The sequence below is a fragment of the Lathamus discolor genome, chromosome 14 (genome assembly GCF_037157495.1).
Source record: "Lathamus discolor isolate bLatDis1 chromosome 14, bLatDis1.hap1, whole genome shotgun sequence".
Lineage (NCBI taxonomy): Eukaryota > Metazoa > Chordata > Aves > Psittaciformes > Psittacidae > Lathamus > Lathamus discolor.
In genome coordinates, this window is record NC_088897.1 from 10,447,718 (window position 1) to 10,726,425 (window position 278,708).

General features: G+C 47.4%; 12 protein-coding genes, 2 long non-coding RNA genes and 2 other non-coding genes across 31 annotated transcripts in view; 12 read left to right on the plus strand and 4 right to left on the minus strand.

Moving 5' to 3' along the window:
- Positions 1–1,345: 1,345 nt before the first annotated feature.
- Positions 1,346–4,908, plus strand: TLCD2 (TLC domain containing 2). The gene is made up of 4 exons (XM_065695076.1): positions 1,346–1,548; positions 1,932–2,014; positions 2,730–2,812; positions 3,751–4,908. Exons 1-4 carry the CDS (start codon positions 1,367–1,369, stop codon positions 4,126–4,128), a joined length of 726 nt encoding a protein of 241 aa, XP_065551148.1. The 5' UTR covers positions 1,346–1,366; the 3' UTR covers positions 4,129–4,908.
- Positions 4,909–6,221: 1,313 nt separating this feature from the next.
- PRPF8 (pre-mRNA processing factor 8) lies at positions 6,222–25,837 on the plus strand. The gene is made up of 43 exons (XM_065695073.1): positions 6,222–6,314; positions 6,414–6,523; positions 6,610–6,778; positions 7,439–7,603; positions 7,702–7,920; positions 9,144–9,356; positions 9,630–9,755; positions 9,833–9,938; positions 10,423–10,613; positions 10,810–10,929; positions 11,009–11,198; positions 11,343–11,462; positions 11,759–11,893; positions 12,004–12,133; positions 12,500–12,696; positions 12,804–13,010; positions 13,099–13,262; positions 13,499–13,625; positions 13,743–13,935; positions 14,204–14,391; positions 14,579–14,817; positions 15,323–15,469; positions 15,648–15,858; positions 16,191–16,307; positions 16,393–16,640; positions 16,822–17,001; positions 17,446–17,581; positions 18,181–18,350; positions 18,657–18,786; positions 18,962–19,108; positions 19,346–19,506; positions 20,151–20,342; positions 20,935–21,172; positions 21,289–21,417; positions 21,997–22,110; positions 22,225–22,398; positions 22,597–22,790; positions 23,430–23,669; positions 23,752–23,893; positions 24,185–24,325; positions 24,477–24,616; positions 24,777–24,979; positions 25,538–25,837. Exons 2-43 carry the CDS (start codon positions 6,424–6,426, stop codon positions 25,690–25,692), a joined length of 7,008 nt encoding a protein of 2,335 aa, XP_065551145.1. The 5' UTR covers positions 6,222–6,314; positions 6,414–6,423; the 3' UTR covers positions 25,693–25,837.
- A 21-nt stretch (positions 25,838–25,858) lies between these two features.
- RILP (Rab interacting lysosomal protein) lies at positions 25,859–29,868 on the plus strand. 3 transcript variants are annotated; one of them, XR_010616016.1, is made up of 8 exons: positions 25,859–26,164; positions 26,536–26,659; positions 26,739–26,873; positions 26,994–27,185; positions 27,391–27,554; positions 27,661–27,783; positions 28,952–29,041; positions 29,137–29,227. XR_010616016.1 is itself a non-coding variant. In XM_065695074.1 (8 exons), the coding sequence occupies exons 1-8, from the start codon at positions 25,928–25,930 to the stop codon at positions 29,285–29,287; spliced, it is 1,203 nt and encodes a 400-aa protein (XP_065551146.1). In that variant the 5' UTR covers positions 25,879–25,927; the 3' UTR covers positions 29,288–29,868. The 3 variants fall into 3 exon arrangements, 1 of the variants encoding a protein (XP_065551146.1); XR_010616015.1 differs by lacking the exon at positions 29,137–29,227 and adding an exon at positions 27,886–28,166 and having other exon boundaries at positions 28,952–29,038; XM_065695074.1 differs by having other exon boundaries at positions 25,879–26,164; positions 26,739–26,860; positions 29,137–29,868.
- A 477-nt stretch (positions 29,869–30,345) lies between these two features.
- Positions 30,346–38,266, plus strand: SCARF1 (scavenger receptor class F member 1). The gene is made up of 11 exons (XM_065694682.1): positions 30,346–30,724; positions 31,403–31,464; positions 31,685–31,786; positions 31,891–32,416; positions 33,151–33,369; positions 33,451–33,579; positions 33,656–33,759; positions 33,897–34,008; positions 34,086–34,210; positions 34,293–34,430; positions 34,724–38,266. The coding sequence occupies exons 1-11, from the start codon at positions 30,630–30,632 to the stop codon at positions 35,719–35,721; spliced, it is 2,610 nt and encodes an 869-aa protein (XP_065550754.1). The 5' UTR covers positions 30,346–30,629; the 3' UTR covers positions 35,722–38,266.
- A 1,108-nt stretch (positions 38,267–39,374) lies between these two features.
- On the plus strand, positions 39,375–71,467 carry SLC43A2 (solute carrier family 43 member 2). Of its 5 annotated transcripts, none has more exons than XM_065694743.1 (14): positions 39,375–39,464; positions 41,499–41,693; positions 48,271–48,460; positions 49,657–49,712; positions 50,448–50,524; positions 56,280–56,372; positions 57,161–57,294; positions 57,730–57,932; positions 58,313–58,456; positions 61,870–62,008; positions 62,449–62,581; positions 63,504–63,577; positions 65,231–65,354; positions 66,149–71,467. In XM_065694743.1, the coding sequence occupies exons 2-14, from the start codon at positions 41,534–41,536 to the stop codon at positions 66,308–66,310; spliced, it is 1,689 nt and encodes a 562-aa protein (XP_065550815.1). In that variant the 5' UTR covers positions 39,375–39,464; positions 41,499–41,533; the 3' UTR covers positions 66,311–71,467. The 5 variants fall into 5 exon arrangements, with proteins under 5 accessions (XP_065550815.1, XP_065550813.1, XP_065550812.1 ...); XM_065694741.1 differs by having other exon boundaries at positions 39,377–39,472; XM_065694740.1 differs by lacking the exon at positions 39,375–39,464 and adding an exon at positions 39,768–39,854.
- LOC136021975 (uncharacterized) lies at positions 70,463–74,194 on the minus strand. The gene is made up of 2 exons (XR_010615952.1): positions 73,712–74,194; positions 70,463–70,672 (listed from the first exon to the last, which is right to left on the minus strand). It is a non-coding gene; the product is annotated as an uncharacterized LOC136021975 (long non-coding RNA).
- On the plus strand, positions 72,921–98,030 carry PITPNA (phosphatidylinositol transfer protein alpha). The gene is made up of 12 exons (XM_065694746.1): positions 72,921–73,088; positions 77,978–78,008; positions 83,939–84,084; positions 84,326–84,417; positions 88,004–88,011; positions 88,921–88,995; positions 89,347–89,430; positions 90,510–90,587; positions 91,499–91,609; positions 93,186–93,308; positions 94,007–94,075; positions 95,355–98,030. The coding sequence occupies exons 1-11, from the start codon at positions 73,069–73,071 to the stop codon at positions 94,052–94,054; spliced, it is 816 nt and encodes a 271-aa protein (XP_065550818.1). The 5' UTR covers positions 72,921–73,068; the 3' UTR covers positions 94,055–94,075; positions 95,355–98,030.
- Positions 98,031–98,183: 153 nt separating this feature from the next.
- On the plus strand, positions 98,184–114,018 carry INPP5K (inositol polyphosphate-5-phosphatase K). Of its 2 annotated transcripts, XM_065694752.1 has the most exons (13): positions 98,184–98,335; positions 100,877–100,984; positions 101,696–101,804; positions 104,383–104,499; positions 104,829–105,001; positions 105,865–105,976; positions 106,610–106,719; positions 107,267–107,293; positions 108,951–109,143; positions 109,381–109,518; positions 109,676–109,759; positions 110,473–110,577; positions 111,359–114,018. In XM_065694752.1, exons 1-13 carry the CDS (start codon positions 98,292–98,294, stop codon positions 111,455–111,457), a joined length of 1,419 nt encoding a protein of 472 aa, XP_065550824.1. In that variant the 5' UTR covers positions 98,184–98,291; the 3' UTR covers positions 111,458–114,018. The 2 variants fall into 2 exon arrangements, with proteins under 2 accessions (XP_065550824.1, XP_065550825.1); XM_065694753.1 differs by lacking the exon at positions 107,267–107,293.
- A 5,026-nt stretch (positions 114,019–119,044) lies between these two features.
- On the plus strand, positions 119,045–170,557 carry MYO1C (myosin IC). Of its 6 annotated transcripts, none has more exons than XM_065695102.1 (33): positions 119,075–119,170; positions 150,398–150,457; positions 151,566–151,721; positions 152,337–152,452; positions 155,174–155,372; positions 156,255–156,335; positions 156,857–157,036; positions 157,220–157,318; positions 157,543–157,656; positions 158,156–158,227; positions 158,475–158,594; positions 158,820–158,902; positions 159,403–159,508; positions 159,887–159,967; positions 160,175–160,266; positions 160,991–161,085; positions 161,298–161,344; positions 161,604–161,684; positions 161,866–161,971; positions 162,427–162,544; positions 162,677–162,790; positions 162,964–163,040; positions 163,188–163,256; positions 163,519–163,603; positions 163,807–163,966; positions 164,614–164,697; positions 165,837–165,930; positions 166,026–166,081; positions 166,818–166,953; positions 167,884–167,954; positions 168,359–168,456; positions 168,690–168,789; positions 169,325–170,557. In XM_065695102.1, the coding sequence occupies exons 3-33, from the start codon at positions 151,596–151,598 to the stop codon at positions 169,349–169,351; spliced, it is 3,087 nt and encodes a 1,028-aa protein (XP_065551174.1). In that variant the 5' UTR covers positions 119,075–119,170; positions 150,398–150,457; positions 151,566–151,595; the 3' UTR covers positions 169,352–170,557. The 6 variants fall into 6 exon arrangements, with proteins under 6 accessions (XP_065551170.1, XP_065551174.1, XP_065551173.1 ...); XM_065695096.1 differs by lacking the exon at positions 119,075–119,170 and adding an exon at positions 142,642–142,726; XM_065695098.1 differs by lacking the exon at positions 150,398–150,457 and having other exon boundaries at positions 119,045–119,170.
- A 374-nt stretch (positions 170,558–170,931) lies between these two features.
- YWHAE (tyrosine 3-monooxygenase/tryptophan 5-monooxygenase activation protein epsilon) lies at positions 170,932–191,595 on the minus strand. Its single transcript, XM_065695107.1, has 6 exons — positions 191,389–191,595; positions 182,260–182,459; positions 176,377–176,483; positions 175,653–175,859; positions 175,389–175,525; positions 170,932–171,919 (listed from the first exon to the last, which is right to left on the minus strand). Exons 1-6 carry the CDS (start codon positions 191,450–191,452, stop codon positions 171,867–171,869), a joined length of 768 nt encoding a protein of 255 aa, XP_065551179.1. The 5' UTR covers positions 191,453–191,595; the 3' UTR covers positions 170,932–171,866.
- A 2,904-nt stretch (positions 191,596–194,499) lies between these two features.
- On the minus strand, positions 194,500–210,864 carry CRK (CRK proto-oncogene, adaptor protein). 2 transcript variants are annotated; one of them, XM_065695105.1, is made up of 3 exons: positions 210,547–210,861; positions 202,860–203,395; positions 194,500–197,849 (listed from the first exon to the last, which is right to left on the minus strand). In XM_065695105.1, exons 1-3 carry the CDS (start codon positions 210,788–210,790, stop codon positions 197,712–197,714), a joined length of 918 nt encoding a protein of 305 aa, XP_065551177.1. In that variant the 5' UTR covers positions 210,791–210,861; the 3' UTR covers positions 194,500–197,711. The 2 variants fall into 2 exon arrangements, with proteins under 2 accessions (XP_065551177.1, XP_065551178.1); XM_065695106.1 differs by having other exon boundaries at positions 197,758–197,849; positions 203,030–203,395; positions 210,547–210,864.
- A 2,031-nt stretch (positions 210,865–212,895) lies between these two features.
- NCBP3 (nuclear cap binding subunit 3) lies at positions 212,896–233,926 on the plus strand. 2 transcript variants are annotated; one of them, XM_065695104.1, is made up of 19 exons: positions 212,896–213,128; positions 214,738–214,803; positions 216,414–216,519; positions 217,332–217,457; positions 219,645–219,773; positions 221,550–221,623; positions 222,498–222,606; positions 223,350–223,449; positions 223,768–223,874; positions 224,239–224,524; positions 225,324–225,481; positions 226,195–226,359; positions 226,850–230,269; positions 230,865–231,066; positions 231,422–231,504; positions 232,454–232,479; positions 232,943–233,010; positions 233,210–233,329; positions 233,769–233,926. In XM_065695104.1, exons 1-13 carry the CDS (start codon positions 212,985–212,987, stop codon positions 227,083–227,085), a joined length of 1,806 nt encoding a protein of 601 aa, XP_065551176.1. In that variant the 5' UTR covers positions 212,896–212,984; the 3' UTR covers positions 227,086–230,269; positions 230,865–231,066; positions 231,422–231,504; positions 232,454–232,479; positions 232,943–233,010; positions 233,210–233,329; positions 233,769–233,926. The 2 variants fall into 2 exon arrangements, with proteins under 2 accessions (XP_065551176.1, XP_065551175.1); XM_065695103.1 differs by having other exon boundaries at positions 226,850–231,066.
- LOC136022203 (small nucleolar RNA SNORD49) lies at positions 232,722–232,796 on the plus strand. The gene has a single exon (XR_010616064.1). It is a non-coding gene; the product is annotated as a small nucleolar RNA SNORD49 (small nucleolar RNA).
- LOC136022207 (small nucleolar RNA SNORD65) lies at positions 233,623–233,696 on the plus strand. Its single transcript, XR_010616068.1, has one exon. It is a non-coding gene; the product is annotated as a small nucleolar RNA SNORD65 (small nucleolar RNA).
- A 6,066-nt stretch (positions 233,927–239,992) lies between the features above and the next one.
- Positions 239,993–249,256, plus strand: LOC136022085 (uncharacterized). Its single transcript, XR_010616010.1, has 3 exons — positions 239,993–240,207; positions 246,144–246,340; positions 249,078–249,256. It is a non-coding gene; the product is annotated as an uncharacterized LOC136022085 (long non-coding RNA).
- A 631-nt stretch (positions 249,257–249,887) lies between these two features.
- The window catches only part of LRRC75A (leucine rich repeat containing 75A), a 76,599-nt gene continuing 47,778 nt past the window's right edge, over positions 249,888–278,708 (minus strand). For both annotated transcript variants that reach the window (XM_065694558.1, XM_065694557.1), the window contains exons 3-4: positions 271,945–272,057; positions 249,888–251,948 (exon numbers count right to left, since the gene is read on the minus strand). In XM_065694558.1, the coding sequence (XP_065550630.1) occupies positions 251,363–251,948; positions 271,945–272,057 (699 nt within the window). In that variant the 3' untranslated portion in view covers positions 249,888–251,362. The remainder of the gene's footprint in view (positions 251,949–271,944; positions 272,058–278,708) is intronic.

The window sequence follows — 278,708 nt, forward strand, 5'->3', positions numbered from 1 at the left end:
CCGCTACCGATGACTTCCCATTAGGAAATCAGCTCTCTGCAGCTTTATGCTGCACTGAATCACGAAATGACTCCTCGGGACTGTCTCCAAGGCAATGTCTCCATCTCCTCAGCGTATCTTATGCTAAACACAAATGTCTTTGCATTCGGCCTTCTCGCTAACAGCTTAGCCTGTGTGATCCTTCAAGTCCTAATACACGAGCTTACTTATAATCCCCCCCAGCAATCAGCTCTGCTGATCACTTCAGGAAGCATCTCCCGGCCACTTAACTGTGATGAAATTACTTTGGCCTGCCCATCTTTTAAGCAAATCTCTGCAGCATGAATGGTTGGGACTCTCCTCCCTCTCCTTCAGGGCTGATTTAATTGCTCTCCTCCTTAGCATCCCTTCAGCAATGGATTACTTGGTGTTTTCCTGCCCGTCACCCTGGTTAGGGCAGGGACTGGGGGCTCAGCTCCGCTCTTTCTGTTTGGGCAAAGGGAAAGGAGAAGGTTTCATCCAAGATGAATAGCTCGAAGGAGAGGCAGTTTGACACTGATCGGTGTGTACACAGTGACTCAGGCGTCTGCAGCAGAGGAGGGAGGTCGGTGCGGCAGCCACGCTGCTGGTGGAGACATCAAACAGCAACGAGGGAGCAATCAGATTCCAGGAAGCTGGAAAAGCAGCGTAGCTGTGGGATGGAACTAAAGAGATTGTGGGTAAAGCATCCTGAATTCCCCCAAACCCCACACAGCAGAGCCGGGGTATCCCAGACGTCAGGGAGCTCCTCTTGGGACTAGCCATAGGACAGGGAGTAGAGGACAGCAGTGCTGTGGACATAGCTCTCCGTCTGAGAGCGAAGTCAGGCCTTTCTGCTTGCTGATGTGCAATCAGACCCCGCAGTGTGCCCGAGGGGTGTTCTAAGTCAGGGCTCCCCAGCACAACACAGGGGTGCAAGAGCCTCGCTGGGCATCGCCTGCTGGGGATGCTTTGGGGTGAAGAACCACGGGCTGCAGCGCCTCATGGGTGAGGCGTTCACACCACGATGGAGAAGGAACCCCACGGGAACAAGCTCCAGCACAGTGATGGGTCCCCCGGCCCCCCGCTCCATGTCATGCTTGCAGCCAACTTTTGGGACATCCTATTTGCTGTGTGACACCCAGGGATGGCTGCTGTGCTCCATGGGGTCCTTTGCCTCACTTTCCAAGGGGCAGCGCTCCCCCAGCGTGTCCCCATCTCTGGCAGGAGGGATGCTGGGACCAGGGCCAGCAGCGAGGATGCTCCCGCATCCCCGATCCTTCCCGGCGGGGCGGTGCCGGTACCCGGGGCGGGCTCCGGAGCCGGGCGAGGCGGAGCCGTCGGGAGGCAGCGGGGCCGGTGGGTGCCCATGGCCGTGAGCCCGGGGCTGCTGGTGGTGGCCGGGTCCTTCGCCGCTTTCCGCCTGCTGAACCGGGGGCTGGAGCGGTTGGTGCCGCCGCCGCCGTCGGCCCGGCGCAACCGCTGGAAGTGGCGCAACATCTGGACATCGCTGGCTCACAGCGTGCTCAGCGGCGGCGGGGCGCTGGCCGGGTGAGCGGCACCGACGGCACCCGGAGGGCATCGGGGGACCGGGGTGGGCACCGGGGATGCTGGAGGGGAATGAGGGACCCCAATGGGGATCTAGAACCAGGGGTCATAGGGATGCTGGGAATAGGGGTGTCGGGGGACCCTGAGGATTACTGAGGACATGGAAAGTGGGGGGCACTGAGCGATGGAGAAGGGATCAAGGGACAAGAGCAGCAGGGGATGGGGAGACTCCCCAGGAAACAGAAGGACAGGGGTGGCCATAACGGGACAATGGGGACAGGAGGGCCCCAGGCGGTTTCAGCAGCACCAGGTGGGTACCACGGATGCTGGCAGGGAATTGGGGACTCAGAGACACTTCCCAGCACTCACAATCCTGCTCCCCACAGGTTCTGCCTCCACCCCGGGCTGCCTGAGGACATGGTGGGCACGCACCCACCCGGGGCACACAGCCTGGTCGCTGTGTCTGTAGGTGAGTGGGAAGAGGGCTGCCCCCTCTTCTTCCCCCTCTTCTGCCCCACCAAGGGGTCCCCAGGGGCTCGTTGGTGCCTGACACCGGCCCCTCAAGCCACGTCGCAGGCAGAGATGTCTCAGGCACCCCAGACAATCGCCCTATTCTTGGCAAAGGACAGTGGCTCCTTTCTGTCCCACAGCACCCCCGGCCAGGAGGTACTGGGCTCCGGGCTGCCCACCACCATCCGCATGGGGCAGGCAGGGCTTGGAGCATCCTAAAAGTGCCCATGATACGGGGTTGGTGCAGGTGATCCCCGAGCTTCAAGCTGAACGTGTCATTGTGGGAGCCAGGAGCTCTGAGCCCTCTGGCTGTGTGAATCCTTCCTCCTGTCCCCGTGTCACCTCCTTGCAGATGTGTCACCAGCCCAGTGGTCAGGGCTAATGGGCTTCCCAGCACGGCTACAGCTCAGCAGGGAGCTCTGAGTGTCTCAAGGGTTGGTCTGGTGGCAGCAAACCCTGCAGCTCGTAAGGGATCCGATCCTGGGACAGGGGAAAGGTCCATGTGCTCCCTTCGCTCTCATCCTTTCCCCAGGAACAGATCCAAGCGATCACATTGCTGTGGCCATCACCTCCCTGGAGGGGCTGCCCGAACAGCCCATTGAGGTGCAGTTTGAGGGTCCCTTAGCACAGCGCTTCCTGGCCCCTTCCCTTGCTCACGGCCTCTCTGACCCCAGGTTACTTCCTCGAGGACTTTGTGGACATGCTGTGCAATCAGAAGCTTCACCAGTCCTGGGAGCTGCTCTTCCATCACTCCGTGGTGAGTCCAGGGGCTGCTTTCCAAGGGACAGGCCCTGGCACTTGCGCCAGCAGGGTTCTATGGTTGTGGATGCTGCAAGGGGGTGGCACAGCCTGGAGACGAGCAGCAGAGATGCTGTGGGGTACAGGGGAGGCACAGGGGTCTGCAGGAACTGGGGATGAGGGATAGGGGCAGCACTGGGATGTACTGGGATGAGATGGGGAAGGCGATGGTCGGAGCTGCTGTCTCATAGAGCCCTGCAGCAATGCCGGCCACTGCCTGTGAGTCAGAAGGTCACATCCACAACAGAGCTAATTCAGGCCAAGACAGTGACTTAAGGAGCTGGGAGCAGATAATCTCATTAAAGAGCCAATACAGAGAACAGCATTAATGGTATCAACTGAAGAAAGGACTCAGTGTGCTAAAGCACGGGCTGGCAGAGCCTGTTCCCCCAGCTGGCAGGAATCTCTGAGCCCCACAGCCCCATCCTCTGCTGCAGCATCCCTAGGGTGCTTCATGCCAGGCTTGGGGTATGCCATGGGGCTCCCCGATGCACCAAAACTGAGCCAGCAGCAACCGTAGCCCTGGGCCATGCATCTCCCCTTCTCCCTGTCCCATTTAGTCATTCACTGAGCATGGAAAAACCTGCCCAGCCACAACCGGCTGCATTCCCGGGCCGCAACAGCAGGGTTCGGTCTGGCTGCTCTGTCTCCTCTTCCAGCCTGGAGTTTATGGAACTGTTTCCCTCCCTTCCCACTGGAAAAAGAACCAACCCAACGCTCCTGTTTCATTCAATGACGGGGAATGCTGGAGGCTACAACGATGCGTGGGGTGATGATGGGGTGGTTTAGCACTGGTGTGAGAACTGCTTCCACTTCTTCTCCAAGCAAGGAGGGCTCCAGCTTGCAGCAGAGAACAACCAGCCCCTGGGCTCAACCTCTCTCCTTTCCCCTTCCCAGGTCATTGTCTGCTTTGGTACGGCAGTGCTGCTCCATCAGTACATCGGGTTTGCCCTGGTGGCTTTACTGGTGGAGATTAACTCCGTCTTCCTCCACCTGCGGCAGATCCTGCTCATGGCCAACCTGGTGCACACCCCGTGCTACCGCCTCAACAGCATCCTCAACCTGGGCACCTACGTGGTGTTCCGCATCGCCACGCTGGCCTGGATGAGCCGGTGGCTCTTCCTCAATCGGGAGAGCGTGCCCCTGGCAACGTACTCGATAGGCACAGTGGGAATGGCGATCATGACACCCATGAACGCCGTCCTCTTCTACCGCCTGCTGCGCAGTGACTTCCTCAAGTCCAGCCGGGATGCGCAGTGGGAGAAGGAGCAATAGCCCCTTTCCCAGCAGGATGGAGGAGGACAGCAAAGTGCAATGGAGACTGAGCGTGGGTGTTTCGGTGCGGAGGGTCCACGCTAACAGCATCCAGGCTCTTCTTGCGGCTGCAGATCCTGGGTCATGGCCTAATGGGGTTCTGCTCCCCCAATACCTTTGGATGATGTGGTTGGATGACCTGGAGCTGCTCAGGGACGCTCAATGGCTCTCACAGCTCCCCGAGCCACCGCTGAGATGGGAAGGGAGCAGAACGGAGCTGCTGCCCCACTGCTTTTCCGGACACCCAAACACCACAGTGCGCGTCTCACCCCCTTGGTGCTGCAGTGTCCCATCAGCAAGGGGGCACCGCGCTCAGCCCCGCGTTCTCTGTGCCATTTCCCATGGGAGAGGCTCCAGGCTTCACCCTGTAAAAGCCAAACCCTGCACTCATGAGTCCTCCCCGAGGAGATTGTCCAAGGTGGGTGATGGAGGGGAGGCTGCGACCTGCCTGGATGCCCAGGTCAGGAGCAGGGACCGGCAGCGCTGTGCTTGGGGATGGGGAACCAGCTTCTCGACAACTGGAGCTTTTTCCATGTTGTTTTGTTCCCAGCTATGTTAAGTGCCCATAAATGAGCGTTATCACCGGCCGGGATGGGGCTATGTGATGGTCGCTTCCCATGGATGTGTTTTCAGGCATAGGCATCTATTAGGGATGGGAAGTTCTGCTGCTGAGCCCCGTGTAAGGCTCTTACCCGGAGCTCTTACTAACACCAGCTTCTAATAAATGGCTGCAAATGAAACAGCTTGAGGGGAAAAGGGCTCAGAGGGAAAAAGGGACCCAGTGCTCCAGGGCTGTCACTGCTTAGCACAGTGCCTCTTACCCTATGTCTCCCCATCAGAGTGAAAACACACTGTACACTGACACAGCCTATCTCTCTCTTGGGGTTTCTCCCTCTCTTTCTTTTCTGTGGAAGCTTCCCAGGACAAGGAATCAGAACTCCTTCAGTTTTTAACTCCACGTTTCCTTTCCCCACTGCTCCCCAGCAGTGCAGCACCGTGTATAGAATCAAACCCATCTCACTCAGGGTTACGCGTACCAGGGTGGAGAAACCCATTGTATTCACCGTGTGTTTCGAACAGCCTTGAACTCAAACCCTCTCATTGGGTTTGAAAAGCCAAAGAACGACTCATTGCAGGGAGCGAAGAAGGGGAGCATCGGGGAGCATCGGGGAGCAGGCGCATCCCTGCTCTGGGCAGGGAAAGACAAGCGACGTGTGCTGGTAGCAGGAGGCTGGAGGTGGCTTGTGGCCAAAGCCGCTTAGGTTTCTATTTGCGGAGAGCACGGGGGAGCTTGCGGGGGGTACCTGTTGGTGTTTGGGTTTGTTGCTCCCCAAGGTGAGGCGTGCTCCTGTCTGGAGGCAGACAGGGGCTTCTCTTTGGTTGGAGCCATTTGCACCCAGTGTTCCGGGAGCTGCTCCATCCTTAGCGCAGCGATGTCCTCCAGCCTCTGCCCACGTCTCTCAAGGCCTGGATTCTGCTGTGTGGATGTCGTGTACCCCAGGCATATAGAATCACGGAATGGTTTGGGTTGAAGGGACCTTAAAGCTCATCCAGCCCCAACCCCTGCCACAGGCAGGGACCCCTTCCACTGGAGCAGCTTGCCCCAAGCCCCTGTGTCCAACCTGGCCTTGAGCACTGCCAGGGATGGGGCAGCCACAGCTTCTCTGGGCACCCTGTGCCAGCGCCTCAGCACCCTCACAGGGAAGAGCTCCTGCCCAGCCCCGTACGGGACCCACACACCGCCCCATGGCGGACCCATGGACAGCCACATCCATCCACCCACCACTTGCAGCACAGCGCTCCCTATAGGTAGCACCGGGTAATCTGCGCCAGGAGTTGTCCAATCACGGCCGGCGCCTCGCCCTCTCGTCGCCTCTCTCCACCAATCAAAAGCAAGAAGAGGCGGGACCGGACAAAGCCGTGCATCCCACCGCAACTGCGCTCCGGAAACACCTCCCACTTCCTATACCCGCCCTTGGTCCCGCCTCCTTCCCCTGCTCCGCGTTCTGATAGGCTGCGGCTGCAATCTCCGAAAGCTGATTGGATAGCCCCTCTCCGTGCGCGGCCTGCACGCATCCGGGTCTCCGAGGCTCGGCGGCGGTGGCGGTACCCGGCCGCCATTGTGGTGCGGAGCAGCGGGGCTGACGGTGAGGGCCCCGGGGGGGCGGCGGCGGCGGCTTTGGGGGCCCGGGGCCGGGCGGGGGTGTCCGCAGCGTGCTCTGAGCCCTTCTCCCCCCGCGCTGTAGGTCCGTCGCCATGGCCGCCGTGTTCCCGTACCGCGGCGGCTGCGCTCCGGTGCCCACCCCGCTGGCGCCGCTGCCCGACTACATGTCTGAGGAGAAGCTGCAGGAGAAAGGTGGGTGTTGAGCCGGTGCCGGCGCTCCGGTGCTGCCCCGAGCGGGGCAGGGGCTGATGCCGCCGGTTCTGTGTGTGTCCCCGCAGCCCGCAAATGGCAGCAGCTGCAGGCCAAGCGCTACGCCGAGAAGAGGAAGTTCGGGTTCGTGGACGCGCAGAAGGAGGACATGCCCCCCGAGCACGTCCGCAAGATCATCCGCGACCACGGCGACATGACCAACAGGAAGTTCCGTCACGACAAGCGCGTCTACCTGGGGTAAGGCAGCCCCTGGCTGTGCGGGACACGGGGGGAGCCGATCTGAGGCCTTTGGGGCCCGGTTGGAGCTCGTTGCGAGTGTTTCCAAAGGGTTTTCCGTGCCCGCTGTGTGTGTTCGGAGCGGCTCGAGGAGGGTGGGGTAAGCACCTGTACAAGGGTAGCAGTGCAGAAGGGGGTCAGGGTAGGGAGTTGTTGCTTTGAGTTTAGGAGAAAAACATCTCTCTGGTTAACACGTTGTCTAAGAAGAAGCCTGGGGGAGAGTATGAAGTAGCCAGCATGTGTTGTTTTGCAATATTAAAAGGCATTGTGAGTGGTTGTTGTCCTGGTTGAGAGAGTTTATCTCATGCATGTTGTGTCCGTTGCGCTAATGTACCATTCGTTGCCCATAAAACTTCTAGAAGCTCACTGTTTTTTCATCTGTAACACCCTTAATGTGTACAATCTGCTGGAAGCCAAACCACTGGAACCCTTTTTGGTAGTGCAGTGCATGAAGCACAAGGATAGTGTATGCGGTACATGGATTTGTCACTGGAGGCCTTTATGAGCAGGTTAGATGAGCAGTTTCCAGCAGTGAAAGGTGTGGAGGTAATTTAGCTTGTGGCAACGGATGGTTCTTAAGAGTCCTTTCCAGTCCTCATTCTCCTTGATTCCTGATTGCAGTGCTCTGAAGTACATGCCTCATGCTGTGCTGAAGCTCTTGGAGAACATGCCCATGCCCTGGGAGCAAATCCGAGATGTTCCAGTCCTGTATCATATCACAGGAGCCATCTCTTTTGTGAATGAGATCCCCTGGGTCATAGAGCCGGTGTACATTGCTCAGTGGGGGTAAGTGCCTTCTCTCTTTGTCCTGGTGGGAACTCGGGAACAAACATTTGCACATCCGTAATGAAAGTGATATTTAATGGCCTCTGTGTTTCTACCAGGTCGATGTGGATTATGATGAGGCGAGAGAAGAGGGATAGGCGTCACTTCAAGAGGATGAGGTTCCCCCCGTTTGATGATGAAGAACCCCCTCTGGATTATGCTGATAACATCCTGGATGTGGAACCCCTGGAAGCCATTCAGCTTGAGCTGGATCCAGAGGAAGATGCCCCAGTGCTGGACTGGTTCTATGACCACCAGCCACTAAAAGACAACAGGAAGTATGTGCCTCTGGTACCACAATTCATTAAGAGGGGAAGACCAGATGCGCTATGTAAATTACCTATACATAGCTGCGCTACAGAAATTACCTATACATAGCTGCACTACATAAATTACCTATACATAGCTGCACTACATAAATTACCTATACATAGCAGTGTATAACCTTTGGTTGTGTTAGGCTGGGCTATGTGTGATGTTGGTGGGGGGAGAAAAGCCTGCCTTCAAGGATGAGAGGGGGAACCTGATGGTTGTAAAGCTATACCTCTTGTCTGCGGCTTCTGGCAATGGGAAACAAGTCTTCTCTGTCCAGGAGGGCTGCTGCCCGTTTAACTGCTAACAGTGATGTTTCTTACCATGCTGTAAAGACGACAACTTGTCTTGTCTCTACTCTGCTCTTGTGAGACCTCACCTGGAGTATTGTGTGGAGTTCTGGTGTCCTCAACATAAAAAGGACATGGAACTGCTGGAACAAGTCCAGAGGAGGCCACGAGGATGACCAGGGGACTGGAGCACCTCCCGTATGAAGACAGGCTGAGGAAGTTGGGGCTGTTCAGCCTGGAGAAGAGAAGGCTGCGTGGAGACCTCAGAGCAGCCTTCCAGTACCTGAAGGGGGCCTATAGGGATGCTGGGGAGGGACTCTTCATCAGGGACTGTAGTGACAGGACAAGGGGTAACGGGTTCAAACTTAAACAGGGGAAGTTTAGATTGGCTCTAAGAAGGAAATTCTTTCCTGTGAGGGTGCTGAGGCACTGGAATGGGTTGCCCAGGGAGGTTGTGAGTGCTCCATCCCTGGCAGTGTTCAAGGCCAGGTTGGATGAAGCCTTGGGTGGGATGGTTTAGTGTGAGGTGTCCCTGCCCATGGCAGGGGGGTTGGAACTGGATGATCTTGAGGTCCTTATCAACCCTAACTATTCTATGATTGTCTAGTTGCAGTTTGAATTTATGTTTGCTGAGAGTGCATGTGTGTTGTGTGTCAGTTTGGATATGGAGGAGGAGACAAACTGGAGCAGTCAGTATTTTCTGGGCAAATGAAGTCTGTATTGCTTTTTAGCAGTCCTGCAGCCTCTCTTTCTGTCTGGAGGGGCCCACGTGCTAGCTGTCTTTGTTGTTTTCTGCAAGTGATGGGTCATGAAAGGTGTTTGGTTATTTCTGGTCCTTTGGTAAAGGCCCAGTTGTCTTCTGGCAGTGAACTGAGTGCCTGTGCTTGGTTCTTTCACAGGTATGTGAACGGTTCAACATACCAGCGCTGGCAGTTCACTCTCCCCATGATGTCCACGCTGTACCGTTTGGCCAACCAGCTGCTCACTGACCTTGTGGATGACAACTACTTCTATTTGTTTGACCTGAAAGCTTTCTTTACCTCCAAGGCACTGAACATGGCTATTCCTGGAGGTCCCAAGTTTGAGCCTCTTGTCAGAGACATCAATCTTCAGTAAGTGTTGGGTTTAGAAGGAAAGATAAGTGGTTATCTGGGAAAGGGCTCCAGGGTTACTCTGTTGTCTGGTGTCTTTCCTTCGGTGAGCTATTTCTGGGTCTTCACTTTCTTTAGCATTAAGTCTGTAATGTGCTTGTTGCTCTGGATACTAAATGGTTGTTAGTGTGAAGAGAAGCCTAAAGGAAAAGCGTTGATATCATGTCTCCAATCAAAAATGTTTGCCTTTCTGTCCCCTGAACGCTTACATGATCATTTCTCGTCTCTTTTAAGGGATGAAGACTGGAATGAATTTAATGACATCAACAAAATTATCATCAGGCAGCCAATCAGGACAGAGTACAAAATTGCTTTCCCATACCTGTACAATAACCTGCCACACCACGTTCACCTGACCTGGTAAGTGAGGCACCCTCAAGAACAGGGAGAGGAGTGGGGAGCTGTCAGCATGCTCTAAGGCATATTTTGTGTTGCAGGTATCATACTCCAAATGTCGTTTTCATTAAAACAGAAGATCCTGATCTCCCAGCTTTCTACTTTGATCCACTGATCAACCCCATTTCGCACAGACATTCTGTCAAGGTGAGTTGCTGTTGAGGAGAGCCAGTGGTAAACCTGACTGTGTGGAAGTGATGGGGCTTGAGCATCTTGCTTGTAACCTTGCTTCTGATAGCAGCACACAGGAGTAAGCACGAGTCCTTTCACACGGTGAAAGCCCCATGGTAATTTTAGTCATTCCTACTTCTGGGGCTGCACAAAGCTGTCTCCTTTGACCTCTGTAGGTTATAAAGCCTAATGTCAAAGCACTATTTTGGAGCCTTCTGATAGGTTATGTATCTTTCTAGTTCTTCTTGGTGTATTCATGGAGCTGAACTCAAGACTTGAGTTACCTCTATAACACCTAGCTCAGGGTCTAGTAGCCAGAGTTTGCCTTGTGGAGTGCTTTTTGCTTCTCTGATACTCAGCACTGTCCCACTTCTTCCATGAGAGCAAAGAAATGTTCTTGGTTAACTTGGAAAACTGAGCTGGAAGAACCAGGAAACAGTGTGGTGCTTCTACATTTCAGAGTCAGGAACCACTGCCTGATGACGATGAAGAGTTTGAGTTGCCAGAGTTCGTGGAACCTTTCCTGAAGGATACCCCACTGTACACGGATAACACAGCCAATGGCATTGCCCTGCTGTGGGCACCACGGCCCTTCAACTTGAGGTCTGGGAGGACCCGCAGGGCTCTTGATATCCCACTGGTCAAGAACTGGTGAGTTATTTCCTAGGGGAAGGGCTGTTCTAGTGATCGTGGCGTTGTTATTTTGAGTGAAAATCGTCATCTTACAATGAAAATAAAGACTTTCTGTGGTGCTTGGTTTCTGGAGGTTTTAGGAGAGTTTCTGCAGGTAACTTGTGCTCTAAAGAATGCGGGTTACCTGAATAAATGAGGTTTGGGTTGTCCCTAGGTACCGTGAGCACTGCCCAGCAGGCCAGCCAGTGAAAGTGCGAGTCTCCTATCAGAAGCTACTGAAATACTATGTTCTGAATGCTCTCAAGCACAGACCTCCCAAGGCCCAGAAGAAGAGGTAAGTGGAGGTCTGTTCAGTGGGGAACTGCTTATCCGTGATGTGGATTTGGCTGATTTATCATCTCTGCTCTCTCCAGGTACCTGTTCCGCTCCTTCAAGGCTACAAAGTTTTTCCAGTCCACAAAGCTGGATTGGGTGGAGGTTGGCCTGCAGGTGTGTCGCCAGGGCTACAACATGCTGAACTTGCTGATCCACAGAAAGAACCTGAACTACCTTCACTTGGATTACAACTTCAACCTGAAGCCCGTGAAGACCCTCACCACTAAGGTATTGATCCATATGCTGTTGAGTAAAGCTTACCTCAGGATTAAGCAGCTGTTATGGTGAGACATCTGCATGCTGTGCAGACTGACCAAACTGAAGCTGTTTCACTCCTCTTGTTGCATCAGTGATGGGTTTTCTCTCTTCCAGGAAAGGAAAAAGTCTCGTTTCGGTAACGCTTTCCATCTGTGCAGAGAGGTTCTGCGGCTCACTAAGCTGGTGGTGGACAGCCATGTCCAGTACAGACTTGGAAATGTGGATGCATTTCAGGTAGGCTCATTTTTATATTACTTTTATTGGGTTTTTTTTAAGGTGAAGAGGGGAAATTGAGGGGAATATCTGGGCTGGCTTCTATAGGATGTCACAGTGTAAAAGAGGTGGGAACAATGAAAACATGCAGCATTGCATGACATTCTTTTACCCTGGTTTATAAGAACTGATCCTTGTATGAGTCAGTGTTAGGAGCTTTATATGGCCTAATACCCTCTGCTCCTGGCTGTAAAGTAAACCTGAGGCAATGCATACGATGTTTGTTGTTACCTCTGACTGTGCTCCCTGTGTTTCAGTTGGCAGATGGTTTGCAGTACATCTTTGCTCATGTGGGTCAGCTGACAGGAATGTACCGGTACAAGTACAAACTGATGAGACAGATTCGTATGTGCAAGGACCTGAAACATCTCATCTACTACAGGTTTAACACAGTAAGTTCCATCTTTCCGCGTGATGATGACCTCATGTAAACTGAGCAACAGGGCAGGGATTGTGGAGTGTCAGTAAGTGACCTGCTGTTCCCATCTCTCTGCTCTTCCAGGGGCCTGTGGGCAAAGGTCCTGGCTGTGGCTTCTGGGCTCCAGGCTGGAGAGTGTGGCTGTTCTTCATGAGGGGCATCACGCCACTGCTGGAACGCTGGCTGGGGAATCTGCTGGCCAGGCAGTTTGAAGGTCAGCACACTGTGTAAAGCTTGGATGTGGGAGGCGTGTGTGGGAAAAATTAATGCTGCTTGCTTCCCAGCTCCAACTCCAGTTTTCTGTTCCTAGTCGTGGTCTGTATTTATGCTTCATTTCAGTCCCTGTTTTAGGGCTCTTATGAGACTAGTGCCCCCAAAACAGGTTACAAATGGAAGTGGGGTTCCCTCCTCCACAGCACTATGGGGTCTATAGCCTCCTGATCGTCTACTCCAAATTTATCAGCGATGTAGCAGTGTAACCTCTTCAGATATCCTGCACCTCTGCACATTCCCATACTGGGAAGAAAGAGGAGCACTGCCTAGTAATGTCAGAACTGCTGAAGTACTTTGCTCTTTCCAGGCCGTCACTCCAAGGGTGTAGCAAAGACTGTCACAAAGCAGCGTGTGGAATCTCACTTTGACCTGGAGCTGAGGGCGGCTGTTATGCATGACATCCTGGACATGATGCCAGAAGGAATCAAACAGAACAAAGCCAGAACCATCCTGCAGCATCTGAGCGAGGCTTGGCGGTGCTGGAAGGCCAATATTCCCTGGAAGGTAAGTCTGTTGCTTGGCCTTTTGGTTCAATCTTATTATCTCCCAGTTGGAACCGCTCTTCCGAAGGTTCCCACTCCTGCATCCCTGAAGTTACTGTCCCTCCCCAGGTGCCAGGGCTGCCAACTCCTATCGAGAACATGATCCTGAGGTACGTGAAGGCAAAAGCTGACTGGTGGACAAACACAGCTCACTACAACAGGGAGCGGATCCGTCGGGGTGCCACTGTAGACAAAACAGTCTGTAAGAAGAATCTGGGCCGACTGACCAGACTCTACTTGAAAGCAGAGCAGGAACGGCAGCACAATTACTTGAAGGTATTTCTGTCCTGCCTGAGGTTGCTGACATTGGTGCCGTTTTCATAGGGAGGCTTTCACTGACTAATGCTGGTGGTTTGGTTTGCAGGATGGTCCTTACATCACTGCGGAAGAGGCTGTTGCTGTGTACACAACCACAGTGCACTGGCTGGAAAGCAGGAGGTTCTCACCCATTCCTTTCCCTCCGCTGTCCTACAAACATGACACCAAGTTGCTCATATTAGCCCTGGAGAGGCTGAAGGAAGCTTACAGGTAAGCAGTGGGAAATGATCACAGGGACAGATATCTGTACTGGGAAAGGCATCTGAAACTATTTTGTTATCTTTTAATCCTGGAATGGGCAACATCAAAACCGTACTTCTAAGCTTGGGGATGTGGACTGTGAAGAGTTACAAATCTTATCTTGATTTGCTTCATTGAACAGTTTAATGTGGTGACTGTTAGTTTGTTCATGTTTAGGTGCCTGACCTGTTCTTTCTCACTTCCAGTGTGAAATCTCGCCTGAACCAGTCACAAAGAGAGGAGTTGGGCTTGATTGAACAGGCTTATGATAACCCTCATGAAGCTCTGTCCAGAATCAAACGACACCTTTTAACTCAGAGAGCCTTCAAGGAGGTAAGTGTCCTGCTGAAAACCGGGCCATACTCAGTTACACTGTGTTCAGGATCTAAATGGTGCTAGGACTTTGTTTTCTGTCAACTGTAAGTCTCAGTTTTCCCTCTTCTTTTCTAGGTGGGTATTGAGTTCATGGATCTCTACAGCCACTTAGTTCCTGTTTATGATGTTGAGCCCTTGGAGAAGATCACAGATGCTTATTTGGATCAGTACTTGTGGTATGAAGCTGATAAGCGAAGACTCTTCCCTCCATGGATCAAACCTGCTGACACTGAACCTCCTCCACTGTTGGTGTACAAGTGGTGCCAAGGTTAGTGGGGTCTTGTGTTCCATCCAGAAATGAATTTTCTTATGGGAAGCTTGCTTCCCTTCATTACAATCAGACACTGTATTTTGTAGGTTTATACATTTATGTATATACTGGAGGAGGATAAGAACCTCTATAGCACGTGGATGACTTACATATTTATGGTCTGAATAGACTGGAGGGACCAGAGACTGAAAAATCAGGCATTACAGGAAGTATGTTTTGCGCTCTGATGTGTCTCATAAAATGATATGCATGTTTGTCTCCCCAGGCATTAATAATCTGCAAGATGTTTGGGAAACAAGTGAAGGTGAATGCAACGTGATGCTGGAGTCTCGATTTGAGAAGATGTATGAGAAGATTGACCTGACGTTGCTCAACAGGCTGCTGCGTCTTATCGTTGATCACAACATTGCTGACTACATGACAGCCAAGAACAACGTGGTGATCAACTACAAGGTGATGATTGCTATCAGGACTGTATAAGGGAGAGGTTTTGGACCCATGGGGGAGGAGTGGATACAAGACTTGCCAGAGAAGAGATAAAGGAATAAGAAAACCCTTCTGGGTCCTGCTAAAGAGCAGCTGCTCAGGTAAAAAGTCTCTGATGTGTCGTGACACTCACAATTCCCTTTTATTTCCTCAGGACATGAATCACACAAACTCCTATGGGATTATTCGTGGGCTGCAGTTTGCTTCCTTCATTGTCCAGTATTATGGGCTTGTGATGGACCTGCTGGTGCTGGGTCTGCACCGTGCCAGTGAAATGGCTGGGCCTCCCCAGATGCCGAATGACTTCCTCAGCTTCCAAGACATTGCCACTGAGGTGGCCCATCCCATTCGCCTCTTCTGCAGATACATTGACCGTATTCATATCTTCTTCAGGTGAGACCCTGCTTTCCTCAGGTGAACTTGTGTTGTGGCACCTTGCAGCAGACGCTGTGGAAATGGGAATTAGTGTGCTCCTACTCCAGGTTTTTGCTCAGAAAGATTAGGAATATTGGAATTTACAGACTTCCCAGAACAACTGGGTGTCCACATGCCTCCTTTTGCTTTCTCAGTTCACTGTCCTGCAGCGTCACTAGACCAGGAGAAAAACAACAATGTCATGTGTTCTGTTCTTGCAGATTTTCCACTGCTAAAATAAGCCTTTTGTGGCTTCCCAGCAAGTGGACATGGAATTTTATGTCTGTTCATGCTAAAATAACCCAAATAGTCATGGGTTGTTGTAAGCTAATGAAACTGAAGCTGCCTTCAGTGGGAGGATACAGAAAATGGATCGTTAACCTTCAGACATGCTGTGGGAAACAGCAATCCATAAGCAAGTCTTTATCTGCCTGGTGTTATGAGAAGTTGATCAGGTAACTCCAGATCTTCTGTGTGTTTCCAGGTTTACAGCAGATGAGGCGAGAGACTTGATTCAGCGCTACCTGACAGAGCATCCAGATCCCAACAATGAGAACATTGTAGGCTACAACAACAAGAAGTGCTGGCCCCGGGATGCTCGGATGCGCCTCATGAAACACGATGTGAACCTGTAAGTGCTGCACCCTGGGAAAAATTAGTTGTAATAAATAACGGTTTGAGACTGATAGGGAGAAAAGTAAGAATAGGCGAGGGGTCTGTGCTGTAGTTCTGACAGAGAGTGATAGGTGTTAGAGCTCTGGTGTTTCTCTTCACTAACAGCCTGTCACTGTGCACATCTTGTTTTCCAGAGGTCGTGCTGTATTCTGGGATATCAAGAACCGTTTGCCTCGCTCAGTCACCACAGTGCAGTGGGAGAACAGTTTTGTATCCGTTTACAGCAAGGATAACCCCAATTTGCTGTTTAACATGTGTGGGTTTGAGTGCCGCATCCTGCCTAAGTGCCGCACCAGCTATGAGGAGTTCACCCACAAGGATGGTGTCTGGAACCTGCAGAATGAGGTAGGGGGAGGGTTTGACAGGGTGGGAGAGCAATCCCTGTGTGGCCTGTACCTGGCATCAAAGCAGAGCTTGTAACTGCCTGTGGGAGGGGGATAACTGCTATTTGCCAGCTGCATAACTGGGACCACAAATGAACTCAGTATGAATATTCCTTGCTGGGAGAGGTGGGAAATCCTTGCCTGGGGATGATGGGGGCCCCAAAGGTGCAGAGGTGCTGTTTAGCCTCTTCTCCTCCCTGTGTTACATAAATGCCTGATGGCAAGAGCTTATCTTATTATCTGTATTGGAGAGAGGGCCCCCAGGGAGGAACTGATGGGGCTGTGCTCTTGCAGGTCACCAAGGAGCGCACAGCTCAGTGCTTCCTGCGTGTAGATGATGAATCTATGCAGAGGTTCCATAACAGAGTGAGGCAGATCCTCATGGCATCTGGCTCCACAACCTTCACTAAGGTAAGGTGGGAGGGAGATGGGTGTCAGAGCTTTCTGCAGATGCTTGGAGAAGAAGCTGAGAACTGATCTTTGCTTTCCTTTCTAGATTGTCAATAAATGGAATACAGCTCTCATTGGCTTGATGACTTATTTCCGAGAAGCTGTTGTAAATACCCAGGAATTGCTTGATTTGCTGGTGAAGTGTGAGAATAAAATCCAGACTCGAATCAAAATTGGTCTGAATTCCAAAATGCCCAGTCGTTTCCCACCAGTGGTGTTTTACACCCCTAAAGAGCTGGGAGGGCTTGGCATGCTCTCCATGGGCCACGTTCTCATCCCGCAGTCTGACCTGAGGTGAGTTGTGCTGCTGTAATGCCTGCATGGGATGAGGGTTCTGTTAGATGCTCTTTCCCATAAAAATACCTGATTCTGCTGAACCATGCCATGTTAAAGAGGTGTGTTGCCTCTACAGCAGGTCAGTGTGACCTGTAAAGTCCTATCACTCCTACTTCACTCTTGTACCTCTGTGCTCCAGGTGGTCCAAGCAGACTGATGTTGGCATCACTCACTTCCGCTCAGGAATGAGTCATGAGGAGGACCAGCTCATCCCAAATCTGTATCGTTACATCCAGCCATGGGAAAGTGAATTCATTGACTCTCAGAGAGTGTGGGCAGAATATGCCCTGAAGAGGCAAGAGGCTATAGCCCAGAATAGGTGGGTTTCAGTGTGCAGTCAGATCTCTGTGTGTGAGGACAGGCAGTGGTGTGAAGTCTTGCACTGTCTTGGTGTTCTGGAGACCTGTGGTCTGCCTGCAGAGCCTCCATCTTACCTCTGGAGGAGGTGTGGACTCTGCATGGAGAAAGTGCATCAATGGCACAGTTCAAGGGAAATGGTGGTGCCAGAACCTGACATGAGACCTGTTTGCAGTTATTTCTACACACTTACAAGGGCAGTCTCTTTTGGCTGTTTGCCACCAGCATGTTCACAGCAATGGCTGTGGGCACTTTGCTGAGCCTCTTCATGCTTGGCATTGTAGAACATCTCCTTCCAGAGCCCCGAGGTCTCTGCTGTTTCTGTCATCTCCTCCCCTGAAATGCTCATTAACGAATTGCTGTAACACTGAGAGGTAACAAAGAGTGGGGATTTTGTTTGTTCCAGGCGCCTGACACTGGAGGATCTGGAGGACTCATGGGACAGGGGAATTCCTCGTATCAACACCCTATTCCAGAAGGACCGGCACACCCTAGCTTATGATAAAGGATGGAGAGTCAGGACTGACTTCAAACAGTATCAGGTATGGACTGGGAATTTCTCTGGCCGAGTGTGAGGATCACATACCTATTCCAGACCATGTCCTTTCTGCTTGCATTACTGTGAGTGCACTTCCTTATCTGTCTGCTGCAGGAGGAACTTTTAGAGCCATGTGTTGGGACTGGTAGAAGCTGTTGAAAACCAGATGTTCCAAAATCTGTAGCTAGCTGCTTTTGAAGTGTTTGGATGGATTACAGTGTCTTGGGGAGTACCACTCTTTGTGCAACTGAGTGTTAGAAGAGATCAGTTCTGGAGAGGGGAAAATTGGCCCCAAAAGAAACATTCCAAAATCTGAAGTTTTAATAGCAGTGGAAAAATTCATTATTTAAAACCTGTAATGATAGCTCTGTAGAAGGTCAGTCCCTGAAAGATCATCATCATTGTTCTACCCAGTCTGAATCGCATAGCAGTGCTGACTGCACTCATGTTGTAGGTGTGCTGTGTCCTCCAGGACGGCAGGCGTGAGGCTTTTCACTTGGTCTCTGACATTATCATCATCATCATCTGGGTTCCTACAATGAGTGCAGGCCAGGTTAAATGATCTGAATACAAAGCCGCTCACTAGCCTGCTCTTATTCCCAGGTCCTGAAACAGAACCCGTTCTGGTGGACACATCAGCGCCACGATGGCAAACTCTGGAACCTGAACAACTACCGCACAGACATGATCCAGGCACTTGGTGGAGTGGAAGGGATCCTGGAGCACACTCTCTTCAAGGGCACTTACTTCCCCACATGGGAGGGTCTCTTCTGGTAAGAGAAGCCTTGATGTTGCCTTGTCTTGCAGATTTGGTGATCAGGAGGAGTCCTTGGCTCAAGATGTACTGATTCTGTTGAGCCTTTTCCCATTTTCAGTCATCACTTGAGTACCCTGTATATATAGCTCAGGAGAGTACCTGAGACTGGGTTATAGCTGAACTTCAGCATGTAAATCCATGTCTTTACATGAAACAGTCTTCCCCATTCCTTGTGTGTGTTCCCTGCTCTTATTACTTGTCCCTTATTTCTGCTAACTGCCATGTTCCACATCTTATGCAACTGATTGTCTGCCCTTTCTAGGGAGAAGGCCAGTGGCTTTGAGGAGTCTATGAAATGGAAGAAGCTGACAAATGCCCAGAGGTCGGGTTTGAACCAAATTCCTAACAGAAGATTCACCCTGTGGTGGTCTCCTACCATTAACAGAGCCAATGTAAGTACCTGGAGTTTGTCCCTGTAGGAACTGCCACTGGAATAAGAGCAGTGAATAGATCTAACTCTTCTGAACGTGTCTTACAGATGGACTAAACCTCTTTAACAGCAGTTGTTCTGTATTCTAAACTTCATCAGTGATATTGCTTGTTCTCACAGCTGCTTTTCCTTTGCAGGTGTACGTCGGGTTCCAGGTGCAGCTGGATTTGACAGGCATCTTTATGCACGGCAAGATCCCCACGCTGAAGATTTCTCTCATCCAGATTTTCCGAGCTCATTTGTGGCAAAAGATCCACGAGAGCATTGTAATGGATTTGTGTCAGGTGAGCAGTGTGTTCACTTGGTTTGTTTCTGAGCACTGCACGTATGCTCCTCATGTACCAACAACCTCTTGCTAGTAACAGATTGTTCCAGGGCTGTAGCAGGCCTAGCCCTTCTTCCCTAGTTGACAGAGAAGGGGAGGAGATGGTATTTTCCTGGGTGCCTGTTTTAGTTCTGTGGTGAGGATAGATTCTTTAGCAAGGCTGCTTGAACACAACTCATCTTTGCCTTTTCCCCAGGTGTTTGATCAAGAGCTGGATGCTCTGGAGATTGAGACCGTGCAGAAAGAGACAATCCATCCCAGGAAGTCATACAAGATGAATTCCTCATGTGCGGATATCCTTCTCTTTGCTTCCTATAAGTGGAATGTGTCACGACCATCGTTGCTTGCAGATTCCAAGTGAGTGTTCCCCTTTTCCTTCTCCTTGATCTTGCTGTGGAGTAGAGCTGTTGAGCCTGTCATCCTGAACCGAAGCTTCTTTATACCTCTTGAGCACATAGGGTTGGTTTTCACTGGGGACACATGAGGACATGCCTGGCAAAGTCCCAGGGTTGTTTGGGCAGATGCTTGCAGCACCTTCTAGCACAGTCTTCAACATGAAAACTCTTTGCTCCTGTTCTCTCTTCCAGTTGACCCTTCCTCTAAGCCAGAGCTCAGGAGCTCTGAAGTGTTCTTCAGGAAACCCCACAAAGCTGTGGTGTCCTGGGGCCAGAACTTGGAGTGAATTAGACCCAATTCTGTACCTGTGCTGTGTTCAGTTTGACTGAATCCTCAGCAGACAATCCCTAGGGGAGATGACCCTCATGACTATACAGTAGAGGAGTACCTGCTGCTTTGTCTAAACCTGCAGCTGAACCCCATTGTCTGAAGGTTTCTCTAACTGCTTCTGCATCCAGCTACTGTGTAAAGGGAGTAGTAGAGTCCCTTTTCAGGATGGTTTCAGGTAGCAGCTGGCTTCAGAAACTTACCTCTGTCAAAGACACGTAGCAACTGCAGGAGAGTTTTGTGCAAGATAAAGTTGATCTGGCTTGCTTTCCCCTTAGAGATGTGATGGACAGCACCACCACTCAGAAGTACTGGATTGATATCCAGCTGCGCTGGGGAGATTACGATTCCCATGATATCGAGCGCTACGCAAGAGCCAAGTTCTTGGATTACACTACAGACAACATGAGTATCTACCCATCCCCTACTGGTGTCCTTATTGCCATTGATCTGGCCTATAACTTGCACAGGTGAGACCTTTAAGTGCAATTGGTAGTTTGTGGCTGTGTCTTAGTGTGTTTCCAAACTGGGTTGTATCCTAGGGAGGAGAATGAGGGGAGAAAGCAGAAGCTGGAGGGGTGCAGTGAATGGGATAAGACACCTAGTCAGTCCTGTCAGGTTGACCCATGCCTGCTTCTTCCATAATAATAGCTCTCTTCTCCCAGCTCACCAATAATTTGTTTTCTTAGGAGATTAGACTGTTCTTGGAGCTGAAGGGCAGGCCTTGTATTAAGGCTCCCCGTAAGTGGGGACAGTTATTCTTCACTTCTAGGGGGAAGGTTTCAAGTCCCAGCAAGTAGGCTTCTGCTCCAGTATACTTGTTTAGAGGAGATGCGGCTTTTCTGGGGCTGCAGCATGTGTGTGCTGTGGCTTCCCACTCAGAGGAGGTGTAGGAAAGAGCAATGGGTAAGCAGCTCCCCAGGAGATAGGAAGAGAAAACATACCATAGTACTCAGCAAGCAGAAGAGTGCCTGTCTGCTGCATGGAAAGATGTGTGGCTGTTGTCTCTGCCTCTCACAGCTGATGGCAACAACTGCATCTTCTGTTTGTTCTCTTCTTCAGTGCTTATGGCAACTGGTTCCCTGGGAGCAAACCTCTCATCCAGCAGGCCATGGCCAAAATCATGAAGGCAAATCCTGCCCTCTATGTGTTGAGAGAACGAATCCGCAAGGGGCTGCAGCTATACTCATCCGAGCCCACAGAGCCATACCTCTCCTCCCAGAACTATGGAGAGCTCTTCTCCAACCAGATCATCTGGTTTGTGGATGACACCAATGTGTACAGAGTGACCATCCACAAGGTAAGGCCAGAGGAGTATCGTGGGGGGAAAAAGACAGGGACTGTCAATGTCTTGTGCTCAGGGTGGTTGTGGAGGCTTTATCGCTCTCTACTTCTGACTTTTGTGTGTTTTCTCAGACTTTTGAAGGGAATTTGACCACAAAACCCATCAATGGAGCCATTTTCATCTTCAATCCCAGAACTGGACAGCTCTTCCTGAAGATCATCCATACTTCTGTGTGGGCAGGACAGAAACGTCTAGGACAGGTAGGGCCTGGCTGCTGCTGTGCTTTGGGCTGGGAGCTGGGGGTGGGCTCTGACTGCTTGGGACATTCACTTGAGCAGAAAGCAGCATGAGAATCTTCATCTTCCTGCCTCTTAACAAGTGTGGAGCTGCAGTGTCTGATGTCTGACGTGTTCTCAGGGAAGCACTAGCATGGGATATAAAAGTAAAGGAAGGCTGGCATTGATGCTGCAAGGGTTTTGAGGCTCTGAGGTGTAAAGAGCTGACATCTGCAAGCAGGGCTTGAGAAACAGGGTTGTGCTCAGTGTTACAGCGAATCACATTGCCCTTGGCTGTACATCCAGTGCAGGGAGAGGACTCTCAGGTGGCAGAGCCAGGGAGGTGGTGTAGGCAGCTGTGTTTTCTGAGCCAGTCAGAGGTAACTGAACTCCAGGAACAGGAGCTCTGAGACTAGTAAGAAGGAAATGCTGGGCCTTGACACTGATCTGGAACAAGCCATACATTCCAGGTGTATTTATAGAATTTGGCTTGAGACTCTCTAATTCCCATGGAGACACTGCTGTTAGCAGAGAGATGTCTCTAACCCTGCTGTCTTCCTGTAGCTGGCCAAGTGGAAGACTGCTGAAGAAGTGGCTGCCTTGATCCGATCACTGCCTGTGGAGGAGCAGCCTAAGCAGATCATAGTGACACGGAAGGGCATGTTGGACCCACTTGAGGTAAGAATGCAGAAGACAGATGACAAGACAGTCCTGTGTTCCTTGCAAAGGCCTTGATCTGGACCAGTGTTCTGTGGTAGTTGTGAGCTAATTCCTCCTCTTCATAAACCCCAGGTGCACTTGCTGGATTTCCCCAACATTGTGATCAAAGGCTCGGAGTTGCAGCTGCCCTTCCAGGCCTGTCTGAAAGTGGAAAAGTTTGGGGATCTCATCCTGAAGGCTACTGAACCCCAGATGGTTCTCTTCAATCTCTATGATGACTGGCTGAAAACCATCTCTTCCTACACGGTGAGCACAGCATGCCTAGGCTGCATTTTGCTTTGCCTCTGATGCATGAGGCAGGAGCCAAGGCTTCAGAGATCCGTCACGATTTGCTGCTTGGGAGCACTTGACTCTGAGTCTGCCTGGATTTTCCTTCGGATTGATTCCATTGGCCTTGTGTATTTGTTCCCCTTGTTCTAACTGCATCTCTCGTTCTCCTCCAAGGCATTCTCTCGTCTGATTCTGATTCTCCGAGCGCTTCATGTGAATAACGATCGAGCGAAAGTCATTCTGAAACCAGACAAGACAACCATAACAGAGCCTCACCACATCTGGCCGACCCTGACAGATGAGGAGTGGATCAAGGTGGAGGTGCAGCTGAAGGATCTCATCCTTGCTGACTATGGCAAGAAGAACAAGTAAGTCAATGTCCAGCTGCTATGATCCTGTCAGCTTTTCCTTCCTGCTCTAAAGACTGTGAACACAGTACTGCTTGTGGAGCATAGAAGACTTACACAAGGGCCTTTTGCAGTGAACTGTCAGCTTTGTAGGAAAACTGGTTATCATTACAGGATCATAGAATGGTTTGGGTTGGAAAGGACCTTAAGATCATCCAGTTCCAGCGCCCTGCCATGGGCAGGGATGCCTCACACTAGACCATGTCACCAAAGGCTCTGTCCGGCCTGGCCTTGGACACTGCCAGGAATGGAGCATTTACCACTTCTTTGGGCAACCTGTGCCAGTGCCTCACCACTCGCAGTAAAGAACTTTATATCCAACCTGAACTTCCCCTATTTGAGTTAGAACCCATCGCCCCTTGTCCTGTCACTACAGTCCCTGATGAAGAGTTATTATTAATTGCTTTTTACTAAGGCAGATAAAAATGTCTGCACCAAACCTTTCTGATCCGTGCATCCTGTGATTTCCTCCCTCATGCCTAGAAAGCTGTGGTCTCGTTTTTCACAGTGCCCCAAGTGGATGTTCTGAGCTTGTGCTCGAGTGACAGGTATCCAGAATGTGCTTTGAAACGCCTGACTTGGGTATTCTTCCTCTTCCAGCGTGAACGTTGCATCCCTGACACAGTCAGAGATCCGAGACATCATCCTGGGCATGGAGATCTCTGCCCCCTCGCAGCAGAGGCAGCAGATAGCCGAAATTGAGAAGCAAACCAAGGAGCAGTCACAGCTCACAGCCACCCAGACCCGCACCGTGAACAAACACGGGGATGAAATCATCACCTCCACCACCAGCAACTACGAGACCCAGACGTTCTCCTCCAAGACCGAGTGGCGGGTCAGGTAGGCAAGCAGGCAGCGCTGTTGGGTGGTGCTCAGGAAAGGGACCTGTGCACCCTTCAATCCTCATCTCTCCTCTTCACAGAGCCATTTCTGCTGCCAACCTCCACCTGCGAACAAACCACATCTATGTTTCATCAGATGATATCAAGGAAACGGGCTACACGTACATCCTGCCCAAGAATGTGTTGAAGAAATTCATCTGCATCTCCGATCTGCGGGCCCAGGTGAGCATGCAGGGAGTCTGTTACAGTGCTGGGGCACACACCAGTCCTGAGCAGTCAGGAAGTACTGGGGAGACAGGCACTGGCAATACAGCTGAGCACACAAGTTCTAGATGGGTCTGGATGGTTCCTTGTGGCCCAGGCTTGAGGGGAAACTCAGCATGTAACCAAACTGAGATGCTCTCCTCTAGTGAGAGCCTGTGGGCAGAGAGATCAGCTCCTGAGGCGCTAAGGGCTCTCACACGGTTACACAGCATTCTCATCCAGGCTTCTAAGGCAGGTGTCTGTTCCTAGATTGCAGGTTACCTGTATGGAGTGAGCCCTCCTGATAACCCCCAGGTGAAGGAGATCCGGTGCATTGTGATGGTGCCCCAGTGGGGCACCCACCAGACCGTGCACCTCCCAGGGCAGCTGCCCCAGCATGAGTATCTCAAGGTGGGTTGAGCTGTTGGAGATGTGGGACTTGGAGAGCTTGGCCTGAGGCCAGCATGATCTGGGAGCAGGCAAAGGGGAGCCTTTGCTCCCTGTGTGCTTGTTGGGCTGGTTTTAAATGCCTTTTATTCCTCTGTCAAACTCTTTTTGTCAGGAAATGGAACCTCTGGGGTGGATTCACACCCAACCAAACGAGTCCCCTCAGCTCTCGCCGCAGGACGTCACCACCCATGCCAAAGTCATGGCTGACAACCCCTCCTGGGACGGGGAGAAGACCATCATCATCACCTGCAGGTGAGAGGCAGGAGGCTTCTTGTGCCCTCTCTGCTAAGCTGCAGTGCTTGGGACCATGCTGAGGTCTCAACATGTGGCAGAAAGGCAGTGTTGGCTCATTCCTGGTTTCCCTGTTCTGCCCTGGATCAGTCTAACTTCCCCCATCTCTTCTTCCTTCCAGTTTTACACCAGGCTCCTGCACACTGACAGCCTACAAACTGACCCCGAGTGGCTATGAGTGGGGCAGGCAGAACACGGACAAGGGGAACAACCCCAAGGGCTACCTCCCATCCCATTACGAGCGGGTGCAGATGCTGCTCTCTGATCGCTTCCTCGGCTTCTTCATGGTCCCAGCACAAGGGTCCTGGAACTACAACTTCATGGGTGAGCTGCGCTGCTGGGAGAGGGGCAGGAGGGGAGGCAGTGGGGGTAGCTTGGGGCCCCCATCACAAGAGGGACATGGAGCTGTTGGAGCGAGGCCATGGAGATGCTGCAAGGGCTGGAGCAGCTCTGCTCTGGAGCCAGGCTGAGAGCTGGGCTGGGTCAGCCTGGAGCAGAGAAGGCTCCTTAAGGGGACACCTTAGAGCAGCTCCAGTGCCTAAAGGGGTTACAAGAAGCCTGGAGAGGGGCTTTGGACAAGGGCCTGTAGGGACAGGCCAAGGGGAATGGCTTTAACCTGCCCGAGGGAAGACTGAGATGAGCTCTTAGGCAGAAGCTCTTCCCTGTGGCAAGGGGTTGGAACTGGATGAGCTTTAAGGCCCCTTCCAACCCAGACCAGTCTATGATGCTATGAGAAGGAAATAGCTCTTCAGTGATGTGTTCTTTACATGCTCTTTAACCATAATCTGCTTTAAAGACTGTCGTGTGCAGGTAAAGGGCTTCTACCCATCAGCGGTGGAGGCAGGAGCCTTTCGGGTGGGTGATGCTCTCTCTCTCTTCCAGGTGTCCGCCACGACCCCAACATGAAGTACGAGCTGCAGCTCGCCAACCCCAAGGAATTCTACCACGAGGTCCATCGTCCTTCCCACTTCCTCAACTTCGCCCTGCTGCAGGAAGGGGAGGTCTACTCCGCCGACCGGGAGGACCTCTACGCCTAGCGCTGCCCTCGCCCCGGCTCCTCGTACTGTTGATATTCAACAGCGTGTGTGTTCTGCCTCCCCGGTCCCGCACAGCCCCTGCCCTTTGCCCCCTCCTCCTCCTCCTTGTACCCCTTCAGTGTCTCAATAAATTTTGTACGAACGGGATCGTTACCGGTGAACCCCGCCTCGGCCGGGGCGGCCCCGGACGGGGCGGGACAAGGGAGGAGGAGCGAGTCCGGGCCCCAGGCCGGCGATGGCGGAGGCGCTGTGGAGGACCCCGCCGGGCCGCCTGGCCCCGCCGCACGTTTACCGCATGGCCGGGGCGCTGGGGGCCGAGCTGCGCCGCCTCTCCGCCCGCTTCGGGCCCGACGCCGTGGCCGGGCTGGTGCCGCCCGTCGTGCGGCTGCTGGAGCTGCTGGAGGCGCTGGTGGCCCCCGCGGCCGCCGAAGGGGAGGCGGCGGGGCCGGCGGGCGGGCGGCAGGAAGCGGAGGTGAGCGGGGGATAAGGGCTCGGTCCCGTTCTCCTTCGGGGGGGGGCCCCTCTGCCGTGGTGCAGGAGGCGCAGTGGGGACTTGGCTGTCCCCGTCCCTTGGTGTGGCTCTGACCCGGCTGTCCCTGTCCCCTGGGATGGCTCTGGCCTGGGTGTCCTTATCTGCTATGGGGTGGCTCTGACCTGATTGTCCCTATCCCCTATGGGATGGCTTTGACCTGGCTGTCCCTATCCCTTATGGGATGGTTCTGGCCTGTCTGTCCCTATCCCCTATGGGATAGCTCTGACCTGGCTGTCCCCATCCCCTATGGGATGGCTCTGACTTGGCTGTCCGCAATGGGATGGCTCTGACCTGGCTGTCCCCATCCCCAGGACCCGGAGCAGCGGCTGTGGGAGGCCGAGCGGCGGGAGCGTGCCCTGCGTGCGCGCCTGTCCCGCCTGGAGGAGCAGAACCGGCAGCTCCTGGGGCAGCTTGCGGAGAGCCAGTCCCAGGAAGGTGGGTGTCCGGGGCGGGGGGGGGGGAAGGCTGCGGGTACCAGGGCTGCTCAGCCCCATCCACGTGTGTCCGTGCCCAGATAACGTGGCACGGAAGGAGCGGGAGGTGATGCTGCGGCTCAAGGAGGTGGTGGACAAGCAGCGGGATGAGCTCCGTGCCCAGGCCCATGAGATCCTCTGCAAGAGCCGAGACACGGAGGCGGTGAGTGGATGGGGTGCGAAGGGCCTGGGGGGACCCCCTCTCATGTCACCTCCCCGTCGGGGCTGATGTCCCGTGCTGGGGGCTCAGAGCTGCTGCTGTCGCCTCACTGTGTGCTGCTCCCCGGGCCCTCCAGCTGCAGGAGCAACTGCACCGCTTCATGGCCATGAACGAGGAGCTGCGGCACAAGGTGGCCGTGGTGCAGGCGCAGCTCAAGAGCGCGCTGGAGAAGAAGTCGGACCTGGAGGCTGCGATGCTGCAGAGCCAGAGGGAAACGAGCAGGAGGAGCAGGAACGCCTCCGAGATCCAGCAGCCAAAGCCCAGCCTGGTGAGTGCAAGCCTGAGCTGATGGCAGGAAAAGCCAGGTGGGACCCGGAGGATGAGGAGGGTTTGCCGTGTGTGGCAATGGGCAGTGGGCTCCAGCAGCTTCATTCCCGAGACATTCCCATCTCTGCCTGCGCACAGCACCCACAGCCATAGGGGGGGCACTGTGGGGTCCTTGCCTCCTGCTGACCCGTTTTCCATGGCTCCAGGAGGAAGCTCCATCAGCCACAGAGGAGCCGCAGCAGCAGGATGCGGGCAGGAGCCCTGCTCACTGCTGCTTCTCCAAGGAGGAGCTGCAGCAGATCCTGCAGGAGCGGAACGAGCTCAAGACCAACCTGTTCTTGGTGCAAGAGGAGCTGGCTTATTACCAGCGGTGAGGCCGGTCCCCCCCCTGCCCCTGCGGCCTGTGGCCCATCAGAGCCTGCTCCCGGTGCACTCAGGGTGCCGAGCTCTCCGTTAACTTGGCTGCCTTTTTCCAGGGAGCTGCTGAACGAGGAGAGGGTTCCCAGCTTCTTCTTGGATGCGATGAAGTCAACCATCAAAAGGCAGAGGAAGAAAATCAGAGCCAAAATGCTGGGAACGACGGAGGAGGCGGAGAGCAGGTGAGTCCAGTCCGGCTCCATCCACCCTGCAAGGGAATTCCCCAGGCACGGAGCTGCCTCCTCCCTGCTTCCATCTGGAGATCAAAGGTTTAACGTCTGCAGCTGATGCCTTGCTCTGGCTTAACCCTGGGAGCGTCGCAGGGGCTGGGCTCGTTGCTGCACCTCTTTGTCACCAGTCGCACGTGGTCTGTCCAAATCCATGGATACGGCAGAAGGGAAGTGGGGTGGTGGCAATGGGACTGCTGCTCTGGGCGCTGTGGTTGGAGGCTGTTCAATGCGAGCCATTGAAGATGACAGCAGAGACGTTCCCTGGAGGCTCTGCAGGACGTTATGGGCACCACTGGCTCCACCAGCCTTGTCACGATGGGGAGGGCAGCACCTTGGTGGGTACCAGCCCCACCTCTGCCTGTGCGCTGGCCATGGGGCGGTGAAGCCTGTGCTAAAGCTGCTGTATGGCACGGGGGGGAGCTGGATCTCACTGCCTTTTGGGGGCTTTAATAAAGGTCTGGAGGGGGCTGAGCTCTTCTGTGCTGCTGAAGCCTGCTGCTTGCTTGTGTTGGGGTCTCTGCTGGCGGCAGGGGTGTTGAGTCCTGCCTGCTGAGGGTGGCTGCTGCCGTGTGGATGCTGCATCTCGTGTTCCCTGCTTCCCTGCAAGGCCGGGATGTCACCCGCCTCGGTCCCATAGTGCTGATGGTTGGGCTGTTCCCCCAGAGAAGCATTTGCCACGGGGGGTGAGATGCTCAGGGGCTTTACAGCAGGATGTGGCAACCAGGGACACATCACTGAGCAAGCACTGGGGGTCGAAGGTGGTGTCTGAAGAGCCTCGTAGGCAGGGCTGGGCTCGCCATAGAGCACCTATGTGGGCTGTGAGCATCCCCAAGCATCACCTATGTGGGCTGTGAGCATCCCCAAGCATCACCTATGTGGGATGTGAGCATCCCCAAGCATCACCTATGTGGGCTGTGAGCATCCCCGAGCATCACCTATGTGGGCTGTGAGCATCCCCGAGCATCACCTATGTGGGCTGTGAGCATCCCCGAGCATCACCTATGTGGGCTGTGAGCATCACCTGCAGCAGGTCCCAGCTCTGCTCCGTGTGTCCCTGGCTCTGCTTGGCTTGAGGGGTGGCTCCTCCCGTGCCGAGCCTGTAACTCCCTTTGTGCTGCAGCGAGGAAGATGAGGGCTCCTGGCTCCCAGCCCGCGGCACAGACTCTGTGGATGCTCATCCTCATCCTCCCGAATCCAGAATTAGGAGCTTGTAAGTTTGCTGGGAAAGCCGATGGGGAGGTTGGGATCCGATGGCATTCCCTGGGAGGACGCCTCCCCCACGGCTGTTATCTGCTCTCTCTGCAGCTTCGGGCTCTGGTATCAGGACAGCAGCAAAGATCCCCCCGCATCCAGCAGCCCCATAGCCTGGGAAGTCATCGACTCCCTGGACACGCAGCTGGAGCCGGGGAGCGATCCCGCAGCCAGCTCCACCAACGGAGCCACGCCACCCCCCTGATCCCAAGGGAACGGGCTCGCTGCAGCACTTCCTGCTGGCGCAGCAGCACTGGCTGCTTCCCCATGGCATGGGGATGGGGATGCCACGTGTGGAAAACCTACTGGGACACCCGGCTGTGGGGTTCCAGCCTGGGTCAGCGCCTCCGGGCATCTCTGCCCATCAGCCACCCTTTCACTGTGCTCATGGCTTAACCTATGGGGGTCTCCACTTCTCTGTGCCTGCGGCTCAGCACCCCCGGGGTCTGCACCCTCTTCCCATCCACTCGTGCCTCTTTCCATCGAACACCTCTCCCAGATCCTGCCTCATTTGGATGGGGTTCATCCCTGCAATGTGAAGGTGGACTTGGGGGATCCGGCATCACCACACTGCACCGGGTGTCCGGATGCTCCCAGAGCTGGGAGCAGCCGGGATCAGCAGCGTCAGTGCCACTCTGTACCATTTTGTACTGGGACCTCTTCCTGCTGTTGTTGGGAACTGGAAGACAGGAGCAATCCTCGTGTTCACAGGGAAGCATCCATCTCCTCAGGTGCTTTCACTTTAGAACTGGAGTTGGAAATAAATCGGTCCCATTTCTCCTCCGAGGTACCCGCTGCCTGGGGTGATGCTGCTGGGATTCCACCCCTGTTCTCCATCACTTCCCATGCACACGCTGACCCTTTCAGTGGGTCGGCTCCAACGGGAACATGGCTCCAATGGGAACGCGGCTCCATGGGCGCAGTGCTGGCTATGGAGGAGTTAAGTGTGAGGAGCAGCTTCCAGCCTGGGTTACCCCCCCCTGGCTGAGCTGGCCTTGGGTCGGAAAAAGGTGTTTCCTGTGCATCTGCTGACACAAAGCTCCTGGGGACAGGGAGAGGTGGGACAGGGGCCAGCACTGTTCAAAGGGAACACCGTGTCCCCATGGGGGACGTGGAGACCCCTCTTAGCTCCTTCCAGGGCTCAGCAGGGCCATAGGGCAGCTCACAGTGATGGGGGCAAGGGGATGCCGCAGAGACCTCATGTGGGTTGGGGGCCATTGGCTAAAGCAGCTTTGGGGGCGATGGAGGATGGCACAGGGGGAGCAGGACAACCCCGGGTGCGATGTTCATGGAGCACCAAGCCCCTGGGCACCCGTTGCTGCTGCCGGGGTGGCCCCAAGGGCCAGGAATAGCCCCTGCGGCGGCATTCCCTGCCTCCATCCCCTGACGTCGGGATCGCGGCGCCTCCTCCCGTTTCCTCAGGAAGAAACCCAAGGCTGAGCGGGGAGGAAGAGGCCGCAGCACGGGAGGGACGGACGGGACGGGACGGGACAGGCGGCCGCCAGCATTGGGAGCTGCAGGGATTTGGGCCCTCGCGCCCTGGTGGGATGGGGAGCGCGCGGCACCTCCTCTGCCTCCATCTGTGGCTGTGGGTGCAGAGCTCTGCGCAGGAGCTCGATCCCGACGGCAGGAATGTCTGCAGGTAGGTGCCGTGGGGGTCCCTGCTTGTGCTCCTCCATCTCATGGGGCCTCTTGACAGCTCCATGGGGTCGTCGTCCACCTTCCGTGGCCAGAGACCTGCTGCTTGGCACTGCCTGGATGCATCGGGGTGACGCTGGGGAGCGCGGCTGTGGTACCCATGGATGTTCCTTAACCTTCTCCAGGGGTTATTTCTCGCGCAGGGCACTGGGATGGGATTTGGGAGCATCGGCAAAACTTCCCATCAAGTGCCAATGGGAAACACAGGCACAGCAAATCCCAAAGAGCTTTTGGAGCTGGTTTGCCCTCCGCTCTGCTGCTGCCTCTCCCATTGGTCTCACCAGCCATGGCAGCGCCTTTCATCGCCTTCACTTTAGTGTCTTCCTTCTGTGTTGCTGGTGAAGCTTCGAGCTGCTCCCAGAGCATCAGGGACCCGATACAGTGGCAGATCCATGCTGCCTGCCCCATTGCCTGCCCCATTGCCTGCCCCACCGCCCACCCGGGCTGCAGCCTCTCGAATTTCCTTCTATTTTACTGGTTTCCTTCCGGAGCAAAGCCCCCGGGGCCGCGCTGCCTCTGCCCGCCAGACCCAGCCGGGGCGTCCGCTGTGCCTTAAGCGATGCTCTGAACCCACCCCGGTACCCTCATCCCTGCGGATGCTCCACTGCGGGTCTCTCCTCAGGCTCCCCACCGGCCCCGCGTGTTGTCCCGGCTGGAAGCAGGAAGGGCAGGAATGCACGGCCGGTGAGTGATGGAGCCCCACAGCTCTCTTTGAGTGGGGTGGGTTGTGCTGTGGGGACCCCAAATGCCCACTGACTGAGCTGCTGATGGTGTGGCTTGGACGGAGCGGGAAGCGGGATGGTGGGCTCCCCACGATGCCCCAGTGGGACGTGGTCCAGCAGTGGGGTGCGAGCACAGGGGACCCCATCCTGCCCTGATGCGATGCTTGCCCTGTCACCAACAGCACTGTGCGAGGGCGAAGACGCCTGTGGGGCGGATGAGGTGTGTGTGAGACCGGGGCTTTGCCTCTGCAAACCCGGCTTCTTCGGAGCAGACTGCAGCTCCCGTGAGTAGATCCATGGGCTCACCCATCCCCTCCGCCATCCTTGCGGGGAGCTGCCAACCTTCCCCATGGCCCCCATCATCCTCACCACCTCCTTCCCTCCGCAGCCTGCCCCGAGCAGTACTGGGGCCCCGACTGCAAGCGGAGCTGCCCGTGTCACCCCAACGGGCGCTGCGATGCGGCGAGCGGGCGCTGTACCTGCGACCCCAGCCATTGGGGTGCCCTGTGCCAGTTCTCCTGCCAATGCGCTCCCCATGGGCACTGCGACCCCGGCACCGGCGCCTGCCGCTGCGAGCCGGGCTGGTGGGCACCCACCTGCAAGAGGCAATGCCAATGCAACCCCGCCAGCTCCCAGTGCGACCCGGTGAGCGGGCACTGCCGCTGCCTGCCCGGCTGGTGGGGCAGGAGGTGCAGCTTCAAGTGCTCCTGCAACCTCTCGCCCTGCGCCCAGGAGACGGGCAAGTGCGAGTGCAAGGCTGGGTTCTGGGGGCCCTCCTGCCAGCGGCGCTGCGACTGCATCCACGGCTCCTGCAGCCCCGTCAGCGGGCACTGCAGCTGCAGCCCCGGCTACCAGGGCAGGAGCTGCAGGGAGCCGTGTCCCGCCGGGAAGTACGGGTCTCAGTGCGTGCATAGGTGAGATGGGGGCAATGGGAGGATGAGGGGGTAACCAGGGGGGTGCAATAAGACCTTGGGGGGGGGGGGGAATCATCATGGTTATGTTTGTCCCTTTGGCTGGGGACCGTCCTGGGGAGGTTTGAGCATCCCTGGTTGGATGCAGCATCCCTGCTGTCCCGAGGGAAACACAGAATCAGGGAATGGTTTGGGTTGGAAGGGACCTTAAAGCTCATCCAGTCCCAATCCCCTGCCCCGGGCAGGGACCCCTTCCACTGGAGCAGCTTGCTCCAAGCCCCTGTGTCCAACCTGGCCTTGAGCACTGCCAGGGATGGGGCAGCCACAGCTTCTCTGGGCACCCTGTGCCAGCGCCTCAGCACCCTCACAGGGAAGAGCTTCTGCCTAAGAGCTCATCTCAGTCTCCCCTCGGGCAGGTCAAAGCCATTCCCCTTGGCCTGTCCCTAAATCCATCACCCAAAGCCCCTCTCCAGGTTTCTTCCATCTTTAAGTACTGGAAGGCTGCTGATGGCAGCAGAAAGCGCGGTGTGGTCCTAAACTCTGGTTGTCCTTGCTCTCACTCCTCAAGGGGATAAAGCAGCATCTCTCCGCTTCGCTCTTGCCACCATAGAGCGTTAAGCACTACGGGCTGTTCCCCCACGGTCCCAACTGATGCTCGGTGCTGTTTCGGGGTGACACCTGCGGTTGGGAGGGTCCGTGGTGCGTGTCGGTGCCTCACAGCCCCTGTGCCCGTGCAGCTGCGGGCGCTGCGAGCTCGGCCGGCCCTGCTCCCCCGTGGACGGGCTCTGCCCCGGCTGCCAGCCCGGCTGGAACGGGACCCTCTGCCAGCACCGCTGCGCGCCCGGCTCGCACGGGGACCGCTGCCTCCTGCGCTGCCCCCGCTGCCGGCACGGGGATGCCTGCGACCCGGAGACCGGCGCCTGCCCTCGCTGCGAGCCCGGCTGGACCGGACCCAGGTACGGCCGGGACCCAGCCCCAGCCTCGGGTCCTGCGCTGCGGGATGCAGGGAGCTGATGCTTCCCTCTTCGTGTTGGCAGCTGCAACGTCTCCTGCCCCGCCGGCACCTTCGGCGATGGATGCCGGCTCCTGTGCCCCGAGTGTGTCCGGGGGAGCTGCGACACTGTGTCAGGAGCTTGTATCTGCCAGGCTGGCTACTGGGGAGCCAGGTAAGGCCGGGAGCAAGGCACGGATGGGTCCCCCGTTCTTCCCAGGGGTGTTTCCCTCCTTTCCTCTCTCTTCCAGCTGCAATGACACCTGCATGGAGGGGTATTACGGAGTGAACTGCTCCTCCTCCTGCCAGTGCTCCCGGGGGACCTGCGACCCTGTGCGGGGCGACTGTGTGCTGAGTAAGGGCAACCTCAGATTTACCCCTTGGTGCCGGGGTCCCACCTTGTGCCTCATGGCCCCACCATGAGCTGTGGGGTGGCTCTTTGGGGTTGGCAGCTTCAGGACGCGCTGGACTCAACCCATCTTCTCCACACAGGTTTAAAGGACCACGGAGCCCTCGCAGCCGCCATCCTCGTCCCCCTCCTGCTGCTGCTGCTCTGCATCGCCTGCTGCTGCTGCGGAGCCGGGCCAGCAGATGCCAGGGACAGGTATTGCTTCCTATTTGCCAACCCTCGATGGAAAACCCCATCTCCCACATCCCTTGATGCCCGCATCCCCCGTGCAGGGCAGCCGCGGCGGATGAGGATGTGGTGGCCAGGATGAAGCACCACGTGCGGGGAGTGCTGGCGAACCTCAGCGCGATGATGCCCTGCTTCAACCTGAGTGGCTCTAAACTCCCCAAAGTCACAGGTGAAAAGAAGCAGAGCTCTCCCCCCACGTCGTCACCATTCGGGGGTGTCTGAGCTCACTTTGGGTGTCTTCTCCTCCCCAGTTTCCCACCACGACACAGAGATCCCCTTCAACCCCAGCTTCATCGAGCCGCCATCGGCTGCCTGGGTTTCAGACAGCTCCTTCTCCTCCTTTGACACCGACAACGAGGGACCCGAGTACTCCGTCCCTCCCAGAGAAGGTGACCTGCTCCTCCTCTATGGGTCAATCCTGCTCCGTTGCCACCCTTGGGTGCCCAAGGGATGGGTGCTGAGCACTGGCAGTGGTTGTTTTCATGCCCTTCTTTTCCTGCCTATGAGGGTACCGCATGCTTGGCCTCATGTGGTGGGATGTGCCTGGTGTGGGTAGCCCCGATTCACAACCTCTTCCCAGGAAAACACCCCAGGGACAGCCCTGTTCCATCAGCCTCTCTCCTGCTTGTCCCAGGTGCGTCCCTGGGCTCCGTCAGCCCTAACTCATCCCATTCTCCTGCAGGCATCCCGCTGCTGGGGGGGGCTGAGCTGCAGGATGGGGTATCCCCCATCGGCGAGGTGCTCCCGGATCCATCCGCCTTTGATTCCGAGGATGTCTCGCAGCCCTTCGCCATCCCTCGCACCTCCAGCATCGCCAAGGCCAAGCGCCCCTCTGTATCCTTTGCCGAGGGGACCAAATTTGGGATGATGGAGACCCCCAGCCCTGGGAGGAAGCCCAAGGCCCCATGGGGCCCATCCAAGCTGTCCCAGCCACCGGGGGACAAGGAATCTGAGCCCTGCACTGAGCAGCCGGGCAGTGATTGCTACGAGAGCCCTGATCCCATCGGCAAGGGGGAGGAAAGCCACCGGCCGTCCCCAAGGGCCACCCCAGGGGGACGCCGGCGCCCGGTGTCCGGCACCAGGCACGTGGCACAGAGAGTGGAGGCCCTCGAAGCGGCTGCGAGAGCAGGAAGCTGGGAGGCGAAGGGGAAGGATCCCAACGTCACCACCATCTACGTGACGGTGGGAACGGGCGGGCAGGACCCCAAGGCAGAGGGAGGTGGCGAGGGACGGGTCCAGGCGGTGCTGAAGCGGTTGGGGAGCTTGCAGAGGGGTAAATGGGCTGCCAAGGAGGAGCCCAAGGTGAGGAAGAGCTTTGAGGTCGTGCAGAAACCGCCCCGCCGGGCCCTGGGGCAGCGCAGAGACTCGGTGAATAGCTGCAAGCAGAGGGAGAGCATCCCTGGGGCTGCCGCTGAGGCAAGCAGCAAGCATCAGCCTGGGAAGAGACAGTCCTTCCTTCTGGCATCTCCCTCACTGAAGAGCATCGGGGACCAGGATGGAGGCAGCGATGCTGCGGGTGCCATGGAGAGGGGTAAAAGCCCTGAGTTAGTCCTGAGCCTCGAAGCAAAGGGATTGGCTGCATCAGAGGAAGAGCCCAAGTATGAGAACGTGACGAGCAGCAGCACCGATTCACCCCCCAGCACCACCGAGGGGCCGGCGGCCACCCCTGCGGCCACCTGAGCCACCACTGCCTGCGCTGGTGGCATCTCTGATCCCAGTGTGGGAGCTGAGGGCCTCCTGCGAGCTTGAACTGGAGAAGCATTGAGCATTCCCACTGATCCCTTTCCTGTTGCTGGGGTGGACCCTTGAAGGGTGATGCGATGCGACGGCGGGTGATGTTTGGTGGGTGATGTGATGCGATGTGATGATGGGTGATGTTTGGTGGGTGATGTGATGCGATGCGACGGCGGGTGATGTTTGGTGGGTGATGTGATGCGATGATGGGTGATGTATGACGGACGATGTGATGCGATGATGGGTGATGTGATGCGGTGATGGGTGACGTTTGATGGGTGATGTGATGCGGTGATGGGTGATGTGATGCAGTGATGGGTGACGTTTGATGAGCGATGTGATGTGATGATGGGTGATGTGATGCGATGATGGGTGATGCTGAGAAGCCACAGCAATGGCAGCCCCATGGGTTGGTGCTTCAGGGCTGTTTTCTGCTCCCCCCTGTCCTGTGTGCTTCACTTTGGACTTGCCACAACACAGTGATGCTCTGGATGCAGCAGTGGCACCTTCTGGTCTCTATCAGCATTGGGTTTGGGGGCACACATCTTCCTCATGAATGACAGTGGGGCTGCTGGGGGTTGCACACAGGTAAAAACCAGTTCACCCCATTGGCTTCCACCTTTTCCTGTCCCAGCTCCATAAAGCTCCCGGAGCCTCTTGCTGTAAAGATGCTTCTCTTGCAGGGAGGGACTACGTTGTGTAGAGGGGCCGGGGGTAGGTGATGGGCTGTGACAAGCAGCTTCAGTGAGAACTCATTGTCGCTGCTTATCTCGAAGGGTATCTGGGTCTGCAGAGGTTTATGTGGGTGGCTCTGGCTGCCTTCGTTCCTGTGTACATGCATAGCCCATGACAAGGCTCGTGGCATGGCATGGAGTTTATCAGTGGCCTTTTAAACTCCATGCAATACCAGGCTCCAGTTTTGCAAGAGCAAATGTGGCAGCCGGGCCATGGCCATGGACCTGTCCTTGCACATGGCACTGATAAGGACATTACATCCATGGAAAATTACATTGCCACGGGTGCCGTCTCCTCACCGTGGGTGCGCGAGGTGGGATGAAGGGGCTGTAGCATCTCCAGCATGGCCAGAGGACCTCGGGCAGCGCAGAGAGATGGGCACAAGGGGGTCAAGATGCCAGAGAGGGTTTGCAGCATGAACTGGTTTTAGATGTATCTAAGTCTTGAAGTTTCTCGTCTATTGTTCTGTTACATGGTGTGGAAGCCTCTGGATGAAAATTAAACGTTGCCAAAGCCCCTTAGGAGTTGGGTTTCCCATCCACCCCTCAGAAATACACTCTAAAGTGTAGAAACAATCAGTAGCCTTAAGCTTTCGGTTTGTTGGGTTTAATGTCCCGTTTCTATTGAATTCTGAAGTCTCACTTAGGGAGCTGTACCCAGAGCAGTGCTGGAGACCGGAGCATCCTGAGCACCCACACCGCAGCCTGTATCTCACATCATGTGCAGAGCTCTGTGTGAACCCTGCTCTGACACTGCTGAGTTGGGGTTTGGGGTGTTTCAGCATCAGTGGGGTTTCCTTTTTCCCTATTGCTTTTCCCTATTGCTTTTCCTGGATGTATCCCCGTGCTGTCACGGGGATGAGCAGCAGGGTGCAGCACTCATTGCTGCAGTGGCATCACCCACTGCTGTCATTATAGCACCAAATATTGTGGTATAGGAATAAAACCGCTCATCCTGGACCCGAGCATCCTCCTGCCCACAGCCCCGCTCTGTTTTGACACTACGGTATGACAGAGGCGAGGACAGCCCCACATGTTATTTAGAAGCAGCCATTTTTCCTGCCCTGATCCGTTGGCTATTTCCAGCCTGGGGGCAGAGTGATGCTGTGCCAGAAGCGAACGTCACACGAGCCGGTTCACCCCGGGTACAGCATGTGCGGAGCTGACAACGGCCTTCCCTGACATGGAAACAAGCGCCCGGCCTTGAGCAAACGCTGCCGTCACGTTCAGGGGCTGAGTACCACGCAGGATGTGGCCCCTGCTTGAAGAATGGGGAGAGGTGGATTTGCCGCATGGGGCTGCCCATGCACACGCTGGCAGCGTGGCTGCGCTGGTGTCTTCTCCCTGGGGATGCTTCCTGATGTGGTTTGAATGCTGGATGAGGGAAGGCTGCGAGTGGTGGCTGAGGGAGGAGTTAACATCTTCCCGTGCCGGATCTATGGCTGAGTCCCGCTGAAGCCAGCCCCGGGGAAGCTGTTCCTGTGTGCTGCTTCTATCCATAAGCACAGAGGTGTCCGTGCTCTCTGCTGGGGCAGCTCTTGGCCTTGCAGAGGTAGGAACAGGCTCAAGCCATCCCCAATGGCCACGGGGGTCTGTCCCCATCACTGCAGCTTCATCACCTCCTTCCAAACTGCCTGAGCTCTGCCTTTGGAGAGGACCACATCGGAGCCTCCGTGGGTGGCCGGGCAGGAGCCGTCACCTCTCTTCCAGCCTAAACTCATTCCTGGCTGCTTTCTATAAACGTCTCTCTGTGTCAATGCTGTTCTTCAGCTCCACTTTGTTTTTCTTCTCTCCATGGTGTTTACTCAGGCCCCGGGTGTATTTATAGCTGGCAACAGATCACCTGATAGCTCCTTTGCTCCTTCGAGGAGAGGAAAACCAACCCCCCCCCCCCTCCATGCTCCCGCTGTACCAAAGGGTTCCCGTGTCCCCAAACAGCCCCCGCGCCCTCCTCGTGCTCCTTCCCGTCACCGTTCCTGTTTCTTGGACGCGGATCTGGGTGCTGAGGTCTCCCGGGGGCTCCGTCCCCCTCTGCTCAACCCCAATGCCCAGCTCCAGGCTCCTGGTTTTCGTTGGGCTTTGTTTTTGTTTGTTTCTTTGCTTTGGCTTCAATCCGCTTTCAGCCATCGCACGGCTTTGACCCTCATCCCACAGCCAAACCCGGGGAGTTTCCTCTTCCCACCCGCCCCTTGCCTGCCCCTTCCTCAGGGATGCAGCAGCGGGAGTGCGTCCGGTGGCCGTCTGGGAGAGGTTTACCTGCCACAAGCACCATTTCCATCTCCTTTGGCTGGGAAAGCATCCCTTCGCATGATTTCCAGGGGTATTTGTCCACCTCCCCTGGCCCGGGGCCCGGCTGATGCGTGATGGGGTTATGGCAGGACTGGAAATCCCGCAGAGGAATGCTCAGGGAAATAATTTGGTGTAAGGAGCGGGCAGGGCTCTGGGCTCGGATGCCAAGGGCTCTCGCACTGCAATGATCTGATTTATTTAATGGAACAGCTGGTGCTGGGGGCCGGGGGGGGGGGGCTCCAGGCTCGTTACCCCCAACCCTGGTCAGCCCCGGGCTGGGTGCTGGGTCCCCAAACGGGTTTTTAGCTTGGGGTCAGGGTGCCTGTAACCGCTGCGGATGAGACAGCAGCGGGTGCTGCTGCTACCGGAATAGCTCCGTGCGCTCCGTACGAGCAGGAGCCGGTCGAGACCGGCAACAACCGGTACCAAAGCCCGCAGGGACCTCCCCGCCGAGGCGGGAGGCGGAGACGAACGGGCGGTGGGGCTCCAGCCCATCCCGCTCCACCGTCACCTCCCGTTTATGCCCCGTTGCCCCCGTTTTTAAGCCAAAGGTCCGCGCTCCCCCGGGGGTGCCTGTCCCGGCCGTGCTCGGGTGTCCCCCGCTGCCCAGCCTCGGAGCTCCGCCGGCGGCTCCGGTCACGGAAACAACGGGCGCAACGTCCGGGGGTGTGCGGGTGTGCTGGGGCAGCCCGGGGGCAGCGGGGGAAGGGGGTACCGGGTGGTTATAGGGCGGTAGCGGGTGGTTATAGAGGGACATCGGGGGATACCGACGGGTACCGGGGGGGTGATGGGGAGGATATAGGGGGGCATCGGAGGGGTACATGGGGGTATGAAGGGCTATGGGGGGGCACCGGGGGGATATGGGGGGTTATAGGGAGGTACCGGGGTGCTATAGGGGGTACCGGGGGGCGCGCCACTGGCAGCGGCAGCAGCGGCGCGCTCAGCCATTGGCTGATCGCCGACCAATCAGCGGCGCCTCCTGTTTGCTCGGCAGGACGGATAAAAAGCCCGGGGTGGGACCGCGGCGGCGCGGAGCGGAGCGGGGGGCGGCCGAGGGTGAGCGGCGGCGAGCGGGGCTCCTATGGGGCTCCTATGGGGCTCCTATGGGGCTCCTATGGGGCTCCTATGGGGCTCCTATGGGGCGGTGTGTGTGGGGCTGCGTGGGGAGGGGGCTGCGGAGGTCGATGGAGGGGGGGGGAATGGGGTGTTTTGGGGTGCGGAGGGGGCGTTCGCGGCTGGAACGGCGTGAATCGGAGGAGGAGCGGGTGGATGGGAGCGGGGTGAAGGGGGGGCAGGATGCTGCAGGGCTCGTTTGGGGGAGTGGGGGGTGTATGGGGTGAGTGGGAGAGAAGGGAGGGTCTGGGTGCACGGGGGGAGGTGTGGGGCTGGGGATGGGGCTATAGGCGAAGAGGTGAGGAAGAGGAGGAAGTGAGCCGGGTGGGGGGGATGTCTCTGCACTGGCCTTTGTGGCTGGAGGGGAGCCCAGTGTCTTCCCCTACCCAAAGCAACCAGGGCTGGGCCCTCTGTGCTGTGGAAAGCCCTGAGGAGCTGCTTTAGGCTGTGTGGCACCAGTTGGATTTCCCCTTAGTGCATGGCTGGGGTGTGCTCTGGGCTGGGAAGAGGCTCAGCTTGTCTAAAATGGCCACTTGCCTCATGGCCCTGGGGCTGCTGCATCTTGAGGCTCTCCAGAGCAGCCCCTGCTCTGGTCCCAAATCATCCCTATGGGCCCTAGGAACTGGGGCTGGGAGCTGGGGACAGTTCATCCCACGGCAGCATCCATAGGGCATGTCAGTGTGCCGAGGTGGAGCAGCGTGTGCTGGCCGCGATGGGGCAAGATGTTGCAGTCTTGTCCCCCAGATGGGTGGTCTGGTAGGAAAAAAGGGCTCCTTGATGAGCCATCTGTGTGTACAGTATATGCATAATCCTATATGTAAGCTGCATTTATAGGACTGATAGTACCGGTTTAGTGGTAGACTTGGCAGTCCTGGGGTAACCATAGAGCCATGGGTTTGGGTTGAAGGGACCTTCAAGCCCCTCCAGCTCCAACCCCTGCCATGGGCAGGGACCCCTTCCACTGGAGGAGTTTGCTCCAAGCCCCTGTGTCCAACCTGGCCTTGAGCACTGCCAGGGATGGGGCAGCCACAGTAATGCTGGACTTGGTCTTAAAGGTGTTTTCCAACCTGGTTGGTTCTGATCCTATGCTCACCTTCTGACCCATGCTCACCTTCCAGAGCAGCTCTGTGCTCCTGCATGGGGCAGAGCAGACATGGTGGGTCACTGAAGTGCTGTGGGGATCCCAGCCTTTCCCTTAAGCAGACAAGAGATTGAAGCCTCCTGCTCTGGCATTTGACTCATTAATGCCTTACAATGGGCTGCTCACCCCATGCAGGCAACAAGCAGTGGGCTCCAGGCAGTTGATCCTTGCTCCGTTTCCATACCTGGTGCTCGGGAGGTGGAACTGAGTCCTTGAAGGCTCCTCTGTCACACTGTGTGCACCAGAGGGGCTGCTCCAAGGGCATCGGTGCTCCCGCATCCCTCCAGGTAACTTGGCAGGCTGGTACCTGCAAGAACAAGTTTTGACACCTGAGTGCCTTGCATTCACAGGCAGGTTTGCTTGTGTTCCACTGGGGAGATCTCTTAAACCAGGCTGGTTTGCACTCTTTGAGCAGTATATGATGGGTGTTGTTCTGGTCCCTCCAGGTTAAGACTGATCGAGGCCATCATCCCACCCAGCCATGGCACCCACACTGGCTACCGCCCACCGCCGGCGCTGGTGGATGGCATCCACAGCCATCATTGAGAACCTGCTCTTCTCTGCCGTCCTGCTGGGCTGGGGCTCCCTCCTCATCATGCTGAAAGCAGAAGGGTTTTATTCCTACCTGTGCTATGAGTCAGGTAAGGATGCTCTGGAGACTCATGTAATAAGTTGCTGGTGAGGTTTGGTGCTGTGGGATTGACTGGAGCGGGGCTGAGCTCCAGGTTTGCCCTGGGGTAGAAGGAAGGGATGTGTGCTCCTTTCTAAAGCCAATGGCGTCCTTGTGATGTGCCTGTAGTTGCTGTTGCTTTGCAGAGTGATTGGAAAAGAAGCCTTATAGATCAGGTAAAGGCTTTTCTGACAGCCTTTTCCACTTGGCCATGGAGTCTTCCTCTGCATCTGGAAGATGATGACTTGTGGGGAGGGTGTTCTGAGTTTGTAGGAGGAAACTGTAGGTGTTCTCTCCTTAGTGGCAGGAAAAGAGCATGGGTGACCATAGGACTAGGGGAGCCCAGTGCTGCTGTTTGAGGAGACGCTGCAGAAGTAAACGCTGCTGATGCTTTGTTCCTTTCCCTCTTCAAACACCCAGGATGTGCTTAAACCAGGTTGTGTCTCTGAGGGCTTGAGATCCACCTTCCGGCCCCAGCAGAGGAAGCAGTTGTCTGTGTAGCAGCCACATCCTTGCCGGGAAGGAGGCGATCCTGTGGTGTGGGAAGGATAACGCTGGGAGCACCAGCGTGTAGGTGGATGGATCTCCCAGCCGGAGCATGGAGAGGCTTGTGGGCAGGGGTGTCCCACAGCGGGGTTAAAAGCAACCTGAGGGTGAAGGTGTGGTGTGGCTTTGGAAAGCTGTTTCGGTGACAAAGGTTTGCATGTGCTCAGGGAAGGGAATAGCAGAGAGAAGGGAGGCAGGAGGTAGGTGTTTGGGCCGTGCGATGGTGGATCATGGTGAGCACGGGGATGGAGGAGGAAGCGTAAGTGGAAGAAAAGGGGTTGGAAAGAAGTGCATGGGCCCTCAGTGGGCAACGGCTGAGGATAGAGGGGGAAGTGTGAAATGCAGTGAGATGTTGGTGCACTTGGTAGACCTGGAAGTGCTCGAGTCCTCCACCAGCTTGGCTGCTTGATCTCCATCCTATGCTCTGCTCATGGTGTACGCTTGCCACTGGGGTGGTGAGGAGGAGTCCTCAACACTGGAGACTGTTTGGTAGGGCTTGTTATCTCCAAGCCACCGTGACTGTATCATGAGCCTGTGGAAGAGATCCCATTAAACCCATCAGGCGGAGGCTTTCTGCCACCGAGATAAGGCACACAAGGGTTGATAAGCAAATGCTGACCGTCTCCTAAAGCAGCCCTTTTCCTATCTGCTTCCTGAGATGAGCCCTGCTTCCCTTGGGGCCCACCTCCTACCCTTTTCTTTGATGGCTTTCAACTGGTCTGCCTTTGCCCCAAATCAAACCTCTGCTCCTCACCCCTCTTTGCCAATGGCTCTCCCCAGGGGAGTGCTACGGAACCACAGGGATAATGCAAATGTTTGGCCTGTGGTGAAATTGCAGCCCTGGGGGCAATTCCTTCCTCCCAGTGACCAAACTGTGCCCTGAGGCAAGAGAACGGAGTCCCTGTAGAGAAACTGATGTAGCCAAATGTTCTCATTGTCCTCAAATATGTGGGCATCGCTGCTGAACCCAGGGGAGGCTGGTGATGAGCATGGAGGACCAGTTACACCGGTTTCCTCCTTTATCCCTGCTTGCTCACTTCCCTTCCTCTCTTTTTGTCCTCCATGTCGTAAACTCGGTGATTTGGTCGGGAAGAGCCCTGGCTCCATGTGTGGGGAATGCAGCCGCCCTGCAGTGCTCACTGAATGACCAGCACCAAGCTGAATTCGACCTTGGCTGGGATTGAGCGGTTGCCTTTCTTAGTATAACCCATGGAATCCCGCAGCCTTGGCTTGAAGCTTGCTGCAAACACATTATACCCGGTAGCCTTTGGGCACTTGTTGTTGCCGATTCTGTTGTGCATGCAAGAACTGCAAAAACAACAACAAGAAGAAGAAGAAAAGAGACTTCTCCTGTTGAGCCAAAGGCTCTTGGCAGGGCTTGCCATTCGTCAGCAAAAGCTCTTGCACTTTGTGATGCCTTCCAGTGAAACGCAGACCTTGTCCCTTCTGCAGGCTCCTCTATGAAGGTAGCAGAAAGCGACTGCGATCCATGAAGGCCTCCTTGTCTTCCTGTTGAATCTCCCCTTTTCCCTGCCTGCCCTTGGCTCCTGTTGGGCTTCCCTCAGCCAATGTGCAAACGTGCGGGGTCTGCCGAGCTCTTAACTCTGTTGTGAGATGGGCACCTCGGGAGGAATGCACATCCAGGCATCACGTCCCCTTAAAGCAGTTGTGCTTGGGGGGGTTGTCCCTGCTCCGGTGGCAGGTTTGACCGCATCCCATCCCAAGAGGTATGCTTGAAATCTGCTGACAAAGAGGCTGTCCGTGGCACTTTGTTCCCCTTTTAACTTTACTACGCTACGGCTTGGCCTTTAACCGCCTGAAGCAGCATCTTTTCCTTGGTGGAAGTGCTGATTCCGCAGTCTTTATCGGGATTTGGGCCTTATCGGCTGTTGGGGAGCTTGATCTGGTCGTGGCTTTGTGATGTTCCTGGGATTAAGGAGCTCAAGGCTTGGCTTTGAGATCTTTAAAAGAAAAAGCAATCTTGGACCTGCTCACACAGAGCAGAGATAAGGAGCTGCCTGAACAGAGGACCTTCCTCTAAGACAGGGCTGCAGGAAACCCAAGGGATGATAAGCTAATTCACTTACAGGGTAATGTGCCTGAACATGGGCATGGGTGCTGCCTTACAGCTCTTTGCTGTTAACGTATGCGCTCTGTGGCGGAGAACTGGCGGTCTGAAGGTCCCTTCCAGGCTGTCGAGGTGCAGGGACAGGCTGTGCCTGTGGCCCTGTCAACAGGAAAAGCGTGAACGCGGTAGATGCTCCTTGCGCAGGAAACACGCCGCGTTGAGCAGCAGCTTTCAGTGCTCTTGAAGCTGCAAAATGAAACCACAGCTGGAGAGAGAATGAGAGTTTAACCGAGTTCAGCTCTGTTACAGAGGCTTTCATCTGGGTGCAAAGAGAGGGGGATTCTGGAGGTGCCGGGCAGGGAAGGACACCCCAATAGATCGCGTTTGCAGTGGTACAAAGCAAGAACATCTCCTCCCAGTTCCCAGAAGTATGACACCATCCTGAGAGGGGAAAACATGTTTCTATGTGGGCAGGCTGCTGAGCAGTTGTTTGCACACGTCTTTCACTGGGACTTCATTTCAGCCAATGCTCCCGGTCTGTTTGGCCCCCGTTTATTTCTCTGCCCTCTTTAACAGTCAAAGGGGAAGGTTGGGGCTGTGCCCCACAGAGCAATCGGGTGGCTGGGGGTGCCCTCCCTGCTTGTTTCGGGGTGATCCGTGAAGCAAGATGAAAGGAAGCCTCCTCTCTGCTGTCTGAGATGGGAGCAGTGTTGGAAAGAGCCAGGCTCATTCCTCTGGTGTGCACTTGGGATTGGAAGAGGTCGGTAAAGAGCAGTTAATGATTGACCCTCTTATGGAACCTACGGCACTTAATTTGGGAGAAACGATGCCTTTAAATGTTCCAGTAAGAGCCTGAACAAATCCCAGCGACGAGCTTGACATAAAAGATTACCAAGGCAGCCGAAGCTGTCATTCTTTAAATAGTAACTTGAACTACTAATTGGGCAGTAGAAATCCTGCTGCTTGTGGGGGGGGGAAGCAGTGTAAAACCAGCCAGGATGTTCTTGTAATTGCCGATAAAGATTTGGAGCTGCTTCCAGCTCCAGGCAGACGGCAGTGAGCACGCATGGGTGGCTCTGCTGCGGGGCAGCCCCGGCACACGTGCGCGCAGGTAGACTTGGCAAGAGGCTCTGGGGATGGCATCACTGTCAGCACAGAGACAGCCCTTCCCCAAGGCGCTGATGCGGCTGGAGCCGGGCACGTAGGAGACTTATCCCTAGGAGTGTGGAGTGCGCTGATCTGGAGCAGGATCTGAGCAGTGATTGAGGGAAGCGCTGTTTGCTGTGCCCGGGCGCATTAGGTAGGTGAGCAGTTAGGCAGGTTCTCTGCCCATTGATCTCCTCCTAGGTGCATGTCATGTGCTGCTGACCTGCTGGCACGTGAATCCGTGCTCCTCAGTGAGGTGGCTCTTGGCTGGACCTGCTGCATGCTCCCGCAGCCCCTCCGATGGGTTTCTATTTGTGGGCATGGATCAGGGGGTGTCAGGGTGCCAAGGGCTGCTTGAATCGCTTCCATGACATCCCACTGGATCTTGCCTTGTTGCTCAGGGGCTGCTTCTATTTTCACAAGCCATTTGTATTTCCACACAGCACAGTGGCCTGGCCCCTCCTCAGAGCTGGCTGTAAACAGGGTGCTTGGTACAAGCAGGGGCTGCAGTCTGGGGCCCTGTTCCCAGCTTTCCTGGCTGCAGGAAGCCTTTAGGAAGGTCTGAGTCCCCTCACTGTGTCCTCTTTGCCTCCTGGTGCTGCCGCTCATCGTGCAGGCCACGGGAGGGTCTGCAGCAGGGGGATGCTGTGCGAGTTCCCCAGGGTCATGTTGTAACTATAGACATCAATACCTGAACAGGAATTCATCTATGCGGGCTTTAAATGCTGACTGCTTCTGGTCTGAGGTCTCTATGGGGAGGGCTGACGGGCTCCTTAACACACACAGCCAGAAGCTAAAGGTCATTGCACTGTCCACATCCCTCCACCCTTCTTCCACTCTGCAGCTGAGCTGAGTGCTGACACAGGGGGAAACCACAACTCCTTTGTCACTGTTCCCCCCCCCAACTCCTTGTTTTCCCAAGTTTAACCTCTCTCCCACATCTGTTTCCTATGGATTTTATCTTTGTGGGGAGCCCAAGCAGCCTGGATGCTGTGGGTGAAGCCGTGTGCCTGTGCTTGCCTTGTGGAGGTTGGTGTTTAATCGCAAGTTGGTGTTTAAGATCCCGGGCAGCACCAAGAGGAGATTGGGAGGGAAAGATGGATGAAATGGATGGAGATGTAGCATTAAAGCTGCACAGAGCCTCCCATGTCTGTCCAGGGCTGATTGGTGAGGATGTGAGGTGGGAACCTCGGGAGTTCTGCCCTCCCTGCAGAAGGGATGCTGAGGGAACATGGGGGATATCTGTTGCTTACTCTGGACAGGGCAAGGGAAGTACGGAATGGTTTGGATTGGAAAGGACCTTAAAGCTCATCCCATTCCAACGCCCTGCACAGGCAGGGACCCCTTCCACTAGAGCAGCTTGCTCCAAGCTTCGCAGTGGACACAGAGCTGGGAGGGTTGTTTGGAGCAGCTGGGAGAGCCAAGGTGGAACCAGTGACTTGTGATGCTAAGGACGGGGTAGAAGCGAAGGAGCTGCAGATGGGGCTGTGTGATCTCGGGGGTGGGGGGAGAAGGGGGGCATGAGCAGCCAAGGGGATCTCCTCCACAGATGCACCAAGCAGTGAACATGAAGCCACTTGTACGTGGGGGATTCCTACTTAGTTAACACTAACCAGGGCTCGCTGGGATTCTCCAGTGCCGCTCCATGCGGATGTAAGCGACTTCTCTCTATTCCTCCTTTAATATTGAACTCCATCAGATCAATTATTAAATATGGAGGAGTTTTACGTTGCTGGCTTGTGGCAGCAGTAGGGAAACAAGTGCTTTGTCATAGCAGCACAGGCTCCAAAGGCAGATAAGCACTGGGAGGAGGAGAGGTGGAGTGCAATGGGGTTAATGAAAGCCTAAAGGCGCATGTGCTCGCCTGGGGTTGTAAAGCACCTTGGGACAGGCTTGTGACAGGAGCAGAGTTAACACGAGGCACTGAAACTGCTGCTGCAAAGAAAAGGGAACTTGTGCTTTCTTCCCCTGTTTTTAAACTGTCCCGTTCCTGCCTCTGTTACACAACGTGGCTCTGTTCAGCGTGGGAGCTTGCGGAGTTCCTCTTGGGAGGGCAAGAACTGAAAGCTGGAGATGGAATTGATCCGTATGGCTTAAACCCACTGGGAAAGGATGGGGAAACGGGGCGGAAGTTAAAGATGCCTCAATCGTGTGACAAACAGAAGGCAGGTGAGCTGCCAGCCCTCCTGGGAGCAGGGTGTTAAAGCCAGGAAGGATGTTTCGGAGCCAGAGCAGTCGGGAAGCGGGGTGGCTGCTGCAAAGCCATCCCCCATCCCCATGCCTGCAGTGAGGGTAGGAAGCTTTTCATTTGAGCAGGCTGTTGCTCTGTGCCAGGCCTTGTCAGCTCAGTGCCTGGCTATATATAACTGCCTTAGCTGTGGGTATTGTGCCTGGTTTAGGTAGGGGAAGGAGCTCTGAGAACATGCTGCGTGTAGAACAGGAGGTCCTTATTTCTGTATTAGTCCCTTTGGGTTCTGGGTTTAGTCCCTGTAATCACCATGTAGTTGTTCTCATAGTGAATCTCTGTCCTTAGGTTGTCACCCTGTTGTTGCTTGGGATATGTGTCCCCTGGGTGCCTGTGTGTCCTTCTCCTGCTCCCAACTGGTTTCCCCTGCCCTGCTGCTCCTTCCCTTCTCCCTTTCTCACCAGTTCTAATAAATACGGAGTGCAAAGGGAGTATTCCCAGGGTGTTGTGGCACCTGAATACGGGGCTTTTCTTCTCCTTCCTGCATCACTGCAAGCCTCATCCTAACACACTGTAATAAGGATCCTCTGTTATCCCGTGTAGCAAACACCACCAGCAGCCCTGACCAGGAGAACAGCACGGATTCAGAGCACAAATGGCCTTCCTGCAATGCCCAGGATGAGATGCTCAACTTGGCCTTCACCATTGGGTCCTTCCTGCTCAGTGCGATCACACTCCCGCTGGGAATTGTCATGGATAAGTATGGACCTCGCAAGCTCCGGCTCCTCGGCAGGTCAGTGTCCTGGGCTGCTCAGTGGGCTGAGGGGTGAATGCATGCGTTGTATGGGGCTGGTGGGTGCTGTGCCTGTTGTGGGTCCCTGCATCCCAAGGGATGCGACTGGGAGCTGCTGGCCATGCACAGAACACTGGATTTTGGCCGGAACTGTGGGTTGCTCCATAAGGGAAGGGCTCAGGACTGCGTGTCCACACTTCAGCTCTGCAGTGTTGCTCTGTGCTCCCTGGCCATATGGAGCCTGGAGGAAGAGCGGAGTCATTTGTGACTCACAGAGGGTGGCTTTTTCCTTGAGCTGGGAGCTATGTCCTGAGAGGCACCAAACCAAGATGTTACATCACTGCTTGCAAGCCGGGGAGTTAACCTGGGGATCAACATGTCCTGCCTGTCTTCTCGAGGCCTCCTCTGCCTTGTTTTCTGCCTCAAATAGCAAAGCTGTTGGCTGTTTCCGTGGTGGGGGGGGATTAGGGACTTGTTGGGCACAGTGGACCCCAGCGCTGCTGAGTATGAATGCACTGAAACCCTACCAGAAGCTGAGCTGGTCTGGAGGCAGAGGGGGAAGAACAGGGCAAGTCTCTGACTCAGACCTTAGAATCATAGAATCATGGAATGGTTTGGGTTGGAAAGGACCTTAAGATCATCCAGTTCCAACCCCCTGCCATGGGCAGGGACACCTCACACTAAACCATCCCACCCAAGGCTTTGTCCAGCCCAGCCTTGAACACTGCCAGGGATGGAGCACTCACAACCTCCCTGGGCAGCCCATTCCAGTGCCTCAGCACCCTCACAGTAAAGAACTTCCTCCTTGCATCCAATGTGTAAACTTCCCCTGTTTCAGTTTTAACCCTTACCAAAGGAGAGCTGGTGAATAGGCTCCGAGTGCTGTAACCACAGCTGGGTCTCAGGACCAAGGTCTTTGGTCACCCCTTTGTGAGGGCTGGCAAAGCTGTGTGCTGGAAAACCGGTGGGGAATTTGGGTCCAGGAAGAGCTGCCTCAATACTGGGAGGAGAGGCTGTTTCCTCAGGCCTTGTGCAAGGTTTGCCTGTGATACCTGGGTATTCCCTTGGGCTTTTCTTCCCTTTCTCTTACGGGAATTACTCTGTGCTTGCTTAAGGTGCTCAGGAGGTAGAAGCCTGTGTAATTTACTGTGTATAAGGCTGGCTGTAAGGAACTCATGGGTTTGGTTCCCTTTCAGTGCCTGCTTTGCCGTGTCCTGTGTGCTGATCGCCTATGGAGCCAGTAACCCGGACTGTAAGTAGGAATTCCCCCTCTGAGCTGGGGGGAATGTGGGGCTGTGGCTTTGGGGTTGTCTCGGTGGGGGGGGAAGCAGAGGGCACACATGGCACTGCGTGCTCTCACTGCCGCATCCCCAGTGCTGCAATGGGGTCCTGCTGAGGACACGGCAAAGCATCTGCTGCCCCGTGGGAGCCGAGTGGCTCTGGTGTTTCACAATGCTAAATAGAGAGTGTAGCAAGGGCCAAGTGTCGGAGATAGCCAGGCCTCTCAGCTCTGCGCTTGGGCAGGGCTGGGTCCTGTGAAAAGAGCAATTCCAAACGAGTTCCTGGCTTTCTCAGGGTTGGGAAATAAGTAATAGCAATGGGTAATGGTGATGTGTAATCGGCTTTCTGGCCAGGGATGGAGGGAGCCTTTGCTCCTCCGGACCAGATAGCGAGATGGCTGTTTGAATTACAGTTCTTTCAAGTGAATCTTCCTTTTAAGACCCATTAAGACAAGCTGCATCAGCAAGCGTGTTCATTAGAGAAACCAAACCCTTCCATCCTGGAGGGATGATCCCATCCTAAACTCTCTCTTGGAGGAGAGCCCTGGCCCTCCTTTGCATGCCTGGGGAGATGGTGCTGGGTCCGGAACGGTGTGGCACATCCTGAGGGTCCACTGAGGTTTTCATGTGTCAGGACCAAAGCCCTCAGGGCTCTCCTCTTCCTCTTCGCCCCAGTGAAAGCTAAAGGTGGCTTTTTATTGTTGCAGCTCTGTCTGTGCTGATATTCATTGCGCTGGCTCTGAATGGCTTTGGGGGGATGTGTATGACCTTCACATCGCTTACGGTAAGTGAAGAGCTATTACCTGACTCTATTCTCTTCCTTACTATAGCTGTGAGCTGGGCTAGCAGGAAAGAACAAAGTGGATTGCTTGCCTGTGGCTTGAATAGCATGTGTTTTTATCTGGTACAAAGGGTCAGTCCCTCCTACCTGTGAGGCCGAGTGGTTATTCTAAGGCGTCTTTTCCACCCAGTCCTTCTTTTTTACCCTGCATCTCAGGTGAAGGCATGGGGGAAGAAAAGGAAGTGGTGTTATCCATCGTCATATACCTATACGTGCAGTGCTCAGCTACCTGGCACAGCCTGGACATGTGTTTGCACTGGATTTGGCACTGGCACGCTGCAGGAAGGCTCAGCAGGGCACAACCCCTTGCAAGCACAGTCTGCATCTCAGCCCAGGGAAATGGTTGTTCTTGAGCACAAAAGCTTTTGCTCTCAAGAAGGGTGAGATCCCCTTCCAGGTTTCCTTAGAAATGCTGCCTTGTTGAACGCACCCAGCTCCACTTGGATCCGTTGAGTCCGTGGATTGTATTGCAAACATTGGTCAACCCCTGTCAGCTGGATGTCTGTTTTGGAGCTCTTTCTGCTCAGAGACAGAGGCATTATTGTCCTTCAAGCAGCTGCTTCATTTTCTACCTCATTACCCTGATCCTTGTCAGCGTGGATGAAACGGGGCTGGGTGGGAAGCCTCCCAAAGCACTGATGCTTCTTGAGCTGCGACTGAAAACGTTCAGATTTGGACTGCATTACCTTGAACTTGCTATTGAAATGAAACCTTCTGTTGAGGTTACCTTGAATTCAACAGGGCTCAGGCACTGCCTGAGCTCCTGAGACCTGAGTTTGGCAGAGGCTGGGGTTTACAGATCACTGTGTACTGAGGTTTCTGCTGCCTTCATAGACACCAAGCTTCCGAAGCTCCGTGCAGAGGTCGGGATTTGCTCTGCATGTGGTGTTCTTCACTGGAAGCCTTGGCTGTGCTCCCAAGAACTATGGGGCAAATGTCATCCTGCCACGCTTCGAATGGGAGCAAGGAGAGGAGCGCATCAGTGCTGCTGCGGAAGAGAGAGGATTCCCTACCCTGCTGCTGTTGTCTCTCTGAGTGGTTATTAAAGGGTCACGGGTTATTTTAGAGCCACTGGTGATGAGAGGAGGAAGGGCAAGGGCTGAGATGTATTGGATGTGCTGTACTGTGGCTTTTAGCACCGGGAAAAGTAAGCAAAGCCACTTACTTATTAACTCTGTCATTAGTGAGCCTGCTCCACAGCACTAAGGAAGTACAGCAGCAGGAAAAAGGTCACATCTTCCAAGAACAGATCCAAGCCTTGAGGAGGTCTGGGGCAAGCAGTGATGCTGTGGGTCCCTGCAGGGAGACCTCAGGTGGAGCCCATGCCCTCTGCTCAACAACAGTGTGTTTTGTAAAGAGCTGAGGTGGCTTCAGGCCTGGCTCCTCGCATCCAGATGTAGCTGCTTGTGCCTCCGTACAAAGGCTTTTTGGTACCTGAGGCATGTGAATGTGATTATAAATAGCTTAAAGTGGGAGGGGAGCACTTCTTCCCCCACATCATAACGGAGCTGTGGTGGTGGCTGTTAAATGCAGGTGTATTTTGCTCACTGTCAGCTTCCTGTTTTGTCCCTGTGTGGTTCTACCTGCAAGCTGGGATGCTCGTGGTGTCTGCAGTGATGTGGGGATCTCCTGTGGGTCCATTCCACACACGGACAGGGAGCACGGCAAGGCAGGAACATGGGGATGACGCTGTACCAAGGGAAGGCTGAAGCCAGCACTGAAAGAGGAGCCTCAAAGACCTTTGTAAGGACCTTTGTTCTATGGAGGCAGTGAGCACGGAGCAGCTCATGGTGCCAAGTGAGCTTGTTCTGGCTGCCACAGGCACTGGCTGCCGAGCACCCACGTGCACACAGGAGTCAAAGCAAGGTGACTTCCTTCTCCTGCCTGCCACGGGTGTCCTGATGTGCTCCAGGAAACAGGACAAACCCACTGATGAGTGAGCTGCTGCTCTGCCACCCCAGGCGGGAGTTGGGATGCTCCCTGGGATACCAGCGTGCATGGGCATGGTGCAATCTGATGGCAGGGCAGGAGATCCCCAGTGCCTATAAAAGGGATAAACGGGATCTTTAAGGAATGCTGGGACAGTATTCCACGTTGTCTTTGGGGTTCAAAGGCTTTCTCAGTAACAGGTCCCCTGGGTATCATGTAAGCACAGGCAGAGCCAAAGCAAGCTGCTGTTTTTGGGTACCTTGCGTTGTGGCTTGGGGAGGAGGGAGAGCCAGGGAGCGGCGGTGTTCCTGCTTCTGGGAACAAGGTCAGGCTGTGCCTGTTGTTCAAATGCAGAGGGGAGATTTCTGCCTCGTGACTCGGTCTGAACCAATGTGAGTGAGGATGGGAAATGGAAACAGATCCGTGTTGGTGGCTCTGACAACGCAGGAATCTGGTGCTGGTTCTGCTCTGAAGCTATTTCATGCAGAGAAACAAACATGTGTGATACATTACCACAAAGAGCCTTTGATAGATTGTTTCTGCCCTGTTTTCCTCTCAAAGAATCACAGCTGCTTTGCTCTTTACCCTTTAGTCGGAGCAGGGGAGCATCTCTGTGTAGGGAGTATTTTCTGCTTGGAGATAGTCGGAAAACTTAGGGCTTTGCGGTCTTTTTGTTGGAGAACAGGAACAGGAATTTCCATCTGCTTTGGACAACGAGGGCAGTTTGAGGCCTTCCTGGACAACATAGTTTTAGTGTCCAAATATACCCCTGATAAGGAAAACAAAGCTTAGCTTGGACAAAACCACCACTCCCTTATAGTCTAGCTCTCAATCCCATGACTCCTTCCACTGTTCTTCCAAACAGTCCTTGCAAGAGGGGGGGAACTGGGTTTGGTAATACTGCTGTGCTATCTTGTTATAGGGGTTGTCTTCAGGCAAAAGTGGATAAAATTGCTTAAAAAAAGAAGATTTAAGGTCTTAAACTTATTATAGGACAGATGAGAAAATAATCCGCAAGAAGGAAGTGTTTTATCAGTTTAGGGTTGCATACCTGTAATAAGGGCATGGCAAAATGAAGTCACTATCTTTCGGACAGGGCATGAAGTTAATAATACATCGAGTATTACTGACCTTTAAACAGGAGGAGTTTGTGTTTCTGTCATTGTGGAGTTGGGGTGGTTGTACCAGAAGGTGGTGGAAGAATCCCTTCTGGCTGTGGGATAGGATCAGAATGAGGGGCAGATCCTCTTGGAGGCAGGAAAACAAAGAGGCCCCTTGCTCTGTGGCTTGGTTTTCCCTATGATTTGTGCTATGAAGACAGCCTGAGAAAATGGCTTAGCAGATACTGTGTGCTATTTTACTAGCTGGGTTACTAGTTGTTTTTCTGCCTAGGGATGGACAACTTGTTCCTTTTGCTTCCCCTCTCCTCCTCCAGATAGGCTGAGACTTCTTTTCCTCCCAAGTGCTCAATGTTGGCAGTTTCCCCTTAGATTGGGTTGGAGAAGACCTTAAATCTCCAATGTCCTTTTTTTTGTCATCTGGCTGCTTGCTTGGTGCCAAATAGGATTTTAGAAATCTTTAGCATTTCTAGGACTTCTGTTCTAGCACATTTGGGATTTCCTGGAGATCCGTGCTTGCTTTAATACCTATGTCTGCAGTGACCCTCGGAGCAGGAGGATCCACCTGGGAGCTGTGTGTTAGGAAAAAGGCTTTTTGTGATCTCTGGGGAAAACCAGCCAGAGCCAAGAAGCAGCTGTGTTTGTGGAGCTCCTGCTCCCAGCTCCCTGCTGTTAACTGTCATTGCTGGAGATTGCTTTAGGTTGGGGTTATTTGGCGTTAAATCAGTGCCCTGCCCTGGTGACAGCCACCGGCTCTTCTGTAACCTGCAGCTCTTGTGCTCTGCAGATGCTGTTTTCTGGGGTGTGTATTTAGGCCACTGCTTCCAAGAAGAGATTTTTTGGTGCCTGGTAACAGACCTTTGGATCCTTTGCCGTTTCCTGCCTGCAGCTCCTGAAAGCAGCCTGTTGGCAGCAATCCCGCATGCAGGGATCCGGGGCTGGGTGTGGGGATGGATGCTCTCTGCAGAGCAGTGCAGTGCTTGCTGCCTCTGCTCGGGGTTCACCACCAGCATCATTGGTACTGCTCCCTGGCCGGGGTTATGTGAGGACCTGGAGACTGCACTGCATAGGAAGCTCTGCAGTGAGACAGAGGGATGATAAACAGGCAGATGGATCCTCCAGTGTTCCTGCACAGGAATACTTGCGTTGTAAACACGCCGGCCCTGCCGTGACACAAGCCAGATTTGCTTGCCTTATATGCTGCTCCTGGGAAAGATGGATTTGTTTTCCAGCAGGGGAAGGGGAATGTGATGACAGCGTTTGCTTGCTCAGGCTCCGTCTGATATTCTCTGGATGATTTTTGCTCAGCAGCATCTCTAAACAGACAAAATGCTGGTTATGCCTTTAGTCCTAGAAGGCTCCCGCAGTGTCCTGCTTTGAGGCCCTCTGAGGCTGATGTGGTAGCGATGCCCATGTGAATTTGAGGATGGAGTGACCCAAAAAAGGAGGTGGGAGGGGATTCTGCTGTCATCCTGCAGCAGAATCTCGGTGCATTGACCAGCTTCAGGAGGTAGCAGCCAAGCTCTCAGCCTACCACTTCAGAGCTTCTCCCTGTAACCTCCAGCTTGCAGGCCAGCATTAGTGATGGAAACTGGTTAAATTACGGTGGTTTGGGAAAATGGGGAGCTCCTCCTTTCCCAAGAGGGTGGGAAGGTCTTTGTGCTCTGCCTGCTGCACTCTGCTTTTGGGTCCTGAGTGGAAGCAGGAGCTGGAGAGCCAGCCTGGGAGTGCTTTTGGTGTGGAGGTGGCAGAATTGGATGCTGTGGGCTGCTTCTAGCTGTGCCTACAGAGAGCTTTGCTTTCCCAATAGATCCTTGCAGAACCAGCCTGGTCTGCTCTCAGCAATGCCATCATGCCTGGTAGGAGCCCAGGCAGTGAAGTGGGGAGGTGGCAGGAACATGAGGTGCTATTGCCTGCTGCTTGATGCAGAGTTCAGCAGCTTCAGACCTGCGCCAGGCAATAAAACCTTGGATATTCAGTGTTTGTGGTTGCCTTCCTGCACCTCCCTCCTAGATAGTATGCTTGGGCATGCAGCTGATGCAGAAATAACCAGCTTTAGCCCCTCTCGACAAGAGAGTCGGCCTTCATGGAAGGAGACAGCAACCTAGCTTGAAATGGAAACTCAAAACGGCAACACAGGTCGTGTTTGTCTCTGCTCCTTCTTGTTGCAACAGGAACTTTCCGGTCTACTGCAAAGCTCTGGGTGCTGACCCAAGGTGCATAAACAAACCTGGCAGCTCAAGGTGTTGCAGGGTGTGCACCCATCACAGTCTGTGTCTAACAGCTCTTTGGTATAAAGAGGGTGATGTGTAAAAGAACTTGGCCAGGAAAGGTGGTGGTGGCTATGGACTTAGGGTAAGGAGCTCTTAAAGAAAGCACAAGGGCAAGAGCAAACACTCCTGTGCTAAAGGTAACTGATGCCAAGTATGCTGCCAGTCTGGAAAGAAGCAGTGCCATTAAGCCCATAACTCTTGGACTGTCGATATTCCCTGCTGCTGCAGGCTTCAATGCGACCTGATGAGCTAAGTCATTCTTGAGTAAAACTGGCTGCTTCAGACTGTGGTATCCGGGAGTCTTAATCCTAAATACCAATATCTTCTCAAGAAAGCCTCCTTCCCTTCCCTGTTTCAGCCCATCTTTTCCTTCCCCAGCTGCCCAACATGTTCGGTGACCTCCGTTCCACGTTCATTGCCCTGATGATTGGCTCCTACGCTTCCTCTGCCGTGACTTTTCCAGGAATCAAGGTGAGGCTGTGGGATAATGACTCACGACCGGTGCTGTTTGCTGGCATCTTGCACCATTTAGCAATGATACAGCAAGGAAAAAGGGGCTCTTTGTTAAACCACTTGGAGATGTGCATTTGCAAGATTCAGTTCCCTTCTGTGTTAGAGACTGCCCAAGTGGTGGCCACAAGAATGCAACAACTACTGCAAAGAGAAGGGTCTTAATAATAGACACTATTACTACTATTACACTACCAATAGACAGTAGTGTTTTAAAGGTGGTAAATAACTGACAAACTAAAGATCTTTTTTTATGAAAGATTGGGGTTTTTATGCTCTGAGGAATGTATATATAGATGTATTTTTAATACCCATGTGTATTTAATCTGTGTGATTGTTAATGGTGGTTGGCTTTGAACACAGAGTGAGCAAACTGCACTGGAAGGACAGAGGAGATGGTCACTTGGGCTGCCTTGGTGGAGCAGTAGTGGCTCTGAACCAAGGCGTTTCATTGCAGAGTTAACATAAAGGGGATATAGTAAAGGTGAGCTTCAAGTGGGCAGGGAAGTTCTTGCTGGCTTTCCAAGGACAAATGCATGTTATTCCAGCTATAACTGCTGTTAAAGATGTGCATACACCTCTCTTCCTAAACCTGCATGTCACAAACCTGGCTTTTGTTACTACTTGAGTTAAAGCCATTTTAAATGTAGGATGTTCTTTCCCACTGCTTCCTCTCAGTCCTCATTCAAAGACTGTTGAAGTATCGTTCTGCTCTTACAGCCAAAACCATATTCTCTTGTGATTTCCAGGTTATATATGACTTTGGGGTCTCCTTCATCCTTATTCTGCTGGTCTGGGCAAGCTGTGCAGGATTAGTTTTCCTCAACTGCTTCTTCAACTGGCCCCTGGAGCCTTTCCCAGGACCAGAAGACATGGACTATTCGTAAGTGTCCTCTAGACTGGCCTGGAGGGCTGATCCCATTCTTAATCCTCTAGGAAGTCCTCTCACAACTCATTTGGAGTGGTGGACAGGGAACTCCCTTGCATGTTGTTTATTGCTGCCACTTCTTAGGCTGAGGATTTACGTCTGCCATTAGCGTTATGTCTTGACTGGTGGATATCTGTGGGAAGTGAAACTTTCCAAAGCATAGGAATTACAAAGGAAAAATGATCTGTCAGTAGTCACAAGTATTTCTATATTGACCTATGCCAAACTGGCCCTGGGGAAGTATCTCTGTGCTCTGGATCCAGACCATTTGTAGGCTTGTCGATGGAAACTAGCTCATTAAATCCACGCATAGCCTTTCATCCTGCAGCTTTAACTGCCTCTGACTCCTTGCCCTGGGTTGCAGCTCTCATGCTCTTTGCTACCCAACAGGGTGAAAATCAAGTTCAGCTGGCTGGGATTTGACCACAAAATCACTGGGAAACAGTTCTACAAGCAAGTGACGACCGTGGGGCGCCGGCTCAGCGTGGGGAGCTCCATGAAGGGCCCCAAGGAGCCGACAGCTTTGCAGGAGAACAACAAGCTCTGCCTGTCCACAGTGGACCTGGAAGTGAAGTGCCAGCCTGACAATGCAGGTGTGGTTCTAGGAGTGGGATGCTTGTGTTGGCCCAAGGCCTCTTGGCCTCTCTGTTGGCTCCAGACCTGTTTGTAAGAGATATACGTGACCTGTGCATTGCCAGGGCCATGTGCCAACCACCAGTATTTAAACACAAGCTCAGCTATATAGGGAATCCTGTCCTTATATACTTGCTTAAATGTACCATATGGTGTTGCCAGCGGTGGGGACAACAGTGTGGGTGATTGGTGTGGCTGCAGACGGACAGTGCATGGTCACTGCTGTCTCTTAGACTGTTGCCATCGTGACCAAGCCCTTCCTTACTCAGTGGTATGGCAAAAGTAAATGGTTTGAAGCTTCCTTTTGCCTTCTTCAGAGACTCTGTTATTCCTTCTGCAGCTTCTCCGTCCTTCATGAAGAGTGTCTTCAGTCCTATCTTGTTGCTCAGCCTTATCACCATGTGTGTCACTCAGCTGCGGCTCATCTTCTACATGGGAGCCATGAACACCATCCTTGAGTTTCTGTCTGGAGATAAAGATCAAGGTAGGGTTAACCTGAAAACATTGATCCGCTTCCTTGGAAGTGGGACCTGACCTAGACCTGGTCCTTATAGGAGGCCAGCAAGCCTGATTACTCAGCAGATACACCGTGTATAGCCATTAGTGGTGTCAGAGTGCGGCTGACAGCTGCTGGTAGGGTCTAGTGGAAGGCTGGAACTAGCCCAGGACAGCAGGGCAGGGAGGTAGACACTTGAATGTCAAGCTAATTTTAGCCCTGTGCCTGTTAAAACCCTATTCCATGTTATTTCCCCAGATGGGCTGTTGAAAGCAGCCTCTGGGGCTGCGCTGTGATAATTGTTTTCATGGGAAAGCCTATTTCATCAGGTGTTTGCCTTGGTTATCCTAAGCAAGCACAAAGGACGGCGTAGCTGACTCCAGTGACTAATGGCTGGACTGAGAGGTGTCTCAGCCCAGCAGCTGCGGGTGGGAGAAGTGAAGTCAGGGCTGTTTTGTGCAGCTTGTTGTGTGCTGGGGAGGCTCAGGGGCACTCATTGCCCTGGCCTTGTATTTATAGCTCTGATTGAGTACACGGAGCAAACGGGAAGGAATACATTAGCTTGCTGTTGTTGAAAATACGCAGGATTGCAAAACAGGACTTAGCCTTATTTTTTTTCCCCCCGCCCCTGTGTGTGTGTCCTTTGTAGTAAGATCCAGTTTGGACTTGTTAAATCTGGATTGCATGAAGCTGATAAATCAAGAGGCACGCCTCTGGAAAGAGGAGTGAGCTCTGGGGGAGGGACGGAAACTGGGAAACTCCAAGTGGCCTGGCATTGCCTGAATCGCTTTGTTTCTTGAGCCTTTGACAGCCTGCAGCATTCAGCTCTTTATCTCCTGGCTCAAGAGCTCATTTAGACATGAAACAGTAAACAGGACAAACTCCACGCCGCCTGCCTTGCCCAACACTGCTTCGGTTTCTGCTTACCTTGTAACTCTTCCACCCGGATTCTTTCCTTTTCCCCCCTTTTCCCCTGGCTTGCTTTGGTTATTTCTCTTTCATTTCCCCCCTCTCCTTCCCTCCTTGGTATTTTAGACTTATATATGTGCTGCCAATTCTCTTTAGATGAAGTTCCCTTGTTATTAAAGGGATTGTCCCTTGGGTGTCTTGCATTTTCTCTGTGCCACCTTTAAGATTTCTTCCCGTTTTCCCTCTCCTCCCCCTGCATTAGCCTGGGCTCACAGTGCAGTCCAATGTCTTAGTGTTTCCATAGCATCAGCAAAACAGTGGTATTGTCTAGTCGCAGCAGCGTCAGGCTGTGAGAGCAGTTCCAAGGCATGTGGAGCTCTCTGGACTGTCATCTGTGCAGATCAGGAGAGGGTGGGATGCTGCTCCCTTGCATTCCTTGTTCTTCTTGCAGTTGTTTACTTGAACATGGTTTTGTTTAAAGAGCTCCCTCCACCTGCAATTGCTCTTGGGAGCATTCAGCAAGGGAAGGGGAGAGTTGAGTCAATCCTGCAAGTGTGATGGTCAAAGGAAACGTGAATATTCCTGAGCAGGAGAGAAGGATGTGGGGAAAATCACTCGGGAAGTGAAGTCTTTTAAGCTGCAGTGGGGCACCGTGTCCTTGAAGCAGTTATGGTGACTTAGACCATGTTGTAAAACCTAGACATGGACAGAGCAGTCAGCATGTAAAAACCCCCAAAAGATGGGGGAGAAGCAAAGGAGTTTGGTAGTTCTGTAAATCATCCTGTAACTGTTAAAGGCAGGCAGGAGAGGGTAGACCTGATGGCTAGAAGCTGAAATCTGGCTGCATCTTTACTGAATTGTCACCTTGCCTTCAAATCTGGTAATACTTGGAGACCTTGGGTTGTATGAGGTGCTTGCTTAGGAGAACTTTGAGGGAAAGACATGTAGAACAGTGGATGTAAAGGGCTGTCCCCACGTGTGCACCCTTTGTTTGCTCTAGTCAGGCTTCTGCTTCTGTCCTATCTACTTCTGGTGGTATTTGCTAGGTATTGTTTGCTTTATTTCTCCTTAGGAAAGGATGTTTTTTAAGATGATAGACAGATTGAGGAGGCCCAGTTTTATAGGAGCTAATATCGTCTTTTTTGGCTGATACCGTAGATTCCATTCCCTGCTTCACATTGGCTTCTGACCTTGCTGTTTAGAGCCCAAGATTAAGTGTTCAGAATGGCATGAAGAGGCCAAAGCATGACAGCATGGCTTGCTTCTTACCCTCTATTAAAAAATAACCAGACAAGAGCAAACCAGCTCCAGGAGTGCTTGTAGAGGGTGATGCCACCTGCCTCTCCTGGCTACAGCAGTTGCTATAATGAGATTGGGATGTGGGGCCACTTCAGGCCTTGCCTTTGAGGAGGTAATGGGGGCATGAATGTGAGGTTGGGGTTGGAAGTGCCTCTTGGTTCCTGTGCCAGCAACTGGAGCCAGGAAAGTATCATCAGGTGCCCTGCTGGGGTGTGCTGCAGCAGCTTAAGAGAAAGGCTTGTTGGAAACTTCTCTCCATTACCGAGATAACTCTGGTACAAATCCCGGCTCCAGTTCTTTGGGTAGGTCTGGAAATGCATTGGGAGGGACAAGCTGACATTCTTAGTTGTTTTTCTCAGCGCTGTAGCTGGTGAACGCTCTGTGCTGAGGTGGGCAGTTTCAGAATCCTTCCTCCAGAGCTGTGGTACACCAGTGACTCACCACACTGCTGTGTGATGCCCAAACCCATCACGTGGGCTGCGGAGAGGAAGTGGAAACAGCGCTGCAGGATGGGGGAACTGTTCAGTAACAGGAGGGGATGGCTTCTTCTAAGTCTGCTGGCATCAGCTTGCCCTTAGCAAGCTGTGTAGATGCTTCTCCCATCTTTAACACAAGGGGAGTTATCGTCAGTTTGAGTTTTTAATGATGCTGTAGGTATTTTTGCTGCTGATCTCCCCTTCCTCTGCCTCCAGACTTGCCCATTCAGCACCAAATGGGTTAGTCCTCACCTCCCTGGCCTGGCTTGTCCTTGCTGGAGCTTCCTGGCTGGAGAAGATGTAACTGCAGCTCCCAGCGAGGCAGGAGAGGGGATGACTAATGCAGGGTTGGCTGTGCAGGATGTGTTGCTTGTAAGAACTTTCCCTTTTGGTTCGAACCAACATAAACCTCACTGGCATTAAGCAGTAGCTGCACCCCGTTTCTGGAGCCATACCTGCTGTTGGGCTGATGCAGGATCACTACAATGGTTGAAGCAAGTGTGCCTGGTATGTCCACTCTAATGTCATGCCTCTGGGAGCCTAAATGATGGAATGGGGCTTTGGTACCTCGTGTCCTTAAGCCCGGCCTGGTAGTTGGTGAGTAGAGTGGGTCTGAGCTCTTAATGAGAGGTGATCTGTAGGGAGGAGCAGTTTCTTTTCTATTGCTGCTATGGTATCACTTGGACTGACAACTCCTTAAATCTCTCTTCCCTGCAGTGGCTCTCTACACTTCCATCTTTGGGGTATTGCAACTGCTGTGCCTGCTGACAGCGCCTGTGATCGGATACATCATGGACTGGAGGCTGAAAGAGTGCGATGATGGCTCAGAAGAGACTGAGGAGAGCAACGCTGAGCAGTGCGTAGTGTGCGCCACACGGGACACGCAGCCGCGTAGCAGGCCCCCCTCTGCTCTGCATAATGTGTGTTGTGATGAAGGACTGGAAAGGATGTTGGTTCTTCAGGATAGAAAGAAAGCCTGAAGGAAGACTTGATAATTGCAGAGGAAAGGACCAGACTGCCCTCCATGTCCACTGAGATCAGTCAAGAAGAGCAGACCTAACTCATAGCAAGGGGAGGTTCAGACTTCCCTTCTAGCCAAACAGTAAGAGTAACAGCACTGACATAATTGCCTAGATGTTCCTCAGCTTCCACTGATGGAGACCCCACCACCCCCTTAGGCAGACCTGTAGCCAAACCCATTTAGATAGAGTTGATGAGATACATGGAGAATCTTGCTGTGAGTTCCAGTAGCTGCTGAGCGTGCTTTTTGTAACACGGGTTTTGCTGTCCTTCCAGAAGTGACAAGAAAAAGAAGAAGCGCGATCGTCAGATCCAGAAGATCACCAATGCCACCAATGCCTTTGCATTCACAAACGTCCTCCTGGTTGGATTTGGAATCACCTGTCTTATTCCCAACCTACCCCTGCAGGTGAATAGGCCAAACGGATGGGGGTGATGGAGGGGCTGGTGTGTGTGTGTCCTGGCACAGTGACAGGCAGGACAGTGGCAGGAGGTCCTGTGAGCCAGCAGAACCAGCTAGAGGGAGGAGGGCTGGGAGACTTCTGTACTCCTTGGGTAACCCCAGTGTTAAGAGTTGAACCAAGCAGTACCATGCAGTTTACATCCCTTGAGGGGAGCCTAAAGAAGCAGCTGTAGTTAAAATGTCAGAGTTGATGCACCATTTATTCACACTCGAGCTGTGTAACCGCAAATACTTCCCTACCAAGATCCTCCCAGCAGTGTGGGTGCATTTAACCAGGGCTCGACATAAGCTGCTCATGGTTAGAAAGCTTGCAGAAGCATGACACTGATCTGTGCAGCAGGTTCTTCCTGCATCAGATGCTGCGCTCAATGGTACCCGTGGGATTATAAACCTGTAAGAATATTTACTTTGTGGCACCATCTGGTTTTGGTGGAGGAGTTTTAGGGATTTGATGTTATCCTCCAACGTGCCTTTATGACACAGGTAAACAGCCAGTTTGCTCATGCCTACGTGTTGTCTGCAATAACTTGTGGAAAATTAACTAAACCATCCCCGAGAGCAATCGGGAAGGATTGTGACACCAGCCATGGGTTGCTGGGACATGTCCTTGCAGCAGTGACATTACAAGTGAGATGGATCTTGTGTGTGCTTAACCTCAGTGGGCACTGCATCTTGGCCTTCGCTAAGTATAGAAAAGCAGAGCTTTTAGGAATACAAACTTCTCGTGCTGATCTTTGAGGTTCTGGTTCTGGGTTCATTGAGCCCACCTTTGTACTAGAAAGGAGAAGAGCTTTTAGGAGAGTTACGTTGGGGTATGGTACAACCAGGTGGGATCTAGGATGTGACACCTTTCTGCTTCTCTTTCCAGATTCTTTCCTTCATTTTGCACACCATCGTGAGAGGATTCATCCACTCGGCTGTGGGAGGCCTCTATGCAGCTGTGTAAGTCTCTGCTTGTCTACAGTATATGGCTGGCCAGGTAAACTGGTTTGGGATGATAAGCTGCTCACGTGAGAGGGGGATCAGGATGTGAAGTCTTGTGGTCAGAGGGGAAAAATGATGCAACTTGTTTCCTCAGTCACCACTCGCTATGATAATAGTTGGGCTGAAGTCCTAGCTGATGTTTTCCTTGTTCAGAAACAGCTAATCCCTTTGGCACAGCTACTGCAATGAGACAGGAACAGCTGTAAACAGGCCTCGGGTATGACACTAGGCTATTGACACTAAGGTTATATAGTAAAAACTCCAAGGCTTTTTTTGTCTTATAATGAGTAGCTATGCGTCTGGGTAAAACATTAACATAATACATTGCTACTGGTCTGCTCTGAAATCACATGGGTAAAGCATTGCTCAAGATCCCATTAGTGATGCCCACTCCCTTTCCCAGGACATCATCCATCCTGTTTCCAATGCACCAAACTATCAATAGCTGAATCTAAATACTCTCTTCCTTATGAAGCAATGGTTTTGGTTTTGAGAATAGATCTGCCCCTCTGTCCTGAGGAACAGAAAGAAGCTGTTATCCTTCAGATATTGTTGAGATGGGAAGGGACCTCTTGAGACCACTGAGTCCAACCCTCATGTTCAAGCAGGGTCAGCTACAGCATATTGCCCAGGACTGTGTCAATTGGGTTTTGAATATCTATGGATAGAGACTCCCCAGATTCCTTCTGTCAAGGGTTTTAGTCCCAGTGTCTGGGGAATCCAGACTAGAAAACCAGCCTAAAATTCTGCTTCAAAAACACACAAGATTTTGGTTCCCTGGCAGCTAGAAGTGAAATATTTTTGTCTTGGGCAAGATAAATGCTTGTTGCTGTACATATCCTCTTGCTTCTACACTAATCCTGTTTGACTATTGCAACTCTGGAACTTCCTGCACTGAGGCTTTTTTGCTTTGAGGGTGACCTCTTTGAATATTTCAAGGTTTGGACCCACTTCTTTCTTTCCAAGCTTAGGTTAACCTGACCCTTTTTAAACACTGCTCAGTCACGGATAGAGAACGATGTTTGGCTGTCCCTGAAATCTGTTTTCCATGAGCAGTATCTGATACTCAGCACTTCCCAATCAACAGTGTTGTTTAGTTTCACTTAGGACCAGACTTGTCCTCTAAAAAGAAAAACACACACCAACCTGTTGTGCAGGTTTCACTCACTTCTACAGGGAGCAAATTGTTACGACCAGATGACAGTGATTGCTCAGCCACAAATGCAATCATCTGGATAAAGAGGCCCTGCTTTTAGCTTGTAAATGTCAACACTCTTGTCCCTTTGCAATAGCAACAGTAGTTGTATAAGCACTTCCACCTGCCTGCAGTACAGCTGGGAAACAAAACAAGTGCTAGATCTGATGTTACTTAAGTTTGAGAGCTCAGGATCAGAATAGTCTGGAGAGAAAGGCACTGTGCACACCATGGGGTATAGCTACACACTCTATACAAAGAGGTAGTTATACGCGAGTCCAGAGGAGAGAAGTTCTTCATATTACGCATGTGTGGGGTCTGTGTTGTGTTGTGGGAGTTGACTGGGAATGTAATCTGACCGGGGTGATGTGAACAGTCAAGGTGACATATAATAATGCTGCTTTCTCTGTTGACAGATACCCCTCTACCCAGTTTGGCAGCTTGACAGGGTTGCAGTCGTTGATCAGTGCCCTCTTCGCCCTTCTGCAGCAGCCTCTTTTCATGGCATTGACGGGACCTTTAGAAGGAGACCCTCTCTGGGCAAGTTCTTCTCAAACTTAATGTCAAAGCTTAGTGTTTAAGATGATTTGGGCTCATTTTGTTGGAAACAAAAGACTCCTGGGCATGGACCAAGGTTAAAACCAGCTGGAATTTTAGTCTGCTGTTACCTTGGTGCTGTCCAAGAGACTTCCCTGTGTGTGGGTAATGATTCTCTGGGAGGGAAAACCATTAACCCTTATGCTGGTGTATAGTAAGGGAGTGAGAAGGCTGCAGGCGTGCTTTACGTTAACAGTTAGTGTGGCAAGTCAAAACCTGTGAAGTAAAAGCGAGTGAATCTGTGTGGACCTTAGTGCCATAGAAATACCCTTTCCCTTGTGAGCTATTACCTCTGATTACCAGGAAATTCGGGGTTGCTGATGCTAATGTCTGAAAAGCCAAGTGACTATTGAGGGTAGAGCTAATATTCTGTCTTGATGAGAGCCAGTTTGGGCAGCTCAATAAAATCATGACATGGGGAGGGTCTTGTAGCCTAGAAAGCAGGACTCTCCCCATGTGCCCACCCCAGTAGGCTGTTGCTGCCTGTTCTGTGGAGCAAAACTATTGCAGGCATGATCCAGAGCCTCCAACTCTTGCAGCATTTAGCTCCTACACGTGGTGCTCTGGGCACAGCAGTGCAAATGTAATCCTGTGGAGGTTGTTGTCAATACACTGAGCAGGGCGGCTCCCAGTTTGCCCACAGCTGAGTGACATGGGCTGGGTTCTGACACTGTGGCACGCGTGACTGGGTTGTATTCACAGCCTGCCTGAGTGTGTTTTGTCTTCCTTCCTTGCAGGTGAATGTCGGCTTGCTTGGTGTGAGCTTCTTGGGTTTCTGCCTTCCAATCTACCTGGTGTGCTACAGGCGCAGGCTAGAGAGAGAGAAAAAGCAAAAGATGGAGGATGCCAAACTCTTCTTCAAAATCAACGGCACTCCCAATGAGGAAGCCTTTGTTTAAACTCTTGCTTCAAATACATCCTCCCCTGTACAGGTTCCTACCACATCCGTGGGTTCTACCTGTGGTGTAAGCCAGGCTATTTCTCCCCTGGCTCTGCCAGTCTTTGCCCATCACTGGAGTGAGGGCCGGACATCATGACTGAGCTTTCCTCAGACACGTGGCAGGAGGAGACTTCCCACTCCTTATTCCAGAACACGGGACTCTTTCCCTTTTTATAAAGGCCACGCAGATATTGTGTCAAAAACCATCCCCTGATCACACTCTCCAGCGGCAGAACCTCTGCATAGGAAACTTGGGAGAGAAGGAATAGAGGGATGGGGGAAGAGGGAAGAAAGACCGTAACTTGAGTTGCAAAGGTAACACACTGAAGTCTGTTTTCTCCTCCTCTTCCCCCAACCTTGGCTGTGACATTATCTCAGATGCAAGCTGCACGTTCCTTCCTCCCTCCCTGAGGCTTCATAGTGGTCTCTCTGCTTGATATGTAGTTGGACCCAGTGGTTTTATTGCCTATCCAGACGTACCCTGGACTGTTCCTGAGGCAGGGAAGGGGATTTTATTCCTGCGTGTGTGAGCACAGCTTCAGTGTATTGCTAAATGTTGGCTGCTAGCACTGACAGCTCCCAAACCTTTTATTACTGCAAATGACACAGACTTGTGAGCAATGGATCTGCCTTCCACACTGAAGAGCCTAATGTACTGCTTGGTCCTAGATCAAGCTTTCAAAGGCCTGGAACCACTCCTCTTCCTGGCCCATAAACCACCTGTACGTGTTTTAAACTGTCTGCGGTCCTGGAACCTTTGAGATAGGAATTGGATCTCATTTACCGATGAAGTGCTTTGGGACTTGTTGCCTTTTGCCTCTTCTTCCTTCCACCATGACCCTGGGAGGGGAGCAGCAGCATGTACTAAAGGTGGAAAAGCTTCTTGAAGCTGAGCTCCGGGGCTCCAAATACCTTGGTGTTCACATGTTGTGAGCTGACTTGCTGTTGAGAGGAACCAACGAGTGCAGAACACTCCTTTGTGTCTGGTAACTGGATCCTGTGGACATATGGGTGATGTGGTGAAGTAATTCTTCCTCCAGCCATAGCTTATTTACACCATTCTGATAACAGCCCCCAAGCTGCTGAACACCAGGTTACTGCGACTGACCAAAAAGCTGCCGGTTTGGCTATATTAAGAACCTTCTACAATGTTGATGCTCTGTCTGGACAGAGTACATGGTGATCGATTGTATGCTGAAGCTGACTTAGAGCAATACGTGTGGGTAAAGGTGCCCCCAGGTCTGTTCACCATGGAGGGAATATAAAGGGAATTTTTAACCTGCTTATTTTTATAGGGGTTTTCCTAAGTCTTGTCTAAATTTGATTTTTCTGCCCTTAACCTCTCTGTTGAGGTTGGTAGCTCAGCCTCTATAGCATTGTGACTGGCATTAACCACTGCACCATTTGGACCTGCTCGGAGCAGGAAGGTGCAGTGTTGAGGGTGGCTATTGCCAGTGGACATGCAGCACCAAATGCATTGGGCTGAGCTAGTGGCTGTGGGAGGGTTGGGAGCAGAAACCAAACAGTTCTGAAGATGCAGTGGTGGTGCTTTCTGAACTGCTGACCCCTGTGGTACTGCAAAGCCTGGCAGGGGGTAAGTTATTCAACCGCTTTATGTCTGGTTGGAAAAGTCCAAAAGTCAATCACTGCCCTGTTAGTGCTGGGGACTGGAAACAACAGCGTGCTCAGACCTTCCTTTGGGAAATTGCCTGGGAACTGGGTGTTAACCCCTTTACAGAAGGCTTGGAGCATGCAGATGCTCAGCCCATTCAGGTCTTCACCCTTCCTACAGAAGGCTGGTGAGCTCTTGGGCAGGACGGCTGGAAACCCTGCCAGCAGAGGAGGAGGAGGAGGCAGCTTTGTGGGGCAGCAGCGCCATCTCCAGCCAGGCTCCTGCGGGCAGTTCAGACGCTTCACCCCATGGTACCTCTTAGCCTGCAGTCACTCCTTTGGAAATAGCTCACCACTTGAGTATTTTACACGTTTGTGGGGTTTTTTTTAATGTGTTGCCTTTATTAAATGTGTTTGTTCCAAGACAGCCTTACTGCCTGCTGTCAACACTTCACTCTTGTACAACTTCTTGTCTTTTGTTGACCTCTAGCTTTGGTATGAGTTAGCCACTGTCCCAGCTTTCCTATCTTTTGTGTCAAGCAATAATGAAGGAGGCAGAGTCTTGATTCGTTTTCCTGTTCACCTGGCATCGTCTCAAGTACAAGTTTGGAGACCACCAGCTTGCCTAAATTTCCAGAGGGCTTTCTATGGATTTCAGCATTTCATATGATATATACTCCTAAATATTGTGAAGATTCCAACTTGTGCTCTGACTGTGACATGACAATAATGGGTTAAATGTAACTTATTTATTTCTTTTATCAGTGAGAGCTCAGGCAGGTGAGTGTCCTCCGACTGGCAGTGTCTTTAAAACAGAGATGGTTGATGGTGTGCTGACTCAGCATTACTTCCACCTCACATTCAAAACATCATATGTGGTAGCTTCCACTCTTTGGCCACTTGAATTCCCCATAGAAATATCTCTGCAAAATGAGGGAATAGTGGCATGTTTTCAGGAAGTCACAGGAGAGATGCTACTGCATGCGAAGTATGTGCAGCTAAATTAAACATCACTGTTTTACTTCTGCCATCTACCTCCCTACTGCAGTTCCCAGTTCCTGCCTTCTATGTGGAATAGCTTCTAAGCCAGTTTCATCTGATAAAATGGTGGATGTATATGCTTAGCATCCCTACTGATGGGCTGTGGTGTTTAGAAGCTGCTGGTCAGCTGTGAGGAATAGAACCTCACTCCTTTTTGAGTTGGAGTTTCAGGCTCTGTTTGCAGATGGCAAGTAAAGTGTGCCTTTAGCTGGCAGTCACCAGGAATAGTGGGTACACAAGAAAGTTGTGGGATGAGAAGTATTTAGATGAAATACTGGGAAAGAAGCTCTTCCCTGTGAGGGTGCTGAGGCGCTGGCACAGGGTGCCCAGAGAAGCTGTGGCTGCCCCATCCCTGGCAGTGCTCAAGGCCAGGTTGGACACGGGCTTGGGGCAAGCTGCTCCAGTGGAAGGGGTCCCTGCCCATGGCAGGGGATGGAGCTGGATGAGCTTTAAGGTCCCTTCAACCCCAAACTATTCTGTGAGTCTATTTTTCCAACATGGGGCTGGTTAAAAGTGGTCTGATGTATCTGTTAACTCAGGGAGACTTTTAGTTGCTGTATATAAGAAAGTTATGCCAAGGAAAAATTCTTTTTCTGTGTGCTCTGTCTCTTAAGAATTGGTCAAAGATGGAGAAAATAAATGCTGGGCTAGGTGAAAAACTGGTCTGATGTAGTGGGATTTCATTTACTCTGACAATTGTGAACCAAACTACTTTTAAAAAGCAGTCCCAAATTTATCTATCAAAAACCTGGATCTGTGTGCAAATACTCCACCAACTGTGGCACAACTGCTTAAATACTGTACCTCCTGCAGCGTGGGCCCATTGGAGGATAGAGTATTGTGGCTTCAGCCTCTTCTATAGGTTGTTTTACATGGTGCAGAAGTGAACGTTGTTGGGATAGTCCTGTTACATGTGGTTGTTTATGGGCAGCCTGCCTTGATCTTTGGCCATTAATGGAAATGTAATTGTGGATTACTGGAGTTTGGAGTGGAAAACAGCACTGCGGCTTTCTTAGCCAAGTGATGTGGGACCAAGATGATTCCTGATGTGCTTTTCTATGTGGCATGAGCCACCTTGTGGAAAAAAGATTAATGGGCCACCAAAGTGTGATGATGGAAAAGCCCTTGTCATCTCTGTATCGCCTGTCTCTGTAGCAGCATCCCCAGCTAGAGGTAATGAAGCAGAAATCTGGTATGTGAGTACTTGCTCACAGAAGGAGCCCTTGGAGCCAAGAGTGTTGCTGTTTAAAGGTGATTGCACCTCTGGAAACACTGCTCCTGGCCTCTACAGACTTTAAATGTGTGTAATATGTATCCGTACTTAGAGCAAATAAATGAAGAATTAAGCTGAGTGGGGAAGGGAGGGTGACAGCTTATTCCTTTCACTAATGTGTCAGTACCATTGACACAGTCTTCATAGCAGCGATGCTGTCAAGAGTAGCAGAGAAAGTCTGCGCTGTTCTGTTTAATAGGGCACTTACAGCTTTATTCAGTTCCTGACATAGAGAGTCAGGATCCTTAAGATGAAACTGGACACGGATGTCTGCAAAAACACAAAAGAGGCAAATCTTGCTGAGACTCCAACTTCACTGCAATGCTGCTACAGGCATTGAATGCTTGACTCCCACAGCAAAGCCTGGCCTCTTCATGCTCTGTCTACAAAGGAAAACTGTAGGAAAATGAGATTTTAACTTGGTCAGTAAATCACTAACATGTTTTCAAGTGGGAGATTTCCTTCTTGACAGGCTGCTAATTTGGAAAATATGCCACAACTATAAAGCGGGTACTGTAGGGTAAAATGAATGAAATATTTAAAATGACAAGTGTTGCGGTTTTTGTTTGTTGGGTTGGTTTGGTTTTCTTTGAGTCTTCTGTATCTGCAGAGCTTTTGGTATCCCCCACTTCCCAGTTTAAAAGTGCAAAGTACTCATAATAGAAATAAGTATTACAGTAGGATTCCTGATGGGAAAGGGGCTGCTTCCTTAAAATAAAAAGCCACTTCTGATTTATATGTCACCAGGTTCTCTTCTGTGGACTGGCTGGAACAATGCTGTGTTATGTAGCTGCATTCTTACCTGTTAATTATAAACCCTACAGGTCCTTGTTTTTCTGCCTGTCTCTGTGCAATCTGTTTTTATCATGTCCTGTGCTCCCTGTTGTCATCCTTCCCATTGCTGCTTGCCACTTCCTTGTGCCTGACTGTCACTTTTCATTCTTGGGACAATCCCCTTCTAAAGGAAGCCCTCTCTTTTTAACCTGCCAGCTTTAGCCTCTCCCAATGCTTCCTGCTCCCAGGATTGATGTGCTGTTTGTCAAAGTTGAACTGTAAGCTCCTCGTGGCAGGCTTGTGTCATCCTCTCTTGTGTGTAAGGTGATGTGCACTCTTGCAGTAATATCTACAAATAAAGGTGGTATTAAGTTAATCACTAGTTTTTCTGTAATAAAGGTATTGCTTGGTTCTTAATGAGGCTATGGAAGCATGAATGCTTTACATGGAGTCATTTGCCCAGTGGCATGAGACATGTCGAGTGTTGCCCTTGACTGATTCTTCTCAGGTTAGGTGTGAACAGCCAGGTATCAACTAATCTCTGTTAGTAAAGTAATCTCTTAACTATATAGTTAAGTAATGCACACAGCAAGTTGATGAAAGAGCTCAAGCTCAGTTCCACAGCGTGAATAGGTATCAAACAGTGAAAGAGGAACAGTGCTACAGCAGAGAGGCAGGAAAGCCACACACCTCAGTTACCCACACTGGATGTGTGGCATTTTGTTTCCAATTGCATAAAGAGCAGCCTTGCCCTGTGATTTCAGTAACAAAAGTAGTAAAACTAGAGCTTGTTAGTTGGTTTCTATTGAGTGCAGGCCCTGTAAAAGGGTTTTTGCAGTTGTCTAACGAGCTGGGGTTACTCTTAATGCCAAGTACAGCTGGGCTGGCTGCTGCTTGGGAGGGAGTAGTCATGAAAATGGGTGAGGCCTTGAAGCCGCTCTGACTTGTGATCCGGTGCCAAGGTGGAGCCTTGTTGCTGGAATTCTTCATGGAGCCATAGAATAGTCTGGGTTGGAAAGGACCTTATACCTCATCTAGTCCAATCCCTCCGTCTTCAACTGGACCAGGTTGCCACATCCAGCCTGGCCATGAATGGCTGCAGGGATGGTCTGGGCAACCTGTGCCAGTGTTTCACCACCCTTGTTGTAAAGAATTTTTTCCTCACATCCAGCCTGAATCTCTCCTCTTTTCGTTTAAAACCATCACCCCTTGTCAAAAAGGCCCTTCTAAAGGCTCTCACCACCTTGTAAAACCCTTTTATGTACTGAAAGGCCGCAATAAACAGGGAGTGGGGTTAGATTCCTCACTGTGAGGGTGCTGAGGCGCTGGCACAGGGTGCCCAGAGAAGCTGTGGCTGCCCCATCCCTGGCAGTGCTCAAGGCCAGGTTGGACACAGGGGCTTGGAGCAAGCTGCTCTATGGAAGGTGTCCCTGCCTGTGGAAGGGGTCCCTGCCCGTGGCAGGGGTTAGATCTGGATGAGCTTTAAGGTCCCTTCAACCCAAACCATTCCATGCCTCTGTAAGATCTCCTCAGATTGAACACCCCCAGCTCTCATCCTCACAGAGAAGCACTCCCCTTTGAAGAGATCCATGTCCTTCCTCTACTGACGACTCCAGAGCTGAACGTACACCCCTTTCACCGCAGCCCTGACTCATCCCCTACCTATGCCCGTTAATAACTAACTCATTTGCCAGCCCTTCGGCAACAAGCGCTTTACCCCGCGGCCCCCAACCACCGTGTGCTTTATGGGAGGTACCTCCGCTCCCTCATCCCTCTCCTGAGGTAAACACCCGCCGCCCTCCCGCGCACGCCGCTGACGTAAGCACGCCTTGCGTGGCGCCGTGACGCAGCCGTTGCCGCAGTAACGCCCCGCCTCTCCTCCCGCCGCCTCAGGCTCCCCCCTTCCCTCACCCCCCCCCGCCCCGTCCCGGTGCGGCGCGGTCCGGCCCGGCCCAGCCCAGCGGAGCGGCCCGCAGGCGCCTGTCACCTTCAGCGGGGCCGGCCCGTGCGGCTCCGCCATGGTGCTCATCAAGGAATAGTGAGTGTGGGGAGCTTCTGCCTTCACCCCGGTCCCCTTCACCAACCTCTGCCCTGTGCTCACCGGGCCTGCCGCGGGGACCGGCCGCGGGGGTGGCCGGCACGGCCTGGCCCTGCGCTGCGGCCGGGCTCCGGGGAGGGAGGCAGGGAAGCGGGGGGGGGGGGGAGCGCTGCGTGAGGGCCGCGGTGCCGGTGCGGGCGGGAGTGAAGGTCACGGCGGGGAAGGGGCCCAGCGGCACCTCAGCTCGGCGGGCACCGGCCTCCGCCTGCCCCCCCCCACCGCCTCTGCGGTTCGCTGCGGCGGCCGTGGTCGGGTCGTGCCCCCCGTGGCCTCCCGGCCCTTCGTCGTCCGCATTGAGGGGGGGTCTCGGTGTTCTTGGAAGGGGGGGGGGCTGATGGTGCCGAGGGCCTTGCTGGGTGGGATCGGTGCACGGTGGGTGCCGTGCGAGGCAGCAGCGTCTTGCCCCGTTCTCCTTGTCATAGGGGGAAGTGGGCAGGCGGGTTTGGACCCCCCCCCCCCCCGTTTCCTTTAGCTGTGTGATTTCTAACTGCAGCCTCCAATAAGAGTGAATGTGCCAGAAACAGGATAGCTCCAACGTGGCTTTTTTGATGTGGAAACCTCACCTTGGAGTCCTTTGCTGTCCCCGAGGCTGCTCTGCGGTTGTTGTGCCCCGCCATGGGGTGGAGAACAGGCTGGAGGATCTGTTGTGGGGGAGTGTTAACTGCTGGTCGCATTGCTCTGTGCAGTCTTTGGTTCATCCTTGTTAACGTGGTGTACTCCTTTGGACCTCTGCACTTTGGCTCTGTGTCCTCAGCTCTGCATAGTCCTGCACATATTTCTGTCCTGAATTCTTAAGGTTGACTTAAGTGCATTCTTAAGTGCATTCAGTGCTTTTTTTCTTCTTTTCTCCCTCACAGAAGATAGCTGTGATCCTGATGGTTAAATGGGTTTTCAAGTCTTCTTGGTGTTCTCTTTATAGCAATTTCTTTGCCAGAGCATGGACCATGGTGTGGGCTTAAATGTTAGAACTGCATTGAGGGTTGTCCTGAGCCCTGTAGTTGTCTTCGAACTTGATTAACTTCTTCTTTTCCCACCAGTCCTTAAACTCTTTCTATTTTTAGCCAACAGTAGGGGTGCAGACTTTTAAGAGCAGCAGCAGAGCTGGTCTTTGTAACATAGAGACACAGTTACCTTCTGCAGTGTTAAACTGGGTAGCAGACAGGCACGGGGGCTAAGTGCTTAGTTTCACTTGCATGAAAAGATAATTAACTTGCTTGTGTAACATCTGTTTTGTTGAGGTTTTCCTATGAATTTAGTTGGTTAATGTAAGTTTTCCTCTTATAACACCCCTCTGGTTTGTTTCTGTTTGCATTCATGTATCTTTTCTATGCTTCTGCTTGCAGTCTGTTGCCCTGTACTGCAGTAAAGCTCACTTGCCAGTGAGATAAGCTCCCTACAGGGCGTCTCATGAAGATAGGAGCAAACATACTTTGAATCTTGAGATTTCTGGGAGTATCAAAAGCTCATTTGGATGAGGATCACTTCCACAAGTCATTTTGATGATATTGTTTACCTTAGCAAATCAACATACCTGCCTAGCTTTCACACTGCCTGTTCCAGAACCAAAATGTGAAGTGCAAATTATGAGTTTAAAGGTTAAAAGACCAGAATTCCTTAATTTTGCTTTATTTTTACAGGCTTCTATTTCTGTTTTCAAAAGAGTCGCTAAACTTCTAAAGTCTTGTCATTAGTTATATTGTTGTGTTTGTTTTCTTCCCTTCTTTGTGTCTTTATTAAGACATATGTGACTTTAAGGACACTCAAGGTTCCTGCTGTACTTCTAAAATGAGCATTTATTTTTGACTTCTTTGGGTTCCCAACTGGTTGTAACAGTTGCACACTGAGTTATGCCACTGTATTGGCTCTGATCTAAATCTTCCTTGATGTTGTATGTGGAAGTTGCCCATTTTACATGCTATTTGTGATGGTTTTTTTACTAAATCTCGTGTTCCGGGAAGCAGTTGTTAAAAGCATATAAACCCCACTCTTTTTGGTGTGACCTGTCTAGTTGAAGGACTTGCTGCTGTTGTTGAATTAGTTCAGGTTGCCCCAACACCGCATACAGGTACCTTAGTGTAGGTGGTAAAAATATAAGTGAACTGTAGCTGCATGTCATCTGAGCAGATCATTCTTCCATCTCTGAGACCACTTGTCACATCCTCCCTATGAAATCAAATGGGTTTTATGATGTGCTCCATAGGTATTGTAGGAGATGTTACAGAAATAGAGCAATGTAACAAAGACCTGATGTCACATCTTTTATTGTCAGTCAATCTGTATCATCTTTTCTTGTACTGATGGTTATGCAGAGATAGCTTTTAACGTTTTCATCTGATGTCTTATCAGGCATCTTTCATTTCTACCTGTCCATGCTACAGATAAGCTGCATGGGTTTTGTTCATTGCTTGAGTTTAGATTTTGTTGACGTTCCAGGGTTTGTAGATGCTGCTTGTTCTCCTTATTGTGATTTCAGTTACATCAGAAGACCTTGAGGAGAATCAGTGTAAAGACTGACTTCCCTTTCCTGTGAAGTGACGATAATGACACTGACCTCCTCTGTAGCTGTACTTCCCTTTGCTGTCATTTGAGGCAGATTTTAATCTAGGAGGGATGTTAAATGTTCTTCACCAGTTTCAGGCCAACCACATCATATAATTTCTGATATGTTGATCTAGTTCTGTCCCCAAGTTAGGAGTCTTTGCTCCCATTGTGAAGCCTTTCTTCTGGATCCATCCTCTTGAGTAGTCTTCCCTCCTTTTCCTTTATCGTTTGGCTACCTGTGTTAGTCATCCACTGCACTCTTGGTTTGCTAGGCTAAATAAATTGTAAACTATTTATCTTCCCTGTGTTTCTGTTTCTCTGTTCATGAACATTGACCTCTAAGATAATATTCAGATCTACTGTCTTCCAGAAATGCAATTTTATTGCCTTACATCAATCATTTTACGCCAGTTAACTAACCTAATGTCGTGTTTGATGGCATGGTCTACCTGTAGAAATCCGTTTTCTTTTCTTTGTTCCCTATGTAAGGAATGCCATACTGAAGTGGATCAAAGGCCCTCTTCCATCTTGCCTTCTAGCAGGTATTTTTAGGAAACAATATATAAATAGAGAGTAGAAGGATTGTTAAGTATATCCTACCAGTAAGTGACATGAGGACTTCCATGAATTGGTCAAATCCCATCTTAAAATTGCTTATACTTCTTGTGTTTGGCAAGGAATCCTGCAACTTCATAATGGGAAGAAATACACATCATTGGTCTTAAATTTGTTGCCTGATGGTTTTTATTCTTTCCTTCTGCTGTAAGACAAAGTCATTCTTCCTTCTCCATTCACAGTTTTCCCACCATTCATGACTCTTTAATGCTCTACCATCTCTTAACCCTTTGGGTGTTTTTCTTCTCAGCTGACAGGCCTATCTACTTTCTTCTCGCACAGAAGCTTCTTCCTGTCTCCAGTCATATTTTTTGCCTTCCTTCATATGTTCTGTATCCTGTATCATATTCAAGGTGAAGTGACCAGAACTGTATGCAGTATTCAAGATGTTGGTGCATGAGAGATTATAGTGACATAACTGTCCTTTTTTTTAGTATGTGTATGTGGTGTTCCCATTTCTGATGTCATGTTTGCTTTTGAACTACCAGTGAACTGATGTTTCCAGATGCTCTTCCATCAGGATACCAAGATGCTTGTTGGTGACAGCTAATCTGGGGCTTATTAACCCCATGTGTTTGGGGAAAATCAGTGTCTATAATGCATGATTCTGCTTTTATAGCCACCAAACATCTGCAGTTCTCAGTGTCACAAGGAATCTTGCACAATCTGCAGATTTTGCCCCTCTTGCAGTTTGTTCTTACAGTATCTTGTTGGTAACATTCCTCTAGTGAAGGGAAAAAATACCTATTTTCACCAGTGTAGCTTTTTAAGAATCAGTTTATTAATGCAGAGGACTTTTCCCTGATCCCATTGTATCCTAATATCTCTGAGACTAATTCCCAAAGAACTTGGAATTCTTCCACCACTGGTAGCCATATCTGTGTCATATCTGTGTCACGCTTTGGTTCCTTGTTTCAACATCGTTGGTACTGAGAGCAGAGGTCAAATGCAAATCTAGTTTTGGAGATCATATACATATATATATGTATGTATATATAGTATTTTTAAAGGCCTTAACCTGCATTTTTAGTGGCTTTAAATTGAGTTTTATTCTTGCCTTTTTCCAAAAATCTCAGTGTGGCTTCAGGCAGTCTTTGCCATCTTGTCCAGTCAGTTGATTCCAAGAGGCATTTGGGAAACCACAATGTGGATTAATGTGACTCATCTATAGAGAGGCAACACCTTCCTTTGCAGTCAGCTCTGAGAAAGCCTTCCATAGGGTTCTCTATTTAGTGCTCTTTCCTACTGGATAGGACATGGAAGCAAATGGCTTGTGACTGTCACAGATCTCTGCAAAACTGCTGAAGCACATAGCAGTGCTCTACAACAGCTTGATAAGAAATAAGATGTGACTTGAAAGGATGTTGTGAGAAGGCACACAAAACTGTTTTGATGCTGTGTAGACTTCTAGGCTGCTATTACCAGCAAGGATCTGTGAACACTGCACAGGTTTAATATAGGATTGCAATTATGCTATATCATGTATTGATTCTCTTTGAGGCTATTGTATAATCTTGGGGCTGAAGAGTAAGCTCTTGGGATGCCAGCACTGGGTGGATGCTGGAATATTGCAGGAACAGAGCTGTGCAGCCTTTGCTGTGAGGAACGTGTCCTGTAAATGTTGCAGCTGCAGGGATATTTGTTAACTTGCTGTTTCTGTGTTCCCTTTTCAGCCGTGTTATCCTGCCTGTGTCTGTGGAGGAGGTAAGTCCTTTTCTTCTTCCTTCCTTCTTTTAGGACTGTAAATAAACTTGTGATCAAAGTTTTTGTATGAACAAAAACTGGAAGATGCACGAGAAGGATATGACTGTCTTCAGGACCCCTGTGTGTTGTTATTCACTCACCATCATTTTGACCAAAGAATTGGATTTCTTTAAGCCTGAGGGTACTGAGTCTCTCTCCTTTCAGATGTGTCGATTTCATATCTTGACTTCTCAGACTGTTATAAAGTGCAGTTTCCTTTTGATTAATACTATTGTTCTTCTATGTTTTTAATACGAAGAGGAAGCTTTAGTACAAATTTACATTACCCTTTAAACTGTGTTTTGCTGGAAGTCTTTTGTTGTAAACTTTTAGACAAAGACCAACAACTTCTTCTGATTTGCGAGGCTGGCTTAGCTAAAGAAAGCTTGTGTATATTTTTCCAAGGACTATTTAAGACCTTTATAGCTCTTACAGAAAGAAAACTGTCTTTTTGTCTAGGTAAAGCTGTAATTGAGACAATAAATGTAGTTTATAACGGACATGGAGAATGGTTGTGCAGTGTCTGTGGCTGATTCCCTGCTGTTCAATCTGAGAGCTGCAGCTTGCCTTTCCTTCCTTCTGCACTGAGCACCACTCTTGCAGAGAATTTGACCATATAAATGTTTTCCATTTCTGAACGTTCACACTAGCAAGGGAGATGAGAAATTGAAATGACTGAGTTGCAGAGTCCATGGCACTTCTGTAGGAGATTCCTTCTTCCAGATGTATTGTTTTTCTTCTTGTGATCCTTGGCTGTAAGCCTGAGGTCTTTGAGCTCTGATCAAGGGCTTGTTCTGACTCTCAGGGAGAGCTGTGATAACAGCACTCTTGTTCATTTTTCTTTCCCCCTGACTATAGCAGCTACTGTGGCACAGACAGTGGTGCGCTGGATTGTGGCAGCACTGTTTTAAGCATGTCCCTTTTATAACTCGCTGCTCTTTTGACAGAACACAGTGTATTTCTGCAACTCTGAGGCTGGCTAGTAACAGAAAAACTATGTTAAAGCTGAATTCCTTGTTCCTGTGGATCAGTCTGCTGTGACAGGCATCACATGCTGACAGAAAGCCTAGACCTCTCATCAGAGGATGGTTTTAGATCTGTGTTCTATGCTGGTGCAGGAATGGGGCTTTTAGTGCTACAAGTCTGTTGCTTACTCCTTACCTGCAGCTTACATGCTTTCTGCATCAATCTGTTTCAAGCGGTATTAACAGAAGGTTTGTTTGGCTCTTTAACTGTGCTTGAGTGCTGCTTGTGTGGGGAAGTCCTTGACAAAGAAAGGACTAACATGATAAGCTTTATCAAGCAAGCAAAGGATGCAGACTTGCAAGTTAGAAAAAGCTATGAGTAAATGTCAAGGTACCCCAGAGCTCAATGAACAGAAGACCTTAGCCTGAATAACAGGAGCCCTGCCTCATACTGATATGCCTCCTAGGTATCAAGCCATGTAAAGACAAAGTCATAGCATCAGTATACAGATTGTATCTTTGAGGGAGTTAGACTGGATGGAGCCCAGCACAGGGTTTTTCCAAGTTCCCTGATACTAGGATTAGCCTTCATCCAGTTAAAGTGAGTCCATTGCTATGCTCTCCCTGGCTGGCTGTTCAGTGCCAGGCACGTTTGAGCCTTGTGTGTAGGCTGCCTGTATGGAGAACTGAGGGATTGGGCGGTATGTAAATCTGTCTGTATAGCGACCTCCTTGTCTGTGGATACCCTAGGGTTGTCTCTTTCAGGAGGTGTATTCCTCTCCTCTGGATCAGAGTTGTACCATAGAGTCGAGTAACCTGAAAAGTCTGTGAAGTGATGAGCAAATAAACATCATCAGGAGAGGAGGAACAAAAATACTAAGGAGAACACTTTAATATGTGCCAACTTGATCAGGCTTTACCTCCAAACGTACATATTGTCCCTGTGTTCCCCGAGTGATGGCCCTCTCAAGGTCTGGTGATTCTCTTGTGATACGCCAGAATTCCAGGAACCAGATCCTGAAGGAAGTGGGAAGAGCTCTAAAGTTCACTTAGCTTTGCATAAGTACTTATGTGATGTGGTAGTCTTAAACGTATGTTTAAGCAGAAAAGGTTATTTCCATATTGACTCAAAGGATGACTCCTGCTTTGGGTTTGTGGATTGCTTCATCCCCCTTCCTGTGTGGAAAGATGCTGACACATCTGTGCATCACTTGGTGGCTACACTGCTGTCTTGTACTACAAAACAGCTGTTAAAGCTTCATTGCTTTCAAGGATTTCCTCTTAAATAGGGCTCTGGGGACTTCTTGTGGCTCTTGACCATGTAGCTGCTCATTAAGCATCTCTGGCTAGCAAGAAGGCTTATGATTTCCCTTTAATATGGGTAATTTTTGCTTGCAATACTGAAGAGCTCACGCCTTCTGCATGCAAATTGCTGCCAAAAGTCTGATCCCAATGTGTAACACAGGGAATGAAATTAATTATGACTTTGAGGCATTGTAATAGGGCTGATGGAGTCTGCTGTGGTGTTCTGTTGATATGCCAGGGATTGTGTGTTTAGTCCCTTCACCCCTAGCAAATGGGGCTTAATCAGTAGTAAGGAATTCAAGAGAAAACTAGTGATCAGGAAGGCTTTGAACTTAATGAAGAGATCAGTGCTGAATGGTTAGCCAAGTAAGTGCTAAGATGGGAGCAAAACAGTGGAAGAGAAGCCCTGGTGATGACTAAAACTTGAAGGCTAGGATGTAGGAGTTAGACTGTAGCAGACTGTCTTCTGCTGGGAGACTGCCAAAACATGGTCCTGTTTAAGTGCAAGCTGCAAGCTGCACTCCTCTGTTGGTTTATACATTGTCACACTGCAAGGAGAAAGAAGAAAAACACCTTGTTGTGTCTTAGGGGCTAACCTTTACTTTTGTACCCTGACCAACATCACGTTGCATGGTGCCAGCTTGGAGAGCGCGGTCTTGAGTGGCTGTGTGGGTGTCTTGCCAGCTGCCACTTGGAAATGCTGGTATGGATTAGAGCTGTGTGTACACATTCTGTGCTGCCTCTTTGTTCCTTTCACATGGGAAGGAGCTTGCCAAACACAAAGGGCTCTTATTTATTAATTGTGTTCAAAGCTGCTTTCAGGCAAATGACTGGTTTTGAAGATGGTTACATAGAGATTAGGCCTTTTGAAAGAAATTTGATGTAATGAAGATGTGCTGTCAGCTGTATAAGGTGTTATGAGACAGATCCTCTTGATCTGGATAACTTCTTGTAGAAGAGAAGAAGGTTTTTTGGAGCTCTCAGGTCTGCAAGAATAGGTCTGTGACACTTTGGGCTTCACAGAATGTGGTTTTCTGTTAACTTTTGCAGGCAGATGCTGTAGGATTTGTTCATTGGGATAGTTTTATTTGCGGCTTTTCCTCCGTTTATCAATGTGATTAAAGGATCAGAAATAACAGGGAAGATTAAATGGTGAAGATGCTAAACCGAAGGGCTTATCCTCTTAGTGGCTGAACTTTGACCCATGTATTTAAAAGGGAGCAGGAGCAAATGGCTGTTACTAAGAGAAATTACTTTGTGCCCTTGATACCTGTCCTGAGACTTCAGTCCTCCCCTTTAGTATTGTAGCTGCCAAACTCACAATGAGTTCTCTTCTCTGAGTGTCCATGTGGGTCTTACTCCACTAAATCAACTTGCTCGTAAGATTTCCCAGCTCTCATGTTTTGCTCATTTGGAGGGAGGTGAGTGTTCTGCTTCGTATGGGTCATCTACAGTGTTATGTATGAAATGTCAAAAGGCAAAGAGTTGTATTGCAGACTCCAGACTGAAACCCAATCTACTGGAGACAGTGCAGGAACCGTCTAGCCAAGTGAGGAGAGCCTGTATAACCTGGCCCTACAGAGCCAGATCCAGCAGAGCTGTTGCTCCTAGCTCAAAAGTGGCCTGGGATGCTTTTTGCCCTGCCCCTGGATGTCCTGTCCTCAAGCCTTACTACTTTGGCTTACCATCTATTACTCTTCCACTAGGAATAAATGTTTCCTTGGGTTTGGTGAGCACCAGGTGGTACAAAACCTCAGAGCTTGGGTACTGTTGTTATTTTGGGTGCTCTGTCAACAACACTTAACCACTGTAGAAATCTTCCTTCCTTGCTGCAGATGAACCAGCCAGAGATGTATTTCTGGGCTGTTAGCTCTGAGCTAACACTTCTCCAGCCTGGATTTCAGTGTATGGAGTGCTAGGTGCTATTCCTGATCCTATGCTGGGGAAAAGGAAGAAGGCCTAAGCAGTGTTCCATTGCTTTGTAGTTATGTTTCGGAGGTTTTTGGAGGGTTTGGTGGGGGTTTTATGTCATTGCACTTCTGATGCCTAACACTTTGTGCATTACCCTTCCAGACTGCCTCTCTGTACTGCCTTTGGCAACGGTTGCTGTCTTGCTCACTTTCAGTTCTGAAGGCTTAACTCTGTTAAGTTGGAACACTTCCTTTTGACTTAGTGTTTAACTTCTTCATCCTCAAACCTTGTCTGCTCATCTAACTTCACCTCAAAGACACCTGCATGAATTTTCTTCATTTGATCATGTTTCTTTTGAGCTTTGCATCCCCTTTTTCTGCTGCCGGAGGCAAGATTGTTTTAGTCTTTACATCTTCTATGGAAAAGAATATTCTCTTTTGCTTGTGTTTGTGATTTTTCCTCTTCTGTTTCCTGTGAAACATTTGGGCATGCTTCTAATGAAGGAGATGGTGTAGTATCAAGTAGTTTGAGTGAAACGTTGCTGCCCAGGGAGTGAAAAATGATCTTTCGGTAAGAATTTTATGGAATGTTGAAATTCTGTGCTCTCCCTGTCAGTGGTTTAATGCTCGTGGTTTAAGAGGAAGTCTGATACAGAAAAACCCCAACCCAACCCAAAAATAATAGGGGGAGCAGTGCCGGCATGGATCAGCTGCTCATCTGGGGCTTTTGTTGGTTATTTCATTAGAGAGAGCTTTCAGAATGGGTTTAGTTATGTGGAGTTAAAACAGCATTTAGGGATGGATAAAGGCAGTTGGGAAGGAAGAAAAGGCTTGGTTGCAGAGGACCTAACAGAACAGAGTTTGACGTAGGTGCAGAAGAGAAATGGGTGTTCACTGGGGAGAAATGACCTGATCTGATCATAGTGTCAAGTTTGGCAAGAGATGTTTAAGCATGCCGGTGTGGTAGTAGGCCTTGTAGTAAAGGCTGAGAAGGGTAATTTCAGTCTATTCAGCCTTAAAATGTAGCAGCATTTAATTGGAAAACTCCCGGCTGCAAATACCCTCCTTACTTCAAGCTTCATACTTTGTTGTTTTCAACTGCACTCATCTTTGGCTCTACTGTGCTCCTAAGCTGTGCACATCTAACAGGTATGTTTCTCAAAGCATTTAAAAGGTGGTGCAAGTACCCTTTGTGTTCTGTCTCCCTCCTGCAGTCCTGCACTTCCTTTCCCCCTACCATATTGTCAAAGGAACTTCATGTGAAGTTCTCTGGGGCTCTCCTGGGTAAAGTACTTTATGCCTTTTAACTTAGGACTGGCAGTGCGTTATTCTCCATTTGAGCTGAACAATTGATGCTCCTGTGTGCCAAAAAGAGTGGAAAACAATGGATTCTTCTACAGTATGCCTGAGGCCATCTGTGTTTAAGTGTTGTCCTGACACACCTTTAATCTGTTTTACTTTCTTCTCAAGTTGTGTTGGTTTGGAGCTTGGGATTGAAGGGTTAAAGGTAACTCTTCTATTGGCAGTGCTTTCCTCCTAACTACCGTTATATCAAAATGAAATTGAAAGAGCTGCTTATCTGGACACACAAGTGGATGTCCCTTTCTCTGCCTTCTCCCCAGATGATAAATTTATCCTTGGCTGCTTCTGGTAAAGTTATTACTTCTGCTAAATTATGGCTTTCACTATAATGTGTCTCTCACTTCTTTAGTATCAAGTGGGACAGCTGTATTCTGTGGCAGAAGCCAGCAAAAATGAAACCGGTGGAGGTGAAGGAGTGGAGGTCCTGGTGAACGAACCCTATGAGAGAGATGGAGAGCGTGGGCAGTACACACACAAGATCTACCACTTACAGAGGTATGAAAACACTTCATTCCGGGAATCAGGAAAGGCTCTTGAGGCAGGAGCCTCAAGGAAGGAAAATACAATAGGGTTGCAGTGACCGTAAAACATGGATTATGTGACAGCTAAAAGACATCGAGGTAAGACAGGAGTGTAATAGCAGCTGGCATTGGTACAGTTGGAAGTGAGCATCACTGGTGCGCCTGTTACCTGTAGTTCTTATCAGTGCCTTTCTTCCTGTTCCCAAATTCTGCAGCAAAGTGCCAACATTTGTGAGAATGCTGGCCCCTGAAGGAGCTCTGAATATACATGAAAAAGCATGGAATGCTTATCCCTACTGCAGAACCGGTGAGTGCGTGGGGAAGGACTGTGCATTGCTGGCTTGTTGGGGTTTTGGGGGTGGAGGAGAGGGTAGGAGGGGATAAGGAAGGAGACAACCAATATAGAAGCTGTTTTCAGCTCTTAAATCTTGGATTTCTGTTTTCTAAGCCCTTTCTGTGGTCAGGAGAAGCAAAATACAGTGCTGTGGACTTAAAAGAAATGTCCTTGTCTCGTGTGCTGCTGAATGACAATGGGAAAGAACATACCAAGAAACAGATGTTAGTCCTACTAAAAGGAACAGATGTATTACACTGAACCCTCACAGAAGTTACCAGCCATGATGGAGGGGGTTGGAACTAGATGATCTTCAGGTCCTTTCCACCCTAAACCTTTCTATGTTTAACCACTATTGTTTTTCTGGTCTTTGTTGCTGTAGGAACTGCAGATTTGACTTTGCCTCCAAACTCACGTAGTGTTTCTGGCTGTGCTTTATGCTGTTTGTGTATCTGAAGGATACATTTTCTGCCGTTTGGTAGTGGCACTGTTGCTATGGGAACTGTAAACTTAAAAATCCCAACTGGCCTTGAAACTCGAGAGAGAAAAAACGTATTTTTTCAACCATTTATTTGAGAGGATTTTAAATGAAGTCTTTTAAAAGAAGGAAAAAGCTTTGCGGTGGGGGAGGATAACGTTACTTCAGTGGCAGCGTAGTGGAATGGGTATTTCAAATACAAAATTCATCATCAACTGCAGAGTAAGTTTCTAATGTGCCACATAATGCAAGATGCTGAAACAGCATGAATTCATAGCATCACAGAATAGATAGGGTTGGAAAGGACCTTAAGCTTATTTAGCCCCCCTGCCATGGGCTTTCCCATTTTTATGCAGTTTCCTTGCTGCATATTGCTTAATTTAGCCAGTAGATATCTGGTTTATTCCCATGTTAAGTACAGTGAACTGCTTTAAACGCAAATAGTTCTTTCATTAATGCTTGAAGTTGTGGAAACAGATCAAACTAAGTTGATTCTAGTAGGTTTTGTTAGGTGTGATGCTTTACCTATCTCTTCCTCCTCCTCCTCTTTTTCTTCTCTGAAACAAAGGTACGGGGTTAGCTTGTGTTGTCACTCTTCTGCGTATCCCCCAGTTAGACGCTGCTAAAACTCTACTTAAAAGTGATACTAAAATCAAGTACAAGACTTTCCAACACAGTCAAAGATGTTTCAGGTTTTGGTATGCTAGAAATGCTAATAACACCCAACAAAAGAAATCCTCAACTGTAATAAACACCGCTATGAGATGAGATAAAGTGCTGGTTTGTGGGGGCTGGAGCAGAAGGCAGTTTTTCTGCGGAGGCTGACAAATCTGTTTAGAGAATCTGCCAACCTGACATGAATCAAGAAAAGCTCCAAGAAGCTGCTGCAACCTTCACTTGTTCGCACTGGGCAGGAGGGAGGAACCCGTGTGTGGTGTAGGCTGCTTGTACATTATCATTTTACTTTGGGTATTTCGGTCCTATGTGAGAAGACTTAGATGGCCTCATGTGAATCTTTGATCGTGCCGGGCTGGCTTACACCAAGTAGTGAGAGGGCTGAGAGCCATGCCAGAGTTTGAAATCTAAGAGCCAGGGACGCAGCAAGAACTAAACCTGATTTGGCTGTGTTAGGGGTTAGTGGTACTTGTGCCTGTGCCATCCTGGGCCAAGGTGAATTAGCGTGCTGCTCTCTGGAGCACATCAGCACATCAGCTACTATACGGAGCCTTTTAAACTTGAATAAAGCCATACTTCTAGTTAATTGTGCCTCATGGTATGTATTTTTTCATTAGATGAGATCATCCTTACATTTCCTTATACCTCCTCTGGAAAGCTCAATCATTACTTTAATATGCATATCATATACCATTATCAAAGAAGGATGTTGCTCCATCTCTGGCAGTGTTCAAGGCCAGGTTGGGCAGAATCTTGGGTGACATGATCTAGAGTGATCCATGGCAGGGGGGTTGGAATTGGATGATCTCAAAGTCCTTTCCAACCCAAACCATTCTATGATTCCATGATAAGTATCGCAGGTTGAGGGAATGTAAATGCCTAGCTTATACCTCTCTGCAGTTCTGCACACATGTGCAGTAGTATGGGTTTTTTCTGTGCTGTGAATGGAATCCTTGCTTAGCTCCTTTGAGAGCATGAACTGTAAATGAGACTGTTGTCATATGCATTTACAACTTCTCCAGTAGAAATGAAGTGAGGGCTGCCTAATAGTTAGAACTGTGGGCTGGTGCCAAGGAGTGTTCTTGGTTCTCTTTCTGCGGTCTGACTTAAATATTAATGTTTCTTAAATGTTGGTAGAAAAGCAATTGAAAGTGTGCTCCGCTCTGCTGAGTGTCAGCATGGCCTGTGGCCAGATGTCAGGCAATTGAGGAGTTAGAACTGCAGCTGAAAAGTGTAGGAGTTGCTGCTGCAGTGCCTCAATGCAGGCTCTGGTTTGTAAAAAGCTGAGCATCTGAGTTTTAATAGAAGGGATTTGTTTGTTTGCTTTGCAAATGAGGTGTCTTCCCCACAGAGATTAGGAAGGTGAAGGAACCTGTTTTAAGGCAGCTGCATAGTCATGGCACAGAGGCATGGGAAGGTGGGAAGACTCTGGCTTATGATTACTATTGGGTTTTGTTAGGACTAGCAGGAAAAAACCCTCTTTCTTGGAGAAATAATGAAGTGTTCTTTGAGATCAAATTCAGCCTTTTAAAGATGAGCCTCAGCTCTGCTTGTTCTCTCCCTCCACCCCAGCATGTCAGGCTAAATAATGAAGCCTTCTTCATTTAAATTGCTGTAAAAAGCACATTTCAAATTGTTAAAGGTTTAGGTCACTCCAAGGCCCAGCAGCAGGGAATTAAGGTAGCTGGATGTGCATGGTAGGTGGTGCGAGGTGGTTCTGTCTACGTGATCTTGGGTTGGAAACTCACAAGTTGTTATAGTGCCCTTAAACCAGAAGTCCTTCTTAGTAAAGCCCTTGTGAAACTTCAGAACAAAGCAGCAAAGCTTCAGACACCCTTATTCTCGAGTAGAATTGCTAACGTGCTCTGATGGCTCAGGTAGAGCAGATGCTGACTGTTACAAGATCTTAAATTGCTTTTCTGTGTTGAATAATTGAGCCTTACTATCCAGGGAGTTCGGTTACCAGGAGCAGTAGAGATGCAGAGGCTCTAGTTACTGCAGGCAGCAGTGATGAGGTCTGCACTGGCCTGAAACCCAGCATGTGCTTGCCTCAGAACCACGGAGAGGTTTCTTATCTGCAAGCTGAGAAAGGATTGGTAATATCCCATCAGCTGGACATACTTATTCCATCTTCCCATCCAGCTGGCTGGAGGCCAGGGAGCAGAAGGGGCAGTACATAATTAACTGCTGCTCCTCTGGGTTTCTCCAAGTCTGAGGAGTTCCAGAGGAGAAGGGGGTGAAGTTCTCTGGGCTTTATTGACTTGTAGAGTGGTCTCAGCAGCTCCCTGGGAAGCTGAAGTTGTCCGTGGTTTGCTGGTAGTGGGAGGAGGGCAATGGTTGCTGTACATTCTTTTTGCACTAAAGTACTGTATCTTTTTCTTTCCATGTGTTGATTTCTTGGACCAGTTATTACAGTAAGTATTGATTTTTACTGATGCTCTATGGAAGCATATGTAACGTCTGAAATGAAGTGTTCTAAGTAGGAGAAGGTCTTTATCTTGAGCTAAAGGCCCTTTAGCTTTTGTCATTGTAAGGTGATGTAGATTAAACGCCTTTACCAACTGTGGCACAGCCACAAACAGTTTGTAACTAGGGACAGAGATCTTGATTGCAGCCATGCTTAGCTTCACAAATGGGAATGTACCATTGCCTAGATAAAGGATTCAAAGAAAGTTAGCTCATACCATTACATCCCTTTTAATAACCTTCTTCTGAATTTGATATTTCCTTTTTACATGCCAAGTGTTTCGCTGGCTTGTGCTTTTGTTTCTGCTCCCTTGAGGGTGGATAGGGTTACCTTTGGAAGTCCTTTTCTACTCACAGTAATAATGATAAATGGAAAGTGGTTTTGCTTACTGTGCTTCTTGTCCCTTCCCTTTCCAGTGGCAAAAGCTCTCAACACATCAGTTTAATACTCTTCATTGGAAGAGTTATATACAAATATGTACTCGGTGTTGGATCAATAATCTCTTTGAAAAGACAATTTCTGCCTAGTTAACTTATGTTACCCCTTCTAAACTCTCAGTGAAGTGGCAGATCCTGTCCTTTACAGAGAAAGCTACTTATAAACCCCAAATGTTTTCCTACAGCAATGGAACTTCTGGTTTTTAAAGTAAATGACTTCGGGTTTGTTTGATCTTCTGTGTTTAGTGATCAGACAGTTTTGCTAAAAGCAATGATGCATTTACAGATAATTCTCAAGTTCCCTAAATCAAACCCCAGTCAAGTATAATTCTTGGAGTTGATTTTCCTACTGCCTATCTAGCTAATGGAAGATGAGTTAAATATCCAAAGAATAACAGGAAGCTTTATTTTGATGACAGAATGAGTATATGAAGGATGACTTCCTGATCAAAATCGAAACCTGGCATATATCAGATCTTGGAACACAAGAGAATGTAAGTACTTGTGTTGTGTGTTTTATTCATCTCTTTAATGTCACAGTGCTGCTCTCCGTGCTAGATTAGATAGTTGCTGTGTGGAGCTGTCTGTTTGCTGTGTTATTGTGCTACCAGGGCAGAGACTCTCTCCTGCTGGCTTCTCATATCTGCTGCACAAAACTGCCCCCCAAGCACTTGCTGTGTGTGAGCACCTCTGCTTCTCTAGAAGGTTGTGTGTTTACCACAGTGTCCTCTCTGTACGTGGACAGGGAATACTGGGTGTCTGCATCTCCATCTGGGGTTTATGATCTTAGAATGGGATTGTTCTCTGGTGAAATCATTTACATTAGTCTTGTGCTTTCACTGCAGGTTCATAAACTGGAGCCAGATGTATGGAAGAGTGTAGAAGCTATTTATATAGACATTGCTGATCGGAGTCAAGTACTTCCCAAGGTATGGTAGGTGGGTAAGAGCTCCCTAGTGTGGGCGGCCTTGTGCTAAAAGAGAGATAATGTACACACTGTGTTCTCTGGGGTGGTCACAGGTAACAGGACAAATGAGAGGATGGAAAGAGGAGGAAAAGTGTTCCTTAAATGTGTTTAAGTAAGCTAGAGGAAGAGCTATTCTGAAAGCTATGTTAATGCTCTCTGTAAAACAGTGTACGTATGGAGTTCTACAGCACTGCAGCTGATTATAATGCTTGAATAGCAAGGAATGGCACTGCCCTTTCCATACAGGGTCATTTTTAAACTGCCTCCTTTTTGAAACTGAGCCCTGGCTTCACAAGTGTGTCTTGACTTCATGTAGCTAATCCTGGTTTCTAAGAGTCACCCCATTTACTGCAAGAAACTAAGGGATGTTTCTGTACTGGTCAAGGAAAATACACCTGGAACAGAAGACTTGTGAAGAAGGTGCTACAAATTGATCACTTTTGGCACTAAACTGATGATGATTTGAGTTTGGTTTAATTTTGAGTGAATTAGGGGTATAAGTAGAGTACATACCCCAAATGCAGGAGGGGAATGCTGCGAATTATTTCCTGTGCAATAGCGGGCATAACTGATGCCTCTTTCTTTTTGGTGGTGCTATGAGCTTGTCTGTACTTGTCTCCTAGTGTGCAGTATGTGAGCATCATACTGATGTAGTGCTATGAAAAATCCAAGCTATCACAGCTCCAGAAAACATAGCTATTTTCTGCAGCAGCAGTATTTAGCTGCCAAAGAATGAGTGGTTATAGGAAGCCTATCCTGAAGGTTTACACATCTTCTGATAGATTTACCCCAAAGGAGTCCTTACAAAGGTCATATCAGTTTGTTACCACTTCTTCATATAGGTCTAGGACACAGCACAGGGGGGAGAAATATGTTTCCTTGAAGAGTGCCTGACCTAATGTTGAAGTCTGAAAACAGTAGCTCTTGAGAAGGCAGTTAGAGGTTAGTCTTTGCCCATCAGAAACATAAATCCTTTGTGGTGGTGAGCAGCTGGGTAAGAGTGGGATAATTTGTGGTTAATCTCCTGTGTCTGTCCAATAGGATTACAAGGCAGAGGAAGATCCAGCAAAATTTAAATCTGTCAAGACTGGACGTGGGCCTCTGGGTCCCAACTGGAAGGTATGTATTGGATGAGATCAGGAGCTGTATCAGTTTACATGACTGAAGTACAGATACTGGGGCTTGGAGCCAGGGATAGGTATCTAAACCACAGGATCCACTTCTGTGGAGGGAAAGGCAGGACTCAGCTGGTGATCTGTTCTGGAGTTAAAGGAAATGGAAGAGTTTGGTACAAACAGAATGAGTTCCAAGAAATCACCAGGGCTGTCTGGTGTTCAGCCCAAGGGTTCACCCAGGAGAATTCAAGGATGAAATAGCAGAGTTATGAGCAGCAGTGTTTAACCTTTCGCTGAAATCCTTGGAATCTCAGGACTCTAGAAGGGCAAATATGATGCCAGTCTTTAAAAGGGACCCTGAGTGGGATCTGGGGAACTATGAGTGTGCAAGTCTCTAGCAGGTCAACCTAGAAGCTGAGGTTGTAAAGAGGATGTGGCTCCTGTAAAAGGAAGCAGGGAAGTCCATCTTGCAAACCTTGTGGAGTTTCCTTTAAGGCTTGATAATGATGCGGATGACTTGGATGATATCATCTATTGGCAAAGGTTTTAGGGAGGGACGTTTTCAAAAGACTTCTAAGCAAACTAAGTTGCTGTGGCATTAAGAGTGAAGATATTGAAAGACATTAATTCAGTGGAAGAAAGAATAGAGGAGAGGAAGGAATAATCCATCCTCAAAATGGAGGGAAGGCCATCTGTGGAGAAACTAGGATTGATTTTCATCGTGATCTTAAATACCGTGGAAAAGGGGTGAGCAAAAAGATGTGACAAAACTTGTCAGTAAAAAACAGGTAAGGTGTAAGGATGCAAGATGAGTATGAGGAATTGTGGAAAGAATTCATGGTTATGACTGAAGGAGCTGCTTTCCTGGAGACATTTGACCTAAGTCCTGATGTGAATGTCTCTGTGTCTTTGCAGAAGGAGCTGGGCAAACAGACAGATTGTCCATACATGTGTGCTTACAAACTGGTAACAGTCAAGTTCAAGTGGTGGGGTCTGCAAAATAAAGTCGAGAACTTTATACAGAAGGTAAGTGAGCTCTTTGATGGGGAGAGATGTGGAAATGAGGCATCATCTCCCACCTGCTCTAGCACTTCAGCTTCTGCTAATAGTGTATTCTTCTTGGTGATACTAACTTGAAACCCAGTCATGTCACCACAGGCAATACAATGAAGGCCTCTGCCTGATACACTGCAAGGTGTTAAAGTTGGATTCAGTTTGGTTGTTCTGTAAATTGGCTATTGAACCATTTTCACTCTAATGTAAGGAGGTGATGAAGGTAAACTGGCTGTTTGGTGGTGGTTGATAGATCAGCCTGAGAACTGGGGTCATTTGATAGTTGATTTGTGGATGATGAGATGATGCATGTATGCTAGGGTTATTTTGGTCAGGGGCAAGACGTGGGTAGATACCTACAGCTTCAGTTATCCAGTGCTGATCAGCTGAGGATCTTTCTGGCAAGTGCTACAGCTCTAGTCATGTTTTCCTCTCCTATTCTGCTGCTTGAAAAACCTGTGTTAAAAAATAAGCAGATGGTGGGAAACTTTATTACTTAAAACCATGAGTAATTGGTGTCCTGAAAAGAGCTTTCTCTGCAGCAGAGTTCTTAACCTATGAACTGCAGCAGGATGCTGGACCTGGGAATTGGTAGGTGCAATGTTCATAAAATGCGCATGACTTCAGAGCACGGAGACTGCTCAGTGGTTAATATTGATGAAGTACAGTGCTCCTTCTGCAAAAGCAGTTCTCTGGTGATATAACCTAAAGAGAACCCTAAGGACGAATGACTGTGCTGCTGCAGGATTTCAAATGCTTGTAACAAAAGCCCTGAACAAAGCAGTGTCTTGTATCGTTTTCTCCTGAGTGTCTCTTTAGCTACACGGTTGTGTCAAAGGAGTCGAACTGCTTTTGATGAGAGCAGGTTAACAGATGTGAAACCGTAATTGGTAAAGCTGAAGTGTCCCGTCCTTAATGCGATCTCTCCAAGAGGCATTGTGTACCCCTGTCTAATGTAATGATCCTGTCTAGCTTATCTCCTATAAAATGGAAGTAAATTGCTCCTAACTTGAAGTAGTTTCTGCCCATTTTGGGTGTGGAAAACAAGTTTAGGCTTGTTTTTAGGTCACTGTAAAAGAAAAAAGCAAGATAAGTGCATACGAACCCTTTACATTTGGTAACCTTCAGTTTTCAGCAAGGATTATCGTAAGAAATACTTTTATTCTGGTCCTCCTTTTTACTGCACCTTCAGGCCAACGATTGTGCTTTAAGTAAACCTAACCTGAAGCGCTTGGTTCAGTCGGAACACTACTGTCAAATCAAAGGAAATTACTAAAGCATTCACTAATTCCTTCAATGCTCTGTCTAGGCTTGGGGGAGAAAAAAAGCATTTCTCTGTGGATTTGAGGCTGTAGATATTCTGTTAAAGGAATACAAATGAGCTAGCTCCAGTTTCCAATTGTGGCAGCGCCACAGAAAGGTGGGCGAGAGAGCCAGTGCTTCAGTGTACGCATCTCTGACAATTGTTACAATCCAGTTAGATCCATATTAATTGCCCTCTGAGTCAGCTCCTTGTATGTTTTACTCCTCCCTCCTCCTCCTTTTGCAGCAAGAAAAGCGTCTCTTCACAAACTTCCATCGGCAGCTCTTTTGCTGGCTGGATAAGTGGGTTGATCTGACTATGGAGGACATCCGTAGGATGGAAGAGGAGACCAAGAGACAGCTGGATGAGGTCAGTGGAAAAGCAGGGCAGGTGTGGGTTGGGTGAGACACTGCTGCTATCCAGTACAGTGGAGAGAGGAAAGACTGCAGCATTGTCATAGCATAGTGTGTATTGTCCTCCTGCTATTTAGGTCATGCTGCTTGTGGTTTGAGTGATTGGCTATGACTCTGTTGTGCTGGCATCTCCTTCTAATCATTATGGACTTCTCCTTCTGTTTGTTGTTGAGCCAGTAAATGTGTTGAACCACAGGTAATGAGAGTATGAGTGGCAATGATTCCTTTATTGCTTTAATATCTTCTATTAGCTTTTACCCAAAGCTGGTCATTTTTGTCCTCATTAATTTCCAAAAAAGCAGTTCAGTAAAAGGATTTTTAGCTCTTAAGTGCTATGAGCAGGTACTGGGGGTGTGTAACAGGGTTTGGTAATAAGGAGTACATTGTTCTGTGATTTGTGTCCTGCACTGCACCCTTCTCTTCCTTCATGCTTCAGGATTTTTCATTCGTGTACACTCTGCCCTTTGGATAATGGTCCCAGATCCTAGTAACAACAAATGGTCCCTGCACGTGTGTATGCCCAAACACTGATTTGGGATGCTCAGATACAGTTGGTGGCTTACATAAAGGAAGTAGCTTAACTTGTTCCGTACCAGTAAATCCTGAGATAACATCATGTGAGAATCAGCACTGGAATAATGTTTCTTCTTTCAGATGAGAGAAAAAGATCCAGTGAAAGGAATGTCGGCTGCAGATGACTAACATGACTTCTTCCTGTGCACTGTAGGTATCAAAAGAGGTTGATAAAGCTCTGTGTTGCTTTATTTAGGAGAAAAAAAATACGTATTTGGGTAAGAAATGATCCCTGGTCATAGCTTCTGACAGGCAAATCTTGGTATTAACTGTGGTCTCTTAGTGAGCCTGTTTCACTGCTGGGTTGAGGAGTGACTACTGTCTTGTTTCAGAGCTATCCTAAAGAAATGCCTGAGGGAAAAGTGTAAGAGAAATGTGTTAGAACATTTTGTAGTCTTCACCACTATTCTTATTTCTGCAATGCATGTGTTACTTCCCATGACTTGCAGGGGAACTTTTGTCAGGTCCAAAAGAGTAAGCTGGACCTGTAGATACTTAGAATATATTTGGAAACAGAAAATTCCTTTGCAGATATGCTTGGAATGTATTTCTTGCATTGTTTAACAGTAGTTAATGGACCAAGGCCCGGAGCATCATTTGCACATCACAGGAAAAGCAGCAATGACAGTTTTAAAGCTATTGCCTTGTTTTTCATCTCTTTCCCTCTGAGTATGTTAACTTGGCATGGGAGGGACTGTCACACTGGAGAGCACGTATGAATTTGCCTTTGTTGGCCAAGTCCCCAGGATGCAATCTAGGCTGTGTGCTGGAGGGTAATGTGTGAGCAGTGCTGAGATTGTTCAACCTCATTCTGTTAAATTGAGTCATCAGTTTGGGTTTGGTGACTTTTTCTTAGATACTGTACAGAAATAGCATTAGGGAATTAAGAAGGCAGGAGAAAGAAGAGATTGCGCATTTCGGTAGAGATACCCAAGTCACTAGACATAACTTTTCCAGGGCAGTAAAACACCATCCTAGCCATGGTGAGAGAGAGTGGGATCAGGCACAGCCATAGCACCATCAAGGACTCTCTGTTTACCTCTGCTTGTCCTCTTGTTATCTGCTGGTGGTTTGGTGGTGGGGAACACAAGGCGAGGGAGTGTCCAAAGGAGTGTCTTCTGATAGACACACATCATTTACGTAATGCAACTTAAAGCTTTTTAGTTCCCTCCTGATTCATGCTCACTGCTTAGAGAAATGAGTGTTTGGTTGTATCAGAGCCTCTGAACTTTCTGAGATGGTTTAAATCACAACTTCGGTTTGTCGCTTTTAGGCTGTGTTGTCACTTCTGCTCTGGATCAGTGCTGAAGTGTAGTGATGCAGTGGTGTGTTGCCATTGTCTGGTGACAGCGTGTCCCACGTTTGCTTTCTGAAGGTTCAGCTGCTCTTCCCAAGTGCTTCTAAACCGTTTTCCTCTTGTCTCTCGTAGTTTGCAAGACAGTCGTCAGGAAGGCCCAGGGAATCCACACTCTGACTGACGGACCATCTCTGGATCAAGCCTTTCTCTATCCAACCGGCAGGCGATTTTAAATCTCCCATAGCTAATTCTAGATGCCCCTTAATATTGTGAGCAAATAGACCGTCTGGTACTAAGCACTCCAACGTTAGCACGTGTACGAAGGAGGCAGCTCCTTGGAGACGTGTGACTTAGAGATCGCTGTATTTACGGCTCCTCCCTCCTTTATTTTCATTGTGTTCAGACCAATTTCCATGTGGCCCTGTTTGATTTCCAAGTGACATTTTTAGCTAAAATAGTCTTGTGATGTGGTGACTTAGATTTATTATTTTTTTTCCCTGTTTTTTATGTTTTTGGGTTGTTTTTTTTTTCCAAGTGGGATAAACTGCCACCTTTGTTCCTGCCCAGCCCTTCACCATTCTTTGCATAGTCTGTTTGGAGAGGGAAACTGTCAGTATTTTAGAGTGCAGAACTATTCCACAAAATGCTATGCTCTGACCCTTGCTCCCAGGGTAAGAAATTTAATGGCATGTAATCCAAATACATAATCAGGAGTAGCCAGATATAGTTCTTGGTCTGTGATGAATTGTGATCCGTGGCTTCTGCACGGCATTACTTTGTTCTGTCTTAGCACACATGAATTAAAGGCTCTGCAGAAGCTGCATGCAGCATCCCTGTGCTTGGGCCTTCAGCACTTAACCGTTGAGTTCCACTTTAGGGGCACATGGTCCCTTTGGCCTCTGTTGCTCTGTTGTCCTTCAGCTGCGTGTGTCACTTCTACATAATCATTATGGAAAGTTGCTTGGCACACATTGCAGTGTCTTCCTGGTTCTTTATTTACTAAAGCTTCCCATAACTTACAAAGCTAAAATGAATTTGGCTCCATAATAATAATAATGTGATTTCCTAGACAAATTGGGATGTAGCAAAAGCTGGGGTACAAGTAAAGTCTTGGTATCTGAGTCCATCCAGATGCCTGGGTTGGCGGTTCTGCTCAGCAATAATATTCTTCCCATTGTAAGACTGACTAAACTATCTCCTTTCTTACCCTAAAAAAGAGCAGCTTTTAAAGACCTGCAGTTGTTTTCTAGGGTATCTGTTGGTTATTATAAATCACAAAGGACGCTGTTAATGTAAAGAGCTCGGTTATTAATGAACTTCCAATACTTACTGTAACTATCTTTATGTTGATATCAGCTTTAGACAATCAAATAAGCAGAACAGAATCAAAGAAATGCTGCTTTATTAAATACATATGAGAAGAAAACCCAATTTCCTTGCTTATGCCTAAGGCCCAATGTTTGATTTATCCTTTATGTTTTCCTAGTAGCAATCACTTTACTTTCCACTTCTGTCTTTGGCGGCACTAACATGAAATACCCGATGCCAAGCACAGTCGTGGCTCTGTCACCACCTTTGAGGAGTCTTTGTGGCATTGACTCCTTCAGCCCTTCACATTCCTGCAAGCAGGAGATCCTGACACGATCCTGACAAGGGATCCGAAGTGTTTTCGGAGCGAGGGAAGACGAGGTGTGCTCTGGAGGGGAGAGGATGGCGCTTGGTTCCTGGGGGAGGGGGCAGTTTATCCCTTTACTTTTAGTTCGTTCTGTTTGCCTTACTCATGTCAAAGTGCAATAAGCTCTGAATTGTACCAGTAACTCTGGCAGGCTCCTCTCAGTGACCTCAGGTGGCTTTGTGGGGCAGGGGTGGGCTCTGAGGGGTTTTTAGCGCTCTCACCAGGCACAAATAAAACAGATTTCATGTAGAATACTTAAAAAGAAACTGCATTTTAATCCGTGAGGCTCTTTGGGACCAGGATGGTTTTGTGGCATCTCCTCTCGCTGTTGCAGAAGTAGGCCCCAGTTGTAGTTCTTTGAGTTGCGAGTATTTTTAACAGAGAATTCATGCACTGACTTCCGTTCCTGTTTGTCTGTTACGTCTCGAGGGATTCTTACACTTGAGGACAACCTGGGAATACAACACAACACACTTGTTCTTTCAGTTCCTGTTATCCAAGAGGCTTTTGAGCCGGTGACTCTAATCACAGTGGAAGCAGATTGTAACATTCCACCCTGCAATCCTTTTCTGATCCTCTGGTTTCAGAATGAGAGCTTTTACACAAAGCTTTCCTGATTAGTGGGGAAAAATGGGAAAAAAGCAAGACACAGGAACTCCAGCTTGGTTATTTCCACCTTTCCCTGCCCCTTTGCTTTCTGTCCTTCCAGTTTAATCCAAAGTGGAAGCATCCCTCAGCCTCGGGATAGACAAATCCTATCACGACCTTCCCACCTCGATGCGTGGTGAGTGTCTTTTGTCAGCTTCAGCAGGAACCCCTCAGCCTGCCGGCTCCATGAGGGGTTGTTGCTGGGCTGTTGGTCCATTGTAGGGTGATGGTTGGTTGGGGACCCCCTCTCTGCTCCACACTGGGGGTCCGGAGCCTGGTACCTCGCCTCGGGCTGGTTTGTCCATCCCCACTGCACCGTTCTGCTGGGTTCATCATCGTGCTCTTTCCTTTGGCAACACACACTTTGTAGGATGGGTTAGGTTATCTCGTTGTTTCTTTAAATGTGAGTTTGTGCCTTTTTTTGTCTCCTAAATCTTCCAATACAGGCATATTGGAAACGAAATCTAATAAAATACTAGACAGAGCTTTTTACGCCTCCTTCTCCTTTGTTTTGGGTGCTGATGGGGGGGGGGGTGGTACGCGAAACCCACCAGAGTCCTCCCACACGCTTGGGGGCGCCGCCGCCCTTCCTCCGTCCCGCCCTTGTCACGAGGGCCAATAGGCGCGGGGCGCTGCAGGCTGTGGGCGTGGCCTCTCTGAGGGGAGCGGGGAGGCCGCTGGCCGGGCCGGGAGAGCGGAGGCCGGGGTGCCCGGTGTCCCCTTCCCAGCGGCTCCCGGCCGGGTCCATGGGCATGGAACCCGCTCACCGCGGCGCCGTGAGGGAGCTGAGGTGAGCTGGGTCGGTGTGAGGGGAGCTTGGGTGAGTGCGGGGGGGAAAAGTCGCTAAGTCGTTACGCAATTAGGTCGGAATTAGTGAAACTTGTGTTTTTGCTCATTAAGAGGGAGTTTCGCTAATTGGCGGTGTTATATAGTCATATGGAATAAAGAAAAGCAGATCTGGGTCGAAAGCGTCGGGACTGGGAGGCTTACTGTGTATTGTTTGGGTCCTAGGGACTTGCCAGAGACCTACTTAGGTTTAATGAGGGCATTAAGGCGATTAATTTAGCTGCTGTCTCAAATGTGTCGGTTTTGTGAGGAGAAAGGGGCTCGAATAACTCTTTGGCTTCTGCTTTTACAGTGATTTTTACGTTGTGTCTTCATGTGGCACCTCCTGGGGTGATAAAGTTTCATCTGCTGAGGTGATGGGTTGTGTGGTGTCTCACACCGTGGGCTTGGTTCTGTAGAGGAACGCTGCTTAAAGGACGGTGTTTGTATTGGGAAAATAGAAGAACACCAAACAACGTTTGCTCCAAGATATTAAAACTCACCTTAATGCATTATTATTAACACTGAGACCCTAAAAGATTCTTAACTATTGAATCACGTCAGGAATCAGTGACACGAAACAGCAGATTGCTTGTATTTAGGAATGTGTTGGCAGAGAGCGTACCCGAGCCTGGGCTCTGGTGGTAGGGAAAGCTTCTGGAAGAGGTTGAGCCTTTTCCCTTTGATAAAGGCTGCTCCTGTGGCACCAGGTGAAACCTGGTATCACTCATGTTCCCTCCTTACCATGGGCAGTACTGCTGTGGCCTCATGAAGCATCAGCAGACCTTTGGGACCGCATAATGCTGTAGGTTATTTGCTTTGCTTTGCATGGATATTCATGGAATCATAGAATGGTTTGGGTTGGAAAGGACCTTAAGATCATCCAGCTGCACCCCTCTGCCATGAGCACAAACACCTCACACGAAACCATACCACCCAAGGTTCCCTCATGGTTCAGTCTTTCCTGCCGACATTATAACCTCCAGTGAAACTGAGCTCTTAGGGATGTTCTTGACATTTGTACCAGTTAAACCTTTGGTATATACTCTGGTGCTGCAGTTTTCCCCTGTTCGTACCAGCGTGGATAGTGGGCACTTTGAGGAGTATGATTTCTGTCAGTAATAAGCGATAACCTCAATATTATTTCAGTTTTGTTTAATCAGGTTATTGCCTTTACAGAATAAGTGTGGTGTTCCCAAGTGATACATCTCTGGCCGAATTAAATTTGCAGCATAAATACCTTTCCCTTCCTTTTTTTCTCCTAGAAATGTGTTTTAGAAGAGCTTTTGGCTGACTTCAGTGTAGTCTTACAAAGAGAATCTATTGGTGAGAGAAACGATGGATCGTTTTAGGCTGGTGTGCAAGGTCATTTTCCATTGTGTCACCTTGAGCAGGCTGTGGGATAAACACATGTCCCTAACAGTGGATGTATTGATGAGATTCACTATTTAACTATCATCTAATAGCTAACTATTAACTGATAATATAGGAGCCTAAGATGGATGGAAATTAACAGCTTATTATCTTTTAAGTCTGTCTGACCTGTAACAAGACTGACTGTAAAGTGAATCCCCTTTTTAGAAGCTCTGATGTTGAAATTGCCATCTTATAAAGAAACAACAAGTCAGAGAACACATGAATGCTTTTGACAGTGCTGGAGGGGAGCAGCAGCTCTGCTTGGTGTTGGTCAGAACTGTGTGTTTGCATGTTTGGGAGCTGGAGATTATATTTCTGGTAGTCTACAGCTGGAGGCACATGATTGATTCAAATCAGCAATAAATTCTTTTAAATCTTGAGCTTATAGAATTAACTACCTTAAATCTATTATGAAGAAACAATTCCCTGTGTGAGGTAGGACGTGATTGCAGCTTTTGTACCAATCCAGTGAGCGTAGTGGTAATGCTACAGGCTTTTCCAGCTTTGCTGCATCTACATTTGTCCTGTTGCTTTAAAAGCATCTCACACGAGTGCAAACTTCATCTGGAAGACGCTGGGCCATCTACTTCTTATATACTTAGGATTTTAAGGAGCTGGTCCTTCAAAGTGTAGTTACTTTTTGGAGCACATGGCATCCCACAGCAGTGAAGATACATGTCAAGATTCAGCAGCTCTGTCCCTATCCGATCTGGAGAGCCTGCACCATGCCCGCAGCCGGTCCGCCAGTTTCAGTAGCACAGGGTCCAGTGGCCGTTTGCAGCTCCGACAGCGAGTAGCTCAGCTTATGGCTTGTGTAGAGGACATCAGCTCGGATGATGAAATTAATGAAGAAGTGTCCCGCACTCTGGATGAAGCTTTTCTTATCTGGGGGAGAAAGCTGAAGGATAAATGGCAGGAATTCAGGTTTTGTTCCCTCTAGTTGGGTTTGTGGTGCTAGCTATTAAATAAATTTCTGACTGTTCAAAAGTGACAGAAAGGTGTTGTTTTCTGTAGATAGATGCTCTGTGGGGAAATCAGATGCTCTTAGGGTTCAGTTTTAGCATTGGTTTTATGTGATTTTTCTTTGTAGACTACACTTGGTTACCTGGAATGTGGGCACAGCTTCTCCACCTCCTGATGTCAGTAGTTTACTTCAGCTGGATTCACTGGGCACAACTATGGATATGTATGTAATAGGGTAAGTGTATATTTAGATTTACATATATTAAAGAACTTGCTTTGTAAGTTTATTGCAATATTGCTCAATTTCAACAGCTTTATGTGTGCTTTGGGATGACTGTGCAATGTGAATCACTGCCTAGGAGATATTTTGACATTACTGCTAACAGAAGGTGAAAAGTAGAGTTAGTGACTTAGAACAGAGATGATTTATAGCAAGGAAAGCTTTTCCTTTGTGCTGCTGTTCTGTGACAAAATATGGAATATCTTCTTTTTCAAACACAGTCTTTGACTGCTGTTTTCTTTGTTGGCATGTGAAGGCGTATTCATTTTGATATGAAAGTCATCCAAAATTCAGCATATTTAAAACATATTAGTTCAAGTTTATTAGGCACAAGTTGCCATCATGCTTTACAAACTCTCTTGAGATTTTGAGACCTGGTAGTCAGGTTATTTATGATAACATCTTTTGAGTCTAGCATTGCATTAAACTCTGTTTTCAGCTGTATATAAGCTGCTTTAACTTGGCTTTTCTCAGTGTTGGATGTGTTAGATTGTGGATAGATTAAACTGCTTGTCAGTGAGAAACTGAACAGCAAGACATTTCTGAGTTATGCTGTTATGAGAGTTATGAGAGCCCTGTTAGGATGCTGTGGTCTGTGTTCTGAAAAGGCTGTATGAATGCTGTCAAAACCAAGTGATACAGTGTGAGTAATCTTGATGTCTTCAGCTTACAGGAGGTAAACTCAAAAATCACAAATTTCCTGTCTGACTTGGCATTTGATGATCCATGGAGCATTTTCCTCATGACTGTATTGTCTCCGTTGGGATATATCAAGGTAATTGTTGCCATCTCTTAAGTGTCACAGCAGTAAAGGAAAATGTCTTCCCCAGCTCCATATAGATGTGTTTTCCTGTCAAGCTTTTCATAAAAGATAAGTTGATGGTGTTTTTTGCAGGTGTCAGTCACTTCTGTGGTGCACGTATGTTAGAAGTGATTCTTCATCACACTTGTTTTGTCTTGTTTTGTTGCTAAAGGCAATTTAACTTTTCTCTACTAATATTAGTGACCTTAATTTTAGCAGTAACAATTGGACATGGATTTTTAGTTCTCGTTTGGAATAGTTGGGCAATTTTGGTGCTTTTGCAGCTCAGCTGACAAGCAGCAGGACATTGCTCAGATACACTGGCAACAGCATGTGGAAGTACTGCAGAACCTGTGATTAATAGAAAAATACCCCTGTCATAATATAAATACATTCTCAAGGAACAGAGTAATGAAGATGATTTTAAATGAAATATTATGTAAACTTACACTCAGTAGCACTCTGGTGGTTTAAATGACAAGATTTTTTGGTAGTATCTGGGGCGTAAGATCAGCTAAAGTAGTGGCTACTTTAATAATGAGAACAATGAATGTAGGAGGATGTCCTGGATTTCTCTAATATAGAGATATTAAAACCTTTTGGATGTTATATTGGTTTTCTAAAGCTGTATTTCAGGGTGATTTTGCTGAGATGACTGTATTACTATATTATGGACTGCATGCCAATCAGACTCAATAGTTGTACCATTCTTTTAACTGTAATTAACAAAACAAAGGACCCATTGGGATTTATAAAAAGAAAGAAAAAAATCATTGTGCATTCTTGTGTAAAGCATTGCTGATAAACAGTCAAAATCTGTCCGTGGGCTGACATTCAGGCCCTGTGTACAGGCAGTTAAAGAGAATTCCTCGTGGAATGCATGGTTGATTTTGAATTCCAATTTAGAAATGTGGTCCGTTGGACACAGTGATGAAAGGATGCTGCCACCTAACGGTTTTCAGCAGGACTTGATCGTCTCTTCACAATAAGGCAACTGTCAAGGCAGGTCGGAATCAACAGAGGCAGTGAGGAGAGCTTCTGCTAGGACTTGTCTGGGAAGCTGGCAGAGGAGGAGAGGAGCAGCTACCCACTCTTTGGTAACCTGTGACAAGGTTGGGTGTAGAGGGGTAGTTGTCATCCTTGGGGCATTCTGCCCCTTCAATAACAGGGTCTGTTTTCAGAGTGCTGTGTTGGCTGGAGTCATTCAGTTCTTTCCCCATAAACAGAATCATGTCCCCTCTGTGGAAGCTCTTTGCTTAATTTGGCACCAAGTATTGGTGGGAAGAGCCCTGGTTCCAGCAGAGGAGGGATCCATTGTGTTTGGATGTTCAAGACTTACAGAGAAAAGAAGCTTCATATGAATCTTGAGAAATATGTGAGGACTGGCCCACAGCAGAATAAAATGCAGCAAATAAAGGAACTGAAAGATCTTGGTATCTCCTGAGCATGATTATAGAAAGGAGAATACTGGTTACTCCAGTGTCTGCGCAGACACAAATATTTACGCATTACCTAGTAACTGTGATCCATCATTTCAATATACTGCTTAGTATTTTGTTGGGTTCAAGGGAAACATTAACACAGATTCTGAAGTCATTTAATTGTATAGATGCGGCGGCAAAGAAAGGAGGAATTCTCTTTTAAATTGGGGCTGAGTTTCTGTACTTGCAGCATTTGCATAGACAATGTTATTCTTAATATCAGCTTTTATCCTAATGTAGTCTTTCTCTAAGTTCATCCAGCATAAAATTGAACTACAATTCATCTATTTCAATGTCTCTATTTGAAATTGAATCATTATCATTAAAACAAACACTTAAAATGAATTTTGTCTTTCATGCCAGGACCATTGTAAAGTTCATACATTTTTAATGAAGAACGTGATTGTTTAGACTATTTCCCCACGCACACTACAAAAACACCCCAAACCACAGAAAACCCAAACAGTATCTTAAAACTTAAACATCTTTGGAACTGTTTGGTAAATCAGCTTTTACAGGCATTGCAGGCAGGAGTTACCTCTATTTGTACCTTATTGCTTTTGCAAATGCCCAGAATTAAATGCTGTGCTATTTAGGCATTTTAATGGCATTTAGAATGATGAGTTTTCTGCTGAAGGATCTTTCAGTTCAAAGAAGTTGTTCCTGTTGGAGGACTTGTAGGTGTTCAGTTATTATAGATGAAAAATCAAGGATTTGGTTCTTCAAGGACAGACAGAAAGACAGAAACAGAAGATTGGTGAGGCAGAAGAAAGGTCCTTAAAGATGTTTGGGCAAATGCACGTGTTTTGAGGTCCACTTCAGATTTGTAACATAATGTTGCAACTAATTACTCTCTCAACTGATTAGTTGAGAGATTCTTCAGGACCATTTATAACCAAGTGTACCATAAGGATGTGTTCTTCACAGCACAGTGCTGAAGCCAGGCTTGGTGAGGGAATCGCATAACTTCTGCTATGGCATTCTGCACCTAAAAGCTCTTATGAACTAGATCAGATGAATTCCAAATACCTCCCTGGAAATGACCAGTCCCTCTTTTGTGTCTCTTCCAGCTCTCCTCCATTCGCATGCAAGGATTGCTACTTCTGATCTTTGTGAAGCATGTCCACCTGCCTTTCATACGGGACCTTCATACCCAGTTCACACGCACAGGCCTCTATGGATACTGGGTGAGGAAGTGTCCGAGACTTGATAACCTGGTTCATTATGGTGGTGTGTACCTCTTCATAGTTTCATGGTGGGAAGGAGAATAGATGGGTTACTTAAAAATGAATACCCTGTCCAGCAGTGAGACTCACTTGTTTGAACCTTGTGTGCAAGTGCACAGCACAGACCATAATTTTACCAATTTAAGTAAGTATTATGCAGCTTGTGTAGGAAGAGATTAAATTCATTTAAATCTGAGTAGCAAGATGTAAAGTTGTATAGGTGGTGGTAATAGCTACGTTTGCAGGTGTTGACTGTAGTTTCAGAGAACATTGTTCATCTTCCACACCAGGGCAACAAAGGAGGAGTCACCATTCGCATGTCCCTCTATGGTCACACAGTTTGTTTCATGAACTGCCACTTGCCAGCTCACATGGAGAACACAGAGCAGCGACTGGATGACTTCGAGAAAATTCTGGAAATGCAGTTTGAAGGAGAGAATATTCCAAGTGCCTTGGGACATGAGTGAGTTGTTAGACTGTCTTCTGGGTGTAGTGGTTTTATCTGTTCTGGAGTAAACTCGTGCACTGAAGAGTTTGAGGTTTGGAGTTTTCATCCATCATTTTTATTTTGAATGTCTTTTCAGCCTTGACCCTGAATCCTGTGTGGAAAAGATAACCTGAAAGATGGGGGTCTATTTTGCAAGACTGTTGTCTTCCAGTCTTGGATTGCATTAAATCTGTTAGTGTATGTACTGCACATGTCTTGAGCTAGAGAGCTTCAGAAGCTAAAGCCCATTTATACCAAAAATCCTAAAGCTTGCTGTTAAATGTTTATCTTCCTCCATTCTTTTCAAAGAGGAGTTAATTTACTTGAAAAAACAGCTTTCCTGTTGTTTAAAACATTGCTGATAATACGCTCCAGTGCTTTGGAGTAATTGTTTTTCCTAACAACTATAGAACACCCAAGATGTATCCCTGCTTTCCCAAGGCACTAAACCAGAGCTCTTGAGTTAGTGCATTAACATAACCAACTGCTGCAGAGGTTGATAGTTTTGTGAATGATTTTACCTGCCATTAAAACTTAATTCTAACTCTGATGGAGATGTAAGTCATTAGGAGAAGTTAATTTTCAGGCAGTAATGAACAAGCAGCAAGAATCAAGTGATCTATTTTGTATTTCAATTCCCTTAAGTTTTTGTTTAGCAGCAGGTGATCGCTGTGTGATTTTATCTGTAGCTCCTTAATGTTTGTTGTTTAAGCTGTAGATTAAGTAGTGTAAGTGATTAGAGCACCTAATTAGAGTAATGGCTTGTATTCTGTTGAGTTCTTCCCTCCTGCTAATGGGTTGCTATAAATCTTCTTTGGGGTTTTTGCCTTTCTTTTAAGTGTTCTCTTCTGGTTTGGAGACCTGAACTTCCGGATCGCGGATTACGGCATACACTTTGTCCGGGAATCAATAAACAACAAGCGTTACAATCTGCTCTGGGAAAAGGACCAGGTACGATGTCTTAATGTGTTTGGGGGATTGGTTTGGTTTGTTTTTAATGCACACAAACACTGTAGTTAACATTACCTCTGGAGTTTCTAGTAAAGAACACAAGTTCAGAGTACACATAGTGTGAGGTGTTCCTGCCCATGGCAGGGGGGTTGGAACTAGATGATCTTGAGGTCCTTTCCAACCCTAACTATTCTGTGATTCTGTGAGGTGGAACAGATCTGGCTGTTCACTCTCTCACTTCTCACGCCTAACCCCTAATCAATTGCAGTCCATTTCTGCTTTTCTTTAGTTTCCTACTCATTTGTAATGCTTGTGTTTGAAGTGTTTGAACATCATGGCTTGTGATTTGTTCCTCGCCTTAATATCTTCTCCTTTTTTTCTTCTCCAAAGAATTATTTTTAGGAGAAGCTTATTCTGGAATTTGTTTTGAATAGAACTGCTACAAAACTTTTAAACAGATCATGTCAGGAGTTCTGCAGTAGCAAAGAGGCAGTTCTGAATTTACCTTTCCATCTATATTATATTGACTGGGGTGTTGGATTCTTGGAAGATGTTTTCTCATCTCCTTTCCCAGTTGCCCACTGAGCTCTGATTTTAAACATAATCTTTCAAAGTTACTTTTTCTTTCTGCAGTTAAATATGGCTAAAAAGAAGGAAGCATTTCTTCAGGAATTCATAGAGGGTCCTCTGCACTTTAAACCCACCTACAAGTTTGACCTTTATTCGGATGTATATGACACAAGGTAAAAGCATAGCAGATGAGTTTAGACATGGAATATTAGAGTGAATGTAGTGCTTGGCCAAATACCACTTTAGTAATGAGTGTACTGGTTTACTGGGGTATGGAGCAGTTCTGTTAGGCTCATTCAGTACCAAATCAGAAGAAATTAATATTTCCGGCTGAAGAAGCCTGAGTCTGCTGATTGCATGAGGGAAGTGGTGAAACAACCCAGCTTTCTTTTTGGAAAGACTGGGTTGGTAGAATAAACCAACATTTGTTTAAGCCACTTCTTTTTTGCTTGTTAATACTAAAAGTGCCCACTGGTGTCAGAAATGATCAAGGGGAAGAGAGTAACTGGCTGCAGTTTTTGTTTAAGCATTTCATTTGACAACAAATCAATGTAAATATGTCTTTATAAATTATTTTAAGTTGAACGCTGGTTAATTTAAGTTTCCAAAGTTTTTCTCTGACACTAAAATCTGTTGTAAAGTATTAGTCTTATGTTTCAACATAAGGATAAGATCCTGTCCAAACAGGGGGTTTGCACTGATCTTTTTCTTTACTTCCAGAGAACAGAAGTCCCTCTTTTGGTTTAAGTAAGAAGAGAACTTTCTGGATTTCATAGATAGTAAATATTTCAAAATCAAAGCAATGCTCCTTCCTGAGCTTTTGATTTGATTTTTGTGAAATATTTGAAAATCAGATGACAGCTGATTTTCTTCAGGGATGTTCTGAACCTGTTTGAAAGCTGCAGTGTTATCTCCTCTGCTGTTGCACTTAACATTGGAAGGTTATTCATTTGGATCCAAAGACATTTTACACTGTAATTGAGTGTGAAGAGATATAATGGAACCAGCAATAAATCCAGTTAACAACAAGTACTTATAATAATCCAAACCTAAACATTCTAAGCATAATTCCTGGAACCATAGCCTGTATTGGCTCAGTTAAAGAAAAAAAACATGCTTGTGCATACTGTGTGCATTCTGCTGCCCTTCAAGCATGTTGGATGGGGGTGCTCAGTAGACGTCAAGGCAAGCTCCTTAAAAAGTGTGCATTGTATGAAGCACACAGCATTTTGTTATCTTCAGTGTGGATTTTGAGGGTTTGTTTCCCATCTGTTACCCCTTTTCTTCTCTAAAACAGTGAGTGTATTAGCTTAAGCTGTCAGTTTGGTATTTTCTTGCACAGCAGAGCAGACATCTGGCAGCTCAAAGATTTCTGTCAGTTTATAGAATTCCTGCAGTAAGTGGGATATGGCCCTTTAGTCATTTAAAATCTCTCCACCTTCTTAAAGGTGAGTCAGACTTGATGTGGGAAGGGGTAAACCAAAAAGAACTAAATGGCATTTCCAGATTATGATGATTCTGATAGATATTAAACTGACAGTTTTCCTTACACATCCTGATCATTAACTTCTATAAATCAGTCCCATCCATTCTAATTCCTCTTCCATAGGGTATGATCTTTTCTCCATTTCAATTTGAAGTGATACATCCATACAGAGAGTTGCTATTAAGTCTTCCTCCAACTACAGAGAGACCCAGGAAAGGCTCATGTCTTCTGTTGTTACTGATATGGTATAAAAGGAAACTCTGAGTTATAATTACAGTTTGATGTGTAGCACACTTGCAGGCTGCAGGCACAACTGTCTTGATGATAGAATTCTTTTATGATGGGACAGCAGTAGCTTGCAAACTTGAAATGCAGGCTAGTACAATGTAGAGGAACTTGAAATACAGCAGTGATTAGTTCAAGCTACCTGAGTTTGCCTGTTTTTTGTTGTTATAAGAACCCTGTTCTCAAATGTTTTGAGTGATTTTAAACATTCACACTCTTCCCACATCCTCCATAAGGTTATGCCTCTTTTCTCTAATAACTGCATTTGAAGCTTGGGGCAGTTGCTGCATTATCTCAGTGTTCTTGCATGTTTTTATGGGGTGGTTTAGGAGAAAGTATCATTTCCTGTATGAAGCCAACTAACCCACTGAAATTCCCTTCTCCCCTTCATTTTACTCCTCTTTCAGAAACCTGTACAACTTATCTGTGGTAAAAGGAGTTGAGTTCAAACTGAGGAAACCTTGGTTGTGAAGTATATCGAACAGAGCTGTAAAATGAAGCCTGGATGTGATTGCCTTCTCTTATTAATTACATCTGACAATCTTTCAACTTTGAATAGATCTTTCTCAGTATTTTTAGCTTTTGGCAGCTGTTTTTCACTTCTCATTTTGCCTTTACCTTACACTCTTGCAGTGAGAAGAAAAGAAAGCCAGCGTGGACAGACAGGATCCTTTGGAGAGTGAAGAACCTCTGCCAGCATGCCCCAAAAGGTGGCGAATTCTCTGAGGAACAGCAGACAATTTCTGTTACTTTGAATAATTACATCAGTCACATGAGCTATGGCATCAGCGATCACAAACCTGTTACAGGAACGTTTGGGCTTGAGGTGCTTTCCCACTTCCGTCCTTAAGAAAAAGTTGGTTTTACTCAGTGTTGCCTTGCAGAAGCTGGGTTTAAGTCATAATCTCTGTTTCATTCTAAATACAGTGAAGGCAGCAAATGGCTTTCAGGTTATTTCCATTCAGTTCAGGGTCCCACAGCAGATGTGGCAGAGAATAACTTGAAAAGAATAACAGAAAGCATGACAAATATGACTCACTTGAAACTCTCTTCTTCTGTCTAGTTTAAGCCTCTTGTATCAGAACCTTTGGTCACACTGAGTCCTGAGGGCGAGTGGAGTGCAGAACACGATGTTCTCATCAACTATTCTGCAGTGCCTGAATTCCCAAGCAGTGCTTGGGACTGGATTGGCCTCTTCAAGGTAATTGTTACCCCACCGTGGCTCTTTAGTGAAGATGGTGCATATGACTGGAGGAGGTTGATAGTCTTCTGTCACAACTTTGTCACAACTTTGACTTTTCCAGGTAACAGGTTTTTGTTTCCTTCAGCAGGCCAATGGTTTCCCTCTTTCTTTGCAGGTGACTTTCAAGCATGTGAATGATTATGTTACTTATTCTTGGGTAGAAGATGATGAAATTTCTTCTAACAAAGATGGTAAACAAGTAAGCCAGTATTTCTTTCCAATGTTGTTTCCCTTAGAGTAGTATTTAAGGTCTGTTTGTTCCATATCCCCTTTTGTAGGTTCTGTATCCTCTTTCCCTGTCAAATTGGAAGTGATATTATTCTTTAAAATCCCTCTTCCTGATTCTTAGTAATTTTCAGGTAGTGTAGCACACCTTCTCAGGTGGGATCATGTTGTTTAAAGGAGTTCATGAAATAGGAATTTATAGATATGGTGACTTTTTATTGTATTAAAAACTATTGTCTTTTTATATTTTGGTCTGTTTCTGCCACTGAAGTAAGTTGCTGGCCTTTTTTTCATCTTTTAAAGTTACTTGATGTAGCCTAAATATTTATTATGTGATTTTCATCACAGTTGTAAGTATCTAATGTTATGTTCGTTATGCTCTTCCGTGTAATACATTGCCACCAGGAGGCAGCTCATCTCCCTCCTTTCTGCCTGAGTGGTCTTGCCCCTTCCGCTGCAACAGCTCTGGGTTTCTTCTTGCTGAACGTAGTCATCTCTCTAACATGGGGAACAATATTCCCTTCATGAGTTACTTCTGTCTTCATCCTTTTTATCTTACATTTAGCTTTACACTTGCTTATAAATAGTAAATACTGACTTTTGTGGTGTCCTGAATAGCAGAAATTGCTTTCTTGAAAGCTTTCCCTGTGAAAGTTGCCCATTGCCTGTTCTTGCTCTTGTTGACAGGTTTACATGAGTGCTGCAGAAATACCAGATGTGGGAGGAGAATTCTTGCTTTGCTATTATAGCAATAATCTGCAATCAGTAGTTGGTATCAGCCAGCCTTTTCAGGTAATGTACTAGGAAGCTTTGCTTAATGTTGATGTGAGTTTTATTTCGTGTGCAGCTTGAACATAGGTGTTGGCAGCAGAAGTAATTGCAGAAAGGATATGTCCTGGCTAACATCCCATGAAAGAATTTGCTGATGTGCTAGAAGACTCTGAGTAACTATTATAAAAACATGTTGTTGTAGTGAAATAAGAGGAGTTTCTCTCTTGTCAGCTTTCATTTTCGGAATTTCAGGCTCTGTCATGTTAGGTCCCTCATTTCTGTAAAGATGAGAACTCACCTTACCTTAAATGCTGACAAGTTTCTGACAGGCTGTTTGCTCCTTGTGCTCTGTTCTGTGGTAGATTTGCACAGAAATGTTTCGTATGCATTCAGTGAAACTCCATTACCGTGGGGGATACAGTAATGACAGTTCCTGGTATATCTCAGTGCTACTGTTCATCTTTTTCTTTCTGCATTGGTGAGAAACATCCCAGAGACCAGTATTTCTGTTGTTTCTGAGCTTAATATCTGCCACACACTCTTTGGGATGGCTGTCAGTTGTATGTGGATACAACACACCATCTGCCTTTCTTTTTGGCATGACACTTAATGCTTTGATACCAGTGTAGTGGTATCAGTTTTTATTTTCCTAATTCCAGAATTGCTGCTTAGATGCATCACTTCTAATTTACTCAGTTTCTAGCAAGTGTGTAAGACATCTTTCTTTAATGGTGTATTGTTCGTATAGGGCAAGAGAGTGTTTCTGAACGTGTTAATTTGGTTTTTAACTGCTTTCTTCCAGATTCAGCCTAACAGAACATTAATAGGAAAAGAGCTGCCACAGGAAGAGAACAGTTGGATGCAGAGACCTGACAATCTGGAATCACACGACGAGTTCTGAAGCAGAAAGGGCATTTAGTGGTCCCAATTCAGGAGTCAGATGATTCTTTATGTCTTAGTAAGAATAAAAGCTTATAATCAGAAGATGGAGTAAGACAGTGCAAGTAAGACAGGTAGGATTGTTCAGAAACTTTGTAAGCTCATAGGAGATAATTTATTGCAGAAACAGGTATTTTTATTGGTATGGAGAGAGTAATTATCTTGCACTGGATAAGAACCATAGAAGTAGCACCTGCTGAATGCTGTATGTTTTAAGGTGATAGACATTTCTAGTACAAGGATTTAAGCTAAGGAGGTTGTGATCTGTATTAGATTTTTGGGCTTGCTTCTTTTTTGTAGAGGGTATTTTATTTATGACACAATAGTTACTATACTGTAACCCCTCAATCGTTGATTTCCAGATTTTGAGTTTAAATGAAGTTATTTAAGAAGTTATTTATTAGATAGAGCAGGTTTTAAAGTTTTATTTGCCTTTCAAATATTAGCTGGTTGCCTTTGGGGAAACACATGTAGCAACAGGTCACATGAAAACGACATCTTTGGAGTGTGTAAAGTCTCTTTTGGTGGTAGATCTCATTTCTCCATGCCTTACAGATAGCTGTTGGTAGGTTTTTCCAATTCTCCGTTTTCCAAATTGAGATACATTTATCAAAATGCACATTTCCTGCTTTTTTATAAAGCAAATTAGCAATTTGCTTATCGCATTTCTCCCTCTGATTTAAGAGAAGTAAAATTACCAGGATCCCACAGTTTCTGACACCAGGTGAGCAGAGCAGGGCTCCTGAAGCAGTGAGTGGCAGAGCTCATGGTATTAACCCCAGCTGGTTTCTGTTGTCGTAGTGAGTTTGGAAATGTAAAGTCAAATTTAAGTACTTCCCTGGTACCAGCCTGCCATATCATTGCAACTCTTGCTACAGAGATGATGTGAATTGTAAATGGGGAATTTCTGTGGAACAGATTCTTTCTCATGGCATCGTCTCTGCTATGAAAATTGTAAATCTCTACAATTTATAGCAATTTAGGACCCGAATAATTCCTGTTCTTCTAGAGGTGCTTAAACCTTAATGTATCCTCCCACTGGAGGGTGGAGATGGACTAAGAAACATTACATACCTTTAAAAACCTGAAAGGTAGATAGTTAGCTTCAGAAATGGTTTTGTTTCTTGATGAGGAAATGGAAGTCTTTGGAAAGGATTGGAAGAGACACCAACACTCCATAGAATCTCAGAGTGAAGTGCTGGAAAAGAGCACTTGTGAGTCTCCCATGTTGTAGATACACAGCCTCAAGCTACCTACCATGTGTGGTAAGTAGAGTTAGTTACTAAACACTCTTCCATTGCTTATGGATGGAAGAGAGAAAGTTAGGGTCACATGGAAGAGCAAAGCAAAGGATGTTGTTGTATTTATGCTGGAATATTGCTTCAGAACCCAATGGATTCCTTTGTGCTCTTTTCCTCAAAGCCTTAGTTTTCACAGGATTCTTTTGAGGTCAGAAGTTAACACCTTGATGTGACATTTGGTTTGCAGTTACTTGCTTACAGCGTTCACTGTATAAAGTCTTCTGAGGTCTGGATGTCTTTGTATGCTGTGGAAACTGTTACATAGGCTAACTGGGTAGGTGGTTGCAGTGTGGAGTTTAAGAGCACTTGGCTCTGTACATTTTAGTTAGTGGTATCTCAGACTCAATGCTTGGTGTTGGGAATTGTTTCCAGTTGTAAGTAGTGAGGGCAGGTTCAGAGAATACTGTGTTCATTGCATGGATTAAAACTGTGTAAACTTGAGGTTTACACTCTATACATTCCTCTTACACTTTGGAACAATAGGAGAAACAGTTTTCACATCTGCCCTGGTCTTACAAGAATTAGTTTTGCACTAAATCTGTCAGATATGTGACTTTATGGCAGTTGAGGGCATCAGACATATCCCTACTGAATTGCAAAGGACTTCTGCAGTTCTCAAGTTGTACTCTCTCCGATTTCACTTGTGGAACTGTGTTACCGTGCTCCATGCAAGGAGATTGTGTGGAGAGCTCAGAGAAAAGTGGTCTTTGTATTCCAGACCACAGCTGCTGATTTATTGTGGACCAAGATCCAGTTTCTTCTAATCAGGGTGCATCTGCTGTTCATGAGCAGCTCAGAGGGGGAGCCATACAGCGGCTTTACATGGGCGAGGAACTCAAGATCCTTAAAGTCATGTGAGAGCTGATAACCCTCTCTCAGTCACTGGACACAGAAGCTGCATTTTATAAACTAATCCTTTGACCCACAGGACTTCCCTGAGAATGCCCACAGCAGCTGTGATTGAATCTGCTTCAGTGGTAGTAGGACACTGCACACAACTGGGTACTTCCTTCTTCAGTATTATGCACACAGGGGCACTTTCGTTACTACTGTTACCTATGGTAGCTTTCCAAACTATTCCATCACCTGTAATGATGCAATTTCTGATGAAATTTTCTTAAAACACCTTTCATTGGATGTTATAACCACTGGAAATGTTTTTATACTCACATGGTTTCTTTTCATGTACCACTAAAATAAATCCTGGCGGTGAAGTGTTCTACATGGCCTCGACTGATTTGAGAACGAGCACGTTGGTTTGGGAGGGGAGCATGAATTGGTGCATGGTGATCTTTCTCCATGGAACTTTGGTCATGATTAATGCACAGATACAATAGTATTCCAATGTTTTAGAATGGAATTCTGGTTTGGATTGAGGGGTTTGATATTTTCCTTGTAAAAATGTTTAAACTGCTTTCTCAATTTTGAAGTCCAGGTTCTTCTAATTTCGCTTTTTCACAGTGAATATTTCACAACCTGATTTGAGACGTCTTTATTCTTGTCTGTGTGAAAGATCTGCTACATCGTACTTCATATTTGAAATTTTATACGTTTTTAATATACATTTGCTATCACATCATTTCCATCTAAGGATAACTTGTGGTTCTGGGCAACCTGATCTAGTTGAAGCTGTCCCTGCTCATTGCAGAGGGGTTAGACTAAATGAGCTTTGAAGGTCCCTTCCAACCCAAACCATTCTATGATTCTATATGCCTACCAAGGAATGTTGTCCAGTATAGCCTCATTTGACTTCCATATATTTCTGATTCCTGGCTAGCTCAGGATGTGCAGGGTATCATTGCACATAGATAGTGCAGCTCTCTGTAAACAGGAAATACTTCCAAGATGTCTTGCGTGTTTGTTAGACCCTAAAAATACGTTCAGATAAAGCCCATTGTTTCTACTACCACTGCTTCCTTCTTTGCTCTTGGACACTGAGTGACACTCAGATGAACTTGTCTGAATTAATGTACTGCAGTGGAAAGGCCACTTGAGCAAAGCTTGAATTAGGTTTTCCTTGAGAGAGGAAGCCTTTTTGAGAACTCTGCCTTACTGACAGAGTATTTCCAATGGCCCTTTTTGTCCTTGAATACAGGGACTTGTTACTTGAAAGGGATTGAAATGAAGCAATTTCTTCCGTAATAATAAGATACAAAGATCCTGGTACTCATCACTGCATGGTGTTATTTAACTTTATAACTCATGCATTAAGCAGGCAATATCCTAGTCTCCTTATAGCTGTTTTTTCTTGAAAGAGAATGGAGGTGTTTGTGTAAATATGGAAGAAGTGATTGAGGCCAGTTTTCTATGTGCACAGCTTGCTGTCTTTAACTCTCTTTAGGCATAAGCTCAAGCACTGGAGAGTTGTGTAGTGCACAGTAGTGCAGACTGAGTTATTCTGTGTGGCTAATTTGAGCCAAGGCAATGGCAGTCCCCACCCAGTGGGTCTGTGCAGTGCACATTTAGTTCCTCTGGAAACTGACCTACTTGGGAACTACACTGAGTTTGTCTGTTTAATAGCTTCAACTTAAGAAACATCAGGTTTCTGTGTGTGCGTCCCGCTCCCTGTATTACAGTGGAGCTGTCATCTTCCCCTTACAAGGTCTCTTCAATTAAAAGAACATCTCCTATGTGCAATCAAGAAAGTAGGAAGAGAAGTCTGTGTGGGAGAGTCAAGCGCAGGTTGGAAGGATTCCTGGAAGACAGCCTCGGAATGCAGACAAGTGAGAGGAAATGCAGAGGTACAGGAAAATCCTGAAAATCAGAATTTTCTGGCACCACAAAGAGAAGAAAAACGCGATAACGAACATTTTAACCTCTGCCCCTTTCTTGGAAACTGACTGTTATCGAATACCAGCCCCAGCAGAGAATGCTTCAGCATTGCTTATCAGACAGGAGCTTCGCTGTAACTGCAGTTGGAAAGTGTCTCAGCAGAATCCACACCATGTTCCCCTCTTCTGTTTTGTTCTCTTACATTTTTCACCCTCTGTCTGCTTTCTTCATCCTTTCCTTTTTTCCCCTCTTGTTCTCACTTGTAACCCATTTTCAGAGGGATTTTTTTGCACATGATTCTGGTCTCTGAGTCACAGGATCTTTCCAGTTAAACAGCTCTGGTGTTGTGGACTACTCCTGTTTGTCATTTCTCTGCATAGGAAGGGTAGATAAGAGCCTATCTCCTCTTGCTCCATGTGTTGCTCCACGTTACTTAGAGTTGGGTGGGTTTGTTTGGGGAAGTGACAGTGATGGTTTCTTCAGATGTGATAAAATCTTTTTCAGTATTGGGAAGTGGTCAAGGAAATACTTACTGGTCTGGAACCATCTTGTATACAACAGAGATGTTAAGAGTATTTCCAGATACATAACATGGGACAGTGACAGGCCATCTCCTTTCACTTACAGAGCAGAGTGGTGTTCCCTGTATCTGCTCTGGAATGGCCAGGGGCTCCTTCTTCTTAACTGGATGGCTTTTTGACAAGCAGCATCTGGAATTGGTTTGTAGTAGAGTTAACTGAGCTATTCCAAGAAGACAGGAGGAATTGTCTCCTCACAGCAGGTCTTAAAATACCTGACATTTAGCCTGACCACAAACAGTACATCTTCATCTGTTAAGGGTGTGCACAGGGCGGTAGGATTACATACTGCATGAATGGATGGCATGTCTTACACCAGTGTTCACCACATTATTTTTCCTCATGTTCATAGGAGGAATCTTTGTGCAGCAAAGTACAAGTTAATTTCCTTTGCCATGATCAAAGATTCACTTAATAATGATTTAGTTCTACAGCAATTTGAGGAACTTCCTGTCCTTACCATGGGAGCAATCAGTATTTTCCATTGCTCTATCTCTAAACCAAGGATCTGGGGGGCTGAGAGGAAGAATCTTTTCTACATAAAATGTCTTGGTAGATGTGTAGAGTCTGACATATGATTGTTTCGTGCTAACACCTCTGAACCAGCATCCGGACTTTTCTAAGCCCATTGGGACTAAAGTGGAACATCAACAGTTTGTGGCAATAAACACGAACATAAATTCAGGCTTCTTGGAACTGTCTCAACACATTGTAACTCATGAAAGCTAGTCTTGAACTCAATTGTTGTTTCAACTCACACCTACACTTGGTATAAATACAGAGGTTCATCTCTTCCTCTCGCAACAGGGCTCTGAACCCAAGATTGCAGTTAGTCGAGGTCTTCTCCCGGGCTACTCAGGTGCTGCTGCGCTTTGAAACCACAGCTATCCATAAAGAATAGAGAGATGCACTAACTTCCCTGGGAAAAATGGAGCTGCAAATTGAACTTATTCCTACAGGAGAAATCATCCGTGTGGTTAGTCGCAATGGAGGATGCAAGACTGTAAGCCTGTTTTCTTTATTGTCTTTCTGACCTTCTCGTGGTGGTAGTTACCTGATAACCAACTTGGTCCCTCCTGTTCTTAGAGACTTAGAGATGTTGGCACAAAAATGTGCAGCTTCTGCAGCACTGGCTGGTCATTGGGGTGCTTGTCGCTGTGTTGTGAACAGTTTTCTCTCGCTAGGATGAAATGTGTAGGCATGAATGTTAATGTTGAGTGACTGGGAGTATAGAAAATGATTAAAAGAGTTTTTCCTGTAGAAACACTTGGGTGTACCAGAGTTACAATCAGTGTTTGGCCTGGCCATATTCATTCTATCGGAATTCTGGAAACACTTTCCAACTACAAAGGAAGGGAAAGAGCTTTGAAGAGTGTTTTGATCCTCTTCAATATTGATTGTCCATGCTGTCACTGGGTTCGTGCCTGGAATGTGATAGGAAGGTTAACACATCAGGAATTCAGTGGTAGAGGAAGATATAAGTGGAGTGTTATTGATGGTTTGGGTTGGAAGTTCCAGCCCCCTCCAATGGGCAGAAATACCTTCCACTAGACCAGGTTTGTATGTGAGGAATGGAAAATCCCTGAGCTGATTATTTCTGGTTTGATGTGGTGGACATCGAGAATTAGCTGCTTTTCTAAGGATAATTTCAGTTTTCAGTATTGGGAATGAATGGGAATCTGTGTGTTTCGCTGCAGGATGTTTTCTAACTGGATTTGTGTCCTTTTTAAAGAAGTTTAAAGAGAAGGAACTGTGTAGACGCCCTTTAAAAACATCCTAAGTGAAACTTGGAATTTATACCTCTTTGTAATAGGTACTTAGAAACTCTGTCATAGAGTTCAGTTGTGGCAGCAGGTTGTGGTGGGCAGAGGCACTTCTTGCACCTCTGTGTGCGTTGCTCCAGTTTCCTTAGGTTGTCTTTCTAGTAACTAATGTGAAACTCCACCTGAAGGTTGACAAAGACATTGTGCAGGTGACAGTTGGGTTGAGTCAGATACCCGAGTGCTCTCGAAGAGAGGGATGATTCTGATATTCTTTGGGTTTCAGTAACTGGTGCAGGAATGTTACTGACTGACTCGTAGCAGCAGTCAGAGGACACTGGTGGCACTGAGCTGTCTTTCCCAGGGGGAACTGTTCCTTTAAACAGTATCCCAGCTAGTGAGTGCCAGGATCCTGGGAGACATCAGAGAGACAATGTATTAGTTCAGCTTTCTAAGAAGTTTCAAGTACTCATAAACAGCCCATGAAGCTCTGATTTGCTGCTTTGAGCACAGCAGTGTGTGTTTGTCAAGTACTGCTGCTGCTGCAGGAATGGCCAGAGGAGGGAAGGGTCTGCTGTGCTGGGCACAAACAGAAGCTTGTGGTTGACAATACTTCCAACCGCTGCACGGGTGGCAAGTGCAGAGTTTCATTGTTGCAGCTCAGTGTGCTTCAAAGCTGTTGGAATTCAATGTGTGCAGAATTCCCTGTGGATCCTGGGCTGCCTCCGCTATCCCACACATGCGTGAGATGAACCAGGCTGCCTGTTGCCACTTGGAGAAGCCAGAGACCTGAACTTGTGGAGCTCTCTCTGTGCCTCTGGGGAATCACTGCAGAGTGACCTTCACGTAAGCGCACCCTGCTGATGATTCCCGCAGCCGGGCCCGAGCCAGCAGGGAATCACCATCAGCGTCCGCGGTCCCGCTGCAGCAGGCAGGTGCTCCCGCACTTGGGAGCAGCGGGAACCCCACCCGCTTATCAGCAGGATGCGCTTGTGCCGAACGACGCGCTCAGCGCCGCCGGCTTCCGGCCCCGCTCTCCCGGGGGTCCCGCTGCCCCGGCGGCCCGCCCCGCGGAGCTGACGGCAGGTGAGGGCGGAGGCAGGGCCGCGGCCGCGCCGCCCGCGCTCACTCCGCATGCCCGGCGCTCGGACATGCTCACTAGCGGCACGGCGCGGCGCGGGCTCCCGTGGGCAGTCGCCGCCGAGGCGCTGGCGGAGCCGCCGCAGGGCCCCGAGCAGCGCGTCCCGGGGGGCGCGGAGCGCAGGTGAGCGCGGTGCGGAGCGGAGCCGAGGGGCGGGCGCCGGGACCCGCGGGACGGGAGCCGGGAGCGGTGACCGCGGCCGCGCATCCGCCGCCCCTGAGCTCACTGGGGAGCGCCGGGGCTCGGGCACATGGCCGCGGGTCGGGGGCTGCGCCGGGGCGGTACCGGACGGCGCCCTGGGGAAGGGAGGGAAGACGGACGCATAGAGGCGGACGGACGGACAGAGACAGCCGCGGCTTGGCCGTGCCCCCGAAGTCAGCGACCTTCCCGGAAACTCTTTAACATTTCCACGGTAGAAACAAATGACCCTTTGAGAGCAGCCGGCATCCTGGCTCCGGCAGCGCGGAGCGCTCCCTGCCCTCCCTTTCCGTAGCGTTACTGAAACGCTCTCCGGTAACGCTTCCCTCACGGGATCCCAAACGCTCCCGCCTGGGACGGGGCGAGCCCTGCCGAGGCAGGAGGAAGGTTGGAGCGGAGACGGGGCCGTGTCGCTGCAGGTGTGCTCGGGGGGACCTGCCAGGTTCTCCCAAAGAGATGCTTTCTGTGCATACCGAACTTGTTCTGTGCGTTCTCGTGCTGCGTTGTGTTTACGGGCGGTATGATAGTGCTTCAAACTAGAACAGTTCTGCCTTTATATATGCTGGAATAGTTCTTCCTCATTTGCTAGTGCGTGCACAGGTGCCTAAAAGCACTTTGTGAAGAAAGCTCCGTGCTCTTAGTCTTCTCATAGGTGTCGAACACTGTAACTTCTCCAGCTTAGACCCCAGGTTTGCACCCCACTTACACTCAAGGGTCCCCATCTGTTGTGCTCCTTTCTATGCCACTTTTCCCCTTATCTTAATATAACTTAGCATTTAATTGGTTTAAGTGACAGGGATCTGTGGAAGGAATCTGGCTCTGGGCTGAATGAATGTCTCATTCTAGTAACTTGAACGCTCCACGTAAACTGGCTCGATCCGCATCTTATGCTTGGGAGGGTTACAGAAGGAAAGTGATTGTGAGATGCAGTACAGAGATTATTGTGGTATTTATTCCTTCCGTGGCGGTTGCTAGAGGTGGAAAGCTTCTCTGGAACAACTTGTAGGTGGCAGCTGCCTGGTTTCAGGGTTTTAGATAGTGACACATGAGTAAATGTGCTTGGTTGGTGGGACAAACTGTGAAAGCAGCACCACAGAATAAGTGGGAAGAAAAGCATTAGTCTTTCATCTCCTTTTGGAGCAATAGACAATTACCAGTTGTCAGCACCTTTTCAAAATCTACTTAAGGTCTGCAGAACTTACGAGTTCTTAAGTTTTAAGTAAGCCCTGATATGGCAACCACTGTCATAACACTGAGGGATTTTCAGTGATGATGCTGGGTGTAATCCCGTGTTGTAGGGAGGGGCTGTGTAGATGTAAATCTCTTCTATTGTGCCTGGCAGGGACCAGTGGAGTGCTGGGCTGTGCTCATCTGTCCTGATTTGTCATGGTATGAAGGATGGATAGGTGTAGATGCCTTTATGCAGAGGTGAGATGGTTTTAGTGGTATTCCAGTAGTATTCAGACATTTGGGGTTTTCCTGTTGCTTGTAGTATCATGTTCTTATGGGACTCAGCTTTGCTGTGCTGGAAATTGCTTTCTAGGAAGTGTACAAATTCCTTTATCACTATCAAAATAGTCTGCACCAAAGGCAGGAGAAACCAACTGCAGCAGCTGGTCACAGTCACAGAGCAACATCTGAACTGCATCTCCTGTGTGCTTCAGTCCATTCCCTGCTCCCTCAGCCGAGTGCTCTTACCTGGCAGTTCCGAATAGTTCCAGCATGGAAAATGTTGAGGATCACTGAGCTGGAGCACTTTGCCTCCCAGGTTGGAAGAGGAATGGGTGAGGGATGTTCACAGTGTGCTTTCAAATTATTAATGCCTTCTGTAGGACGAATGTACACTTGGGTTACTGGTGCTGCAGAAAAGGAGGTGCAGAAAACACGAAGTGCAGTGTGTTTTCCTGGGAATGGTGTGTCCTACTGCCCTGTGTAAGTGACGCAAGTGGAACTGAATCACTTGTCCCTTCATACAAGCTAAAGAACCATTTGTAAAGGCTTATTTGTGTGTTCCTAAAACGTTGCTGTGGGGAAAACCATTTGTATTGTGCTTTGGCTTACCTGTATCAATGACAGCCAGGTGTGGTTTACTTCTCAGAACTGATCCAAGTGGAAACAGAGCAGGCAAAACAAATAAGGAATTCCTCTGGAGCTGCTTGTGGTGTGAGCAGGTGAACATCTCTGCCTGCACAAGGAATACAATGGCACAGGAAGAAATGGCTGGGATCAGGTGGGGACTGCCCTGGTGGTAGCAGCAAAGCTTTGTACTGGCATAAAGGGATTGCAATTACAGCACGTTTGTCTTCCATTAGGGGTTTTACTGTGTTACACACTGCTTTATAACCAGCTCCTGAGTGATGTAGTTGGCTTTCACTAGGATTACTACCCCTGACTTTGACAGAAACCCTGCACCTCACCTTCTGCCATCTTTTCTGGGGGATGAGGTTTGCAGGGCTGTCTTTGTGAGATTGTAGCAGTTATTTTCCTGCCTGGAGGGAGCCGCTTGGACTGATGGAATGATTTCCCTGCTGGAGAATATCCTGTGCCCTCCTCTACATACCTTACTCCTTGTTGATGCATCAGCAGGGTAAGGTGGCCAGCTCTTCCCGGAAAGCTTTAATAAAGATGTAAGCAAGCAGTGTGGGTAGATTTGAAAGGCTAAGTACATTTGTAATGACAGAAGGTTCTGAGTGGACAAATCTCAAGTCATTTGTTGCAACTGAGTCATGTTCTGTGGGGGTGGGAGGTATAGTAGTCTTTAAAGCCCTGCCCTGAGTTACTTAAATGCTCTTCAAGGAGCAGCAGGGCCAGCACCTTGTCTGTTAATATATATCTTCAGTGTTGTCTGGCCTATATTAAATCTCTGTACTGGAAGGCAATAAAGCTTAGTATTTAGAACTCCTGGGACACTCATGCATGCATGGTTGGCTCTTTCTGGCAGCTGTTTAGGAAAGTACTTGGTCACATGCGGGGATAGGACAAGGGGAATGGCTTTAACCTGCCAGAGGGGAGACTGAGATGAGCTCTTAGGCAGAAGCTCTTCCCTGTGAGGGAACTGAGTGCACCCTCAGCAAGTTTGCTGATGACACAAAACTGGGAGGAGTGGCTGACACACCAGAGGACTGTGCTGCCATTCAGCGAGACCTGGACAGGCTGGAGAGTTGGGCGGGGAGAAACTTGATGAAATTTAACAAGGGCAAGTGTAGAGTCTTGCATCTGGGGAAGAACAACCCCATGTACCAGTACAGGTTGGGGGTTGACCTGCTGGAAAATAGTGAAGGGGAAAGGGACCTGGGGGTCCTGGTGGATAGGAGGATGACCATGAGCCAGCAATGTGCTCTTGTGGCCAAGAAGGCAAATGGCATCTTAGGGTGCATTAGAAAGGGAGTGGTTAGTAGGTCAAGAGAGGTTCTCCTCCCCCTCTACTCAGCCTTGGTGAGGCCGCATCTGGAATATTGTGTCCAGTTCTGGGCCCCTCAATTCAAGAAGGACAGGGAATTGCTTGAAGGAGTCCAGCGCAGAGCCACAAAGATGATTAAGGGAGTGGAACATCTCCCTTATGAGGAGAGGCTGAGGGAGCTGGGTCTCTTTAGCTTGGAGAAGAGGAGACTGAGGGGTGACCTCATCAATGTTTACAAATATGTAAAGGGTAGGTGTCAGGATGATGGAGCTAGGCTTTTTTCAGTGATATCCAGTGATAGGACAAGGGGCAATGGGTGTAAACTGGAGCATAGGAAGTTCCACGTTAACATCAGGAAGAACTTCTTTACTGTAAGAGTGACAGAGCACTGGAACAGGTTGCCCAGGGGGGTTGTGGAGTCTCCTACACTGGAGATATTCAAGGCCCGCCTGGACAAGTTCCTGTGTGATGTACTGTAGGTTACCCTGCTCTTGCAGGGGGGTTGGACTAGATGATCTTTTTAGGTCCCTTCCAACCCTTGGGATTCTGTGATTCTGTGATTCTGTGCTGAGGCGCTGGCACTGGGTGCCCAGAGAAGCTGTGGCTGCCCCATCCCTGGCAGTGTTCAAGGCCAGGCTGGACGGGGCTTGAAGCAACCTGATCTAGGGGAATATGCCCCTGCCAGTGGCAGGAGGTTGGGACTGGATGAGCTTTAAGGTCCCTTCCAACCCAAACCATCTGTGATTCTAAACCAGAAGTCTCACCGGGACACTCGCGGCCCTTTAACCAGTACATTGACCTTGGTCCAGCGTGGCCACTGCCCTTCCTGTGATTCAGTTCAGCTCCTGATAATAAATGCACATAGATTTTTAGCATTTGGCAGTACCTTTGGACTGCTGCAATATTTGCCTTGTAGGTAGGAAGGTCCTGGAGCTGTGAGATACACCAGCCTGCAGTTATTGGGCAGTTTTGTTACCAGATGAGCAGTGTCATTATTAGTGGCAAAGGAATGTCAAAATGTGTTCTGATTTTAGCCAGAAAATGCATAGTATATGAATGAAAAAAAAAAAAAATCATCCATCTGTGCTGTCTAAAAAGCTAATTTCTTTTTCCTTTCTCTGTAACAGAGCTTTCTAAAATAACTGCTAAGCAAAAAGATGCATGTGGATAAAACTTCAGTTTTGCTGTTGGGATGCAGATTGGACCTCACAAGCTACAGCTGTGCCTTTAAATTTATGTTGGCAGTTTCTTCTGAAGGCATTTTAAAGTTTACTGGGGATATTTGACTGTGCATTTCCTTGTAGTGTTCTTGCGTCTGACCGGAGATTTCACCCTTACAAAAGGTAATAGAGATGTGGTCCTAATCTTTGAGACGGTGTGGACTCATTGCTGGAGAAACAGCCTTTGTAGTGGTTTTAAGGCTTCAGGGAAACCTTTGTGCCTTAGCAGCTGAGGTTGCATTTCATTAGTTAGAGTGATCTGTGGTGCCTGATGCCAGCTGACAATCACCAGGTGTATTGGGCCATTTTACTAATGAAGAGGAGGATTATGGAAGGAGCTGTAATTCAACGAGAGAACAGTGTCAGAGGATATTGGTGAGCTTGCAACTGCGTTTTTCTTCTTCATAACAATATAGTCAATATATCCTGGTTGTCTTTCTGTCTGTGTTCATTAACACCTGCTCTAGAGGGGGTATTCCTGCCCAAGAAAGAATCATCTTTACATCAGAGTTTTAATGACAAACTGAGACCAGAAACTCTGCTCTTAATGCTCATTGTTTGTGGCTGAAGGGTCCAGTTAAGTCAATGTCCAGTTCTATCCTAAGGAGACAGTGATCTGTTTAGCTTTTGAGCAAATTAAATTCCACTGAAACAGTAGAACTGGCACCACAGAAGTAGGAGGAAAACTATTTTCCATCCTGAAGTGTGCCTTTGTGTAGTTGTTGCGAGTTGGGTCTTTTCAACTCGCGAACAGTAACTAATAACTTCTACATTATACAGCCCACACTGAGTCATTGTTTACTCAGGGAAATGACTCTCAACAGCCAGACTTGTTTGCTGACTTTAATAACTGAAATATGCGCTTCCACACATCACAAGGCAGCACACTGTCATCAACATCTTGAAACCAAAAGCTGATACATGTATCACCATACAACCTTCTGTTACAAACAGTAGTGCTGCAGTTCAGGTTCTGACTCTAGCGAAGGCTGATGTGTCCAATGGTGCAGTTTGGAGAAGAGGGAAGATTTCTTGCACAAAGTTCTTGTTGGGTTGTTTTTTTCCTAGAGTTTTATTGAACTTTCCAAATTAGAGACCAGGAAAGTCTCTGTCCACACTGCTTGTTGTTTGAAATAACAGCTTGTCTTATGCTCCGAGGACTTTTGGAGGCTGTTCAGAATTGCCTCTTCTGCAGCTTGGGAGGGAAAGCCACACCTTTGCACCAGGAAGTCAGGCATTCCTTCTCTGACAGAGCTGGAACTTGGACAGCAAAGCAGATGTTTCTTCTGTCTTATGTGAACACTAAGTTCAGCTGTGAGCAGTTTTCTTCCCTCCTTACCTGCTGGTTTGTGTTAGCACCTTATTGCCTCACAGGTACCTTTCCTACCCACCATTACATTTATTAAGATTATAACAACCATTAAGATTATAACAACCATCAGGGTTTGGATCCCTGATTGGTTTTGGTTTTGACCAAGCAATGCCAAGTGCACACAATGCAATATAATCAGCTTTCTCCATTGCTTTGTTCCTGTGGGAATGAAGTGGGGGCAGCTGAGTGTGCCTGGCTCGCGTGGGAAGGGTGTTTGGACCATTCAAATGCAACTTTGAAGCTGTTTCTTCCTTTTGGATTGATGGATTTCTGAATTTTACTCTCAGTTCTCTTGTTTTCCTTCTGAGCTACAAAGCACCACGTAACTAAAACTATATTGCAGCTTGGAAGAGAGGATCCAGAGCAATACGAGCCCTGGAAAAGCAGAGTAACGTATCATGAGGAATTGCTTTTCTATCTGTTGCACCTTTCCAAACCCAACAAACAAAATCAAGTGCCTATCACATTTCTCAAGTAAGCCACACACTGCATTTGAAATAGTGTATTCAAAATGGACATTCTTGATTTCTCCTCGAGGCCCAAGCTTTTGGGGGCACAATTTTGTTTGAAACAGGAAGGAGAACTTAAGGTCTTGTATGAAAATGAGGGCAAATGCAAAATATGTGACTTCCAACATCCCCGTTTTATTTGTGCATGGATTTTTTTCCTCTTATGGGAGAGAATCGATAGCAGAGAAGCACAGCCTGTGTTCTTGTGTGCATGGTCATAGCACTCTGTGGGAATGCAGATGACTTTAATCTTGCTCATCTTCTGTGTGGAAAGCTGCTGGATAGGAACTAGGAGCAGCTTCTGGAGCTGCTAGCAAAGCTGGAACATCTATATTTGTTTGAACAAGGTTTGTTAGAGTCAGAACACTGAAGAAAAACATGTGAAGACATAATGGTCTGAGCACAGTCTCTTCTCTTTTTGCTTGATAAAATTAAAGGAAACATGGGTTGGTGGCTATGGACCACTTATATATTTGGGTTAAGCTTTCAGATGTTGTCCCAAGTCTAAACTAACCTGATTTGAGATAACTCTGTCCTGATCCAAGGAAGAAGTGTAAAGGAAAGGATAACGATGAGCTGCTCTTGGAGACTGCTGCAGTGATCACCTTGAAACCTTCCTTTACTGTGTCAGTGAGAGCTACCAGAGCAGGGGTGGCTGGAGCTGTGAGCCTGGCAGGTAGGGAGTGCTGGGAGTGAGCACTTGTGGCACATTGGTCATGAAGGCACCACATGATGAGGAAATGCTGCAAGAGATGCAGAGTTCTATATGCAAAAACCCGTGCAGAGCCAAAGGGGGGTGTTTGATCTCTCTTTAAACTGCAGCCTGACTGGTTGCCAAGTGTCTGTTTCTGCTCTGATGATTCCGTGTCTAGGTGGGGACATCATGGAGCTCCTTCAACCTTCAGCCTGGAACATATTCACCCGCCAGCTGCTGCTCTCCAAACCACTTCCCTGCTTCAGCTTGCAATGGGAGGAATATTCCACGAAGTGGCTCTGTGTAGGATGGGAATGTGAACTATGTCCAGGCTGAAGTCCATGGAACTCAAAAGCTGCACTCATGTAACTGTTTACTTCTTTCTAGAGGCTTCAGTTAAGTTGGCTCTTTGGCACTGAATGCATTGCTGTGCCATCAGAAATAGGGAGCACCTTAAAAGAGCACGTTGCCACTTGAGTGGAAGTGGGGAGTGGAAGAAAATCAGGGTTGCTGCACATTGAGTGCATATGTTTGGCAAGAAATCATTTCCAAGCATTGTACAAGCAAGCTGTTATTTTCCAAGGGAAAGCTTTGTTGTAGGAAATCTTGCTTTTATTTTGGATAGGCTGGAGAGGTAAATTCTGGTATAAAGGTCTAAAAGTAGCTGTGAGCTTGGTACCTTCCTAGTTTGAGTGGTGAATTTCTCTGGTTGATCTCTAGCACTCTGCTGAACTCTGGAAAGTGCTTTTCAGGCCACACTTTCACTGGCCCCAAACCACATTATCTTAATTACAAACCACTTATCTGAGCTGATGGTGAGTCAACACAAATGTGGCGCAGTGCTTGTTACAGTAGATCAGTCAGTGTTTAGTGTGGGCTGGGTGGAGATTTGTGGATTGATAGGGAATGGAAGGTTCATTTGGGTCAGTAAGTGGCACAGGGATGCGTGGAGTGAGCTCATCCCTCCTGTGTGCAGTCAGAGTCCAGCCTCAGCAGCCCTCATTTTTAGGTGTCAGTTGTTCGCAGTCCTGTTGAGTATCAGACCAGTGTTAGCTGGGTGTGATTCCGCAGTCAGATCTGGTGGGACACATACCCACATGCACCAGGTAATTTATATTGCTGATTCCCTGATTGTGGAGCACTACGACTGACAGTGTAGTCTGTGGCTTTCCTGGGCTTGTCCTGGAGGCTGCTGCTGGTGATAATGCATCACTTCCCAAGGTTTTAAGTGTTTGAAGGCATATGTGTGTGTAAGAGCAGGAGATGGAGCAAGCAACCAGAGCATGAGCTTCATCCACACCACGCTTACTGAAATGCGCATTCTTTACTTGTCTGCCAGGAGGGTGTATTCCTGCAGTAACTGAGGTGAGCTTATACCGCCATGAAGTTCTGTTTAAATTGGTTTTGCTGTAGTTCTCCACTCTGCACCAGCGTCCATTTGACCCTTTGGTGAATCAACTGAAACCAAGTTTGGAATACAGTGGTGAAGTAAAAAGGCCTCTTCTGTTTCTTTAGTTCCCTGTCTCATGACAGACCTGAGCAGATCTCAGTCCCAGGACAGAGGAGGGGGAGGACCATGATAAGCATAGCTGGGCTTATCCCACATCACAGTCCACTTACAGCCTGGGACTGCACTCTGACGCTTTGGAGGATATATTCTGTGCTCTTTTCATCTTGGAGGAGTGTTCGGAATGGAATGGTGGAGGAATGATGGCTTGTGTAGCTGTTCTTATGCTACTGGGTTGTAATCCTTGAAGTCAGTGGTTGTGAGGAGTTTGCTAGAAGGTTCTGCAGTCACACTGGGAGCACTTTTGTGCCCTGGTGTGTGGGTGATTAGCACTAAACCCTCCCAGCCTGTGACTGTGGAGCTAGGCCAGATGTTTGGAACTTAAATGGTAGTTGGTTGTCTTCTAAATGTTGGCTGTATTGAGATTTTAAGTAGAATAGAATACACTATCTCCACTCCACTTCTTGCAGTGGGGATTCCCAAGCTGTAATACCTGTTATAGCTCCTGAGCAGTGCAGTAACCATCTGCCCATGGAGTGCCTACAGTGCTGTTGCCCATTACGTGGTATCAGGTCAGGAATGGAGAGCACTGATACAGACAGCTGGGGTGAGCACACTGAGACGCTGAGCCAAGGAAGTTGGTGTCTGTTCTACTTGCCAGAGCAACGTGCAGAGCGCCTGGGTTCCAAGCAGGGAGCCCACATCGGCAGGTCACTTGGGTGCTGATGTCTGGAGTGTTTTACTCCCTCTGGAGCACATGCACCTCTGCTGCTTCCCAGAGTGCTTGTGGAAGGAGGTTGGGAGAGCCGGTGCAATGGGAGCCTGGAGGGAGGACACCCTGCCCAGCTGGTGGTCACAGAACAGTTTGTGTTGGAAGAAACCTTAAAGCTCATCCAGCTCCAACCCCTGCCATGGGCAGGGACCCCTTCCACTGGAGCAGCTTGCTCCAAGCCCCTGTGTCCAGCTGGGCCTTGAGCACTGCCAGGGATGGGGCAGCCACAGCTTCTCTGGGCACCCTGTGCCAGCGCCTCAGCACCCTCACAGGGAAGAGCTTGTGCCTAAGAGCTCATCTCAGTCTCCCCTCTGGCAGGTTAAAGCCATTCCCCTTGGCCTGTCCCTACAGGCCCTTGTCCAAAGCCCCTCTCCAGCTTTCTTGTCAGTGCCCTTCAGGCACTGCAAGATGCTCTGAGGTCTCAGAGCTTTCTTAGGCTGAATGCTCTCTTTTGCAGTGTTCTTCCATAGCTCTAAAGAATCAAAGAACTTCTGGGCCCTGGGGGGTTTTAGCAATGTAGCTCTGTGTGGTAGTAGGACAAGGTTACTGGCTTGTGGCATATGAGCATGATGTGATCAACACAGGCAGAAAGGGTGAGGGAGAAGGAAGTAATTTTGCTGCCAAAACCTTTCGTGCGAGAGGCTGGACGGGTGCCCTTTCTGGGTGTACACACAGGTTCCTGCAATCTGTAGCTGCTGTTGCTGTCACCACCAGTAGTGGCACCCAAGTAAACAAAATTGAGGAATGCCATCCTGCAATAGGAACTTCAAGAAGCTATTTCTAGATGGAATTGAAGCTCCATGTGATTTAGTGCACTGTAGCTTCATTGTGAGGGCAGAAGGCAACCAAAAGTGCTTTGGACTGGAATTCTTTATAGAGTATTGTTGCTAATGCTGTAGTGGGCAGCTGGATTGAGCTATTTTGGAGCTTTACTCCTTTTTGATCCCATACTAGCACTCGTGTTAAAGGGGCTTCGTAACAAGTTGGCAGTGGTTGGTGCAAGCCCATATTTTTAGATGTTCTGTTGATATTCCCCCCCCCCCAACCCTGAATAGAGATATTCTGACAAAAGACAGAACTTTAGAATGTGCATGCTAAATATCCCCCAGCAGGTAAGCTGGAGCAGCAGAGGCAGCAATGGGTTAGCACCCAAGTTAGTGAATTTTGGAATGATGAGGTCCAGCTTTGCAGGAAGGGCAATACCTGCATGTAGCTACTCCTGTGACCCATCAGCTGTTCCAGCAGACAAATGCGTGCTGCCCATCACAGATACAGGAATCCCAAGAATGTGAAGGACTCTGGAATCCCAGCTCTGTGTGCCTGCCCTTTCCCTCCTCCTCCAGGGGCTAGTGGAAGCAGGAAAGGAGGTCAGGTTTGAAATCCAAAGAGGAGGAATTTGTGAGGATATAGCAGATAACGCCCATCACTCACTGTACTTTGCCACTCCCCCCCCCCCCCCCCATTGTGGAAAGTATGATTAAAGTCAGCCGCTCCGCCCTGGCTGTCTGAACCTCATACATGCCTCCCAAATGCCAGATTCTCTTCATTCCAGGCTGCTGACTTCAAGAAGGACTTGCTCTGACAAGCTGGAAATGAGGACTGGCAGCTTCGTCTGCAACTCGGAGGCTTTATCTCTCTTAGACACTCTTCCTAACATTTCCCACAAACACTGTTCTGCTGGTAAGAGCTGTTGTATGCCCAGGACGCCATCAGACACTTATGAATAAAGCTTTATGTTGTGAAATTACTTAAAACAGGCAAGGGAAGCTTCCTAGAGCAGCTGGCATCAAGCCTGCGGCAGAGCTTGCTCTCCTTGTGCTTCAGCCTCATTATTTGGGGAGTGGTAAACAGAGTCAGCTCAGTCTTTTGATTGTCTTGTCCCCCTACGAAGAGCTGGTCTTTCCTTCATTCAGGTTCTGTCATTCAGTCTTCATCTCCCACTCTATTGCCATCACTTGATGATGTGATGTTGCCATCATATCCACAGTGTGTTCCTTCAGTTCATCACCTTGGCCTCTCTGAACTCCTGCCTTCACCAGGCCAAGGACATGTTCTTTGACTTCTAGGATTGATCTGGCTCCACCAGCAACTCGTGTTTCCCTGTTCCTGCCGCCTGATCTTGCCTCCTAGCGTTATTGCTTCACTGCTGCTTCTGCTCGGTGAGAGATGTGGCTGTACCCACCTGTAAGGGGTTCTTTATATTGCATGTGCTTTTAAGCTGTCTGCTTATGCTGCATATTTCACTTGGAGTATTTCTACTCCCTGGCCCATCTTAATCAATTGATGAACTCAGCCTTCAATAAATGCTTTCACAGAGTGCAGCCCATTTAAGAGATGTAATAATGGTTCCAGAAAGCGTCTGTGCCAGTAATTGCAAGATGTCCAAGCTCTTCTTTGGATGTTGTTTTTGTTTCAAAATGATTATTAGAGCAAGAATCTTTTTATGTTCATACAATATTTAACATATGAGGTTGAGATAACCTTAACCTTGATGCAGTAAGGCATGAACTCTAATAGAAAAATGTATTTTAAATCAAATTGGAGTGGTCATTATGGTTGCGACATGATTTCTGCTTAGCAGGGTATCTTGGATGTCATCATCCTGCTTCAGAAGCAGCTTGCCAGTGTTAGTTTTGGTTGTGGAGGGTATGTACGTGTATATAAGACCTACCAGTATCAAATGCTGCCCAGTACTGCACAGACTTCACAACTGGTTGTTAATAGACAAAACTGAGGGGGTTTTGTCTGATTTTTGAGGCTGTCTGTTTCCACAGGGGCTGTGGCCTTGGCTTAGGGCCACGTAACTAACCATGTTGAACAGAAAAGGGATCCATCCCACTAGTCCCAGCTCCAAATCCTCTCTCCTGGCCATGGAACTGTGCTCTCTGAAGATTGTGGGGAAAAGCTGGGTGAAGCAAAAGCTCTCATTTCCCCTTACCTAGCTTAATGTGAGCAAAGAGCACACAGCTCTGATGCAGGGATACAAGAGGATTGGAATCAGCATTGTAGTGAGGATTTTGAATGAGAAGCCAGCATGAAGAAGCACCCATAGCATTTAACCTCTGTGTTTTATTCATCCTGGAGCAAGTGTAATTGAAAGTGACACCTCTATAATTGATGAAGTATCTTTTTACCATTTGTTTAATTACCAGTTTCAGTGTCTAGAAAGCAAGCAGATCAATAATTTACAGTGATGAACTGCCCTGTGTCCTTCTGTTCTTCCAGTTCAGACATACAAACAACAGCTCCCAGAACAAACCCTCATGTTTTGATGCTTTTCTTTGGGTGATTTAAAGGATCACAAATGATGCTGCCCTGGCAGAGTCTGAGAGCTGTTAGAACAGGTATTGTAAGCAAAGGAACCAAAGCTGTTGCCTGTGTTTTGTGTGTATTCCTTATATTATAGGCTTTGATTTTAATACAGCCTTTCTTGAGACTCTTGGACCCTTCTGGCAGGTTAGAGGTCAGACTCCCTCATTGCCCTGCATCCCTCACTTTCCCCAAGGGCAGCTAGAGAATCTATACCTGTTGAATCAGAGCAAGGAGAGTGTTTCTTTCCCAGTGGGATGAGGCTTCTGACAGTTCCTCTTGTCATCCCAGCTGCCATGGACAGGAGGGTTTCCTCAGCATCAGAACAAAAGATATCCAACTTCGAAGAGATCTCCCAATCCCTCGTATGGAAAGTTTATAGGAGCATAATGATGTCTGTGTCAGATGTAGGGATTCCTTCAGGATCACAGCTCAGAAGTAGTTTGTGTTTATGTAGTAGATGTAAAGGGCCTGCCTGGGACTACCTGCTTTGTCTGCCTCAGCAGGATGTGTCCAGTTTTTCAACCACACAATGTAGGACTATAAGTAAATCGGAGAGAGAAAGAAAGGATTTGGACCCAACCACAGCTGGGGAATGAATGTTTCCATTCACTGCATAGGCCCATGTTTATCCAGATGTGGAACATGCGTTCCTGAGAGCCACAAAGGAATGGGCTCCTTGGTTATTCTTTGGTGTGTGTTTTGTCTTTGGGTTTGGTTAAATTGATGTCCTGATGATGCAGAAAATGCTGAAACCACTGTGAACACCATAGTGCGGTTCAGCTGAGTAAGCAGGGAACCAAACCCATGTCTTGGAGATGAGAGATCCCTTACGTTTCAACGGGTGCCTCTGAGCTGCAAGCCAATGATTTTAATCTTGATTTAATGCAGTTTTGATTCAATAGGAGTATCACTTTTTAATCAATATTCTGGATTGTTTGAGGAGTGCAAGCTGATGCTGGTAGATGTTGGATGGCCTTCTGTAATGATGTCTCTATTTTCCAGGCATCCTGGAATACTTTTGCCAACATGATTGGCAGCTCATCATTCCCTGCTTACTGTTAACTAAAGATTTATCTATTTTGGGATAAAACTGTTCGCAATTCACAGACTTTGCTCACTGGGGGACCTTTGGGGTGCTGTCAGGCTGGTCAGAAGGAGATTACCTCAGACAATACCCTTCATCTGGTGGCTTTTACCCTCCTTTTCAGAAGCAACAGGGTAAAGGGAAGCAGCTCAGACATAAGCCAGCTGCAACATCATCTGTCCACGTGCTCCCTGTTGGTTGCCAGCCCTCAAGCCTGACACGCTGCCAGAAGCCAGTCTGCGCTGCGTGTCTACTCGTCTTTGGTCTGCTTTTGGAAACTGCTTAGGCCACTGCTTTTAGCATAATCTGGAATTTCTACACATTGTTGGATAGTCTTATTATGGGCTCACAATCCAGTTTCACTGCAGACTGTTGTTGAAACTCTTCAACTTTTCATAAAGGACTTACGCCGTGGTAGTAAATGTAAAATGCTCTTTGTTCCCTTACAAAGAAGGGTTTGAAAGAAGCTCAGTCCCATGTGCGTTCCTAATAGTTTCATTAGGATTTATTTATAACTTTTCACTGTCCCAAAATAACTGCCTGCCTCAGGCCAACAAAATCAGTTTGGGACAGAGGGGAAAAGAAACCCTGGTGGAAGTACAGATTGTGCCTGTAAACTCCACGCTTGTAAATCATCAAATCAAAACCTCCTCCGCTTGTTTGAATGGCTGAAGCATTGAATGTGCCCTTTCTGTGGGCTGGCAGCGTGGCTCCCCTCTAGTTTGTCGTTTGCTTTCAGCATTGCAAAGTTTGCATTAAAGAAGAGGCACACCCAGGAGGAAAGTAAGAACTTGTTTCTCCCAGGTATCACCCGCTCCTGGCAGCAGAACTGAGTGTCGCAAGAGTACTTGCAGACTGGGCTGGTTCCTTCTTTTCCTTAAGGAACTTACAGACATTACATGCAACAGCCCCCTGACAGATGCCACTGAACCATATGAAGCATTTCCCTGAATTTGGGGTTCAGATTATACTGACTTATGCTCCTATAAGCTTTTCATACTTGGCATTTTGTTATTACATGAACAGGATTGGGATGGAGGAGTACTTGTTGGGGCATCGCTCGGGTACAAGCTATTTTATAAAGATCCCCCTCCAATTTCAGGCAATATATTCCATCTGTGGAATATATTCTCCCTGTGCTTTCCAGGAAAGTTTTAGCCATTTATCCTTTACTTTTCTGCCATTGGAAGCTTGAATACACTAATATAATGTAGATATTACCTGTGCTCCAGTCTTCACAGAGCAGAAAAGCTCCTGCTTTTGACAGCAGACCAGGAGTTCAACAATAGCTTTATTCAGACCTTATGAAAAGGAAAAGCTCCACATTAACTGAAAGAAACAATTCCATTTGGCTATTTTGGAGGGAGGTATTTCCTTTCTAAACTGTTTTCCACAGTACCAAGTGGTCTCGGTTTGGGTGCGGTTCGTTTTAATGCAAAACTACATTGATGAAAGTTGTCAGTTCCAAGAAAAAAGGACAGCTTGGGACAAGTCAGTCGAGTTTAGTTGTTTCCTATAAAGTAGTCTGATAGAGTAGATAAAGCTCGTGTTTGGATTTCTGTGTGATAGGTGTTGACGTGTCAGACTGCCTTCCCCTAGGCTTCAGATTTAACCTGCTAAAGAAAAAAGCAGCTTAAAACTTAACTGGTTTGGTGTCAGAAGTTCTGAACAGGCAGCTCCTATATTTAGAGAAGAATTCTAACATCATCATTGGTGGCATGGGGGAAACCTGGGATCCTGTCAGTATAACATTCATAGGGATGGTTGATCTCTGCTTCCAGACTCCTAGACTCATACCCACGATTCTTCTCCCTTTTTAGAGCCTTATAATGGTTATGGAGCAGTTATTACATGAGAAAAGACATATGAGGGTATTAAAAGGCATTCTTTCTGTAGTTATTTTTCCCTAAGTCATAACCACTCGCGTTTACTGGTTCTGAAGAAAACCTGCCTGTTGCTGCACTCATTTCCCCCTCTCTGTGCAGGCAGGAATGTCAGCACTAAATTGGTCAGAAATGAAAAGGTCAGTTTAAAAAGCTTCAGGAATCGAGATGTCCCCAGAGATAAGCCAAATATGAAACATCCTCTTGGGACAGACTTGCTGTATACCCAGGAAGGCTTAACACACCCTTGAGTGCACACCCTTTTCTGGCCCGGTAGTGTGAGGGTAAGGGCAAGGTATGAGCAACTGGTGAGGAACGTACCTGAAAGCCTGGTTACACTGGAGCAATACTCTGAAACAATACAGGGCGTTATAAATCTCAGCTGCGTTCTCAGAAGCTCCTGATGCTGTGATGTAGAAGAGTGTTTCTGCTGTTATAACTCTCTTACATCTCTCGTATGAGTCTTTCACAAGGGTAACTTGGCTTGCTGCATTTTAAGGCTCTCAGCCTAACGTTGCCGTGGTAAACTGACCATTTCAGCTCAAGGAGATCTTAACTAGTAAACGCATTAGAAACCTGGGCTGGGATTTGGTCCGCTAGAGGCTGTGCAACTCTAGATTTGTAGACATGGGATGGAGCAGGGCTGCAGATAGCAAATGATTTTTGCATTTTGCCACAACCCATCTTTTGCTCTCAGAAATAGAAGTCTGGGTGATAAACCTGTCTAGGAATGTATATTGTGCTCATTTCCATGGCAGCTATGGGACTGTGTCAGACTGTGTTTGCTCAGCAAGCTTCTCTGCGCTGGGAGCTGGCCTTATCCAAAGGCAGAGCAGAGATGGAAAGATACCCCTCACTGGGGATCACAGGGCAATGTTCCAGTGATATAACTTGATCCAAATGAGGGCTTTGTGAGCGCTGTTTCATTTGCATAAGAAGAAGGAAAATCTCTCTTAAACTGGACTTGCAGGTTTTGTGTCTGGTGGAGTGACAGGGAAAAGTGTGTGTTGGAGCTACAATTCCAGCTCCATCCAGAAGTCAGTCTGAGGCATTCACAGCTTGTAGTTGTGTGGAACTGCTTGATGCTGGAGCTGCTGGCTTGTGAGACATCGATGCACACAATTGTGTGGGAACAGTTTGGAAATCAAGTTAAATGGCTTCTTCCATGTGTGCCCAGCATCCTCACAGTTTAAAACCAGCAAGAGAACACTGGCCTGATCACAAACTCTTGTGCTCCATGGATTGACTGCCCAGGAAGGGCAGGAAGGGGAGCTGTCAGCCTTCCTTCTGTGTTAGCACTGGCCACGTCATGCTTTAGGATGTGGCTGTGTCTTTTCCTGCCCTTTCATATCAGAGATGTGCTCAGCCTTGTTCTGCAGGCGCTGTTCTGTAGATCTAAAAGTCTTTCTATCTTTTGCCTCCCATGATAGAAAAAGGACACAGCAGCTTTAATCTGTACATTCAGTTTTCTATTCTGGGCTGGGGAGAGGCCCCTCTCCGCTCAGGAGAGAAGTGTTAGAGGTTAAATGCTGCCCACCTTTGGTCGGGGAGCCTTAGGTTGCCGCGTTCTGCCTTCCTGGAGAATACTGATGTGTGAAGAGACCGGCTTGTGTCCCTCCTCAGTACACTTCTATGTTCTTCTCTTCCAGACTGCAAACAGTTTAGTGCTGATCTGGCCTTATATAGTCATTTCCTATTATTAGAAACATTTCCTTGGGATCTTGCTCAGGGAGTAGCAGAGGGAAATCCTGTTTCCTTCATCTAACGTGCAGGCACATCACCACTGTTCACTCTTTCCTTATCTAGTGGTGATAGAACAAGAAGTTTTTGTTATGATATGCTTTCCAGTCTTTATTCCTTTCTAACACTAAACCTCTTTTCAGAAATGCAGGAAAAGGATTTTGAAGGAATAGGAACTGTCAGCCACCCGTGTGAGCTGTAAAGCATTGTCCGCAGCCTGTAAGTTCTGCCTGTTCTTTCTCAGCTCTCTCAGGTTTACTTGTCCTAATGCTTTGGATAACCAATTCTTTTAACTCATTTTGGCTCCTATGATAGGATGTTTCACCTGAATCTGTGAGGGTGTTGATACAAAGCTAGTGGCTGTGTTAAAAAAGAGAAACGACTTTATATTAATGAGAAGTTTCTTTTTGCATGCAAAGAGAACGTGTGTTTAAGGGAGAGGATGGTCACGGAAAGCACAGAGATATGCACAGGCTTTGAACACTTCATTTTTCCTGTGAAAACATTTTTTCCCCTTAAAAGGAAGATGTAGGTCCTGCCACTGGGAGGGACTGTTTAGAAAGTCAGTTGGGAGGAATGCACATCAGCAGAACTGAGTCAGGCTGTTTGTATTAACAGCTCCCTCCAGAAGGGCTCTTCTTGTTCTTGCCACAGACGCTGCAGGGGAGCTGCTTGAAACGATGGTATCAAAGTAATGGCAAAGCAATCCAGCTGAATTAACTGTTGTTTCAAACTCTGTGCTGTTGAAGTGAGCTCAGCAATGACTGTTGGACTCAGGATGGGCAGAGTGTGTTTGTAAATCAGCTGTCTCACAGTTGCCCTGTAAAACAGCCACCAGAGCTGTAACAGGGATGGAGTGAGCAGCCACATGCACGAGACGCACTGGCATCATATTAAGGGCATCTGGTCATGATAAAGCAGGACTTTGCTCTGATCATCAAAGCCACTCATCCATTTCTGTTTCACTGCTTCAGCAGAGAGCAACAACAAGGAAAATTTATCTCAATTTGTTAGATTAACCCAGTTCTGGTTTTCACTCACGTCACAAACCCAGAATTATTGTGTGTGTGCGGGAGCCATGACTAAATAGGAGCGCAGTATGTGCGCTTTTAAACCTGCTGTGCCTCAAATGCATCTCTCATCAGGGGCAGCAGAATAGTGACTGGTGCTGCACAGACAGAGTAGGAGTCCCAAGAGAGGTGTATCTCCATCTTCATGCTTTCTAATACTCCATGTTTTGGTGATATTCTTGTTTATCAGTGAAAGACCGAGCTTGGGAAGGAAAGAAGTGTGGTGTTCTCACTGCTGAAGCTTTCTGGAAACAAACAAAACCAGTATTGACAGTTTGAGGTGTTACAAAGCATAAATTAGACTCCAAAAGAATCATTTAAATAGACTTTTTTTGTCTTCTGGTTTTTTGAACCCTTTTGGCCACACCTCAGCATACTGTTCAGCCTTTGTCTATAAACGTGCAAACGCATCCACACAGAATCAGAGCATTCCGAGAGCTCGTGATGTCATGAAGTTTGCAGGAAAATTAAGGAACTTTGCCATCTTGAGACACCTTCTGAGTGAGTATAATAATGGGCTTTTTGATTTAACCTTCATAGGTCTGCAGTTCCGGAACTGACCAGTTGTGTCTCCAGGGGCCAATGTCCTATGTCCTAGGCTTCTGTTCCTAATTACTTGTTTGGGGGACATCTGGCTGCTTTCTGCATGGGGAAAGAGGAGATGTGTTACCACAGACAAAAAGAGGGTAGAAACCAGACAATTCTTACCAGGGCTGATGGTATGGGGAGGAGGTTCTGCCTCTTTATAGAGCCTGTTACAGTATTTACTGATGATTCTTTGGCAGGGCATTGGTTTATGCAGTTATTGTGCAGTCATATGTCCATCTCTGCTAAAACAGAGGTTTTTCCCTAAGGAGTGTTCCAGATGTCTCTTGGAACCTCCGGTTCCTGCTATAGGGTGTCTTAGGAATGTGAGGCATTTGAATCGGCTTTAGATCAGCGCAGTCTGGACATCAGGACACATGTGGTAGGTTAAAGAAATTCCTATTTTCTAAGATGTTCCTCTGACCTGCAAGAGGAAGGGCCCTTGAATTCCTGGCCTGTCGAGGGTGGTTTCTTTCCCATGGTATCTTTGCCAAGTGCTTTCTAATTATGGAATGTGCGTTATTCTGGAGTTGTTTTGCAAGGCAGAATATTATAGAAATCCTGATTAAAAAGATACACATTGATAGATGAACTGGACACCTTTTGCTTTTGGAATAATGTAGATATGATCCACATAGATTTTTGGAATAGCATAAACCCAAACCAGCATCCCTTACCTCCAGATTTATATTGTGCAGTGGAATCTGCACTGGTCTGCTGATGTTTTCACTGGTTTTAGATTGGTTTAATGGGGCTAAACTGTTCTCTTCCAGCAGAGCCACTGCTTGTGAGTGCAGCTCAGCAGGTCACGCACTGCTCTCTGTGAGCCTGCCGGAGCAGGGCTGACAGGAAAGGTTTCCAGTCCCCTTGCTTTGAATGTGGAATTGTATGCAGGGAATCAGCTGCTTATCAGCACCGAGCAGAGCAATCCCAGTGCTCTAATCCAGGGTTTATATGAGTCACTTCTGACTGGTGAGGCCTGGAAAACTTGATTCATACCTCTGCCTGTAGTTGCCTGTAGTGGTGATGCAGACCCAGCCAGCTATCCTCAGCAGAAATCACAGGCAAGGGCTGGGCTCTGTTGCTGGAAAGGAAGAGCTTGGTTTTATCACCTTAATAATCCAGGATCAAGATCTTTTAAATCAAAATGATGCTGGTTATCTCTGTTTTCCAATCATATTTTTCCCCTTCCCTACTTTAGGCTAACCCATGTGCCAACAGGAGCTGGGCCGTAGTTTGGCTGCAGAAAAAAGCTATTTGAGTAAAGGAATTCCCAGTGAATACAGGGCTCTCCTGCAAGGAAATGGCATTTCCAGTGCTGAGGTGTGTCCTGACAAGTGTTAGGTGTGAACTAGGGGAAAGGTGAAGGTGTTAATGTGAAGATAACTCTCTACTAATACTTAACACGAATTTTATTGGCTGTTGTTTGGCTACAACTGGACTGATTTGAGGAATGATGGTGGAGAACTGACATTCTCCTGCCGAAGAATTAGAGCTGCCAGGCCACAGCTCTAATTAGACTTGGAAAACTCCCGGATCAGGGCTTGCTGTTGAGACTCGGTGATGGCTTGTATGGCTCAGGGGAACAGAGCTTATATTACCTTGGATCTTAGCTGTTCTGCACTGAGCAGGGCTTTGGAGTATTGTCCATTTCTTTCAATGCTCTGACATAGATCAATGTTAAACCCCTCTCTGAAACGTGTCCTGAGGCTGCCTCTGTTAATAATTCACCCAGCTCCTCAGTTGGCTGATAAAAGAAGTGAGTAGAAGTCATGCCAAAGAGAGTTGTGTAAGAATTGGGAGGTAAGGTTTCAATCACTTCTCAAAATGGAATCTGATGAGGGCAGAAGCACTAGTGGCATCATAGCACCCTTCAGAAGAGCTTCATCACAAATCCTTGCAGTGGTTGGCACGTCCTTCCTGTGAGGAATGGCATCCACCATGGGCTCAGTGCCTTGGGTCAGAGCTAATGAGAGGGGAGCACTGCACTGAACCACTGACAAACATCTCCTGTGTTTCTTTGGCTTTAAATAGCCTCCTGGCTGAGTAGTGGCCTTGTTTTGTTTTACTTTACTTGTTTTAGCTTTACTTTAAAGCTTTTTAGTTTCTTGGTTTAAATCTCTTTAATGCTTGACTTTACCCTTTCTGTAATAGCATCTGGGCAGTGTGCGTTTTGATATGAACTAAAAACCCCAAAGCAACCTTTAAGCAGAGCTGGCTCCAGATAGTGCCAGTCATGAAATATCAGCAGCTGAGGTTGGGAATGGTTTCATGAGACTCTGTGCATTCAATGGTTGGAGAATCTGCCTGCTGGTACTGCAGGATTTGGGTGATGACTGTCATGAGGGACCACCGTAAATGAATTCCAACACCTGAGGTACTGATAGTGCTGGGCTTAGTCAGTAGTGCTGCACAGTGCCTGGGGTCCTGCAGTCATAGCTGATTTGAGACTAATATACCCAAGGGTCAAAGAGGCTTTTTGGAGAAGGGAAATTGGTTTATGTCTACTTTCTTCTTTATCCTACCATCATGAGAAGAGCCTTCGCCGCTTAGAAAAGAGAGAAACAGGTAACAAAGTGATATCCTCCCAAAAAGTCTTATGGTGACAAAAGGGCGTTCTTGAGTTTGCCACCTCTGCTCACCTGCTTATGGTGATGATAGCTGACACTTAGTGTGATACCTGATTTCAGAAGCATGCAAGAGATGTTCAGCAGATGCGAGGGAGTCTGCAGTGCTCTCTTTTCAGAAGCCCCCATGCACAGCTGGCAAGATTCTATTCCCATTAACTTTGGTAAGGATCCTAAGGAAAATCAGGAGTTGTTTGGATCAGGCTCATGTTTGCTCAGTGCAGATGTGGCCACATGCATTTAGGGGAAGTGACCTCTGAAAATTCATATTCTTATCTGTAGGCTTAGACTAAGTTTGAGACCTTCTGAACTTCAGGTGTAAGTCCAATTTTGCTGTACATGTAATTCATTTTAGGATGGACACAGCTTAGATCATAGAGGAGCAAAATAATTCATAGAATCATTTTAGGTTGGAACGGGCCTGTGGGGATCTCTGGTCCAACCGCACTTTCGAACAGGGCCAATTTTAGGTCAGGTTGCTCAGGAATTGTCTGATTGAGTCTCAAATATCTCCAAGGATGGAGTTTCACAACTTGTGGGCCCCCTGTTCCAGTCTTTGACAGCACTCACTGTGGAGAAAAAAGTTTCCCAATATCTCATTGGAATTTCCCTTCTTCCAGCTTTCACCCATTGCCTCTTCTGCTTTCACTTTCCACCCAATGCTAGCAAAGGCTGCATGTATGCCCTGGCACAGGGTGCCCAGAGAAGCTGTGGCTGCCCCATCCCTGGCAGTGCTCAAGGCCAGGTTGGACACAGGGGCTTGGAGCAAGCTGCTCCAGTGGAAGGGGTCCCTGCCCGTGGCAGGGGTTGGAGCTGGATGGGCTTTAAGGTCCCCTCAACCCAAACCATGCTGTGGTTCTGTGATTGTTTTGTGTGTGACCAAACCCAGACGGCCTCAGACAGAAACACTGTTTGCAAGGCTTGGAGACTAAGGCCAACGGTGGCTTCGGTATGTTCTAGGAAGGGTCTTACTTGGTGTAGTGCAGGTTATTTTGTCATAGGGGCCTCAAGGACCTCCACATGGGTGCTCTGAGGGTGCATGTCTCAATGTTTCTGGAGTACAATACTCCTGAGCCACTATGCTGTAAGTCCTTGCAGGAGCAGACAAGTCAAACTACGTCCTATCCTCACACTCTTTGTGGTCTTTTGATATCACTAAGAGCATAATTACAAGTGTAACTGTAAGCCCAGGAGATTGATTCTGCTGCTGTCGGGGTGAGTTGGGAGCAGGTCTGGGGAACCCTCTTGCTGCTGCTGCTGCTGCTTCAGTGCAAACTTGCTGTAATGGAGCACATCTCTTCCTGTCCCGCCGCTGTGGGTTTGTGTGTTGGGCTCCACACCAGCTTTTCCAGCGCCTGGGATTACTTTTCTTTCCGTTTTTCCCTGTGGTTAGGCACTCTGCAGGGAAGGCAGAGGACAGCTGACTGCTCTTGGCCTGCCTCTCCTTAGCTCTGTACACCCAGCTCTCCTCTTCACAAGGGGAGGAGAGTTCCTCTCCTTCTCCTTGGAAAACGCCCTCTCTGGGATGCTCCAGTAGGAGCTGGTGGGAGGGAAGGAGTTGTGACTGCACCGAAAATGTCATGAAAAAAAAAAAAAAGGCAACTGACAGGAGGGAGAACTTGTCCTCAGATTCCTGCTTTTTGCAGCAGGGTGAACTCAGGCTCTGCGGGAGCTGCCAGGAGGCAGAGATGAAGTTCAGAGGCGCGGTAAGATTTGCTCTCTTGGTGGGTTTGCAGCTTTCGGATGTGTATCTGGCCCTGAGGAGAAGGGAGACACGTTGCCAAGGTTCCAGCAGGGAAATGAAATGCTTTGCGAGAGATCCTGTCATTGGAAAGTGATTTGGAAAGGGTTGGAATGGGATAAAACCCCAAGGAAATGCATGTTTTGAGGAGGAAGCCAAGGTGGGAGCTGAGGAAGTGGGAAGAGAGGGGGGGAAAGCTGTGCTCTGCATTAGGGGAGAAGAAAGGGTGGAGCCTTTGCTTGGGTGGAAGGGGCTTGAGGATGCGAATGTACCCTACTGGTGCTGGGCTCTGCTGTGTCCTTCCCAAGGGCCATGATGGACTCCTTTCTGTCTGACTACCACCCTCGGGAATGGCAGGAAATACCTGCTTAAGGACTCATTGCCACTCGGTTCCTCCAGGGTGTATTTACTTTATCAAACTTTGTCCATGTTTTAGCAGCAACCAGAAAGCCTGGCTCTGTGTACTGCATTGCACCAGGAGCTTAGGAAAGTATGTGGCAAAAGCTTGAGAAGACCAGGATTAGTACCTGGAGAAGAAAGAGATGAGTAAGAGAGGAGGGAGAAAAGTTCACATACAATAATGCCATAGAGAAGACAGATCATGAGCTTCTTTCTTCTGTGTTGTAGCATAGGAAGAAGGACATTCAGTTGTGTTAGAAGTTGCCAAACTGATGCAAAGATTATGTTCGTACAATGCATAATTGGTCCATGGAATTCACTGACGTTGGAAGATGCTGAGATCAAGAATGAGGGAATGTTGTAACAGAAGCGTACGTGGGCTTTTGGCTGGATGAGAATGTTCAAGGCTCTAATTGGCAATAACTTCCCAAATTTAGGAAGAGAAGGATTGAAAACATCATGTCTGTGGATTTAAGCAGTTCTCCGTTGAAGAAGCTGTAGCAAGGGCTGGAGTATCCCATACCTGCTCAGTGTAGAGATCCTCATGTGCATCCCAATAGTCTAGTGTTGACCATTCTGGGAAAGGGTCTTGGTGATGAAGGAAGGAGCAGAGCTTCTGGAGAACCTGCCTAGATGTGATAGCACATGTGAAGGTGGAGGTGACAGTGCTTGAGAGGCTTGTGCTTGGGTTTCTGTTGGCATAGAGGATGGTGAAGCCACCAAACTCACCTACAGCAGGAGATAGAAAGGTTGGTGATAGAGTGTGGTAAGTGGTGTTGTCCAGGGTGGTGCTTGATAGAGAACACATGGGTGTGGAAGTGCCCCAGGAATGCTCTGCAGTGCTTGCTGTGCTCGGAAAGTTTTACTGTCTCTGAAAGACTTCATGGTCTGAAATGGTTGTGTGGGGCGTGGGGAATCCAGCAGGGAAGGTGGGAACCTCTGGTGTGGGGAAGGGCAGAGTGCTGCAGGAGCAACCCGCAGTGTTGGTTGGAAGTGAGATGAAAGGATGCATGGGTTTAGAGGGAAACACAGGAATAAGGATGCAGAATGGGCACCCCATTGCTGCAAGCAGGGAGGCAGGGGGAGCACGTGCATCCCATAGTGTTCTTACCTGTAGGCTGGTGTCTGCGTTTCTGTTCCTCTCACCAGCTCAGTCAATGGCAAAACTTCCTTGGAAGGGCAGTGATGTGAGATTTTGCTTCTTGTGCCCTCTGTTTTCTGCAGCTACTGAGGGATGCCCAGGCCTGTACCCTGGGGGCACAGGTAGTACTGCAATGAGGAGTGATCAGCAGCATCTCTCAACCAGCACCAGCTTGTGTCAGCTGTTCAGGAGCAAAAATGTCAGCTCCCTAAATATAGAAATCCAGTGTATTTACTTTTCCAGCCTTGGTTGAGTTCCTGGTTTGTCTGGTTCATTTTTCTTACTGCTATTTTATATTTAGCTTGTTGATTGAAATATCAGCAGCCCCTCTAAGGGGTAGATGCTTTGCTTCTCTTTTGAATCAGTTCTTACAACTCCCTTTTCCTTTTCACTACTGATTGCTTCTCTTTTTCCCTAACTTCCTTCCTATCCCCCAAAAAAGTAAAGTCTAGAAGATGTAATTCCATTATAAACAGGAAACAAATTATGTTACCTGCTTGCCATTGAATCTCCATGGCTTGCTTTGGTTTCTGGTCCATTGTAATTTACATTCGAGGTCCTTAGATGGATTCTTACTATTCTAAATACTTCCTGTTTGCAAACGTCAAACATCATTGATTACTATATCAACAGTCATCATTAACTGCAGCAACATCTGCACCCTGGATTATTGTTTTTCAAAAGGTGAAATTTTTGCTTTCACAGTTCTATCCTGTGTGTTTGATAGATACTTAAAGTAATGCACACAGGGTGATCCATTGCTCCCATTTCCCATTGTGCTTTGCGTTTTGCTGGGAGATGAAATGGTTCCATAGCTTGGAAAGTGAGGGAGGCAGAACTTTAGTTTCTAGGCAGTTTGCTAACGGGGATGTAAGTAATCTTTGTGAGAGCAGACTGAGATTGCTTCCCCTGTATTTCTGGTTATTTTATGGTTTAATGTATTCCAGTTTGTCCCTACTTAAAACACAGAAGAGCTTAAAATAAACAGTTTACAAGAATTAGACAAGGAAATAGCATTTCTTTCTCTTTAATATAATTTCTTGAATAGCGTATTCTGTAGTTAGATCCTTCCAGCATGTGGGTTAGGATCAGGAGGGAAGTATCTGAGAAGCAGGCTCTGAGCATGGGCTCCCCCATTCCATTGCTGGCCATGTATTGCTCTAAAAGAAGCAGGAATAGCATAGTGATTCTGCTGTAAATGGTGACTTGTTTGTAAGTTCAAGTTGTTCCTTTAACTCCACTGGTCTGTGTCAACAGAGTTGTTACTTGGTTTTGATCCTGTTTGATCTGACACTTCTGATTTTACCCAAGTTCATAGAATCATCATAGAACCATAGAATGGTTTGGGTTGGAAGGGACCTTAAAGCGCATCCAGCTCCAACCCCTGCCACGGCAGGGACCCCTTCCACTGGAGCAGCTTGCTCCAAGCCCCTGTGTCCAACCTGGCCTTGAGCACTGCCAGGGATGGGGCAGCCACAGCTTCTCTGGGCACCCTGTGCCAGTGCTTCAGCACCCTCACAGGGAAGAGCTTCTGCCTAAGAGCTCATCTCAGTCTCCCCTCTGGCAGGTTAAAGCCATTCCCCTTGGCCTGTCCCTACAGGCCCTTGTCCAAAGCCCCTCTCCCACAGGCTTACACCTGTGGGAAATAACTTCCAAAAAAGCTTACAGAATTAAAGCCAAAATGAAACATTTGCTTTTGTTATTTCATTTTCTTAACTAAACAAGCTGAATGCATGGGATTTGTGTTGTCTAAATTGTTGGCTGAGCTCGGGTGGCTTCAGAAGGGGCAAATAAATCCATAGGGCTGTTTGGAGAGGGTTTTTATGGGAGACCTGAGCTGCCTCTCAGGGATCCCTTATTCCAGCTCCCCTGTTGACTAACATAGTCCAAAAAGCGCATCTCATTTTCAGTGTGGCAAGAGGGAGGAGGATCCCAAATGCTGCACTTGAGCCTGTCAGGGATTCGCTGGCAGGCAGCAAGTGCTTGACTAAGATCCCTTGATCCTGGTCCACCTCAGTTGTTTTCATTATTGCTTTCTCTATGTAAAAGGAAATGAGGAGCTCTCCCGTTCTGCACCTCAGGAATTGAGGCCCTGGATAAAAGAGCTGAGTTTTGTCTGCCCTGCTGTCTAGCCCAGGCTGTGTCCAAACCCTTTCTCAGGCTATAGAGTGGAGCAGAAATCGGAGGCATTGTTTTCCTTCCTGCAGCTTTGGCATGACAGTGAGGAATGTCAGACTGTCCAGGAGACAAATGTGTTTTCACTGCCACCTCCCCACGAGAAGTTCGTTCTTGGTTCAGACTCCTTATTGTCTTCCCGAATCTAATCTGAATTTCCCTTCCCACTCCTACTTGGTTCTTGCCTCTTCTTCCGTTCCCGGCTTTGTAACTATTTCTGGAGCCTACAGATCAATCATCTTCCACTCCATACCAAGATAAAGATGCTGCCTCTTTCCATATAGCGCCTGCTTCCTGAGGGGGTTTTAGTGCAAGTCTCCTGCTCTGCTGGATGGATACTGGTTAATTCCTTGTCAGAGGAAAACAGTCAAACATACATCTTCAGACATTGAAGGAGAAATCATGTTTGTCATATGACTTTTATTTCTACATCAGATGACTACAATGCTTCCCTGATCCATATAAGACCATTCACTTGGAGTGCTTCAGGTGTTTCCACAAGCATCACTCATGGATGCTCCAGGAAGGACTGGGAGTTGCCTGAGCTACTGAATGCTTCCTCATCTCTTGGTGGCTGGCAGGTTGCATGGGGCTTGGAGCAACCTGCTCTAGTGGAAGGCGTCCCTGCCCATGGCAGGGGGTTGGAACTGGATGAGCTTTAAGGTTCCTTCCAATCCAAACCATCCCATGATTGGATCTTTAAGTCTTTATCATACTTTTTTAGCATAGTTTAAAAAGAAAACTACTGGTTCACACCTTCACAGTAGCATGTCAGAGATTTACCAGTTCACCTTAGGAGACTCTAGTATAGTCTTGAGTGCTTTTGTACTCTCATTTGTGACGGGTATTTTCTGGTCTTGTTGACTCTTGGGTGAATACAAAGAAAAGCTGGAACCTGAGCCAAGGTAAACCTGGCTCTGCAGGCTGCATTCAGCACCAGTTTACACCAGCAGAAAGTCTTTCCCAAAGTTTAATCACACGGAAGAGAAAGGCATGTGGAAGTGGTGCCGCTTTGGTGACTGCACTGGCTTGGGCCCCACCATTCAGGAGCGACGGCTTTTCCTTCCCTGGCCGTGAGCCACTGTTGTGCTAACGGCTCTGGAGAAGTGATTAAAAGCAAAAAGTGGGTTAAAATAGTGTGGGAATGAGTCCCTAGGAGCTGTGCCCTGGGGTGGGTATGAGAAAGGCTGTGGCAGGTTGTACTCTCTCAAGTAGGAGTGACCATCAGGATGTGATTTTAGTAAAGGGCTGTGATTTTAAGCAAGTTTGAGAGAGAAAGGCACCAGGATCAGCTGGAGATTGCTCAGATTTTTGCAATTCCCTGTTTGCAGCCTGTATTGGGGTGGCATTAGCATGGCGTATCCTAGAAAGGTTGGGATCCCTAGCCTGTGCTCCTCCTTTTGGTTCCTATGGGCAGGGTCAAATTGCTAATGGTAGAGTTAATGGGTTGTTACTGTCAATGGGTCAGATTGCTAATGGTAGAGTTAATGGGTTGTTACTGTCAATGGGCACCTGCATTGCCTTCCCTCCTTGCCCTGGGTCTGACACTCCATGATCCCATGGTGATGGTGATTCAGCTCACTACCTTGATGGAAAATTACCACCTTTTTTTTTCTCCTGTGCTTTATTTAGCTGATTTAGCAAGTTGCACTGATTCAAGACAGGTAATTGCTTGCATGAACACATGCCAGGGAGGCAAAGGCTGTGTGTGGTTTGGTGGTGGTGAGCTATTAGACTACACCTAACTTGCCTCTTTGGTGGTAGTTTCAACAGTGTTTAAACCCAGCAGGAACTGGCCCTGCTGCTGCAATATTCCCTCCTCTCAATCTCCGCTCTGGTTCCCAATCTTGTGCCACCATCATGTGTCAGCCGCTGCGAGTGAGAATGCGTAGAACCAGTGTGGGAAAATGGCTTGGATTAAAATAATACTAATAAAAGAACCCAAACCCAAGCTACTTTTAATCCGTGTCAGGTTTCCAGTGTAGCTTATTGCACAAGCACTGGAGCTGGTGGAAGCCAAAGGGTGCAGCTGCACAGAGGGCTGTGGGATGGGCCTTTTGCCTGTCTTCTCGCTGTCACAGCAGCTCATTTAGTACTGAACTCTCAGCAGCTTCAAGAAGAACTGATTTTCACAAGGAAGGATCTAATCAGACCCTCACAGCCTGTATTCTCCTCATTACTCGGAATACACACTCCTTATCACAGGCCTTTCAGAGTTGCCCAAGCTGATTTCTCACATAGCACAGAGCAAGAGCACGTTGGAAATGAGCTGTACATCACCCGGAGGCGGTTTGGCACAGAGAAATCCATCCACTGCAGAGGCACTGAGGGAGCCTGTGCTGTCTGTGGGCAAACTGCTTTAATGGGTAATTAGCTTCACTCACTTATTTAAGCCCCCTGACTGGGTTTTCTAGCATTAATTTACAGCCACCAGATATGAAGGCTGCCTGCTAGCACCAGATACTTCACATTTCCGTTATTTTAATGTATTCAGGGCCTTACTGTCACACTCATCATATTCAGGAACATATGGTCATCATTGTGATTAGTTTTTGCTAAATAGTGTCTTCTTTCCCTGCTTTCTTACTGTTCTGTTTCCGTTTTGCAAGAAAAAGGGTTATTTTCACCTCCTTTTACCCTGCATCTGTTGAAGTTACTGGCAGTTACATAGTTAACGCTGATGTTTTAAGTTGGTGGCAGACTTGGACATAAGCAGTAAAGCAAATGAGCAAATGCTGGCATGGAGAAGCACGTATTGCTCAGCTGTGGTTTATGACTGCTCTTCATATTTGCATTGGATTTAGGCTTGGGAGGGTACAACACTGTGGTTAAAATGATCTTCTGGAGAATCTGACTACGTAACCGGGTCACAGTTAACTACTTTTGGGGTGTTTTGGACTGCAGATTTCAGGTATGAGGTTGTTCTCACAAAGAGAGCTTGGAGCTGAATGAGAAGAAACTGAAAGCTCCTCAGCCTTTAACTGCTGGTCCCAGAGGAAGCAGTTTGTGTGTTGTGAGTAGGATGGATTGCTCCTTCCTCAGGCTGGATGTGTGCCGCTGGGATCAGTGTGTCCTGAGCTGAGGGAGTGGCTGATGAAAGAGCTGCTGAAGTTGTTAAGTGACATTTTCTGTGGAAGTCTTTAGGATTATATAAACTTGGATTAGGTGCTTGAGGGTGGAAGTTTCTCCTCAGTCGTTTTCATGACCCTGCCCACTTAAACTGATGATTTTCTTCTGGTTTTCCCTTTGTTCCCATTATCTTTGCTCAAAATCTGCTTCAGGACTGCACTGCTCTAGGCAGAGCTTATTTGTATGGGATTGCTCTCTGTTTCTGTTGCCAGTGTTGTCCTTTATGTCACCACCTTCCTTCTCCAGGGCTTCCCCCTTTCCTCTTTGCCTGGGCGAAGAAGGCTGAAGAAGACAATAAAGCGATTTGCTGAAGGTGTGGAGGAATTGGCTTGGAAAGTTTGGGGCGTTTTAGGAAGACTACTTAGTGACAGTATGCGCAGAATTCCTCCCAAACGGCATCTTCCAAAGCTTAGAAATCCAGGAGACTACTTGGAAAAAATGAGAAGGGAAATTAAAATGGATGTTTCTTTGTGATCCTTGAGCCGTTAGAGTGGGTCTGGGTTTGAGAGTTCCAGGAGGAACTGATTTGTCTTCCGGAAAGCCACTAGTTCCACGCAATCACTTATGTCCAGGGTTTTGGGAAGAAAGACAATTACAACTTAAAGGAACGGGTAAAACTGCATTTGTAAGTGATTGGTAAGTCTAAACAACTGCAGATTGAAGGAATTTGCACTGGTTTGGGCCCAAATTTATACTTGCCTGGGTCTTACCTTTATTACTACTTAACAAAACCAAAGGTAAATTTTCTTCTGACCAAGGTCGTTTTCATTTTTGTTTCCTGCACGCCATCAGCCCCCGTGCTCTGACCACTATTGTATCTTGAGAAGGAGCAGAAAGGAACTACCTGACAACGTGAGTCAGCAGAAACATCTCCATCACTGTGCAGGGTTTGGGGGCTGGATGGCAGTGCTGCAGTAGGGGTCTGGCATTCCTGGTTTGCAACACCACTGCAGGAGAGGGTGCCTGGGTGTTGGCTGTTAGCCTGTGAGGAGCAGGCACCAGTGGTGTTTGTGCCAGCGATGGCAACATCCCAGAGTATAATAATAGATTCTCTGAAATGCATTAGTGCTGTAGGGAAATGATTTAGGAGAAGGGTGATTGCTGCGAGGAGTTTGCAGAGTAAGAGGGATTTAAGGATGTGATAAGGAAATGCAGATCCTTCAGCACAGATGTGAGGCAAATGGTTTACTATGCTGGGTCTCCTGTCTCTGATTTCTGTGCCCTGTAGATCATCTGTCTGCCGTGTAGAATTTTTCCCTGCAAGCAGCGACTGAGTCACTTGGTGCACATTTCCTCTCCCTGTTTTAGTACATGAGGCTGAGTGGAGTAAGAAGTCAGCAGACCTGTGTCGTGCAGAGATGGCTGTATCTGAACCACGTCGTGTTGAAAATGTAACCTTTAAAAGAGGGTCAGGGAGTAGAAGCTGCTTGATGCATGGGATAGACATTAGTGTCACAGCCTAGATTCAGTGGCATGGGATGCAGAAGTGCCCACTTCTCATTAGTTCTGAGTTTTCCCACTGGGTGTTTTGCTAAAGCTTTTAACTTGGTCAGCAGCGTGAAGCTGTTTGCTCATGAGATGAATCACCATTAGTCATAAAAGGTTCCTCACCTCGAAACGACTTCCCGTTATGAAGTGAGAGAGAAAAGCGGAGAGAACACATCTCAGTCCCACTCCTGCTAAGGGAAATCCAAGTTTTATTCTCCTTATGAAATGATTGCTTGAAAGTTATTAGAAATGTAGCAAGACCTTTTCCACCAAAGCAATTAGGAAAAACCAGTTGATAAAGTGTTAGTATACGGTGACCAGCGTTTTCACCATGGAGTAGTAGTGGCGTTGTTCTAACTTCCTCTCCTGTTTATACGTTGTCCATGGGTAATTGTGGTTAACAGTTCTTGTGGATTCAGTGACCTGCATATAAAACCGTGGATATCCCAACTTTGCTCTGCTTTGGTTGCAGGGAGCGGGGGCCAACGGCATTCGGCTGACCATGGAGAGTGCTCTGACTGCCCGTGACCGGGTGGGGGTCCAGGACTTTGTCCTGCTTGAGAACTTCACCAGTGAAGCAGCATTCATTGAGAACCTGCGGAAGCGCTTCAAGGAGAACTTGATCTATGTGAGTAGCAGAGTGACAGACACTGGTGTTCCTCAGTCACCTGCTTTGGGGTGGTTGCTGCAGAGGATGTGCCGTAGCTTTGCTCTGCAGTTGGATTTGGAGGTGGTGGTATCGGCTTTAATAGACTATGGCTGTTTATGTCAGAAGTACTGTGGGCTCCTGCCACATTAACAGATACAGGGACTCACTGCAGTGCTCTAGCTGAGGTCTGCTGGCATTGACAGCACTGAAAATCCAACTCGCACCACATTCTTCCATTTCATAAATTCACTTTGTGGTGGGCTTTCAGCAACCCCAGGCTTGAACTCAATCCTGAATGATATATCAGAAATAATCCACCATTCCTGCTTGTTAGAAGCACTTAAGCCATTTGCAGGTGCTGTTTATCCAGCAAGGATAACATGTCAAGTGTAACGCCTCCAGTGTCGTTCTCACCGTGCTAAGAGGTCACTTCTTCAGCACCTTTGGCCTGTTTGGAGGCCCTCAGCAGCATCCCCAGCACACTGGGGCAGGCAGCCCTTGTCAACAACACCCGGCTCTCAGAGCAGTCTGGTCTCTTGAAGCATCTGCAGCCAGACCTTCTGTAACCTCTGTGCTTCATGTTCTCTTTTCCAGACGTACATTGGCTCAGTTCTGGTGTCTGTTAATCCATACAAGGAACTGGAAATCTACAGCAAACAGAACATGGAGCGATACCGTGGCGTCAGCTTCTATGAAGTTTCTCCTCACCTGTGAGTGGCCTGTGGGTAAACAGTTGCTCCTGTGCTGCTCCCACGCAGGCGTGTGCAGGAATGACATGTGAAAACAAGCACAGAGGACTGTTCCTTGTCCCACATGCAGCACTAAAAAGCACAGGGATAGAAAGGCTCCTCCGGAGGGTGTGGTGTATGGCTCTTTCTATTCCTGTTCCTCTCTCCAAAGAGGATGAGTTGCCTTTGCAAGAGCAGTATTTGGAAAGGGAGTTGGTTCCTTCCTGGCTGGAAGAACAGAGCTGCTTACCCAGTCCTGGCAAGACAGGAGTTCATTGTTCCAGGGTTACTTGGGGTCCGTGTGTCCAGGCTGTGTTTCCCTCCTCTACACTGCTCCTTCAGCACAGGGCAAAGGAGTGTGTCTGTGAGCGTGGTGCTTTCTTTCCTACCTTGGCTCTTACTGCCTGACCACTATTTATCTGGTATTTCCCTGGTTGCTACGCTACCATCTGTTCCAACTAGCCTGTTGGAACAAGGAATGTATTTATTTACATGGTCTGGCCTGCTGAGCATTCCCAATTTCCCATTTAGAAAAAACCCAACTTTGAGGTTTAAAGTTATTTTTGAAAGCGTTTGACTTTTCTGTTGTCTGACTGAAAGAGAAAGATGACGAGAGCTGGGGACATTTGGCTCCAAATTGGGTTTTTTTTTTCAGGACCAAATTCTGAGCACCTCTTGGAGGGTTTTTTTTTTTTTTTTGTGGTGTGTGGGGTTTTTTTTTTCTTTAAAGACGTCTTGGAAGAGTAAATGATATTATTTTTGAGCAAACTATTTGAGTTGTTTCTTATTATTGGCACATAGCCCAAGAGAGTAAGCAAAAGAGAATGCGCTGCAAGCACAGAGAGGGAGAGAAACACCATCACTTGGGAAAGTCTGAGCACTTGAAGTTGTGTTTGTTAGGAGAAGAATGAGATTTTTATGGTGTTTCAGGCTTTCTGTGTGGACCTGTCAGGGGGGTGATTTAACCTGGCTCATTCACCCAGCTCCAGCCCCCTGCCATGGGCAGGGACCCCTTCCACTAGAGCAGTTTGCTCCAAGCCCCTGTGTCCAACCTGGCCTTGAACGCTGCCAGGGATGGGGCAGCCACAGCTCCTCTGGGCACCCTGTGCCAGTGTGTTTAATGTTTCTTAATGGATTGATGAAAACTGCCAGAGACGGGAACTGGGAATGGGCCATAAGCATCTTTAAGTAAAGGGGTTCTGTATGCCTGACTGCTCCCTTCCAGAAACCCCCAGTGCAGTGTAGAGGCTGTTCTTTAATTAGATTTACATGCATTCAACTGTTTTCAACACACTCTGGAGACAGAACTTGGATGGGAAGAGAAGGACTTGCTGAATTCGGTGGGGTGAGTGTGCAGTTGTGTTGCTAGGTAGCTCGTGGTGTTGCCTTAGCACCAAGTATTAATAGACTTGAGAAGGCCACGGCAGTTATTTTGGTGTGATTATTTCTAATTAATTTCACAGCATGAGAGTTAAAGGAAAGGGTTGTGAAGTGCACGAAGCAGGGTATCTGCTTCATCACCAGCTGAAAATATTGGTGTGGTGGTCTTATGAGTGCACGCTGAAGGGCTGATGCTCCTCTTTTAACCTCTTCCATCACACCTATCTGGTCTTTTCCCTCTGTAAGCAGCTTCCACCATTGCCAGATTCATCTTCCTGCTTTCTGGTGTTGGAAAAGTGTGTGTGGTTCTTGATAGAAGATCCTGTCTGCATGGGGAGGAAAGGAGATGTGAAAGAAAAAGCAGCAAAGGACGGAGCTGGGTCCAGGGCCAGCAGCAACAAACCTGTTTGGGTACAGGCAGGAGGAAGTATTCGGTATTTTGGGTAGTATTTGGCATGAGTTGGTGATAGCTTTTGTAGCCTCCAGGATGCTGCTTAGGCTGTACTGGCTCATCCAATTCTTCCTGCTATCCCAGAGGAGCTGAGAGAGGTTGGACTGTTCTGGAGCCACCAGATAGGAAAGTGCAGTTGTGAGCTTCCGAGTGTGTCATCACTTCAAAGATAAGCTGGATTAAAGACTGATGGGAAACAAGATGTTTCCTGAATGTAAAACTTTTTTGTCCTGCAGGACCAATGCTGAGAGATCCTGTATATTTAGAAAAGTAACTCTGCCTGCAGCATTATCTGCACCATTAACCTGGAGAGGGGCTTTGGACAGGGGATGTAGGGACAGGCAAAGGGGAGTGGCTTTAACCTGCCAGAGGGGAGACTGAGATGAGCTCTTAGGCAGAAGCTCTTCCCTGTGAGGGTGCTGAGGCGCTGGCACAGGGTGCCCAGAGAAGCTGTGGCTGCCCCATCCCTGGCAGTGCTCAAGGCCCAGTTGGACACAGGGGCTTGGAGCAAGCTGCTCCAGTGGAAGGGGTCCCTGCCCGTGGCAGTGGTTGGAACTGGATGAGCTTTAAGCTCCCTTCCAGCACAGACCAGTCTGGGATTCCATTCTTTAGTCATCTTCCACAGGAACTTTTGCTGTCAGAGTCAAAAAGAACAGTTTTTAAAGGAATTTGATAGATTTGGGCTATGACCCTGCAGAAACTTGGCTCGGTGGTTAAGATGTGTATGGAGATATCATCCCCAGCACGCAGCCCATGAACACATACTTGAGGTGCCTCTGCTGGGAATTCCCTCTGCGGATTGGCCTTAGCTGTGGAGTCTCTGCCTTTCACTCATAGAAACACACTAACCCCTGGTCATCATTGTCCCTCAGCTACGCTATTGCAGACAATTCCTATCGCTCCCTGCGCACGGAGAGGAAGGATCAGTGCATCCTGATCTCCGGGGAGAGCGGGGCTGGCAAGACAGAGGCCACCAAGAAGATCCTGCAGTACTACGCCGTGACATGCCCAGCCAGTCAGCAGGTGGAAACCGTGAAGGACCGACTGTTACAATCCAACCCTGTCCTGGAGGTAAGGCTGGAAGCTTGACCTGGAGTCACTGAGTCACACCAGCAGCACTCACATTTTCCAGCAGAGGAAGGTGGGGGCAGATGGACTGGGCAGGACTGAGCCGTCAGTGCACAGAGGATAGTGGGATGGTGGGATAGCGTATCCTGGGAACGCTGCTTCGTGGTATGTGGGCAGATTGTTCACATGACACACAGGGGAATCCCACTCTGCTTCCAAGCCAAAGACGGGGCCGTTGCAGCTGAGCTCATCCTTTCCAGTCCACCAGGAGCAATTCTGGAATAGCTGGGATAGAAGCATTTGGTGTGGGAGGGTTTGTAAAGCCACAAGTGGACACATGAGCTGTGGGCAGCTGCCCTCTGATAAAAGCATCTGTGGGTGCATTTCCCAGTGCTGTGGTGTCCTCTAGTGTCCAGTCCTGAGCTGTCTTTGTAGTTCCCTTTGATATTTCACCTCTGTATCAACTGTGTGCTGCATGCACTGGGAAAGGTGCTCCCTGTGAAAGGGAATAGCCCCAGCCCATTAGGGCATTGCCTACTGCAGAGCTGTGGGTGAATGGAAGCAAATAGCTGTCATCAAAGAGGAAGCTTTGATAAAGGCTGTCAGACATGACATATGTTGTCAGCAGCGAATTGGTATTAAAATAAGCTTGCTGGGGTGGTGGGAATGTTTTCAGGGGGATATTCCATCTGCAGTGCTTGCACTGGGTATAATGATCAGTGTTAGAATTTGGGTTGCAATCTGTTTCTGTCTTGGTTGCTCCTGCAAAAAGGAAAACCCGAGGCTTTAATGGCTGTAAATAAGCAACTGGCAGCTTCACCAAAGTGTTTATAAATAATCTTAGTTGATGCTTACTCCTTTCTCTCTGAATTGTTGTCATTTCAGGCCTTTGGAAATGCAAAAACCCTTCGGAATGACAACTCCAGCCGATTTGGGAAATACATGGATGTGCAGTTTGATTACAGGGTAACTTAGTATCTGTGTTATGCTTCAGAACTGATCCTCGTCACAGCAGGTCTCTGTTCCCAGCTGTGATCTGAAGATAACCTCTGTCAGGTGTAACTTTGCACAGTGTTTCCTTCCATTCTGATCCAAATTGCCTCACACTGTGGGGATGAACATAGTGTGAGAACTGAGTAGCTCACCATGCTGCGGTCATTTAAACATCTCAGTTCATAATCCCTCCACACTCACAGTTGTGCTGCTTTTTCTTTGTGTTGAATTCCTTCTGAGAAGCAATTCTACACAAACAGGATCGTATTCAGTGTGTGCTGTAGCCATGACCTGTATAATGGCACCTTATTGTCACCTGACAGCTTGTTTTGCATACACTTCAGAACTCAAATTGCCACTGTGATACAAAACGAGAGCTCATTTTCTGTTTGTAGGCTGTTGTTTCCCTTGTTTGTCTTTGAATAGCCCACCAAGAGGCAGAAATGTCTTCCTCTGCGTTCATGAGCTAATTCAATGTACCTGGTTTGATTTAGGGGGCTCCTGTTGGGGGCCATATCTTGAACTACCTCCTGGAGAAATCCCGAGTTGTGCACCAGAATCACGGAGAGAGGAACTTCCACATTTTCTACCAGCTCCTAGAAGGAGGGGAAGAGGACTTACTGCGAAGGCTGGGCCTTGAGAAGAACCCACAACAGTATCACTACTTAGTAAAGGTGTGTGTTAACCAGTACCTCTTACAATGTTGTTTGATTATAGCATCAGTATATTCTCAGTTTACTTTCTAGTTTCCTTCCCTCACTTCAGGAATAACATTGCTATAAAAAGAAACACATTGAACATGAGTAATGCATCTTTGACAATAATTCACTTACTTAGATCAAACTGTGTCTTTTTAGGGTCACTGTGCACGGGTCAGTTCCATAAATGATAAAAACGATTGGAAGATTGTGCGAAGAGCTCTGTCCATTATAAGCTTCAAGGACAATGAGGTGGAGGTAAGACATGTCTAACAGCAGAGCTGCTTTTCCTACCTATAAGGAATGTTTTCAGCTTTGATTTGTTATTTCTGCAGTGTTCAGAGGGAATGTGTTTTCTAAAAAAATCCCTGAAAAAACACAAAATCTCCTTGAAAAATGTTACTAACACCAAAACATCACTCACTGCCCTTTCCCACTGTGGCTTCTTGTCGTCATCCTGATTCCTGACTGTTGCTCCACAGGATCTGCTGAGCATTGTGGCCAGTGTCCTGCATCTGGGGAATGTGCAGTTTGCTGCTGATGAGCAAGGAAATGCTCAGGTCACCACAGAGAATCAGATCAAATACCTGGCTAGGGTGAGTATCACCAGTGAGAGAGGCATTGCAGGAAAATCAGTTGTGGAGGTTTCCTTATTTAGAACTTGATCCCATTTAGAATATGATTTGGAAGTTTTCATAAATTTATTTGATCTAAATGAAGTGCAAATATTAACATCAAAACCCTTTAGTTGACAGCTTATCCATATATGATCCACTGCTGACTTGAGGTTTTCACCTTCAGGCACTGGGATAAGAGTAGACTTACTCCAGAGAGGAGTTTTAAAGAAAGAAGAACCCTCTTGGCTTTGCTTACGCAGTTCTTTGTGCCAGAACAATCAAGCCAGTTTATGTTCTAGGTCATATCACTGCTGATGTGCAGGACAGGCTGATGCTGCAGAAGTCTTGCAGTGTGAATGGGAATTAAAGGGTTGTTTCACTGGGGTTTTAGGATCAGCCTTTCCGGTGTCTTAAAACTATTGCTAATAAATAGAATGTATTGCTTCATTAATGACTTTAATACTTTATTGCTTTGCAGCTTCTGGCAGTTGAAGGCTCTGTTCTTCGAGATGCATTGATCCACAAGAAGATCATAGCCAAAGGGGAAGAGGTAAGAACATGATCTGGGGATCTGGGAGGCACGTGGAATTAAATCAGCTAGTGATACACCATCAGCTCTTACCAGAACTGAATGTGTCACTCCTCCCTTGTTGAAGGAGGTTGTCAGTGCAGAATCCCACAAGTTAATGGTGACAGTGATGGGAGCTGAGCCTGGACAGGGTGCTGTGGAGTGAACTAGGGGAAACTCAGTCCCTCAGGGGGATGGCTTTTGAGTTGCTTTTGTCTCCTGCACACAGCTCATCAGCCCCCTGAACCTGGAGCAGGCAGCCTATGCAAGGGATGCTCTTGCCAAGGCAATATACGGACGCACTTTCTCCTGGCTGGTGAACAAGGTTAACAAGTCTCTGGCTTATGAGGTAAATGAACCTTTTGTTTGCTGGTATCCAACCAAATGTGAAAGAAAATTCTACATCTTTTAGCTGCAAAGCAAGGAAATGACAAACTTTACGAAGGTTTCTAAACTAATCTGTCTTCCATTAAGAGGAAGGTGAGGAGTAAATGCTGTAACTAAGGGGGTAAGAGCCAGTGATGGATCGTAGCTGTTAGGACATAGCAACATAAATTTTTTTACCCTATTGCAGGAAGGAAAGTTTCCAGGCTGGAGAAGCACAACAGTTCTGGGGTTGCTTGATATCTATGGATTTGAGGTTTTCCAGCACAACAGGTTTGTTTCAATCCATATTACTGAGTTTTGAGTAAATTCTTTGTGACTTCATTCATTGTGGTGTTTCTCTCCATTGTGAAATGAGCTGTCTCTGAGGCCATCTGGGTTTGGTCTCACACAAAGTAATTAATCATGGAATTCAAGACTGGTTTGGGTTGGAAGGAACCTTAAAGCTCATCCAGCTCCAATCCCCTGCTATGGGCAGGGACCCCTTCCACTGGAGCAGCTTGCTCCAAGCCCCTGTGTCCAACTGGGCCTTGAGCACTGCCAGGGATGGGGCAGCCACAGCTTCTCTGGGCACCCTGTGCCAGTGCTTCAGCACCCTCACAAGGAGGAGCTTCTTCCTAAGATCTAATTTATAATTAATAAATAAACATTTCCCCAAATCTCTTTTATTTCTCTTGATTTACACTGAGAGATTCGTGCTGCTGCCCACTGATTAGAGCTTCTTTTACTTGTGGTACAGTGTTAGTGATTCTTTCTCTGATTTTTGTTTGCAGCTTTGAGCAGTTTTGTATTAATTATTGTAATGAAAAATTGCAGCAGCTCTTCATAGAGCTCACATTAAAGTCAGAACAAGAGGAGTACGAGTCAGAAGGCATAGCGGTAAGAGCCACTATCATCACTTCCACTTTCTCCTTTGTAGCATCTCCTGCAGGCCAGAGCTCAGGTTAGAAAAGGAGCTGCTGATTTATCGTGGTCTCTAAAGTAAATGAATTAAAGAGCTTTCCATTTTCCTTTCTTTCTGAAGTACTTTGTGTGATACAGCTAGAAGTGTGTAATGCCATTGCAGTCTTTGTCTCTGCTTAAAAAAGATGCTTTCTAAAGGGAATCTGAGAAAGACAAATTCAGGAGTGAAAAAGCTTTGTTTCCAAGTTGACAGAAAGATTCTTTTAGTGAGGTGCTGCCTGAAATGTTCTGAAATGTTCATTTTTTTCCAGGCCAGAACAGTTTTCACCCAAATGTGGTTTCTTGTCTTTGCAGTGGGAACCGGTTCAGTATTTCAATAACAAAATAATCTGTGATTTGGTGGAGGAGAAGTTCAAAGGCATCATTTCTATTCTGGTGAGTTGATAACACCTTCTTAGATGAAAAAACTGGGGCAGTGTAATGCAAACCAGGGGGAAGAACCCTGAAAATAATGGTTTCATCTTATACAAGGGCTGTTTGAGCAGGTGGGAAGAGCACGGGTACACTGAACAGTGACATACTGTGCCATTGCGCTCTGCTGAGAACAGTAGGAACTGAACACTGGAATGGGTGTGTTTGTAGGATGAAGAGTGCCTGAGACCTGGGGATGCCACAGACACAACCTTCTTGGAGAAACTGGAGGAAACTGTGAAGAACCATCCTCATTTTCTCACGTGAGTGGTCACACAGTTACACTGATAGGATCCAGTAATAAATCCCAGAGCTTTATTACTCCTAGATAACCTTATAACTCCTGGTGTATAAAACAGCAGCATCCAAGGTGTACTGGATCCCATGTGAAAGATGATGTTTTCTTTTGCAAAGAGGTTTGACTGTGAGTTAAGATAATAGTAAGTTGTCAACACAGCTCTCTTGCTCTTCTCAAGCGTATGCTTCAGGTTAAAGCAGGAGCAACAAAAGTCTGGTTACTGACTTACCTCTTCCTGGCACAATTCCATGTTTCACCTTTCAGATTGCTTACTTCCATTTTGGAGCTCCAAATGTCTTTTTATTCTTACTGGATGCTCTGCTTATGCTCAGAGTGGGACGTCTGCAGCCTTCATGAGTACGCCAGCCTGCTGCCAGCATGTCTCTGCCCTCTTGCCTTCTGCCTCTCCTCTAATTTCATGTGCACAGAGAACCACCTCACAACCCCGCCAGGAAGCTGAAAGTTCATCCTTGGGAAATAACAATGACAGAAAATGGATTTATGTTTGTGATTTTCTGGTTGAGAGCTCTTCACTTTTGGCCTTGAAAATCAGCAAGTGGGGTTTACACCCTGCTCCCTTCCACATTCACACAGTCCCACTCTGTATCAGATGCTGTAGTGCCTTATGAGGAAGATACCCCATGAAACAGAGGTTTCTTCCTCCTAAAGCCCCTTCACTTCCTCCCCAGGCACAAACTCGCTGACCAGAAGACCCGCAAGTCCCTGGGTCGCGAAGAGTTCCGACTCTTGCACTATGCTGGAGAGGTCACCTACAGCGTTGCAGGTCAGTGTGTGCCTCATCATCTCTGCTGCCTCTCACCCTCCTCCTGTCCTGCCCTTTGAATTCAAACACCTTCACTACAGAGCAAAGAAAACTTGACTACCTCCCCACCTCATTTGCTGAACGAGATGAATTTCCCATCTCAAACTCCTGCCCTGTTGTGATGTTCCTATGGAACACGGGTGGCAGCCTGAGCCGTTTCTTTTGTCCTCCAGGTTTTCTGGATAAAAACAATGACCTTCTCTTTCGGAACCTGAAGGAGGTGAGTGTGGGTGGAGGATGTTTCCAACTCGGCAGAACGAGGAGTTGGGTTTAAAATGGGGAGGATGGCACCTGAAGGGAAAAGGTTCTTCTAGACTCCATCTGGTGAACGCATGTCCACTATGAAAAGACAAATTGAGGTGCCCGAAGTTCACTTTATTATTAAGGATCAAAACAAAAAGCCCCCAAACAAGCAGTTTTGTGCCACGTTTCTTTGCTAGTTCTCTGTGCTTTCTCTTTGACAATGTCTCTCTCTACAGACCATGTGCAACTCTGAGAATCCAATCATAAACCAGTGTTTTGACAGGACAGAGCTAACGGACAAGAAGAGACCTGAAACGGTAAGGACACAAAGCTGGCTGGAAGTGTGGCTATTCCCTCTTTTTAAGACACATCCTACCTAACACAGGGGTCTGGGTGCCAACCTCTTCTGTTTAAAGCTGGCAGACTGAGGTGTGTTCTGTGGTCACAGTACTGGCTCTGAGTTATCACTTCATAGGAGTTTTCTTTCTTTTCTCCTAGGCAGCAACTCAGTTTAAAAACAGCCTCTCCAAGCTCATGGAAATTCTGATGTCCAAAGAACCCTCCTACATTCGCTGCATGAAACCCAACGATGCCAAACAGGCTGGTATGACCCTGGTGACTCCCTTCTTACATAGACACTAGGCCCGAGTCAGGGAGGCTCAAGAAGGAGCTTGGATAAAGAACTGTGAGATTCTGTTGTTTGGGGTTGGTGCCAGAGCTGCTTGTGGGGAGGTGATGGCACAGGAATCACAGTGGGAGCACTGCTCTTGGGTGGAGTAGGGTCACGTTTAAAGTTAGTAATTATTAACCTTTATAACTTCCTTTTAATGACCTTTATTCTCCATCTTCCTCCTTGCATGCAGAGAACGTCCTAAAGGAGAACTTTGGTTTGGAACTAAATATAAATGTATCGTAAAGCGGGCTGTGGGACTTGCAGCATGAGGATGGGTTGGAGGTTAAAGATAATTGTGTAGGACATAAGAACTGACCATTCCCCTTCTCCAGATGAAGGGTCAGCTGTATACTGATCATGTTCCTCTCTTTTCATGCTCTTTTAAGACCGATTCGATGAAGTTCTCATCCGACACCAGGTGAAGTACTTGGGCCTGATGGAGAACCTCCGCGTGCGCAGAGCCGGGTTCGCCTATCGGAGAAAATACGAAGTCTTCCTGCAGAGGTAGGACCTCCTTGAGCTGCTGTCTCCTTGCTCTTGGTCCCATAGATGCTCAGAGCAGCAAAGGGCCTTTCCTTTCCCTGTAGGGACTGGACTTGTTCTCTCCCTAAGGTTCCTGCTGCTCTCAATTCCCAGGTACAAATCCCTTTGTCCAGAAACGTGGCCCACGTGGGACGGGCGGCCCCACGACGGGGTGGCTGTGCTGGTGAAGCATCTGGGCTACAAACAGGAAGAGTACAAAATGGGACGGTGAGTTCTGCTGTTTCCTTCGTTTGAGGTGATGAATCACTCGATGTCCATGTCATTGCTTTTAAATAGGGCTTCTCTAACGGGTGAGATTAGAGAGCCCGAAGGGGCGACGCTAAGGGCAGGAAGTGAACTCCTCCAGCTTGTCAGACATCATTCTGCATTTCTATTTCTAGAACAAAGATTTTTATCCGCTTTCCCAAGACTTTGTTTGCAACGGAAGATGCTCTGGAAGTGAGGAAGCAGAGCCTGGGTGAGTCACACACCACAGCAGCTTCATGGACAGTGGATGGCTGACTTCTGATGATGTTTTTCTGCTTTTTGTTTAAAAAATTGAGCCTTTTTCAACTAAAATCTGCTTGCTCCCAATTCCCAACTGCTCCTTTTCTTGCCATTTCAGCCACAAAGATGCAGGCCACGTGGAGGGGTTTCTACCGTCGAAAGAAATTCTTGCACATGAAACACTCAGGTATGAGAAAAAGAGAGAGAAAGGCAAGGGCAGGGTTGGGAATTGCTTGGTTCGAGGTGGCTGCTGCTGTCAGAGGTGGTTTGTGCTTGCTGTGCGAGAAGGAACTTGCTCCCAAAGCCTTGCTGGGAGTAGAGTGGAAGGTGTCGGTGTGGTCCCCAGTGATTCCACGTGGGAGACTGAGCAGGAGAAGCAAACTCCATCATGTTCTCCCAGCAGTTCCCATCTGCCAGTGCTTTTAATAGCTGTTTTGTATTGCTTTTAGCAATAGCCATCCAGTCCTGGTGGCGGGGAACGCTGGGGCGCAGAAAAGCTGCCAAGAGGAAGTGGGCAGTGGAGACTATCAGAAGGTATGTGAAGGATAACCCAGGCCCTCAACTGGGCACTTAGGGCTTGGCAGTGAGATGATAGGAATAAACTTGCTTGTCCCCAGAGTACTTTTAAAACAGGTTCCAACTTGTAAATGAAGCCCAGAACACGGTTGGCAAGAAGCAGGTTCCAAATAGCCCCGATTTTGGTCACTGTTCTAATAATAACAGTTCTGCTTCCTCAGGTTCATCAAAGGTTTCATTTACCGGAACCACCCGCGGTGCCCAGAGAACGAGTATTTCCTGGATTACATCCGCTTCTCCTTCCTCATGAACCTCAAACGGAACCTGCCAAAGAATGTTCTGGACAAGTCCTGGCCAACTCCTCCTCCATCACTCTGTGAGGTGGGTACGCAGTGGAGGGCACTGGGGCAGTGGTGGTGAAGTGAGGGGACCCTCTACTATCAGTGCAAGGAGGCGCCAGGCTTTCACACAGGTTATCTACATCAGCATCTCTGCTGGTAGAATTAGTCCAGACATCACCACAAGATGTAATTGCAGCACAAGATGTAGTTACTAGAGCTGGAGTTATTGACAGATTGTGAGTGCAGTGCTATGGCAGCACCATTTTAGAATCGGAGTCACAGTTGGTTTGAAAGGGACCTTAAAGCTCATCCAGTTCCAGCTCTCAGCTGGGTTTTTATCTGCTCAAAACAAGGTATTGTAGAAAGTCCTGTTGGTTTACCCAATGAAAGGCCCTTGATTGCTCAATTGCAGGCACTGGATGCAAGGCAGGGCACAGCAGTGTTAAGGGGAGCAGCTGGGTGCTCCTTCTCCAGTCTAATGCAGGTGGAGAGCATTGAAGGGAAACCCTCTTAGAAAGGGGGGAAATAAGCTTCCTGGTATTGAATTTTAGAAGGAACTCTCAGTACTTAAACGCTGTTTGAATTCAATGATGCAGTTTCTGAGGTTTTCTCATCTCTCCTCACGGTTTGAGTTGGTTTGTCAACACTTTCGAGCTCCTTTCATTCATGGTGTGATTTCCTGTGCAGGCTTCCCAGCTCCTGCGCCAGCTCTGCATGCAGAACATGGTCTGGACCTACTGCAAGAGAATCAGCCCCGAGTGGAAGCAGCAGGTACGAGATCACTTGATGTTATTTCACAACCTACACTGGTGTCTCGAGGAGGAGAGGGACGAAGGCCCTACTATAAGGGGACTCCCTGCAGCAGGGCTGAGGTGGAGGAGTGCTCATTTAATGGCTCCACATTGTGGGTTTTATTAGGTTAAAGACAAAAAACTAATAGACAAGACGTGCATAAAAGACAAAGCATTGTACAGCTATTCCAGTACATGCTATTGGAGCAGTGCTGTATCTCCACGTCCGTATATAATGTCTGTATTGAGAGGCTCCATTATTCTTCCCATGGAAGATAAGAGTGTAACCAGCTGCCTTACCCTGGTTGTACCATATAGAGACTAAGAACTCTGCAGACACAGAACTAGTCATTTTCCAAACAGAGACATCACATGAACACTGGGAGCTGCTGTTATAGCTGAAAAGAGTAAAAACTGATCCAGAGATTTGGTTCATCTGAGTCATGGAAAGGTAAAGGGAGGGATTTATTGTTTAATATTAACAAAAGGCTCAGTAAAGGGACACGACGGGAAATGTGAGCATGGAACAATTTACAGATACCTGGTGGGAGGTGATGGTAAGAGTTGTCCGTAGTGCATCCGTACATCCTACTGCTGGGGGAGGCCTGCAGAGTGGTACTAGCAGAGCGCTGTAGATCAGCGAGTGGCTGAGCCTGTGATTAAGGACATGGGATTAACATGGGCTCTGACTGAGCTGGGGACGTTGCTGGACACTTGCTTTGCCCCAGACTCCGAAATAAATACCTTTTATCTCCATTTCACCTCTTTTTCATACTGTGTAACAGCAGTAATGGGCATTTGCCCATCAGAGCTCTCACAGATGCGTTGGTGCCGCTAAGGCCATTACTGCTTTGTCTGTGGGCATTACCAAAATCCCAAGCCTGGATGCCAGCTCCAGGTGAGTTCCAACAGGAGGCAAGAAGACTTCTGAGATGAGAGAGAAGGGAAAAAAACACCACTCTCTCGCCTAAAGACAGGGACACTGTTGGGATGCATGGAACATTGTGTCTAATTCAGAAGGTCAGAACTAGATGCCAAGTGCTTAAAGAAAACAAAGGGAACATCTTTTGTAAGATAAACCTATCTTTTGATGAAGAATATCTCCTTTTGTCCTTGCAGCTGGAACAAAAAGTCATCGCCAGCGAGATTTTCAAGGGTAAGAAGGACAATTACCCTCAGAGTGTTCCAAGACTCTTCATCAACACACGCCTGGGTGAGCTTAACAGGAGGAAGGGATGGAGGGGATTAAATCTGCTCTTTTCTTGCTAGAAGCTTCTTTCTGAGCCCATCTTTTTGGTTTTAATCCAGGTAATGAAGAGATAAATGCCAAAGTCCTGCAGGCTTTAGACAATGAAGCCATTAAGGTGAGATCTGTGTGTTAATACTTTGGTCAAGCTTCTAGAGTTACTCAGTAGAATATCAGGTTAGATTTAGGAATACAATACAGCAAGATTATGTATTATATTATGTTATATTGTCATATTGTCATATTATATTATGTCATATATTTAGATTGGATCTAAGGAGGAAATTCTTTCCTGTGAGGGTGGTGAGGCACTGGAATGGGCTGCCCAGGGAGGTTGTGAGTGCTCCATCCCTGGCAGTGTTCCAAGGCCAGGTTGGACGAAGCCTTGGGTGGGATGGTTTAGTGTGAGGTGTCCCTGCCCATGGCAGGGGGGTTGGAACTGGATGATCTTGAGGTCCTTTCCAACCCTGACTATTCTATGATTCTATGATTATGTCATATCATATTATGTCATATCATATTACATTATATCCTTGGAGGATATTCCATGGGAAGAGTTGATGGGCTCACAAATACTATTTGGACATTACCTGCGTCCAACTATGTCCAAACTGCATCAGCTCAGAATTGAGGAGAGGAAAGGGGAAACCCACCCAGACTGAAACTAAACCTGGGTTCTCCAAGCTGGCTGTAGCCATCACATTGTTCAGGACCCCTTCAGGTCAGCAAGGACCTGAGGAGTCAGAACTGGTCTCTGTTTACCAGGCTCTATCAGTGCCTCCTGCTCTAGGCTAGGGCCAAGGCAGCTGCCAGTGGAACCGGTGCAGTGTGAGCACTGTTAACACTTGTTTCAGTACGCAGTGCCTGTGGTCAAGTACGACCGGAAAGGATACAAGGCAAGAGCCCGGCAGCTGCTCCTGACCCAGAACGCAGCCATCATCATCGAGGAGTCCAAAATCAAACAAAGGATCGACTACGGCAATCTGACAGGTGGGGATGGGAGCAGGGATGGGGTTTGGCTCAGTCTTGGCCATAGTTAAGTGCTCATACAATGACCTTGTCTTTGTCCTGGCCAAGAATGAATGATCGGATACTGACAAGAAGCATTTTAAGTCTGTGATAGCCTGGAACTGTGTTTTCCTGAAATGAAACTCCATCAAATGTCACCAAAATGGCTCAGTTCATCTCCCCAAAGTCCTCCTCCATCATTTCCCAACACACGTCTCTGCCATAGGGAATTGCACCATTAGTGCACAGCAACTGCTCAGGGCCCTCTTTGCCATGGCCTGGACACTTCCAGAGGGAGAACTTGGTCAGAGGGAGAGAGCTGCTGAGAGAAGCTGGAGCCCTGGAGTTATTACTTGGCTGGTCTGAAACCTCTCACTTCCCAGCTCCAGTTCTGGTGCCAATCATTCAGTGACCACTGAATGCGAGCCCTGATGGGATGGCTGCTGCCTTTGTCACCAGCTGAAGTGGTTTCCAAGGGCAACACTAATTTGGGGTTCTGTGACACCCATAAGATGCTATCAGAGATGTGTGTTCATCTCTGCTAGGTTGGACCAGCTCAATTTAAACAGCGAATGCTCAGTTTAAAACAGCTAATCCGGTTTGGAGCTAGTATCAAGTACACAAAGTAATCCTTCGTATCCCAATAGTTACCCCACTCGCCCAGCTCCCAGGCTAGAATGAAGTACATCTCCAGTACAGTTTTGACCACAGGTGCCTGAAGTGGCCAGATTACCTCTCTTTCCAAGGCCAAGGACAGCTTGTAACCAGGAATTCTTCCTACATGTGATGGGCAGAGGCACCTGGAAGGTTCTTTTCCACCTTAAAGAGCACAGTTTAAGCCTATTGTCCATCCCCTGCATTCCTGTGAGAGTCCCCTTGCGTTGGGTGCCAAGCGGCTGTTCTCTGTTGCAGGCATCTCTGTGAGCAGCCTGAGCGATAACCTGTTCGTGCTGCACGTGCACTGCGAGGACAACAAACAGAAGGTACTGGGACTCATCCATCGCTTCTCCAACCGCCTCTAGAACAGGGTTTAAGGCACAAAGAGAAGATGCAGCTGGATGGGGAGGGCGCACATGGTGCCAGGGCTGTAATTAACTTAGGGCCAGCTCCAAGTAACGTTTCTTGTTACTTGAGCTCATAATGGGTTCACCATGGACTTGGTCACCAACAGGATGGGTGCTGTCTCTTGTGCCCATTGTCACTTAGTGGTCACAGTACAGTGTGACCCACAACAGAGGCCCCAGAGATGCCCATCAAGCCTGGGCCACTTGGAAAAGTGTTTTTCCGTGCTATGGAGCTGGTTCTGTCCCTGTTAGCAGCAGCAATCATTCAGGAACAGTGTCACTGTACAGCCATGATCCCAGCTCTTGTCTCTCCTTCCTCACAGGGAGATGTCGTGCTGCAGAGCGATCACGTCATTGAGACCCTCACCAAGACAGCCATGCAGGCAGGCAAAGTCAACAACGTCAACATCAACCAGGGCAGGTGAGGGATGCTCAGCCCCTCCAGGCTCCAAAGGGAGCTCTGCTTCAGCCTTGGAAGACTCCAGCAACATCCCTGCATGCATCAAAACGTATCCAATACATCTTAGCTATGAACATGGCAGATGCTGTAGCCAAGCATCAATGCAGAGCAGCCACTTAACCAGAAAAAGGGGTAAAACTGAGCTAGCAGAGGGGCCTCAACAACTCATCACATCTCTTTTTGCCTCTTCACAGCATCAAATTTACAGTTGGACAAGGCAAAGAAGGGATCATTGACTTCATATCAGGATCAGAACTGCTCATAGCCAAAGCCAAGAACGGCCATCTAACAGTGGTGAGTACCTCCGGGGTTGGTACCCAAGGGCACTGATTCCCTTACAGCAGCTCCAAATCCCAGGTTTGGCATTAAACCGCAGCTGCTGCGATGGACACGTGCCCCGTGATGCTCCTGAACACACAGCCCTGGCCTCAGACTCATCCAGTGCCTGCCTGTCAGTCACTTGCATTCCCCTCCCCAAGATCCAGCTTGAACTCTGTGCTCTGCACATCAGATTTAGACATTAACACAGGGAAGTTAAGGGAAAAAAAAACCTTTTCCCTTCTTGGGCTTCCTGCTGGTCACATCCAGCCCTGCAGCTCATTTATGCCGTGTCACATTAAAGGTCATTCAGGGATCAGTGCAGATGTGTTCAGTGATGGCCATTCCCAGCTGCCTCCTCCACTGAGGCGGTCCCAGCGCCGGCACGTGCTGTGCCCTAGCAAACAGCTCAGCTCCCAAGCACGCTGGAGGCTGGCTCCTAAAGATCTTCAGGACCTAAAGCACTGCGACATCTCCGCACCCTTCCCAGCCTGTCCTTCTCCTCCTGCAGGTTGCTCCTCGTCTGAACTCCCGATGATAACGTGCCCCCAGGCCAGGACCTTCTCCTCGTCCTCCCCACAGAACTGGCTGGATCATTCCCAGCAAACCCCCTCCCTCCTCGCTTTGCTCCTTTAATTGTTACCAAAGACCTGCAACTTCCAGAAACCCACAACTCCAGCTTCTTGTCTTAATATCCCATCCCAAAAGAGAGGCCTTCTCCTCCTTACCTTAGTGGCAAAGGCGTGGGTCCAAGGCACCGTCTGGAACCGCGGGCTCTGAGGGAAGAGGTAGCGACCAAAACCTTGTGCTTGACACCATCCAAAAGCACAGAGGCACCCCAAAACCCTGCTGCTCTGTCAGCCCCATCCATGAGATGCCAAACTTTACATCCAGAATGTTTGCAGAATTCGCCTCCGAGATGTCTGTATTAAAGCCATATGATGTAAATGAGTAAGAAAACCCCTGTAAATACTTTAGAGTGGAGTATGAGAGATGCACTATGAGAAAGGGAGCCGATGCGGAACCGTTTCTGGTTGAGATTGGGAGGTTGTGTTGGTTTTAGCTCATCATTATAAGGTATTAACCCATGAAACCATCATTTAACTTCTTCACTCCTCTGGATCCAGCAGCTCTTACCTTTTCAAGTCACCCATCCCATTCCTTGCTCTATAGTGGTATTTTTATACTGTTTCCATACCCACATCCCAATGAAGCGTCAGTAAATACAAACCCCAGGCCGTGCCCCACGCGGCGCCTTCAGCCCAACCTGCTTTGCCTTGGGTTCAGCAATAACTGGAAGTTCGAGTCCCCACAGGAGAGCTCCTCATTTACGCTGCCTTCGGGAGGGCTCCTTCCCTGAGAGCATCCTCCCCGCTTCAAGCCCGACCTGGTTTGAACACGGTCTCAGCCCGCACCAGGGGCCAACACCAAGCACCAGGGCTGCAGGGTGGGCAGCTGCGCGCCCGGTCTCGCATCCCAGCCCCGATCCATTCCCAATCCTTCACCTTCCGCCTGTATCCCAGTGCAGCAACAACAGTTACCGTAAAATACAACCCAACGTTGCCACTCGCATCCAACTGGCTCAGCCTCCTACGATGCAGCCCCCAAGGCCTGGGCTGCGGTATACACTGTAGTACATACACCCCCCACTGTATATGCTAGAGTGTATATGCCGTCAGCTGCTGTATCCGCTGTTCTATAACCTCTTCGAGACTACACTGAATAAATTTTTACAGAAAAGAAACCTCCTCCATCTTGTCTTTGGTGTGGAAACTTTCCTCCAGGAGCAGCTTATTCCTAGAAGGAATCTTCTAGGATACAAGCCAAGCAAGGTGGACACGAAGGTAACGTTACCCTTCTCCATCCGCGGCACTCGATGAGGAATGCTCTAAGAGAAGAATGCGCTGAGCGGACCACAGGGGATTTTGTGCATTCAGGTGTGGAGAAGCTGCTGCCTCGTGATGCAGTTACACTACTTCCACATTAGATTGTTCTTCGGGCATAAATAGATGCCAATGCTGTTACTTCTTCCTCCCCCTCCAAACCGCTCCTATTGCAAGCGCCAAAGCCGAGTTGTTCTTGCCGGGAGTAAAACTAGGAAAGAAAATGCTCGTCGTGTTTGGCATTTTTAATTTAGGTTTGTTTTATTTAAGTTTAATGTTAATTCCATGCTGTGTTTCAGTAAGAACAATACAGATTCTGTATCTGTGGCTCCAGTCAGATATCCAGTAGTACAAATTAGCTTCAAGTTACACATACTGAACAAAAGAGGTTGAGAGCGAGCGAAGGGAGATGGGGGACAGGGGAGGGGAGAAAGAAAAAATATTGAACACGCATGCAGGCTTATCAATGCCACCTTCAATGCTAACCTGCTTGGAGGAAAAGTAAAGAACAGGCAAGAATGAGCAGCCACGGATTGTTGAACTGTTACCAGCACCATGATTCGCAGCAAGGTTTCAGCAGGTTGGAAACTGGGGTGTTTCGATACAGTAAGAACCCCGTTACGATCTATGTCCCAAAAGCAACCTGGACCTTCAAGCTGAACAACGCCGTTGGTATAAAATTCACTTGAAAACAGTTATAAAAGGGAAGAGAAAGGGAACTGCCACCATTCCTCGGCTGTGACACATCCCTGCCCTGCGAGGGGGAACGTCCACTCTAACCTGCCCCATCTGGAGGGAGACAATACAGTAATGCTGAAAGAGCCTTTACCTGTTAGTGTCTTAAGGAAACCTACAAGCTGGCACCAGTAAAATCCACAGAAATTCACTCTTGCCTTTAAGAACTTTGAAATTGTGTAAAAAAAAAAAAAACAACCCAAAAAACAAAAAACCCAAAAAAAAAACAAAAAAAAAAAAAACCAACCCAAAACAAAAAAAACCCCGAAACAAAATAAACCGAAATAAAAATAAAGAAACCCAACAGGGCAGGAACCTAAATTCTGAGCCCCAATGTAAAAGTCAGATTTGGTGGTTCTCAGAGTGACACTGAGGGTTGTTGTGGGGAAGGGGAAGGGATGGTCAGAGATGGGTTCTCTTGTTGGCCTTTGTGTCTCACTGGTTTTCATCTTCCACATCCTGCAGCGCTTCTTTATTCTGTTCTTCACCTGCGGAGCGGGGGCAAAGGGAGACGGGAGCTTTTAAACACACGCAGCGGCTCTACAGGCATCCAGGTTAACAGCTCCATGCACAACACACGCTCGCGTCAATGGCACGCACACACACACGCCTGTCACACACGGCCGGGTCTGAAGCATTCCCATAGGAATTGCGCCTCAGCCCCACCTCGGTGCGTTTCACAGAGCTGTAGCACAGGCTATTAGAGGACTCTGGTAAGGACACACAGCAGCAAACCACTGGCCCTGAAAACAGGCTCTGCACGGGATCAGCAACAGCCGAGAGAACAATCGTGGCTCAGCATCCTTCAGTCAGAAAACACCTTCCCCGAACCTTCATTTCTATGCCAGGAAGCCCTAAGGACCTCTATTCGCTACCTACAGCAATAGAGGGTTTAGAACAAGCTCTTCTCTACCCAAATCCCCTCAAGTCTCCCCAACAGCAATGTCCTGCAGTCCATTTTATAAAGAACGCTGACGAGGCATTACTAAAAGGTACCGAAAGAAGTCTAAATCCACATCCCTGCTTCAAGTCCAACTTCGAGCCCCAGACCTACATTATTAAATGTTTCGTGTTCTCTTGAAACCAGAAGGTTTGGACCTATTCAGCCAGGCTGCAACAACGCAGTGGAATGAAATCTACCCCTAAAGCCTCTTGTAGTTAAGCGCTGGTTACACTCACACTGCCCAGGTGAGGGGCATGCAAAGCAATGGCTCCTGCACAGCCTTGCCTGGCTTCTGCTGCAGGAGGGGAGGTTTAACATCCCCCAGCTACTGCCATGCACGAGTAAGTTCATGTAAGTTCTTTACAATTACCCTTAACCGTGTGAGGTGGTTTGAGGGCAAGGAAAGCTACCCATTAAAGAGACTGATGGGCACTAAAATCCAACAAGCCTAATGACTTGCAGCATGCCCAGACTGAGCACTGGCCCCAGGTACAATACAAGGTGGGTTTCTAGGAACACATGACATCCGACATTCGGCAGCAGTAAAGTCTACCTTTAGGATTATGTAGCACATCACTTGAGAGAGAAGCAGAGGCCCTAACCCAGGAAGATGGATTAATGGATCTGAGCATGCTCTAGTTGACACACTTAAGCAAATACTCCTGTAACAGGCCATTGTGAAAGTGCTTTTCATGCCCAGATATTCTCAATATCCATCCAGGAATGCAGCACAATTCCCAAACAAAAGTTACTTTGGGTCTTAGTCAAGCACGCTGGACCTGGGCAGGGGCAGCAGGTCACAGCTTAGCCCTGGAATGGAGTCCGAGACACAAGCAGTTTATGAGCATCAGGAGCGACAGAGGCAAGCACCATTAGTGACGGCAGGGAACTGACACTGGGAAGTTCATTCAGCCATGACAGAGACTTACAAAGTAGAGAGTTTAGGAAATGAACACTTGGACTTTCCTTTAGGAATCTATACAGCGGGAAAGAAGGGGAGAACAGGAATCATGAAGGTGACATTACAAGCAATGAAAATAAACTCAACAGCTGGTCTATGACATGGTTAAAAGATACAGGAGATGAGACGAAAGGTGCAGCAGCTGAGGGACACCTCGGTTCAGAGTCCTTCCCTACACCTACACAACAAACCGAAACAGGCAAAAGCTGAATGTGAAAGAGAAACCTCTGAGTGTGCCCCAGCCCGTACCAGTTTCCTTCCTCAGTGCCACTGCCAACCTTTACAAGCTTCCAAAGCCTTTGCCTGATTTGGCGATACGGAGCTCTGGAAGCACCAGTTCCAGATGCACTCAGATGCACATCAGCATGGCGTGAGGGATGAGAAACGTGACACCTGTGTCTACACACTGGTCATGAGCACCGTGCTCTATGTGAGCCCAAAGAACCACACTGCAATATTCAGTCACTCTGCAGCGGTTTGTCATCATTCTCTTCCTGCCCTTCACCATACACAGTAACCGGGGTGATCTGAAATGCTTCAGGAAGGGCAGAATTACCCCTCTGCTATGCTACGGAGGTCATTATGAGACATGTCACTCCAGATCGTGCAAAAAGAAACATCCAGAGCCTCTGTGAATAACCCTGGTGAACATCTACAATGTAAGAGATACACGAGGCATGTTGGCAGCTCACAGGCAAATAGCTCATGGAAGACGTTCCAATGCTGCTCTCTCACAGCAGCAATCCAGCACTGAAATGGCACCAGGATATTGGGCTCCATTAAAAAAATCCTAACCTTGACCAGCAATGCCCAACACTTGGGATCTATGCAAAGAGCTGGAAGCTCTCGGGTAACCAACCCATCAATCCTCCATAGAGCAGGTACTCAGTAAAGAGACCCCACAACTGCTTTCAAATGGACACTACACCACTAAAGTACTCCAAAGAAACTCTATGAGGCTATCACCATGCTTCAAGTAACATTAAGTATTTCAGACATGTATTTTCTAGGTTAAACAGTGATGTTTCAAACCCCTGCATTTCTAAGCACCTAACGTACATTGAACAGGCCTGACACTTCCCTCTTTCCAAGTTAAAGGAATTCAGCTCTTTCCACTTCTCTCTCCAGGCCGTCATTTAAACATGAGTGTCATTTCTCTATACAGAGATCATGTTTCATTCACTACCAATCATCAGTGAAACTGAAGGCCTAATGCAAAGAACCGAACGAGTGAAGTTGGTATGTATGTGAAAGTGTAAGAGGAAAAAGTCCATCAGGATGACAAAAGGACACTTAATTCAACTTATCATATTAGTAAGCAGAAGCAGTGTCCCACCCTCTGGTACTGCCAGGGGATACATTCAGTACTTGCTGCCGCAGTGGCCCACCTCAGGAGGTATAACCTAGTGGGTTTGGGCAGTGTTAAAGATTAAGTCCTTCAAAAACCTCAAATAGGAAATGAGATTTCTCCAAGCTTCTTCTACACCACCTCCTCTGGTAACGAAGCATTTTACAAAATCCCTTTTCCCTCTTCCCTTTATGCTCAATAATTCTCCATAAGAAGAATAAAAGCTATGGGAATTACTGATCTCTGCACCTTCACAGCATCATGCCATTAAATGCTCCACTAACATGCCAACAGAAACACTGAGTGACCTGAAAACCAAAGGGCAACTAGATGGGCTGCAGTACTTGCTCCTGCCCTGGCAATTCCCATCTCTCAGAATGACAAGCACAGATGAACATGACAAGCCTAAGAAGGAAAAGCTGAATTCGGTGAGGTCACTGCTTTTAAAATAATCACAAACAGCCAGATGGGAGGAAAAGGAAGTCGACATTACTGACACCTCCCTCCTTCAAGTGAGAGGTGGAAGGCTTCAGAAGCTAATGTCACCCCTATCAACTTAATCCAGTGCTAAGGACGGACATAAATCCAGGAGGGTCAACTATTAGGAAAGACAAGAGGTAAAACACCAACCAATCCACGTTTCCATGCTTTCACTTCTGGACAGAGGTCAGGAGAGAGCAGCGTTTCAGAGGAGAGGTTACTTACCATCACCCTGCATGTCTGAAGTCCATAGTGTCAGATTATCACGTAACAACTGCATGATAAGTGTAGAGTCCTTATAGCTTTCTTCACTCAGTGTATCCAGTTCTGCAATAGCATCATCGAAAGCTGCTTTTGCCAACCTGTAAGCACAGAGTCAATCAGATTTAACACACTGCTCAACCCAACCCAGGAGTGCACAAGTTAAACCCGTGCCTCGTCGCACCTGTGTTTGGTATTCACATCCCCATCTTCCCAGTCACCGCTTACCTGCAGGCACGATCAGGAGAATTAAGAATTTCATAGTAGAATACAGAGAAGTTGAGCGCAAGTCCTAAGCGGATGGGATGTGTTGGTGGGAGTTCTGTCATTGCAATGTCACTAGCAGCTTTGTAAGCCACCAAGCTATTCTCTGCAGCCTCCTTCCTGTCATTCCCTGTGGCAAACTCAGCCAGATACCTATGGTAGTCCCCCTTCCTGGAAACAGAAGCAGTAAGGAGTCAGCAGTGCTTATTTCCCCATTAAATTAACAGTTGAGTTCAGAAACTCCTCTTTATATATTCACACAAAGGACACTGCTGCTAAATTACTGCAACAGTGCGTTAGTACTGGAGCGAATGTGAAACCATCATGCAGGAAAATCAGTTTGGATTCACTTATTTTCTTGTATTGGTACACAAAATCATAGTGTTACCTTCTCCATTATTAAACTGTGTCTCTACAAATGCATCTCATCTAAACTAGCCAAGTTTAGGATAGATCTCTATCCTAGCAAGAGATTAATTCAGCTACAGGCGAAAACACTGATCATGTCAAGATTTAAACTGTGCTTCAGAAAATATGCATCAAGCCAGTGACTACAGCACCATACTCCAAGGCCAAGTTTCACCTGATAGCACAACTCTGAAGCTGATACTATATGGCAGTGATCAGTCTACTTTATTTCTGTCTCTAGTTCAGACAGAGCAACGTTCTGGCCTCACAAGATACTTACATTTTGTAATAGAAAACCTTGGACTCGCCAGTGTTAGCTGCTGGAATGAGGTGTTTGTCCAGTACATCCAGAATGTCACAACAGATTAACTTCAGCTCAGTCTCAACCTAGGAAGGAAAACACACCCAAAATGAAAAGAAGCGGCGAGGTTAGCACGTAAGACTAAGAGCTACTTCAACAGCATCCAAATATCAACACAGGCAGCAGCACAGAAACCCAGAAGTGGGAAGACAGAATCATAGAATAGAATCATAGAATAGTCAGGGTTGGAAAGGACCTCAAGATCATCCAGTTCCAACCCCCCTGCCATGGGCAGGGACACCTCACACTAAACCATCCCACCCAAGGCTTCATCCAACCTGGCCTTGAACACTGCCAGGGATGGAGCACTCACAACCTCCCTGGGCAACCCATTCCAGTGCCTCACCACCCTCACGTTAAAGAACTTCTTCCTTAGCTCCAATCTAAACTTCCCCTGTTTCAGTTTTCACCCGTTACCCCTTGTCCTGTCACTGCAGTCCCTGATGAAGAGTCCCTCCCCAACATCCCTATAGGCCCCCTTCAGGTACTGGAAGCTGCTCTGAGGTCTCCACGCAGCCTTCTCTCCTCCAGGCTGAACAGCCCCAACTTCCTCAGCCTATCCACAGTATCAAACACTGTAAGAGTGATTGAAAAAACCCGATTTACTGAACAGTAACATTGGAATTCAGCTGCTCCACAAGTGCAATAAGGAAAAGAGTTCTGTGTAATCAGCTGGCACAAGGGAGGCAAGGACTGGTGTGTGATGAAATGTATAACTGAATAATGGAAAGACATCTCACTAGGCAGCGGCATTAAGTTTGTCTCAGGATATATAATTCCTTCCTGCAAGGCTTGCACAACTCCTAATTCCTTATGGTTTTGATCCTGGAAGGCTGCCCTAAAAGCAGCACTGGTGAAGGGGATAATTTGAAGGTCATTAATACAAATCAGCTGAACTCCACTGCACCCGTGACACCTTCAGAACAAGTTTCCAGCGACTACGTGGGAGGCAGAGCTCCAACAGAAGAGCCTTAAGACAAATATCAGGGAGTATCAGAAGAGAATAAAGATGTGCCACACAAAAAGGTCAGATACAAGAGGAAAACAGACTCCAGAAGCAGGCAAAAAAGGCAGAGTGCACCAACTTGGAGATAAAGCAGGCATCATCAACACTGAGATCTGTGGCCAAAGAAAACCCATCTATGAAGAGTTATTTAAAAACAGATGTTGAGTTTTAATAGCCAAAATTGAAAATATGGTCACAGCACCTTCATTTTTCCCTTTAGTTTAGAATATAAAGCAAGGCCTATGAGGTTAGGGTTTACCACAGAAAGTTTCGCACCTGAAAGCAAAGAAACCAAGTATACCCAAACAGCTAAACACTGTCTTTTGACATCAACATTGCCAAAAGAAGACTTGCTCTGAGCATCCCATGTCCTTCACAGTAGCAGTGGTTGGTTCACTGGCTCAAGCTACTTTTATGCATGATGAGGTAGAGGGTTTCAAACAAAGGCATCAATTTAGTTAGAAGAAACTACCTGAAACTGCATGCCCTGGATCACAAGAGCTGCCTTACTTGGTCCATTATCCCGCTGCATCCTCCCACCCATGCAGTTTTCTTTCCTTCTTTAAGCATTTCTCTTGCCATGTAATGTTTTTATCACCATAGAGCTCCCAAGCTATTAGGGTTTGTTACCGCCACATCTACCCTCAAAAAGCTGTTAAAACTACAGATCCAAAACAGATGTTAAACTGGCACATACATACACAGACTGGTTTGTACAAAACGACTTAAGATTTGCAGGAGTTCCTTTAGAGAAATCAATCTACAGCAGATGTCATGTACAATGTCAGAATGCCCTAACAGTCAGAGGAGGAGTTAGATGCTATAAAGTTATGTGACAAATGCTTAAGGAAGTTGTTGAAATATGGTCACTTGAGAAGAATCTACTTCGTATGTTCTTGGGCTACAAAAGCTAGAAAACCTTTGGCCAGCAGTGAGTTCCTGCAAACTTCTTTCCTCTTGATCCTCTTTTTCAATGACTTCTTTTGCAGAGAGATCTTCAGCAAAACTGCAAAGAATTAAATCAGTTTCTAATCCTGTTCTGTTAAATAACCATACACGTACAAACGTCTATTTCAGCTCAGACAGACCTTTTACAGCTTTGCTTAAAGGATCATTCACACAAGTTAGAGATCAGCTGTTGTCCAGGGCAAATGTCCTGACCAAGCTTAGTTTAAATATGTTATATATAAAAGAAGAACAAAACAAGAAACCCCCACCAAAACCCTAAAAGCTCTTTTACAAGGATCTGCTGTAGACAGAGTGGCTCAGTGAGCTCTTCAAAGCAGCAAAGCAGCACAAGAGCCCACACTAAGCTTGTTCAGAGCATTCAGAAACTATAGGTTTAGGGTCTATCACCATTCCAGCTCCAAATGACATAGAGTACTACAGGTTCTGACCAGCAAGGAAAGACTGCTCACCCCAAAGGGTGCACAGAAGCCCCCATAAGGCACCCTGCTTCTACATTTCAGTGACAGTGCTGACTTAACCAGGTTCCAGACTGTGTTCTTAGCTCTGCAGATACAAAAGCTTGTAAACCACCTGGTGATCTAAAAAAAGGAAACTTATTAGAAGCAACCAGGGGAAGGGTAACCTGCGCTAGTTCTTTGACCTGTTTTAGTACGTAGCCCCCAAAATAGCTGCACCTCCCAACTGAGATGCAACACAAAACTAGAACATAGGAAGCAGTTGCTAAAACCTGCAACCTCCCTCCCAGCCCTGCCAAAACAATCTAACCACCCACATTTATGCCAATTCATAGCCTCAGCTTTCTAAGTAGGAGGGAAGGAGAAGAGCCTTGCAGCTGCCCCAGAATACAACCCAGAGCACTACGAACACACATACTCATACAGACCAGTAAGAGGAAGGTTATTTCTCCTATGCTATTACGGAAGGGATTTGGTTTTACTGTATGAAATGAACTGCATTACATACAGACATACACCAAGCTCTCAAGGATGAAGGACGCATGCCTCTCTGTTCATCTACAAAGATGCAGTCAGATGAGAAAGCCAGGGGCTCTACTCTTCTGTATCCAAATGGCCACAGGACTCAGAAAAGAGCTTGCCTTCAAAGGAAGCAAGGAGTGGAATTTCCCCCCATGGCTATGTATGTGTTTTGCTACATTTATCTTTAGTGGTTTGGGTAAAGGCACAGCCTGGCAATTCCGATCACCTCTCAGTATTGCCTAGTGTATGCCTCAGACGAAACCAGCCCAGCCCTATTCTGACAACACCATCATCCCTCAGAGTTCTGCCCCAAGCCACATCAGACAGTAGCTCAAACAGACTCCAACCATTTAAGAGCCATGTGCTAAGCTGCAATAAATACCGATGTACACTGACACCATCAAATAATTACTTTCACATAAACTACACCTTCCATTTCAACTTGAGCAGCACTCTATAGCTGAGCACGGTCATACACCCAAGTTCAGGGGGTAGAGGAGAGGTGTTTTCTGGAGATGTTATGTCCCTCCAACTCTCCAGGGCTTTCAGCTCAGCCTGTCAGTCCCCTCACAATTTAGCTTACTCTGAGAAATGCCACAAGAGCAGGTATTTGTGGACAAGGTAAAAACAATAACCTGAACTTTGCTGAGCCTGTACCAGAACTCATCTCTGCAGAGAAGCACCGAGCACAACAGGGCAGCTGTGTTAGTGTTCCAGCGGTGACAGTAAGAAGCATCACCCAAACCTCTGCAGTATGTTCTCTGCACCCTTACTGCTCCCATGCCATCTTGGTAAGCCCATTAACACTCTTTACAGCAGCTGCTAACTCATATTAAGTCTCCCAGCAGCTACAAACAGGATCTAATCTTCAGCTGCAGTTGATAGCGTCTTGGAAAACTCAGGCTAGAGCTGACACTGTTCACCTGTCTCCAGTATGAAAAGGCATTACAGTTCTTCAAAACACTCTTCCACCTACAGCAACTGTCATAGCTATTCCCTTTAAGGATTTAACAGCTGAAGATACTGCTGGCACAACCCTGCATTCATTTGGCCTTCTCTCTCAATAGGTACTTAAGGACTACATACATTTCCTGCACATCAGTCTGTTCGGCATGGTACTTGCTCTCTTCACAAAGAAATACAGAGCAAAGCCTTTTTTTACAGTCCTTTCCAAAACAAGGAAAAAAGTCTTTTCACTGTTAAAGGATCTCTGGCAGAAGACAGTAACTGCTCACAAAGCCCTGTGCAAAAACAACCCTGGAAGCACACAGTGTAAGACAAATTTAAACAATCATCTGAGAGCTATTGTCTTATATGTTCTGGTAGGAAGATTTCAGACACCCATCAAGAAGTGGTATTTGGGACTCTATGTAACTGGCAGAGCCTCATCCCATCAACATGCCAGCATAAAATTAGCAACTCACAACTTGAACAATTCCATGGAGCAACAGAAACCCTGTGAGTCAACAGAAAGCAGGCCAGAGCCATTCCTGAGGAAAGATTTCCAAGCCAACATCATTTCCATTGGTGGTATATGAATCAGTGCCAGGTGATATAACAGACTCCACTGTTTCCCTGAGTGAAGAGCTGAGCCATGTGGAGGCACTTGTCATCATATAATGGAGATTAAGAAATGTGCAGAAACATGGGGGATTTAAACACAGGAGCATGCCTGTGCTGTGCTAAACCATCACCTAAGGAAGGTGCGGAAGAGGGGAACAAACCTGACTGTTCTTATAGCTGGAGGTTTCATTAGCCCTTCCTGACAAAAGTGAAAGCCTGCTCCAAGCTCTCCATTTTAGGTAAAGCTGCACAGACTGACTAGAGTCAGCATGAAGTTATGTGGATCCATTTTTCTCTCCAGAGAGACAGAAAGAGAAAGAAAACAGCAACACCCTAGAGGTTACTGCACATGCAAGCTTCACAGTTAAGATGACCATGACATCTTAAGGAATATGGGAATGCTTTATCTCAAATGGACTGCTTTAACTGCTGTCAGTGTTGCTGACCAGTTTAGGACAAAAAGAAACTTAAAATTCTACGTATTAAGAATGAGATGCTCTCAGAGAAGCCACACTACCCCAATACTCATTTCAACATAGGCACTGCTGTCTGAGCTCTGCCAATTCAATTATCAAGCCTAACCAGGCAACTATTCTTCTGCTAGGCACTTAGTTTCAAGGGAAGAAGGAAGAAAACAAGGCTAACATACATGAAATACACCCATCACAATGATAAGGAGTCAAAGAAAGTGGCCATTTGGCTTCACATGTGTTCTTTGTGCCAAGAACACCACTGAAGATCCCTCCCCACTAGCATTTCAACTAACAGTGTTAATGCCTTGACCTCTGTAAGGCAGAGTACTGCAACAGCCCCAGGTGTCAAAGTCTGAATGATCCAAAGCAGCTTTTATCAGAGGTAGAAGCTTACCAGCCAAACAGACCTTTGACATGGTTAATTTTCAAAACAACATCGGCTGGGGTAAATCAGGTTGGAGGGGAAAGAAAAAGGCCTCCTGAGCACATGCAGCCTCACTCTTAAGCAAGGAAGAGAAAGTGCCAGCCTAGTTCAAATGCTTAGCAAATAATAGCTGCGCTGAAGGAAAACCCCTCCCTTTCTCCTTCCAGTCTACTGCCCTTTGAGTGTTTACACAGGAACACCCAACCTCCCCCCTTCACCAAGTGTTCTTTATCCTCCAGAAAAGGAACAAGCTTCATCCTCTCAAGACAGTCACTTTATAACAGGTCACCACACTGCTACCGATCTAGAGTATCAGGAGAGTTGCGGCAAGGATAACAAAACTGGACCTTAACTAAGTGGCATTATGCTGCAACACCAACTACATCTTACCATTTGCCGATATTCCCGGATCATTTTTAATTTGTCTTCTCCACCTTTGTTTTCTTCTTTCTGTTCAATGCTGCTGATTATTCTCCAGGAAGCTCTTCTGGCGCCAATCACGTTTTTATATGCGACAGAAAGCAGGTTTCTTTCTTCCACTGTCAACTCCACATCCATTCCAGCCACTTTCTTCATTGACTCAACCATTTCTAGGAGGAAGAAGCCAGACAATTATTCTCGGAGCTGAAGCATCTGTCAAACCACTTGATGCAAGTTGTAAATTAATGACAGTTTAGGAAAACAGCCTCCCTCCTCCTTTCATACACAGTTCACCTTACTTTTATGCTGGAGTGTTCCAAACAAATCAATGAGCATGTGCACAGGAAAGTATCTGATGTTCTTTTAAATGTATTTGACAAGGGTCCCCCAAAAAAGCCTTTATAGATAGTTTAAGTTTTAGTCTGGGTGGGTTTCTGGGGGGGTTGTTAAGAGACAGACAAAAGGATTTAGCAGCAAGCATGTTTTCCACAGCTGATCAGAGTTACCAGTCCAATCCTACAGGAATGCCAGTTCTTCAAAGTGCTTCAGAAAAGGCAACGAATAGTGAGAAGAACATGAACAAATGTAACCTGGCTTTCAGCACAGTGAGAATAAACTGCAGAAGTAGAGAAGGCTCCACTGATGTGTCAACTGGAATATAGTCTAACATCCAGATTTGAATAGATGAAGTGTGAGTACTGTCATTAGGAAAGCAAGTCAAGGTGCCAAAGCGAACCACCAAATGAGAAATGAGGCACTTAGAGAAGCAACGAAACAGTCATTCTGAGCATACCCAGAGGAACCATATCTACCCATGCCAAGCAGCTACTTACACTGAAAATTAACACACAAAATATCAAGTATTTGATATTTATAGTTTAAACCTTCTGGAAAGGACTTCTAAACCTCAGGTTAAAACAATTAGGACTAAATACAGCTTTCCTCTACTCAAGTGGAAGCAAACGCTTGAACCACTCAAGAAAGGTTATAATCCTTTCATCACCTAACCAAAGTATGATTGCTTGTGACATAGAAAAATAAAAGACGAAAGTGTTAAACAGACCCTAACTGAGAGGCTAGGATGAGACACTCAGGAGTCACAGGTTTTGTCCTGCCACACAGCGCTTCATCTCATTCACCATTTATCTTCCAGCTTCTCAAACTGCTGGGAATCCCACAGATGAAAAGATGGGCATTAATGAATGAGATTAAGACCCAACAACATCACCTACTCAACAGGGTAACAGTTTCTCAGCTATCTGCCAGGTAAAGGGACACTAGAATGACTACTCGGAGACTGCTAAAAGCATGGTGATGCACAGGGTGACATAGCCTACTTGCCTCCCTGTTCTGTGGCCTATTTATCCTGCCTACTCATCATTCCACCCCCACCATTTGATGTCATTATGTTCTGCTGTGTCATGGCAGCACGAGCAGTGGGAAACTCATGAAACTTAAGTGTCATTTTTGTCTTTGGGTGCCAAAACTCACCATCTTCACAGGCATAAGCCACGTCAGCAACAGAAACCGTAGGCTCAGTCTTTTTCTCCTGGCAGGAACAATGTTAGCAGTCTCCAACGGGTCTCCACATTCTGTAGTGACTCCATTCTCACCAGAGGGGGGAAGAAAATCCCTACCTCTAACAGTAGACTTTGCTTCTCCAAATCAGACAGTAACAAAAAAAATCTACCAAGGATTTAATAAAACCTTTACAAGCTGTATTGAGCAGAGCACGTATTACAGATTAGAATCCTACTCATAAACAAGTATCTTGCCCAAAGAGAAAAGATTTATCAGCCTACCTACAAAGCTGTTGGAGAAGAATGTTTCTAGTTTAGCAAAGAGCCAAATTTTACTTAGAATACAAGTATCTGGGCTGGTATTTCAACAAGACAAAGTAATATTATGCACATACCTTGGTCTTCCACAGTAAAGCCATAATCCAGCCCTGAAAGTTTAAGCCTTTAATCACTCAGCAATACAAAAGCAAAAGGACAGCATAACTATCTTCTCCAATAGAGAACTAATTCTAACAAAGCCATCTATGCCTGCTAAAAGAACAGATATTTAAGTTGTAAGTATGGCTTTACCTTTCACCCTGATGTGAAAACCTCAGAGACCATTCAAGACAGAACACAAGTCTGAAATTACATTTCAGTAATAAGGATTACTGCAGCAATGACAACTCACTGCACACACAATCCAGAGATGCTTAATGCTGCATTATGGAAAAACTAGTGTTATGCAGGTTCAGAAAGACAAATACTGCAGTTTAAGTGGTTACCTTCCAGGTTTTTTTCAGTTGATTGTGGCTTATTACACTACTGTCAGATCGTACCATCAGAGCAGGAAATCCCCAAAGTATAAGATGTGGAAGGGTAAGGGAATATTCTAGAGAATGACACACCCGAGATTTATACTCTTCCCCAGGCATTTGCTGCTGGTTGTTACAAGAAGCATCACAACAGACATCTGGTCTGATCAGGTTTGTATATGCTAACAAAAAAGGGCATTTAACTAAGACTCAAAGCAATTGTTTAAGATAATACAAAACTACAATAACACCCACACTGGTTTTTTTTAAGGTTCCTAAATTCTACTATTATGATTAAGGTGCACCTCACTGCAAAGACAGCTGACTCACCTCCAGCCACTGTGCAGTAACAGTGGAGACATGCATACATAGCTTGGAAAGCACAAAGGATCTGGACAGTGGTCACCACTACACTGAGGGCTACCTAAGAAAGGTATTTAAAACAGCCTGGTACATTGCTTGGCATTGGGTTTGTTTGTTTTAATGTGAAAGACAAAAGATTATTCCTTACTCTAAGCTAAAAAGCAACGGGGAATTTTACAAGTATTGAGAAGGGTATGTTTGACAACCATCTGCTAGGGGCCAACACAGAATTTGCACAAAGGGCACAGCAGATAAGGAAACTTCTAGGTAAATCTTTGCAATATAGGATACAAAACTTAAGCAAGAGTAGACTACACCAAAGGAGTAGCCAGTATCTACTAAAAGCTGAGTGTGATGCAAGGATATGAATACAGCAGAAAGGAATCTTCCCAGATGTGTTCACTGCAGATCATGCACCATAACCACTATTCAAAGACTCAGTACTAGTCTTGTACTTGTTCATTCTTGGAATGAAGAGCAACAGTAAGTCATAAGAACTCAAAGTATTCCGTTCAAAACTGTTGGATATAATGTCTCATTTAAGACTAATAGCAACAGCAAACACAAAGCAGCTGTAACACGATGCTAATATTCAAGAAGGGTTCCAGGAGACAGACAAGAGGATCTACAGAACCATTAATAATGCTCCCAAGAGGTTAAGCTAACAGGAATTACTGAATAAGTGGGTATATGCATAAACACTTTAAGGTGGAGCATGACCTTCTGGAAAAGCAAGTAGCACCACACAAACCTATTGTGATGCTTTGAATGAGTCAAGCATATGGACAAGGAAGGATGGATTGACATAGTCTACCTGGATTCCCAAAAGCATTTGACAAGGTTCCTCACCCAAGGTTCTTTGAGGAACTCAACTGCCATGAAATAGGAAGGAAAGTCCTCATATGGATAAACACTTGGCTGAAAGACAGGAAACAGGGTATCAATATAAAACTCAAGGGTTCAGAACTAGAAAGATCACCAGTGGAATCACACAGTGATCCATGCTGGGAACATGCTAACATCTGTGATCCAGAAAAATGGGAGGAAATGGTAACTACTAACTTAGCAGAAGCAGCAAAGTGCTAAGAACAAACACAAAAAGAGCAGAAGAAACAGGGGCAAATGTATTTTCTTCATTAAGTGATGAGTGTATCTGTGAAGATTAACGCCCATAGACTGAGCTTTTCTACAACTGCAGGCTTCCACCCAGCATCAGTGGGCACCATCCTATTCACTGCAACTATTAGCTCCAAATTTAAGCCAAGAGAAGGTAGAGCTCATCTTTTCATCCATTAGGAACTCTTCTTTCTGAACATACTGTTACCTTACCCACGCTGGGTTTTTCTGTTCTCTTAAGAAATCTTGCACTTGGCAAGTGAGACTTAAGAGACAGCTAAACCTGCCAGGAGCTTGAGGGGGAGGCTTTCCCTCTATCCCTATCAATTCTCAGCTTTCACAGCCCAACACTTCTTTTGACCTCTCAACTGGCTGGCTCAGGTCACCAGCTCAGACAACAGCTACCCAGAAAACCAACAAATAAGCTTATAATTTAGAGAACTGAACAGGCTCTAAAGCTTATAATTTAGAGAACTGAGCAGGCTCTAAGAGTGAGACTAGAACCCAAGTTCTAGTCAGAGTAGATAAAAACAGCCAGGGAAGAAAGGACACCCCTCTTTCAACAGGGGCCTGCCAGATTAGCTCACCCCACTATGCAGCACTGCACCATGGTTCCAAACGCATAAAATGAACACAGCATTTACCCTTCACATTTACCCATTTACAGCATTCCCCGTACACTACACAGGTTTGGGATTTTTCGTCAAGATTTTCATGTGCTTGAAGCATCCCAAGTACAGTCAGTATTAAAAGCAGGGTGCAACTACTGAGGCACTAAAAATTGATAATGCAATCTTAAAACTCCCTACCCATAGCATGCCACAATTACCAAAACATACAAGTTTTATACAAGCGTGAAAGAACCCAACAGCTACGTTCCCACAAGTTAAGACAATCAACAGGAGGAGGAAGAAAAAAATACCAAGGAATATCCATCCTGCACAGTGGCTTAGACTATGCTTTGCAGAGAAGGCAGCAGATTATACTGGTATTCATTGTATACAGCTGGCACAGCCAAGATACTGCCAACATCTGATTGCATGACTCTGCAATATCCAGTTCTAGAAAGCATACTCATACCTTTATGCACTTGGAGAAACAGATGGGCTATGGCTAAATTATCCAAGCAACAGTGGCATTTTCTGAATAATCAATCCTATGGACTATCCCAAGTCTTTCTGGCAACATGAATGTGATTTCTAAGTCATCGCTATCACCTCTTCAAGCTGTGAACATGTGTTTTTCTAAGTAAACGAGGGTTTTCCTGGTATCTGTAACAAAAGATTTAGTTTAAAGCAATACACAGGCAAATCTAAAGACTGAGTGTATTTCTCAGCCTGATTGAGATCTGCTACCAACTAATCTGCTAATACACTCAAGTGTACTCAAATGTAATGGACACCTACTCAGCTTCTGGACTCCTTGCAGAGAATCAAACCATCTAATTATAGATGTTTGTCTCCTTTGGTTGCTCTTGGTACCTCAGGAGATTCAAGAAGCCAGCTCTAGAAGGCCCTCTCGCACAGCTCCTCATGAGAAGAAGTCAATTTTTATGGCCCAGTATGTGAACAATTATCACTTAAAAAAACAGTTCCTCCTAACTCCGATCTAATTGTCTTGCCCATATTTTATCTACCTCTTAGCCTCCTACATTTCTTAGGAATATGCTGAGATTTTTCTGCTTTCTAGCACTTTCACATCTACCTAATTCTGAGACAAAGAGAGCAGTCATACCCCATGTCACTAGAACAGTAAGACCTTTGACAGACAGGTATAAGTACTAACCATTAACGTGGGGGGAAGGGGAAAAAAAACAGGCACAAAACCCAACCTTGTTGTTTGACATTAAGTCAAACAACACAAAGTGTGCTTGGTATTTGCTTGAAAGAGACAAGTCCTCTGCAAACAGATATTAATAGGTTCAAAGCCTGAATGGAGACCACTGCTGCAGACACTACTGCCTTCGTAATAGACACATTTCCCTGACAGATGATTTATAAAGACATTAAGAGTCTGCTATTAACCTGATGTATTGGGAATCAGGAGAGCTGTCCAATAGTCTGGGCTTTTTTTCCCTTACCTGTGCGTTGACCTATTATCTGCTTTTGGGGGAAACAACCTACCCACACTGCTTTCACCTCACCTAAATTACACTGTATGTAAAACTTAAGTCATATACTTCAAGACATGTAGTACAAACCTATTGTTCAGGGTCTAAGTTGTTGCTTACAGTCATAACTTGCTTCTCTCCTGATTAAAAGATATTACTTAGCTTCCACAATGAAGAAATGGTTTCAACATTCAGCAGCAGTCTACAAGAATCAAGATACACTCATTTTTTTTTATATATATAAATGACTCAAATGTAAGATAATGTCAAAAAACAATGTTACCTACTCCAATTGTTTCTGGGGAAGAAAAAGTATGTTATAGTTAATGTATTGTTCTATTGATAATAGTCTTTGAAGGAACAGCACTAAGTGAGATTTCTCACAAAGCTTCCTGTACTCTAAGTAAGCTTCCTGGCATTTTGTGATTTGTCATGACATGCTTAAGCAGATCCGTGAAGATAGTCAGTTACCCAAATCTCTTAATATCTCTAGAGATCAGGGCTTAAGTGCTACCTACACCACAGAAGTACCTAGAAAGTTGTCCCCTTAATCTGGGCCAATATACTGAGGACAGCACAGACACAGGATTAACTCCCAACAAGTCGTCAACTACAGCTTCCAAGACTTCACTAAGTCTCTAAATGGGTCAGGTAAGTAACAGCAAAGAAGCTACAGTCAGATGCCCACCATAAGTGCTGCTATAAATACCATGAGCCACACAAAAAAAAGCAACCCACCACACACCACCCTTCTGAAGTCACAGGAAGACGGGACAAAACTTAACACTATCCTGCTATTGAACATGAAATACGGTCCTTCCACACTCATACCCAAGTTACACACGAGATCTGTATTCCCACAGACCTGTGGACAGTACTTACCATCGCACCATTTTATACAGGTCAAATAACCATAAAGTAACAGTTACTAATTATCTCAAAGATCAAACTGAAGAGCTAAATTAAGACTAACTTACTTCACCATGCTGCTTCCCAACAATTTTGCTCAGAGGATTACTGAAGAGCTATCTTGGCAGAACTCAGTATTTCACAGAAACAAGAATTATGCCAATAATTTACTGTTTCACTGAACAAGAATACAGAATTAGATGCTGAAACAGTACCCACAGTACATATTCTTCCAGGCCTTGGATGTAAAAGCCATGGAGACGCATTTAGAACTGGGAGCAGAATTGGAGGGTGCACCTTATTTACTCAGCTTGATTCCAACAAACTCTGCAAGTCTAAAAGCCACAGCACTGATTAAGTTTAGTGCTCCTCCTAAATGATAACAGTCTCGTCACCATTCAGATACAGTACTGCACAAGAAACGTTCCACATTTTAATCTAGCCACCTTGTTTCACCCATATCCATGATGCTGGTAGAATAGAAAGTCCCTTGAGGAAAATGCTGCAGCAAGGCAATTCCCTACTAATCAATTTTTATTAGTTGACAGAAGTCTGGTTGGTTTGCACTGCAGGTCTCTACAATGGGGTAGAAGCTGATTACTCTCCAAAGAACTGATTTACCACTGACTTAACACAACACCAGAAAGACAGTCCTGCCTCAAAAACTTCCAATGATGAATCCTCCAGGATGCTGGCCAAGCAACCAGCCTGGGTTTCCACTCAAACCAAAGCCAACACTTTCAGTTGCACTGACTCATCTGTACCAGGTGGAGAACCCTTTTCTCCCTACCCACCAAACCAAGCCCAGGAATGCTACTGGAATCGGGACTGGGGATCAGAGGGGGAAGAAATGCATCTTCTCATCTCATATCCTTTAGGGCAGGTGAGTAAGACACTGAAAAAACCCCAAATCCTCAGTAAGTCCACACTTACTGTGGACTATGGGACTGCATGTATCCCTCCACACAAGTCAATTATGTTGCACCCCAATATCTGGACTGGAGGGGGGCATTTTTTTCTGTTACTTCTTATACTTATTGTGAAGCCTGACTCCTTCCATGTAGTGGAATTCTCACTTCTACCTCATTTCCCTACTGGAATGGTCACAAAAGGGAGTCCTGCTTAGGCTCTCCTTTTTTTGTTAGTTTCTGTTTTCCTCCCCAAAACAGGCATTGTTCAGGTGTTCTGCAACAGTGTTACTGGAAGGTCATTTGGCCAGAATTTGGTCAGTTTTGTCTATGCTATGAAAATTACAAACAGCAAGTATCTGGAGTGTCTTCCTACTTCTAAATGAAGTGTAACCTACAAAGGGATTTATTTCACTTTAAATGAGTAAGCATAAGGCCTTAAGGCAAAAGTAACAGTCCCCAAAGAGTAACACCATTGAGAAAATTAAAGGCCTTTTCTATTATATGCAAGGGGAACATGGTTAACGAAACAGACATTTTGGGAGCTAGAGACATCATTCAGGGGTACCAGTTCCTCCACTCTGCCACTTTGCAGCCAGATACGCTCAGGAATCGTGCACAAAGTTACAGGGGGAAAAGGATGAAAAGGCGAAGGTAGAAAAATGAAGCGATCTGTAATAACGCCTACCACATAATGAAAGCGCACACATTTCCTTTAGGCAATGAAGTATCATGTACTCGATCCCTCCAGGCTGAGAGCTCGCTCTCTCTGGGTTTGCCAGGAGCAGCAGCACGTCCAACCGAAGGCAAAGGAAGAGAAAGAAAAGCGCTACCCCCCTCCCCCGGGGACCCCATAGGGCGAAAGAGCCTCTCCCCAGCAGCCCCTCCCGGGGGGCCGGGAGAGCCGGGCACCCACCTTCCGGAGAGCACGGCACTGGGCGTTGTCTGCGGCGAGCCGACCCGAGCCCCACGCCGCCGCGAGGCCCGGCGCCAAGGTACGCGAGGCCCGGGCCGAAGAGAACCGCCGCAGGCCGCGGCGGTCAGCGGCACGACGAGGGGTACCGAGGTCTCTTTGTGGGGCCCCCCGAGGCGGGGGCGGCTCCCCTTCCCCCCCCGGGACTCGCCCTTCGCGGCCGCCATTTTACTCCCGGCTTCTGCCGCCACCGCCCCCCGCAGCGGGCCCCGCCCAGGCCCAAGACACCCACTCGTTCAGGGCCCCCATCCCCAGCTCCACCACCCCCTTGGGGCGCTTCTTGTCGCCATTTTGTCTGGGCCCCCCTCCTCCTCCGCCCCTGCCCCCCCCTCCCCCGCCCAGCCGCCATTTTGTGGCCGCTCCCTCCCTCTCCCCTTGGCCTTGCACGGCCTCGGCCGGCGCTCACCATCGTAGCGCTCGGCCTGCTCAGCCAACTTGGCCTGATAGACGAGGTCCTCCCGATCGTCCATGTCCTGCAGGAGGGGCGGCGTCGGGGACTGCACGGGGCGGATGGAAGCCGATGGCTCTGGGGGGCTCAGCAGCTACCAGCTCGCTGCTCTCCGGGCAAATATGGCGGCAGCACCTCCTCCCGCTGCATCCGGGCACTTCCGCAAGGGCGCGCATGCGTCCTGCGGCCTCCCATGGCAACGCCGGCTCCTTAGCAACGGCCGGGAGGCGGGGGCCGCGGCCGGGAGGCGGCGGCCGGGGATGGCGGGGCCGGGGCCGCCGCTCCCCCGCCCGGCTGTGGCGGGGCCGCGGCCGAGAGGGCGCCGTTGTTCTCGAGGAGGCGGAGGGGCGAGGTGCGGGGCTGCCGATGGCGGGCGGGGCCGGGCCGGGCTGATCGGAGGGTCCCCGCGGGCCTTGCCTCGCCGGAGGGTGGGCCGCCATCCCTCAGGCTGGGGGTGCTCACGGGTGCCCGGCGTTTCCCTCAGCGCTCCCGTTTCTCTCAGGGAACGCGTTTCTGCTGCCCTCAGACGCTGTTTGAATGCCTCTGTGCGCGTTTCCGTACAAATCGCCGGGTGCGCTCCGCGCACAATGGTGAATCTAGCAATGAAAGGCAGAAGGGCTGATTTGGCAGCTTGCTGCGGTTTCTCCAGGCTGTTTACTCAAGCAAAGTATCACCTCCAGTGCTGTGTCTGACGTGGGACATGGTAATTTCACAGTTTTAAGAGGCTGGGAGAACTGGAAGTTAAAATCGCATTTTCCACTAGTTCACAGAGTACTTATGAAGGAAAAAAAAAACCCAAAACCGGAGAAAGCTCTGAAATAATTGAGATAACGCCTCGATTTCTTCACATCAGAATGGTCTGAGGGAACTAAAAGAGAATAAAGCATAAATTTCCTCTTCAAAGATCTGCTGCGGGCCGCTGGGAATGAAGTCTTGTTTCTGTCTTTCCCCAGTGTCTCCGGATGGGCAGGATAAAGACTCGGCCTTCCCGAGGTGTGGAAGCGCACAAAGATCTTTGCAGCCTTTGATAACGCGGCAGAGGTTGAGCAGCGCTGGCACCCCTTGGACACAGCATCGGGTACCCTTTCATTTACTCCATTGTGTTGTGCCCGCTGAAGCACGTTCCTGATGGGTGACTGAGGGCGCAAGCCTAAAGCACCGTTTAAAGCATGTGTTTTATAGGCTATTGTTTCTTCATTCGCTTTCAGCTGGTGAACAAGAGCTTTAGGGTGTGTAAAACGAACAGAGCCTGATGGGTTTCGCACAAATAAGTCTAAAACTACAATGGGATTCTTTTTCTATCACTGTTTGCCAGCCCACAAAATCAATGGTCTCTTTCCAGGGGATGTTTTGACCCTCGACTCTTTCCCTAATCTCAAATCACAACTCCATCAAAGAAAAAACAAAGATATTGGTGTGTCTGCACTAAGGTCAAAAGCAGACGTCAAGAAAAAGAGCTATTTTCAAGGTAGTCAAAATATGATCAAAAAATGCTGATTTTGTTAACATTGGGACTCATTATACATATTTACCTCTGAATTCTTTGTTAAATACATGGTACTACTACAAAAGCAGTTCAGGTAGGCACCCAAAAGACCCCAGCGATACAGTCACCATGTATTTGCATCAATATACTAAAAATCATTCTGAAATGCAAAATCACCTCTGCACTTCATAATCTTGACCACAGAAAGTCTATTTTTCAGCAACTGAGGCTTAGTTTTGTATGGGAGCTGTGCACAATAAATTAGATTGGCATCAATTTAGGTGCACTTTTCTGTGATCCTCATGTTCAGCAGCTACTCAAGTTGCAGAAACCTCAACAATACATATAAACTAGGCCACTTTAAGCATCCTTATTTGGCAAAAGTTGATACACTTGCTAAATGATAACCTGTTGTCTAAATACCCTAAATATATTTGAATGCACTTGTTACAGATGGCATGCAAGTATTTGGAAGTTGGTCAGGGATTTGGCAATCACAAGGAATAAACAGTCTAATGCAGGGAAATGCAGCATCATTTGCTGATGCAATCTGCTTGTCCCTTGCACCCTCAACTTTTACCACTGCTGCACTGAAAACAGTTGTCAGAAAGAGGGGGAAAGGAAAGAAGGGGCAATAGGTTTCTGTGTGAGCCGTGTTGCAGCAGCACTTATACCAGGCCACGGTTAAGCAGCAGAGGCGGAATGTGGAATGGTCTATGGAACCTCTTCCTACGGAATTATCTCAGGTAATCTCATTAAAAGGCCCTCTTGGGTTGCAGCTCTGCTGCAGCCAAGTTGTATGAACACTGGAGCAAAGCTGAGGGCAGCACTTCTACCTATGAAAATTTAATAGGAACCCGCTGGTGTGGAGCTGGAACTGTGCTCTGGTGTACACCCCAAAGTTAACTGCCTTTATATACAGTATTGCCACCAAGATTCTTGCCCTTGTGGCTGAGAGGCCACTGTCCCCTTGCAGTTTTTAAGGATTACAATGGCAAAAGTAGGTCTAATGCAGGTTCATGTTACAAATGTTCTCCCCACATGGGATACAGGCATTTTGGTCCTCATTTTCGGAGCTTCCTCCTTTGAGAGCAGACTGCACAGTGTAGCTTTTCATTGAAATAATGCTATCCCACCCTCAGAGAGAAGTCATCCTGATCCATTAGTACCCTCCTGTATGAGATTCGCTCTGGTATCAATTTGTATAACTTAATGTATGTTTTTACTGACAATTACTCTTTCCTGATACACCTGTGGAGGTAGAAGTGACACTAGCAGCTACAAAGTCCCATCTTACCCTTCTTCACAAGCCCTCTTTTGCAGCGAGATACACTTTTTCCCCCTACCCCCTTGACTCAAGCAACTCATTTGATCACAGGAAGTCACCTTGGTTTTACTGGTGATTTTACTTGACTGTAAAACCTCAATTTTCCTGGTTTCTTACTGGTTTGTGAGTTAATTACCTTGGTTTGACTTACCTCTATGTTGTTGTCATGCGAGTATGGCCAATTCAAAAAGCCATACCCACTGCTCTATTTTTAACGCAAGTATCCCAATGAGAGATGATTGAGAACGACACCGAGTCAAAGTTTTGGCTATACTTTTATTTACTTCACGTACTATGAACATATACATTACATGCTACAAAAAAAAAAATAAAATAAAAAAAGACTTTAACTGTCAAGAAAGTGGATAGTGTTATAATACAATGGCACATGTTCATATTTGTCTTCAAACTGGTTTGGTTAGAATCCTTCTCCAAAACCATTAACACAAAAAATGAAGTGTTTTACTCTTAAAATGATTAGAAATATTTGCATTATTAACAAATACAATTCAAACAGATTAACAAGATTTAACCAGGGCAAATTATTAGTAAAAAGGCTGGGGTTTACCAAAATGAAAGAGAGATTAAAAAACCATAGCAGCCAGTTGTACTTTTTAGTGTGATATAATGTGTAAATGCACCAGGAGAACACAGTGTAATTGAGCATTCTGCTTTCACGGTGTATTTCTAGAAATGATTATTCTAGTTCTAACACCTGCCTATGCACAAGAGATCAAAACCACAGCCAAGGAGAGACAAAAGATTGTGACCAACATTCTTCGCAATGATTCTTTTTTGCACGCATCCGGGAGGAGGGAGGGAACAAACAGAAGAGGATTAAACAAAGGCCACAAAAGGATTTCATCTACATGTTCATGAACATAGGTTCTACCTATTTTCCTTTAAGAACTTTGAGAAGCTGAAATGTCTATCTCGTCCGAAAGCAAACACTCATTTCTATCATCTATGAAACAAAATCACATTTCGGCTTAGAACTGAATGGTGAAAAACAGTTGCATTAACGTATCAGTTGCCTAAGAAGCTGCTTGACAAGAACTTCAGATTCTAGTGCAACAGCAGCTATTAAGACTCCTCTAATTGCTTTTATTAGCTCTTTCCGAGTGTACAAATATTCGCCATTTACACAGTCTTGACAAAACCACATCTACAAAGACTGCAAGGTATTTGCTACTTGATTCAATTTGCGTCTGTCGTATTAAAAAGGCAAGATTTGCATAATAAAACCAGGTGAAAAATGTTCTTTTGGTATCTTAAAGTAATTGTGATTGGAAAGGTTCAAACATCTGGGCTCTCATCAGCTGCAACTGGAAAAAGCACTTCAGAACAAACCATGGTACGGTAAGAACACACAGTTCATCATGTTTCTTTTGCAATCTAAGCCTAAATGGGCAACTGGTAAACTTGGAATTAAGTCTGTTATTTAGAATGCAGCTATTGAAAAAACAAATAGTCCTAGTAAATATCCAGGTGAGAGGAAAAATACAAATTAGCCTTAACAAAACCAATGTGTTACAGGACCTAAAGTTAGTTTCTCAGTTCTTTTCCTCAAAGTAAATCTTGTCCTAAGCTAGAAGAGATCCCACAATCACTGGCAGATCGCTCTAACCAGAAGAGCACCCCGAGCTAGACTAGTAGTATTGCAATTCTCTGCTACTGTTCTGTCACCACTGTCAGTTTTCTCATCATCTTCAGTAGTGCTTATGAGATTGGTGATGGAAAAGCACGATGAACACTGGTGTTAGGCTACAAATTAATGAGTGCCCATTACCTGAAAATTAGTCAGGCTTGCTGATGGATTAGTTTTGAAGTAAAACAACTAGTACTTAAATAGAACAGAAATATTATGGATTTCCAGCATGTTACAGTTCTGAGGTAAAGTGTTACCAGGATTCTGTTGTCCGGGTCGGTGCCTCGCAGCAATAGCCTTTGCCATGCGAACCAGCCCTTGCAGCATTTACACAACCAATAGGCTGTTCTAGCACACGGCTTCTATCAACCCAAAGAACATTTTCAGTTTGCTACTGTTCAGAAAAACTGTTGTGTATGAATTACACTGTAGGCAAAGTTACAAAATCTGTTTGCTTAAGTTTGGTCACTAGAGTGCTGTGCTTGGAAAACAATCCAGGGTACAGGCAAGGGGGAGTTACTTCAGTGTTTCATTTCAGTTTACAAAACTTACTGAATCCATTCTGATTTATATTAGAGAAAACCAGATAATTAGAAGAGCAGACTAAAAACCAAAACCAAGCAGTGCATAATACCACCTATTCAATGCACTGATTCTCATTACGAGCTAGGAAGCCGTAGTTACTCTATTCTGCCTTCCGAGAATCAATCCAGAAGCACACAAGTATTTTCCATTAGTTTATTAAAAATAAAATCCTTGTGAATTCACTACCAAATATTTTACAGATGGGAATTAAACCAGAAAAAGTCCCCAGAGTAACCTTAAAATAAAAACTAATATTTGGTTTGTCAGTTCACCATGTTTGACACTGATCTGTACTGCAAGAGTATTGTACAAGAGGAGTTATTGAAGAACTCCAGAAAAATTAAACTGGCCCTATATAATTCAATCTTACTGGAAAGCAGTGTCAATGTTTTAGTATATTTAGTGACTCAAACACTGCTTTAAAGCTACGCGTTAAAGTGCTACGCATGTATGTTTCAGCACTGATATGGATGTTCACACTTCCATAAGCTTTATATTTGTGGATAAAAAGAGATACTGGTGTGTTAATAGAAAAATTTAATTTAAAATCAGCTGCTACGTTTGAAGCATCAACAGTACTGAAGGAATCAATCTAGTGTCCACAAACTGCTAGAATTCCAAGGTTGATTTGATCTGTCACTTACCATTAAAATGGTGAGCATCAATAAATCATAAGGCTGTCCTCAACAGGCTCTACGTGGATCCGTACTGCGCACAGGTAACTGACCACGCAAAGTACTCCACAGCCTTTCCAGGACAGAGGATTCAGGATGGAAAAAAACAATATGGAGAAAGCTCCAGGATAAATTTGTGACATTTCTATCTATATATTGAATTGTCTAAGGTTGATGTTCATTGCCTGAGGAAGAAGCAACCTAAGCAATAGGACTGGAGAGAGCTATAAATGTTACCTTAACATCTACATTACTGCCTTCTCCAACTGCTGCTGCTGGCAAGGTCCAGTCTGCTGTGCACATGGACAGAAGCAGGCATTACAACCTATAATCATGTACTAGTTCTGCCACTTGACACACGAGTTATCTACTGTCGTACCCTGAATTACATGACCCTTGATTAAGGAATGGTGGTGTTCAGTCCCAGGGGTTTGCAGGTTATCAGAATGCTTAGACAAGCAATACCGCTTTCAACATCTGTCAGAACATAGTCTTGATGGCATCTGCAATAAAAATGAGTTGAGATTGTTCCCATCTGGAAGCGCAACTGTTGAGCCACACTCAGCTGAAGTCCTCGTCGGGATTCTGTTGATCCAGCAAGCGGACATGTGTGAATGGAAAGTGGCCACGTCTGCCGTTACACTCTCCTTCCCACTGACCACTCACGTTAATCTTTGTGACCTTTACCAGCTCACCGACCTGCAGGGTAGGAAATAAGGATGTGTTACAATTGTAAAACCCAAGTGGACCAAATATACTTCTATAAAAAGTAGTTTTAGTCTTGACCATGTTATAGCCTACACCCGATGTTATTCACTCCTGAAGAAAGCAGAGAGAGAAAGAAGTGTACCTAGATTAGGTGAGCACTACATAAATTGAAGAGCCTGTAATCCAATGCCAACCTGCCAGAGCACCATCACAATAAATGCATGGCACCGAATGGACAGAGGTTTGCACTCTGCTTGTGCTCCATCCACCACATCATGAAAGGAGGGAAGGTCAGCAGGGGTAATCTGCAAACTAAACAGCTCCTTGATTTGGAAATTCCACTAAATGCTTTTCCAGTTGTACTGGAAAAGATCTGGATAAGTGGAAGATGGATGGATGGATGGATAGATAGATATAATCCAGCCACAGATTATTACTATACCATGGGTAAAGACAATGAATGCCCTTTCCCTCTTATACCTGAATTGTTTGGCTAGAAAAATAAAAAGAATGGTTACTATGGACTGATGGAACAATATGCTGTAGTTTAAAAGTGTCCAGTTCGCACGTACCACACTAAATAGAAGCACAGCAATGTATCTCATATACTCATCTCCAACCTAATATTCACATAACCAGTTCTAAAGGTATCGTCTCCCTCTGACAAAGGTGGAGAACTGTACAGCAGTCCCCTTCCCAAAGCTGTGCGGTCAGGTAGTTCAGGTCAGGGCTGCAAGTCTAGGTCTAGTCAGTCCCTGAAACTGTTGAACCTTAAAGGGTACTTTAATTAAGGAGCACTTACACAACCTAAGACAGCACAATTTACATTGTAAAGACTGTCACTGGAGAGGTGTTATGTGCAACTCTGAAAAGCTGTCTGCCCATTTCTACCCCTCTGTAGAATTCTATGAGTAATCCTAGTTACAAGTTACATACAGTTTTCAGAACTCTTCCCAGGTCACAGATGGAGAATGCTTCTGGGACAGATATACTCTATTTTCTTTCACTTAATACTGTAAATAAACTCTCCAGGCACAGCCACAAGCTAATATTACCACATTTCATCCAGAAATTCACTGAATATACAATTACTAGTTTACACAGATGCTCATCACTGCCTTCCAAATTCATCCAAAAGAGAATCTCGTTATTCTCACTTGCCAGACAGTGAATGAAGACCAAGGAAAGCAATTTAAGATGTTACAAATATCCATTAATTTTAAGCGTTTTAATCACTTGCAATCTTTTGCCAGAACAGCTTTTAACAGCTCATAAATTCAAACCACTCCATGGACATTTAACTAAGCTTCCCATACCTCTGATGGTTACTTCTCTGGTAATGAGAGGCATGCTTGGGACTCCAGTTTTTCCTTTTGTAGCCATTAGTAGAGACATTTAATGAATCATATTTTGAAGCAAATCCTCTTATTTATTTGCTGCAGGCAAAAGGAAGCCTTCGTGAACTACTGAATGCTTGGGTTTTGCTATTGAGGAGTTTAGTCAAGCAGGATGGGTAATTTTGCTACTGCAAATAATCACTGGGGGATTATACCAACCTCAGTTGACCATACCAATACATCAGCTATAATTTAACAAGGGGAAGATTAATTGTGACAATACTAGAAGGAAGAAAATCTCCTTTCCTAATCACAACCATCACCAGAACACTATCCTAGATAACTGTGAATTGCTTCAGACCTGGATATAATCTATGTATCAGCCTTGAACAGAAAAGTATATAACCTACAAGCCACTACAAAGGAAAGTTTTAAAGCATTTAGACTAGAAGTAGATGTTCTCTCTGAATTCTTCTCACTTTTAAGGTTGATTTATGGTGTCATTTGTCTATTACACATCTTCCCACCAAGCACAGCACCTTGGGAATAACATTCCCCCCGCTAAGAGGCCAGATTTGTGTCTGTCTTCATTAGAAGTTTTAAAACTAAATATATCCCATATGCTTCAAAGCAAAACTAAAGGTTCATGTGAAGACTTCTTAATGCTGTGGTTTTGTTGCAAGTACTTCACTGGTAAGGTCAAGATGTCAGAGTTCTGCTACTGTTACAATGAAAAACAATGGATTGATCTCATTTCGTCCTATCTTTTAATTAACATAGACTGACAACTCCCTGAACAGGTCCAGATAATAAGCAAAGTTATCTCCTGCTGAATCTTTTTCCATAGCACAGCACAGCCCTTATTAGAACATCTGATCCTCCTTCCTTAAAACCTTCTTTAAAACCAAGTCAGTTTAAAAACAAGAGGAGAGATACTCTGTTTGCAGTTTGGACCAAAACTGTTTGATATTAAGGATGTATTTTCCTAAGAGCAACAGTGTGATCCACCCCCACCCATGCACAGTGCCAAACTTAAGGATAAGAGTTTTCATTTGGAAAGAATCCCACTGTCTATAGTTATTAAAGAGGTCTGGGCAAAAATGGACTGATAAGAGTCACATAATGCTTTCTACTAAGCTATCTAAGAAGAGATCTCTGAACAGAGAAGGAACACAATGAAGTGAAAGGAAATGGGAAAAAAGGAGACAACAAGAAACAGTACTTTGATAAACAAGATGAAGAGAAACTTGCAGAGAGTGAAGTGCGTATTGCTGTTTGTCCTGTGCAGACATTGAAAGCAACTTGGTAACATTGTGATTTGAAATGATAAAAGCTGCAAAGAAGCTGGGGAAGCCTGTAAGCAGTGACAAATGGCTCACACTTTATATAATGCAATATTATATACAGAATAAAGAACCACCACTGTTATTACTCTTCTTAAATCTAGAACTATAGCAAGACAGGAATACATCATTCTAACCAAGAGGTTCAACATGTCAGCTGAGAAGTATTTAAGTAAGTCGACAAGAACTACAAAGGCCCCTGGTCTAATAAAAAGGTAGAGAAATAACAGTAATAATAATAATAATAGTAGTAGTAATACTAGAGAAAGGAATGAACAAGTGATGCACAGCACAGTTGCTCACCACCCACTGACCAATGCCCAGCTCAAACTTGCTGCCTGATCTGCGCCTTCCAGCCAACTCCTCCCAGCTCCTACACTGAGTCTGACATTCCATGGTATAGAATATCCCTCTGACTAGTTCAGGTCAGGTGTCCTGTCTCTGGCAGGGCATAAAAAACTGAAAAGTCCCTGATTAGGTTAAGCTCTGCTGAGCAACAACTAAACCATCAGTGTGTTATCAACATTATTCTCAGACTAAAGCCAAAACACAGCACTGCACTGCTCACTAGGAAGAAAATTAACTCTACCCCAGCCAAAGCTAGGACACTAAATAACAGCATACTTGACAGATCATGTGGGTTGTAGGGGAGAGGACTGAACTAATGTAAGGCCAGCTGTGGCAATCACAAGCTGTTCTTCAGTGTGTAAAGGATTTTGCTTTCACTCAAAGTTGCTCACTGTGGCCTGGATTATCTGTTTTCTCACTCTGTCCCACTTCATGCTACCAAACTGGGAGTTAAGCAGTGTTGTGGGGATCTACTGTAAGTGAACTAAAATGTAAAGTTAAGCTTAAGAGAACACTACTAGTACACTGATAACTAAAAGCCAGAAAGAAACGCAAAAGGTTTTGACAAACATGCAGCTCAAAGAAAATCTAGCATCTGGTAATTGCAGGAATATTTCCAAGCTCCAGGAGGTGGCTGGCTGGAGAGAGTGAGAAAAAGGCAAAAAGAAGGTGGTTTAGGCTGTGTAAAGCCTGAAGGTTAAAAATCTCCACATTCCCCAAAACCTGGTGAGTTGGCATGAATTTCTAGACATGCTTCTCAACCCAAAAATTTACACTCTGTATCCTGTCAATCTCAATTCACAAATATAATAGTACCTCAGAGTATATTTACACTGCTTCCCTAGACAAATTGTATCTACAATGAGGGTATTTCCCACTTCCCAGGTTGTACATCATCAGGTCTGTAGAATGTGCTGCATGTGCCAATTCTGTACTAAAGACACAGACCTCCAGTTGCCACATCACTGAAGTGCCTTCTGTGCTCCACACAATTAAACGAAGTATTTGAGAGTGAAGAGGAGATGCTCTGACTCAGCACAGAAACTGTTTTTTCCCAAGTACTTAAAATGTTATATAAACAGGAAGTCAATTAGGTATCAGGAAATTCCAGAGCCTTTAGCTCAAAGAAAGCCCAGATTAAAGGAATCAATTTACATATCATCCTAAGGGAAAGGTCTGCCACTGAGAATACCTTAAGTCTCCATTTCCTCTACTATAATTTGGGGGGTAGCTATTTGATGTGCAGAGATAGAGCACTCTAGTCTCCTTTTAAGAAGAAAGCAATAAAAAGGGGCATGGTCAAGTAACTGATTGTGTCAGGAAGTGAATCAACCTTAGGGAAACTCACTGTTTTATTACAAATCATACTCCATCAATCACTGTTTTATTACAAATCATATTCCATCAATCACTGCTTTACAGGAGACCTCCCTAATGAACTATAGTAAGTGTTCCTGCTTCACCAATTAGAAACCAATGCATGATCATCATCCTCTCACAGTCTGTGTAATGTTCAAGTGACTCTCAATGCTTCCAGTGATTGCTTTTACACTGCTGACAGATTAGGGGGGAAAAAAAAGCTAAGAAACAACCCAGCATACCTTTCAAAGCTTGGGGTGAAGCAAGAGACAGTGAACACAGGTTCAGACGCACAACTTATGAACTGCTCCCTCTCCCTCCCCCCTAAAATAAAGACTTCAGAAGTGAAAACATGGATGGGGAAACACTTATGTTAGTGATGTTTGACAAAAGACACAGTAACCTGAACATACTACAACAATCAAACTCTGGACTACAAGTGACTTTAGTCACTTATTCGTTCAAAAAAACCCTTTTATCCGTAACTTATTAATCATGATGTAAAACCAGTATTACAATGCTTTTCCCTTTCTTATTCCTACAAAACGAGAACGTGATTGAAAGGGAAATCCCTTGAACAGATCTCTTCTTTCTAAGTTTTGCCCATTATGTACCTCCAAAGCCAAGGCTGTCTTGTCGTAGGCATTAGGGACTCGCTTCTGGATAACCCGGGCATAAATAGGGCCATTCTGAAGGTTAGGGAGCGGAGCGTTGATGCAGGGCTGGGCATAGGGCCCTGGCTCCGGCCCACCCAGTGGTTGTGGGTGGGAACTATCCTGGTTACCTCCAATCGGAGCAGATAGTGAAGCAGAGGAAGGTCTATACTTCTCGACGTAAGGAACAGGTATCATTCCCCTCTTCCCTTCTCTGTCTTCTGCATTCCACCATTGCTCTTCAGGTTTATCCCGGATTTTCAGTATGTCTCCTTTCTTAAATGGAAGATCTTCTTCATCATTTCCATTAAAGTCAAAGAGAGCTCGCACATATTCAGCTTCCTCCTGCCTGAGGATAACACCACTATTCTGCCTGGATCGGGAAACTGGTTCTATCAAGGTTGTAGTGTCCAAATAGTGTATTTTGTAGAATTCCAGTAAAGATGGCAAAGAATCAAACTCTTGGTCACCTATCCGAAATCGGCTGGGATTCAACCCTGAAAGAAGAAGGTCAAATGTCAAAGAGAGCATACGACAGTTAAAACCAAGTAAAACAGTTGGGAAGACAATTATATTTACAGATACATCACTCGATAGTGAATTTGGTCATCTTTAGATCAACATTTACCCTACTCAGCTCTTCTGTGTATTTCTAATCAAAGACAGCACTATCATGATCGTGAGGAGAGAGTTCTATTTGTAGAAATTTTGTTAAAGGAAAAAAGAAATTGTTTGGCACTGCCAAACTTCCCAAATGAGGATAAAAATACCCCGTTTTCTTGAGTGTTACATGGACCCAACAGATATAAACATTCTGTACGTTTGAGTTTCTCAGGAGCCTGTACATTCAGCAACAGACAATTCCCTTTTTCCTGTTTTATACTATAAATCCAGGAAGCACATGAAATTTCGGTGCAATTTCAAGGAATTTGGGGTTTTAAAAGTTATTTCAAAAGGACAGGTTGCTGTAATGGTTATTTACCTGCCGTAATGGATCTTGGGTTAAAGGCACGGAAAACTGCTTTGCACAGCAGTGAACAACTTACGTGATTGAGCAAATGAGCTTCTTTTTGATAAAAGGTACCATTAAAGAACATTATGTCTATTTGATGAAATGCAAAGCAACAGTGTATGTTTTCATAACAGGTATAATTTAGTCTTTTAATCCCAAGTCTTGTAGTTTCTTTGTCAGACGGAGCCCAAGCTATAAATCTCAACCTCAAACACATTAAAATAGAGACGATGTTCACATTCAAGTCATTAGAAGTATCAAAGTGCAGATATCCATTAGTTCTCAATCTGTGTGCTGCACTTTTTTCCCCGTTTTATGTTCTTCAGCCTCAGCTGGGGAAAAACCATACACATGATGTTCTATTTCCACAAGCCCCATACACTGTAATCAGTTATGGGAAGGATTGTGGAAGGCTGGGGGAGGGTAGTGGAGAGGAAGAAGATTGATGCTTTAATGAGTAACTCTTAGGAAGAAAGAGATGCTTACTTTGCAAGTCTGGTTCTCTGCAGGGAATATCTAACAGTTCCGAGACTGACCTCTCCAGTACAAAGCTAGCAGAATTCTTCAAGCTGTCACTGATTCAAAACCCCCTTCAAAGTAGCACTGTCAGCATGGAAAGCCAACAGTACGAGAGACCAAAAAGGGGTTCTAATAGAGAAAGGGGCAAATTCAATACGGTCAACATAGACATACACCCAATAAATAAGTTTTGAAGTATCCTGAAGGAACATGCGCATTAGTGAAGCTGGTTCCAGGGAATTCAAAGCAGCAGAACTAAGTCATTGGAAAATGCCCATTTGCATGCATTAACTGCCCTGAAAGGCTTGCAAAAGAAATGAGCACAAATGCAATGAGCCAAAACCCAATACCCTCAAAAAATACAAAAACCAAAACACAAACTGGCATCACAAGATAAGGAAGTTAATGGAAGTATCAGTAAGAAATATGAACCCAGTGTAGAAAGAGAAGGAAAATTCCACCTTATTCTCCCAAAGTGTCATGCTGAAAAGATGCAACCCCCCTCAAGTTTTGTTGATGGGATGTAACTTACAGCTCCAGACTTAGCCAGAACTCTGGAATTTCACCTCAGAGGCAGTTCTTAGCTCTGTGGTCTCACAGGAGGTGACTTCTGGCTGGACAAGCAGCATCCCTACACCGCTTCACAACAGCTTATGTGTACTACATAAGCATATAATATGATCTGGGAATGCTGTGCTTCCACTAGCATCGGAAGCAGGAAACTGTGCTTTGTAACAAGTGGTACAGACCTCAAGTTTCAGAGAAACTTGGTGACAAACATTAGCATACATCTGTTGCTATTTTAGAAGAGAAACTTTTAAGGCTCAAGGCTTGTGTAGACACTTCTGTCAAAAGAAATCAAGGGAACTTTAGGAGGACCACAAGTCCTGAAGGGGTCTTCTTATAAGGACAAGACTGAATCTCAGGTAATTTTGTGGACACAGAACTTACACATGACAGAAATCTATAGCCAGAAACTCTAATTCACCTCTGTAAAACCTGCTACAAACTGACTCAGAAGGCTGAGATCTTCAGTCACCAGCAAAGTACACACAGAAGTCTCTTTAAAACTCACAGGAAATGAGCAATTCAGTAACATTCATCAGCCTTGTCAGCACCAAAGTCATCACTATGATGAACAAGGGGGTTTTGGGATGTCTTTCTCCTCTCCCTCCTTTTTCTCTTTAGCAGGTTCACCCTCTTGAATTAATGCATAATAGCCTGAAATAGCTGCCAAATGTACCTGAATAAATCTGAAGTTGGACTCCAAGAGGAAAATCCACTGGAAGTTTATGTGTGGGGAAGGAGTGACTGAGATCAGTGTACTGTATCCCAGAAAATCACATTCTAAAAGACATTTCACACAACGGGATAGGAGTCAGATAATAGAGATCCTCCAAACAAACCTCTTCACAACAAAAAATATCTACAAGATTAATCCAAATCAGGGAATATAAAGGCAGCGACCTGGTCACTGCCTGGAGAATTTAAATAGAAGGGTTCTAAATTCAGCTAAAATTGGCATAAAAAGGACAAAAATGGTTGAAAGTCACAATTAGGAAAAGAAAACACAGGTTGGAAATAAAATATGACTATACCTTACCAAGCAAGTGGTAAGCTTCCCATCTGTTTAAGACTTTTGTGTATACTCTAGTTTGGCTAAAAGGAAATGAGCTGAATGATGCTCACTTATTTAGTGAGGAAATAATTCTATTCACTATGGGCTTCCAAGTTTGTCATTAATGAAATGCACAGATTAACAGATTTCAGGCTCAGAGGAATTCTTCAGCTTCTTGTTTTGAGCTGCAACACTTCTCATACCTGTACGCCAATGGAAAAATTAAGGCAAGATGTACCACAAGAAAAGGCTACAGCAGCAAAGGAAATGGGTTTTGGAGAGCCAGAGCTGTTTCCCTTCATGATTCTGGGATTCTTGAAGGCACAAGTTTGAGCAGCACATTGCATCTTCTGAGGGCTCTCAGGAAGAGCAGAAGGCGTGTAAAGGTAAGCCTAGCTACTGGAGGAACTTTAGTCACTTCCTATTAAAGCTGGACAACCAGCAGAATAGGAGGGATAACTCTCCTTTCTCCCAGTTCTGCACATCCAAAGGAAGAACAGCTATTCACAGCTTGCACCTCAGCTTCTTTCTATCACTCACCTCGTAAAATGACTCCTTTAAATGAGAAGCACAAAGGGCTGAGTATCACCTTTCTTACTTACTCCATCCGAGTTCCACCAGCACTGTGACTTAACCTGATTCCACCCATTCCAGCATGTCAGAAGAGCCACTGAAACCTCTGCTCTCAGGAAGATGAGGAAAGAGTTAAAATCCAAAGTGTCCCAGAATGAAAGTTTCAAATCTGGACCCTGTCAGTTCTCTGTTTATGATGCACATTCCTTCCTGACAAAACACTTTCACCCTGTCTTGGCTTCGTGTCAGTCTGGAAAAGATTGCTTATGTATGTTTTAAATAGTGGACAGATACTGGGGAAGCAGAGGTATAAACCAGCTAATATTCTCATTCTGAGAGTGTGGGCAGGTGGTGTAACCACAGAGTAACGTCTCACTTTCTTGGACATCTCAGGGGTTTCATATTTCTCTCTTCACTCCAGTTCTGTTAGTACCATGGGGCAGTTTACTCTTTATTCCTAAGCTCTGTCAAGCTTTCCTCTTCAGTGCAGGGAAGACCTCCCAGTAACAGACTTTCATTTTTGTATCTAGATCTAGTCTATAAGGGTGCACCCTTTTCCCCAACTTGTTTGGGCAAGAAAAGCTGTTCTTATCTTGCAGGGTACTGAGAGAGGAGGCTCTCATTTCAAAGCAAGACATCACAGTGATGTAAGCCAGTTTCCTCCTGGAGCATTTGGGAACCCTGTTTGAAGGCATCACATTCCAGCCTGTGTGTCTCCCCACCCCCATAGGGACACCTTTTTCCCTGTTCTCAAGTACATCCGTACACAAGCCTGAGTAGAACAAGTAAGTACCCATGAACACCCTATGCAACCAGTAAAACCCCATCCTCTGTTCCTGAGAAGAGCTCTAAGCACAGCAGGAGAATATTCTTACAGGAGTTATATTGTCATTTCTGCAGATAATCAGAGGATTAAAGTAGATGCCTGTGTATACACTTTCCAAGCTTCCAATAGTTCACATTTTAAGAACTTAATGTAAAAAATACCCACCCCCCCCCAAATGACAACAAATAGCAAAAACCAACCCTCAAAACCCCCAAGTATCAGAATTAGATTATTCTGCTCACACATATCTAAAGATACTGCCTACAGAGCCGAGTATGGATATCATTATGTAAATATGATTCCAGGAAGTACAGTCACAATGAAAGTGATTTAGAAATGCAAGTCAAACAGCATGTTCTTACCATGCAAACTTACTGAAAACACCACCTTCTACATTATACCCGTCATAATTTCCTGCTTTAGAGACAAGCTTTACAACACTACAAGGTTTCTGGCTTTATTACATTGTACTTTCAACAGAAAGCCTATCTTTCTGTAGATATTTTAGGCATTTTGGTTTAGTGCATATCATACATTTTTATCCTGGACTCATATGTCAAATTGCAAACATATGATGCATTTCAATGTTTCCTCTATTGTCCGTGGCCATACTAATGCCTGCATGGAGTACTTTGTCTTGTTTGCTACTGTGATATTTCAGCACAAATGACAGCCAATTCTGATTCACTTGTTAATTTCCATTAGAAACAGTGTTTTGCTTTCCCATAATCCAGTGATTTATCCTGTTTTCTTTGAATGGCCTTAGAAACATCTCAGGAAGACATACCTATTGTGAGAAGTTCTGTTAAATTCTTTATTCCTCATGCTGAAAAATCACTTGTGAGAAGTTACAAACTGCAGCATGTCAGGCAGAAGGTGAAGTAAGACAAAGTTACCAAGTTGATTTTATACTCTGGAAATGGATGAAAGTATCACAGGGTTTTTTTTAGCTTCCTTTTAGATTAGGGAAGCCAAAGCTTCTCATCTCATTCATTCTGCTCAGAGCAGTGCTAAAACAGTCATGAACTGCACACACACATACTGAGACTAACAAAAACCAACCTAAAAACCTGATCTGGCATATTCAGCTTTCCCAGTGAGAACCAATTGCTAAAAGACCTCTACCGTTAACGATACAATTAACACAGTAAAGATTTTCCTGGAAGAAAATCTTAATTACACTTGAAGTTTAATTTAATATACGGACACCCCAGAACCTTCTTTGGTTTTAGTGTGAAAAGAGAGCAATGTATGGACACATGATTTATTTGGAGCTACTAAAATCTCAGCACTGGAGTATCTGTGGTGCAGGAGTGATGCATCACCCATCCTCAGTACATCCAGGGGAAATGAAAAGAGACCAACTAAAGCATAATTATACTGTTTAACATCTATTAAGCCTATTTTGCCAACAGCTTACACGGCTCCAATAGCAGCCACTCTTCTAAAATGGATAAACATCTAAAAGAGAAGAGGATTAGCTAAGACGTATTTAGTGATTTTTAAAAACACCACCAAAACTCCAGAATGTTTTAACCCCCATACCATAAACCAGCCCATGGAATGCCACAAGCATTACTGAGCTTAAGAATGTAACACAACTGAAAGTGAGGATGGGGATGGTACTATAGTGATACCCCAGGAACATGGAAAACACCGGTTTTCCAGAGATGGAAAACAACTGCCCAGAAGTGACAGACGCACATCCTCCAGTGTTGTTCATCACGACTGTCTTAAAATCCTCTTGGGCTGGATTCCAGAACAAGCCATCCTGGTAACTTATTCTGCTCTGTGTAACACCAGTCATGCATGGCAACAATTCAATACATAAACCTCTGTCCTCTCAGACACAAAACCATGAACACTCCACCACATCTTGTGGCAAACCATTTTACTACCCACAGCAGTAATGACTTCCACTTCCAAGTGAATGCAGCCACCTTAGATTTCTACCTTGTGGAGCTTTCCGTGCCTTGGGTGCTCTTTGTCACAAGTTCCTGGGATAAACACGATGATTTCGGGCTTTCCCAAATTTGCCAATAGGAAATGTTCCCCTCAGCAGGGGAAATCACTGCGTAACCATGCAAACCTATTGGCAACGGTTTTGTCTTAGATTATCTCCTTCTTAACTACAGCTTGTGCAGAGGCTGAAGAATCCTTCCCATAACAAGTACTATCGCATCTTCCCACTATAGGTCTGTTATTCCAACCAGAGCTACAGCGGAAAGAACAATTCACACGCTGCCAAAGTAGCTCAGCAGATCTCTTGTCACACAGGTTTACTACACTCCCAAATCATGTGCTGGTTCCCCTCCGAGATGCTAGCAACACACCCACATCATTCTGCAAGCATTAATACCCAAACTTGAGCAGTTCCGCTACAACTTCAGTCATGCCCCTGCCTCTGTATTACACATTCTCACACAGCCGAGGATGCTGCTGGGGACTCTTGTTCATTCACTTGTACATGTAGACACGCTGCTTCTCGTGGTAGAGTTCTCCCTCTGGCACAATCAGTATCTTCTGCTCTACAAGCATTACACTTAAACACATCCTTTTCGGATGTTAGGTTGAGGAATAACATCACACATTCCCTTTTAAGACACAAGGGACCCCCCCTCCATAACTTCACATCTGACTTGTATTCCTTAAGAGCTCCCACTACTTAAACCACCCACATCATACTTTGATTCCTAACTTGAAGTTTAGCCTTAACGCAAAACTATCTAGTCAGAATCCAGACATTTAAGGTGCCACCTCCACCGAGCCGTGCCCTGGCTGAAGTGACCCAAGATCTACGGACCGTAAGCAACCGGTTTATGAAAGTAAAAGAACGGCTGAGCTCTACCGCTGTACAACCCTTTCAGGACGGCTGCAAGGATCGCTCGGCTCCAGCGAACACCGTGAGGCGTTAGGTGCCTGGCAGGCAGGTGCAGGCAGCCGGCTCAGCTCGGCCAGGAGCCCCAGCAGCGCACCCCGACTTCACTCCACCACAAAGAGCCCCGCAACTCGCACCGCCGTCCCTGGGGAGCCGCGCACCGCGGCCCGGCCGGCCCTTCCCCGCCGGGGCACCAACAGCCCTTGGTGGGGGGTCACTCACCCGGGGCCCCAGGGCCCTCTCCGCCGGCCCGCCGGCCTCCCGCCGGCCCCAGGCTGTTGACGATGTAGTGCGAGACGCGGGAGCTTTCGGACACCGAGAGCACGAAGTCACCGGGGATGGTGCCGGAGTCGCGCACCAGGAAGGTCCCGTGGCGCTGCCCCTGCAGCAGCGACACCGCCTCGGCCCTGCTCAGCCGCCCCCAGTACCAGCTCGCCCGGTCCTCGGAGTCGAACTGCCCGGCCATGGGGCACCCCCCCACCGCCGCCGGCCGCCGGTGCCCCGCTCCGCGCCCAGCCCCGCCACCCAAAATGGCGGACCCTGCCCTGACCTCACCTACCGGATGTGAGCGCACACGGGAGACGCGTGGCGTCATCGCCCCGCGCGGCACGGGGGGGTGTGTGTCTATATGGAGAGTGGCGCATGCGCAGCATGGAAGAGGCGGGAAGGCGGCGCTGAGGGGAGGAGGAGCCGTGAGGTACCGGGTTCGCTCTCCGCGGCCGGGCTGTCCCGCTCCGGGCTCCCGGGAGCGGCCGCGTTCAGGGCTGGTTTATCCCCGCAGTGCTCTCACATCGGGCTGGCGTGAGGAGGGTCAGGGCTCGTCTTTGCGGCTGGTATATCCCGTTCGGAGGGCGAAGTAGCGCCCTGAGAGTCCCCATTCCCTGGTGGCTTCCCGGCTCCGATGTCTTGTGGTGGTGGTTTATGCGAAGCCAGGATATTAGGAATATTAAATCACAGCAGCAAGAAAAGACTTTCATTCTGTGCAATTGTTCACAGACTTCAAGCAAATCGTGAGGTTTCTTACCATGGTGAAATGTAGTGTTCTGACTAAAAACTAAATCAAAAAAACCCTTAATTTTCTGGCTAAAAACGTAGTTTTCTGACCAAAAAGTCTCCTTTCAACCACGGGCTGCTTTTCCCCCCCACCTCGCTTCCCATCTCCTGCTGTTCTCCGCTGTTCTCAGCTGAAACTGCTGAAGTTGGGGGGGTTCATCGGACGCGGTTTTCTCTACTGCGAGCAGCTGGGACTCGTTGCAAGAGTTCCCTCTGGTGGTCAGGGCTGAGGCGATGGACAACGCTGCTGGTGTAAGATCCTGCTGTTGGTACTTTCATGCTGGAATAGAATCAGGTTTTGGTTGAAGGGACCTTAAAGCTCATCCAGCTCCAACCCCTGCCCCGGGCAGGGACCCCTTCCACTGGAGCAGCTTGCTCCAAGCCCCTGTGTCCAAGCTGGCCTTGAGCACTGCCAGGGATGGGGCAGCCACAGCTTCTCTGGGCACCCTGTGCCAGCGCCTCAGCACCCTCACAGGGAAGAGCTTCTGCCTAAGAGCTCAGCTCAGTCTCCCCTCGGGCAGGTTCAAGCCATTCCCCTTGTCCCAAGCCCCTCTCCAGGTTTCCTGCAGCCCCTTTAGGCACTGGAGCTGCTCTCAGGTCTCCCCTTCAGGAGCCTTCTCTTCTCCAGGCTGCCCCAGCCCAGCTCTCTCAGCCTGGCTCCAGAGCAGAGCTGCTCCAGCCCTCACAGCATCTCCATGGGCTCCTCTGGACTCACTCCAGCAGCTCCATGTCCTGCTTGTTCCCCCCAGAGCTGGATGCAGGGCCCATTGGTCATGCTGTTGGTGAGACAGCCCTGCACACGGTAATCCTGGCCTCATAGGGTGAGGCTGTGTAGACCTGGTGTTAATGGCATAGCTCAAAACTGTACCCAACTCATAACATTGAAGGAGGAAAAGGTGCATCTTTGTTTCTTTTCCCCATGACCTGAAGAAACGAGATTTCAGCCACAGAAAAGTGGGATTTGGGTTGGAAATGGTGCAGAATTTGGGAATGGAGCAGCCCGGGTGGGATTTCTCCAGTAAGATAATAGGAATTGTAATGAAACCACTGGGTAATTGCTGCTGATAATGAGGTGTGGAGCCCCTCATGGGGAGATAATGATGCCACGGCAGAAGGAAGATGTGATTTGGGTTTGTTGTGTGTGAGGTGATGGAGCTAATTAGTGTAATTAGGGAATGAGAAACCTGTCGTCTGGAGACAAGTAAAACCCATACGGTTTATTTAGGCCAAGGGGAGATGGGGCTTCACTCTTGAAGCAGCCCAATGCCTTGGGTTGGGAATACACTTAACAAAGAGAGTAACTGAGCCCCGGAGCAAGGGGATGCGGAGCCTGTGGGGAGCCATAAGCTCTTCCGCGCTGACCCAGTCCCGTTCCGCGGGGAAGATGGCGGCGCGGCCCTCCTGCTCGCCGTAGCCCTGGAGGACCGCCGGCCGCGCCGCTCTGTTCCCGTCTCTCTATGGCCTCTCAGCCTGTGCGCCCCGACCCGGCGCTGGCCTCGTGTGGCGCTCTACCCACCCCATCGTCTCGGTGGTGCTTTTAGGCGGTGGCGCTCTCTGCGCCGCGGCACCGTCTCGGTGTCCGGGCGCGGGGCGGGCCTGGCGGAGCCATGGCGGCCGTGCGGGGCCTGCGGGTCTCGGTGAAAGCGGAGGCGGCGCCGGAGCCCCGCGGCCCGGAGCCTGAGCCTATGGAGGTGGAAGAGGGCGAGCTGGAGACCGTCCCTGTGAGGCGCTCGCTGCGGGAGCTCGTTCCGGTGAGGGGTGTGAGGTGTGGGTATGGGCTGGGGGGACATCGAGGGATGGGGCGGGGGGGGTCTGTAAGGGCGTTTGGGGGGACATTAATGGGAAAAGGAGCGATACTGGGGAGTGCGTGTGGGGAAACGGTGGGGTGAGAGCGGAGGGAGTGGGGGATAGAAAAGGAACTCGGTGTGTGTGAGGCAGCAGGTCGTTGGAGGATGTGCTTTGGTTCGAAGGGATGAAGAAGGTGGTGGAGAAGAGGATCTGGGGGGTAATAATGGACTATGGGGAGGGCTGTGCGTGGGAGAGTGTCGAAGGAGCTCCGGATGCACCTAAAGCTGGGGGTGGCAGTGGGAGAACTCGGGTTGAGGCACTGGCAATGGGGCTCTGGTGGGTGAGGTCTGAGTGTTTCCATCCCCCCCCCCACGCACACACACTTTCTTCATTGTCCCTAATTGTGCCTGTACAAGTTTTAGTAGGATTAGGTTTAATACCTAAAAATGGGTCAGAGTTCTTCTAAACTCCTCACTTGTCTCTTGATCTCAAAACTTGTATGGGAATTACTTTACAAACTAGTCTCTAATTATCTCATCTACCACCATGCTTGAGCTTCTACCACATACGTGGCCTAAAAGACAGCACCCTTCTGTATTTCCTTGTGCTTCATGAGTCAACCCTAGAGAGTAGGTTTTTTAACTTCAAAAAAAACTGCTTATTTTGCTTTTCTTTTTAATAACTAAACATTTGGCAACTTCAGACAAACTTTGCTGCTGTTACTAAGCAAAGCAGTTACATGGTGTGTCCTTTGGTATTTCTAAACTGAGACTGGCCTACTTTGTAGAAAAAAGGACCTTTAGCCAAAATAACTATTGCAGCACAAATGTAAAGAACCTATTTACCCCTAAAGAAAGCAAGATGTGTCCTTCCAGCTCCAGACTTTTGCCAGATGGTGGTCCTGAGGGTGCCAGGATGAGGAGGTGCTGTTTTTACACAGGCAAACAAGGGAAGGGACAACTGGGACATTGGTCCGGGTCTGTGTGGTTTAGTGAATTCAGCCTTCTCTGGTTTTGCTCTTTATCAGTCAGGTTGTATCAAAACAGTAATGTTTTGTCTTGCAGTTATTTGGACATTGGGTTTGAAATAATGACAGGAGTAATAAGTTGCTTGTTTAAGGGGGGTTGTGTCTTGGTGGTTGGACTTTTGAGACTAGAAGCTGCAAATTGACACTTCAGAACTGGGTATCACTGTTCAGTCTTTTGTGTTTTACAAGGAAATTAGATCTGAAGCCAAGATTGTGTAAGTTTTAGTTAGGAAATGTGTTTGATGACTTCTGCATTGTTGAGAGAGAGTAAGTAAAAACCTTCACAGAAGCAGACACAGAAACTGGATTGTGCCAAATGAATGAATCCTTAGAGTAAAGGAAGTTTGGTTAAACTCGTATGCTTTTACCTTAACTGACATCAGCAAGAATCATTGCTCATGTACTAGAGGTGTCACTTGGAGTAAGGCTCAAGGAGAAGAGGATGTACTTCTCATAGAAATGGCCAGATTTGGTTATTTTCAGCATAACAAGTCTATTGCTTTCAGTGTTCAGTGAGATTTCATTACCATTTCCCTTTGTTTCAGGACACTAGTAGGAGATACGAAAACAAAGCTGGAAGTTTCATTACTGGAATAGATGTAACCTCCAAGGTAACTCCTATGCTGTGGTTCTTCAACATATTTCAACATCCTTATGATTGCTACTGGGAATTATTGCCTCCCCAGCACGAGCAAAAGCTTAGCTTCATGTTCAGGGAGCTGCACTTCTCAACACCTAGGGAATTAACTCTCCTTTTGTTAGCTGTGGCCTGCATCAGGACCTGATCTCTCTTATAAACTTGTGAGAATTGGTGTTCTTAAGTTAAAAGCTTGTGTGCCAAGACCTGACAATGATTCTGTTGCAACTGCCTCAGTGCCAGTCAATACTGCAAAGCCAAACCCTTAAGAGACAAGTCAGCTGTGGCTTTTCCTCTTGGGAGCGTGACAGAAGGAAGAACAAGTGCTTGGCAGGAAAATCAAGTTTCATTGCTTTGTATCTTCCAAGGGCATCTTCTTGTTTAATTATTTAAGACAGCTTGAAGAATGTGAGCAGCTGTTGCATTGAAATAACTGAGAGTTGCATAATTCCATGGAACTTCAGAAACTTAATCCTGCAGCTCATCTCTGTACATTTAATAGTGAATTGGCTGTTTCATACTGTACAATTGACCACTAAAACTGGTATTTAGTAGTGGAGAAGAAGCATTTAGTCATACACTTTACAGTACTGATACAATTTTACATGTTCTAGTCAATATGAATCCTCACCACAGCAGTGTGCTGACAAATCACATATTCCCATTTGCATTAGGGAAGCTCATACTTATCAAAGAGTACAGAAAGGGTTCCAGATGAAGACTGAAAATTAGCTTTTCGGTTTCAGTAGCTTGTGTGTTCTGTAACTCCATAAAGGATTTGCAGTTCCCCAAGTCAGGGCCAAGCTGTCATCTTTTGTGTTGTTCTTTAATGACGCAACTCTGATGTGGCAAAAGCTGTTGTGACAACCTTTAAAAAGTGGTGAAAACTCTATGTCTGTTTGGCTGTCATTGGTGGCAGGTTCTGCTCAAGCTCAGTTTGTGGTCCAAGTTTGACTTTGATTAGTAAGATCCCAAGCCCTATAAAGCTTCCTGATACGTTCTGCAGAACAAGGTGCTTCTCAGCTGGTTGCAGAACTTGCACAAGATCCACATAAGCTGTTGCTCGTGAGCTGTTTAAAGCAGCCTGAATTGCCAGTCTAAAGACGTTGATAGTGAACACTTCAGCTTGTGTTGCTAAATCCATGTGGAGAGAGACAAGTCTTTATTTTGTATATATTTAAAAAACAGGGAAAATTCTCTATAATCTTAAAACACGAATTTTCCAAATGGGGGAAATGTTCGTTTTAAGTGAGCTTTTTTGAGCGCAGCCTCTGTACATCTGTTAGAAAGGAGGAGATAATATTAGTGTTCCATGATGGAGTCTGAGCATTGTCCAGGATGCCTTGTTTTCCATGCATCCTGATACCCATTATGTTGCTGGTCCTACCTTAAATCTATTAAGCGGCACAGAGATGCTTTAGGTAATGATGTCTATGCTCTAAAACTCACAGGTCTTTTCAGAATGAATAAACCTCTTAATATGGATTGTTGCTGTCTGGTAGATTTTAAGCATCTGGTCCTTCAGTACCGCTTGTTGGGAATGCTGCTGAGATTCCTGTTTTGAATGTATTGTGCATTTTGCAGGAAGCCATTGAGAAGAAGGAACAAAGAGCAAAACGCTTTCATTTTCGAGCTGAAGTGAATCTCGCCCAAAGGAATGTGGCTCTGGATCGGGACATGATGAAGAAAGGTAGGAGTTTATCCTGCAGCCAAGAAGAAAAGATCCCTTTGTTTACTTCCTCACAGTCTCTTTACTTGATTTGTCCTATAATATTCCCTGCATCTCCAGAGGTTTTCCGAGATCATTGCCTAAAGGAATCGCTTCTGGGTTTTTTCACCTTTTAAAGTTGTTATTTTATGAGCTGTTTGGCTGTTCTCAGTTCACTTCTTGTTTTATCAACCCCAGAAAGAAGATGACAATTTTATATTTATTTACCTAGTGCTGCATGACCAAGATTCATCTTCTGGCTCAGTGCTGCTTTAAGAACCTTTAAATTCTGTGAACAGACCAGACCTTGAGCACTGTTTGTGTGTACAAGTAAAGCACACAGTGTCCTGTGCACAGTGAGAACAGCTTCTGTGCTGTACACATAGTGAAGCTGGGCTGCTTGTGCCCTCAGATGGCAAGCTGGGCATGTTGGAATAGAAGCAGATCAGCCAGGAAGTGTGTGTGTAGCAGATCAGTGCTTCTGGCATCTGGTTAGTTGGACCTGTTAAGCCCTGTGGCCTATAGCAGCTCTCATTAGGTGATACAAGTAGTAAAGTTTATAAGGCAGTTTAATTGCTGTGCAGTACCTGCATCTACCAATGCCTGTCATGTTACCTCTTTTTAATTCTCAATTTATCAAAGTTTTGCATTGTGGAAGAATAATTCAAGTTATGCTGTTTAGAATGGTGTACCTCATGCTTTGCTTTAATCAGATTCCATTTAGCTTATGTTACTAATTCAACAGCTTTCTCGATATGAATAAGTACCAATTTTATATCTCTTCATTTGTGCAGCAATTCCAAAAGTGAGACTAGACACAATTTACATTTGTGGAGTGGATGAGATGAGTACACAGGACATCTTTGCCTATTTCAAGGAGTATCCTCCTGCTCATATTGAGTGGTTAGATGATACATCATGTAAGTAAGCAGAGCCTTTCGTCTATAATTCTTACTCGTGTTTTAATGCCAGTAGTAGCTGTACCTCATACGTCCTAGTGGCTTTTGAAGTCACTGATATTTGTGTGCTAGTTTCCTTGTCATTTGCCTTAGTAAAAAAGATTTAGAAGGAAATAATATATTAATAATATACTGTAAATATATAGTATATAGTGAAAATCAAACCCGCTATCTGATTGAATATTTGCTATTGGAAGGAGATAGCACAGAACAACTTGCAGACATCTAAGAGGGAGAAAAAAGGGTATAAAATTACATCTTGACATACAGAGTTTACCTGCTGTGAGTGTCGCAACAGATGACACTGTGAGAGAACGTGCCTGTGTGCAGTTAAGCAGGTTGGTTTTGTGCTGCGGAGGAGCAGACTTGTTGCCATATTTATTTAGTGCATTCTGAAGGAAAAATCAGTGGGTGGAAGAAGGCAGAGGCTGAATGTGATTTACATAGATTGGAAAAGGAATGTAAATTCATGTTGCAAGGGCTGTTTCGGGGAGTAATAATGCAGTGAGATTGCCAGGAAGATAGAGGGTTGTTGACAGCCGTGTTTTCTTCACGATACTAAACACTGTAAGAGTTGTTTGTTCCAGGTGGGTGCTGGATCGTGGAACTGGAAGGCTCTGAGATTGCCATGTGGCTAGAAATGCTGTAAATGAAATCATATAAAAAGTAGGAGCCAGTGCAGGTTTTCCGATTGGATTGAAATTGCTGGAAACTGGTTTATTAACAAGCATGACTAAAACTTGAGAATTAGTAGCCTGGTTCCCTGGAATGACCCTGAAAGAATTATGTTCCAGTGCAAGGTAAAATACATGGTGTACTATTGGTAACCTTGGAGTCACTGTGCATGACGACTTGAGGTGCTGTCACGAGCTGCCAGAAAACCTGAAACACAGTGAGCACAGGGTGGCCAAAGAGCTGTTGTGGTGATGCATAAGCTGGCAGCTGCACAGCTTAACTCTGTATTTGAGGCTGCATTTCTAAGGTTGATGTTTATCCTTTTTCTGTGTTATTATCCTTAAGTGGTACGTGAGTAAATTTAGTGTGGAACCAGAGTGAGCTTGCAGTGCAGAAATGCAGGCTTCAGAGTCATAACAATACTTTATCCAGTTACAGTTAAAACACATCTTCTTCATTGATTAATTTTCACGCTGTGTGAGTTAGCATGGCAGCTACATGGTGAAAATGCAAGAAAAACCACTGCCCTTTCAGCATAAGATTTGTGTCACAGCATGGCAGAAGGTGTCACATTCCCCACTGAATTATATCTCAAGGCGTCTTAGTGCAGAGGTGGATTTAGATGGTGTTCTGCATTTCAAATTGAACATAAAATGATAAAGGCTTTGAGTATGGAGGTGTGAAGAGCAGGTAGGCATACAGAAGTGGAAAGTCATTAGCCAGTCATTGAAGTTAGCACCAAAAGTGGGTGTTCTTCACCTTGTAAATTGTGTCTGTTGAGAGAGTCTTTTCTTCTGGGACACTGCATAGTTCTTGTGATACCTGAATACACTTTGCTTAACTGCAGAGCAGTAAATTGCATTTGCTGCTGTATTTGTACTGAATGCAGAAAGCTTTTGTTCAAAACCTGTTTCTAAGCAGTTTTAGCTCTTTTCAACTTTGATATTTATGAAATGCTTTTAGTTGGCCTAATAAGTTATGTTTTAGTACCAGCTGCTGATACAAGGTATGTGCAAGGCATGTACTGAATCATATGGTTAACCTGTGACATGATGATCAGTGCAAAGTGTAGGCTTTCCTGTTTTCCTGCTTTTTGGAAAAGATTAACAGGATTCCATAGTAAAGTCCAAGGTTGTGTTAAATTGCCAAAGGGAAAAAAATCGAGGCTTTTTTCCCCTCCCCCCTTGAAATAGACTGACCCTGATCCAATATCCTACACTCAGGAAGCAGGCTTTTTGATACATCTGATTGTGCATTTCAGTCATTCTGGTTTGAATCAGTTGTGCATGTCCTCCAGCTTCCCACATGTGTTCAAGAATCATCTTAGCTGCAGGAGGTGTATCTGATTCCATCTTTTGCCATGTCACAATATGAAAGTGTTTCTGAACTTCTGTTAGCAGTTTCCAGTAAGGCAGTGTATGTGACTGATTATGCAAACTGCATTATGGTTTTGTGTGCTTTTATATGTCACAGGTAATGTGGTCTGGCTTGATGAAGTAACAGCAACACGGGCTTTAATTAATATGAGTTCCTTACCTGATCAGGAGAAAACAAAAAGCAGAGAAAACAATGAAGAGAAGACAGCCGAAAAAGCCAAGAAAGGTAGATTGAGATATGCATACATAGATATCACCCAGTTAAATCAGTGCAACTTTAAACTTGGGCTTGGGTACTGCATAATCTGAATTACTGAAGGAGCTTCTATCGTATAGTTTCAGGTAAATGTATTCTGCCACTTTAAAAAAGGCTTTCATCTTGGAAACCTTTTGAAGAAGCTGCTTCTTAAAAGGTGGGTTGGAGCTAGACCAAAAGCAGTCATTCGGTCGATACTGAACGTGTTAGATCCAGGGTCATATTCAGATACGGTATTTGTAGTGGTACTTGTGGCACAGAAGTAAGTCTGTGGCAGTGAAATGATGAATTCCAAGTGTGGAAAAAGCACGTGTAAGAAAATGTCCTGGTTTTGAAATACCACAGTTTATTCCTTTCTTGATGCATCACCATCCTTTATTGTTCACGCTGGTGTGACAGGTTATCACTTCACCACTGTGTACGTCATCTCTAAATCTGGCCACTATACTTTCAAGAAAGCAGCACACTGAAAGGTCAGTTATACAAGAGCAAAGCAGTCAAAATGCATCTTAATATTGTGTTAAATCTGGTACCTGAATGCCTGAATTGTGAATTGATTTTACTTTTATGGGTGTAAGTGAAGAATCAGACTTCTGCTACCTTAGGACAATTTGCTGTTAGGCTGGTGTGATAAATTGCTGTGGTTCCAAGCACTGTACCATGCAGTACAAAGCAAAGAGAGATGTTGTATTTATGAACTCTTCCGCAGATTGTCCTTAAACATGCTTTATGAACAAAATGCATCATGCTTTATGAACAAATGTGGGTCCTTCTGATTCATCCCCTTTTCTTGTTGCTTTTCTCCACAATGCAGTGGCTCCTCAACCATCCACGTGGCTTTAATTTTGGGGCAAATGTTGATAATACTTCAAGTAATACTTGTTACGAAGTCAGGGATTAGTGACTGTCTTGTTTAAATGAAGCATAAATGCATGTATTTAATCTTCTTGGCTACAAGTTACACATTGTGTTATCATTACATCACATCTCAAAACAAAACCTGTCATCTAAATTAATCCTGTTCAGCTGGAAAAGTGGGATATTAGATAAAGTACAGACTGTTCACTTACAGCTTAAGGTGTGAGATGCATCCAGATACGCGAGAGTAATGGGCTTAGATGCATTCCTTGTGCATCCCTTGGTGGGGGGCAACCCAATATGAATTTTTTACTGTGAGCTAAAAAGAACCCTGAAAACTCTATGTAAGCATCTCACAATTGGAGTAGTCCTGGAAGCGTGCACTCTTTTGTCAGTTATTTCACTTTGAAATGAAGTCACTCAGGTGGTGGTTTGGGGTTTTTCCTCCTGCTCTCTTAGAATATTCTAAGCTTTTGAATAATCACCTGGTTTACTTTGCTAGTATTGGATACTTGTGGGTACTCACAGCATTTTAAAGGGAAACTAGAGGAAATAAGCTTTAATTTATCTTTTATGGTCTTGGCCTTGTTGATCTCTCTCATACCCTGAAATGCAGTTTAACTTCATTTGCTTTCAGAGAGTTAAATTAATCCATGTGTGCTGCTGCAGGCATTTACCCACAGTGGCTGCCTGGTTCATTGTATTCCGTGTTCATATGTGCTTCACACTTCTATAGACGTTTACTGTTTTGACTATCTCTGGGCTGTACAGAAGAAAGGATAACACCTTCCCTTTGATTTCAGAGACTGTAGGCAATAATAATCAAACATAACTGACATGCTAAATGGAGTTTATTTCCCCCCCCGCCCCAATTATTTTCCTTCTTAGAGAAACAGGAGGAAATCTCTGATGATGAGACAGAAGAAGGCGAGGTTGAGGATGACAATCCAAGTGATGTTGAGGTCAGTACAAAAGGGAAGTGAAAACACCATTATGGAAGTTTGGCTCTGGCTGGTGTGAAGCCTTCATAACATTACACTTTTAACCATATATATTTGTAATTCACAATTTAATGATCAAAGTAAATTGGATGGGGAAATGACAAGAAGTGCAGGTATGCTGTTGGTGAGAATAGCTTGTAATACAGAGTGTTTTGTGAAGAGTGGGGCATCCAGTGTGTAAGAGCCAGACTGGCTGCTCTTTTCTGCTGAGAGGAGACAATGAAAGAACAATAATAGCAGGCCCTGGCAGTGCTTAAAGAGACAAATAGGGTTTAGAATGACCATAGGTATTTGTGGAAATCAGCATACACATTGATGCTTTGTAAATGATGTAATCTTCACTGGCTGAATATAGAATAGGTGTGATTAGAATTTCTTTAGGAATGGCTTAGTGAACACTCATACGTCATGGAAGTCTGAATTTCAGTTTCCATAAAGCAGATATAAACGGAAAAGAAAACCTTTTAGTCATTGTTGCATGAGGGCAGGAGAACCTGTTAGTGAAACCATTTAGATATGAACCAAGCAAAAAGGAAAAAATCTCAGTGTCCAAGTTGTGTTATTTGTTGTCTGCGTTTCAGCCATTAGGATAGTGTCAGTTGAAAGTGACTGGATTTAATAATCTGAGAGAAGTAAGAAAAGGAAATATTTAAATCTTCAGGGCAAATTACTTACAAATTCACATCAGTTTGTCAAGAAAAAAAAAGCAAATTCTTTGAGCATAATTTGAAAAGTAACTTTCTTAATACTCAGTGGGTTGCTGCTCTAAGCAACCCATTTTCATTCAACAGTAACCTTATTTTTGAGTCCAAAATACCTCTTTTGCCCCCCAAAGTTGGATGCCCTCTCCCAGGTAGAAGAGGATTCTCTCCTGCGTAATGATCTTCGCCCTGCCAATAAACTGGCTAAAGGAAACAAGCTATTCATGAGATTTGCTACTAAAGGTAAATGACCAGCTTAACAAGCACAACGAATTCTTGCTTGTTGTAGTTTTACTTGTTGACTAATCCCTGACTCTAAGTACCTGATTTTCTATTTGCACAAGTGTTACTTTCTTTGCTAATCGTTAGGTATTAAGATTTTGCAATAAATCCACATTTAATGTGTAAGTTAAATCCAGTTCAAGTGGTATGAAAACTATGGTACCTACATCTTGGGCTCAGGGCATTCTTGCAAATTCCATAGAATAGGTTTTATGATGCCCTTCTCCATAGGGGTAAACTTCATGGTTTATTAATAAGAAATTAATTTGAGATGCTGATGAGATACTAGTGGAAAGTCTTTCTAAGTACAGTTGAGATACTAAATGATATTTATGAGTAAAATGAAAATCCATATGATTTCTGGACCATGAGGGAAGTGACACACCTATAAGGAAAAGAAAGGTCATGAGGAAGGTGAGTACAGCCTCCAGCAGTTGCGGGGGGATGGAATGCTCTGTGGAATGATATGTGGAAACTCAGCTTTGCTAGAATCAAGTTTCCAGTTCAAGTTTCTGGTGGTAGGGGAAATTCCAGCGGTGTCAGCAAAGCTGTATCCTTCTGAAGGAGATTGAAGTAGTGCTGATCTAGAACACGTAGTCTTGCTTTCCCTTGGTGTCTTTGACTGGAGGGTTATGTATTTTTGTCCTGGTGTTGTAAGATACCTTCTAAGAGGGAAATATTCCTTTAATTTATGTTTTTTCCAGATGATAAGAAAGAGCTGGGAGCTGCAAGGCGAAGCCAGTATTACATGAAATATGGCAATCCCAACTATGGAGGCATGAAGGGGATTCTTAGCAATTCATGGTGAGTATTGGATAGAGGACTTGAATATTGCAGGATGAGAGAGTCTGAAATGGTTTTAGTTTGTGGATTTTCTTTCTATTTGGTTTATGTAGATGCTCCTTATGTGTAAATAATGTTTTTACAACATGACTGTACAAGGGGAGCATTTTCCCATGAAAATAAAGAATGTCTATATTCAAACCAGACAGATTTCTGATGTAAAGGTCTGTCTGCTGTTAAAGTGAGTGATAACTGTGTATGCTTAATCCAGGACTGAATATGGCTCGTTCATTGTGCCTCTCCTGTGACAGGAATATCATTCTTTTTGTGGTGTTTCAGGAAACGAAGGTACCATTCCCGCAGAATCCATCGGGACGTGATAAAGAAAAGGACGCTTATTGGGGATGATGTTGGCTTGACTCCTCCTTACAAACATCGTCACTCAGGTAATGGGTGCCAGTATGTCAACCCTGTAAGAACACAGCTGGGGAATGGAGGGCTGGGAATAGTCTTAATCCATCTTTCATCTAATCACTGAAGTTCATGGAAGCAAAATCCAGCTTTGTGCTTGGGCAGGCTTCTGAGATAGTGAACACCATGGACTACTTCTGTCCTGTTGGAATTGTCTTCCATTTAGGCTATTGTGTAATATAGTTGCCACTCTATATTACACTGTTCTTACTTTAGCCTTAGAGAGGCACTAAAGACTTTATTCATAGTGGATCATTAATTACAGTGATTCCCCCACATTAAAATACTTTGTATGAATGATACAATTCAGTTTATCAGAAGCAATTTGCTTTGCTACAGGCTTAGTAAATGTTCCCGAAGAGCCTATTGAGGAGGAGGAAGAAGAGGAAGAAGATCAGGTTATGGATGAAGACGACAGAGTCGTGGTAGAATACCGTGATGAGCTGCAAGCATTCAAGCAGTCCCGAGAGCGCAGTGCAGCGCGAAGGTCGAGTGCAAGTGCATCTGACTCTGATGAAATGGACTATGATCTTGAACTGAAAATGATATCAACACCCTCTCCCAAAAAGAGCATGAAAATGACAATGTATGCAGACGAGGTGGAGTCACAACTGAAAAATATTAGGTAAAAGTTTCTTTTTCTTTAAAAAGGGTCAGTGAAAAGGCATTCTGAGTTAGTGACAGAGCTGTCGCAGCTTAAAGGCAAACTGTCAATGCTCCCGTTTCACTTCTTAACCTAATTTTGTAGTAGATATTAAAAATAAATGCAAAATACAGCCAACAGTGATACAGGCTTTTAATTACAATCAACATCTTTCAGATACAGCTTTCCTTGCAGATTCTGTAACCTTCCTTTTTGTTAATGATGGGGCTCAAAGTGGAATCAGTAGAAATTAATGCAAGCAAGCACAATTAACTTCTTGCATTTCATAACTAGGCCAGGAAGAAATCACTTGATAACTGCTCTTTCTCTTTTCCCTTTACTCCTTCCTCTTTCCTTTTTGTTGATGACAAAAAGGAATTTGTTTGTTATGGGCATATTAACCAAAATCACCTACATTGTAGATTACTGAAATCACTTTAATGTGTCCCTTCAGTAGTCTCATTAGACTTCATTATAACCTCAAGTCCTTTAACAGTTTTGAGGCTGCATAGCTGCTCTGAATTTTGACGCAGAGGCACAGCCTTAAGGAGGCAAGCTCAATATTTGCTTTGCCATAGATACTGAGATATTCATGTGATGATTGCTAAACTTGGATTCTGACTGGAATATGGGCTCTTCCAAGTCATATTTTACCACTGTTTCTCAGTTTAGAGATCCTGATATTACTGTTCTCTATGATGTAATGTTACATACAAGAGGACTTCAGAACGTGCTAGATTTCATTTCATTTAAGAGATGTGAAATCTGTTATTTTCTTTAGGAATTCCATGCGAGCAGATAGCATAGCAACCAGTAACATCAGAAACCGGATTGGCAATAAAGGATCATTAGAGAAGGTGGCAGATGTGAGGCTACTGTTAGAAGAAAAGCGTCAGAACAACAGTGGGCCACGTCATCCAAACAGCACGGTAAAATCAGGTACTTATCAACCCCTACATTGTGCAGAACTTGACTGGCTCATTAAAAGGGATATCTTCCTTTTATATCTGTGCTCCGTTGCAAGTAACCTGAGGGATTTCTGTTCAGCAGCAGTTTCTGCATTCATGCAGTTTAAGTTGGCACCTAAGTCCTGTAACTCCCTTTGCCTTCATCTTTTTGTTTGAGCCTCCTTTAAGACAAGAAATATCCAGCTAAAACAGGCAAACTTCAGAAGGCAAGATTCACATTGTGAGTTAAATAGCAATATATTTAGGATTCTTGTATTCTTGTTTTCATTGTCTTCTGCAAAATATCAAGCAGTATTAGAAGTCCAAAGCAAGGTATCTCTTATCTGGAAGGAACTGTTGGAGCATACCGATTTACGTGTAATCTTACCTAATGCTGGATGCATACGTGCTGTGCTCCTAAAGCAGAAATGGAGCAAGCCGTAGAGTACAGTCTCTTGGATAGAGCACAACCTGAAAGCATTAAATGTCAAATTTATTGCCAAGAAAAAAAGAAAGATTAGATTTGGATACACTGTATTGCCGCCATTGCCAGGACGGAAATTTGAGTATGAAAGACTTAAAAGCCTAGAGAATTTGTCTAGTTTCAAGTTGTACATATGGTGAATGAGCATAAAACTAGCTGGTAGAGCTTGGAATAAAGGCAGTGTGGCTTTTGTCATTTTAATCACTTGAAAATATCCCCAGATGTGCGGCGAAGACTGGGAAAGAGACCACATTCTCCAGAAACTAAACCTCCAAGTAGTACCTCTGCTTCTCGTCGAGAGCCCATATCAGATGTCCACAGCCGGTTAGGAATCCCCAAACAAGATGTTAAAGGCCTCTACTCTGATACCAGAGAGAAGAAGTCAGGTTGGTTTTATGGAGAAAATGTAGTGCTGCAATTCCTTTGGGTTTAGAGTATAAGGGAAGTGTCAGAAGCAAATCATGAAGGATGTTCTTTAATTTCACTGAATCAGCAAATGTTTGTTCAGAGCTTTGAAATCTAAATAGATGCAGGTTGAGGTGAGTATTTTAAAGAGTAATAGTTTTATATAGGTATGTTTAAAAGTAGAGGACTACTTTAAAACTGAGGTCAAAACAGGGCACTAAACCAAGTGTCATGAATGCAGTGGCACTTCAGACCTGCATGTATCGTTCTCTGCAAATGGGAAGCAGGGAACAAGACCTCCCATATTTTAGTTCCAAGTACTGCTTCAAAGCATAGTAAGTTCCATGCCAAACATGATGGTGGGAGAAGGATGAGGAGTTTAAATGAATTCAAGCCTAGGTTCCTCAGACTTCCTCCAGCATTCCTCTTAGTCCTGTCTTCCTAAAAGATGTTTGTTTTTCATCTGTCCAGGTAATTTATGGACCCGATTAGGGTCTGCTCCGAAGGCCCAAGAAAAGACTTCAGATAAACCTGAAAAGCCTGTGGCAGCTCCAGAGGAGGATGACTCGGAGCTCCAGCGGGTTTGGGGTGCTCTCATAAAGGAAAAAGAACAGTCTCGGCAAAAGAAGAGCCGGTTGGATAATTTACCATCCCTACAAATCGAAATCAGCCGAGAAAGCAGCTCGGGATCAGACTCAGAGTCATGATCGGGTTTACATCCTGATCCTCAGCATTAGAACTCTGCAGTGTGGCAAGATTTCCTTTGCCCAAAAGCTGGACGCTGGCAAAGACTCTGCAGTGAAGGTTCCAGAAGTGTCTCTGTTCCTTTTATACAAACCAGAGATGCAAACACCACTTGAAACCTGAAGCAATCACGTTTGTCTGGAGTCTGTGGTTGGCCCTGTGTTACGTAGGGCATTGTCATATATGTTTATTACAGCAAACCTGTAGTTAATTCTAGCAAAACACTTTCTTCCCCAAGCTTTGAACTTAAAAGAAGAGGCAGAGATGCTCTGTATTTTTAAGACCTTTTTTGTTCTTAATATTTTTAACACGAAGGCTTTTAACAACGTATTTTACACAGTCCTTCCAAAGAACAGGGCATTTCATAACCAACATCACTGCCTTGCCCTTCTGGCTCTTACCAGCACCTTTCCTTTCCTCTTGAAGTAATAACAAGTGATGCCCTTCCTGGGTGGGCAGCCAGCAGGGATAAGCTGGAATGGGACTGTCACGTTCCCCCCCTCCAAAATACGGGATGTGAATTGGAAGTTAAACATATTAGTACGGTGGAATTTCACATAGTATCCAAGTAGCATCAGGGCTTGAGGAATCCTGCTTGTTTCTTTAGGTGATACTATGTTCTGCTGCAGTAGGGATTGACATGGTCAAGACTGCAAAGTTGGAGGTTTGAGAACTGTGTAAATTGCCAAGGGTTTCAGTTTTTGTTGTTGCTGTTACACAATGAGAAATCCCATTTCTTTCATTTCCTCTGTGTTCTGTTCTGAAGAAATCTAACAACTGAAAAGCATCCATTTTTCTACTTGTGAGGATTTTCCTGTTGGCCACGGTGAAAGCTATAGTAGTGTTTTCCTATATGCTGTTTAACTATATATATATAACTGAAAGAGAAAAGGAAAACTCTAGGATCACTGTCTCATGTCAATACTTTTGGATGTTCTTCCTGTATAGTTCGTGTGGATGTGGACATGGTTGACTTGTTACATTCAGCTTGTTTATCTGCATCCCCTCTCTAGGTAGGAAAAAGGTTTGGTCAGTGTGCAACTGTAGTGACTTTATCTCTTGTTGCCTGTGGCATCTATTTGCATTGCCAGTGGTTTGAGATAAGGAATGATGCAGCACATCGCACTCCGGTAAACAGAACAGGTAGCAAAACCATCGCTACATTTGGATAGGCTGAAATCTCTTTGTGTTGTCCCTGTTTCCTGTGTTCTCAATCCAAAATGTCTCTCAAGCTCTCTTCCCCTTCCTGCTTTTTTACAAATATGTTTTATCTTTTCCTTCCCTGTTTTTGTACCAAGCTGAAGTAAGTCTGAGGCTTCCCAAAAGCAAGGAGTCTGCAATTAACTTTTCTTACTGCTTTATTATGATAAAGAATAGCAGCATGGGAAACAAAAGGTAAAATGAAAGGTACAGTGACTAGAAGGTATCTGGGGACTGACTGGGCTTAAAGCCTTATTATTTCCTCTTTTTGTGACACTCATCCTTGGTTTTCTATTTAATTATTGACTATATAAATATGTCTCATAAAAGTCCTGTTGAGAGTAAATGACTGTAATGTTTGATCACTGTAAGAGTTCATCTTAGTGTGTGCTTTCATCAGTACCCCTTCCAAAGCTTTCAAATAGAATCATGCCCATTTCTCAACATACGGATAAAATTTATTTAACCAGTGTCTTTTTGCCAGTAAACCTTTGTGTTGCTGCTTTGAATCCATTGTGATCTTCCCTTTTCCCGTTGTGACCTTCCCTTTTCCCGTTGTGACCTTCCCTTTTCCCGTTGTGACCTTCCCGTTTCCCATTATGACCTTCCCTTTTCCCATTATGACCTTCCCTTTTCCTGGGAGGAGGTGGTAGATATGCATCATGCACCTAACCTATGAAAACAGGCTTCTGTGTTGTTGTGGACCCTTGTATGTGTTTAAGCTTAGCCACAGATTGTAGATGTTTCTGATAACCACTGTGTTTCCATGTGAATACTCATAACTTGAGCCTGGTGAAGGGCAGGATGGGAAGAGAGAATGTCTTAACTGTGATATAAAGGCTCTGAACTCATGGATGTGTGAAATCAAGACAAGCAATGTAGGCAAAGGCTTGTGTTTGAGGAAGAGGAGCTGTTAACACTGGTTCTGTCCTCCATATAGTCATAAACACACCTTTAAATGCCTCCACATTAGTTGGGTCTGTTGCAGTTACGGTTTAGAAGGGAGAGTTTTGTGTGTTAGTGACACCACAGTAGCTTTGCTGCAAGAAAAATAGAGGTTTAGTGTTGAAGAGACTTAAAGAGTGGGGGTTTTCCTGCTTGTTTGCCTCGTTTTGCTGTTGGGTGATACACAGAGAAGCCTTAATATTTGCTGGTATCAGGAATTCTAGCTTTGTTTTTTAGTTCCCTGCACATGAACCCACGTTTTGCTCATTCAGAATGAGCACTGAATCTTCAGTGAGTGCTTTATCCTCAACACAGTCAACTGAAAGCTGTTTGACCTGGAGAGAGAGAGATTGCATGGAGAATTGTGTTCTGAGTCCCCTTCTCTGGTACTAAAATGAACTTGTGTTGAGAATTGCACAAGGAAAAGTTTGGCTTTTGCTGGAGGGAAAGATGGGTCTGAAGTTTGGGTGACTCTGCACAGGACCACATAATCCTTTGGGAAGGTTTTGCTGTTTAAAACAGGGTCTTTTGGATTTTATAGGGTTCTATAAGGTGATTTGATTGTGTAGAAGAAAGAGTTGTGGGGGCTACAGGCTCTGTGCCTGCAGCTGCCCTCAGGCAGACTCTCAATGTGTGACTTGAAAGAGAGGGTTTTGCTTTTCTTCTCAAAGATGATGGCCCATGTGTTTAACAGGGAAAAGGAAAACAAAATAAACCCCTTATTTTCACTTCAAAATGACATTAAAATGTGAAAATAAATCCTGTATTAAAGCAGCTGTTCTGTCCCAAATTAAAGTGGTCTGGAATCACGCTGACCCATCCCAATGTGCTGGAACACAGATGATACAGAGCAGAGCTGCATCAGTTCACAGTGAGGAGCTTGTGGGTGCTCCCTTGGCTTTCCTAGGAGAGGGGATTGTGCCTTTCTGGGGACAAGATCATGGAATCCCAAAATCCCAGGTTGGAAGAGGCCTCAAGAATCATCTGTTCCAACCTTTCTAGGTAAGCATGACCTAAACTAGTTAGTGGTGCCAGCACCCTGGCCAGTCCAGCCTGAAAGAGATACCCGATCTTGGGAAATCCACCACTTCCTTGGGGTGATCCCAAACTATTCCATCATTATCCCTGTGGCTGGTTGTTCTCAATGTGAAAGATTTTCCTCTTGTGTTTAGTCAGAATCTCCCCAGGAGTTACTGATGCCCATCACCCTTTTGCCTTTTCCATGTGTGTAAAAAATGAGTCTCCATCTTCTTTGCAGCCACCCTTTAAGTACTGGAAGATGATGACAAGGTCTCCCTGAGCTGCCTTTTCTCCAGGCTGAACTAACCCAGCTTTTCCTGTCTTCCCTCACATGCTTCCCAGTCCTTGGAACATCCATGTGGTCCTTCTCTGGACCCTCTCCAGCCTGTCCACACCTTTTTGCATAGCAGGCACCAAAACCGAACATGGTATTCCAGGTGTGGCTTGACAAGCACTGAGTGGGACAATGAGACCTTTTATCTCTGGTGATGCCCTTGATGTCCCTCTGCATCCTCTTGGCTTGCTCTGCTGCATCTGCACACTGTTCACTCACACTGATGGGGATCCCCACTTCCAGGTGCAGCCCGTCCCATCCCAGCCGTGATGACCCCACTCTCCTGCCTCCCGGATGCCTAAAATCAGGGTCCCACCAGCCTGGCGATGCTCAAAGCAGCTCCAAGACCCGCCTCCCTCCCGTGCCCCGCTGCAGGAGATGGATGCTTCCAGCTACCCCCGCCTTGGTGCAGCAGTGGTACGGCTCTCCCCCTCTCGGTGAAGTGGTACGTTCCAAGCCTTTATAAGCGGTCGCCGCCACGTTGGTGTCCTTTTACCATGCTTGCAGGGCGGTTGGTAAGGAGAGCAGCGGGCATGGGGGCGGTTGGACGTTAAAGGTGGGCAGGGGGGCACAATTATGGTGTAGCACGCTAAGAAGTAGCCATGAGGTGGGGCACGCAATCCCGCCCTGGCAGTGGTGGTGTCGGCCGTGCCTCCCGCTCCCCAGGGCCGCTGGAGCTGGGCCCTACCACTCGGGGAAGCGGAGGGGGGGACGGACACTGAGGGAGAGCGGGCCGTGCGGCGGGTGGGGGGGGGCTGAGGCATGGCGGTGTGTGGCGCTGACTCCCTTCCTCCCCACAGGGCCGGACATGGAGGCAGCAACCGGCACCGGGGCCCCGATAACTCCGTTAAGGGGGACTGGGACCGGTGCGAGCGGCTCCTCGGTGAGTTGAACGGGGCTGCGGTGGGGAGGCCGGGGCACGGCGGTGGGTGTGAGGTAGCGCCAGGCACCGCCATGCCGGAGCCGTCGGAAGAGCTCAGCATGGGGGTTAAACCCCGGTCACATTCGGTTGCCTCCTCGTGAGCCTTCCGGTCGCTTTCGGGCTGGGCCTTTGTTGCTGGGGCAGGGGCCTGCCCCGCTCGGCGCTGTGGAGGTCCCGCTGCGGTTAGCGCACGGCAGTGCTGTGCCTTCCGCGGGGCCTCAGGTTTATAGCGGTGTGTTTAGCAAACGGATCACCCCCACCGGAGGGCTGGAGCATCTCCTGCGAGGAATGACTGAGCTGGGGCTGTTCAGCCTGGAGGAGAGAAGCTGCGTGGAGACCTCAGAGCAGCTTCCAGTACCTGAAGGGGGCCTATAGGGATGCTGGGGAGGGACTCTTCGTCAGGGACTGCAGTGACAGGACAAGGGGTAACGGGTTCAAACTGAAACAGGGGAAGTTTAGATTGGATCTAAGGAGGAAATTCTTTCCTGTGAGGGTGCTGAGGCACTGGAATGGGTTGCCCAGGGAGGTTGTGAGTGCTCCATCCCTGGCGGTGTTCAAGGCCAGGTTGGATGAAGCCTTGGGTGGGATGGTTTAGTGTGAGGTGTCCCTGCCCATGGCGGGGGGTTGGAACTGGATGATCTTGAGGTCCTTTCCAACCTTAACTATTCCATGATTCTATAGGAAAGATGGGGAGAGGCTTTATTCAGGGCCTGTTGGGGCAGGACATGGGTGGTGGTTTAGGGCATTGATCCTGAGGTCCTGCTTTTGGTTGAAGGTTGGTTTGTTCTCCTGAATAAACCTACTTCATAAACCTACTTTATAACAAGCTATTACTTTAGAAACCTACTTTTTTTCCTAAACTCACTGCACTGACTCTTCTAGTAATGCTTCTTTTGCTTTATCCCCACAGCAGAAAGATGGCTTGAAGTGAAAAAGGTAAGTTACAGTTTATCTTGTAGCAAGGTGTATGGAAAGTTGTCGATGTGAACCAGTTAGTGCAGGACAGTTGGTAAAGATAACGTGTAGCAATTGCATCATAAAGCAAATTAGCTCAAACCTCATGTTACAAAGCATTAACAGAGCTAATGCCTTCCATAAGCAAAAGGGGAAACGGACGACTGTTGGTTCAGGATGAAGCACTTTGCGGTGTTTGAAGGGCTCAGGTACAAAAGTTGGCTGTTGATGATGATAACCCTGAATAGGAAGTGCCGTCAGATGCGAGAACTGACGATAACATCCTTGCATGTCTGAAACACAGCTGCGTGCCTGCCGAGTGGGTTCTGGAAGTTTTGTCTTATAGAACTAATGGGGTAACTCCTAATGATATTTGCTGCCTGTGAAAATTGCTCTTGTAGTACCTTAACATAGCTCCGTGTCCATCTGTGTCAACTGTCTGCAGAGCCTGGCTTTCCCGATGAAGGTGACATAGGGAGTAGATCGCTCTTTGGAGATGGCCCTAATGTGAAGGTGAGTGAATTTCACTGACTCATGTAGAGCTGTGTGCCATGTGAGATCTAAATTGGGAAGAAATGAGGTTTATAGGCTGCAAAAAACCTCAAGAAGTGTGTTTTGTGAGTTACTTCATAGCTTGAATCCGTCTGCTTTCCCTCTTCTCATCCTCAGTATTCAAAGCCTGATGCTTATTTCCTGATATCTCCATATTTAGGTGTAGCTTGCAGGTCTCTGCTGCCATGTACTCATTGTTCCTCACGTCTGCCGGGTGATGTTAGCTCTTCACAAGTCCTGCAGAAGGCAGTGAGACAGTAAGAGCAGGAGATTCCTCTAGGTGAGTTTAGTACTTGGTGCGCTGTTAGTTTAACATGATGGGGTTTGTCTGCAGTCTCAGAAACAAGACCTACTTGAGAACATTCCCATTGGCTGTGTTTCTGTCTGTATATTCTTAGCTCTAAAAGTACAATAATTCAAGTTCTAGGCCAAAAAGTAGTTTATAATAAAACAAGGGCAGCAAATGTGTAAGAGGAGTTGCCTTTTGCACTGCAGTTTTGCTGATGGCTCTGTAGAGCAAAGGGATAAAGGTCTTCTTTCTGCTAGAAATGGATCCATTTCCCTAAAGATATCATGTGATGAAACTAACCACAAATTGCTGGAATTACCGGCAGATTGACTGGTGGTGAGCAAAGGGTTTTCTGATGATATCCCTTACATTAGCAAATGGCTTAACACTTGCTGGGAACGGTTAACTCACCCATGCTGTTGTATTACAGGTGTTTACACTGAGAACATCTTGTCTGAGGAAGAAGGAATCCAGCAAAACCTGTGTGTGAGCTTGGAGACCAGTGTTTGTACCCAAATCATTAAGAAATGGTAGCAGTTACACTATTTTGATGACACATATATTAAAACCCTATCTCAAAGCAAACAACTGGGCCTGGTTTTGTCGCTTGATGCACTAAGGAATGACTTTCCATTCCACGACACAGTTTTAAAAGCCATGCTGAGCACTCGTAGAATTCCCTATAATATAAAGGAGATGTATACACACCGCAGGGTAATTGGTGCAGATAATTAGGTTTTAGTTGTGTCAGCATCTATCTGGTATTTGGCAGTTTACTTTAAGCAGTTTAAACAAGTGATGCTTACACTGCTGCTGTAATTACTGGAGAAACAAGGCCTTAAATACCTCTACAGCAAGAAGAGCAAATACAGCTATTTCTGTAGCTTGTTTCCAGGCCATTTCTTCATTATTTTGGCCTCAGTCTTTTTTGAAGTCTACTATAGATGTAGCAGAATCTGTCCCTGCAGCAGTAGCATTCTAAGTAATGGTCCAAATGTGTGAATCTAATGACCAGATGTAGAGAAAGGGAAAAGAGGCTCATACTCTACAACTATAGGAGGTGTGGAATGTAAGAGTTTCATCAAAGCTGGAGTGACTGAGCATGTCCAGCAGATGTTACTGATCATTTTGCCCACTTGGTGTCAGCAAGTGGAAGATTTTCGTACAGCTTTTAGTGTGCTTTCTGAGGTGAACTTCATTAAGATACTAGTTCCTTGTGAGCACACAATCGTTCTGTGCCAGCAAGGGCTGAAGGAATGTTAACTGCACAGCTCCAGGTAAAAGATACTTTGGTATTCCTTCTGAAAGCAATGAAGCTTGGACCCAGCTGGGAATGTTGCCAGAGGGGGTGTGGCTATTAAAAAGCCATTCAGGACAGGCAACAAAACAGTCAAAAATAGGTATTTTCTCATGAGTAATAGTTACTGTAGTAATTTAGGTGAACAGTTCTTTGCTGCCATCAAAGCAGGAATGCTAGCCAGGGTGTCTGTAGTCCATAAAACCACTATTGGCAGCACAAGCTTGCTTGTTTTCATGGGACATGGGAAAGAAAAATGGTGACAGTGGGACATAAATGTTACTCTCGTCCTGGCTCACAGCTGAGGCTTCAGGGACTGCCCCAACTGCAAAGACCTGGATCTGTTTTCTTGGCTGATTTACCTCCTGACTGATCTCAGGGAGAAGGAAGGGGCTGTGACTCGATGCTCCCCATCTGGCATCACAGGGCTGTGTCTGTGGAGTATGTAAAGTGTGTTTGGAACTAATTAGTTTCTTTTTATCTATCTGATGCATTTGAGCAGTTGGAAGAACAGGTTACTCCAATGTTCCTTTTAATTGACATTTTAAAATAGAATTACATTCTGTTCCCGGCATTTAAAGAGAATTTATTTTTGCCTGATCTTAAGAGCTTGTGTATTAGAACATGTCAACAGAAGATCTTTCTTAGATGGTGTAATACGCATTAGAACTAAAAATGGTTTCAGAGCAAAATGCCCTTAGTAAACAGGAACAACTCAACAAATTCTTATGTGACTTTAATTTGCTCAAGTTGGGTTTGCTGCAACTTGGTTTTTTAATTGCTTGGTTCTTTCTAGTATGTATCAGAACTATTAAAATGGAGAAGAGTTGATCTGGGAATACTTCTGTGAACAAGAAAGTGTTTATCTGGGTTTCTTGAAGTTACAAGTTGGTATCTATTATAGTTAACTATTCATGAGTTTCATTTTAGTATTACTTGTTTATTGTGTTCATCAAAACCAAAGTTCCTCACCAGGGATCCTCTAACAGGCTGGGGTTTTAAAAGGAATGAATGGAAAAGTGTTATTCCTATTGGAATATGGAACAAAATAGAGGGCCTAACCATATTACTGTGATCTTTCAGGGGAGCTGAGATAATCTCACTATTCATCTCACAGTGCTTGGGGGGAGGAGAAATGGAGTCATTCTGTTTTGATTACATTTGGAGCACATCAACTTCACAGTGTTGGGGAATAAGCAACAGGAATAAAAAGATCCTGATTTAAAAATACCATTATTTTGGCTTTTCTAAAGGTTTAAGAGAACAGTTGGCAGGAGGCCCTGGCACTCAGCAGCAGCCAACAACCATGGATACATCTGAAATAGATGAGAGGATTAAAGCAGAAAGAAAAACCAGTGAAGCTCAGCGTGGCTGAGCGCCAGCTCTTAGCAAGAAGAGAGGTGGCAACATCATGTAGTAATTCATTTGTGAGAGAAAACACAGTGATTACGTGTTAGCTGTAGAATACGTGCTCTGACTGCTGACCTGATGGAGAGTAGCTGCTCCGTGTAGTAGCCTTGCTGTTTGCATCTTCCCTTCTGTATGCGATGGTGTAGAGGATGCCTTGCCAGTGTTTGGCTTCCTTTTTGTACATCACAAGCTCCACATTTCCTATAAGTGCTGGTTATCATCATTATTTCTTGATTAGTAGTATAAAGCAGTCAGATCTCCATCAGCATTGAAATCGCTCATGCAAACCCATAAATTACTATAATTAATACATCTCAGCTATTAGCTAAAATCTAAAGATGTTCTTTCTTGGCTTGGTAGCTGCTGTTTCAGCTCAATCAGTTGTAGCTGGCTGTAGCCACATAATGAGACGGGAGGAAGGGGTACACTGTATTTTACCTTTTCAGAACAAAATAGGCCCTAAATTTGGAAGCTTCACTCCTTTTCTCCTGAAGGCAGATGGAAAAGCAGTTAATTTTTCACCTCTGGTCTCCCTTATTTAAATTGGTGAAAGAGAAGCAAAGCACCATCAGAGGAGTTGCTGTTCTCTAGCAAGAACAACTGAGATGATACTAGTTTTGTGCCAGGGAAATGTATGGGTTTGTTTTCTTCCAACTGCCACATTAGCAGATGCTTTGTCTGTTGTAATCTCAGATGCTACAGGCAACTCAGAGCAAGGAGCGGAGGCTCAAAACAGCTGGGGGGTGTTTGACCTTTCTCATGCAGGCTCAGTGCTGTTCATAGCTTCTGAGGGACCTTGTGCTGCCAAAGCTTTGTCACATCTCATGTCTTCCTATGAAGAACAAGGCTGACACTTCATCTAGTGGTCTGGTAGGACGACAAACATGCACCTTATTTTGTCAGCTCATGTAATTTAGTGTCTGAATTTTATGTTCAAAATCAAGTTTTTGGGCAAATGTTACCAACTGCTCCCAGTACTTAAAACTGTGAGATTTTAATGGGTGGAACTTGATTTCCAGCATGCAAGAAGGACAGAACTAAAGAACAAAAAGCATTTTGTGCTCCTGTCCTCTAATTCAGGAAGGGGGAGAATAACGTTTGCCCTGTGTTATCTGCTGAAGCTGGAGCCCACAAGATGGTGCAGTGATCAAATTCAGGTTTATTGTAGAGAAAGATTTTACAGCCTTGGGAGAATCATGTTTGGGGATACACAGTTTTACTGCTGGTTCCTTCCTGGCTGTCTAATAAGATTTGCAACTTTAACACGCAGAGCATGCCTTGCACAGTGAAAATATCCCTCTTCTTCTGGCTGTTAATAATGGTTCTTAGTGCAGCACCAGCAAGGGGTGAACCTCTCTGTTTTCTTTGATGCTATGCAAGCAGTCCCAGCCCCAAAGTGGTTTTGGTTTAAGCAGACATCAGTGACACAAGACTGTGTGAATAAAGTGTATAATTAGAAGACAAAAGAGTTAAAATTCAGGTTTCTTTAGTAAAAAATAACTACATGAAGGATTATCTGCTTTTCACTCCAATGCAGTGATTGGAGGGACTTCAGCCCAGCTGCTTGCTGAAGCCCTACTGCGGTTCCTTAGTGGTGTGTGTTGAGCATCAGCTCAGCTGAAGTCAATGGACATCTCCCAGCCCAGTACCTGTGTGTGGAGCTGCAAACCCTGAGCAGAACACACACGGGAGCATCATTTCTAGGCTGCAGATTGGGTTTGGAATGCTGCTGTTTGAATCAAATTGGAACATTCAGAGGTCCAGCTCTAAGAATTCAGACCTTTCCTGCACATGCTGGTTTTTGGGTGTTGGACTCCTGCTGATGTTTGCGAGTCAATACTTGGATTTTCTTTGTAACAGCGTTTTTAGTTGTAATGATTTGCTATAAGTGCATAGCACAGCTGCACCGTGAGCTCTCTAAACAATGCAATAATCCATATTTCTAAAGCCGCTTATGGCTTTCTGGTGGGCTGCCCGTGGGTTTTTTAATGCTTTTAATTTCTTTCTTAGTCTTCCGAGTGATTTCCTTGTTTGTGCTTTCTCCTTATCCTTTAGGAGGATTCTCCAGGTTTGGTTTGCTTCATTTCTCTTGTATTCTGTACACATGCTGGCTGCAGTTGATTTGTTTGCATTGCCTATGGGTTTGTGTTCAGTGCAGTTATCACTGAAGTTATAACTGTGGAATAGGGCTGAGGTTTGATAGCACATTCAGAGATACCTTCCTAGCTAAGTCTAAGCTTATCACCCATATAATAAATAGTCCTGAACAGTTTAAACTTTATTAAATACCTGGGTCAAGATTTGAGTGGTATTTGGTTCTTATCTGGCGGCAAAGGTGATATTGATGTATTGGTGATCTATGAATATGCACAGCAATATAATGTGGCCCACAACAACAGATGAAATGCTTTATATAGCGCTTTACATCTCTTGTGCCTCCATCAGATAATCTTGAACTGGTCTGCCAGCGTTCCCATGAAGCAGTTTTACCTCCTCATTACAGATTAAGAAGCTGGAGATGAGAGCCTTGCTTAGCGGGGGTGAGAAAAGGGAAGCCCCATTTGGTCAGTTGGAGGAAGCATTTTTACTGACCTCTGTCCAATCTGGTGTTTATTACCTTCAACCATAGCAGTAAATAATAAAGTCTTTGTGCCAAGTGCTCCTGGGGATGGGAATACAGAAGATACCTGCTGTGAAGATGAGAATCGTGTCAAGGCAAGGGGTGAGCTGGGAGCTTTGAAGTGCAGTGATTTCTGAAGGTAATGGGAGGATGCTGCACCAAGGTATGTGCGCTTTCAATCTGATCATGTATGTTTCTAGTCATCTCTCAACCAGCCTGTATGCTTCTGCACTGGGGGGAGGAAGATACCCTGTCTTTGCAGGGGCAATATAAAGCTCTTGTGTCAGCAGCAGGCTATTTGGTAGTCCAAAACAGGAGACCACGTCAAAGAGAAGGTATTTCAAAGCTCCTGCTTTAAAAGCTTCAAACAAGTCTTTGGAGATGGGAGCAATGCTGTGCCTCTTGCCAGTGTATCAGCAGCTCAGAGGCTAAAGAGGAGGAAGAAGAAGGGTTTCAGGGTGGAGAAGAGCAGGACCGAGGTAACAGCAATGACACCTGATGTGGTACCTGGAGCTGGTTACATGGATGGAGGCACAGCTCTGGTCTGATGGCTGCCGCTGCTCTGGGTGGCTGTTGGTGAAGGTTTTGGGGGTCAGTTTCTCAGTGGTTTAGTGAACACTCATTAGCTTGTGTCAATGGAAAGAGTTTCTGGTACAGCTCTGCTTCCAGAACCCCTAAGTCCAAGGGAGCAGCAAGTCAAGGCAGTGGGTTTGCAGATGGGATGCTGCAAAAGGATGTGTGAAGTACATGGAGGAAATTGAAGATCGTGGAAGTCGGAGGAAAGGGATAAAAAAGAAGTGGAAAGTGGCAGTGAAATGATGCTTTGGGGAAGCTTCTTCCCCCTTACATGCTCTGGAGAAGCACATTCAGGAGCCCAGTCACTGTGGGAGTGGAGTTTTGGCCTATTCAGAGGGGATATTTGTGCAGAACTGTAACTATGAAAGCAGATTTAAACTGTCAAGACACTTCTCACCTTCACAGCTCTTAATCAGAGCGATGAAAATGGCACCTGCAGTCCCCCCCAGCCCCTGACAACGTGGTCACCTGTTGAAAACCAAGGTCTGCAGGTCCTTGCAAGAAGGGGTGGCCCAATCTGTGCTGAACAACATCAGAGCTTGATTAAGGCAATTAAAAGCCTCAAGGCTGCTGCAGGGCTTGGCTGGAGGTCAGGCCGTTTGCTGAGTCATTGATTGAGCATCTGGTGCTTGTTGGGGGCCTCAGGTGAGGCTGTTTATCTCCATTTCGTTTCTAACACTCCCCTCCCATTTAGTGCTCGTGCATAGGGTGAGGATCTTGGGTTTTCTTTCTCTTTCTTCCCTTAGCAAAATCCAATACTTTATTAATGTAATACTAAATTATTGTGCTCCAAGGAAGGAATAGGGCAGTGCTGGGTGGGTTTGGAAGTAGTCAAGGAGTAAGGGATGCGTTTCTGATGGACAGTTAAGCAAGGAGCCTCTGAAGATGCAGACTGGAAGGCAGGTGATGCCTGCAGGAGGAGGAAGAAGTGGCACCTACATCCATTACAAGAGAAAATGAAAGCAGGTGAGAAAAACTCTTGATTTCCTGGAGAAATCCTGATCACACTTGTCAGGTTTTCCTAGGAATTAAAGAGGGGAGATGGAAATAATTGCCGGCCGTGGGGAAATGCTGCTGTTTGTGCACGGAGGGGTTGCAAGAGGGGGCTGTTGGTGTCTGTTACTTTAGAAGGAGTTTGGGTGGGTGAGGAGGGAAAGAAATGGATGATTTGTAAGAACACAGTGATTAAAGACCTTTAGAAACTTAAACATGTAAGAGCTGTGCAGCAGAGGTGATGTTTTGTGTGTGTATATGGTGTTGCTTAATTCCTGTCAGATATTACCAGTTGTTTGACTCTTGCTTGGCACTTCTCGTCAGGGAAGGCTGGCTTAATCCCTGAATCCATGAATTAGTGTGGGACTAACTGACATGAGGCTCTCTTGGCAGATTGGAGCAGACTCTGCCCATCAGATGGGTCATTTTGCTGATGTGCAGACCTGAGCTGCTAAGATTGGGCTGCACCTCCTAGATTAGAGCTGCAGTTCCATTGTGTGCACTGTGTAGTGTGGGGATATAGCTCCTGCCTTCTACTGCTTCCTAAAGAAGCGATACCCACTCTGCTTAATGAGCTAGAATGAAAGCAGTCTCAGCAGTGAGACGCATGCAGAAGACTGAGTTTACCTCTGAGATGGGTGCCAGCTTTTCCCCCAGCAGCACTGAGGGCTTGGTTCATTTATTGCATTGCAGATGTCTTTCTATGCCACCAAATGGCTTTACCTGACTTAGCTCTGATGGGAGCTGAGGTTTGGAGCTCTGCTCTAAAGAGAGCTTTAGTGAAAGTCAGCTTGCATCTCCTGACTGTCGCAGTCATAGAATCATAGAACAGTTAAGGTTGGAAAGGACCTCAAGATCATCCAGTTCCAACCCCCTGCCATGGGCAGGGACACCTCACACTAAACCATCCCACACAAGGCTTCATCCAACCTGGCCTTGAGCACTGCCAGGGATGGAGCACTCACAACCTCCCTGGGCAACCCATTCCAGTGCCTCACCACCCTCACAGGAAAGAATTTCCTCCTTAGATCCAATCTAAACTTCCCCTGTTTCAGTTTGAACCCGTTACCCCTTGTCCTGTCACTGCAGTCCCTGATAAAGAGTCCCTCCCCAGCATCCCTATAGGCCCCCTTCAGGTACTGAATGCTTTAGGCTGTTCTGGTGCTTTGGTTTATTGCTCTTTTATCCTGGCTGAACAATGGAGTGAGTTTTACTGCAACTTTTGCCAGTTGTTGGGAAAATGTGGATCCCCGGTTGGCTTTGAGCGCGCTTGCAAAGCCTCTCCTCTGCTTGGAAAGGAGGAGTAAATGCTTTGTTCTTCTGAACATCTCCCCCTTATAATTCGCCTGTTTGTCTTTTTCCATCTCTTGCAATGAACTTGAACACAGTTGGCAGCTTCTCATGGCAAAGGGAAGCGAGTGAGGGCACAAAGAGAGGCTGAGCTTTGTGTCTTAGCCTGCAGCTCTGTGCTGTTCCCGGTGCACGTGGTGGAGGGGAGCTCTGAGCCTGCAAGAAGGACCAGCTTCCCCCAGAGTGGTTGGAAAAGCGCTTAGCCTTTAAATTCAGCTTTTAACAAGCAGCGAAGGAGCTGAAATAGAGCAAGCACGGAATGGTGAAGTTCTGTTGGGAAGTGATGCGTAAAGGCACAGTCTGAAGCAGGTGCCTTTTACTTTGTGTGCTTGGTAATCTGTCCACCTCTGCCTGCATTTCTGTGCAGGATTCAGCAGGAATCATGTACCAAAGTGGGATGTCCGTGGTGCTCAGAGGTTGCTTTTACAATGCCTTGTGTTTCATCTATATAAGACCAGCTGGAATTGCAGGGCTTACCTGGGTGTAATAGCATGACAAGAGGCCAAAGAGGAAAAGAGAGGTTCGTTCCTGTAATGATGCAGCTTATGATGATGCAGGATTGTCTGTATGTGTTACAGCCAATGTCCCTTCCTTATCTTGTGGTTTTCCAGGTATACCTGGGTTGCTGTTTATCCATTATGCCTGTAATGAGGTGCTTGGAGGTCTAATCATGCAGCTGTGATTTCGCATTGCGTTTAACGTGTCTGTTGCTTGTGGTGCTGGTGGAGGCCTTCAGCTGCTGCTTGGGGTGCAAAATCCTCCTCACTGCGCATCTCCACAAAGGCTTGTACAAACCAAGGGGAGCCCTGGTTTCCCTTAGGGAAGGACACAGCTGACAGGTAACACAGCAAGCTATGGGGAGAGCAGAAGTAGAGAAGCCTCGCAGCACATACCCGGTAAAACGAGTGCTAAATGCATGGGCCACATCCCAGTGAGTTCTGTCCCAGTCTTTGTCCCCTTCTTGGCACAATCTTTGTCCCCTTTTCTTTTGTAAACCTCAAATGCTGCCTCTGTTTCCACTAACAGCTCTCTAAGAGATGCAGCATGCAATAGGCTTACTCGAGAGGCAACTGATTGCTCAGCCCAGCCTGCCAGATGGGACCCCTTCTTGAAGGATGCTGTACAGGCTCTGCAGGTTTATTTTCTCCTCAGGTTGAATTAATAAACTAGCAAAGAGTGGAAGATGGCGCAGAGGCCGAGGAAGCAGAAAACTCAGGGAATGTATGTAGAACTCTGCATGAATGACTGAAGGTGGTGGTGAACAGGTTGCGTCTTCTCTATTAGATCAGGTCTCGTTTTATCTACAACCATAAACTAAGCCCAGGTTAAAACCAGCTGTCTCCTCCGCATGGTTAGAGAAGATAGAAAATGCAAGCCCAAAACTACCAGAAGGGGCTATGAACAAAGTGTCTCCAATTCCCCATCCATCAGGAGTAGTTGAGCCTTGGGCTTATGATGTTCGAATGGAAAAAGCTGGCACTGGATTCCTAAATGCCTGTCCTGCAGTGCCGGCTTGGGATCCAGAGTCACTTCCATCCTTTCCAGTTAGCAAAGCTCTTGTGGATTGTTCTTGTGGCCACATCCTGCACTTTCATTTGTTAATGGTGATGCACAAGCAAAGCAGATGTAATACTTCCATTCCCCACCACCTTAGTGATTATGGCTGCTCCACGAAATGATCTAACATCCCCATTTTATCTGCAGCAAGCACTCAGCTCTATAAATGACAGATTTTGGTCGTACAGCTCTTTTTTTGCCATTCTTTTCTGATGTTGTTTGGAGCCATTGGTTATTGCAGTGCCTGAAAAAGGAGGTCAGTAAGCTTGTTATAAGCTCGACCGTCTCACCAGGTAGCAGGGGAGCAGGAGTCGCTGCTGCCTGGCCAATTGCTACTGCCTTTCTCTGTAATAAAGCTTCCTAGGAGAGAGCTGTTGTAAATTAACTGCTTGTCCATCATGCAGCAGCTTTCTGCTGGGCAGGCCATTAATGGTGCAGTCAATGAAATTACTCCGTTTAGCTGTGACCTCTGAAGGCTCATCTGCCAACTTAATACCTGGAGCCGCAAGCCTTGCAGGCACCCCCTCGATGCTCTTCCTAGCGCAGGGCACAAGGATTCCGTAGCAGAATCTGCAATGGGATTCCAAAGGCAGTGTAAATCAGGAAAACTGGTCTCCAAATCCACCTTCTTTTAAAGAAGTCCCTTGTGGGGCTTACTTTTGCTGGTGGTTAGCTTTGAGTGCGCGGTGAAAGGATGCTGTGCTGCCTGTGGTCAGGGCTGTTGTGTTTGTCCAGTGTCTGCTGCTAGAGAGCCCTCATCCTGGCCAAGACCTGTAGCATTGCCATAAGCATCAACAAATAGGATCTATCAGATTTATTATTATTATTATTATTAATAATAATAATAATTACGGTTGTAGTAAAAGGGAGATTTCACAGTTGGGTGCAGTATTTGCTCGCTGAAATATGGGAGATGACTGGTGGGCTGCAAGGGGAAGGTGGTCTGATCCATCCATCCCTGCTCACAAGAGGCTGTTCCTCCCCAGTGCTTGGCATCTGGCACTTTTCCTGGCTCCTGAAGTGTTTTAGTATCACCCCACCAAGAAGAATGATTCCAAGACCTGCACCCATCTGAACTGCAGTGTCGTGTTGGTTCAGAGCTCTTTATCAGCAAGAGCTAAAGCATCTCTGGTTTCTAACGATGCTCAGTGGTTTGTATGTAAAACAGGTATTCCTTGAGAGATAACACTTACTTTTGCAGGTGCCAATAGATAAGTTTTCCCCCCTAGCTGAGCTCCAGCAGGTTATTTGCCATCGCCAGGGCCAGCACTAAACACACCAGCATGAGCTGCTGATGAATAATGCAACAGATTCTCCTACCCAGGACATCATATTCTATAAGGGATGGGGCGGAAATATCAGGCTCCAGGTAGCATGAGAGCAGCTGAAAGGTTCAGCCTAACCTCCTACTGGGTTCTTATGTGGATGGGTTTTAATCCCAGATGTCGTGGGTGAGATTTGCCTTGGTCTCTGTGTTCTCCGGTCTCGTATCCCTTATTGCAAACCCTCCAGAGTCGCTTTCTCCCTCGGAAAACAGCATCCTGCAAACATCTTCCTGAGCTCCTGCTGCTTTCTTCTCTATTTAACCAGCTGCGGCTGGAGCACTCCCTCAACACCTGATTTTCCTCACAATAAGCAGAGTACATAGAGGTTTTGTTGTGACCTGGCTCACAGCCTTCAAAAGCATTCCCTGGGTGTTATGCCTTAGGTGGGAATGGGCTGATGTATGCGGCCTGATCATGGTTTTGGAAGGAGGGACCCTGGGGCATACGCAGGGCTGGTGGCTCTGCTCAGGGACATGGCAGCTCAGCATTCCCAAAGTTGGGCTAATGGGATGAGACTGTGAGGTAGCTTTATTCCAGGCTGCTCGGAGTGCTCCTGCCTTTACGGGTTGGGTTGTACCTGCACCCAGGAGGGTGCTCACTGCACATCTCCCATGACAAGCGTAGAAACCCTTCTCTGTCCCTGCGAAACCCTCTTCCCACTCCCCACGCTCTGCATCTCCCCGTTCCTGCTTGTAGTGGCAGCAGGAGTCACCCAAGCTGCTGCTCTCCGGCTTCTCAACCGGCTGAACCCCACGTTCGTCACACTGAAGCCCACCCTCTCCTGCAGCAGTTGTGGTTATTTTCCATTCCCCCCCCTTCCCCACAAGCAGCTCTTTCCCACCAACCTCCTTCTTCACAACCCAGAGGGTGCAAAATGCAGATGGAAGGAAGAAAACACCCCCCCCCCCCCTTGCAGTTTAATCACTGTTTCAGTTCTCCCCTGCAGTGCTGGGTGCCCCTGAGGAGCACATGGGAAATCCTCCGCATGCTGCAGACTGCAAATGGATGTTTCTTCCTCAAAGCTTAAGAAGGGAATGGGGATAAATAGAACCCAAGCTGGGTTTTGCTAAGGCAGAGAGGAGGCTGCGTCAGGGAAAGCCCAGCTCTTCAGTGACTGCAGGCAAAGCCGTTTGTGTTCTCAGGCCAAAGACCCTCCTGGGTACCTATAGGAGTACACAGGAACCCCTGAATAAAGACCAGGGAAGATGTGGGGGTGCTGGTGTAAGGAAAACGGGTGAATGTGAGAGCAAAGAATGCTCTGGGCCCTACGTGTCAGGGATTGCTGCCTCGATTCCCATATATGTAATAGGACCCAAACCTGTCGTGCTCCTTATTTATTGTCTAACTTTGCATCAGAACTAGCAGTTATGATGTGCTGCGTGTGGCTGCAAACCCATGTGTGCGATCACTGCTTGTGGGGTGCTGTGAGGGAGGGAAGCGATCCCCACCGAGCTTTAACTCCATCTTATAGGACTTCTATTCCTCCAAGGCATGGAAAGGGAAGGCTGAAGCCCCAGAGCCCAGCAGGCTCTGTGTTGCAGGGCCATTAGATCTTTCGCTTACAACTGTTGAGCATTAGTACTTGGTGAAGATGGGGCTGGCTCTATGAAGCAGCGACCCTCGCATCGCTGGCCGGTGGCTGTGAGTGACTGATCTGGTTTCCCTTTTGCCCTGCAGGATTTAATGTTCCAGATGCTCAATAGAGCCGCAAAGATCATCTCTTGCCGTGTGTATCTGCTGGTGGAGCACAGCCCCCAGGCAGCTAAAAACTCAGCTGCCCCCGGAGCAAAGGCAGAATGGGATCACCGCAATGTTTCCATTAGGAAGAGATTAAACCTGTTGCTTACCCAGGAGCCCTGCGCTGGAGAGGCAAGGTTGGTGGTTTCTTTCCCTTTCTCATCAGCCTTAATACATGAATACTGCTAATAAGGTCAGTCTGTTTCCTTGGCAATGGCAGCTATTGGTGATGCGCTCCCAGTTAATGGAACGTGGCTGTAGTTGTGTTTCTGAGGACACAAAGGGGCTCTGGCTACTTTTTGGCCTTTACACTATGGGAGGTTTGGGGAAGGGTAAGGGTTTGGAGGGGTTTGGGTGAGGGTTTTTGAGGGGTTTGGGTGAGGGTTCGGAGGGGTTTGGGTAGGGGTTTGGAGAGGTTTGGATAGGGTTTTGGATGGGTTCGGGTAAGGGTTTGGAGAGGTTTGGATAGGGTTTTGGATGGGTTCGGGTATGGGTTTGGAGAGGTTCGGGTAAGGGTTTGGGTAGGGGTTTGGAGAGGTTTGGGTAGGTTTTGGACAGGTTTGGAGAGGTTTGGGTAGGGTTTTGGATGGGTTCGGGTAAGGGTTTGGAGGGGTTTGGGTGAGGGTTTGGAGGGGTTTGGGTGAGGGTTTGGAGGGGTTTGGGTCAGGGTTTGGAGAGGTTCGAGTAAGGGTTTGGAGAGGTTTGGATAGGGGTTTGGAGATGTTCGAGTAAGGGTTTGGAGAGGTTTGGATAGGGTTTTGGATGGGTTTGGGTAAGGGTTTGGAGAGGTCTGGGTAGGTTTTGGACAGGTTGAGGTAGGTGTTTGCAGTCTTTGCTCCTCTCCAAAGGACAGATGAGCAGCAAGCCGTGCTTTTGGCCAGTGTATTCCTGAGCTTCCCGATGTCTCCAGCAATGCTCTCTGTGGCTTCCTTGCTTTCCAGTGCAGTCCATGCTTGGAGGTGACCATCACCACCTCCTTCCAGTACCTGAAGGGGGCCTATAGGGATGCTGGGGAGGGACTCTTCATCAGGGACTGCAGTGACAGGACAAGGGGTAACGGGTTAAAACTGAAACAGGGGAAGTTTAGATTGGATCTAAGAAGGAAATTCTTTCCTGTGAGGGTGGTGAGGCACTGGAATGGGTTGCCCAGGGGGGTTGTGAGTGCTCCATCCCTGGCAGTGCTCAAGGCCAGGCTGGATGAAGCCTTGGGTGGGATGGTTTAGTGTGAGGTGTCCCTGCCCATGGCAGGGGGTTGGAACTGGATGATCTTGAGGTCCTTTCCAACCCCAACTATTCCATGATTCTATGATTCCAAGCACATAAGCCCCATTTTAAATGAATAATCACCTTCAAAACCCAAACAAGGCTTGTGCAAACCTGAGCTAACCCAGCTGGAATGAGCCCTCTGGAGCTCATCCGCCCTTCCAGGCCTCTCTCATTCCTCGCCTACCATTCAGCATCCCCTTGGCGTGGGCTCTTCAACCGGTGCGCAATGGTTCCCAATTACACTTTCATCGCTGAAGGTGTAAATCTTCTCCCACAGACCAGTTCCTCTCAGTTCTGAGGCAGAGCTGTGTGGTGCTGGTACAGCTACCAAACCAAACCAGGCGTGGGTGCTTTATGGCCATTTTAACTTGATGGTGGCCATTTCCTCCCCTCTTAGACAAGAAATGACCTCTGTAACTGTAATAGTCTAACAGCAGTGATTTTCAGTACTCAAATACTTCTCCTAGGGCTGTTTAGAAGCCTCTGACCAGGAGCAGCAGCACAGGGAGCATTGATTATATATAGAGTGAGCTCCAAGCTTGTTTTGATGCTGATGAGCTGGGAAAGGAAGCATCTCATGCTGCTTGCTTAAACCCCCTCCTCTCTTTACTGAGCCCACAGGATCATCATTATCCTGAAGTGCAATAATTGACCCAATGCACACTGTGAGGAAGAGACTGATTAGCTCCAGCCTCCTGTTTTTATCCCATAGTAACTGTCTCTACTAGAGCTGGCTTTTCCTATGAAAGTCAGTAATTTGGTGCAATGCTTCAACATGCACCAATACAGTGATGAAAAAGCCCTTTTTAGTTATTTCCCTTTCTCAGAAGGGCTAAATCCTGGCTGGGCACAGAGATACTGGCACAGCCGGTCTGTACCAGTGGTGCAAAGAGGGCTGTGGGGTCTTCTTCCATAGGCTCATCCTTTGGGTGATCATACAAGGGCTGCAATCACAGCATTTCACAGCAGCAGCGCTGGGGACAAAGCCTTGCATTAAGCCTTCTGCAGCCTGAAGTGGAGCTTTGGGTTGGCTTTTTGGCAGCCCCTTGTAGAAAGAACTTGCTAAGTGCAAAGTGTCTCCTGATTGATGCTCTTCACAGCAGGTAGAAGCTCAGCAAGAGCAGAGCAGGACCAGCCTCCTGGGTGGTTTGTGTCAGGGAGGGAGCTGAGCGTGCAGAGCATCAGTAGATGATGCAGCGCTCTAAAGGCAAAGAGCCTCTGGTTTATGGCTTTGCATGGCCAAACCGGTGGTCCAGGTGATGCTGAGGCCCGGGGAGGCTGCTTCCTGTGTAAATACTTAGCTGGACATATAGAGCTTGCAGCAAGGGGTTTGTGATTTAAACAGAGGGGCCTGAGCTGTGCATGAGGAGGGGTTGAGCACTGAGGTACTGAGCAAGCCAGGGCCTGACTTCCTATAGAATAAATTAATGAAGTTTCCTTTTTGCAAGGAGAAATCTGGTTCTTGATGAACCCCCCCATGCTGAGTTAACAGCATCCCGCGAGGGATGTGCTACCGGCACAGCAGGGCCATATGTGCATGCGGTGGATGGAGAAGTGATGATGGATTTGCTGCCTGTGTCCCATTGCCTGTCCCTGGGTCTCTGTCAGCCTTCCCATAGGAACAAAACACCTTCTATAGGCTCCATCCCACAGCCTGCCCCAGGAGAGGAGACCCCCATGTGTGGATCCTGGGGAGGGAGAGAAGCACAAACCTTCCTCAAGGATGGGCTGATGGTTATGGATGCAGCTGAGACCTGGTCAGCCTGGTGTAGCACATCTTGCTTCGTCTGTACCCCCTGGTATGTATAAGTAATATATATACATAAAACCACACTCTCTATATAAAATATACTTTATAAAATGTATTTTTATACTTTTTATTATATTTTTACTATATTTTTATACTTTATAAATATATATGTAAAGGTATTTATACCTTATTAAAGTTCTAGTAATGGTGAAAATAGTCCCTAAGTGTTGCAGGAGGGGGCTCCTGTGAGTTAGGACAAACCTGCTCCCATGTCCTGTCCCCTACCATGGTTTGGGTGCTGCAACAAGGATCATGTATAGAGTCCCTGCTTGCATTTCCTTCAGTGCACTGAGCACAAACGCCGTATGGAGCAATCTGCCATTCCCAGTATTCCTTCTTCCCACATCAGTTTTGCACATTGGTGGCATTTAACATCTTACAGCTGCTTTAATGATGCTTCAACATCCACCTTGTGCCCCCCCCCCCCCAGAATCAAGCCCATAAACTGGGCTATTGATTTCTCCAGCCACCTACAGAGACCCTTAAGCCCCCTGAAGAACCAGCCCTGCATCACTTAGCACTTGCTTTACCCTCCAGTCATAACTGGGATGCTCTGGGCTGTCAGTTGGGGATGCACCCTGTACAGAGGCACAACTCAATGCTGGGGCTTTGTTAAACATTGTCATTTATTTAGGTGATGGATAGCTCCTTTATTCAAACAGAACAGTTTATTCACTGCAGAGCTCTTCTCATGCCTGTTTGGGACGAGTTAGCATTAAAAAAGAAGGAAAAAGGCTTGGATACATGCAAATCGTACTGAACGGTGCCAAGTGTATTAAAACGAGTAGCGGAGTCTCTTCTAAGATACCTACAACCACTGACAGTGTGGAAACAGCTTCCTGGTGCAGTGATGTCGAATGAACAGAGCCAAGGAGATGGCCAAAAGTCCATGTTTGCACCAAGAGAAAGCAAAGCCAGAGTCACTGCTGCGAGCCAGGGAAAGGGGGGGTAAAGCAGGGCTTTGAACAGGTAGAAAGGGGCTCCCTGTTAGGCAATGGAGTCACATCTGGGCCTTTGAACAGAAGGGAGAGGGAAGGGTTTGACCCTTTTCTGCCCTCCCCCAGCTTTGGGATCAGATGGAATTCTGGTTCGAAAGCCGAAGCGCCCGGTCCAGGGCTGCTGCTGCTCGGGGCTGAGCCATTTGCATCTAAAATCCCATCGAAACCACGTCTCTTGGGGAAAATCCTCAAACTGTGCTCTAGAAACAAAGCACTCCTGGTCCAGCGGGCAAAGGACACAGCTGAGTGAGCCGGCAGCGGCCCAGGGCTGAGCCCAGCGCTGTTTTCCTGTTATAAACCATTATTGGGTTCTCTTTAGGTCAGCAATGAACCTGAGCTGAGCCCCGGCTCCAGATCCTGCAGATCCCTCCCCAGAACGGCTCACATGCTCCCGGCATTGCTCCAGGTACCACATGAAGAGCTCTGGAGGTCCTACAGCAGCACGGCTGGGGGGAAACTGGGTTTTACATCTAAGTAGTGGGCAGGCTCAAGTGCCAGCCTGCTCCAGGTAAGGCTGGAGGGTGAGTGGTGTCCAGGCACACTGTGGGATGGGGTTTAGCTCCACACTAGGAAAGCAAAGCTTTCCCTATGGGTAAAGACAAACGCAAACAGTGTGTGGTCAGGCTTGTGCTGTATCGCAGCAGATAACACTATTCCTCAGCCGTTCCTGAAGCTGGGATTGGAAAGGATTTCAGGTTTATCTCTGCCCATCACACATGGGAGAGCAGCTGGGTCTGGTTAGACCCAGTGCTAAGGAAAGGGAGTCCTGTGCTAAAGCTGGGCACTTATTCCCCTCTATTTCTTTTAAGAGCCTCATCTTCCACCACCTTGGAGATGCGTTTTTGAGAGGTTAAAAAGCACAGCACATCCCTCGTGTTTAAAGATACCTGGTGAGCTTCCATAGAATACAAGTATTCAACATGATCACCTTTATGTGTTCTTTGAAAGGAAAAACAAGTTGACACACATGGAACAGGAGGAAGGCAGCAAGCTGGATTCCCAAAGCTGTATGGATCAACCTCCATCACCGAGGGCTCAGTTGTAAGCCATCCTTGCTCAACGTGCCCACCCAAGAGAGCCAGGCATCACGTCTGTGGGGTAGCAGCACCTTGCTCCGAGTTGGGGAGCTCCCCACCCTCGACTGTTCTGTCTCTCTGCTGCAAGCCTATGGGGTCAGTCTTGTCTGGTCCAGCTCGCAGGTCCTCCTGACTGTCAGCCAGACCATCCTGGCTCTCCAGATCGCTCACCTGCCCCTCTCCGAACTCCAGGATGGTTGGTAAGTTCCCTTGCTTGGGGCACCGTCTCTTTAAGCTGACCAAGAAGGGTTGAGGCAAGGAGAAGATGTCCACGTTGTTACCCAGGTCGATCCAGGTGATGCTGGGGAATTTCTTGGGGTCCTTGAGGGCTTCGGTGAGGTCCCGTAGGATGGCTTTGGTGAGCCGGTTGCCGTTGAGGGAGAGGGTGGTGAGGTGGGGCAGGATGCAGAGCGCGGGCAGGAGCTGCAGCAGCATCTCATCCGTCAGCTCCGTGAAGCACAGCTCCACCGTGTCGATGTGCTCCGAGCTGTGCTGCAGGTAGGACGTGACGCGGTCCAGGTCCTTCAGGGTCAGTGGGATGCCCGACAAGTCCACCGTGTTGTCCTGAGGCTTTCCCATCAGGACAGCTTTCAAGCTGGAGCAGGGGGAAGAAAAGGAGAGGCTGGTTTAAATCAATGGTGACAAGGTGAACCATAGAATAGTTTGGGTTGGAAAGGTCCTTCAGATCACCTAGTGCCATGGGCAGGGATGCCTCACACTAGACCAGGTTGCCCAAGGCTCTGTCCAACCTGGCCTTGAACCTTAAGCACCCTTCATCTGAAGAGTCAGGCCCTCACTTAGAATCATAGAATAGTCAGGGTTGGAAAGGACCTCAAGATCATCCAGTTCCAACCCCCCTGCCATGGGCAGGGACACCTCACACTAAACCATCCCACCCAAGGCTTCATCCAACCTGGCCTTGAACACCGCCAGGGATGGAGCACTCACAACCTCCCTGGGCAACCCATTCCAGTGCCTCACCACCCTCACAGGAAAGAATTTCCTCCTTAGATCCAATCTAAACCTCCCCTGTTTCAGTTTGAACCCGTTACCCCTTGTCCTGTCACTGCAGTCCCTGATGAAGAGTCCCTCCCCAGCATCCCTATAGGCCCCCTTCAGGTACTGGAAGCTGCTCTGAGGTCCCCACGCAGCCTTCTCTTCTCCAGGCTGAACAGCCCCAAGTTCCTCAGCCTTTCTCAGACTACTTTAACAGTGTCAGTTCTTGTCTTAAAGCTTGTTTAACATAGGAAAATAGCTCCAGATTTGTAGGACCAAACAGCTCCAGTAGAAATACCTTACCTGGGGGCAGGATCCATTGAATCATAGAATGGTTTGGGTTGGAAAGGTCCTTAAGATCATCCAGTTCCAACCCCCCTTCCGTAAGCAATAAATGGGGGTACCTCACACTAGACCCTGTCACCTGAGGCTCCATCCAACCTAGCCTTGAACACATCCATCCTCAAGCACCCCTTGGTAGCAGAACAAGAAGGCTTTAAAGAAGTCAGACTACTGCTAGTGCTCTTTTGTTTAATAGAAGAAGTTCCTGTCGTTCTTTTCCTTACGGCAGTGCAAACCCTGTCATTAAATGATGCAGTGCCAAGTTCCAGCGGGTAGATCAATAAATCTGGGCTCGCCCTAAACTCCCCTGTGCCCTGGGGACCCATTGCAGGGGCACTGCGATGCGTGGCACTTCGTGGTTTGCTGGCTTAGCTGAAACCTCAAACGCACACCTCCACAGTAATTTAACAGGATCTATACTTATCCCTTTAGAAGGGCTCATTTAACCTGTATGTGGGCAAGAAGATAGCTGTTAATGTGACGTGCTTCTCTCAATTGGGACTTTGGGGGGGGGGGGGGGGAGAAACCAATGAAATAGTGTATTTATTATGACAAGAAATGAAGTGATGCTCATCTTTTGGCAGCTATTGCTCTCCCATCTGTACCACTGCATCACTGCTGGAACAGCCCCAGCAAGCGAGGAGTAGAGAAGCTGGAGCCCTCGGGGTGATGCCTCAGTAATAACCTCTTCCCACCTATCCAAACTAAATTACTCTTGTCTTGCAGCACTTGAGCAGCAAAGCTGGTTATAGTGGGATCTCGCTGTCAAATAAAGCACGGTTTTCCCTGCAAAGAAGTGAGAACCATTTAATAGCATGGCTAAAATAAGCATCTAGGGGTTGATCCTTGTTTCATCCAGCACGGAGCGATGCTGCGCGCCTGCCTTCGTGTAACTGCTTGTGGGGCTTCAACTTAGCAAATCCATGAGGATAACAGAAGGGGAATAGGGATAACTTCAGGGCAGCTCTTGTATTGTTTGGAGCTGCTTTCAAATAGTGCTTCACGTTTGGTTTTTCCTTGGGGCATGCAGACAGCTTCTGCCAGCAAGTAAAAGAGAATTCCTCACTAGGGCTCCATCCGTTTCCCCTTGAGAGGGATTTAGCTGATACCTACTGCAATGGATTGATTAGCTTGTATAAGTAGCCTTCCCCCCTGATGCTGTGCACTCTGTATCCATGGCCGAGGAAATCTCTGGAATCACCGGGTTGGAGCAGCCCCTGTGCTTGTGCTGGCGGGGTTTGCTGTTCCGCAGCAGCCTACGCTCAGTCTGTCCCTTGGGAAACAAAGCAATCCCAAACCCGATTTCCTAGGAATAGTTGTGTGGATATTCCACAGCTCCTCATGGAAATGAGGGGGGTTTCTGCTAGCAAACAGCTGTGAAAACTTTCAGCCCTGCCATAGAGTTTGCTGCAGAATGGCTCCGAAGCTCTGCAGGAAGAGCTTACCCTTAAACAAATCCCTATGAGCTCTAGTGCAGGATCAGTTACTCCCACTTGGTTTCACCCTCTCATTTTATAAGGATATTCCATAGGGGAAGAGACAGATTTTCTTCCCCCATCTGGAAACACTATGTGGGGTTTTGACCAGCATAATGATAGGATTGGGTATACAATCATGTACTAAACTCCTGATAACACTTTGGCAGGATGCTGATGCGAAAGCTGTTTGCATGCAGTAGTAACCCAGGCCAGAACACGTTCCCCTGGACGAGAACAGTGATGTTTAGATCAAAGAGCATTAAAAGAAAGGGATTTCCTCCTGGTTTCATTGCTCTAAAGCACAGATCACGACATGAGTTGCTCGTGCATCAGCTAATAAAGTAGAATTGGGCTATTGAGCCACTTCCTTAGCAGTGGGCAAAGGAATAGCTCAAGAAGAAGAGGCAGCCCCATAGAGTGAAGAACTACATATAGGTGAGAAAACCACTGAAAGCATCAGCTGAAAATGAGCGAATTTGATGAATCACCGAGATAAAAGACTTGTCCTGCACTACCACTGGGATCAAGGTAAATCCTCAAGAGCCTTTTCAATGTCCCTACTCCTGCTTTAAATGACAGGCAAAAGGCTGGGATAGTTTGGGAATGGTGGGAAGGAACATGAAGAAATGCAGTAAATGCTGTTAGGAATAGTGTTGACAAAAGGGGTTTAAACTCCCCCAGCCTCAGAGGAGGACCAGAGACAAGAAAATCGAATTATTTAGCTTAAATAAGGAATGTGATGGAGGTGTATGTAATATAACTATATTATATAGGTGTGATAGATAATATATAATTATGTAATATCCTATATTATGTGTATATAAAATGTATATGTGATAGTAAGGATGAATAAGACAGAGAAGATGAGGATAGGCTGCTCTTTCTTTGGCTCTTTGACACCCATTGATGCTCAAACACCCAACTCCCAGTGGGTAAAAGGGAAGGAGCGTGTACAAAGAGCTCGGATGAAGCCCCAGCCAGGGAACATCGCTGAGATCAAGGGCTCTGTGGGAGGTCCAGAGCAGAACACCCGAAGTCAGGTTTGTTGGGATTTAACAGGAGAAAACTAAAGGAAATTGGGTCTATGTCCTGGGGGGAAATAGGAGAAACCCCGCAATTCGAACAGGGCCCTTTCTCTTCAGCACCAGGAGTGTGGAAAAGGGCTGGTGGCCATGAGACCCCAAGATGCTGCTCCCACAGCCTGGGAGCATATCAGAATATACCCATATGTGCTGCGTATGTTGTTCTGTAGCTGCTCCTTATTCAATCTAGGGAAAGGGCCAGAGCGAAAGGCTTCTACCTACACCAGGAGCAAGGAAATGACCCTGTTTCCCAAGCTGAATGCAAAAAGCTCCTGTTACCAGGTTTGTGATGCTGCTTGGTTGGATGCTTCCCTTTTCCCCCCTCCTCTTTTGTTTGAAGAACCCCAACACTCACCCCAACGTGAAGGATGAAGTCCAAAAGCAACGCAGGCAGAGCCCAGGTCAGGACTGGACCTCCCAAAGCCTGGAGCCGTGCATTCCTACATGGGATCACCACAGTTCATGCTCCCCCTTTACTTCATCCTTACATTGACACTCCAGTGTGTGTGTCCCCTGTTGTGATTATTCCCCAGCTCCTTGTTTAGTGCCGCGCTAAATAGAGGTTTATTACCAGCATAGCTGAAAGTCTCTGTTGGTCACAGCCTTTACAAAGCAATAGCATGGAAAGATTTCACTTCTTGACTTGGATTCAGGGCAAAGAGGATTGTTAAAGGTATAAATATAAAAAGATGTCATTTTAAAGCCCATTGCAAGCTTACCACTGAACACATCAACAGTTCCTGAGTCTTTGCTGTTAAGAGCTAAAGTGCCAGTGGGAATTCACTATTTTGGGCTCTTCTCATGCCAAGAGCCTTCCAGTTTTGCTAAGGTTTGCCGCTTTCATGTTGTAAAGCCTGGACATCCCCATTGCTAACTTACTTTCCCTGCTATCAGAAGCCCAACCTGCTCCTCCAGTGAGCCTAAACAAGATCTCCTATTACCATTAGCAAGACCAGACCCTGGGCTACTTCTCAGCTCCAGCACAGCCTGGTTTTAAGCATCATAAGAGCATCCCTTGAGGGGATGCTGAAATGTTCCCTACCTGTTCTCCCGTCATTGCAGGCTGCTGCTGGTGGTGTGTGATGCTCACAGCAGCCCTCTGCATGCCCGAGCGCACGGGCTGCTCCAGGAATAGCTCTTTGCTTACCCATCTTTCCCAATCCCACTCTATTTTCCTTGGCTCCGCACCAAGCTCCACAGGCCTGTTCCTCCTTATCCCATCAAGCTTGGGAAGTGGTTGATGGGAAGAGTAATTTCTGTGCACACAAGAGCATCCCCTGCACCAGGATAACTGATACGGGCCTAGTGGCTGTGGCCACAGGGCGGTAGTGGAAGGACCATGGGCATCTTGATCAGTATCTCATCGCAGTGAGATAAAGCCCATTAACTCATGTTTCTTTACTAAATCAACTCGTTTCTTCACTAAATTACTCCAAACCCGTGTAATGTCCCCACAGACATGTATTAAAGTCTAAAATACAAATGAGAAAGAGCCGGTTTTAGCCCTGGGTGATGCTGACCCTTTCCACCAACCCCACCTCCTTCATCTCTACCCATCTGATGAAGAGCCATCCACTAGAGAGCAGTGTCACCCAGGCCTTGGTGCCCAAAAGCCAGCAAATCACCCCAAACCCACATCAGAAGGGACACAGCCCACGAACCGTACCTTGCGGATGCGTTTGACCTTGCAGACCCTGTCTCATCCCTGGTATGGTGAAGGGATACCGGTGCCATTCGATGTCCTACCTGCCCTCTTCTGCTGGGTATGTCACATAGGCAGAGTTAGCCAGGAGCTGACGATGGCTTTGGAGAGCTGCAGTCAGGCTTTGAAGACCCAGATCCAGCTCTAAACACACCTAAACGCCCTAATAGTGCAACTAACATGCATGTGGGGGAAGGAATCTGAATCAGCACCGAAATATCTCCTTGGCGAGAAACAGAGTGAAGAAGAGAATGGAGAATAAAAGAAACAGAGAAGAGTTGCTGCTAGGGGCTGGGTGGATGAATTCACTTCAACATCTCCCAAAATGCCTCTAATTCCACCCCAGAGCATCTTCCTGAGGAAGGGAAGCAAAGGACAAATTTTCTTGGCATTAAGCCTTTGGCAATGTGATATGTAGTCCCTTTCTAAGGCCACTGTGCCTCAATCCTGTGCTAGCACCAAGAAGGGAAAGCAGAGGGAAGGAAGGTCAGGGCAAAACTGCAGCAGGGGCTTCTGCCCTGTCTTTTGTGGGCTGCTGGTACTGCAAAGGCTGCACTGATTTGGGATTGATTTACATCTGCATCGAGGAGGAAAACATCAATATCCCAAAGGAACCAGACACATTGAACAAGTGACTGAAATGAATGTAAAAGGGGGGAAAAAGCTCATGCAGGGGTTTTGGGTTTCAATCCAAACCACATAAATCTGACCCCCTAACATTACCCAAGTGACAATGACAGATCCACTACCTGGGAATTCAAGGAAAGCCCATCCAGGTCCAACTCCTGGGGTTTTGTGGTGACCTAGAGCTGCTCATAGGGCCCTATGATGGCAACCCCTAGGGAAGATCCTTTGAAAAGGTTAAACCAGAAAGAAGCAACATCAAGGAGAGACCAAAATCACACCCATCCCTTCCCATGGCCAAGCTCCATCAGCAACCATCCTCCCCTGCAGCTTCCCCCTGCCTATAGCTGCGGGGTTGCTGCTGTGTCATCGTTTCACAGCATCTTTGCGGTATTCAGCCAAAGGACCCGATTAAACCTTTAAAAGCAAGAAGCTTCTTGGAAAATGAAGCTCTGTTCCCTGAAGAACCAACTCGAGCAGTGGCTCCAGTAGGGATAACTGAGCAGAACTGCTTTCATTTGGGGCTGCTCTGCCACCTCCTTGTCACGGTCCAGATGTGAGGAGTCAAGATTCAAGTGTTCAAGTGAAGCTCTGCATGAGAGCCACTATAGGGATGCTGGGGAGGGACTCTTCGTCAGGGACTGCAGTGACAGGACAAGGGGTAACAGGTTCAAACTGAAACAGGGGAAGTTTAGATTGGATCTAAGGAGGAAATTCTTTCCTGTGAGGGTGCTGAGGCACTGGAATGGGTTGCCCAGGGAGGTTGTGAGTGCTCCATCCCTGGCAGTGCTCAAGGCCAGGTTGGATGAAGCCTTGGGTGGGATGGTTTAGTGTGAGGTGCCCCTGCCCATGGCAGGGGGTTGGAACTGGATGATCTTGAGGTCCTTTCCAACCCTAACTGTTCTATGATTTCTGTGCTACAAGAACAGGGATTTTCTTTTCCCCCAGCTTGTTTTCAATTTCCTGCTGAACAAAATACTAAAAATAAGCCTTTGGGATCCATCAAAATGCTTTGCTATAATTATAACTCTCTTTAACTTATTGCAAACAGAAAACGTCATTATCCTGCTGTCGGAATACTCTGTTTTTCCAGCCCCATCCTCCCCAAAATGAAATCAATTTATACGCTCTTTCCTATGATACATTTTGCTCTAGAAACCTGCTTTTTCCTATAGTTGAAACCCTGCTGGAATACATCCAACAAACTCGGCTCCAATGCAACAAGAAACCGCAGCCAAGGCGCATTGGCAGAAAAGGCCGTTTGCACAAGTGCCAATGGGGAGAACAACCAGGAACGTAAAGGAAAACAACACATTGGGGTTGGTGCTTCCGTAAATGACCTCCTGGAAGAGGCTTGGAGCCGAATAAGAGGTTGTTCAAGTTTGCATCATATCAACCAACAGTTGGCAACCCAATAAACACCGTTTCCTTTACATTCTAACACAGGATTCAAAGAAAAGGCTGAAAAGACTCTTGGAAAGGGGGGGGTTGAGTTGATACATAACAAATACCCAAGGAAGTATTGGGTTTACAAGAGCAACTCCTCACCAGAGAGAAAGGAAGCTCTGGTTTGAGTGGGGAAAAGGGCCTTTGAATGGAATTCTAGCCCTCAATGTCCAAAGCGGAGACCAGAGGAAATCACAAGTAAATTGCTCATAAACTCATCCAATTCCCTGGCAATACGTTTAAAACGGTTCCAAAACTGGGGAGTTGAAAGGAAAAGGAGGAGAAAAGGAATGAGGGGGAGAGGCAAGAGGAAGGGGCGCAGTGGTGAGAGATGGGAGATCCATGGGGATAGATGGATGGAGCAGGGCAAAGCAGCACTGGTAGGGGCTCCTCCTGCAAAACCGGGATGGATCAATGCTTGACTGCTCCTTCTCTGTCCCACCCAGCAGAGATTTTAGGGACAAAGAACGGACTTTTGCCCTATCTTGTCTATTTGCAGATGAAAGGGGCTGGTTTTAGCCTTCTCCCATCCATCCCTTCCCAGGGGAGCTTTGGAATAGGTGAAACGCACGCGAACCGAACAGGCTTTCACTGAAGGATTGAGGTTCACACTTTGGAGAGGCTGTTTGTGTTTCCGGCTCCTTGAAATAAGTTGAATCCCATTAATACAAAGGCGAAGAACATGGGATTTGTGCTGGGGGAAGGGGATTAGGGAAAAAGCTTCAACTCTGATCCTCCAGCCCCGTTTTCCCATCAGAAACCAGCCTGGAGAGCCAAAAGAAGCCCCTCTCCCAACTGCTCTTCCTGCAATTGGGAATGCTCGGCTGCCAAAGTGTGTGCCGGGGGCTTTGCTTCCCCTACGCTGTTTATTTATAGGAGCACAGATCACATGTGGAAGAGTTTATGCAGGCGGAGGTCCCCTATGGCCTGGGCTGCTCTAATGAGAGCCAGAGCACGGGATGCGGCCACCAGCCCGGCTCCCATGGTCCCTGCTTGTCCCGCGCACCCATTGGGATAACGTTTGCTCCATGGCTAGAAGCTGGTATCGCCCTCCTGTTCTCCCCTGATCCTCTCAAACCCTTGGCACATCTTCCATCTCAATCCCTGCCCTTTCCATCACCATCCCAACGCCTACCGGTGTGCAATGAGAGATTTTGAATCCCAACACAGCTCCCAGCGCACTCCTACGTGGATCAAAAAGAAGCCACCTCCTTCTGTTTCAGATAGCTGACACCTACTGCTTGCCATGGCCTACAGCCATCCCATAGCTGTGGGGCTCCCCCAACCATGTTTAGGGGGTCAGGAACCCCACACCAGCTCTTACTGTGAGCACCCTATTTACAGACCAGACCATTTCTATGCAGTGAGGAGGTGTCATAGAATAAATAGAACCATGGAATGGTTTGGGTTGGAAGGGACCTTAAAGCTCCTCCAGCTCCAACCCCTGCCCCGGGCAGGGACCCCTTCCACTGGAGCAGCTTGCTCCAAGCCCCTGTGTCCAACCTGAACACTGCCAGGGATGGAGCATCCCTGGGAGCCTTGGTTGCATGAGTAACCAGCTGTCAAATGAAGATACAGGCAAAGGGAGACAACCAATACGAATGCCTCTCATTTGCTGTTATTAAAGCCCTGCTATCAGCTTCTAATTGCAATGTGCACATCTATCAAACCCAAACAGCTCTGTTCTGTGTGATTTTCAACCAACAGAGATTACTTTGGCCAAGGAAGACTTCCCTGCGCCGGGGGATGCATCTGCTTTACATTACCGCGCGCTGAGAGGAATGGGTCCCACTCAGCAAGGCAGAACAGAGCCCCCATTGTAACCTCGGCTTTCATCAGATGAGGACTAACAGGATACAACCTGATCCACTGCTGGGTCCCTGCTCGTGGCTTCAAAAGAAAAAGGGATGTTTTCCCCCCCAGCTTTTTCATACTCTGTTCCAGTGAGGTTTAATAGCGCCCATGTCCTCCTGGCTTTACAAACACAGCCAAAAGCTCACTGGAGCAAGGGCTTGAACCTGCTTTGTTTGCATCCTATAGGCTCCCTTTCCTGGCCATGGGTTTTCATGCAGCTCACAAAGCTCTTTCATTTAATAGACCCCCTTCCATGGGCCCAAGGTCAGCAGAAAGCAGCCTTACCATTGCCGGGGCTGCAAAGGCAAACAAAAGAGAGCAGGCGCTGAGTGGCTTTAACTGCCCAAAGGAAACCTCCTCTTCCCCCAGCGCTTCATTGCTTTTGGCACATTATTCCCCACTAATGGTGGGCATCTCGGATGGAAACAGAGCTAATAGCGGGGGTGAAGCTGGCTGCCTTTGCAGCTGGGTATAACAGAGCGGTAACTCTGCTCTCTATAGCAAAACGCCATCGCTGCCCAGCGCCTGCATCCCTACGGCACTGCAAATCCTGCCGGCCAAGCAGGAAAACCACTAAAACCTTCCCTCATCTCCCCCTGGCTGGCTCTGAAACCCACTTGCTAAAGGCCAGGCTCCGTTCCCAGCTCTATCGATAAACCACAGACCGATTCAGCCTTCCAAACGCAAACGTCTTGTCCTTCTCTCTGTTTTCCATAGCCATCAGTGCTGAGGTTTCGTGTCGCTGTGCTCTGAGCTGGCTGTTAGAGAGGAATGAGCCGTGCTGGAGAGATGTGGCCAACAACAGATCATCCCAAGGCAAGTAATTTGTCTGTATTATATGAAAACACATAGATATATATTTATGCATGTATATATATATATTTGTGTATATATATATCTCCCTATATATATATATATATATATATATATCCCAAGTTGGAGACTTGGGATAATGAGCCACATTTTAGCACTCAGTGCCCAGCAGGACCCAATAGCCCATTAAACCAGGGAACACAGGAGAGGCCTCACTCCAGATGGGCATTTCCCTTAGCCAAGATGCTGCCAAGGAATACTCCCCATTCCCAACAGCAAGGTGAGAAGTGACCGTCGTGAGAGCACATAGGGATGCTTTTCTCCCCCAAACCCCTCCTCAGCTTCCCAGTCTGGTGCTAATCCTGGACAAGGGGAGGGGGAAACACATGGAAGAGCATATTGGCACCCTGGGCGACACGTTGCTAGACAAAAGACATCAGTCTTGGGGCTGAATGCCCTGTTTCTTAGGGACCGGGATGTGTCAAAACACAGGCTGCCGTGTGCTGGCGAGAGATGCAAACCCCAAAGCTCAGACCTGAACAGGGGCCGGGTCTCTCAGAATGCACCGTGCAATTCATCTCCCTTTCATCAGAGGTGCCAGCCACCCCTTTTGAGATGCAAAAGAGCCTTCTGTGCTCTCCCCAGTGCTGGCAAGATGCTCAGCCTGTGGCCAAAGGGGCTTTTTTCCCTCCATCCACCACCTATAAACCACTTCTAATGATGAAGAGTCAAACTGGAGGGAGACGAGTCAGGTTTGTGCCTGGGTCACCCCATGGGGTGAGTGGGGGGACCGATGGAGATGACCTGGATGTGCGTAACCAGAGGTAGGATGGGCTTGAGATGCAGGAGCCCAGGCCAGAACAGGTCCAGCCTTGCTCCCAGTGCTCGCATGCTTCCTGCCCCATCCCTGGCAGTGCTCAAGGCCAGGTTGGACACAGGGGCTTGGAGCAAGCTGCTCCAGTGGAAGGGGTTGGAGCTGGATGAGCTTTAAGGTCCCTTCCCCAGGGCAGCAAGGAGCAGCAGTGCTCCCATCACCACTATTCCCCTTTTCACCACTATTTTAAAGCATTCCTTCCATTCAAAGGGAGCAGCAGCGTGTGCAGGAGATGGAAACTCCCCCCCGGCAGTGGGTTGGAGCCCTATGTTGAAGTGATGGATGAGCTCATCGAACACCTTCATTTACCACCACTAACGATGCACGAAGGGAAAGGGGGCTTGGAAACAACACTCAAAAGCTGCTCTCAAAGCTTCATCACAAGGCTTGAGCCTCCTAACGGGGAACTAGAGCCTTGGGGGGGGGCAGCCACACTGGTAATGAGACGGGCATCACTGCTTGGGGAGCATCACTGCTTGGGGAGCGCGTGGTGGCAGGAGAACGGCTCCTCACTGACTAAAGGAGGATGAAGGCAGCGGTTGCTTAAGCAATCACTGCGTGCTTGGAGGCCTTCCGAGGCAGGGAGCACACACACGTTGGGGGGGGCTTCCTTATTTCACCAGCCCATCCCTTCCTTCAATCACAATAGCCGCCAGTTGATTCCCTGCTCCGCAGCCCGAGGTGTGAGGATGGAGGCCAGTAAATCACTGCTGGGTGCCCGAGCTGCTTCCCACCCTCCCCACGAGCAGAGGAAGTGGAGGAGTGATTATTAAATAAGATCTAAAATCCCACTTTTCGCAGTCAAAGGCCTTTGATCCTCAGGACTAGGAAACGTACGTAGGAGAGCACAAGCACGTTAAGTGCAAGGAGGTGGGAGGGGAGCGGTGCCAGCGGGATGGATTTAGAACCATGGAATTGGGTTGGAAGGGACCTTAAAGCTCATCCAGCTCCAACCCCTGCCACAGGCAGGGACCCCTTCCACTGGAGCAGCTTGCTCCAAGCCCCTGTGTCCAACCTGGCCTTGAGCACTGCCAGGGATGGGGCAGCCAATCCATTGGATTGGATAGGAGAAAAACTACGGGGTTATTCCTTAAGTCCAGTTGCAGGAGGGGAGAGGAAGGAGGAGGAGAAGGGGGTTGGATTGAAATCCAGGGTTTAAATCACGGATAACTCCTGTGACCCACAGCAAGAGCATGAGCAAGCTCCGGAAAGGAAGTGGGCAAGAAAGCTGCTGTAAATCACCGCATCCCAGGTTTTTCCCTACTTTAGGATATTTTCTGGTACTTCTGTCTGTCGGCTCATTTGCTCAGAGAGGAACAGCAAAGGCAACTCAGGCGTTTGCCAGGGTCCATATTCATCAGCGAGGGACAAATCGTGGTGCTCTCTGGTTCGGGCTTTAAATACTGGAGCAACGCAGACAGCTCACAGAGGGCAATGAACAGGCCAAGGGCTCATTTTACACAGGGAGTCAATGGAAAAACTCAAGCCCCTTCCAACAGGCCGGCTTGGCCCGCAGCCCTCACCCGGGTGGCATTTCAATATGCATCCATTATTTACAGCTTCCAAAGCAGGCCCTTGCTAACGCCAGCTCCTGGTGCAGAGGAAGGAGCAGCAGCCTCACCAGGATCAGGGAGCTGGGAGGGATAACCTCTCCGTGCACAAAAGGACAGCCATGAGATGCCATCCATCAGACACCATCCATCAGACACCATCCATCCCACCTCATCAGCAACTTCCCTTCAGCTGCACGGAGGAGAAAGACAGACGGACAAAGCTGGGATGCACCAGTGGTGGATGATGTGGGAGAAGCCATGGAAGCAGCTGGTTACACACCAGAAGGTTTACTAGGTTGAATGGGTCAGTGGAATAGAGACCAGAACAAATACAGGATAAGAACTGGGATTGTAACTGGGAATGATGGAGAGCATCTCATGTGAACCTGCTGAACAGACACAGAATGGTTTGGGTTGGAAAGGACCTTAAAGATCATCTAAGTCATGGCATGGAAAGGAACAGAATGGAAAGGAATAGGACTAGACTATTTCAGTTGGAAGGGACCTACAATGATCTAATCCAGCTGCCTGACCCCTTTAGGACTGACATAAAGCTTGTTATTAAGGGCACCATCCAAACGCATCTTAAGCACCGACAGCCTTGGGGCACCAACCACCTCTCCAGGAAGCCTGTGCCAGGGTCCGAACGCACCAGTCTGTGCTCGAAGGGGCACAGCATCCCTTGCTCACGCACCCAGGTACAGCAGCGCTGTGCTCCCTGGAGCCGTGCCAGCCATGAGTAAACCACCACCAAACAGCTCCAGGTACCACCTGATGTCAGCCCCATGATCTCATCTCTCAAGCATCTGGAAAGTGTAAGCGGTACCTTCATCCCCATCGCACAGACGGGGCCCCATGCGAGCAGCCCTGGCTGGGAAGACCAAGGGCAGTGCCCAGCAATGGTCCCACCTTCCAGATGCTGCTGCGGTATCCAGCAAAACCAACTCATTCCCATCCCGGACTTGGTGGCACAGAAGAAATCAGATTCCCCCTCAAGATCAGCACCAAGCAAACAGGATGGCAGCTTCTTAAACTGCCTCGAGCAGCGCGTGATGGAGTTATTGCTCCATCGCAGCCCTCACAACCATTTCCTCCCCTGCATTTGCAGGGCTTCACCTTTCCCCCCGCACCAGGCATTCCATTCGCGCGCCGCTCGGCCTTGTTTTCATCGCTCCAAAGGTCATCCCAGCGCTCCGGACTCTTTATGTTCACCAGCAAACATCCCAGTGCTTTCCTTTCAAGCCTCTTGGGAAGGACAGGCCACCCTGCCAGCTAGGCTGATATGTCAAGGGACCCTGCCAAGGGGACGCTCCAGGCTCGATCGGCATTGGAATGCAACACATCTAAATGCCTTTTCCTCCCAGGCTGGATCCTGTAATGGGTCAGCCTCAGCACAGATTTCCTCTGGGAACCATACTTTTGAGTGTGGGACAGCCCTTTGCAGCAAACATCTCTGCAGGACCTACACCCCAGGGACTCCCTCCTGCATGGCCAACAAGTAGCTGGTGACAAGGGACAGCCAGACATCACCTTGCAGGGCACTGTTGGTGGTTATTTAATATTTCCAGAGGATTTGAGTGCTGAACCACCGCAATCTGCAGAGATTAAATCCTAATTTCCAGCCCTCTTGATAGGGGCAATCCCAAGAGTAGGGTACAATAAGCCTGGAGAATGCCTCTCTTGTGTTTCTAGGGCAATGAACGGAGCTAACATAGTAAATAACCCCAGTATTTATAATGCTGCAGGATACACAGAGGGAAAAGCTCATCTCCATCCCGACAGAGCTCTTATTAACAATCGCCATGCACCAGCAGCCGGTATTGAGTGCCTACCCTGGGAAATGAATTGCTTTCCGCCTGCATCCCGATGCAATCATCCCAAACAGAGCCCTGTGTTACAGCCACAGCCAACGCACGGCGAGGACAAGGGCAAACACCAGCAGCCTCTGGTGCAGGGGGTCACAGCCTGGTCCACCCAAGGGGATGAGGCATCTTCCGGAGCCATCACCATCACACCACTGCAGCAGGTATCTGCCTCCCGAGCTGGATGCCAGCACAAGGATTCAGTGACTGCACTTGGGTTCTCTGCCCCTTCTGATCCCTGGGACACCCATAGGACAAAGTAAAGCCCCACTGTCACAGACAGAAGAGATCACCCACCCACGGGTCCCAAAAGTCTCCAAGCTCACCAATCCTCTGCTCTCCTATAGCACACACGCACACACATCCACATAGATGGGGTTTAAATGAAGAGGAGAGACTGTGTAATTCCTGCTCCACATCCTCCCACCAACACCCCTTCGTGTTGGATGCTCTGAAGGGACTGTTTGTTGCAGGAGCTACAACTTCTCCTGTCGCTCGCCCACAAGCAGAGGACCTTCAGCCACAAACACGCTGTTTCCAGAAGGAAGGGCACATTATTCACGCATATCAGGCTTGCCTCCCCCCATAAAAACTCCCTTTTTTCTTGGCTTCACAAGGGCTTTGTAAGGAAACACAAGCAGGCAGTGCCAGCATGAAAATCAGCACCCACCATTCCTCCAGGACAGAGGTGGTTTGTGCCCCTGGCGACATTAGGAGTGGGATGCTAAAAGATCATTCCTACCAACCAACCAAGGCTGCTTAACCCCTGCTAACCTAAATCAGAACACCCTCCTCTTCTGTTTGAACACTGACAGTTCCTGGCTACTCGGAAGGAAAGGGGTTTAGCTTCCTGTGCAGGCAGGGAGCAAGGTAGCTTGTCCCAGGCACACGGCGCCTTTCTGTAAGGAAAACACATTGGGATAAAACCTGCATTGCCCCTTGTAAATCCAATCCCTGCCTCTATAAGCAGCAGACATGGTCCCACCCTCTCTGGCACGGCTGCTTTGGCACTACCTATTGTCCCAGCCCAAGGATGTGCAACCCCAAACTTAATGTCCCCAATCCTAAATGCACCATGGGCCTGTGCAATGGGGACAAGCCAGGAGCTGGAGGACAATGAATCAAGCAGGATTTCTGCCCTTGGCAGGAGTATTTTACCCCACGCTGATGGAGCTGACACAGGATGAATGTGGCACACTGTGGCCTACGGGACAAACTGCAGATACCAGGGGCTGGAGGCATCAGCCCTTTAAGCCAGCTCCAGCAGGGTTTACCTCCTACCCCAGGCTACCAAATATCCTCCCTGGCTTGTTACTGCATCAGCAGCTGCTGCAAAACAGCATCTCACAGCCCTAATCCATCACTTGGTTCCTCCCCAGGTCCTGCTGGTACCCGAGGGATGCAGAAAACCAGAGCCAGGAGCTGCTGCATTTCCAGCCTTGCTTCAGCTGGGAAAAGCAAAGAAAACAAACAGTTTTCTGTCCTTAGCGTCCAAAACCCTGTTATTTGCACACATTACATGGAGAAATACCTATTAGACAATGGCTTTTATACCCTCAGTGCGGTTCCTACCGAGGCAGGGCCACAGGCAACCATTTCCCTGCAGAAATATATGGCAACAGAGAAGAAATACTCATTTGCTGTGTTCATCTTATTCATACCCACAGAGGGACAGAACAGGACAGCTACTGTTGGACACTTTGAGGATTAAATGTATCCTCCATCTCAGATAATCACTACCCATCCGACACTACCCATCCGACACAACTTTCCTAACCTGTCCTGAGGTTTTCAAGCCACAAACCTGTCTGAGCTGGAGAAGCATCAGTGGTGATCCACAAGCTAAAACATGTGGGGCTGCCAAACCCCCTTGGCCAAGGAATTAGGGGCTCACCCTTCCTGTCGGCAATGACTTATTGAGGTTATGCACGAGCAGAGCATCCCCATAGGTGCTTGGCTGGGTCCCTTTGGCTTGTTAAGAAAACAACAGAACATGAAGTTAGGCTTCAACTTTAAGAGAGTGAAGGAAATAAGCACCTAAGATTTGGGTCCTAAATCCATACTCGGGCTCCTGAGACCTGACTTTTCCGAATGGAAAGACCTCGGTGGTTCCCAGCACACTTGTGCCACCATCAAACACTGACCTTGTCCCTTCCTTGTCCCTCCCTACCACAGTTATCTTAAGAACCCAATGGCTGTTGGGGTAAAACACAAGAAACCAGCATGAGCAAGAATGCTGCTCAGTGCCTTAGGAGCAATGGCATCTTTCAGCAGACTGATGGGTTACGCAGCAGGAACGTGGCTGGGCACCGATTCATGGTGCTTGTGGAGCGAAGTAAAGGCACCAGGAAAACCCATGTGAATGGAGGAAGATCAGATCCTTGCTCTTCACATGCCCCAGCAATGGGGGAAGGAGGTGGATGCGTGAGTGCCAGGAGCTCTGAAACACAAGATGGGTTTATGAAGTGAAGAAGGTGCCATGTCGGCTCACCCCAGTGTGGACTCCCCCCTGTAAGCTCTGTACCAGGCTCAGGCTTCTTTTGGGGGATTTCTCATACAACAGAGTGAAAAAATCCATGGATTTAGGTACAGATTGACCCCATTTAATTCCAGTGCTCAAACTGAGCCGCTCCACCCTGCAGTCCCCCATGCTTCACACTCCAGTGACATCAACAGGAACCGCGTGCAAAAAAAGGCTTGACAGAACCATTCTGTGATGATTCTATGACGTAAAATGGGGATAGATTGGGAATTAGGCTATGAATAACCCATATTCCATCAGATGCTGCCCACTGCTAAGCCTGGTGGGGCAGGCAGCACCGCTCCATCCCCTCCCTGGTGCATCCCTGGCTCACGGCTGTCACTCCATGCACAGCAGCAAACAAAGGCAATGCACAATCCAGGGATGGCAAAGGCACTGGAAAGCCATGGAAGTGATTTCCCTTGGGAAACACCTCCTCCCTGCCCTCCAAGCACGCAAGCCCCTGCTCCAAAGCAATCACAGGCACACGGAGCTGTGATTACCAGCTCTGCTTTTCCAACGCTGAAGGCAAGCGCTTGGCAGCCGGAGGAGGAGGGAGATTCCAGGATCTAATTCAACACTTGCCAGTTCAACTCTGGGCTGGAATTGTGTCCTTAGGCAGAGCCAGAGACGGCCAAATTACTTGAGCAGGCTGGTTTCATCCTCCTGCTATTGGCTACCAGGCCAGGCAAAACGATGTATGCTTAATATAAAGAGATGTGATTCAGAGGGAGGCACAGAGAGGGAGACAGCAAGCGAGAGGCAGCCAGATTTAGAACACGTACGTATAAAAATAAGGCAGTTTGGCACAGGTTTGGGTGCTCTGGCAGCACAGCAGAGCGGGGCAGCCAATGCTGAGAGCTTTCTCCCTCCGTTTAGCTCCTTGTGTGCACACACAGAGGCTGAACACATGCCTGGGGTGAGGTGGAAAGGGAAAGCACCAGCCTCTCCCCCTGCCTACACTGCCTGGATGTAGCATTACCAACTGCAAAGCCAGCTCCAGCACTCCCAGTCATCTGTCCCCATCCTCCTCCTCCAGCTGCTCTGCTTCCCATTATCACCTGTAACGAATCCGGCAGTTGTGGAATAAAGAAAAGCCATTTTCCCTTGTAATCCTGTGCCCACGTTTCTGTTCAGACTCATTACAGCTCCTCAGCTTTGCTCAGTGCTGAGCTGTGCCCATGTGCTCCCCTTCACAACACGAGGTACCTGGGGTCCCAGGATCGGCTGGGCCAAAGGAGACTGATCCATTGGTCCAGCCCACTGCTGGTGGCTACATCCCACACTGCCCAAGGGAAATGCCAGCAGGCATGTTGTGAAGCAGGGATGCTAACCACTAACTGTGGGCATCTGAGGAGGTGGCAATACAAGACATCCAGCGGCTACCATCCCTTCACTAGCCCCGAGCAAGAAGAGAACCATCCCACTAAAGCCCTTTGATCCCACAACTTGGAAAGCCTTTTCATCAGAGAGATCAGCATTGCACAAGCATATCCATTCCTACAAATGCACTCCCCACCAGCTCCTGATCACAGGGATAATTAACCCCCAATTCCTTCCCAAACCCAGCTGCAGGGGCAGCCCCAATGTCTATCTCAGCACCAACACACAACTCATGGGCTGATTGATGCGCTTTGGGTAAGTCAATCACTATTCAATCACTATTAAATCACTATTGCAACACAACAGCATGCTCATCACAGTCCATTTTCCAACCCTTTCCCTATGATAATCCATGATTTAAAACATCACCAGAGCCCCCTGGGCTCTGCTTGTACTATAGGCAAAGGCTTATTATCACAGTTGTGAATTTAAGCCAGTTTCCACCGAAAACCAAGGTTGAATTCAACTTCCAGCAAAAGGCTGGCATCAACTCTCCTATTCTCCAACACCCACCACAGGGATGTTTGGAGGATGGATGCTTCAGGTTTTCCAGCCCATTCCTGCTTCCCAGGCATGATTACGCCGCTCTCCTCTGCACTTGGGATGCAGCAGGGAAAGGGCAATGGAAAAGGAGGAAAACACCTCTGGGTGAGCACGAAGCAACCTGGTAACACACCATGCATGGGGAAACGCTGGAGATAACTGAGGATGCAGGAGGGGTTCATCTCCTGCCTCCCTCTGAGCGCTTTCCTTCTTCATGATGGATTGGTTCCTCCTAAACAAGCATCTAACCCAGAAACCCAGGCAAATCCCATCCTACAGACCCTGGCTGGGGCCGAGCCAGCACCGCGTGTTGACAGCCCCAGGGTCGCTGCTGTGTGGTCGGGGCTCATTTAGGGCTGAAACCTCACCCCCCGCTATTAAAACCGTGGAAAACCTCAGCTATTTCCCAGCTTTTCCAAGGAAAGGCAAGTGTTATAGAGCAGGCCTGTAAGATAAAGCCTCGCAAATCCCTGGCATGTGGATGTGCTCGCATTAAAGCTCCAAGCTGATAATTAAGGACAGGGATCGGTAATTACAGACAGAGTGGCACAAATCACTGCTTGTCTTTCGGGCTGTACAGCCCCAACAGAGAGCATAGAATCCCAGACTGGTTTGGCTTGGAAGGGACCTTAAAGCTCATCCAGTTGCAACCCCTGCCACCAGAGCAAGGTTTAGTCACTAACACACCTTAAAACCACACAAAAATACCTTTACCATTGCTAATGAAAAGGAGATGCTTCTCCACATTCAGGTCTCTAAGGACAGCAGGGTGCAAGTATGCTGAGCCAGATCTCCAGGCGGTACGGTCCTAATCCTATTTGGCCATATAATCCTTTATTCCCTCATGTCGGTTTTCCTCCCGTGCCCATTTTTCTCCCCTGTTCTTCTCTTTTCAGACTGTTTTTTCACTCAATTCCTTTCCACTATGGCTACAAATAGCATCTACTACAACAGGAACCAGAACTCTCTCGGGTCCATGAGCCAGCACCTGGGTACAACTCCTGACTCTGCCAGATTGTGGCTCCTTTTGGGTTTCTCACCCTTCCATACATGAAAATAACAAATACATAATGCATAACATCACAGCAAACAAGGAGCTCTTTCCGTTCCTATCAGCCTCATCCACAGGTTTCACAGCTCCATGGATCCAGGATGTCGGAGCTGAGACTTTGCTGAGGATGCAGATGAGGAGAGGACCAGGATCATCTACTCCCTATTTTCACCCAGTTCCTTTCATGCAAACACATTGCAAGCCACAATGTGCATAGTAACATGTGCCTGCACGTGAAATACCAGCTACTTAGGATGTCTTGGAGCAGCTTCTCTCCAACACCCACCATGGGGATGTTTGGAGGATGGATGCTTCAGGTTTTCCAGCCCATTCCTGCTTCCCAGGTATGATTACGCTGCTTTCCTCTGCAATCGGGATGCAGCAGGGAAAGAGCAATGGAAAAGGAGGAAAACACCTCTGGGTGAGCACAAAGCAACCTGGTAACACCATGCATGGGGGGGACTCACCAGGACTGAGGCTTCCTCTTCATGATGCCTTGGCGTCTCCACTGCGAGTGGGGGCTGAGGTGGTAGGTGAGCTGCCGGCAAAGCTTCTCCATGGCCCCGAGGGAGTCCCCCTCCTGCAAAGACAAGGGAGGACACCAGGTAAGGTGTCTGGAGCGTTAGCATCACACCCACAGGATGCTCTGACCCCAGAGCCCTCCCTGCTAGGAGCTGGCAGGCCATAAAGAACCACACTGAAATAGGAAGGGGGGGGGGAAAGAATCCCCGTTCATTGCTAAGATGCTTCAAGGATGGGGCATTTCAACCCATCCTGCACCCCTCTGGAGATCGCTGCTGAATGAATACAGGGGTGCACGAGTCCTGCCTGGTTAAGGATGATGAGGTCCCTGCAGGGGATCCACAAGGCAGGGATGTCCCTGCAACCCATGCAGAGCAGCACCGTTACCATTCAACACTACCTGTTAGCTTTCAGCACTGCAGCTGTGCAGAGACTGAATAAATCAAAGTATCTATCCATAACCTTCAAAACTGCTTTACGGAAGAGCAAACACTAAAGAGGCTTTGGGAGCTGGTGGACATCTTGGGAACAGAAGCTCTCAAAACATAAAAGCTGCAAGGAAAAGAGGGATTTTGGTGAACTCTTCTCAATTCTGATTAAAATTCACCAAATCACACCAAAGGAGAGTGGCTTGGAAAACTTAAACTCTCAAAGTATCCAAGTATTTGATTCTAGAGATGCTTCATTTCATTTGATTCTATTCATGCTTCATTTCAAGTTCTTTAATATACTAATGCCCGATATGACATCCAATAATGGAAACCACCCATCTCGCCCTGCTTGTCTGACTCTCTGAAAAGTCACAAGCAGAGATTAACCTTACCTAAAGGACCACAAATGTCAAGATGTGACAATTTGTGGCTTTATATACCTGCTGTCTCATGAAACACCTTAAAGAAGACAAAGAAACTAAATAGGAATCCCTAAAATAAGCCCCTCTGCTGCTCTTCACACCCCCTGATTGCTCAGGGTTTTGCTGGGCAGGGATGCTGAGGAAGATGCTGCATCCTCCCTGCCTGGACACCAATGGCTGCTGCTTTCGCATCCTCCCCTCGAGCCGCAGGCTCCACGCAGCCTGATTTATGCAGCGTATTCTCCCACCTCGCCTCCAAGTCAGCAGAGCGGGACCAGCTTTATGAAGACATCATAAATATTGGATTAAGAGAGGAGCAGTGGGGATTTTGACAAATCACCTATGGGTGTGCGGGGAAACAATTACATGGGGTTTACACGGGGGAAAGGAACCGGGCAGCACACAAGCGGGGCAGAAAGGGCGCATCCGCAGATGGCTGGGGCAGAAATCTCAGCGTAGGACTCACGGTCTTTATCTCCTCTGTTCAATCTACTCTGTAACATACAAAGCCTTGACAGCAATCAGGGCAGTTTATTCCCAGCCACATCCAGGTGCCTTCACCGAGATTACTGTGAATTAAAAGCTGACTGAATGCAGGGGTGATGCTTGCCCAGCTCCATCCGCGCTAACTGGCAGTGAAGTGACAGCATCAATGCTCACCCTCCTCCATCAGGCACACGGTGACGGATGAATTCAGCAGCTCAGGTAGAAACTCCAGATCCATGGATACCAGCGGGACACGGTGTACGGCAAGCACCGTGTGAGCACGCGCTGGAAACAGCGCGGGTCAGGAGCCGTTTCACATCAGAGAAAGCATTTGACAGCCGTACCTCCCGATTCCCAGGAAATACGGGTTTAAAGAGCGCGTTTAAACCCATACTTTTCAACACCTCATTTATCACCACGCTTAACTTGCAACAAGGATTTGAATCCCATGGATTTCAATGGGATGTCAGCCTATGCTAAACCTCAGGCATGCCAAAATCCGCCCCCCCTCCCGCTGGCGACCCTGTGGCAAGGAATATCTATTGCTCCAGGCTTGGGGATGGGGGAACCCTGGGAGGCTCAGCCTAGGAACTGAACACAGAAACATAATGAAAGAGGAGGGTTCATGGCATGTTTTCCACTGGAAGGCCTGGAAACACATTGCAGCCATGCTTCAGTTAAACCATTTTGGGAGGCAGCAGCACAGGCTGCTCCCTTTAACCATGCTCTCCATTTGCTCTCTGCCAGCAACACCTTCCTCACTGTGTAACCAGCATCCCTAATGCGAGAGGAAAACACCATGAGTTTTGACACCTACCCTATTTCTAACCATTGTATCCACAGGAAGCTGCCTGGTGCCATCAGCTTCCATTTCATCTCCTTTTATTCCAGCAAAGCATTGCAGCAGCCCAGGAATAACAGTGTTTGCCCTCAGCACTGAGGCGGGGATTCCATCCCATTCCTCACTGCATCGCATGGAAAAACTCCTTTTGAAAAGGGAGCACATTGAGAGCTCCAAGGAAAGATGCTGCAGCAGGATAAAGCATATTTTAACCCTTATCTCACAGCCAGCTCCTCCTTCGCACAGTCATCCCTATGAGACCGCTCTTTCATCCCTTTATACTTCACAAGCAAGCTCGACTCACAAGCACTGCAAGTACTGGGCTGCTTCTATTTTGGGGTTTGAAAACCTGATTTAGAGAACATAACTCCTTCTGGTCTGGGTACAGTGCAAGGGTATAAGCCAGCCGCCAAAGAATGGTCTTTTCCACACTGATCTGTAGATAAATGCCCCACTTTAGCCCTGGGATAAATTAAGAGCCCATGTCAGAGGCTTCATAAGATGTTGTTTTGGTGCTCGGCTCCTTGCTCCTGCACATCTCATTTCCATCACTGCACCTCACCCCTCCATGGGTGAGACACAAACCTCCCTGCTTCCAAGAATCCAAGTTTTACCTTCCTGCAATTCCAGGCCTGACCCTAGGGGTAAGGAAGCTGCCCTGGGTTGCCCAAACCTGTGCTCAGAAGAAGAGGTGTAGCTGATGCGCTGCCAAAGCCTCATCTTATGGCCTAAACAAAGGCTTTTTTGCTGTTCATGATCCAGATCTACCAAGAAATGATTGAAGATGACGCAAACTTGATGGGATGGAGCCCAAGAGCTTGTTTGAACACTGAGTCAGCTTAAAAAGCCAGCCCAATCCACTTGGACAGTTTTAACCTCGCTGCCCTGATGCAGCTCATTGTCTTAAACCAGAACCAAATGGCAGCAGTGATCGTTCCAGAAATCACACATAAGGATGCACCCCTATCAAAGGCATCACCAGTGATGCCAAGGGAGGCCTGGTCCCTCCTAGCATCACATTCACAATGCACATGTGTGAAATGTGTGTTTGTTCCTCTGGATTCCAAGCTCCGGGAGGAAAACTCCAGAGCATCCCAGGGTTGGGGAGATGGGAGGGACCACGTTGAGAGCTCAGCTCTCCCAGCGGCCAGGAAAAGCCCTGTTTCACAGGGCTGGGATATGCCCTTTCTCTTAGCACCACATCCACAGGCAGCTGATAGGTGCTGCTAAGAAGCTGGTGATGAGCTCCCAGCTGAGCTCCCTACAGATCCATCAGCTGCGCAGCTGGAAACATAACGTGGAAGCAAAAGCTCCTGGTGCCATGATCCTGAACACAGGATCCTGCCCCTGTGTCATGCATGCAGCAAAACCGCTTTGAGCATCACACAAATGGGGGGCAAAGCCTCTCTACAAGGAGCAAGGCAGCTATAGGGCACCCTCTTTTCTTTCCACTCAGCTGTTTAGCTGCAAAGCTTTGAGGGGATGTGGCTCACAGAGCACGTTTATGCAGTGCCCTGGCTCGCAGCAAGACAAAAAGAGTAAGCCCAAGGGGTACAAGCATTAGCTCAGAGAAGAGGTTTTGGGGCAATATCTTGGCTTCTACTCAAGCAAGCCTACTTCTGCTCCACGTTGGCAGAGACCCCGAGCAATTCCCTGCCACCAGCCACGATGCTGGGTGTGGGATGGAGGAGGGATGAGGAGAAAGCTGAGAGCAGAGGCTCTGCCCCGCAAAGGGCCCCTTTCCCTGCTGTTCCTCCTCCGTCTTTGCCTGCTTCCAGCCCTCTGGAGAAGGAGAGGGCTGCTCGCTGCCAGGATTCATGAGACTTTAATCCCTTAACAGATTCCAGCTGGGAGAGGGCTTCAAGGCACATGCCCCATCTGTGCTCCACAGCCCAACGGGACCTTGTTCAACTGGAAAACAAAGGGCAGCGTAAGCTGAGCCCTGTCTGTCCCCAGGCATATGCTGGGGATCACCAGGATCCTCACTATGGCTCCAGCCCCAGGGAGAGAGCTCTGGATGAAGGGATGGAGCAACAGCGCTTGAAATGGGAATCAGTTAAATCCTAGGGGTAAACAAGAGCAGGTAAAGGCAAAGAGCCAGGCTCACCCTGGTTTCTGCAGGGGGACCGGTTTTATCCTCACTGATGGTCTCCCCTGCAGTGCAGGAGAGAAACCGTTCAGCATCTATCAGCACCCCACGACAGAGCCTGTTGGCGAAGCATCACCAGCATCTGCACACCACCTTTAACCACAAAGGAATGATCCTTGGATGCGCTCCTCACCGCTGTGCCAGTGGAGAGGGGAGGTAATTAGAAGCAGAGAGATGACACCATGGGAAAGCAAACATGGGATGAACAGGACCGTGGTTTCGACGGGGATGAATAACCACGGCATCACCGCCTGCCCCCCTCGCATCCCAACGTGGTGACGCGAGGAGGTTAAGACTTACATCCAACGAACCAAAAGCAGCAGCCAGAGAGCTCGGGGAGGACACAGCCCATATGAGAGCCTTGTGATAAAGATGTTCTTGCAGATTAATTTGTTTTCATTAAGAAATGAATCACCCGCTCCGCCTCCAGCAGCAGGAACCCTGGTGCTGTGCAGAGCCCTGGGGTGTCGCACAGTGGCCAAGCATCCTATAAAATAGGCCGACGTTAATGATTCAGGAGCCCTGGTGGGGAATCCCTGCTGCAGCACAGCAGGGGATTGACCCAAATAAGAACAATCAGCCATTGTCTGGGGTGGGGGGAAGAGACAGGTTTTATCTTGTATTACACAGCCCCACGTTTCTGCCACTCAGACTCAACCTCTGCAGGAAGTCCCCTGTTTGCCCTCTGAAATCATGATTTTTGACTTTAAAAACCTATTTACACCCCTCTCCTTTTCTGTTTCTTTTCACGACTTTTCAAACTCGCAGCATCTCTTTCTGGATGCTGCAGGATTTGTGGTCATTGCTCCGATGCACAAGAAGCTCTGTCCATGCACAAGCCACTGCACTCATCCTGGAAGCACCATTCCCCACTTGGTGCGGAGCCCCCTCAGCCGAGATGTTTGCTCTCCATACAGTTCAATGGATGATGATGCTCAAACCATCCTATTTTGTACCCAGAAATCACTGAAAATCATAGATTTCTTTCTGAATCCCCCTCCTTGTTTAGTTTGGGTGATGAGCTAAGACAATAGGATGATGGTTTGGGCTACTAAGCAAAAAACAACAGTTGAGAGGGGAAAAAAGTCAATGTTCACAGTGGTAAACAGAGTTACTATACAGCTAAAGACATAAAATAGCAAGAGATGCTCTAGGAAGCCCTAGGACAGATCATAGAATAGGTAGGGTTGGAAAAGACCTTAAGATCATCTGGTTCCAACCCCCCTGAGCAAATCCTCACTAAGCCAGGAGGGATAGACTTAGACAACAAAAGGAAGAGGATATGTTAGCACTGTGCATTGCCCCCATACACATTGGATCATCTCTAACACAGGCCAAAGCTGATGGGACCTTTGGATACCTCCTAGGAAGGTGACAGGAGAAGGCACAGGGACACATCGCAAGCAATCACTCAGTGAAAGCCACATCCATCGCCCACCAACACAGAGAAGCCAACCCCCCCCAACCCCGGCCCAACGCAGCAGCTGGGGTAAAGCTCTGCCCCCCAAGACCTGCAGCAGCCCCAAAACGCCTTTCCCCACCCGCTGGCACCAGAACAGCATCCTGCTCCCTGGCCTTTAACAGGAACCGAACTGAGGATGCCCTCCCCTTGATGCAGTCACGCAGAGCTGAAGTCATCTCATGGCTTTCTGCTTTCCCTTTCTACTTTCCTTTAACTTCTTTCTTTCTCCCCTCCCTCCTCCTTGCTTTCAAAGCACGGGGCTAAACTGCAGCCTATTGTTGCATGCAGACATCTGTGCTGCAGCCAGCCCCAGCAAGTCGCTGCCAGGCTTCCCTTTTGAAGCTCTAATGGAGTTTCTCCACCAAACTCTCCTCGTCCTGTGAGAGGAGGAGTTGAGGAGGTCGGAAAGGCTTTAAATCCACTGGTTTGAAGGCCAAAACATGCCAGCACCCAGCGCTTAGGTTGGTGCGAGATGCTCCCACTGCAGGAGGTTCAGTGGTTGCTCCTATCTACAACCCCAACAGCAAACTCCTCTTGTTGGTTGCTCATCGAGTTCCCTGCGCAAGGCATGAGAATACACGTGGAAAAAATCCTTGTTGTGCTATAGGGAAGAGCTCAAAACATCATCGTAAGCACAGTGCAATTCCCTCTCCATCACTTCAGTCTCCTCTGGGAAGAGATCCCGGCGTGTGGAGAATGAGTGATGAGGTGGATGATGCCCAAAGGCAAGCAGATGTGGGCATACTGGGTGTAAGCGATGTATCTTGCCCGCACAGAGGAAAGCAAAATCCAAACAGTGTGACAATATGGCTTTCAGTGGGTCCATTTGGCCACCCAATACACTGGTGCCGAAACCCTTCTGAAAAGGAGGTCATTTTAATTCAAATTCAAGCAGAAATGGAACAAACTCCATAAAGG

What these genes read in the sequence shown, in the direction of transcription:
- TLCD2 (XM_065695076.1), top strand. Translation starts at nt 1,367, where the DNA reads ATGGCCGTGAGCCCGGGGCTGCTGGTGGTGGCCGGGTCCTTCGCCGCT. An exon ending in CCTGGTCGCTGTGTCTGTAG is followed by an intron (nt 2,015 to 2,729) that starts GTGAGTGGGAAG and finishes CTCTGACCCCAG; the next exon opens with GTTACTTCCTCGAGGACTTT. An exon ending in TGCTCTTCCATCACTCCGTG is followed by an intron (nt 2,813 to 3,750) that starts GTGAGTCCAGGG and finishes TCCCCTTCCCAG; the next exon opens with GTCATTGTCTGCTTTGGTAC.
- PRPF8 (XM_065695073.1), top strand. Translation starts at nt 6,424, where the DNA reads ATGGCCGCCGTGTTCCCGTACCGCGGCGGCTGCGCTCCGGTGCCCACC. An exon ending in GCTCCACAACCTTCACTAAG is followed by an intron (nt 16,308 to 16,392) that starts GTAAGGTGGGAG and finishes TTTCCTTTCTAG; the next exon opens with ATTGTCAATAAATGGAATAC. An exon ending in ACCATCATCATCACCTGCAG is followed by an intron (nt 24,617 to 24,776) that starts GTGAGAGGCAGG and finishes TCTTCCTTCCAG; the next exon opens with TTTTACACCAGGCTCCTGCA.
- RILP (XM_065695074.1), top strand. Translation starts at nt 25,928, where the DNA reads ATGGCGGAGGCGCTGTGGAGGACCCCGCCGGGCCGCCTGGCCCCGCCG. An exon ending in AGAGCCGAGACACGGAGGCG is followed by an intron (nt 26,861 to 26,993) that starts GTGAGTGGATGG and finishes CGGGCCCTCCAG; the next exon opens with CTGCAGGAGCAACTGCACCG. An exon ending in AGCAGCCAAAGCCCAGCCTG is followed by an intron (nt 27,186 to 27,390) that starts GTGAGTGCAAGC and finishes CCATGGCTCCAG; the next exon opens with GAGGAAGCTCCATCAGCCAC.
- SCARF1 (XM_065694682.1), top strand. Translation starts at nt 30,630, where the DNA reads ATGGGGAGCGCGCGGCACCTCCTCTGCCTCCATCTGTGGCTGTGGGTG. An exon ending in AGGGCAGGAATGCACGGCCG is followed by an intron (nt 31,465 to 31,684) that starts GTGAGTGATGGA and finishes TGTCACCAACAG; the next exon opens with CACTGTGCGAGGGCGAAGAC. An exon ending in TAAACTCCCCAAAGTCACAG is followed by an intron (nt 34,211 to 34,292) that starts GTGAAAAGAAGC and finishes TCTCCTCCCCAG; the next exon opens with TTTCCCACCACGACACAGAG.
- SLC43A2 (XM_065694743.1), top strand. Translation starts at nt 41,534, where the DNA reads ATGGCACCCACACTGGCTACCGCCCACCGCCGGCGCTGGTGGATGGCA. An exon ending in AAGCTCCGGCTCCTCGGCAG is followed by an intron (nt 48,461 to 49,656) that starts GTCAGTGTCCTG and finishes GTTCCCTTTCAG; the next exon opens with TGCCTGCTTTGCCGTGTCCT. An exon ending in TGGAGCCAGTAACCCGGACT is followed by an intron (nt 49,713 to 50,447) that starts GTAAGTAGGAAT and finishes TTATTGTTGCAG; the next exon opens with CTCTGTCTGTGCTGATATTC.
- PITPNA (XM_065694746.1), top strand. Translation starts at nt 73,069, where the DNA reads ATGGTGCTCATCAAGGAATA. An exon ending in ATGGTGCTCATCAAGGAATA is followed by an intron (nt 73,089 to 77,977) that starts GTGAGTGTGGGG and finishes TTCCCTTTTCAG; the next exon opens with CCGTGTTATCCTGCCTGTGT. An exon ending in AAGATCTACCACTTACAGAG is followed by an intron (nt 84,085 to 84,325) that starts GTATGAAAACAC and finishes CAAATTCTGCAG; the next exon opens with CAAAGTGCCAACATTTGTGA.
- INPP5K (XM_065694752.1), top strand. Translation starts at nt 98,292, where the DNA reads ATGGGCATGGAACCCGCTCACCGCGGCGCCGTGAGGGAGCTGAG. An exon ending in GGCGCCGTGAGGGAGCTGAG is followed by an intron (nt 98,336 to 100,876) that starts GTGAGCTGGGTC and finishes TTTTCTTTGTAG; the next exon opens with ACTACACTTGGTTACCTGGA. An exon ending in CAGGCCTCTATGGATACTGG is followed by an intron (nt 104,500 to 104,828) that starts GTGAGGAAGTGT and finishes CTTCCACACCAG; the next exon opens with GGCAACAAAGGAGGAGTCAC.
- MYO1C (XM_065695096.1), top strand. An exon ending in AAGGCATCATTTCTATTCTG is followed by an intron (nt 159,968 to 160,174) that starts GTGAGTTGATAA and finishes GTGTGTTTGTAG; the next exon opens with GATGAAGAGTGCCTGAGACC. An exon ending in CTCCTCCATCACTCTGTGAG is followed by an intron (nt 163,967 to 164,613) that starts GTGGGTACGCAG and finishes TTTCCTGTGCAG; the next exon opens with GCTTCCCAGCTCCTGCGCCA.
- YWHAE (XM_065695107.1), bottom strand. Translation starts at nt 191,452, where the DNA reads ATGGACGATCGGGAGGACCTCGTCTATCAGGCCAAGTTGGCTGAGCAG. An exon ending in TCCGGGAATATCGGCAAATG is followed by an intron (nt 176,484 to 182,259) that starts GTAAGATGTAGT and finishes TTTCCTTCCTAG; the next exon opens with GTTGAGACTGAGCTGAAGTT. An exon ending in TTCAGACATGCAGGGTGATG is followed by an intron (nt 171,920 to 175,388) that starts GTAAGTAACCTC and finishes CCCGCTCCGCAG; the next exon opens with GTGAAGAACAGAATAAAGAA.
- CRK (XM_065695105.1), bottom strand. Translation starts at nt 210,790, where the DNA reads ATGGCCGGGCAGTTCGACTCCGAGGACCGGGCGAGCTGGTACTGGGGG. An exon ending in AGAGGGCCCTGGGGCCCCGG is followed by an intron (nt 203,396 to 210,546) that starts GTGAGTGACCCC and finishes TTCTTCTTTCAG; the next exon opens with GGTTGAATCCCAGCCGATTT. An exon ending in AGACAGCCTTGGCTTTGGAG is followed by an intron (nt 197,850 to 202,859) that starts GTACATAATGGG and finishes CCTACCCTGCAG; the next exon opens with GTCGGTGAGCTGGTAAAGGT.
- NCBP3 (XM_065695103.1), top strand. Translation starts at nt 212,985, where the DNA reads ATGGCGGCCGTGCGGGGCCTGCGGGTCTCGGTGAAAGCGGAGGCGGCG. An exon ending in GAATAGATGTAACCTCCAAG is followed by an intron (nt 214,804 to 216,413) that starts GTAACTCCTATG and finishes TGCATTTTGCAG; the next exon opens with GAAGCCATTGAGAAGAAGGA. An exon ending in TCGGGACATGATGAAGAAAG is followed by an intron (nt 216,520 to 217,331) that starts GTAGGAGTTTAT and finishes TCATTTGTGCAG; the next exon opens with CAATTCCAAAAGTGAGACTA.